We start from the raw sequence: 281,375 nt of genomic DNA, 5'->3' as shown, positions 1-281,375 counted from the left end.
CTTCTAAATACTTTTAATTTTGGTTTTGTTCGGTTTTGGTTTTTGAGACAGGATCTCTACATAGCCCAGGCTGCCCTAGAACTCACTCACTATATAGACCAGGTTGGCCTCATATTCAGAGATCTGCCTTCTGAGAGCTAGAATTAAAGGCATATGCCACCATGTCTGGCCCCATTCAATTTTGCTTAATTTCTATAACTGCTCAGGTAAAGAAGCTGAGGGAGTAAAAAACCATAAACTCAGTGGGGGAGCTGGAGCTGAGCCAGTGTCTGTCTGCCTGTCTGTCTCTGTCTCTGTGCCAGTCCCCCAACCCCCTGTGTGTGTGTGGGGGGGAGGGGGACCCGCAACTGAAATACTGTTTTGGGAAGATTTACCTGTTGTGCCTTTTCACATCCTTAGCTCTCAAATGGTAAGGTCAGCAAGCCATGCAGCCCTCTGCCCAGTGAGGAAATAATATAAAACAAGGAACCAGAATCATTTCATTTGCGGGATTTTGGCATACCAAATAAAATTTAAGTGAAAATAATTAAATTGATTAATTAGTGGCAACTGATGAGGTTTTAGGAGAAGCTGGGAAGACGTGAAGCCAGGAGGGGCTGCTGCATGCTGTCAGCAAGAGCATCCTAGACCTCTCACTGTCACAGAGACACGAGACACTCGGCCCTTCTCCTGTAACCACAAGTTGGTTCAATCCCTGAATTATTTACAGAAAAACTAGGATACTATGACAGAATTTGCATGTCAAAGAGAAAGGCCCATATACCACTCTCCTGTGCCAGTTCAGGAGCCCTTTGAAAGCATCAGGACATGTTGCCTTTGTAGAGATTTTCTTTGTGCACAGGTTTGTTTTCTTCTTGCCACTGACCAGCTTTTTCTTAACTGACTGTGAAGTTCTGTTAACGTGTGCTGTGCCTATGAGGGCCTAATGGGAAGTAGACACTTCCTAGGATGAAGTTGAATTTAACCAGGACTCAGCCTAAGGATGTCTCCTGACTCTGTGTGTACACTAGAACATCTTTAAACTAAAGACAACTTTTCATCATAAAAACAATATAAAGTTCTTACAGGAAAAAAATGATCCAGTTAAGGGCTAGAGAGTCAGCCCAGCAGTGAGCAGTCACTGCTGCTCTTGCAGGAGCCCAGGTTCGGCTCCTAGCACCTGACATCTCACAACCATCTAGAACTCCAGTTCCTGGGGATCCCTCTTCTGGCCTCGGCAAGCACTGCACACACTTAAACAAACAAATAAATATTAGAAAATTAAAAATAGGGCTGGTGAGATGGCTCAGCAGTTAAGAGCACCGACTGTTCTTCAGGAGATCATGAGTTCAAATCCCAGCAACCACATGGTGGCTCTCAACCATCTGTAATGTGATCTCATGCCCTCTTATGAGGTGTCTGAAGACAGCTACAGTGCATTTTGGGCCAGAGTGAGCAGGGTGGGAGAGAGCGGGGCCTGGAGCATTTAATAATAACACAATTAGACCAAAATAAGGTACTGTACAGTACTGAATGAAATATCAGACTCCCCTGTTAGGGCTGCTCCTCTGACCTAGTGCAGAGTCTCTGGTCTGCCTGTGAGCGTGCACACCTTCCCCTGGCCTAGTGTAGAGTCTACCCGTGAGTATACACACCTTTTTCCTGGCCTTTGGTTTTCCAATCTGGCTCTTTCTTTGCAGCCTGGACTAGTCTCAAACTTTCAATCTTCCTACTTCTGCCTCTTGAATGCAGAGATTAAAGGTGTGTGGTCCCACATAAGATAATTTTAGATAAAAGACAGGTGTGCTTTCAGTAAAAATATGTCTATGTCATTTTTATCCATGGAATTCTATTCTGTTGTTTGATTAACTAATCACCAGTTTTTTCTTTACTAACAATATTTCGTATGCATCTATTCTGGAGCTATCTTTGACAATAAACTAGATAGATAGAACTACTGAAAAAAAAATTTTGAGACAGGGTTTCAGTAGATCAGGCTAGCCTTGAATTCTCAGAGATCCACCTACCTCTGCGAGTGCTGGGATTAAAGGCTGTATCACCATAGCCTAGCTTTTTTTCTTTTTCTTTTTTTTCCCTTTGGCAAGGTTTCATGTAGCCCAAGCTGACATCCAAATTGCTGTATACCTAAGGATGGCCTTGAAGTGATCCTCCTGTTTCCACGTCCTGAGCACTCAGATTGCATGTGTGCGCTACACACCTGCTATATGAAGTGTTGGGCTCCCAGGGCTCCAAGCATGCTGAGAAAGTACCTTGTAGCATCCTCAGTCCCTGGCTGATGGTCTCTGTAACTGTTCACCCTTAGAAGCAGCGTGATAACTATCTCTGTGCATCCTTATGCACTGCCAGTGCAGGATGGCAATTGAGTAGGAGTCACACACCAGGAAGCTCTCCTCACTGCAGATAGGACCTCGTTTAACTTTTCTGATCCAAGAAGTAAGATCATTGTGATCCCAACTTCCACATGAAAACCAGGGGACATTAAATGATTTGCTTGGATCACATCTGGGAAATATAGAGCTAATGTTCAAGCTCAAATCTTTGGGCTAGCAGCAATGTGAAAAAAAAAAGGCTGCATATAAGGGTATAAACATTGTCTAAATGCTAAATTTCCAGCCAGAGAGGGGTTTACTCTCTCTCTCTCTCTCTCTCTCTCTCTCTCTCTCTCTCTCTCTCTCTCTGTGTGTGTGTGTGTGTGTGTGTGTGTGTGTGTGTGTGTGTGTGTGTGTGTGTGTGTGTTTCAAGACAAGGTCTTATATAACCTGGGCTGGCCCTAAACATACTTTGTAGACAAGGCTGGCCTTGAACTCATCTTCCTGCCTCTACCTCCTGAGTGCTAGGATTTTCACTCTGTTCTTATAGTTCTGGTTGCTCTGACAAACTGCTGTGGTGTTGGGTGCCTGCAGGGGTGAGGAAGCATATCTGTGAGCCTGTCTTCCTGTCACTGATTCCCTCTTGGACCTGCATGTCTAATACACAAGCAGTTCTTTCCCCTGGAGTCATTTCCCTCGAAGACACTGAGGGCCTTTTTCCTTCCTTCCTTTGCACTCCAGCAAATCACACCTAGCACTGGATTCTCCCAGAGTCCCAAGTTTGCATCTGACCTATTCCTTCTCAGTGAGAGAAGAAACTGGGCCAAGAGCTCCTGTTTGTTTTTCTTTTCTCCTAAGTTGGGTATGAGTAAAAGATAGGAATTAAGGAGTTGCTTTATCATAGACAGTTGTAGCATTCATAGGGAGGTAAAGGAACCCCAGGAGGATGGGTAGTTATCAAGGCAATGCTTTCTAGTTAACTCAGTGTTTCACAGTGTGTCTGTCCTGTAGAAAGTGTGTTTGAGGAGACACAGATCCATTTAAGAGTGTGCAGACAACAACGTGGAAAAGGACTGCGTGCTGTCATAGAAAGTCACAAGTCACCGTAGCATGTTAAAGATGCTGAGGAAACGTAGGGTGAAAACACTCAGATTTGGGGTTTATCACTGATATTTAGAAAAAGAGATGTGACATATACCATAGAAAGTACGCTGCAGTGAACACGTGAACTGTTCGCCTAGGATGTTCTACCCAGCACCCGTGTGCGTCTCTCTGGTTACAATGCTCACCGTCCCTTGCTTTGATACAGAAATGAGCTTTTCTATCTGTTGGGCATGGATTTCTAAATAACGTGTTTAATTTTGCTCAGTTTGAATCATGACAAAAGCGGCAGACTTTCCTCGTAGGCATTGCCTCTGTGATTTATCTATATCAGTTTTCAGTGCTGTGTAACATTTCCTTCTGTGGACAAACCAGTTCATTTCTGGGTCGCCTGTCTATTGAAATCTGGAAAAGTTTTTTGTTGGTTTTTTTTTTTTTTTTTTAATCTGTTTTGCTTTTGCTTCTTTCAAGGAGAAAAAGAAACATGAGCCAAGAGTATTGGCATAACATGATTCTGCTGTCTGGGAGCATAAAAGATGCTTACAGTGATGTACGCTAGCACTTGAGGCAAGAGAGGAAACGGAGAGGGTGTTCCTTTCTTCGATGATCCCAGGTTGCACCCAGGAAATTAAAGAAACCTGTATCTCTCAAATTATGATTATAATTCCTAGGAACATGCAAGAATACAAAAATAAATGAAATATGTCTTTTGGAGTATCTATTTTCACATAATTTGGGAGATGTGCAAAGAATTAATAAAATAAAATGAACTGGGGGTGGGGGGCAGGAAAGTACAAAGGCTTCCAGGAAAACAGATAATTCCCAAGTGCTGGGATGCAGTGTGTGTGCATTCCATGTGGCTGGGATGCAGTGTGTATGCATTCCATGTGGCTGGGATGCAGTGTGTATGCATTCCATGTGGCTGGGATGCAGTGTGTATGCATTCCATGTGGCTGGGATGCAGTGTGTGTGCATTCCATGTGGCTGGGATGCAGTGTGTGTGCATTCCATGTGGCTGGGATGCAGTGTGTGTGCATTCCATGTGGCTGGGATGCAGTGTGTGTGCATTCCATGTGGCTGGGATGCAGTGTGTGTGCATTCCATGTGGCTGGGATGCAGTGTGTGTGTGCATTCCATGTGGCTGGGATGCAGTGTGTGTGCATTCCATGTGGCTGGGATGCAGTGTGTGTGCATTCCATGTGGCTGGGATGCAGTGTGTGTGTGCATTCCATGTGGCTGGGATGCAGTGTGCACCACACTTGGCTGAAGGCTATTTCTTCTTGCATGGTACATAAAGACATAAAAGCTACATGTTCAGTTTTGGGGGTTTTTTGTTTGGGTTTTTTTTTTTTGGGGGGGAGGGTTCTCTGTGTAGCCCTGGCTGTCCTGGAACTCACTCTGTAGACCAGGCTGGCCTCGAACTCAGAAATCCGCCTGCCTCTGCCTCCCAAGTGCTGGGATTAAAGGCGTGCGTCACCACTGCCCAGCCATGTTCGGTTTTTATATTGCACATACTTAGTGTATATGGAAGGGGACGTACCAAGGACACGCATGGACGTTAGAAGACAGCTTGTGGGCACTGGTTCTCCCTTTCCACCACAGGCATCCAAAGATCAGACTCATGATATCAGGCTTGGCATCACTCACCTTCTCCCACAAAACCACCTCACATGTGAACTGTTTGCCTAGGATGGTCTGCCCAGCACTCATGCGCGCGTGTGTGTGTGTGTGTGTGTGTGTGTGTGTGTGTGTGTGTGTGTGTGTATGTACATTAGATAGTCCCTACAAGTCAGCCTCCCCTCCTTCCATGCTCCCTCACGTGTACTGTCCACCTGTGGACTCCAGTGAAAGGACAACAATGATGATTTAGATACGGACATGCATATGCCGCATTGTTGGAGTGTTGTCGGGAACAGTTATTCAAAGCAATTACCTCAATAGTGAACACATTAATGCTGTGACTGTTGATTTCTGTCTGTCACCAGAGACTAAAAAAGATGAGACAAGCATTTTAAAAATAATTCTTTTTGTTTTATGAGTATGTGCCTCCACGTGTGCATGTGCACTCTATGTGTCCTGGTATCTACAGAGGCCATCGGATGCCCTGGAACTAGAGTTATGAATGTTTATGAGCCGCGTGCGAATGCTGCGACCTGAGCTCGGGCTTCTGGAAATGCTCTTATCTGCTGAGCCGCCTCTCTGGCCCAGGACGCAAGAGCTTTCAAGGTTTGCTTTTCTGAGTTAAGAGTGAGACTCTCTCAGTCCATCCGTCTGTCGAGCTGGGCAGCACCCTGGTGGCAGCATAGTGACCATGTCCTAGTGCTGTCTGTGCCACACCCCTGCCCAGATGTGCTTGTGCATCTGGCTCTTAAGGTAGGACTCATAGCTCTGGTCCTGTGCACATGTAGTCCAGTGCAGTCCAGCCATGCACAGTAAACACAGTCTGTTACATTGAATTTAACTGAACTGGATTGGAGCCTAACTCCACAAGCGATTTTTTAGTTTGTTTTTAGGTGAGACTGATTTTTTAGAAATCTAGACAAGCCATTCTTTTTGTTTCATTGTTTTTAAACACAGTCTAAATTTAGGATGCAGCTACCAATATGTTGGTTGCCCATAATTTTTAAGCACTCTGAGCAGTGAGTCATCAAAGTCCCTAAATAGATATTTGAAAAGTCACAATAGCCCTGGGAAACAAAATTAGGTTTGGCAAATACCGTGTTTTCTCTTTGCAGTCAGGAATGTGTGGTCTTGCTGATGTACATGGGAGGAACACTCTGTATAATTTTAGCAAGTTCTTTTCCCTTCCTACTAGAGTTGAAAATGAGCAAAGATCCCCTGACAGGCTCCAATAGGGGCCCACAGCTTCCTTCTCACTGGAAACCACCTGCTGGGGACCATTTCCTTCCCAGATGGCCACATGGCATTCTCCTGACCCTGATTCAGCCCCTCCAGCATTGCCAGCCTGATGGCTGAAAGGAGGCCACATGAGGCAACTAGGTTTCAGCTGAAGGCAATGGTCGTGGCCTCTACTCCTTCCCTTCCTTGTTTGTCTCTAATGGAGTTTAGAGTTTAAATCCTCCAAGCCCCAGCATCTTCCAGCTCTGAACTATAAAGCAGGGGGAGGTACTTTCCATTCATCCCTCTCTGAGAGCATGCTTACAAATGCCATCAAAACAACCCTAAGGTTAGAGAAAAGCGCCTCACGCCAACAGGAACCTACTTTAACTAGTTTGTTTCTCCAGCCTATGTGTTTAGGGTGGCTTTGCTAAGCCCTGGAGAACTGGCTAAGTAAAACTTACTCCAGTTTAAGCAGCCCCTGTCTCAGTGAAAGAACTAGCCAACACCTCAGGCTGCCCTCTGCCCTTTGCATGCTGTGACACACATCACACACATCACACACATCACACACATCACACACATCACACAGGCTGTTTAGAAAGATTTTAAAGAGGAAAGAATGTCCAATAGGATTAGATCTGTGTTTTAGGAAACTGTATGTAATTTGTACTAATGTAACATGGTCCTAAGGCAGTGGTTCTCAACTTGTAGGGTGTGTGCATATCAGATAACCTACATACCAGATATGTACATTACGATTCATAACAGCAGCAAAATTAGTTATGAAGTAGTAGCAAAATAATTTTATAGTTGAGGGTCACCACATGAGGAACTGTATTATGTATTAAAAGGTAATACATAAAACCTTGCCCTTAAAAGATCTGGGGTCCCATAGTTTCTTTTTTTTAAAGTTTCAGTGGGTAGGGACACTTGTTGCCAAGCTTGATGACCTGAGTTGACCCTGTGACCTGCACACAAACACTGTGGCACATGGCATAGCAGCTACACTTACGATCTCGTCACTTAGGAGGCTGAGAGAAAAGGCTTGGGTGAAGCCAGTCTGCATTACACAGTGAGCTCCAGGCTGGCTAGAGCTATGTCACAAAATCCTCTCTAAGAAAAGGAAAACACAACAATGTGCACAAAGGCATTGTCCCCCTGAGTTCTTTCTGGCGTACTCAGACTCGGCATACAATATCACTCAGAACTTCTCCAGTTTATTCATGTTACTTAGTTCAGTGCTGTGAGGTGGTGCTCTGTTTTGATGAGACTTTTGCTTTTCTGCCAAATAACCTGGAATCTCTTTGTTAGTTTCCTAGAGGAAGTCCTGGCTTCTGGGCTGCACAGCCGCAGCAGGGAGAGCTCACAGGCCACCTCAAGGTCAGCAAGCAGAAGATGAGATGGCAGTAGAGAGCAGCGAGAATGTCCCAGCCTCCTCTTACCCTGCCTCAGCCCTTCCCTGCTGACCAGGGGCTTCAGGGTGGCCCTTGTGTTTGTTCTAGCTCACTGCAGGTAACCCTGACTCCTGAACTGCTGGCACAGACACCAGGAATACCGATGATGAACCCACCCCAGCCCATTTGTGATTCTGTATTAAATAAATATGTTCTATGTGTATTTGACATCATAGTGGCTTCAGTGCTTGATGGGCTTTGTTGACATGGTACATGAGAAATGTGTTGTCAGAGGTAAGAGGGACTCAGAAAGCTATGTGATACACATGATACCATCACATGGTCTTCTCTTGATATCCTGAGCAAGTGAAGTCCTGACATGAGCCAGTCACATTAAGGACCATGGAATCAGACCTTTGTGAAGTTGGCAAAACCTTTACCCCAGATCATGTTCAGAAAGGCAAATCTTCTTCTGTCTATGTAGAGTGTTCTAGAAAGTTGACCACTGCATGTAAAAACTAGCAACTGCAGCTTCTTCCTCCAGGGTGACTACAGCCTGAGACTGCTCCCCTACAGACACCACCTACCAAGAACAGCCTGAGTCTGCTTGCCTATAGACAGATACCTCTTATTGAGACCAGCCTGAGACTGCTACCCTACAGACACCACCTACCGAGACCCGCTGACCTCTCCCTCTGGGCTGTACATAAGTGCACAGAGGCTCCGACTCCATCAGAGCACAGACAGCCCATCTGGACCCATGTTTGTGCCTGTTCTTTCCTCTGCCCCAGTCAGGGTTCCAGGACCAAGGCTCAGGGGACACAGCCCATTGTCCTGTTACCTCCTCCCTCACTCTCATTTCTCTGGAGAGCCATTTGCTGTGGCATTGAGAACCCATGTGGGGTTGCAGTAAGAATCCTTCTGCAGAGACGTGAGTGATTTTGTTTGACTTCTTTGAGGCTCATTCATGAGAATTCACAAGGTGAGGCTCAAGATGGTGTTACACAAACAATGACGGCGCAGCCTGTGGCCAGGGCATGTTTAATTATTCGAGCAGATGAAAGCTCTGGTCTGTTTTGCCTCTCCTGAAAGCAATGAAAAGTGATGGCATCAGTATGTCAGGAAATCAGTGTCCTCAGATAATCATGTTCATTTACATGTATGTGTGCCCTTGAAACCAGAAAAGGGCATCCGATCTCCTGGAGCTGGAGTCAGAGCCTGTCCAGTGTGGGCGCAGGCAACTGAACCCAGGTCCTCTGCAAGAGCAGCAGGCAAACTTCTGCAGAGCTCCAGCCCTTGGCTGATATGTTGAGAAGCATTCCCCAGCATCCTTCAGTTCCGTCATATTTATATAACCAGAACTGGACATGCTAGTCTTTTGTGGCTGGCTCAGTTTTCCCCTCCATAAAGTAAAGATAATTAGTGCCTTCCTCATGTGACAGTAAGGACTAAACATAATATCCAGTGCAATATTTATAGAGCTAATTCTATTATTACTGATCTCTTTTTTAATAAAAAAACATTTTAGTTAAGGAGATATGTTTTTAATAACTCTCCCTCTCTCCCATAGGATAAAATGCCATGGTCAAAACACCAATCCTATTTTTAAAATAGGATTTTAAAGTCAAGGATATTTATTTTTAAATGTCAGCTCAAATGTTTCTGCCCCGTAAACTTACAAACAACAATTCACAAAATGTTACCTCTGAGAGTTTTTGCTCATCCCCCTAACTGCTGAGTAGAGCTATTGCTGATGTCCTTACGGGTGGCCATGCTAAGCCACACGAGTCCTCCCAGAATCTTATCTCCCTGGAGAGATTAGCTCAAGTTATATTTGTGTGTGTGTGTGTGTGTGTGTGTGCATGCTCGCAAGTGTGATGCTCACTGAGTGCCATAACAATGTGTAAAGGAAACCAGAAGTGATATTCCAATTTCTCACTTAAGCACTGGTCTCTAAAAACAGTCCCACTTAGATCCAAATGCAGGTGCCATGAAGTTCACTCAGTGAGAAAAGCCAGCGTTAAGCAAACCAGCTGGCTTATAGGAACATGCAGTGTCAAGGCAAAAAGGAGATAGGTGAGGGAGAAGGCCAGGACAATCATATTAATATTTCAGGTTACTGGGAAGGAGGGAGCCAGGAGGGATGGGGACCAGCCAGAGATTTATGTAACATCTCAAGACACAGACAGGCAGAGAAGGTTCTGCAGCCCACATGCATCTGCTCCAGAATCTGAAAATTACTTTAGTTATTTTTTTATGAGTCCCTCTGCCTGATGTTTCACAAAGCACTAGCTCCTGTCTTGCACACTGGAGAGACTCTAGTATCTGTTGACTAAATGAAAGCTCCAGAGAAGAGAGAGAGAGATGAGGCAAAGTCCTGAATTCCTTCTGTCTTGAGAATCTATCTTTCTACTTCCTCCTTGGAGGGCTGGGGATTAAGCCAGAGCCCCTGCTGAATGCTAGGCAAAGAGCTCTATGGGGAGCCACGCCCTCAGCCCCCTGTTTAAACTTGGTAAATCAGGTGGAGACAGGAGGATTAGCAGATCAAGACCAGCCTTGGCTATGCAGCAAGTCTGAAAGTAGTGTAGGCTGTGTCTTAAAAAAAAATGAAGACAAGGGGACTGGAGAGATGGCTCAGGCACTAAGAGCACTGGCTGCTCTTCCAGGGGTCCTGAGTTCAATCCTCAGTAACCACATGGTGGCTCACAACCGTCTGTAACGGGATCCAATGGGATCTCCTGATGTCTGAAGACAGCTACAGTATACTGAAATAAATAAAATAAATAAAGAATTCAAAAAAAAAAAAAAAAAAAAAAAGGCAAAATAATCCAAAGCATTCGGCATTCTTACCTGCCCAGCCAACAAGTTCCCAAAAGCTCAGGCAGGCTGATTCCCTCAGCTGTGTCTTCATGCTGGTACATATGTGCCCTCCTAAAGCCTTCTAAACAGGGCAGTACCAAACTGCAATTGGGATGGGACAGTCTGGAAAGTGTGCTGTGTGTACAAAGTCTAAAAGGTAGCCTGGGGTTAGAAAACCTACATTCTAATTTCGTGTAACAGCAGTGTGTCAATTTGAACATGTCGAGTGGTTCACTGTGATGGACTGATCTCTTCCCAAAGGATAATCCTCGTTCTTCTATGCCTTACAAAATGGTACTCAACATTTTTAAGTGCCAAACTAAGAGCATTTTGAAAGCATAAAGTTCTGTACCTACCTGAAATAGAAATCAATTAATATGGCTAGTGAGATTACAGGATTGGGAAGCAAGGTGGGTCTGAGAAGGGGTGTCTTTCTTGATACCCCCCCCCCAAAAGCCCAAACATCCTCCACGCCTCAAACCACAAACTTACCAACACTTCATCTTGAACGTCTCTGGAAAAAGATATTTCTTCCCTGCTCTGTGCCAGGGAGCTTTACTCATGTCGTGGTGGTTGTGTTTACCATACACCAGGTAATAGGTTTATTAGTTTACTGTCTGGTAGTAATTGAACCTAAAAGACAACGCTTGGGACCTCACGAGGCTTTCATGGGCCAGCTGATCCTCTTTTTACCAGGTAGGGAAACGGAGGAAAGCCGGGCTCAAAGTTGAGCTCCTTCCAAGCTTCATCAGAAACACGGGGCTCAGAAGGGCTCGCGGTCCGGGCGTCCTCCGGGCCTCCCCGCCGCTGCACGCGTGTTTACCGCAGGCCTCGCGGGGCGCTCACGCCCGCCCGGGAGTAGGTCGAGAGTGGAGACTCCCGGGGCTCCGCCAGCCGGAGTCTGCGGATCCCAGGCGGCCGCTCTCCCACCGCGCCTCCGCTCCATCCCGCTCGCCACGCCTCGGGCCCGCCCCCATCGCCGCGCCTCCCGGTTATCCGCTCGCGCCTCCCCCGGGTGCCGGGTCGGAAACAAAGGCGTGGGGCGGGGAGCGCACGGCGGCGGCGGCGCCGCGGTCCGCCCTTCATTCGGAGCCCGCGACGTCAGCGGCGGGGGCCGGGGCCCGTGCGGCGGGGGCGGGCATGGGCGGCGGGGGCGGCGGGGGCAGCGGGGGCCCGGCCTGCGGCTAGCGCGAGCCGCCGAGCGAGCAGCGGGCGCGGCCGCCCGATCCCGCCATGAAGAAGAGCGGCTCGGGCAAGCGGGTGAGTGCACGGCGCGCGGACAATGGGGCCGGGGCCGGCGGGGGGGCGGGGAGGGCGCGGAGACCCGTCTGAGCCGCCGCTCCTCGTCTCGCCCCGGGCAGGGGCCTCCGGATGGAAACCATCAGTCTGCGGCGCCCGAGAAGGTCGGCTGGGTCCGGAAATTCTGCGGGAAAGGGATTTTCAGGGAGATTTGGAAAAACCGCTATGTGGTGCTGAAAGGCGACCAGCTCTACGTCTCCGAGAAGGAGGTAGGCGCCCTTGCCCGAGCCGTCGGGACCCCCGTCCCCACGGCGGCTAGTTCTCCGGCTTGCCCCGCCTCCATCTCTGCAAGTTCAGGGGTCGCAAAAGTCCTGTGTCTGCAGAGAAAAGTCACCCCCGAGTGAGAGAACCTCAGTAGGATTTAGGAGTTTACTTATTTGATGTGCCTTTGCGGACACCTTTCTCAGAAGTTCTAACGCCGTCTCCTCTCGCTCTATTCTGACCCTCTAAAATACGGTTGGGGGTTTTTGTGGGTTTTGTCTTTGTTTTTTCTTTGATTTGCTGTTGAAACACGCTGATATTCTTAGCCCTCGACCCTTCTTGCCTTCCCTACCCCAACCCATCACCCTTTACGTTCCTGCCTGGCAGGGAGTCGTGGTGCGTATGGAGATCCCCTGAGTAGCACAGTAACCCTAAGTCATAAAAAACACAACTCGGAGTCAGTCTCTGGGACCAGGGGTAGAGTAGCCGTGACTGCTGGATTTTTGTAGGAGCCAGCATCCTGAACCAGGCTTGTTCCTCACCTTCCACTCCACTTAAAGGATAAAAAGGAAAAAAAAAAAAATCAAGGAACTCATATCTGCCCATCTTTATTTGTAGACAGGGGGAATGGAGTTTGCACTGTGAACGCCTGCCTGTGTCTCCATGGCAGGAAACCGCAGCCCACACGGGGTTAGAATGTAAAGCCAGGAAATGGAATCCAGACCCCTTTCCCCCTTTGTGAAGCCCTAACTCTTGACTCAATAACGAGAATGCTGAGAAACTGAACTTGCTTCTCTGTGACTGTCTACAGATCATGGTGGACTGTTGGTGACCCTTTCAGACTGGCCCTTCCTCCCTTGCCTGCGTGCCCTCACCCAAAACCCACCAAGTGGGAAGTTCTCCCTTAGCTCTAACCTGTTCTGCTTTTGTCACTAGACACTTGCTTTCTGCCCTTGTATTTGGGTAAATAAAGCCTTTTATGGTGTGGAAGCAGATACACTTGCAGCCCGAGAGAGGTACTCATCTGAAAACCGTCTACTGAGACAAGCAGAGCGAACTAAACAGTGTTGAGCCTCCTTGATTCCTTTGGAAGGGGCCTAAACATAGCGGTTGGAGAGGTTTGGGAGCCAGCTCAGGAAGACTTGACAGAGTTTGCTCTTGAGGGTCACTGCTCCCTACTCTCAAATCCTACAGAGAGCTGCCCGAAACGATTTCTTGCTTTCTACTTTTGTTTATTTTAAAAAGCAGCATGAGTAGCACTGTGTATCTCCTGTCTTCCCCGAACTTCATAATGCCAGGAAATGTAGTTAGCAATCAGGAAGGGCTTCCTACGTGTCCGAGGGGAAACCAGAGGACAGTGAAAGGCTACAGAAACGAAACAAGGCCGGTTTTTCCTTTTATATTTGTCCAAAAGGCCAAATCTGGGGACACAGGTACATGGTTACTTTGGTAATAAACCTGTGTATGAAGGGAGGGGTACAGAGAAGAGAGAGGATAAGATGACCTCAGCCTAGAGTGTCCGCTGTCCTCTGACTCAGGAGTCTGACTAGACCTGGGGCCAGATGCCCCTGCTGGGAAGGGCAGTGGAAAAGAGGGAAGTGCACCTTATACTGACCCTTCTTCAGAACCAGTTCCATGGTTGAGTGGGCTTGGGCTAAGGGCAAAGCTGCCAGAAGACACTGTTTACTCAGCCTGTAAACAAAGCAGCAGCAGCAGCAGAGCAACAGACCCGCACAAGCATAGAGTATTGCAATTTACATGCCGACAGGAAAACAAAACAGGAAACAGTGCTGAGCATCCCTCCTTCAGTGGGGAAGCAGGGTCTCCCACAGCTTCTTCCTCTAGAGAAGCCCTTCCATTCCTAACTCGTCAAAGGCGTTGTTTCATAAGAGGGCTGACCAGAGGTAACAGAGACATACGTCAGGTGACTTCACGGTAGAGGAAGTTAGGTTGAGAGCAGTGCTCAGTGTGTCTGTGGCCACAAGAGGGAAGGGTTAACTTGGAAGATGTAGTCATAAATGAGACTTTGGGAATTCAGTGTGAGGAAGAGACAGAATACAATAGAGAGCAAGGTGCCAGGGTAGCTGTCTTTTCTGGGCACTGGCATCTACTTATCCTGCTGCCTGCCTCACCCAGCCTCCCAGCCTTGTCCTTCCTGACCTCTGTCAACGCATTCCACTCCCAGAGCACCTTATCAGCCTTGTCCATGACAGGAGAGCTCCTTTCCCTTCCCTTCCCTTCCCTTCCCTTCCCTTCCCTTCCCTTCCCTTCCCTTCCCTTCCCTTCCCTTCCCTTCCCTTCCCTTCCCTTCCCTTCCCTTCCCCTGGGAAAACAGAACAAGTGAGTCCCTTCCCCTGGTCGCACACACCCAGCTCTTTCCTCTCCAAGCTTTCTGGCCTCTGCTGATAGTCTCTCTGGGGAAGGCACGGGAGAGGAGGTTGCTGCATCATCCCACTTTCCAGCCTGTGTTGCTGTGGCTCGGTCTAGAGTGATTCTTGTCCCAGGTCCACTGTAATATTTAAGGCCATCTTCCTAGCCAAAAATCAGGGAGCCCTAGAAAAGGGAGAGCCCTGGAGAGCCAAACCTTGCCAGGCAAATGGCAGTAGATGAATTTTCCCCGTGCTCCCCCACAGCACATGTGCTCAGCAATTCAAAAGGATGGGCAGGTTGGCTACGGGCTGGTAGGGGCTGGTAGACCTGGTAGACAGCTGCCGGCTGCCGAGGGAGACAGGGCCTCCTTTGCTTGGTTTCAACTTTTTCCCGGGGAAATATGACCAGCTCATTCCTGGCATATTCCCAACCAAGTAGAAGAAGGGGATAGCCTGCTGATCAGGAAGTCTCCTATAACGTCATACGGTAGAAGAGAGAGCAGGTGGAAAGGAACACTCTGTGAACTATAGTATTCCCTGAGGCCAGAGGCAGCCCTTCGTCCCTTCCAGATGTTGGCTGCCTTTTCCCCTGCCCCTGGACTATATTAGTGGTCACTCTTGTCTTCCTTACTTGGAAAGATCAGAGCAGCCCATTCACCACGGCCCTTTAAGGACTTGTGAGCTTCGTCCTTCAGAGACAGTGAGGGTCATGGGTAGAGGGAGGCACTGGGACGGTAGCTTGTGGGGAGTGGGTTAAACAGAATTCCATACAAGGGCTCAGGGCTCAGTCTCATCCCCCAAGCACACACCTTGGGTGGGATGGCTTCCTGCTCTGTCATCCTCCCTCTGGGGGAGAGGCAGAGTAATTTTATCCTTATGACACCCCAACCTCCCGTAGGTAAAAGATGAGAAAAATAGCCAAGAGGTGTTTGACCTGAGTGATTATGAGAAGTGTGAAGAACTCCGGAAATCCAAGAGCAGGAGCAAGAAAAATCACAGCAAGTTCACCCTGGCCCGCTGCCGACAGCCGGGCGCCACGGTAGGCTCGAACCACTGCTGTCCTGGCTGGGCCCAGAGTTATTCTCCCTCTGGCTTTTATTATTTAACTGGAGAATATTGACCATTTCCTTTCCTCCAGGCAGGCCAGCCTATAACCTATTCAGCAATAAAGATCTCTCTCTCTCTCTCTCTCTCTCTCTCTCTCTCTCTCTCTCTCTCTTCCTCCCCCTCCCCTACTTTACACATACACACACACCTACTGTACATATGTACATATTCTCTTGGGAGAAACATTATTGGTGCTTCTTCCATGATGGACGTCTGAAGTTCAAGGGAAGCCATGCTTGTCGCACCCGTGTCCTCAGACATCTAAAGGTTGTTACTACCTAAGTGCAGTCACACATGCCCGAGTTGTCCCCAGTGTCATCTTAGCTCCCCTCCATCTTTTCTAAAACAGCCTGTGCGTTTTGTAGGAACAGACTTAGGGTTCCTTCAGCCATTACTGATCCCAGAAACAGAGTCTCTCCTTCCAGGAGCTGGATGTGAGAGGATGAGAGAATTATTTCTTTGAGGGGAGGGATTATAATGTATTTGTAAAACCCTAGCTAAAGCAAAAAAACATTCCCCTCACAGGCACCCAACCTCATCTTCCTGGCGGTGAGTCCTGAAGAAAAGGAGTCATGGATCAATGCCTTGAGTTCTGCCATTACCAGAGCTAAAAACCGTATCTTGGATGAGGTCAGGAACTTGTGGGAAATGGGGTGGATGCCGGGGGGGAAAGCGAGCTGTGACTCACTAGATGATGTGGGGCCCCTTTAGTTTCCCCCAGCTCTACTTTCTTGGCCTTGTTTGTTTGTTTGTTTGTTTTGAGACAGGGTTTCTCTGTGTAACCCTGGGTATCCTGGAACTCACACTGTAGACCAGACTAGCCTCGAACTCAAGAGATCCACCTGCCTCTGCCTCCCAAGAGTGTGTCACTAAGTCCCGACCTTTTTCAGCTTCTTTAAAGGCCCTGTTGTGTCATCCTCCAACCCCCCACCCAGTTTTCTCTCTTGAGTCTTTTCTCTGCTGATTCGAATCCCACACACACCTCACAGTGCTTAATCTAGTCTTGGGTCAACTGTGTCTGTCAGTCCTTCTACCTATAGCCCTGCTCAAAAGCAGTTGGTGGGATGGGCCTGTTTCCCCAGTCCAGGCATGTTAGGGGTTGCTCAGTTTGGACAGAGTCCTCAGAAACCCTGTGACTCACAGTGCATCTCTTCAGGTCACCGTTGAGGAGGACAGCTATCTTGCCCATCCTACTCGAGACAGAGCAAAAATCCAACACTCCCGCCGTCCTCCAACCCGGGGACACCTCATGGCTGTGGTATGGTATTTTTTGGTTTGTTTTGGTTTTTGGGTTTTTTCGAGACAGAGTTTCTCTGTGTAGTCTTGGTACTCACTCTGTAGACCAGGCTGGCCTCGAACTCAGAAATCCACCTGCCTCTGCCTCCCAAGTGCCGGGATTAAAGGTGTGCGCCACCACTGCCCAGAATGGCTGTGGTATGTAAAACTGCAAGAAAGTAAACACTGCCCAGGGCCAGCTCTGTGCTGGTCCACCTCAGCTGTGCACGAGCAGGAACATTGTGGGGAGTCCTCCTAAAACTAGGATCAAAGGAGATCGCTCCACCCTGCGTCCCTGCCTTTGAATCTATCCCTCTAAATCAAAAATACTTACTCAGCACCTAGCACGAGTCAGACATCTCTGTTCTCAAAAACTTCTGAGGAAATGAGAAATTCGGGGCTGGAGAGACAGCTCAGTGGTTAAGAGCACCGTCTGCTCTTCCAGAGGTTCTGAGTTCAATTCCCAGCAACCACATGGTGGCTCACGACCATCTATAGTGAGATCCAATGTCCTCTTCTGGTGTTTCTGAAGATAGCTACGGTGTACTCACATGCATAAAATAAATAAATCTTTAAAAAAAAAAAAAAAAAAAAAAAAAAGGAAATGAGAAATTCCCCCAGGACAGTGAAAAGCGGAAGTGTTGGGCACAGAATGATGTGCGTTCCTGTGTGGTGGCCGGCCACTCAGAGGGGATAGTAATGGTGGCCGGCCACTCTGAGGGGGGATGGTAAGTGCTACACCCCCCACAGCAAACCCTCTACTAAATGAAGTAGTGGTTTCTCTCATCCAGCCTTGCTCCAAGTCTAGGGAGAGGCTGTCCATGCAGGGGGAAGAACACAGGCCCTGGAGTCAGCAGACCCTGAGGAAGACCCATGGTCTCTGGGCTGCCTGTAAAATGGGCAGTGGCCATTCCTGAGGGAAATGGTCACAACTGCACAGAAAATACTGAATTCCCTTTACCATTTCTGTTTGATTATAATACTTAAGAAATAAGGGAACAACAGGCTGGAGAGATGACTCAGAAGTTGGGAGCAATGGCTGCTCTTCCAAAGGACCTGGGTTCAATTCCCAGCACCACATGGCAGCTCACAACTATTTGTAACTCCAAGATCTGACACCCTTACACAAGCATACATGCAGGCAAAGCACCAATATATATAAAATATAAATAAATAAATAAATAAATAAATAAAAGACAACAAGGGTCATTCCAAGGCAAGGATTCAGAGTTCAGATATTAGAGCAGAGCTAAGGTGTGGCTGGGAGAATGTAGGCAGAGAAGCATCTTCCTCTCTCTGTCTGTATGGATCTTACTGTGACATGTGGGTCATCCCTATGATGCTTAAGAGTCTACAGCACAGAAGCAGACACTCCCTGCGAATCGTGCAGCAGAGCAGAGAACACACAATATGTAGGAAAGGGTAAGTTACAGAAAAGCAAAAGAAAGAGTAAAGCATCCTCAAAGGGATCAAACAGCAGAGGAGACGGTCTCAGTGGACTGGAGGGACTGGAGGGGGTCCCCTTCAGGAAGGGGCCACAGTTTGCTTTATTTATTCACTGCCTTCATTCACATCTCTTTCCCAGGCTTCGACCTCTACCTCAGACGGGATGCTAACATTAGACCTAATCCAAGAGGAAGACCCTTCCCCTGAGGAGCCAGCCTCTTGTGCTGAGAGCTTTCGGGTTGATCTGGACAAGTCTGTGGCTCAGCTGACTGGCAGTCGACGGAGAGCAGACTCAGACAGGATTCATCCCTCTTCACACCGGGCAAGCAGCCTTTCTCGGCCTTGGGAAAAACCAGACAAGGGAGCCCCCTACACCCCGCAAGCACTGAAGAAGTTACCCAGCACAGAGAAGAGCCGATGTGCCTCCCTGGAGGAAATCCTATCCCAGAGGGACACTGCCCCAGCCCGCCCTCTCCACCTTCAAGCTGAGGAATCCCTAGCCCCTGTCCCCTCCCAACCAGGACAGCTGTCCCGGATCCAGGACCTGGTAGCAAGGAAACTGGAGAAGACTCAGGAGCTGCTGGCAGAGGTTCAGGGACTGGGAGACGGCAAGCGGAAGGCCAAGGACCCCCCACAGTCTCCACCCGACTCTGAGTCGGAGCAGCTGCTGCTGGAGACAGAGAGGCTGCTGGGAGAGGCGTCATCCAACTGGAGCCAGGCAAAGCGAGTGCTGCAGGAGGTCAGGGAGCTGAGAGACCTGTACAGGCAGATGGACCTGCAGACCCCGGACCCCCACCTCAGACAGACCTCCCAGCACAGTCAGTACCGGAAGAGCCTGATGTGAAGGAGGAGGGGCAGGTCTGGAATTTTGGGGGGCACAGACTCTTTATCTCCAAATGTTGCAGGATAAAGCTTTTTTATTTACCTCAATCCAAAAAAAAAAAAATCAAATTCATTGCTTTTGCTCATGCCTCGCCCACTGCGGCTTTTTCCTACTGACTTCCCATGTCAACTCCCTAGTCAGATTGAGCCTTGAGGCCCAAGTACAGTGCTCTCACCTGTACAAAGAAGAATATAGGCAGGGCTTTTGCTGTGGGTAGGTCACCTGCCCCCAGGCACAGTAGGGATCGGATCCGGATGTACACTAGCCCGTCTAGGTTAGAACGGGCTGGGGACAAAGTTTCCTCGGATGTCCCAGGTTCTCATTCTGAGGCTGAAATTTCAGCTCTGCAACTTGAGTTCTAGGGACACAAGGGCCAGTGCCACCTGTCTGTGCCATAAGAGAAGTGAAGTTTACCCGAGCCTTGAGAAGGATATGTGGAATTAAAGCCTCCCAGGCAAGCCTCAGCTTCTCCAGGGTGTATGGAGGGAGAGGATCACTAAGGTCGGCTCCCTAAGGCCGAGGCTCAGTGCATGGTGGTTACCCAGCAGTGTGAGACCCTTGTGCCTTCTCCAGTCAGACTGAGCTGCCTCTTTTTCTTGTTCAAGGGCTCCCTTTCCCTCCCACCAAGGATCCGTGGGGAGGAGTAACACACAAACTGGGGAGCAGCTGACTGGGGAGGAGCAGCTGACCCTGTGGAAGGGCTGAACTAAGAATGAAACTGGCTTGTGATGGAGGCTGTGTGGGAAGGAGGGGAAACCAGACCTGCACCCAACTTCCTCTTTTTGCCAAGCAAGGGTTCCTTTTACCCAGCCCACCTCCCTCCACAGTCCCTACAAGCACAGCTTCAGAACAGCTCTCCCCACACCGCCTACTGCCTGGCTTGTCCATGGCAGACTGGGCTTATTTTCTAAGATTAAGTTTATTAGTGGTCATAGGAAGGCAGGCAGGCAGGCAGGCAAGAGCTGAATGATTCAGGAGATAAAGGGTCACAGTCTTGTATCAGGCAAACAAGGGGTTAAAAATACAGGGGTGTGGCCCTTGTCCTGGATCCTCCTGAGGTCTCACCCCTTGCTGCCATGGTCTAGACCTTCCTGGTGGAAAGAGAAATAGAGTTAAGACAGACAGACTCCAGGGGCCCAGGCTGGGGAGAGAGTAAGGAACCCCTCTGATCTCCAGTATGTTAAGACATTACCACCTTGTAGATGAGCTGAGGAGTCCTTCCAAATTAAAGCATCTTGAGGAAAGGGATTATGGGTTTTCAGACACATGAGTACTGGGAATCTGACCTCAGCACATTCTCTAACCATTGAGCCATCCCCCCAGCCTGCCAGCAGAGGGGCAGTTGTGATAATAGTCCCTGCCTCTCACTGTCACTAATGTCACTAACATTTTCCCCAGATCTAGCCTGTAACTATCTAGACACAAGTTCTGCACTTGAACCATGAAAAGTATCACAAAGTACCTCCTTATTGGGGTCCCCAGGCTCTCCTGACAGAGTGAGGAAACCAGGTTTCCTGTCCCCTCAGAAGCTCCACATTCCACAGCTCTAGCCCCAGTCTGCAGAGTCAGCCATTACCACATATACTAAAGGTGGGTTAAAATTACACACTTTCTGCCTCCCCCATCTTCTCATTTATCAGCATTTTCCATTTTCTCTTCCTTGTCACCCCCACATAATGAAGAAAAAGACAAAGCAATAATGACATATGTGTCCTAACACGCCAGTCATCTCCAGGGGAGGGACACACTCGCGCACACGCACGCACATGGCAGACATTGGGGGAACATGAGGCGTGAGCAGCAGTAGAAACGCTCGGGGCTCTCTAGAGACCTAGAAAAGCTGATGCTGGCATGTCCGCCAGCAGCCCCAGCTCCCCAGCAGGTGTCCCAGCACCCAGCCGCTGCAGTGATGAAACCACAGGATCTGGATTCAAGTTCCAACTCTAACTTTTTCGTTCAGAGGCCCCGGGCAAAGCAAGCTTGGTAAGAGTCTTGTTTTCTCCTCAGCAAACTAGAGTTGTTTACTGTAAGCACAGCCCGTGGTCTAAGCTTGTCTGTCCACAGTGGCTTCAAAGGCTGCTGGGACTACTTTGGCTCAATGAATAGTGAAGCAAATTCAAGAGGCCAGAGCCCAGCTTGAATGAGGCACAGGCCACAGGGCTGATCAATCGATCGATCGATCCTGCCGCTCTACTGCACATCCTTGAATGGGCCACGGGCCATGCCTGTCCCGCTTCCAAGGAGGGCATACAAGGTATCTCCAGGCACAGTGCTGAAGACAGCTGCAAAGAGGGAAAAGCGTGATTCCTGGTCTGCAAGCATTTCGGAGCTTAACACAAAGCCATGCTTCACACCAGAAAAGCAACCTAAATTCTACGCTGGTGGTGGGCGGCTGCCAGCAAGATTTCTGGTCATGTAAAAATGTTTTGAACCTAGCCACTATGACAGGATCATAGCAAACTATTCTAGCTTTCTTCTTGCCCCTCTTCCTATACTATTCCACACTCTTAAGCCCCGTGGTTGCACTGGGGTGGCTTTCTCCTGTGAAGCTGCTGACAGGCATTCTCAGTGTGTTTATATTCCCTCCCTCCTGACAGCCTGGCTCTATCTTCTTACCCAAATGAACAGGAGAGGGAAACTCCTCTGGGAGGTCCCAGGATGGGGAGAGGGGGAAATCCAGGACACGGAGTTGAGCCGAGGATGATGAATAGAGACAGGTAAATTTAAGCACAGGATACTTAATTCGTATTTTAATTCGTCTGCTCTACCTGTTTCTCTCCGAAAGTTGTTCAGGAGGGTATGAGAGAGCCTGGAAAAGTACAGTCTATAGTTTTCTCCATTAGGAAGAGGTCTGAGGTGTTGGCCTGGAAAGCTAATGAGTTAATTTGCATATGATTTCCACTGCATAGCAGTAAGTTGTCTGGGGTGAAAGGCAGAGGGTAGGGAGAGCACAAGTTTCTCTGACCCTCCCTCCCTGCTCCAGCCCTAAACAAACTGGTAAGCCTAGGTTGTGATCCTAGGGCAATACCCCGTTTCTCATCCCCACCCAGTGCCTTAAGCCCCCTGCCAACAGGAACAGTGTCCCACTTCTCCCTAGAAACCCCTGGAAGTCTCTCTCTAAGCCTCACAGGCAAGGGCCCTTCTGCAGCCCTTGAAGCCTAGCTATCACTCTCTCGCCTCCCTCCCTACCCTGGGTTTCCTTTTCTGCTCTTCTCCTACCTCCCAGTCTCCCAACAACAGCAGCCAATCCCCAGCCTGCTCTAGAGCCACACCATATATGGAGAGGTTGGAAGGAAACCCGAGTAAAAGCGGAGCGAACGAACACACACACACACACACACACACACACACACACACACACAGAGAGAGAGAGAGAGAGAGAGAGAGAGAGAGAGAGAGAGAGAGAGAGAGAGTGTTGAGTGCTTTTCTGCACATGACCCTATGTCTCCTATGTCATGAGCCCCACTGTCCCCTGTCCCTGGCTCACCCCCCCTCCCCCCCCCCCACACACAAAACCGGAGGAGTGTCTGCTCCTGCACACCTTTATTCATGCCCCAGGAGACCATCACTCCAACTGGTTGCCTCTGACCTAGATTCCCTGCACTAATTACAACCCTAACGAGATCTAACAAACACCCAACTTAGCACAGCTGAGACCCTCGAGGTCAGTTAGTGCAGTCCAGTTCCACTTGGGAAACAGGGGCTGGGGTCAGGAAGTTGTATGTGTGCCCCAGTCCAACAACACTGTAACTCCTTGCTTGAAGCAAGGATGAGAAGAATGTCAAAATTAATAGCGCCTGGTTAAAAATGGGATTTTGGAGAGTTAACCAATGTGGAAAAACCATTTAGGCTAGGGAGCAGTTGGAGAATTTAGTCTCCCAGCCAGGCATTAGAAGGCTGAGGCAGGAAGGTGGCACATTCGAGCCATGCCTGGACTAGAGGATTACAGATTCCTAGCTTCCCCTGTGCCATCAGCACGAGGGCTGGTGCACCTTTATGAAGAAGAGGGACTCAGAAAAGTAGCCCCAGAGCCTGGGTCTGCAGCATGGCCTCAGTGGTGGCTGCTGGCCCCTTAACTTGAGTCCTTATCCTCCCGCTGGCTTGGAAGAACTCAGAAGTCACTCCTGTCTCTCAGAATTACTCTACTTAATCTCATTCTTGCTTTTCATTCTTCAAGGTATTAAAACTCTGAGAACAAAGGGTCCTTTCTCCTAAGTGCTGGAGAGAGTGGTAATGAGTACCTACTGCTCTTGCAGAAGACCTGAGTTCAGTGCCCAGCACCTCCACCCAGGCAGCTCACAACCACCTGTAACTACAGCTGCGGGAGATGGAATGCCCTCTTCTGACCGCCATCAGTACCTGCGCTCATGCGCATATATCCGTGCACAGACACACCAAAAGACATAATTAAAAATCGTCTCAAAAACCCTTTCCTCCTCAAATCCTTCAGGCAGCAAGACAGAGCAATGGAAGGACTCTCCTCTCCCATGCTAAGGCTGAGCGAGCGTCTGTGGAGGTGGGAAGCAAGCAGAAAGGACTAGATTCTATGTGCAGATGCAGAAGTGGACTTGGTCTCTTCCCGGCTTCCATCAACTGGAGTGGCAAAGGGCAGCTCTCTGCAATGCCAGCATGTAGCCCGTACAGTCCTGATACAGAGACAGGGAGCTCACTCTCCCTCATACTGGAGCACCTATCAGCACCTCTACCTAGATGACCAACAGGTATCTTAAAGTGCCATTTCATTTATCAAGAGGTTATTAACTAAGGCTCTTGGTGGATCTCCTTTACAAGGTGGATTTGATGCTCTCCCCATTTTCAAGAACCAGCTGCTTGTTGTGAGTTTATCCCGTGACTTACTTTGGACAATGGAGCACACCATTGTGGAAGTTCCAGACCCTAGAACATAAGAGATCTTACAATTTCTGCTCTCTCTTAAAACCCAGCTGCATGTAAGAAGCCTCAACTAGCATCCTAAGTGAGAGACCACGTTATAGAAGAGGCCCTGGACGCCCACAGCTGAAAGCAGAACAGCCAAACAGAGACTAAGGGTCCAACGAAGCCTAAAGGATTGAGGAAGCTGGCAGAGGTGGTGCACACCTTTACAGTCAGCAGTCAGGAAACAGAGGCCATCCTGGTCTACAGAGTGAGTTCTGGGACAAGACCTGAGGAACTAACAATGCTTGTTACCCGAAGCGCCAAGATCTGGAAGTGCTTTCTTACTCATCAGTGCACAGTAAAACAAAAAGCTGGTTTGGGGAAGTAGGAGGTCACCATCATTAAAACCTAAAACAGGACTGGTTGCCATTGTGACCAGCTGCAGCTGCAAGCAAGGACCATGAGAAAAATTAGTAAGGCTGAGGTAGGCTAGGAGGTACTGGAGACTGGAGAGAGGTTCCCGTGGCACATAGGGGTAGAATGACTGATAAAACTGTTGTCTGTGGTAACTCAACAGACAGCAAACAGACCTAATAGACTGGAGGAGTCTTCTGGGTGGAGACTGCAAACACCAATAGGCTCTTTCGATGTTTGTTGGTAAGATAAAATAAAAGAGAATGATAAAGGCAACTGTCTTAGTTAGGGTTTTACTGCTGTGAACAGACACCATGACCAAGGCAACTCTTATAAGGACATTTAATTGGGGCTGGCTTACAGGTTCGGAGGTTCAGTTAATTATCATCAAGGTGGGAATATGGCAGTATCCAGGCAGGTATGGTACAGGAGGAGCTAAGAGTTCTACATCTTCATCTGAAGAATTATAGTAGAATACTCACTTCTGGGCAGCTCGGATGAGGGTCTTAAAGCCTACACCCGCAGTGACGCACCTACTCCAACAGGGCCACACCTTCTAATAGTGCCACTCCCTGGACTGAGCATATACAAACCATCACAGCAAAACTCAGAGAGCACTGGGAAGGTCCAGTGGAGAAAGCATTCCCAGCATTCCCAGGTGGTAGCTAAGAAGAGTGAGCAGCTGGAGGGGCCACCTGGCCAGGAGCAGTGCCCACGAGCACAATGGAGTAGCTGATGGTACAGACCTGCCTCAGTGTCTGAGCCTGACCAGAAAGCAGCTAACAACCAAGGAAAGTGTAGGGGTCAGTGGCCTCTGTGGTGACTCACAAAGAGACCCTACCTTCTGAAGTGACCAGGAGAAATGATGGAAGACCAGCTCAGAGGAGCTAACCTGTCACTGAGGCAGGCCTGCCAAGGCACAGTCAGGCCTCTACTGGAACTCCACATGAAAATGGCATGTATGGCACTTTGGTTGGTTGAAGCCCCTGAATTTTGTTTTATTTCATTATTTTGTAGTCCTGAGGATTGAACCCAGGGCCTCTCTCATTCTTGGCAAGCTTTCAACCTGTGAGCTACACTCCCAGAGCCTGCTTCTCTAAGCCTTGAATCTTCCCTTCCTGCCTTGCTGGTCAGACATTTCGACTTGGCTAGTGCAGGCCATCCCTTTTTCAGGCTTCTAGATGCTCCATCGTAATGCTCCATCATAATGAACCACCGCTCGCTGTCCTTGCCGCCTCACGTGGTCTTCTGGCCCAATGTCATAGAAATCTAGATGATTTGGGGACCTCCCTGGCTCCTGATGGAACACGCTGTGTGTTTGCTAGTTCCTCCTCACCTCCCTGCTGAATTATGCTCTGACTTAACTCTAGTTGTTACCCTGGCAGTCAGGGGACGAGATTTGAGAAAGCCCTTCTATAACAGGATCAGGAAAGCCATCTGTGTTCTCTTGAGTGGTGGCTGAGTCTGATTTGTAACTGAGAACTAATTTTCCCATTTTAAGACAAAGTCTCAATAAGTTGCCCAGATTTGATCTTCCTGCTTCCTTTGATTCCTGCCTGAAATTACAGGTATGTGCCACCATATTAGTCTATGAAGATTTTTAACTTCCAGTTTCCTCTGAACCTTAGTTGATAGAATGCTTGCCTAACATGGGTAAGACCTTCGGTCCCATCTCCAGCACCACATAAAAACAGCATAGTGATACAAACCTATATTGTAATCCTAGCATTCAAGCGGAAGAAGCCGGAGGGTCAGAAGTTCAAGGTCATCCTAAGCTACTTATACAATTTGTGACTGGTCTGGATACATGAGACTCCTAAGGAGGCAGAGTGGGGGTGCTGACCATGGGTTATGATTCATAGAAGACAGACACGCCATACACTCCACCACAGCAGTGAGACCCGTGCTGGTGAAGGTCACCAGCATCACTTAAACTCATGGTGGTATCTGCAGTCCAGAGCAGAGGCAGTAACAGGATTATTGATAAAGACTATTGACTCCCCACTTCCTGCTCCGTTAGGAACCAGGAGCTACAAGATCAGCCAGGGCTTCACAATTATTTTAATGGCCAGAAAAATTGAAGGACCAGCCAAGGGCTTGACTCATAGGCAGAGTTTGGCTGACTAATGGCACATGATATCCCCAGGGACAAACAGATGAGAGCACAGGCTGAGTGTGTGTAACCAACCCAATCACAAGCAGTCACACAGAGGCTGCTCACAGCTACCCCCCATAAGAAGCCACAAATTCTCAAGAAACTAGATCCTTGTGCATTGTTTGTAACAACAAAGAAAAGTATGTGATAGTCCCTTGAAAATTAAAAAGAGAATCACCAGGGGCTGGGGAGATGGTTTAATGGTTAAGAATACTGGCTGCTCTTCTGGAGAACCAGCACCCACATGATAGCTCACGACTATCTGTAACTCCAGTCTGATGCCTTCTTTTGGATTTGGAGAGTAGACATGTAAGTGGTGAGCATGCATACATGTAGACAAGGTACCCACCCAAGTAAATAAATTTCTTTCTTTCTTTCTTTCTTTCTTTCTTTCTTTTTTTTTTTTTTTTTTTGTTGTTGTTGTTGTTGTTGTTGTTGTTGTTGTTGTTTTGTTTTTCTAGACAAAGTTTCTCTGTGTAGTCCTGGCTGTCCTGGAACTCACTCTGTAGACCAGGCTGGCCTCGAACTCAGAAATCTGCCTGCCTCTGCCTCCCGAGGGCTGGGATTAAAGGCATGCCTCACCACTGCCTGGCCCATAAATAATTTTTAAAAGAGAAGAATCAGCTGGGCAGTGGTGGAGCATGCCTTTAATCCCAGCCCTTGGGAGGCAGAGGCAGGTGGATTTCTGAGTTTGAGCTCAGCCTGGTCTACAGAGCAAGTTCCAGGACACAGAGAAAACCTGTCTCGAAACACCAAGAAGAAAAGGGGGTCGGGTGAAGAGGGGGGTTATTTCAGTGATCAGGGATAATCGGATATGTAAATACTGTATGGGACAGGTCTGGGAGATGGCTCATTTGGTAAAGTTCTTACCATAGAAGCCTGGGGACCTGGGTTCAGTCCCCAGAACTCATGTAAAATGCAGGCTTAGTGTCTTATGCTTGTAATCTCAACCCCAAGAAGGCAGATATTTGCCAGCCGGCCTAGCTGAGGATCCCTGAGATGGATGGCTGATGAGGAGCAACACCCAAGGTTGACCTCTGACCTCTACCCACATGGGTGAACATGTGTGTCCACATGTACACCCACACAAAATGTGATATGAACACTTGAGGGAGAAATCCTGCTGCACGCTACAGCACAGATGAACTATCATTAAGTGAGATGCACAAGTCACAAGAAGACAGATACTCGTGATTCCACTTCCATGAGGTATCTAGAGTAACCAGATTCAGAGGACAGAAGATAGAATGGTAGTTGCATGGGACTGCTTCTTAATGGGTTTAACTTCACTACTGCCTAGTGAAGAAGCCCTGGGGTTCTGCTACGCAAAGTTATGACTAAGTAACACTACAGAACCACAAGCAGTTGACATGATAAATTCTGGGGTGGGGTTTGTTTGTTTGTTCACCTCTTAAAAATAGAATATACCTTTTTTTTTTTTTTTTTCATTTCAGCACTGGGGATCAAATCCGGAATCTTGCACATGCTAAGAGAGTTCTCACGTCATGGTCAACCTGTTTTCCAGGCCAGCGCCTGACTCCTGGTTCTGGTTCCTGGAAGGTACGCTCCCGGTAGATGGAGACCAAGGCCAGACTTCTCAATGGGTATCTCAAAAGGGACATCTTACTGTTGTTGTAAAATTCTAAATCTAATGTCCTTTACACAATGCCCCGTTTAAGTTTTGATCAGTTTGCCCCATTTCTCTTTTAGACTCTGCCTTAAAGTTTCATGTTGCTCTGGAGAACCACAAGGATAAATAAACCGATAAGCACCTGGGAAAGAGTGGGAACAGCAAACACCTTTACTATCAAACAAGAGTGGACCAAACCCCAAAGGCAGGTAGGTCTCTGTAAGCTCTAGGCCAGCCTGGTCTACATAGTGAATTGCAGACCAGCCAGGACTACCCTAAGACCACAGCAAAGTAATTTGATTTTTTAAGTTACTGATAGGCTGAGCCTATAGCTCGGTGGAAGAGCTACAGCTAGCATGTGCAGAGCCCTGGTTCAGTGCTGGGTGGAGGTGGAGAATGGCTGTTTAAGTAAATCACTATGAATTCTTCTCTTCCTACATGATACTGAAATAAGCTTTAGTAAATGTATCTGGTAAGGAGAAAGCCACTGGGGTGCTGGGCAGTGCCATCAGCATAGTACACTACTGTACTCTGCGTGGCACTCTCTGAGGAGGAGCTACAGCATGACAGCCTGTAATTTCCTGCAGATTAACGTGCCAAGAAAATGCCAGTTATCTGTTGAAATGCAGAGCTGAGATGCTCTCCACTGGGAGGGGGCAGATTACACGTGTGTGTGTGTGTGTGTGTGTGTGTGTGTGTGTGTGTGTGTGTGAATAAGCGTATGTGGCTTCTTTCCCCACTTTTTATAAAATTTAGTGTGGTCAATAACTTTGGAGTAAACATTGCTGTCAGGCTGCCACCACAGCACGGTATCAGAGGCTGGAGGGATGGCTCGAGGGGCAAAGGCTCTCACTACCAAATTGGTGGCAGGAGACAACCAACATTAGAAGCTGTCCTCTGACCTCCATAAAACCATCATGTGCCACCTCTATGTACACATGTGAGCATAAGCACACACATAAATAAATAAATAAATAAATAAATAAATAAATAAATGTGACTTTTTTAAAAATTAAAAGCCCAGCCATGCACTTTATAATTGCAGCTAATTAGGAAGTCAAACAAGGCAGGAGAATCCCAAGTTTGAAGTCAGTCTGAGCAACATAGTGATAACCTGTCTCAAAATCAACTTAGGAAGTATGGGGGGATGTGCAGGTCAATGGCTAGCACACACAGGGCCCTGGCTCCATCCCCAGTACCACATACACGGAGGGGAAAATGTCCCTGAAAGGAAAGACATTCATCCCTACCCTTGAGTGTTGTTATTTGTCTATTTCCTTTCTCCCAACTACACAGAGAGCACCTCAGACAGGTGTTCAGGAAGTGGGTTCAGTGAGTGCCTGCGAGGAGTTAACCATTCTGCCTCCTTTAAGAAGAAGAATCACACAGCACATTAAAACCAAGTGTATTAGCAGAAGCTCCGCTGTCTGGAAGGCTGTGCTCCCACTGGGAGCACTGTTTCTTAGTGGTTGTTTGACATTGGACAATTCTCAATTCCTAAATCTTCTTCCTCATTAAAAAAAAATTACTCATAAAGTTGCCCTGTGACACTCAAAAAAAAAAAAAAATTACTCATGTCCTCATACAGCTTCCATCTTGCAGATGCTGTGTGTCCCCTCCAACCCCAAGGCTGGTCTGAAGCTCCTGGACTCATGACCTTCCCTGCTCTTCCTCCCGAGTGCTGAAGTAACAGACACATGTGAGCATCTCAGAAATGCCATGTGTCTTAAAGGACAACTGGAGAACAGACTTGAAATTCCAAGCCAGAGCAGGCTGAGGGCAGGGAGGTTGGCTCTCACTTTGGCAGAACTGAAGAGAAGCGGTTCCGAGCTACCAACAGCCAGGCTTATCAGACGCGACAGCCAGGTTTATATTTTTTTCAACTTTATAATGGTGTGAAAGCAATATGCATTCACCACACCAGGCTTTTGGTCTTCTCCGGGCTGTGCACTGGATGTGCGCTCTCGAAGCTGGGCAGTAACACAGGCTCTACTGGGAATGGAGACATAAGACGTGGGAAATTATGTGACTTCAATGTGTTCTCAGCCTGTTACTATGGTTCCAGTAGTGGGAGCATGACCTTATCAGTGGGGGCATCTAGGTTCTAGACATGATGGATCTGTGGCCTCTGCTACCTATGTTTGTCTCCCCTGAGACTTGGTCTCTCATACTGATCTCCGTTGTCTTACAAGAGAATAAAATGGGCCTTGTGGAAGGTTTGCTGGGAGGTCCAATTAGATGTGGCTCTTGTTAAGGTCTGTTTGCCCGCCATGAAGAGCTGTATAATATACAGAAATCTGGTGAAGGAGACAGCTCGGTTGTTAAATGCTTGGCATACTGGGGAGGCAGAAACCGATGAAGTGGGTAGATGCCCGGGAGCTCACTGGCCAGCCTGGCCCAGCCCATTCTGCAAGCTCTAGGTCAATGAAACTCACTGTCTCATTTGACAAGGTGGACAGTGACTGAAAAACAGCACCTCTGGCTTCCAAATACATGCACACACACACATACACACACATACACACACACACACACACACACACACACACACACACCATTTTTTCAAAAACAGAAATAATGATATGAATTCCCTAAAGGATAGCCCTTTTCAGGGATGTTTAGTGAAAGGCTGACGCAGGAGCCACACTCTGGGAAAGAATAGGCTATGTTTGCACCTACCATCTTTGGTTCGATAGCACTTGACTTTCTAAATTCTGTTCTGGCAAGGCTTTCCATAAAAGTAAAATAAAACGGGTCCTTTCCCATCCATTGGCTCATTACGTCTCTCTAACACTTGAGCCAACTGGGAATGACTTGGCGATGGGACCCAAGATTACCCAACTGCTAACTGGCTGCATCTAAAATCAGTTCTTGCATCAGCAGCAGGGAGAGGACATAATGTACACACATTAAAAGGGAAAACTCCTGGGAGATGTCCTCCGACAAAGGGCTTGTGTTCTCAAATCTGTTTTGTATGTATATGTGTGTTTTTAAGATACTTCATTTTTTTTTTAATTTACATTGATGTGTTCTGCCTTCATATATGTCTTGGGGGGGGGGGCGTGTCAGATCCCTGGAAATGGAATTATAGTTACCATGTAGGTGTTGGGATTTGAACCTGCGTCCTTTGGAAGAGCAGCCAGTGCTGAGGTGTTTCTCCAGCCCCATGATTTATGTTTCTTTTTATGGCAAGGCTGCCTACAGAAACAGAGATAACAGGTCAACTTTGGCTCTGACACAGTGATGTCCAGGCATAAGGGCGAATGCATTTCTGCTGAAGGTTGTGTGGTCTTCCCATCTAAGGCAGCTTCCTCTCCTGATGGAGTGGCTGACATGGCCAGCTTCAATCTATCCCTGTGAGGCATGCACAGCTCTTAAGTCACACCTCAGTTCTACACATAGACTCAAAGGTTTGCATGCACACCCCACCCCCTCCCCATAAAATATTCACTCTGTAGCCTGGGCAAATGAAGAGAGGTTCCTCATCACAGAATGCCAGGGGTCTCGGATAAACACTCCTCACTGCCTGGAGTTCTCTCTTCTTTAGATGGTGTCTTTTCTCTCTTTAAAATATTTTCAAATGCTAAAAATATCCCCACTGTCCATCAGTTTGGAGACCAATTTAAATAAAATGGTAGCCAGGCCTGGAAGGATAGGCCTGCAGTACCAACTACTAGGGAAGCTGAAGCAGGAAGAAATCAAGTTAAGACCAGTCTAGGCAATGTAACAAGACCATGTCTCAAAATAAAAACACTGAAAGGGGCTCAGGAGATGGCTCAGTTAGTACAAGTTCGGATCCCCAGAACCCAGGTAAAACTCTAGGCTCACCTGTGCACGTCTGTAATCCCAGGACTAGGCAGACAGATACAGGCAGCTCTCGAGTTTGCCGGCCAGCCTATGCAAATTCATGAGCTCCTGGTCCAGGTCAGTCTCAAAAGTGAGGCTGAGGGCGAGCTGGAGAGATAGGTCTGTGGTTAAGAGAACTTGTTGGTCTTGCAGAGGACCCAGGTTCAGTTCTCGGCACCCACATGATGATTCACAACTGGCTATAACTCCAGTTTCAGGGGATCTGATGCTCTCTACTGGCCTCCATGGACACTAAGCATTTGGTTTAAAAACTTAACACATAAAAGTAATAATCTAGCAGGATGGTGGTGGCGCACGCCTTTAGTCCCAGCACTCGGAGGCAGAGGCAGGCAAGTTTCTGAGTTTGAGGCCAGCCTGGTCTACAGAGTGAGTTCCAGGACAGCCAGGGCTACACAGAGAAATCCTGCCTCAAAAACAAGAAAGAAAGAAAGAAAGGAAGAAAGAAAGAAAGAAAGAAAGAAAGAAAGAAAGAAAGAAAGAAGAAAGGGAGAAAGAAAGCAAAACAAACAAGTAAGTAGGGGTCCTGGTGGCACAGCTCTGTAATCCCTGCTACCCTGGAAGTTAAGGCAAGAAGAAGGCAAGTCCAAACCCAACCTGGGCAACTTAGAAAGGTTCTGACTCAGAAAGTAGAAAGGTTTGGGGATTCAGCTTGACATCGGGTAGATTTTGCTTGCCCAGGATGTACAAGGCCTGAGTTTAATCTTCAGTACTGGCCAAGAAGAAAGAGGACTTGATGCAAGCAGTGTCCATTTCTTTCTCTTAAACCTTCCAGTCAACAGTCCTCGGGCTCCCAGCTGCCCCTAGGCTTGCTGTGGGCGCCCATCCCACAGTGACCATTTCTGCCTTCATTTGTAATGGCTTTAATAACCTTTTATTTTTAATTCCAGCTGTTTCTTATTCTCAGTAGTTTAGGTTTGACACTAACAAAAGATGTGCTTCCAGACAACACTAGTTCCCAAGTCATGTCTTGAATCACACAGTTGTTTGACCCCTGTCTCTCCTCAGCACCTGTAGCTATCTTCTGCTGAGACCTACGGATTCTCCCATTTCTTTTTCTCCTCTCCCAAAATCCATTTCTACAGTATAATGAGGCTGGTAGTGATTTTTAAATCCAATACCCATGTTCCCTATAGCCCATGAGTTTAAGTCCACCTGATTTAAGAATATTTATAAATTTCTGGAGTCTCATCCTCCCTTGCTACTCTCTTTTCATGGGACTTGCTGGCAGTGTGTAGGCCGGAGCAGGGGGTGGGGTGCCCTTGTCATCATTGTCTTCATCATCATCACCACCATCATCACCATCATCATCCATCAGCCCGAGAGCAATTACCAAAATAAATCCACAGGGAAGCCAAAGATAAACCCCACCCCCACTACCCCCCTCACTCAGGTCTGCCTCTCCAGTTCACAGCCTAGTGTTGGAACAAGTATCCTTTTGGTTAAAAGAAATGCCTCTCCCCTTTGTTAGGTGTCATTTTTGTTCTCAGAAATCCTGTGAGGCCACGGACGTGGGAAGGGACCAGGTCTAAGACCAGCAGAGTTATGAGAAGTAACTTGTGTTCTTTATAGCAGGGGTCCCCATCCCTGGGGACAAGTCAGTGCTGTAGCAAGCTGGACTCATCTGCAAAGGTGGAGTGACCTAACATGCTTGTTCAGTAAGCTCAAAGCCTGGGGCTGGAGAGATGGAACAGCTATTAAGAGCACCTTCTGCTTTATCGGGGGACCAGAGTTCAGAACCCAGCACCCACACTGACCTGTTCACAAACTCCTGTAACTCCAATTCCAAGGGATCCTGGCCTCTCTAGGCTCCACACAAGCCTGTGCATGAGTGCATGCTCTCAAGCACACACACACACATATGCACACGCACACACGAACACGTACACACACGCACACGCACACACACACACGCACACACACATATGCACACGCACACATGCACACACACATATGCACACGCACACACGCGCACACACGCGCGCACACACACATGCACACGCACACACACGCGCGCACACACACACACACACACACACGTACACACGCGCGCACACACACGCACACGCACACACACACACACACACACACACACAGCCCAAATTGAGAACTCTCAGAACACTTGAGCTCTGCTGTTTCCACCCTGAATCCCTAGCACTGGTGGCTTTCGTTGTGATTAGGAAGAGTAGTTGTTTTCAGCATGATGTGTCTGTGGTGGTCTGAAGGAAAATGTCCCCATGGTCCCACAGGGAGTGACACTGAGACAGGGCCTTGTTGGAGGAAGTGTGTCGCTGGGAATGGGCACGGTGGTTTCAGAAGCTCAAGCCAGGCCTGGGTGTCTCTCTGTCTCTCTCTCTGCCTCTCTCTCTGCCTCTCTCTCTCTCTCTGTCTCTCTGTCTCTCTGTCTCTCTGTCTCTCTGTCTCTCTGCTGCCTATGGATCCAGATGTAAAACTCTCAACTACCACTCCGGCACCTGGCCCTAATGCTTTCTACCAAGATAGTAATCAACTGAACCTCTGAACTGCAAACCAATCAAATTAAATGCTTTCCTTTATAACAGTTGCCATGGTAGCCAGGCAGTGGTGGGGAATGCCTTTAATTCCAGCACTCAGGAGGCAGAGGCAGGTGAATCTCTGAGTTCAAAGTTAGCCTGGTCTGCCAAGGGAGTTCCAGGACAGCCAGAGCTACACAGAGAAAGGCTGTCTTGAAAAACAAACAAACAAACAAACAAACAAACAGTGTTGCCGTGGTCATGGTGTCTCTTCACAGCAATGAACCTGTAGACAGAGTCCCTCATTCACGGCCTAGAATGATTGACAGTGACACTCACCAGACACACACTCTGATCTGATATGTTTCATTTAAAGCCTTCTTTATACTTAAATTGAAGGATGCGAATTTTTTTTTACATATTACCCCAAATAGTATAGAGCAGAGATCCAGTTATGTCCAGTTTTGTAATGTCCAGACCACACTCTCTTGAAAATCTGCTATACTTGCCGCTACTCTGGCAAATGATCTCTCCCTGAGTAGTGGCTACTCATTTAACACTGTGGAGGACTGGACTGACAAACTGAGGCTTTCCCTGAGGCCTTGATTTACGAAGAGAGAACAAAACTCCTTCTCTAAAACTGGGAACACGTTTGGCATAAGACAGCTTGTGCAAGACCTCCCAAGCCCAAGTATTCTATCTTCTCTGTCCGCTAGGCTTCTGATCTCCTGATCCTCTCTCTCTCAGAACCATGCCACTGAAGAATGGCTTGCTGGTCCAGGTCATAATACATTCATACTTGCTTGAATTTTCCTCTAACAGCCACAAGGCAACTTCAACCACAGTAGACCAGCCAAATACCACCACTGGCTGGCTCTCCTTTCAGAGTCTCTCTATATAACCTGGAGGAGGTAGTCTTCCCAGACTTGGAGCTCCCTTTAGGGCAGTGGTTCTCAGTTCTCCTAATGCTGCAACTCTTTAATACAGCTCCTCATGTTGCCGTGACCCCCAACCATAACATTATTTACGATGCTACTTAACTGTAATTTTGCTACTGAGCGGTGGGTGTCTCAACCCCCGAGGCCATTCTTCAGTGACCAGGTTCAGAGAGAGAGAGAACAGGAGATCAAGAAGATAAACAGACTAGAGGACAGAGAGGATATGCACGTTGGGATCTAGAGGTCTTGCAGAAACTGTCATCCCTGTGACCCATAGGTTGAGAACCCTAAGGCACAGTGTTAATCACAGTGTATTCCCAGGATCTGAACTCCTCAAAGCACAGGGCCTCAGGCCACATTGTTTCTCAAGTCTGACGCATCCTAAAATCTCTATTAATACCGGAGAGTAACTGTGGTTCCCCAGCCTTTATCAGATGACTGTGTTGTATTCCCTAGGAAGAGAGCGCTCAGAGTCTCTGGATGGTTCAGCAACTTCACTGATGCCAATTTAATAACTTTAAATCTTAGGGAAAGCTGTTCTTTAGTGTAGATTTAAATCTCTCACGACAAATCTTCAAGAAAACCAAGGAACCAGCAGAAATGGTTTAAAGCGTGCCTTCTTCCCCTCCACTCCTGCGCTTCTTGCTGCCTGGGCCTGGACATCAGTTCTCACAAGCGCAGCATCAGTGTGCGTGGGAATCATCGTCTGACCCCCCAAAGGCTCAAGATAAACAAAAACAAACAAAAGCAAATACTTTTTGAGAATTTCATTCGAAGCACCAAGTGTAACGGAGGGCGGGGGATGATTTCTGAGATTTGGGGGTATTGGGGGTGCCGAACTGTGGAGAGCAATTTCGGAAGGGCGCCGCATACCAGACAATGAGCTACAAGACCCTCGGGCTGTGGCCTCAATGAGGCCTTTCAGGAGCTCCACACTGCCTCGCTTGTTCCCCTAGAGGGGCGCTTTCTGGAAGCTAAGCCCTCAGCTGGCAAGAGCAGGGACCCCTGTGCCATTTGTCTGTCAACTTCTTTAGAAGGCGAAGCCTCCCGTACAGCTGTCTCGCTTTGCATTTCCTTTCTGCGCTTGGATGCTCGCGGTGACAGACGGAGGCGGTGGCAAGGGGCCCTGTAAAACCGGGAAGAAAGAAAAAGTCTAAAGTGCCCCAGGTCCCCGCTTGTGGCTGTTGGAGAAAGCCTCGCCCCTCAGAGAAACCAGCACTAATTAAGAGGGAGGAAGGAAAAGAAAAAAATCGGTAAAATGCTCCCCAGGTCCTAGAAGCACCAAAAACTTCAAAACCAAATAAGAAGCACCTGTAGTCCACCGGCCCTTTCCAAATTAACAACGTCCCTTCCAAAATTTAAACATAGGAATCTTTTAAAGGGTGAATTTCACCTCAAAAACTTAATTTTTAAAAATCTTTTCACATTTAACCAAGTCTGTTCACATTACTACCTGAAATGATCCAGACAAATTATCTCTAAATGCAGTTTCCCAAAAATTTGTTTTTTGTTTTTTGAGGGTTTTTTCCTTGTTTTATTACTATTCTTGAGCACACCCCACATAATTTTTACAGACAATGTATCTCCATGCTTCCTTTAATGGCTTGGTAAGAACAGCTTGCCCTGGGCGAGCACACATCTCTAACGGCCCAGAAGACGTCAGATGTCTAAGAAGAACTGAAACTTAATGTTTTCCATAATCAACAAGCTTTAAAAACTAGACTTGAATGTTGAAAATAGGCTCCTAAGGGGATGTTACTTTAAAAGCATGCCAACGTTTGTTTGTTTGTTTGTTTGTTTGTTTGATTTTTGGGGGGATTGGTTGGTTGTTGGTTTGGGGGTTTGCTTTGTTTTGTTTTTAAGACAAGTCACTCTCATGTAACCCAAGCTGGCTCAAACTCATTTTGTAGCTAAGGATGATCTGAGCTCATGATCCTCAGAATCACAGGCACACAATACTGGTTCCAGCTAACACTGTTCCCTTAAGAAAGAAAATAATAATAATAGTTTGCTGAATTCAAATGATTTAGTGAAAAAAATTAAGCTATAGTCCTAAAATGTGATACAAAAATAATCAAGTAGATTATCATAAAAATAGGGACGTGCTCATCCTTAACAATAATAATAACCACATGATTTATCATAAAACAATAGTATCTTTTACCTCCAGTTTAGCATTCAAACCAAATTTGACAACCAGGAAAATGGACTTAGCCATGCACGGTGGTAAGAGTTTAAATGAGAATGTACAACCTTCTATGAAGCAATTTACTAATATATTAAGAACCATATTGAGGCTAGAAGGGTGGGTCAGTGGTTAAGAGCATATACTATTTCTGCAGAGGACTTGTTTAGTTCCCAGCACCTACAAAGAGCCTCACGGTGGCCTGTAACTCTAGTTCCAGGGGACCCAACACCTTCATGTGGCCTCCTAGGGAGAGAGCACTTACATGCACATACACACACAGACACAGACACATAAATAAAGATCAATCTTTAAAAAGAAAAAAGCATCCTTGGGTTTGGTGGTGCCCACCCTTACTCCAGCACTCAGGAGGCAGAGAGGCAAGTGAGTCTCTGTGAGTTCAAGGCCAGCCTGGTCTACAGAATGACAGCCAGGGCTACACAGAGAAACCCCGTCTTGAAAGAAAACAAAGCATCAAGTAGCTCCTTGACCTGCAGGAACCAGACCAGAGGGGAAATCCTGAGTATAAAATTGTTTTTTAAGAAAGATGGGCACCGCCTGAAACAGCAGATATGAGAAAACGGAATGTCTAAAGTAGGGATAGTGGACACATTATGACACACCATTATGGCCTTGCAGGCATTTTAAGTAGTTGTGATCATTTAAAACAAATGTCCATTGTTTTAAGAGAAAAAGATCAAAATAAACAACTATATCCATGATCACAAATATTTTTAAGTGTTTTTGAAAGAATTAGAAGGAGATACGCCGGGCGGTGGTGGCGCACACCTTTAATCCCAGCACTTGGGAGGCAGAGGCAGGTGGATTTCTGAGTTCGAGGCCAGCCTGGTCTACAGAGTGAGTTCCAGGACAGCCAGGGCTACACAGAGAAACCCTGTCTCAAAAAAAAAAAAAACAAACAAAACAACAACAACAACAACAACAGCAACAACAACAACAACAAAAAAAAAAAAAAAAAAAAAAAAAAAAAAAAAAAAAAAAAAAAAAAAAAAAAAAACCAAGAAGGAGATACGCAGGAAGGGTTATCTTAACCTGAGTGCATAGCACAGTAGGTAGAGTACTAACCTCAGATCTGGGTTGTCTTAGCCTACGTGCATAGCACAGTAGATGGAGTACTAGCCTCAGATCTGGGTTGTCTTAGCCTGAGTGCATAGCACAGTAGATAGAGTGCTGGCCTCAGATCTGTGAGGCCACAGGTTTCATCCTCAGCACCAAGAGCAATAGTTGTCTTTAGGAACTTGGATCGAGTTTTGTTGTTGTTGTTGTCTTTGCTTTGTTTTTCGAAACAGGGTTTCTCTGTGTAGCCCTGGCTATTCTGGAACTCACTCTGTAGACCAGGCTGGCCCTGAACTCACAGAGATCACCTGTCTCTGCCTCCCGAGTGCTAGGGTTAGAGGTGTGCAGGAGTCAGTTCTCACCTTCCACTACAGGATCTTGAAGGTCAAATTCAGATTACAGACTTGGACAGAAGCATGTTCACCTGCTTAGCCAGCCTGCTGGCCCTTTTAAAACATTTCTTACGCGTGGCTATGAACAATCTTTTACTTGAGGCTTGGGAGATGGCTCAGTTAGCAAAGTGTTTGTAGTGCAAACATGTGGATCAAAGTTTGAATCCTCAGCATCTGCATACACAGCCCAGTATGGGGAGCTGGAGAGATGGCTCAGTGGTTAAGAATAATTGTTGCTTTTGCAGAGGATCCAGACTTGGTTTCCCACACATACATGGTGATTCACAAACATTGGAACTCCAGTTCCAGGGCATTCAATGCTGTCTTCTGACCTCTGTGGTACCAAACATGCAAGTGGGTGCATATACATACATATATGCTATATGCAGGCAAAACACTCTTACACATAAACGTAAAATAAAAACAAAAATAAAAGGTCCAGTGTAGAAGTATGCCTGTAACCCCAACACTAGGAAGGTGCAGACAGGCAGGTCCCTGGGGCTCAGGTTCAGGAAGAGACTCTGTCTCACAAACACAGTGGCGGGGGCAGGGAAATCCAATAGTGGAACATTTGCCAAGCATGTGTGAGGCCCTAAGTCCAATCCCCTGCATCACAAAATGATAGTAATGGTATTAATAACAACAATAAGAACATGGAGAGCAAAATGGAGAGGAAGACACCTGACATCTGGTACCCACACATATGTGCACACAAGCACCCACAGTATATACCACACACACATATGTGCACCCACAGTATATACCACACACAAAGAAAAGAAAGATGTTCAATACAAACATAGCTTTTAAATTTTTTCTATTATATAACGTGGCCGATTAGACTGGAACCAGCGAGCTGGGTCAGCTGGAAAAGGTGTCACTCAGCAAGCCTGACATCTGAGCTCAAGCCCCAGACCTTCCCAGTGGGGGGAGAGGGCCAGCTCCCAAAAGTTGTCCTTTGCCTTCCATAGCCGTGCTGAGGTGTATGTCCTTGCTTGTGTGTGAATGCACACACACACAAATACGCGCGCGCACACACACACATACACACACACACACACACACACACACACACACGCACACAGATGGGGGAGGGGCAGGAAATTTTTTTGTTTATTTTTCAAGACATGGTTTCTCTATGTAGCCCTGGCTGTCTCAGAACTCTCTCTGTAGACCAGGCTGGCCTCAAAGTCACAGAGATCCACCTGCCTCTGCTTTCCTGGTGCTGAGATTAAATGCATGCATCAACACCAACAGGCTAGAAATGTAAATTTTAAAAAGATCAGACTGGAAGAATTCATAGGTTTAAAGAACAGATTCCTTCCACACAGTTTGGGTTTAAATCTCTGCTCTGCCATGACTAGTATTGTGACAATGGCAAGTAACTTAAACAAGTTTCCTTGTTAGTGAAAATGGAACTAGCACCAGTACTGCCCTCAATGATAGTTGCATGGTTAAGTGAGTCTACGCAGGCCACTTAGTCCGGAGGGTGCCTGGCACCTGCCTGATAAGTCATGACAGCTCCATTATCACGGACTGGGAGAGCAAAGCCGCTGGCTGTTTACTGTGTAAAATGCTCAGATGGAAACAGTATACGTTATGGATAGCGTTGCTTACTATTAAACTATATCAATATTCACGTAGTTCAGTGAATTTCAAACTTTCACCCTAACGAGCATCGAAACACCTAATAATTTTCTAATCATTCAACCATCTTGAATGATTACAAGCTACGTCTTGAGCTTCTATTACATGCTAGAGACAGGCACAGTACAAAGAGAAGTTATAAAATGTCATCCTCTATGTCATGTCCTAGGAGAAAGATAGACAGTGGTTGACATACTATCTCAGTTTGTGTGCAGCGCTGGCTAGCTAGCTTCGAGCTCAGTGTGCTGGGAGGCTACCCTCGAGCTCTTGGTCCAGCCTCTGCCAATACAGGCATGCATGGCCATGCCCAGCTTTAAAAGTGGTTTTAAAAGTAAGGCAAGAATTTATAGTAGCCCATTATTTTCCTGCTGTCTCTCCCACTCCAAGCGTTCTTTCCAAAAGAGAGAAGCCTACCAAGTCTCTGTCGTCTCTGTCATCGCGCTATGGCAGCCAATCAACACCCGCCTGGAGGAGGGAGCCACATCAAAGACTCTTATGGCTCATCTCTTGAATCAAATGAAAGCTAAGATTCAGAGAATCATTTTTGCATCTGTTCAGTAGTTTTTAAAAACACCTTAATGCTGTAGATTATAGGATTTTGCATTTTGAAATTCAAACTTAGTTGATAAGACAGTAAAAAAATATGGGCAATCCCGCAATCCCATTCTGAAGGGTCTGCTCTGTGGCAATTACTCACAAAGCCCAAACAGCAGAGGGACTACCCACCCAGCAGTGTCTTGTTTATTTATGGACACTGAAATTTGAATTTTTGTATCAAAGTATTAAGAATGATATTTCATGCCCCAATATTAGTTTTATATCACACAAAAAAACTACTGTTTCTTTAAGGCCATTCAGAAATGTAGAAGCCATTTCACAAAAAAATAGGTGAGGACCTATGGGCCAAGGTCTGGGCATATTTGCATATTAACAAATATGCAAATACCACAACTGTAGTATACAATTACCAAAGCCATGTGTATTGACACAGGTAAATCTTACAAGCCAAAGTCTAAGGGAACACACATTACAGAACAATTACAAGGCTATTCATGTAAGGTTTTAAAATATGCACAAATTATTTGTTACTATGCATATTTAACATAAATACTACAAGTAGAAAAACGCATATGAAAATGTTCGACATCAAACTCATTAATCTGGGACCACAGGTGACAAGAAGAGTACCGTGCTACTAGAGAAGGGGAGACTAAGGGGCGCAGAGGTCAGGAGATTAGGGGCTTCCGTCAGATTGCTGAGATTTTAAGTTGAATGTCAGTTTATGGGAATCCATCCTCAGAATTGTGTGCTATATCTTAAGTATTTAATAATAAGTAAAAGGAAATAGAGTTAATGTGAGGGAGAACCAGTTCCTGTGTTTATTAATTTGGGGTGGTGCCTTGTGCTTCCTTCAGTGCACATGTGAAGGTCAGAGGACAGCCTGCAGGGGGACCCTCCATCCATCTCTCCTTCCATCGTGTGGGTCCTGGGGAGCGAACTCAGGTGTCGCTCATCAGCAAGCTTCTTTACCTGCTGAGCCATCTTGTCAACCCGAGAGACTAATTTGTATTTTAAAAGTCCAAGCCTATCCTGTCTCAAAGAAGAAAAGAAAAATCTTTCAAGCTCAGTTATGAACCTGGAACTAAAAGGAAAAAACAACAGGTTTTTTGTTGTTTTTGTTTTGGTTTGTTTTGGTTTTTCAACACAGGGTTTCTCTGTATAGTCCCGGCTATCCTGGAACTCATTCTGTAGACCAGGCTGGCCTCGAACTCAGAAATCTGCCTGCCTCTGCCTCCCAAGTGCTGGGATTAAAGGCATGTGTGCCACTGCCTGGCGAAAAGAAACAGTTATATTTTTTAAAGTGGGACAGAACCTCAAGAGGAACTACTGGGCACCCTCTTACACTGAAGGGCTTCAAGCAGCAAGCTGGTTTAGGTTGATTTTATTTTTTATGTGTATGAGTGTTTTGCCTGCATGTATGTCTGTGCACTGCATGTATGTCTGTGCACTGCATGTGTGTCTGTGCACTGCATGTGTGTCTGTGTGCTGCATGTGTGTCTGTGTACTGCATGTGTGTCTGTGCACTGCATGTGTGTCTGTGCGCTGCATGTGTGTCTGTGCACTGCATGTGTGTCTGTGCATTGCATGTGTGTCTGTGCGCTGCATGTGTGTGCACTGCATGTGTGTCTGTGTGCTGCATGTGTGTCTGTGCACTGCATGTGTGTCTGTGTGCTGCATGTGTGTCTGTGCACTGCATATGTGTCTGTGTACTGCATGTGTGTCTGTGTACTGCATGTGTGTCTGTGCGCTGCATGTGTGTCTGTGCACTGCATGTGTGTGCACTGCGTGTGTGTCTGTGTGCTGCATGTGTGTCTGTGCACTGCATGTGTGTCTGTGTGCTGCATGTGTGTCTGTGTACTGCATGTGTGTCTGTGTGCTGCATGTGTGTCTGTGCGCTGCATATGTGTCTGTGTACTGCATGTGTGTCTGTGCGCTGCATGTGTGTCTGTGCACCGCATGTGTGTCTGTGCACTACATATGTGTCTGTGTACTGCATGTGTGCTTAGCAGAGACCACATGCCCTGGAACTGGAGTTACAGACAGTTGTGAGTCAGCCTCTGCTTGCTGAAAACCGAACCTGGATCCTCTGTAAAGGCCACATGCAACAAGCCGGTTTTTACTCACCAGCCTGCCCGATTGGCTCCCGTTCCAGATGTGACTTCGCAGTATTGCAGTGATGCAGATAGTCTGGCAACAGCACCTCCCCACCTGCTCAGAGGGGGTGCCAATGACGTGGGTGTTCCTGCATGTGAAATCCAGGGAGATCTTCCCCCTTCCTCTGGCAAAAGCTCTCAAGACATCATTATAGGAAGAAAAAGAAAAAAGAAATAAAAAACAAACACTGGCTCTGCCCTTCCAGGCTTCAGACGAGGTGCCTATTAAGACTGTTTTGGATTTACACTATTTCATAGATCTTTAACCATCTCCCAGTCCATCACTTTTTCTGCCAAGATCCCACCACCAACACAGAAATTGCAACTTTTGAGCAGGCAGTGCCCTCTAGTGTTTGTACTTTAATACTAAAAACTTAAACACTGCCGGCCTACTATCAAAGCAAAGAGAAAGTCTGCCAAAAGTCAAATCACATCTTCCTGACCCACTTCCCCCCATGCCCCACCCACCGGCTTCGCAATGCTGACATTTAGGACTTAATGTTGCCACAGGCCATCTTGTCCGTTATGGGATGTTTAGCAGCAACTCTGGTATCTACCCCACAGGTGCAGTGCCACTGAGGCCAGGTGTGACAGCCAAAATATCTAGAGACAATCACTAACGGTCCCCAGGGAGCAAGTCACCCTGGGAAGCCACTGCAGCTACAGAGATAAGACGTGAGGAAACAGCTTGTTCTTCTGGCCAAATGTGAACATCAGGAGGTGTGTGTGTGTGTGTGTGTGTGTGTGTTTGACTCGTGTATGTTATAAAGATGCATGGCTTCTTTTGTCCTTAATTTTTCATGTGTATGGGTGTACTGCCTGCACACATATCTGTGGACCACTTTATGTACAGTGCTCTTGGAGACCAGAAGGGAGTGTTGGATCTTCTGGAAATGGAATCACAGCCTGCTGTGAGCTGTCATGCAGGTCCTAGTAACTGAACACAGACCCTCTGGAAGAGCTGTCAGAGCGAGCTCTTAACCACTAGGACGTCCCTCCAGCACCGTCCGCCACTTCTTTTTTTAAGCAGTCTCGTGTAGCTCAGGCTGGCCTCAGACTCACTATGCTATGTAGCCAAGGCTGCCCTTAAATTCTTGAACTTCCTGCCTTTGCCTTCCTTTGCTGGGATTAAAGGCAATGTGTCCTCTGTGTACATCTAACACTACTTTATACTGTTACCCAGTAGTGTAACTGTATAGGTGCAAGTTCCCACTAGCTATGCCAGCAAATGTGATCACCCCCTGCCTCCACATCAGAAACTATGGCTTTACTGGCTATTTCTATTGGCCTGACCCATCTCTCTCTAATTAAATGCAACTCAACAATCTTCTGAACACACTATACAGCAAATCGAAGTCTTTAGACTTTTATCTTTTAAAGGACCGATTTAGGATGTACATTTAAAACTAGAACCTAGAAATGTATGTGACTTGGCTAGAGAAAAAAAAAAAAAAAAAAAAAAAAAGCTAAACAGGGGATGGAGAGATGGCTTGGCTGGATTTGGGGGTGGGAGGGGTTGTGTTTTCTGAGACAAGGTTTCTGTATAGCCCTGGCTGTCCTGGAACTCACTCTGTAGACCAGCCTAGCCTTGAACTCAGAGATCTTCCTGCCTCTGCCCCCTAAATGCTGGGATTAAAGGTGTGTGCCACCACCGCCTCACAATGGCTCAGCGATTAAGAACACTGGCTGTTCTTACAGAGGACCTGGGTGTGATTGCCAGTAGCCACATTGTAACTCACAACCATTTGTAACTCCAGTCCCAGGGGATCCAATGCCCTCTTCTGGCCTCTGTGGGCAGCAGGTACACACATGATGCACAGACAAACATGCAGGCAAAACACCCAAACACATTAAAAAATAAATAAACAAAATTGAAATCTGAAAAGCGGTGCGCTGACTGGAGAAAGCTGTCAGCAGACATCAGGGGACCTTTTCCCAGCTATGTTAAAAGTTCAGCCAGGCAGTGGTGACCCATGCCTTTAATCCCAGCACTTGGGAGACAGAAGCAGGCAGATTTCTGAGTTCGAGGCCAGCCTGGTCTACAGAATGAGTTCTAGGACAGCCACGGCTAGATAGAGAAACCCTGTCTCGAAAAACAAAACAAAAAAGTTCAAACTGGGCTGTCTTCTTTCTCTTTAACAAGGCGGCTGAGCAGCAGATACCAACATGAAGACCCTGTCGGCCAAGACTATCACTCCTGAGGTCGAGCCCAGTGACACTATAAAAAAGTCAAGGCCAGGACAAGGAAGGCATTCTACCTGACCCGCAGAGGCTGATACTCGCCAACAAACAGCTGGAGGATGGCCACAAAGAGTCCACCTTGAACCTGGTGCTGCGCCTGCGCGGTGGCATCATCGAGCCTCCCTTGCTTGCCCAGAAGTACCACTAAGACAAGCTGATCTGCAGCAAGATGAGCCTGCACCCTGGTGCAGTCAACTGCCTCAAGAAGAAGTGTGGCCAGACCAAGGACCTGAGCCCAAAGAAGAAGGTCAAATAAAGCTGAGGCCGCACCTGGCCCGTGACCCGGGACTAAATAAAATTCCTTTCCATCGACTGGAGCAGTAAATAAAATAAAATAATAAAATAAAATAAAGTAAAATAAAATAATAAAATAAAAATCCGGTGTTGCTGGGCGGTGATGGCGCACACCGTTAATCCCAGCTGTCCAGCAGGTGGAGCTCTGTAAACGCAAGGCCAGCCTGGATCACCTAGCAAGTTTCAGGGCAGGGCTACCCAGAGAAACCTTGTCTCTAAAAACAAAACAAAAAGTTCAAATTATTCTGAAATGTTATCATAAAAATCTGGAAGTTGTCTTAAGCACATAACTCTAGAAATCGGCTAATATATTCATTGCTAATTCACAGCGCTTTTCATTCGGTCTCCCTCTTAAGGAACTCTCTTCCAGAAGTCTGTGGTCTGACTCCCAGACCCCGGACAGGACTGAAAGGATTGCAGGTAGGGTTGAGGAGCTCAAGATGGGCTGAGTCTGGGGCCTACGCAATCACGGGGCTCTTTTTGAGAGACAGAGGGAGACAGAAAGTCAGGGCAGAGAAGGGAACACGGAGATGGAAGCCAGGCCACAGGGCCATGATGACTGCTTTCAAAGACGCTCTCAGTGCTCTCAGGGAGCGTGAGCTGTGTACAGAAGCTGTAAATGGCAGGGGGGCGGGGGGGGGGGGAAGATTCGCTCCTAAACCCTCCAGAAGTAACACAGTCCTGCCGGCATCTTCCATTTAGGAGTCTAATGCCAATTTCAACCCAGTCTTGGCTCCAAAACTGTAAAATTGATTCACGTTGCTGTAAAGGATGTTTGTGACAATCTGTTCCAGCAACCATGGGAAGTGGCTGCAGGGGTAGCTGGTTACATTTTTAGTACCTTATCCTGTTAGAATTTCTGATTTGAATAAGCTAATGTTATAAAACACCATGTGTGGAGCTGGAGAAAGGATTTAGGAGGATTTTTTTTCTGTTCTCCCAGAGGACCAGAATCCAGTTCCCAGCAGCCACAAGGCAGCTCACAGCCATCTGTAACTCCAATTCCTGAGGATCTGATGCCTTCATCTGGCTTCCTTGGGCACCCAGCATGCATTTGGTGCACAGACATACCTGTAGACAAGACACCATACACATAAAATAAGTTTTTAAAATGCTGTATTTCTTTTTCCTGAGTGCCAATTACTGTCATACTTCCCCTAAAATATGCATATCATATATATATATATATATATATATATATATATATATATATATATATTATACTCCAAGAGTGTAAGACAGAGGTCAATGCGTGTATAAGTAAATCTTCAGTCTGGCATCAAAAGACAAACATAATACATGCATTTAAATATGTGGCCAATTTTAAGCAGCCACCGGCCGCATCTCAAGAGATAATGCAGGTCTAGGGACCCAACCATCCTGGCTTTGAGAAGGCTAAAATTGGATTCAGAAAGGAGAATCTGACTTCAGAAGACAAAGGGGTTAACAGTGCTTCTTGATGTGACTTTAGCGGAGAGCAGACCTTCTTCTGGGCGGTTAGAGACAGCTGTAGCAGTCTCTGTAGCAACAGCTGGGCTTGATAAAGGATGGAAAGTAGACCCAGAGGCCTTAATATAGACCCGACAGCAAGGTCTCTTCTTTCAGCACCTTATCCCAGTGTGGGAGCTGCTGCAATGTTGGGTCACTGCATGGTACCCAAGCAGCCATCGGACCCCAAATCCCTGTGATCACAAGCATTCTCCTAGTGAGGTGTGGCCCACATGCTCCTAAGCTGTACCTCCAATAACTGAACTGACAGCACAAGCTCCACAGTAAGTAGCCATCCTGCTTCCATCTGTGGTGTTCATTATTGAATGCCCAGGAAACGTTCTGAAGAAAAAAAAACAAAAAACAAAAAACACAAGACCTGACAGTGGTTCTCAGCCTTCCTGGCACTGACACTGTGACCCTTTCATACACTTCCTCATCTTGTGGTGACTTCCCCCAACCAGGAAATTATTTCGGTGCAACCTCATATCTGTAATTTTGCTACTGTTATGAATTATAATGTAGAAATAATCTGATATGCTGGATACCTGGTATGCGGCCCTGGGGAAAAGGTCCTTTGGCCCCAAAGGGGTTGCGACCCACAGACTGAGAACCATTGCTCTAAACAAAGCCTTGTTAGTTACTTCCCCCATGTACTTATGTACAAGAATCATGATTCCTTCACTGTAGGCATTTTCTATGAACAGCAAGAAAAAAAACTTAAGTAACAGCCTGCCCCTAAGAGAGCTCCAGGCAGGAAACCCACAGACAACACAGAGGAAGACCCTATCAAGGGGGTAGGGGTTCTGAAAATAGCTCGCCTGGGGGATTTGGTGAGTAGTGACGGACGATACTCGAAATAGAAGGGAAAATGTGAGCACAAAGAAATAGTGTGTTCTTTTCCTGGACAGCTACAGCAAAACTGTATAAACTTAAACCACCCAGAAATTTCTCTCTCACCATTCTGAAGGCTTGATATCTGAAATCAAGATATTCACAGGACAAGCTGCTACAAAACAATTTCCTGACCCTATTTGAAGGAGCTGTTTGTTATAAGTGAGGGTTTCTTGAACCTTGAATCTCCATTTGTAAGAGTTACCCTGGACAGGAGCAAACAAGGGGGAAAGGAAAAACCATCCATGTCCACTTCAGTCGAGCAGGGCTGCTGGAGTCAGGCCTCATTCTTCTGGGACTGAGGACAAGGTGGTTTATCTCGGCATCCTCTGAAACCTAAGGGAGCAGGGTCCTGTTGGGGTTGATATATAAGATGGGAAGTTACTCTGGGGTGGGGGGATAAGGGGATTGAGGTGAAATTGGTGCCTCTAGTGAGGGACTCCCTGGAGCTTAGCAGTTGTGGAGGGTCACAAGAATTACTTTAAAGGGGCCCTGCCATTCAGGAGAAAGGGGTGAGGGACATTGGTCTGAAGGGGAAAGAAGGACTTGGTCTCCAGTATTGATAGGGAGTGGACAGGAGTTGATGTGTGGTCAGGGAAGACGGTGTCAGTAAAGTCCCAGAGGAGGGAGCAGAGATGACAGAGTTAGGAAGTGAGTAGTGATCGGGAGAGCCGAGGGTCTGGCTGAAAGAGCAGGAGTCAGCCACTTGTCCAGATGTGAGCTCAAATGTCAAGATAAAAAGAGGTCTCTTGGGGAGAGTCCATAGCCTGAGAAGAGCCGGCAGCAGGAGCCTTACCCAGTCAAGGTGAAGTTCTGGTGAGTTTCTCAAGGGTGGTTTTTAAGGAGTGGTCAGTTCATTCTATCTTTCCCAAGGCCTGGGGTTTGTATGAGACATGAAAATAACAAGGGATGCTGAGAGCTTTAGATAGAGTTTGGGAAATGTGGGGGATGAATTCAAGACCATTGTCGAACTGGAGGGAGACGGGGATTCCAAAGCAAGGGATAAGCTCTCAGAGGAGATGAGAGACGTCTAAGTCCTTTTGTTGGGGATGGGAATGTCTCCACCCAACCTAGTACTTCTCCATCGTGAGATCTGCCGAATGATGTGACTTCATGGCATCTGTTACCTAGACCATAACAAATGTGACTTACAAGACAATGCATGAGGGGCCAGGAGACACACAGAGTAATTATTATCATTGTTGTTCATCACTGTGCGTGTTGTGACAGCTCCCTGATAGCAACTAACTACCCAGGGTAAGCAGATTCTACAGGATAAAAATGGCGTTCATCATAAAGCTGTCTCTTCTTCAAACACCCGCTGCAAGCCATACATACCTCTGTCCAGCCAACCACCAGTTCAAAACCCAGCGGTTAGTGCACTCAGAACCCACAGAGGTCTTTACTGTACTTACTTATGTTTATTTTTTGTTTATAAAGACTTATTTTATGTATATGAGTATGAGTGCCTGATCTGCATGTATACCTGCATGCCAGTAGAGAGCATAAGATCCCATTACAGATGGTTATGTGGTTGCTGGGAATTGAATTTAGGACTTCTGGAAGAGCAGCCAGTGCTCTTAACCCACTGAGCCATCTCTCCAGCCCTACTTAAATTTATTTTATTATAGAAAAATAACACTGGGATCCCTGTAATCTCTACTGTCAGCAGACAAACAAACCACAAAAGGCAAGAAAGAAACTTGGTTCAGTATAACTTAGCCAGGCTGCTTCAAACTTCTGGAGTCTGACCCCCAGTCAGTTCCATTTTTACATCCTTAAACACAGTAAAACGTTGAGGAAAAGTCTGCATATGACAGTCATTACAGCAGAGCTTGAGACATGACTGCAGCAGCATGCCTTGCTACGTATGTATCTTTGCAAAGCACCTGTGACCTCTTCCAAAAGAGGTTTCTACAGGCACAATGTTCAGGGTAAGGGCCTGAGGGGGAAGGGTTTGTAATAAGCACAACAGCAAACCCTTTAGCAAAGTGCGTGGGACCTCTTTTGTAAGATAGATTCCATTGACTGAGAAGCGACGCTCAGGATAAGGGGAATCCCGGTGAGGGCTGACTCCACAGATAGCAAAAGATCACCAGGTTGTTAAACAACACCCACTCCAGCCCTCTGGATGACCAGAAGTCAGTTTTGTTGGTTGAAGAGAAAAGCCTGTGTGTTTAGCAACTCTGGTTTCTCTGGTGCTATCTGTGAGCACATGGACTCCATGCCCTCTACAAACCTCAAGGACAACCAATGATACATGAACTCAGGGTAAGGTCTAAGGGGCGGGAGCTGGACACGGAATCTGGGCCATCTGCTCCTGGCACACCGCAAGTTCACAATCCCGGACGGATGCTCCACTGAGACATCGTCAGATGAGCCTGGAAATCAAATCAGGGCTTCGCTCCATGGGTGTAATCATTAAATCATTGGTCTTGTGATTAAACCAATCACTCCATTTTACAGATGAGGAAATTGGAATTCAGGCAATAAGCTTCAAAGACCATCAGAGAGGAAGGATTCAAGCAGGCAGCTCACTTGACAGCTTGCTCAGAGAAGCAGGAGTAGGGATTCCTCCCTCTGCATACTGGAGCAGGTCATTTAACATCCTAAGCTGACCACCAAGCAGACTGAAGGGCCTGGACTTAGGGATAATTCATATTCCTGTGAACTCTGGTACTTATCCTTTATATCTTAAAAGCTGTGCTTTCCTATCTATTTTACGTATTTATGTGCATATGTCTCTCTGTGTGTATACCACAGAGGTGCCCTCTGAAGCCAGATCAGAGAGCATCAGACCCTCTAGAGCCGGGGTTATAGAAGGATGTAAGCCAACTGATATGGGTGCTTGAAACAAACCACCAGTCCTCTGGAAGAACAGCAAGCACTCCTCCCACTAAGCCATATCACCAGCCACTAGCCCACCTGTTAATAAGATCATAGCTGGGGGTGAGGGGGTGCTGGAGAGATGGCTCAGTGGTTAAGAGTACTGACTGTTCTTCCAGAGGTCCAGAGTTCAGTTCCCAGCAACCACATCTCGGCTCACAAGATGCTCTTTTCTGGTGTGTCTGAAGACAGCTACAATGTACTCATATACACAAAGTAAATAAATAATTCTTTTAAAGGGGTCATAGGTCACTTAAAGTGGAAATTTCTGGTTTCTTCGGAAACTCAGTTGTGTTTTGTGAAATTTTTCTGGAAGCTGTCTGATGAGAGGATGCTTTGCTGGAATAAACAAGTGGTGTTTTCTGGAAACTGGCTTGTGATGTTTTGCTCAACCAGACCTTGAGAGGGAACATGATGTTTAGAAAGAGTATAGCCCAACAGACAGTGAGCAATAGTCCTGCACTGGCTCAGCTTGCAATGCTTTGCTGGTCTTTGCAAACGCACCAGGGAACTTCTGAATCAAGCTGCTGCTACTGATTTATCTTTGGAATCGAGTCAAAGAGCTGCTTCTAAACAGGCCCACACTCCACTTTGTCCTGTTAAGCACCTTTCCCCTCTACCTTTGATAGGCGGCTAGAAGGGAGGTTGAAGCCTTTGAGAATCAGTATTAAAGTGGGTTTTGAAAAATCTAAGCCTGCAGTCACTATTGCCCTATGGCTGGAGAATGAGGCTGCTTCAGACTTCCCTCATCCCCTGCAGTGACCACCTCAGTGCTCATATGATCTCTTAGGAAGGCTATTTCAGTAACATGCTCTCTCCTAGTTGCTTTGTTAGTCTAACAGGATGAATTTAAAGTCCATTTCTTTAATTTCAGCTTTTAAGAGCAACACCAAGCTATGAAAAAATTTAGTATGGTTTTGCTTTTTGGTTGTTTTATTTATTTATTTATTTATTTATTTATTTATTTAGTCAACTTGACACATGCTAGAGTCATCTGGGAAGAGGGACCCTGAAATGAGAAATCACCTCCAGTAGACAAGCTTGTAGGGCATTTTTCTTGACTAGCAATTGTTGTGGGTGGGGCACAGCTCACTGTGGGCAATGCTACTTCTGGTTCTATAAGAAAGCAGGCTGAGCAAGCCATGAGGAGCAAGCCAGTAAGCAGCACCCTCCATGGCCTCTGCATCAGGAACTCTCCAGGTTCCTGCCTAGTTTGAGCTCCTGCCTTGGCTTTCCTCAGTGGACTGTAACTTGGGATAAGGAAGCCAAATAAACCCTGTCCTCCCCTGAATTGCTTTAGGTCATGGTGTTTCACCACAACAATAGTAACCCTAACTAAGACAAATGGATATGGATATTGTGCCTAAATGTATGGCTATGTACCGAATGTGTGCAGTACCTGTAGGAGCCAGAAGAGGGCATCAGAGCTTCTCAGGCTGAAGTTACACAAGTCTGTCAGTGGGACATAGAAATTAAAATCTTGCCTTAAAACATTAAATTTACCTCTATTTTTTTCTGTTTTATTTATTTAAATTTTTAAAAATGTGCATGGATGTTTTCCCTGCATGGATGTCTGTGCCCTCAGACTCCAGATCATCTGAAACTAATAATTGTGAGCTGCCATGTGGGTGCAGGGAATTGAACCAGGATCCTCTGGAAGAACAGCCAGTGATCTTAACAACTGAGCCATCTCCCCAGCCCCCACACTCGTGTTACATTTTTAAGGTAACTTAAGACAAGCTGAAACCCTTACAGTGGACTGTAAGAACTAAATGTGAGATATTCAGGTCTCGGTTTGAACTTAGAATTCACTGCCCTGGACGCATTCCAGGAGGAGCACACTATCCCTGAGTCAGAGGACACTTGCTGGATTAATATTCAGAGGAAGAAGGGAGAGACTGATTAACATTCCTCAGACCACAGGGAAGGCAACCCACCTGCGGGTGGGGAAGGCCCAGAGCATGGAGACACGTTCCAGGAATGTAATAAACCTGGGCAAACGGAAGACACTCATTGTCATAAAAGTGATGTGCGAATCTTAGTCACCTAACCTAAGAAGGTCAGCCTTTGTGGTCCTTTGCGGTTGCCCTCGTGAACTCTGTATAAGAACTGCTCGCAGCTTTTGTTCGGGGTTCTCTTGCCTGCATGCAAGAGAGCCCCAGTGCACCGGTATCATTAAACCTCATGTTGTTGCAGCAAATCCTATGTCTGTGTGACTCTGCGGGAGCGAGTCCCCTATTTTGGATCTAAGAGTCCAACAGACTATGCGTTCTATCTAAAACTTAACATTGTTCCATTTAATGGTAAAAAATATTCATATAAAACAAAAAAAAAGTCTTAACATTTTTTCCTCTTTGATAATAATTTGTTTCTGTGTCTTTTGTGTTTTGTTTCGTTTTGTTTTGAAGACAGTCTCATCCTGTTTTTAAAACATGCTCTACAGACGCCAACCTGCTGCTACATTTCCTTCCTAGTTATTATCAAAATATTATTTTTTTAATTGCTTTGTTTATCCAAATAGTTTGGTTGAGCATAAAAAAATTCTGTCATTTAAGCCAGGATTAGTGGTGCTTGTGCTCCTAGCACTGGAAAGGTAGGAGGCAAGAGGATTAAGGGTTCAAAAGCCAAGGCCAAACTGAGTGTTGGTAAAAAGCCCTCTACAGATGCTAACTATTGCTGTATTAATCAGTACAAAAGAGACCCTTAACAGACTGGAGCCGCTAACTATCCCTCACAGGAGGAGAGACAGCTAACTATCCCTCACAGGAGGAGAGACAGTTCAGATAATTCCGACGTTCCAGCACTCACATTCTCCTCTGCTGCAGGCTGCTTGTGCTCCCACATTGCTGGAGTACAATGGTCATAGAAGGTCGGTGGAGGGGGAGGGGCACACAAGTGATCACAGAAGGTTGATGAGGGGGAAGGCAGAGTGGACTCCTCTAGACAGCTATGGGGGAGTCCTCCATGCTGAGGTGACACTTATGGCTGATTTGAAGTCATTCTTGCTCACAAGAAAGCCCACGGAACCTAATGGCTCACACAGCGTCACCAGCCCTATCTGGATAAAAGGAACATTTGTACACATCTCCCCAGGAAAAATTCATTCCCTATACCCTCAAAAAAGAAAGAATTCCATCATCAGCTCTTCTCCCCAAGATTTGAACTACTAACTTATTATGCAGTTGTGTAAATCACCAACACTCAGTACCTTTCATTCACAATGACCCACTCAGAAGCCTGCAACAAGCCAGATTTCTATTTCAGTAACAAATAATAACTTTGGTAACAACCAGACCATCAACAAAGACTAAATGAAACATGGCAACCATCCTGCGTTGGTGTCTGCTTCCAACATAAGACCAATCAGAGAAAGCCAAAGAACTAAGCAGGCACATGCAGACATGTCATCGTAAGAACCCATCTATGGCAAGTATTCTTAATTTTGCTCTTAATTTTAATGTCAAATTCCTCCCTCCTTCTTCTTCCTCCTATTTTTCTTGCAATTAAGAAGTAGAGACCCTGGGCTGGAGAGTTCAAATATTAACATTCTCAGAGGACTGGAGTTTGGTTCCCAGCATCAGGCTGCTGAAGATTGCCTGTAACTCCAGTGCTCTCTTCTGGTTTCCAAGGGTGTCTACACTCATGTACATATACGCACACATAAATAATAAAAATAAATCTTAAAAGAAATAAAAAGGGATGTAGATGTTCCGTGGTGAGCCACTGAGGAGTGGTTAGGACTCTGAATTCTTACCACCATTTCCAGGGTTCAAGTCCCAGTCAGGGCAGCCTCCTTTCAGGTTAGCGGTGGAACTCAGTTGTCAGAGTGCCTGTCTAATACAGGAGTCCGCAGCACTACATAAACTGGACACAGTCTCTCATACCTGTAACCCCAGGCCTCAGGAGGTGGGGGCAGAAGAATCAGAAGTTCAAGATCCTCCCTGACTTTACAGTGAGTTTAAGGCCAGCCTAGGCTACCAAACTTTGTCTCTAAAATAAATTAAATAATAAGTATGTACCAGAATATGCCACTTTATCATAAGAGTTATTTTGAGCTAAATGCTACCAAAAAGAAATAAAAACAAGAAATGCCATGCACTCTTCTATTTACCTAAAATCAAACATAAGTTTACAAAAAGAAAGTTGTGACACACTTTTCAGCACTCCAGAAGCTAAGACAGGTGGATCTCTATGATTTTGAGGCCAGCCTGGTCTACATGGGGAATTCCAGGCCAGTCAGAACTACACACTCAGACCTTATCTAAAGCAAGTAACTGATCACTGCAGAATGTAGGCTTTGCCTTTAAAAGCCCCTTGGTCTAAATGCTTGGGACGGAGGTACATATTTTACACTCCTGGCCCCCAGATTCTCCCAGCATTCCCATGCCTCAGTCCCTCCCTAGCATATCCTGACCCCAACCCTGAACTTTCCAGCCCAGGGGCTGAATTATATAGGCTCCTCCCTATATAATTCAGACATTTCTTTTCTCCTCCTCTTCTTCTTCTTTCCTCTTCCTCTTCTTCTCCCTCTCCCCCTCTTTCTTCTCTTCCTCCTCCTCTTCTCTTCTCTCTCTACATGCACACCCTTTCTCTCTTTTTCTTCCTTTTCCCTCCCCAGGCCGACTGCCCTAACCTCAATCCTTGGGGCCCATAAACTCACCTGAGAGAAGCTTCTCAATAAACCTGTCTTTAATAATGTCTAATCTGGCTTGAATTGGCTCATTTCACCAATGCAGAAATAACCTGTCACTTAGGTCCTGAATACCTGAGTGTAGTCCCAGCCTCCTGAATAAAGGTTTTTTTTTTTTTTTTTTTTTTTTTTTTAATCGGGTATACTGGTGTTTTGCCTGCACACATGTCTATGTGACAGTACCAGATCCCCTGGGACTGAAATTACAGACAGTTGTAAGATGCCATGTGGGTGCTGGGAATTGAACCTTGGTCCTATGAAAGAGCAGACAGTAGTTTTAATTGCTGAGCCATCTCTCCAGCTCCAGGAATAAAGACTTCAATTAGCTATAAACTGTGTTTGAGTGAACTTCCTGGTGGGCTCCCTGTAACACTATTCGATTCCTAATAAACTTATAATAAAACATATTTCTTTTTGAGGGGAGCACTTCTGGAGTTAACTTTGACTGACTTCTTGCTTGTGATTAATCATGAATGAGTCTGCTGACATCTGTCTTTGTTTTTAATTAACCTGACAAGTTCCTCTGCTTATGCATATATCCTTGAGAGACTAGCCTAGCCTGAAGGAAAGGCCTTAGTCAAACTCACCACATAAGGATTAGTGGTCATTGTTTATAGTCCTACAACTGGTCATGCTTTGTGTTGCTTGTCTTTAGAAGACACTGAGAGAATGAATGCACTTGTTGCTGGCATGGTGTTGGCCAGCAGCCCTCCCAGCTCTGTCTCTTACATCTTCTTTCTGCATTTCCTATAATCATCCCCACTCCCCAAGTCGTGGTTCCCATGTTGACTGACCAGCAGCTTTGGCAACTTTTATCAGCTATCTGTCGGCGTCTGGAAAGATCACACATGCATGGAAGCACATTTGTGTATGTTTGTGTGTGTGTGTGCGTGTGCGAGCGTCCGTGCATCCGTGTGTGTGTGTGTGTGTGTGTGTGTGTGTGTGTGTGTGTGCGTGCGTTCGTGTGTGTGTGTGTGTGTGTGTGTGTGTGTGTGCGTGCGTTCGTGTGTGTGTGTGTGTGTGTGTGTGTGTGTGTGTGTGCATGTGGAGGCCAGAGATCAGTCTCAGCTATTGTCACTCACAAGACATTGCCTGATTTTTTGTTTGTTTTTTTCCCCTTGGAGACAGGGTCTCCTTGTGTAGCCCTAGAAGTCCTGGCAGGCTGGCCTTAAACTCAGAGGTCCACCTGCCTCTGCCTCCCAAGTGCTAGGATTAAAGGCCTACACTACCACCCAGCTGGCTTATTGTTTTTCAGTAGACAATTTTAAGATTGAGGGGGCATCTTTTAGGTGACAACAACAAAAACTAACCACAAAGTGATCAACTGCTTATAATTACAACAGAATGAGAGATATCAAAAACACAACTGTAGGGCTGGCTAGATGGCACCTCTAGTAAAGGAACTTACTGTACAGCCTGTTATTCTGTCCCCAAACCCACATAAAGTGGAAGAAGAGAACAGATTCCACAGTTAGCCTCTGAACTCTACACACTCACCGTGGCATGCAAACCCACACGCAAATCACACACATTGATCTTTCAGAATCTGTTACACAGTTTGCCCACTGCTGTCCAACCCCAACATTGTCTCCAGCTTCCTAAAGTAAGAACTCCACAAAGCCAGCTTCCCCCAAGACACCCAAAAAGTAACCGCCTATGAAAACGGAGCATGGGTGTCTTCCTTCTGCTACAGAGATAAGAAAAATTACTGTTATAGGCAAGGAACTGGGCACTCCACAGGTGTCAGAATGGACTGAACTCATTCACAAGCTTCTACTCAGTAACTAGTGTGAGACACTGCAAGGCTTCAGAATACACCTTCACTTCCGGAGTGAGACGATTGGTACTTCCGGAGTTCCCCTATAGGTACCTTGCAAGGGCCAAGTGAGGCCTATCCTGTTGGCCTTTTTGAAGGCACTAACCTCTTGCTACCCAAGCCAAATGTGGGTTGTACTCTCAACCTGGGATAGTCAGGGGCAGAGGGTGGTCCTTAGCTACATAGGAAGTTCAAGTTCAGCCTAAACTATATGAGACCGTCTCTAAAACCGAATCTACTATTTGAGGTCCACTTCCTCTACATAGTGAGCCAGGGTTACATAGTGAGTCACTTTCTAAAAAATAAATAGAAATCTACTTTTATTCCCCTCCCCAACCATGACATTTCTCTTCTTGTTATGAATATTAGATATTTTCCCCTGTAGTCAAAAGATGCCTAAATGAGCTGGGTGTGGCGGCACCATCACTTAGGAGGCAGAAGCAGGCAGAACTCAGTGAGTTCATGGCCAGCTTGGTCTGAATAGCAAGTTTCTACAGCCAGGATGACAGAGACCCTGTCTTACAATGCCTTCCCCAACTGTAAATGTGTTATATGTTAAATTTATGAACGTGAAATGCCCTCCATACTTCTCAACCCTTGGTCCCTGGCTGTTGGCTCTGTTCTGGGAAGTTTGTGGGACTTTTGGGACTGTGGTTTAGTGTGGGTCTCCAGCCCACACTGGCTGTTGCATACAGGGGATCTCAGGATGCAGACAAGCTGGGGAGCAGGGTCTCAGGAGATGAGTACCTCAGGTATAAACCGTTGTGGAAAATATTTAATCTCAATCCGGGGCTTCTACCCCACCTTTGATCATTCAATTCCCAAATAAAAGACACACCACCTTTATATTTATAAGACTTAACCAGCACTAGAGCTAGGCAGGCATCTACTTCCCCACCAATAACCCTGAGTTATAACTTTCCATGTTCCATCTAGGCAGCTCTTAACACTAATTGGCCATGCTTTCATAATTCTTCTACACCATAGCAGCTTCCTCCTCTCTCCACCTTCTCTCTCCTCGTGGTTCTCCTCAGACCCCTTCTTGTCTCTTCTGCCTAGCTATTAGCTGTCTGCATCTTTATTTAACCAGTAGGGGTTAACTTGGTGTGTGTGTGTGTGTGTGTGTGTGTGTGTGTGTGTGTGTGTGTGTGTGGTGGGGTTATACAGTGTCATTTGTGTGTGTGCACACTCTCTCATCCCTGGGGCATCCAGGCCTTGGGGTCCAGCATTTAGCATTACAATACAAGCAAAAGACCACACCTCCACAATAAATGGCAGGGAGACTTAAATCAGAGGACAGCTGATTTACTGAAATGATGGGGGGATAGATTATATAGCTCAAGTCAGGGGTAAGGAGAGGAAAAAGGACAGGGGAGGGACTCCTGCAGCAGAGGGAGGGGCCTTCCAATTGGATCAGCTAGATCAACAGACCACCGGACACACAATTTCTGAGAAGCCAGTCTCTGGTAGGGAAACAGAAGCCTAACAGAAGTCATGATGTGACCTTGTCTCTCAGGAGTTGAGTAGGCCCAAGCCTGATTTGAGTAGAGAAAGGCCTCTCTCCTGCCATGCTCTCTCAGAGCTGTCCCAGGTGATATATGTCCGTGCATCTTAGAACAGACCACACCAGACCAAACAGGTCCAAGTGGGGTTTATTCAGGAGATAGAGCAAAGGTAGGGGGGAGAAAAAGAAGAAGAGGAAGAACAGAGTGAGGTCAGGGGGTTCTGCCTATTTTATATGGGCATATTTTATATGGGTAGCCTCTTAAGAGGTAGCCAGGTGGATTCTGGGAATGTATAGCGGTCGCCTTGGCAATGATGTGGGGGTCGCCTAGATGTGATGTCACTGGGTTTGGAGCCTGATACCAACATACCTCCCTTTTTCTTATTATAAAGAGGCGAAAAAAAGGAGAGGGGAAGCCGATGGTGAAAGGGGAGTTGGGGCTGTGTCTCTTAAACTGCTTCCTGACTAAATTTTCAATATCAATGCCAGAATGTAAGTCAGAAATAGAAATCAAATGTTGCAGCAAACAAATTCCAGTATTCAGCCTTATAGCCATTGTAAGTAAATGTGTCAGTTTTTTTTTTTTCCTGGAAAATGGCAACACTTGTGCTATATACATTAAAAGTTCTCATAGGCTCATAGACCAGAAGCTAAGACCAAATATGCACTATCGAGAATGTGAGATGTCACATCAGAGGCAGCCATGATCTGAGTCTGAAGGGAGAGAGCAACCCTGAGGTTCAAACAGAGGACCATCAAGAGAGACAGACATCTTGGATAGTGTGGTGGGGCTCCTGAGGGGACAGAGACAGCCTTCCGTAACAAAGAGAATTCATGCCTTGGCCTTACAGGTTTTCCACACTGTGTGCCCTAGCCTTCATACCAGAAGTAACGAGGCAGGAGAAGGCGTGGCGTAAAAGCAAAGTTAAGATTCAGGGTTGTCTTGGGCCTGGGTGTGGGGGCTGGGCTTGTAGCTGCAGGGTTGGGAGCAGGGAGGTGGTGGGGGGGGGGGGGGGTAGATTACAAGGCCACACCCCCTCTGCTTATCAACTCTAACCAGAGAGGGACTTCAGGGAAGTGTGACAGGATTTCAGCTCAACAAAATAAGGGCCTGTCTCAAGAAGTAGAAAAAGAAGAGAATGAGTGTGAAGCTGGGGTGTTCAAGTACTTGGGAAGCTGAGGTGAGAAGATCTTAAGTTCCCATCAGCCTGCACTGCAGTGAGAGACTGCTTCACAAAAAGAGGAGAGGGAAAGACAGAGGGAGGGAGGAAGGGGAGGGGTAGGAAAGAGAGCACTCTTTAGTCATTAAATTTTAATAACAGGCCCTTCCAGGAACGCATACTCCACTCCATTCCCAACACTTTCCCCAGACAGAGTGTACTTCCAAGTGTCTTCCATTTTTAGTACAAATAACGGCTCCCCACTGACTTCCTAGGAATTGGGAGGCTGCCAACTGATGGGAGTGACATTTTAAAGGAAGTTCCCACCGTATTCTTTCACAGTTTAATTTACATAGATGACAGTTTGGTCTTTCTTGGAAACAGTATTTAGATTCCACAGACTCTGAAAATGCAGTATTAATATGACTACTAACATTAGAAATAGGACTGAAACTCAGAAATAAGAATCGTAATATGATCTGGGCCTGATGGTGCATGCCTTTGATCCCAGTGCTTGGGAGGCAGAGGCCTGCAGAACCCTGGGAGTTCAGGCCAACCCGGTTTCTACATAGTGTGTTCTGGAATGGCCAGGGCTATGTAGAGAAATCCTGCCTCCAAGAAAAATAAGCAAGCCAAGAGAGAAAAAGAAGGAAGAGGAAGAGTTCTGTATTAAACGATACCATTTATATTCTTTTTTAAAGATTTATTTTTTTTTTAAATGTGAGTACACTGTCAGTCTCTTCAGACACACCAGAAGAGGGCATCAGATCTCATTACAGATGGTTGTGTCTCGAAATGCAAAACAAAACAAAACAAAGTCTCTGGCTGTGAACATTCAGGAAGAGGAAGCTGAGGTGCCAGTCTTTGTACACTAGAACTTGCACACTGTCAACTTTGCCTCTTGGACCAAAGGAAGTTTGCAGTCCCTCTGAGCTTCCCCCTGGAGGAAGGCTTTTCCACACCTGTGGGTCCTTGGCATGACCACGCCCCTATCAACCAAATACATTCACTGAGAGTGTCGCTGAGCTATAGTCACTGCAGGCTCCCTCTGTGCCCTATGTTACTATTTTAAAATAATTAGACAAAAGTAAAGCAAAATCTGTAAAAATGAATTATATGCTTTTTAAAAAAGGCATATCACAATCAGTCATCAGCAACAGGACTGGTTACTGCTGGATGACTCCCAATTTGAGGTTATGCATAAACAAGGTTATTCAAAGAATGGCCCTACTTCTGACAGGCAGCTGACAGGCACCCAGGGATGTCCGGTGTCTCCAGTGGAGTTCTCTAGAGAGATGGGATCCAAGCTCAGGACATTTGGTACCCAAATTCAGAAGCAGTATCAAAGTCACTCCTACATTTGAGCACAGTGCACCTGTGTGCTTGGCACATCCAACTCTCTCCCGATGGCGAGTGATTGACCTGTGCATCCTGCAGAACTTCCTGTTGTGAATTTCTGCTTGAACCAAATAACATTTACTGACGTTACTTAAGGAAATGGTTTAAACCTGGGCCACTCGGAATGCACATAAACTAATTCCAGATGGCTGGTGGGTTAATGAAAGTAAATTAAACAAGGATCACTAGAACAAAAGAGAATTAAGTCACCCTCACATCTCTGGGAGATGAAACATTTTCTAGATAAGCTAGGAATAAAACAGTTTACAAGATAAATATTTTACACTTCATAGAACCCAAATAGAAAGACAAAGATTAAACAAAGTACTTTCACCTAAAATGACAAAGGACTAAATATCATTATTACTTTTAAAAGGTGGTTGCACAAACCTTTTCATCTCAACACTTAGGAAACTGGACATCTGAGATGGAGTCAGCCTGGTCTACAAATTGAGTCCCAGCGAAGCCAGGGCTACACAGAGAAACTCTCTCTTGAAAAACAAAAACAGTAATATGTGGCAGGATTTTTTTTCTGCCCATTGTATTTGCAGTGGAGCTAGATGATTGAGCATTAGAAGAGGTAGGTGGAGCTAGGAGTTGGGAGGAGGAAGGAACAAGGGAGGAGAAGGAGAGCGGAGAGAAGATGGCAGTGGATGTCCGTGTCTCTAGCAGTCTATGGTAGTTATTCTTATCAAGGTTAGGTAAATGGGTTAGCAATTCTAATTGTGTGGGCATCTTATGTATTGAGTATTTGCTGATATATAAATCTATTTGGTTTATCTTCAAACATTAAGAGTCTTCTTTCTACCAGGTACCTCAAGGATGGTGGTAATTGTCTGGGGTTGAGCAGGAGGCAGCAGTCACGCCAATGTCTCGAGGGTCCTGGGTTGGTGCTCCTGGCTAGCCAGTGCTGTTAGTGCGGGAACATAGAGCCAGAACATGGTGGAGGCCAGGAGCTAGCCGAGCCACCTCGCCCTTTTCAAATACCTCCCGCTACAGTAATAAATAATAATACATTTAGGGAACATAAAGATGGCTGCATTTAAGGGTACTTACACTCTTCCCAAGTGTTCTGCGCCCCTTCCGAGTCCCCTCGCCCGCAAGAGACACGGGAGGCAGTGTTCGGGTAATTACTACAGCGAGGTTTTATTCTTGTATCAGCTGAAGTGGAAGACCCCAAGCCCGGAAAAGGCACTGCTTATATGCACCCTAGAGTGGCGTGTTCACTTCTGATTGGCTGTTCACTCATCACCCCATATTACACCCCCGGGATGGGCAGTGACTTGGCGTGCTTTCGCCTCTTGCACCTGCGCAGTTTAGTTGTTTACTTGTGGGAGCACCGGATACCAGCGCCATCTTGTAATGGCGAATGTTGTCACCGATCGCCACAGCTCCCTACATCTCCCCCTTTCTATTTTATTAAGATGGAACAGCCTTTTGCCTATCAAGCGTGGCACCAACTCAGTGAGGGAAAGCAGAGGCCTGATCCCCTGTGCAAAATGAGATATTGTAATGGGTTTCTTATCTTGTCGTCGTGCAATGAGTAATACTTCCCATACCCATCTTGATGCCTTTTGTTGGGGAAAGGGAGCCTCCACCCTGGGGCGCCAACAGGGGAGGAGGTTTCTTGGCATCAAACCTTTGTGCAATCAGGCATACTTTCGGGAAATCTATCCACACTCATGGAACATTCCCTGTTGAGTACCCACTCGCAAACACCTCTAAATATTCAGGTACCACAGTTATTCAGGCAAGGGCTGGCTAGACTTAGACCTCTCATCGACCCAGTGCAATGGGCTGAGCCCTTGGGGTGCATCGACTGAGGGTCTCAGTCATCAGTTACTTTCTTAGCATAGATAGCCAAATTTCAGGGGAAGATCCTTGTTCCAAGGCTATGAGTGCTTGGGCGATAGCGACCTTGTCACGTTTTTGTTGGGCTCTGAGCTTGCAGACTAACCATAACATGAACACTAATCCACAACATAGGGCTGCACCAAACAGACCTATCCCCACCCTTTCCTTAAAGAAAGAAAAGGCAGAAGAAATTCAAGAAGAAAGTCCTTTAACGATGGACTTTTTTTTTTAACTCCAGGCGGGTGGAGTTGACAAGAATAATTTCTTAATTTCTCTGCGAAGTTGTTCAAGAAGATTACCAAAATTTTCAGACCAATTTCCTGAAAGATATAAGGACAATTTACGTGAGAGATTGGCTGCTTTTGTAAAGTTTTCGTATTGAATGTTGGTAATACACAAAGCTCCGAATTTCCTTTCACAGCCAATTTATGTCAACTGAAATAAGATATTCAGTCTTTCTTCAACCAAATCTAATCTCTGATTGAGTATCATAATACCTCCTTTCAATTCTGCTGTGGAGGAAGAGTGGGTAGCCATTGCCTGGCTAACTCTTTCTGCCAAATATTGACAAATTCAGTGGTTTGTACTTGGTGAAACATGGCAATAGCTCCAACAGTAGCACTGTCTGCTCCGAGCATAATAGCTGTGACAATGGCTGCCGTTATATCAAAATCTCTCTTCTGTCAAAATAAAGTCAAGGTCCCAGACGTCTGAACAGGGATAGGGATCCATTGTGGTATTCTGGCTATTAGGGCCTGCTTATAGACAAGAGCAGACCATCACTGGGACATAAAGTAAGTTACATTGGTACAAGTATTAAAGGAGTGGTTGGATAAGATGAAAAGAAATGGAGAATACACACAAACTGGAGTGAGGCATTAATTCGCTCGGTATAGTTAAAGGTATAGGAGAAATTCTGTTTAGCAGAAGCAGTGCCTTTTAAGAAGGCAAGGGCATAGGTTTTGGAAAAGCAGATAGGATAGCCCATCTAAATTCACTATATATACTAGGAACCCAAGCTTGGAGAATCCATGTAGCGATCAAAAGCATTCATAGGGGAACCCGTTGAGGAATCATTGTCCACAACTGTGAGGCGTCGCGTCAGGCGTTCCGGCAACCAAAACGGGTTGTCTTCTTCCTTTGGAAAAACACAAACCGCTCCCCTGGATCTTATTAAAATAGGATCCGGGCCTTTCCATTGACCAGTCAAAACATCTTTCCATTTTATAATTTCTTTTGGCCTAGTTGGTTCCAGGCAATGGCGATCAGCCGCCGTGTTGCCCTGACTGTCCAAATTCAAAAAATTAAGAGTAAAAAGTGCCAGAGAGACAATAACCCGTGGCACTGTGGGCAGAGCTTCCTCAACTTCTCCTTTTTGTTTTATCAAATAAGTTTTAAGGGTACGATGAGCACGCTCAATGATGCCCTGTCCCTGAGGGTTGTAAGGAAGACCTGTCAGGTGTGTCACCTCCATTTGGCGACAAAATTGTCCAAACTTTTGCGAAGTGTAGGCTGGTCCATTGTCAGTTTTAAGGATTTCAGGCTTTCCCCAGGCACTCCAAGCCTCGAGACAATGTTGAATAACATGGGCCACCTTTTCTCCGGTCAATGGAGAGGCAAACATAACTCCAGAACAGGTATCAATGGAGACATGCAAATATTGTAATTTGCCAAAGGATGGGATGTGGGTAACATCCATTTGCCAGATCTGTAATGGCCTAATTCCCCGAGTGTTAATTCCGGTATGGGGAACAGGTAGGAATTGACAGCAGTTTTGGCATTGAGTCACGATATCTCTAGCCTCCTTTCTAGTGATGTTAAATCAACATCGTAGCGTCTCAGCTGTCACATGAAACCTTTTATGAAAGGCTTTAGCCAAATCCGATTTTGGCGAAAGGGCAATTGCAATCAACTTTGTGGCTCGATCGGCCAGGTCATTTCCATGGGACATAGGTCCCGGTAAGCCTGAGTGAGCCCTAATATAAGTTATAAAGACAGGGAATCTTCGCTTAGCCAGGGTAAGCTGAATCTTTTGAAAAACTTCTACAAGTCTGCTAGATGTCTTAATTAACCCAGCAACTTCTAATGCTTTTACTGCATTAACCACATAGAAGGAATCTGAAACAATATTTAAGGGACCTGGAAAGATTTCCAGAACCTCTGACACCACTAGGCATTCCACAATTTGAGGTGAGGTTTCATGGCATTGTTTGGATGTAACCTTATCATTAACCACATAGGCACCCACTCCTGTTTTTGATCTGTCCATATAAACTACCATTCCATCTGGGAGTGGCTCCTGAGACACAATATGTGGAAATATGATAGCTTGAGTTAAGGCAAATTGTAAGATGGGATGCTTAGGATAATGATTATCTATTTGACCATTGAAGGAAGTAACCAGCACTGCCCAAACTTCAGAGGTCGCCGTTAATATTTGGACTTGATGGGCAGTATAAGGCACTATCAAAACCTTAGGCTCCCTTCCAAAATGGGTAATGGCTGCTTTTAGTCCACGAAGGGCAAGCTGAGCGACTGAATCTGGATACCATTCAATAATCTTTGCAGGAGAAGCATTGGGATGAATCCATAACAAAGGCCCCTCTTGCCATAATACAGCGGTGGGTAAGCATCTAGTTTTGAAAACACATAAATCAAAGGTTTTGGTTTCATCTATGCGTTTCAACTGGGCATGTTGTAAAGCATTTTCTACTACTTGTAGAGCACGGCTCGCAGCCGGTGTTAAGGCCCTCGGTGAGGAAATATGAGCATCCCCTTCTAAAATATCAAATAAAGGTTTCAGCTCGGCCAAGGGAATTTTTTAAAAATGGTCTTAACCAATTTATATCACCTAATAATTTCTGAAAATCATTCAAAGTATGTAAATGGTCTCTACGAATCTCTAATTTTTGAGGAACTATCTTTTCTGGATAAATAACTGTCCCTAAAAAGGAGCCAATTTCTAAAATTTGAACTTCCTCAGTAGCAACATGCAGACTCCACTGTTCCAAGGTGTTTAATAATAAGGGGTATGAGGTCTGTAAAGTAATTAAATACTATCAATGGCATCACCTGTTCCGGGTCACCGAAAATCCTACCCGCTGCCTCGGTCATTCGGGCCACAAAATCAGAAAAAGACTCATTAGGTGTCTGAATTATCTTGGACAAATAAAGGTTACTGCCTTCCTTCCTAGGGAGAGACTTCCATGCCTTTATTGCAGCTGATGCTATCTGTGCGTAGACCTGCCAGGGATGAGTGGTCGTTCGCGTGTATGCCAACTCCAGCCAGCATGTCAAAAGTCCATAATTATTGACCCTCAATGCTTGCATTAGCTCTGGCTTGTGCTTGTAACTGCTCATGCCAGAGCGCTTTCCATTCCAAATATTGGCCCATATTGGTAAGTACCGCCTTCACTGTGTCCTGCCAGTCTCCTGGCGTCATAGCAGCTGCACTTAATCTCTCCACTTGGGATATGGTAAAATTAGCCCCAATTCCATATGCACGTACTGCCTCATCTAATTCTTTGACCTGCCTATACTCTACTGGGGCATGAACACGGGCTCCCTCTGCCCCTTCAAAAACAGGAAATGCCAGCTGTAGCTGTCTCCGATCTCCTGGGCTGAGAAATTAATTAGAGACGCTGCCCGGGCGTAGGCTGGAGGCAAGGGTGGGGCAGGGGGACTCAAGGTCTTTCTTAGTCTTATCTCAGGACAGTTATTTTTTTGGTCCATATCTGTTTTGTTCATAGGCGGCTGCCTCTTCCTCTAGGCTTTCTTCCTCTCCTTGCGTTAGATCTTCTTCAGAGCTGCTAAGGTCTATGGCAGCAAGCTCCTTAATGGGGTAAAGGGGGGTCCTTTTGACCTCCACTCTCTCTTCACCAGCCGGTGAAGGGTCCTTATTCTTAACAGGCCCTGCAGTGGCCTCTGTTTCTTTTGAGTACTCTCCCTTTTTACCAGACTCCTGGGTCTGCTTCTTTTGTCCAGGCCTTCTTGCCTGCTTCCCTGTCCCAGGCTCCTTGGCCTTATCTTTTTCCCCAGGCTCCTTGGCCTGATGCCGGCTAACACGCTCTGTTTCTGATACACTGGAGTGGACCTCTTCTAAAACCTCTTGACTTGCATTAATAGTTGTGCTGCAAGCTGGATCTTCACAACACAAATAAGCTAAAAACAAAAGCAACACAAGCAAGAAGCCAACTAGTGCAGCGGCGGCAATGGGTGAAAATCCGCTCGCAACCAAGGCTTCCACCCCAAACATACCTCTCAGAGACGTACCTCGATCCTGTAGTCTTTTAACCCGCCCCGAGTCTGGGGGGGGGGGTTGTCTCCGCGGCGCCTTGAAGTACCCGGGTTTCGGCACCAGATGTTCCGCGCCCCTTCCGAGTCCCCTCGCCCGCAAGAGAGACACGGGAGGCAGTGTTCGGGTAGTTACTACATCGAGGCTTTATTCTTGTATCAGCTGAAGCAGAAGACCCCAAGCCCGGAAAAGGCACTGCTTATATGCACCCTAGAGTGGCGTGTTCACTTCTGATTGGCTGTTCACTCATCACCCCATATTACGCCCCGGGATGGGCAGTGACTTGGCGTGCTTTCGCCTCTTGCACCTGCGCGGTTTAGTTGTTTACTTGTGGGAGCACCGGATGCCAGCGCCATCTTGTAATGGCGAATGTTGTCACCGCTCACCGTGGCTCCCTACACCCAAGTCTGGATTGGCTCCTAGCATCCAAAACCACCTGGTGGCCGGGCGGTGGTGGCACATGCCTTTAATACCAGCACTTGGGAGGCAGAGGCAGGTGGATTTCTGAGTTCGAGGCCAGCCTGGTCTACAAAGTGAGCTCCAGGACAGCCAGGGCTACACAGAGAAACCCTGTCTCGAAAAAAAAAAAAATTGGATACTCCCCCATAAGCACTCGAGAGGCACTTCTCCCAGGCGATTTTGGATTCTGTCCTGTTCCCAGATCCTTGCTTTAGGAGCTTAGGACGGCTAATGAAGATCAAACATGGCACTAACCCTGAACTAAAATAGGAAAATATTCGTTCCTATAGCCACAAGAAGCTTAAGTGGGTTGTAACCTTCAAAAGTATCAGAGCAGCTGGGCATGGTGGTCCAGGCCAGTAATCCCAGCACTAGAAGACAGAGGCAGAAGGCAGTTGTAGGTTACCCTTGGCTAGGTAGCAAATTCAAAGCCAGCCTTGGCTACTTTTGACTCTTGTCTCAATAACCAAAAGGCAAGCAGAGCATCAAGAACACTGGGAAAACCCTGAGAAATTACCTCAGCCTAAGAGGTTAAAGAGTCACCACAAATCAACATAAAAACTCATGATTCAGAACTAGAATCTTGATTTACCAAAGGGTAGGGAACACTCAGGACAAAAACAAAGAAACAAAGGAGAGTGCTTTTCAAAATGGCTGTTCTCCTTCAAAGTCCCAACCCCAGAACATACTGACAAGCAGAGGCAGCATCTGGGTGTAACCAGCGCAACCCTGAGAACAGGCAGTCTACACCTAAGCTAAGTCTCAGACAAGGGAGGCCTCAGAAGAGCCATAAAAACCCAGACTGCAGGCAGCTCAACAGATGCTGGACTCCAGTACACCTTGACAAAGCCACATGTTCAAAAAACCATTCCAGTGACTGCATCTCCTATCCCCTTCTCCTGCCTCTGGTCTTGGTGACTGTTGAGTTCTGGCTGGTCTGGCTATGCACACTGAGTTGGTGACCAGAGCCTCCATTGATCTCAAGGAACATCGCCGCAGAGCCAGCACCCACTCTCCACTCTTCCCAGTAGTGGATGTGGACATGATGGCCCACTATGTGCACTGGGCAATCGGATTTGTGACACACATGTGCACCTCTAACCAATGTCTGAGCAAGCTCTGTCTCCGGTGATTGATGGCATCTCTTAGAGCTAGATTGTTAGATTTTTTTTTTTTGGTGGGAGTTGTTCCCCTTTTTATGAATAAACAATAAGCTGTGCACTTGAAAAAGACACTTGACTGCCCCCCTGTGACACATAAGTCATGTTTGAGACAATCACAGAGAAAACAGTGATGTTTGAGGGAGGGAGGCCTAAGGGGAAAGTGGCATTAACAACATGTAAATACATTTTTAAAAAAAATGAGCCGGGCGGTGGTGGCGCACACCTTTAATCCCAGCACTTGGGAGGCAGAGGCAGGCGGATTTCTGAGTTCGAGGCCAGCCTGGTCTACAGAGTGAGTTCCAGAACAGCCAGGGCTACACAGAGAAACCCTGTCTCGAAAAAAAAAAAAAAAAAAAAAATGTGTGCATGTTTGTTAAGTGTGCCTCATGGAGGCCAGATGACTTTGAGTGCTGGGAACTGAGGACAGAACTGGGCCATCTCTCCAGCACAGTAACACCCTTATTTTGAAGGTGACATTTCATTACAAGTAAGAGTATGTTTGGGTTTTGTTGTTCTGCTTTGAGATAAGACCTTTAGTCCTCCTAACTCAGTTTCTCAAGCCCTAGGATTACAGATGTGCACCACAACACACAGCTATGTAGTTTTTTAAATTATCCAGGGCTGGACATGGTGGCACATTTAATTCCAGCACTCGGAAGGAAGAGACAGGCAGATCTCTCTGAGTTCAAGGCCAGCCTCGTCTCCATAGTGAGTTCCAGAACAGCCAGGACTGTATAGTCTCTAAATAAATAAATAAATAAATAAATAAAAGACACAATTATCCCAACATATATGGACAGCCCTGAAAGTTTGGAAAGATTTAATTACATAAAAATTGCAGAATGGTTAATCTACAGTCAAATATAGTTAAACATAACAAAAAAAATTAAGGGCTGAAGAGACAATTCAGCAGTTAAGAGCAGTGAGTACTCTTACCGGTGACCTGGATCCTGCTCCCTGCTCCCTCAGGGCAGTTCAAACTGCTTCTGAGGTTCCCAAACACTGTTGGCCTCCAAGGGCATCAGGCAAACACAGTACACATATACACAGCTAAAACTCTCATACACAGAAAACATGAATAAACACACCTGAGCTGAAGACATAGCTGAACAGTAAAGAGCGCCAGCTTCTCTCCAGAGGTCCCGGTTCAATTTCCAGCACCTGCATAACCGTCTGTACCTCTAGTCCCACAGGATTCCGGTAGAGTGTCTCAGTTGTATAACAGGATTCCTGTGAGGTTACAAGTGCCCTTTGCTCAGCCAGTTTGTTACTGGTGATCCCAGAAAGGAGTATCTGTTGGGACAAGGTGCTCTCTCACCTTGTGTAAACAATTTCAGAAGGAACGACACAGGAGACACACATAGTACCCTATGGCTGTAACAATCTCCTCATTCCCAAGCCCCTCTCGATGCCCCTGAGGGGTGGCAGCCAGCTTTTTCCCCTGGGAAATCCTCTCAACCTCCTGAGGGAGAAAGGCTACCCTTGCTGCGTGCCCTAATAAATACGGTCCCATCTGTTGAAGGTCAGACTCTCTTCCTGCCTCTGTGTCTTTACACTGATTCAGAAATCTAAAATTTGGTGCTGAAACAAGGACAGGGCATCTCATGTCCACCGGAGCCCCAGTGTCTGCACTCGGACCTCCCTTGTTCCCATCCACAGGCCGGACTCGAGTGGGCCTGGCAGGGCGGAACTGCCATCTTGCTCAGGCAGCTGTTTCTTTCCCCCTCAGTCTCCTCTCCTCTGACTTCTGTTTTGCTGTGACACAGTCTAACACCCAGATGGGAGTTGTTCTCTGCATCTAACACAACCAAAAACATCAGGGCAAAGTAACTCATGAGATTTAACTGGGAGGCAGCCCAGTAGCTCTTGAGGACTCTCAAGTACCACCTCCGTGCAAACTTTCCACAGCCCAGTCAGTGAGCCTGAAAATGAACAAGCCTGGAGATGTCTTTCCTACTTTCCAGGACCGTTTGACCATTCCTAAACCCAAGGGATACCTCTGGTTACTGGATTAGAACCCTGTTTTTACCTTTGGTTCTACCCCTACCATGGATTCCAAATTACCTGTGGGAAAGGACACACCCTTAACCTGTCTGTGGTCTAATCTTAAAAGCTCCATTTGGGAGACTTCAGACTAGCCATGCTTGTTCGGCCCTCAGTTCCAATGTGACCTCAATATTTGCTGAGCAATGGCCACTGCTGGCTTAAATTGGAAACTTGCTATTTTAATATCTAAACTGATTTAGATAACTTCATAAGATGGAATGGAGAATGGCCCAAGGCTCCTTGCCCTGTATAACCCCCAGTTCATTTGAACCCTTCCCATCCTTGCTGCTCAGCTCTTGCAAGCATGTCCAGAGCTGAAAGACCCATCATGTCTACTGGGTGTCCAAACCTGCTTCCTCTAGCTGAGATAGAACAGTCTTTCTAGTCTCGTGACTCCTTTGTCTAGATTCCTGTGGAGAGAATCTCTTCTGTTCTGTATAAATGCAACACCTGTCAATAAAATGCTGATTGGCCTATAAGCCAGAAAATAGAAGGTGGGACATCCAGGAGAGAGGCTGAATTCTAGGAGAGAGACAGGCACAGAAGGACTTGCCAGGGTACATGAAGGCAGACAGCCACATGCAGAGTTTAGATTAAAATAAACCAGATATTAAGTCATTAAGCAGTCAGAGAATGAGCCATACCTTGTAACCAAGGTGTTTGTAAATATAAAGTCCCAGAATTGTTATTTCTGGAACAGAGGCATAGCTTACAGGAAACACCCCTGAACAGATTGCATGAGATCCTGGCCTCTGCAAGCACCAGGCACACACATGGTGTACAATGGGAAAAAATTAAAGAATAAACTTTTTAAAAAAGTTAAAAAAAAACCTACTAGAAAAAAAAGTAAGTATATTTTAAAGGAAAATGGATCAAAGAAGCATAGTTAGTTTGTCAGATTAATCTAGAAAGTGGCTCTCAGGACCGGCTGGGACTCTGACGCTATCGTGGTCAGTGGCCAGCAGGCCACTCCTTCTGCTTCTCAGGCATGCAGCATGCCAGATCTCTACCCAGTCTTGAAATGTGGCAAATTCAAATTTAGACATAAAACTCTACCTACCCCAGACTATAAAGACTTGTATGAAAACTAAATTTTAGTAATACTTTTTTGCATTGCTTACATGTTGAAATTATATGTGGATTTGATGAGTTAAATAAAACATACTGTCAAAATTGTTTCTTCCCCTTTTTAGTTTTTTATGTTGGGGTGGAGTAGGTGGGGGTTGTTTTGTTTTTTTTTGCTTGTTGGGCCTTAGATGAGGTAACTCCATTTAACCTGCCACCTTCAGTCACATAACACACAGGTAGAGGGGGTGATTAACAAGTCTCCACCTCCAGAGATTTAAATATTAATGAATTATCAAAAGGCCAGGGGCGTAGCTAATTAAGTTATTCCCTCCTCTTTTCCCCTCCCTATAAAAATCCTGCTCCCTTGGCTTTTGGGGGGAAAGCGCATACCATCTATACCCACTCAACATGCCATGAGCAATAAAGCTTTGGAAAACCGGACTCCACGCCAGGTCTCACCGCCAGATTCCCAGCTTTTGGAACCCTGGAACCTTGACGATGCAGCGGCGCTCCGATTGTCAGCTGCGTGAATGTGGCGACTCCGCCGCCGGACTCCCTCCCCCAGCGAGATTTTTCCCCCCTTTTTGTTTTTCTCACTGTATCTTTGATTTATTCAAATAGGCTGTCTCTATTTGCTCTCTGGAATTTAGCAGATTTTAATAGTTTATGCAGCAGGCTTCTTCTGTGGTAGGTTTCTTCTCTGCTGGTTTCTTGATAGCCACCTTTTTCCCTGCAGGCTTCTTCAGCTTCTTGCTGTCCACAGGCTTCTTTCCTTTCTTGTCTACTGCAGGCTTCTTCTCTGCTCCCACTTTCTCTGGTTTGGCTGCCAGCGCAGCAGCTGTCGCTTCCAGTTTTTTCACCCGAAGTTTGTGATTTCTGGCCTGGTGAAGAGTGGTGCTCCTGCGCACTGTCTTTGCGTAAGGATTGAGCTTCAACGTGATTCTCAGGTTCCTCAGTGGATTCTTCTTCAAGACTCTACGCTGAATCTTCTTGCGTGGTGCTCGGAGGGCTCTCTGGATCTCTGGGCTTTTCAAGATTCTGCTAAGGTCTGTGTTCATCATCTTGGGCATGGGAAGGTTATAGTTACTCTTGAGGGAAGCATCCTTGCGCCAATGCCGTACAGCTCGTCCAACTTCCGGAAAGCACTTTCAGTCCAAATGCAGAAATGCCCCCACCTGCCCCCCCACCCCCCAGCAAGCCTTGAATGTTCAGTTGTTTACATTGAGCAGAGTAATGCCAGGGATGTTCCTGGCCTTGATGGCCTTGATGGTACCATTATCTTCATTATAGATGATGCAGGGCCCCTGTGCTGGATCCGCCTCGGTTTCTCATTTTACCCTTGCCAGCTCTCATCCTCTGAGACGCATAGACCATGTCAAGCGTTAAGTTTCTTAAGCAGCTGAACAGCCTCCTTGGTCTCCTTGTAACCCTCCACTTTATCTTCAACCACCAAAGGCAGCTCAGGAATCTCCTCAATATGATGACCTTTAGACATCACCAAAGCTGGTAAGGCTGAGGCAGCCAGGGCAGAGCAGCTGGCATATCATTTTTTGGGTTGTGTTCACTCTGCGGTGCCAGTGCTGCCAGGTTTTGGTTGGTGCAGACATGCAGCCCCCAAGACACATATTTCCAAAGGCAACCTGGCCAGAACGGTGGAACCGTTGCCACCTCGGCCAGTACCCCAAGACTCAGCACTGGTCTGATGACCTGCTAATTCACTGATGGCATAGGGCTGTTGGTTGGTTTTCCTCAAGTTGGTGTGGACAAAGTTCACAATATCCAGTCGAATGGGAGCTTTGAACACAGCTGGCAATGTGACATTCTTGCCAGATGACTCTCCCTTTTCAGAGTACACTGATATGCGGGGGCAGGCACAAGCCACGACGGGGAGAGGAGAAGGCCACGCTCCTCTCTACCCGGCTGCTCCCACAGGAAAGGCGGTTGTTTTGTTTTGAAGACAGGGTCTCTCTGTGCAAGTCCTGGCTGTGGAACTAGCTCTTGTAGACCAGGCTGGCCTCAAACTCACAAAGATCTCCGTGCCTCTGCCTCCCAAGTTCTGGGATTAAAAGCACTCACCAGCACCACCTGACTGTTTCCTCCTTTTTAACTGGACTGCCAAAAACTGTTAAACACATCTGTGACTTGAATTCTAGATAGCATTATATATCCACAGACCAAGAAGAACTACTGCAGTCAATGCAAACATGCAACCTCCCTACAAATGAGTATGTCAATACCCAGGTGTAGACCCCAGTAACTCTCCCCAGCCCACTCTCCATGAGTCACAGCGGATGGGCATTGCAGGAACATGGTGAGGTGCAAAACAGATAGTCAGATCTTCCCTGAAATGAGCAAATTGAAGTTTTGGCATCTTGTCAGCCTTCTGGGTACAAGCTGTCAGTGCAGCCATTTCTCTGCTCGCTGTTTCTCTCCTGGCTCAAAAGCTCTGTTTGTCAAGGCTGGAGTCATGAATTATTCACTTTGTTGTCTACTGCACAGGTCCCTCAAGCACAGGCATCCATGTTTGTTAAACTTGATGCCTTTAACAATAACTGCCTGTGTATTACCTTAAAAAGGACTTGTGTATAATTCTGCATTGTTGTATCTGTGAACCACAAATGACTTGCAAAGACTGAACACACAGAGACTGAAAGAAAAGCAAATTATTCAGTTGTGTAAGAACTTAGTGACATCTGATGCAGAGTGACAGCGTGACAGCCGTGACTGCACACTGTGTGTTCTTATACCAAGAATAAAGTGCACACACACACAGCAGCTCCATCAAAGAATCTCGGGATACCTGTTAACACAGGCCAGACGGTGATATCACCTCAGCATCCTTTCTGCTGAGCAAACAACTTCCCTGTCCAGTTCATCTGCTAGCAATTCTAGTTTTTCAAGATTTATTTATTTTTGTGTAGAGTGCTCTGTCTCCATGCCTGCCAGAAGATGGCATCAGATCCTATTATAGATGGTTGTAAGCCACCATGCGGTTGCTGGGAATTAAAGAATTGAACTCAGAAGCTCTGGAAGAATAGCCAGTGCTCTTAACCACTGAACCACCTCTGCGGCCCCAGCAATTACTCTTTAATGGTGTGGCAGAGTCAAGCAATGCTAAACACACAAGCGTTTGGAATAAAAAGATGGGAGGGGGACTCTTCTTAAATATTTACTCTGTCAAGCTAGACATGGTGGTGCATGCCTTTGACTACTGCAGAAGGGAAGCAGAGGCAGGGGGATCTCTGTGTGTTCCAGGCCAGCCTGAGTTAGTAAAATTCTGTCTCAAAAAAAGGAGGGAGACTGGAGAGATGGTTCAGAGGTTAAGACACTGTCTGCTCTTGCAGGGGAACCAGGTTCAATTTCTAGCACCCACATGGTGGCTTGAAATTAGCTGTAATTGGAGTTCTAGGAGAGCCAATGCCCTCTTCTGGCCTCCTCGGACACTAGACAAGCCCGTGGTATAGACACACATCCAAATAAAATGCTCATACACGTGATTTTTTTTTTTTTTTTTTTTGGCATTAGGTATATTTACTAAGTCAAAAATAAAAACCCTTTCCTGAGAAACTCAATAAAACTTTTAACTTCTCTTCATAAATGGCACTAGTTAGAAGTCATGGACCAACGGAATGTGTCCAGAGTCAAACTGGCTCCTCCACCTTCACTGCTGTAGACACTCCTGAACCCTGGGGCCAGTTCACTGAAGCCTAACCTAAGAAAAGGATACACTAGTTAGTGTTTGTGATCAAACTCACCAAAAAAGATGACAGAGGTCTGCCCCAGCTTTTGAATCCTGCACACCAAGAACAGAATTTCATCTACTTGCTCCTCAAATAGCGTTTTGAAGGATGGGTTATGAAAAACAAGAGCTAAAAAAATATAAGCTGTAAGAGAGTTTGGAGGAAGTGTCTGGGTATCAGTGATGGCCCATTCTCCCCCTTTGAATTGGCAGCCACCACAGAGATCATCTCCTCTATCCTTCAATAGTGAGGTGTTTGTCAACAGAAAACAAACTTAAAACCTCCCAGCAACGAGAACTTGCAGGTCAATGATGGTGCGGACCTTTAAACCCAGCACTTGGGAGGCAGGTAGATATTGGAGTTCCAGGTCAGCCTACAGACTGAATTCCAGAACAGCCAAGGATACAAAGATATGATGTCTCAAAGGTGGTAACAATCCCAGTGTCTCACCACCTCTTCTTCCTCAGATGGCAGGGAGCAAACCTTGAGCTTTGTGCTGTACTCTGCTTCAGCCCTGCCCTTCTCCTTCCGGATTTCTGTTTGAGCATAGGACTGGCTACCTGGCCTAGGATAGCCTGTAATTCAAGATTCTCCTACCTTTTCCACATTTCTCAGAACTCCAAAGAAACTTCTACAGTACAAAACAAACTGGTGTAAATATTCTACAGTGGCTTATTGGTTCTAATAAAAAGATTTAAAGAATGGTTTTGATACTTCTGACAAACTACCTTCAGCTGTGATTGACTAAAAGCCGTAAATAAATCCTAATTCTGCAACGGACTTTTACAATGTCTCTCCAATGGAACTACTCGTTCAGTAAAGGAGCCTTCGAGTTTTATGTGTAGTCTCAGCGTCGGTTTTTTACAGTGCTTTCTCCCAGTACCTGTTCAGCTTGATTGATCTAGTTTTAAGTTTGATCAATTTAGCATTCCAGGAATGGGGAAAGGGGATAGATAGAGTTAGCTCCTGAGAGGACAAGGTCAATGAAAAAAGTGTACAAACAAAATGGAAAGTAGAAAGTGGTCTCGGTTCCAAACATAGAACTTAAGACAAAACTGGAGGCCCATTGAGATGGCTCTGCTGGTAAAGGCGCTTTCTCGCCGGGACACACAGGGGAAGAACAGACTCCCCACGTAATCTTCACCTGCGAGAAACGTACACACAAATAAATACATCTAGTGTAAAAAAAAAAAAGTTTATTTATAAACTAGCTAGGGGAAGAGAGATGGCTCCACGGTTAGGAGCATTGGCTGCTCTTACTGAGGATCCTGGTTCAATCCCCAGAGGCTCACAAGTATCTGTTCTGATTCTTACCTCCAAGCGCACCAGGCACACGCGTGATGATACACAGCCACACGCTCACGCACACGTATAGACACACACACATAAAACCTAATTTAAAAAAAAATTTAAGTAGCTCTCGTTTCTTTAGAAGACACATAACGTTGCTGTTTCCGATTACTGGCTAACCAGAGTTGGGCGATAATTCTCAACATCAAGCTTTAGAAAGATGCAGTACTGAAATTAGGAATCTTAAAGCAAACGTTACAAGATACAAAGAACAAAGAACAGCTTAGAGGATCCGTGAGGTGGATGATGCTCCAGAGCCGTGCTTCCGGCGCGACTCCGCGTGCGCAGGCGCTCTGCCACCGGACAAGGGGCGGGAGGGGAAAACGAATGCAAGGCCTTGTCACGTGATCGACGTTGCGGCGGTTCTGGACCCAATGGAGTTTAGAAAGACGTTCTTGTGATGGGATTCGGGCGGTCAGGTCGAGTCCGTCTCTTCTCTCTCCTTAGCCCCTGGGGCAACCGTGTCTGACTCAGAGGAGCACAGGCCTGGCAGGTGCATCCGACCTGGGCGCGCTGTGACGTCACATCCGCCTTCGCTAGCTCGGTTACGGGTGCTCCATTGGCGGTTCCGTTGCAAATCCTGCTCTCGGCAGGAGATCTCAGATCTGCTGCAAGGCGCTCTGCTGTAGTAGCAGCAGCACCTGGGAAACAGAAAGTAAAGATCAGAAGCTCCGGGTGCCCGGGGACTGTGGCAGAGGACTGACTTCCAAGAGCATTTAGATAAATGTTACGATCTGTTCATTCAAGCCTATCAAGACTCGCTACGTGGCAACACACTGGTTCGCCCGGGGATCGCGGTGGAAACGCGACCTTACGAGAGTCTCCTTAAAAGTTGGCCGTGTAGCACAGCTCCTCCTGCGAGCCGCAAACCCCGCCATATTCTAATATACACGGTTTTATTACAAAATAAAATCTGTAAATTAACCGATTTTTTCTACAAATAGTTATCAGCGCTGCAAAGATGGTTTTAACTCAATATTCTCAGAAAAGGGAGGCGGGTTAGGTTTGCCCGCAGGTGGGCCGGTGTCTTCCGCTCCTCAGCCATATAATACCAGCCCTCTGGTGAAGCAGAACTATTTGAGGCCAGCCTAGGCTAGATCCTACCTCACAAAAATAAAAACTTTTAAAGCAGCTTCATTTATAGGTCCTTATTCTAATAGTCCTGACATCTCTCTGCATGGGCAAGGTGCTGCCAAAAGTAACTATGCGTGTACTCTAATATAAAATCCCAACCTTAAAACACTGAGGGTTGTTTTTAGTTAAAACAAAGCAAAACAAAACCTCGATTTCATGTTTTTTTTTTTTTTTTTTAATTATTGTATGTATGTAAGGTACACTGTCACTATCTTCAGACACACCAGAGGAGGGGATCAGATCCCATTACAGATGGTTGTGAGCCACCATGTGGTTGCTGGGAATTGAACTCAGGACCTTGGGAAGAGCAGTCAGTTCTCTTAACCATTGAGCCATCTCTCCAGACCCCAATTTCATGTTCTTAAGTGTGAAGTTTGTAAAAGCCAACATCGATCATGTGTCGCTATTAATAGGGTGTATACCCTTTTCTCTGAGTGGAAAACCCACTCTGCCCTGTGGAGTGACCCTACCCAGGAAAAGTCACAGGCAGCACGTAGGGTTGAGATCATGGCCCCTCTTACAGTCAATGTATTTAATAGAACAATAGGAGAAAGCCGGTAGCATCTTAAAAGTTCGAACAGTAGGTGTTCACCAGAGCTGAATCTGGTGGTCTGTGCTAACCAAAGAGTGGATGTGGCTGACATTTCTCTAAGGAGGCATCCAAATGATGCACACACACACACACACACACACACACACAGACAGAGAGAGAGAGAGAGAGAGAGAGAGAGAGAGAGAGAGAGACAGACAGACAGACAGAGACAGAGACAGAGACAGAAAGAGACAGAGAGAGACAGACAGACAGACGGACAGACAGACAGAAATATTCAAGAACTTAAATACATACTGATCTTTGTCTTAGTCGGGGTTACCCGACCACAGGGTCTTACCACGTAAAGAAGCCATGACTTGTACAGAATTTTAGAGGCGCTTGCTGCTTCTGCAGAGGAGCAGGTCGGTTACCAGCTTACACAGTCTAAAATCCTTGTTCTAAGGGATCTGAAGGCTCACACATACTCGTAAGTTAAAAAAATCAACCAGTAAATCTTTGTATTTTACTAGGGCTGGGCATTGCAGCCATGGGAGGCAGAAACAAGTGATCTGTTGAGTTCCATGCCAGCCAGGGCTACATGAGATCTTGTCTCTAACTAAATAAATGTGTTTTTACAGCATCATGTCTTTTTTAGAGATTCTCCTGAGATAAAAGTTCATCTTGCAATTTCCATTTTAGGACATGATCTGTTTTCCTTCAAGTTGGGCTGTCCAATTAAACAGAACAGAAACTCAAGCAGCTCTCCAGCCACAGGACACACTCAGGGTCTCATGTCTCAGGCTGATTAGAATGTGGATAGGCATGCAGTCAGCAGTCAGATGCTTGCTGTCTTAAGGGACAGCTGCAGAATATCTCTGAATCACATAACAGCACTAGAAACAGAAACCTTCAACAACTAGGAGGAAAATGCAATTCAAAACCCAACTGAACAAAAAAAAAAAAAAAAAAAAAAAAAAAAAATAAAATTTAAGAATGTTTTAAATCACAACACCTCATTTAATGTTTTAAATAATTTTACCTAAAACTTCTGATTCTGTCGTTTTCTTTAAAGGAGAAAAATACTTGAAGTAATGTTTGTCTTTAGACAGTCTCACTCTGTAACCCTGGCTGGCCTTGAACTGTAGTAATTGTCCAGGCTCAGCCTCTTAAACGCTGGGACTACAGGCATGAGGCATCACACCAAGCTGCCAATGTCTTAAGACAAAGACATGGCTGTGGCAGTGCCTTTGAGAATTGGCTATCCTGGAACTCATTCTGTAGACCAGGTTAGCCTTGAACAGAGATCCACCTGCCTCTGCCTCCCAAGTGCTGGGATTAATGGCGTGTGCTACCACCACCGCCTTTGTATGAATGTTCTAGTGCCTTTTGTCATGAGTCTGACTACCCTTCAAGCCATTTCTGTTTTTAAAGACCTTTGAGACAGTAGATGGTAATTCTGAAGAGTGAACATCACACACTGAAGCTAATCATTATTAATAATGCTTCAATTTATTCAAAGCAATGCAGTTTCAAAAACTTAAGTTACAGCAGTCAGGAAAAAACAAACCAAAATAGTCAGAAACACATGATCAGTACTGCCTGTCCTTGTGTTTAACACTGTGGTGGCTTTATTCAAAATACAGTTGCACAAAAGTATTAACTTCAAAGTCTCTAAGGACTTAACATATTGTATACACACGCACAGTACAGAAAGGGTTAGAACAGAACCCTGAACGTCTACAGAATAGAAAACCCACCCTTGTTTGTCTGCATGAAAACACGGCCCACAAGCTAAATAAGTCTTCATAGTTATCTGGAGGCCCTAGGTGTTGTTTTTAAACTCAAGAACTCTAATTTTGATTGCACAATAGATGATTGATAAAAAGTCAATATATAGATTTCATTTTTAAAAATAAGCATTTATTTTGAACCTGGCATAGTTTGCAAAGAGGATTCTTAGGGACTGAAAGCAGGAGAGCCAATTGTTGAAATAAGGAAACAAAGTCAGTCCTTTGCAGATCCCTGCACTGGCACCGAACTCATTACACATTTATTTCAGTCAGGCATGCATCTTTGTCAGCTTCTCTACAAATAAGTTTATACTTGTTATTTTAAAACACCAGGTCAGACATCTTAAGTTGGAAAAGCAGCAGCCCCACTATTATGAACAATCTCAATGTGTCCCAGAAGAGAGGCAAAGTAATTTTGCTGATACTAAATTTAAAAAAAAAAAAGAAAAAGACAAAACAAAACAAAAACAAAAACCCACCTTAGATATATAAAACAAAAGGAAAACAAAAATTAATAATCAAGATTTAAAAAGCAAGTGCCTTGAACTTAGAGCTTCTGGGACTAAGGGAGAGGCCTGTCTGCTCATGTTTGTCTAGTAGCCAGGAGAAAGCACATACCCGTACCCCAAATGGTTTTTTTATTTTTCAGACATCCACTTGAAATAAATATCAACTTCAAGATTGATTTTCAAACAGTCTCCTATTGCTACTATATTCCAATCAAATGCTACATCTGATCATGCTTTCAAACTACAGGAAGAATTAAAGGTTGCACTCAGAAACATAATAAATACTTCACAGCATTGGTATCCGAATCACCTAGGAAAACTTTAGAGATCAGACCTGAACATGCTATTGGTTATCAGTTGGCAATCAGTCTGACCTCAGAGAAAGGGATGCTGCTCCTGTATCCTAACACAGCCTCATGTTGTCAACAAAGCCTGTCTCCAAACATCAAGTCCTCATCACTGTAGCTTAACAAATATTCCGTCTCCTTCACTCCACTTGTTTGAAACCGAGACAGATGGCTGAGGTATAGGGAAGTCTCTGGGGTATCTACAGCTTTGCCAGCTTTCTTTTGGATGCGGACAGGAAAAAAGCAATGAAGGTGACAAAAGTGGAGCAGCTGGGAGGGAACACTCATCTGAACCCGACAGCCCGCTCAGGGTCACCCACAGAGAGGGCTCCACGGCAAGTCTGGACTTAGAAATGGCAGGCTCCTTAAGAGCCTTGAACTGTATCACTGAGCAGAACTGAGTCCATGACCTGCCCACTGAAGAGACCCCTCTTACTCTGCTTCTACTTTCCAAACTGTGACAGGAAAGCCCTAAGATACCCTCACCCCACCTCAAAAAACTGCCTTCAAGCTAATGATATCTGGATCGCCTCTAAAAACAAAAAACCAGCTTTATCATTCAAAAGACTACTGCCATTTCATATTACAGCTGAGTGTAATTTGTTAATTTATAAATAACTTTAAAACATTATGAATGAAATGCACCAAACTACACCTGTGTAAAAGCAACCATGTTTTAATTATGGGCTAAAAATGTCTAATACATTAAGCATGAATTATAAAAATCCAGAACCTAAATACAATGCTAGAGAATTTCACTAAGGGAAGATGAATGAGAATTCGTTTCTAAGTACATTATGATTAACAGACTAGCAAATCTTAACCGGAATGGTAAGGCCAAAATAGTAAAACCACACTTTTCCTATAAAAAGTTACACATCATCTCCTACTGGGACAGCTATCATACATAAAGAAACACAGACAATGTGACCGTTCTCCTGCGAGCCCAGGAGTGTCGGCAGCCTCTTTCTTCCTGGAGGAGGGTCTAGTCATCGTCGTCCTCCCCGTCATCCTCAGCATCTCGTTTTCTCTTCTCTCCCCGAAGACCCTCTTCTTCTAAAATGGAAGTAGGTAAGATACTTGATTTTAACAATTGAGTTTTTGTTATTTTACAAAGCTTTTATTTAATCTTTGTAAAAAAAACGAATGTCAAAAGAAAAAATACAGGTTGTTTCCACCCTGAAATTTCTTCCAATTACAGAATATAAGGGACTTCAGAGAACTGAACGCTACAAAAGAGATCAGAGATCTCCCTGCCTCTGCCTCTCAGATGCTAAGATCAAAAGCATGAGTCACCATGCCTGGCTTTCATTTTCATTTTACCATGTGGTTGCTGGGAATTAAATACAGGATCTCTGGAATAGCAGCCAGTGCTCTTAATTGCCGAGCCACCCCTCTAGCTCCTCATCCCTGTCTGTAAGTACAGATTACAAATTGTTTTTGTTGTTGTTGTGGCGGGATTTAATTACTCTTTCAAATCACTTGTCTATGTGTCTCGACACTATGATAAACAACAAAAATTAAAGGTTCAAGAACCAGGGCGACCCCACCACAGACCCGGTATCTGTTATCTTTGGATTCAGCAAGTGCTTACGGAGGACGAAACTCACCCTCTTCTTCCTCTTCCTCCCCTTCGTCAATGTAATCATCATCGTCTTCTTCATCCTTCAAAGTCAATGTGAGAATGAATAAACCATGACATGGACTTCTACTGTTTCACAGGAGCAGTGAAATTATAGTTCATCTGTGTCTCGAAGGACAGTTTCTGCCTCCCTCATTTAGAAGCTAACTAAGCACCCAGACTTTTATAAACATAGGTTGTGCCTTCGACTACCACAGTTGAAGAGAACGTTCTCCAACAATGCACATGAGCTCTCTGCTGTGTGGTACAAGAGGGCTGTTGAGCACTGGAAATGCACCAGTGAGGGACTGCAGTCACAGTTTGTACCATCACTTGTTTGCTTGAGACAGGGTCTCTTGATCCAGCCCAAGCTAACTCCTGACTGAACTGGTTCTGCCTCCCAAGTGCAGGAATTATAGGCATGTACCACAACTGCCCAGCTTACTTTGAATGGCTGCATCTGCCCACTAGCAGAAACAGGGCTTTACTACTTTAAAATAAGCCATTCTTTACAGACAGAGGCACAGATGATCTGAACACTAACATCAAATATGATTATGGTTATATGTTGACTATAAAAATGTTTTTCTCTAGACTTGGTTCCCAATCAATAAAAGTAACCGACAAACTAGAAATCTGGAATCCAAAACATTCCACAACTCTTCCAAGTTTCTTGAGCATCAACATGCCACCAAAAGCAAAACTGCCACATGACCTTGCCTGCTCTGTCATACTCCAGGTAACACAGGGCACAGTGACACGCCTTTACTCCCAGCACCCAGGCTTGGGATCACACGGCATTTACAGCTTCTGGGTTGTCTCTGAAAACTTGGTTTCTTGGCGGAGCACTGGCTGTGGTTACGTCCACCACCACCCAGCTTTGTTTTAGTGGATCCTGGCTTGCACTGTGTGGTGGTTTGAACAGGTGTGGCCCACCGACTCACGTGTTTGAATGCTTGGCTATAGAGAGTGGCACTATTAGGAGAAGTGGTCTCATTGGAGAAAGTGTGTCACTGGAAGCTGGTTTTGAGATCAAGCTACACCCAGTGTGACACAGTGTCCTGCTGCCTTTGGATCAAGATGTAGAACTCTTGGCTTCTCCAGCACCGTTCACGTCACACTTCCCACCAGGATGGTAATGGACTAATAAACCTGTGCAGCTGTGAGCCAGCCCCAACTAAATGTTGTCCTTTGTAAGTGGTCATGGTGTCTCTTCACAGCAGTAGAAACCCTAACTAAGACACACTGCAAGACACACCTTTACCCATTAAGCCACCTCACTAGCCCTTTCTCACCTTGTCTGGCCTCCAGTTGAGTTTTCTCTTTTTGTGTATACACCTTCTCTTTTTAGTCAATTACTCTTTCAATTTTATGCTCCATAGAACCAGAAGAGCAATAAGCTTATCAGAACTACATATGCAAAAGACAACAGACTGCCTTTCAATCCTGAGCAGGCTAAGACAGCTGGGGCTAGGAGACTTTTATTAGTTATATTCTGAGTGCTCGGAGCCTGGCCATGCCATGACTGAGTACAGACAAACTTGGTACTAACTACTATACACCTGAAAAACAAGCAGTCAAGGGTCTCTCGATCTTACCACAGTGTACTCAAGCACAACTCTACTAAGCAATGTGTGCTGATGCATCCATGTAGTTACCCAGGCCGGGGGGGAGGGGGGACCCTTCAAGTTCAAAGCCTGCCTAGGCTACATAGCAAGACTGTCTCCAAACCAGTCAATGGGCTGGGAAGATGGCTATACAATCTGACCTGAGCTCAGATTGCCAACCACACACAAGAAAAGGCACCTTGCTGTCGATGCCTACACTCTTGGCCCAGGCGAAGCAGAAACAGGAAGATCTCTGGGGCTCCCTAGCCAGCTAGCCTTACTAAATTTGTGTTCCAAGTTGAGCACGAAAGGTAAGCAGTGAATAATTAGTGGTTAAGAATGCTTGCTATGCTGGGTACGGAGGCGCACACCTTTGATCCCAACACTCGGGAGCCAAAGGCAAGGAAGCTAGCTTGGTTTACAGAGTGAGTTCCAGGGCTACACAGAGAAACCCTGTCTTGAAAAAACAGAAGGGAAAAAAACACTGGCTGTTCTTCTAGAGGTCCTGAGTTCAACTCCCAGCACCCACATGGCAGTTTAAAACTGTAAGTAACTCCAAGGTCTGACACCCTTATAGAGACACACATACAGGTAAATGCCAATACACATGAAATAAAAAGAAGAAAGGGGAAGAGGCATTTTTAGCATTTCAAAGATGCAAATAGTCATTTATAATTAAATAAAACACTTGACAAACTAGACACATTTGCTGATACTTTACAAAAGCACAGATATCAAGCACTATCTGAGTTTTATTTTAAATAAAATGTAACTAAACTGACATTCTGAGGCTTTATTTAAAGGCCATCCTTAGGATAAGATCTCACTATAAAGCCTCAGCATCTACCAGATGTCACTCCGTTTGCTCAGTGACAACCATGGCCTTTGCTCCATTAGTGGGAACTGGGAACTGTTCCCTGGTGTAAGTATGAATAGGACAGGGGCATACTTTCCAATGTTCCTAAAGGACAGAAATCCTTTATACATATTAATTTCTTACCTCTGAAGAACAGCTAAAATGGGAAGAAATATAAGGCTTTAAAAAAAAAAAAAAGACCAGCAAATCAGAGGTCTAGGGATTGTAGCCCAATTGGTGGAATGTTTGCCTAACATACAAGAAGCCCTCGGTTAGCTCCCCAGCACTACAGAAAACCCAATATAGTTGGGCAGCATTGGTGCCAGACCCATCTACAGAGTCAATTCCAGGACAGTCAGACTACACAGAGAACCCTATCTTGAAAGACAAAAAAAAAAAAACAAACAAAAAAAAAAAAACCACACACACAACTCTGTGGTAGCACAAGCCTGTAGTTCCAGCATTTACAAAGCTTAGGTAGGAGGACCTTGAGTTCAAGGGTACCCTGAGCTACACAGTGAGACCCTATTCTAGAGAAGCAAAAATACCCAAAAGGATTTCCTCCCAGCAGTTACATCGTGACCCACAGTCTATAATTCTAGCTTCAAGGGATCCTATGCCTCTTCTGGCATCTGCAGTCACCATTCACACAGGCGGTACACAGACATACATTCAGACAAAATAACCATACATATACAATAACAAATAAATCTCCTGAGGAGGGGCTGGAGAGATGGCTCAGCGGTTAAGAGCAGTGACTGTTCTTCCAGAGGTCCTGCAACCACATGGTGGCTCACAACCATCTATAATGGGATCAAATGCCCTCTTCTGGTGTGTCTGAAGACAGTGATAGTGTATTCATATACATGTAAATAAATCTTTAATGGTCTCTGAATGGTCTCTGAAGCTTGCCTGGCACTTAGCTCCTAAAAGCAAGAACTCTGGGGTTGCCTCATTTGTTCTGAGACAAGGTTCCTCCGTAGCCTAGACTATACTAGAACACACTAGGCAGCCTATGCTATCATAACCCCTGCAATCTCACTGCCTCAACCTCCTGGAGAGTTGGGATTATGGTCCTGAGCTACCCCACCCCCAGCTAAGACTTCATTCTGAACATCCAAACTATCCCATCCAGCATGCAAAGGCTTCCTGGCCCTGCACTAACTTCATGCTGTGTGTATTCAGAGATTTCTGACCCATGCTTGCCATGGCATTTTGAGTTAATGTCTCCAAGCAGTCAGCAGAACAATATACCTAAATATAAATCATCGCAGGTGTTCAAAGTAACAATTTTAGGCAGGAGTGGTGGGTGCCTGACCCCAGCACTCAGGAGGCAGAGGTCAGGGAGTGCCACAAAGTCCATGGCAGCCTGGGATGCAGAGTAAAACCCCTCAATACTCACCACACACACCTCAAAACAAAACCTTTAAAGTGCCCACTACTTAAACTTAGGAGGAAATCACTGACAGAAAGTCAGGTGAATCAAACATGCTGAACGCTGGTGTAAACTAAACAGGCTTTCTCTACACACTCACGAGGATTCACGTTCTCCTCTCCATTACTGTGTGGTTTATGACTCACAAAGATCTAAAGAAGCCCAAGGCCTCATTCTTGTGCATTTATTTCAAAATTTAAAATATTATCAGAAGGGGGTGGAGACATGACTCAATGGATAAGACACTGGCTGTCCATGCACAGGATCCTGGGTCAGTTCCCAACACCCAAGTGACAGCTCACAACATCTGTAACTCCAGTTCTAGGAGACTCAAGAACCAATCATACCTCATGGGACACAGACACATTTACTGATACACACAAAATAAATCTTAAAAAAAAAAAAAAATAGTATCAGGAAAATAAACCCATTCATCAGCTATTGTCTACCAAAGTAGTCAGGAAAACAAAAGACACAGTCTAAAGAAGACATGTGTACCTGCATATGTGGTCCTGGAGATTCAACCCAAGGCCTTACACATATCAGGTGAGTGTTCTTTGAGCTACATCCACAGCATTGAGATATTTTTAAAAGAAACAATTATTTTAAAATATAAAAATAAAACTCACTTTAACATGAAGAGAACATAACTTCTCTAAACCCCCAGGGGCTAAGGATCTAGTCTTTTCCACTCAATGTACTAGCTATTGGATGCAAAGTTAACAGCCCCTCATTTAAAGAACTCACCACTCAGTAAAAGGCAGAGAGGTTGTTATGAGACGATCTCCAGGCAACAGAAGCCCAATCAAGGTTTAAGGTAGCAGAGAATGAAGGGCAACCTTGTGTGCTCTGGTGGCTAGTGGGAGACATCACAGCGCACTGAGGAGAGCAATGATCGATCTGCATACCACACAGGTGCCCAGTGGAAAAAATCCCTGAGCAGAGCTGTTCTAGGCAGAGACCGCTGAGAAAACTAATGCAGGCAGTGGTTGGCACATGAGTCTGTGGTTAAGACTCTTCCAAAGGATCTGGGTTTCAGTTTCCAAAACTGTGGTGCCCACCTCCAAGTGCAGCTCCACCTGCAAGTGCAGCTCCAGAGCACCCTCTTCTGGCTTCCACAGGCAACTGCATTCACACATCACACATTCACAGGCATGAACACACACAACTTTTTTTTAATTAAAAAAGGGAAGAAAAGCTACCACTGTAGGAGTATAAAGAGATAACTGAAGAGAAGGAATGTCAGGTCTCTGAGTGTCTGCAATGTATCAACCAGGAACTAGGAACATATATATGTATATATATGTGTATATATATATATGTGTGTATATATGTATAGATACGTATATATACACATATATATGCATATATATGTATATATATGTGTGTGTATGTATGTATGTATGTATGTATGTATGTATGTATGTGTATGTTACCTTGTTAAAGCAACTCCATGAGCTTGCTTGTATAAATGCAGAAAGAGGCTCAGACATTCAGGAAATGTTTCCACCATCCCATGCCACTGAAGGCAGAGTCAATTCAGATATTTAGGAAATAACAGAAAGCAATGGCAGTCCCTGAGTCACCATGAGATTCGGTTGAGTCTGCCCACCTTTCTGAGACCCAAGTCAAAAGAGGCAACTTTTCCTTTCCTCTCATTCTTTTTGGATGCTGGTCAGAGCCCAAATACACCTTTTCTAACACTGTGGGTTTCCACACCTCTTCTCTAAAACGGGTGCTCCCTGCCGTGTGACCACTGGTCTGACGGGTCTGACCTCAATGCCAGGTTTACACCACGCTGGTTTTTTTTTTTTTCCTTCTCCCTTCCATTCTTCTCCCAGGAGCTGCTGAGACTTATGGCTCACCTGCCCTGAGAGTTTTTAAATAAAACTGTCTTTGAACTTAAAACAAAACAAAACCAGCAAGTGTTTATAGCTATCAGGACATACTATGAAGCACCCAGTAGGAGGGAGAAAAAGAGACAGCTGCTTATCCACACATCAGGAAACCACTCACAACCTGCTGGTACAGCACTCAGCCCTGTGCCAACTGTCTGCAGGGCGAATAATAAGTCTCCATTCACCTGAATTTCTTCTTTCATTAAGTATGAGAGGCCCACCTCCTCTTCTCCCTCTCCCACTTCTGAGCCGGCTTCATCCTCATCCTCATCTTCCTCCTCCTCATATCCTTCAGGTGGACCAGCTTCATCTTCTTCCTCATCTTCCTCATCTTCATCTCCATCTTTAGAAAACATCGGGAAAAGTGAGTAAGCATCTGGGCAATCCTCTCTTGCTGGTATGTGCCCCTCACTCTTGCCCAACCACCTGAAACCAACGAGTGCCTCAAAGTGCCCCTACACACTACACTGTGCGTAAAAGAACAAATTCTGGACAGGCAATGGCAGTGCATGCCTTTAATCCCAGCACTGGAAGTCAGAGAGGCAGAGGGGGTCTGAGTTTGAGGCCAGCCTGATCTACAGAGTTCCAGAACAACCAGGGCTACACAGAGAGACCCTGTCTCCATAAAACGAAACAAAACAAACAAAAACAAAGCCATCAGCTTTATAGCATTGTTACATATCACCCAAGAAGAACCTTTTCTAGGACTGGAGATCCAGTTCAGCACATACCTAGTATGTGCGATGACCCCATCCCAGCACTGCAAAGGACCTCTCCAAAATAGATGTTCAAACACTATACACACTGAAGTTGGTTTTACTTTGCGGTCACTTCAAAACCTGCTTAGTGCCAGGTGTGGTGGGGAACACCTTTGACCCCAGCATGCAGTGGGCAGAGGCAGGTGGTTCTTTGAGTTTGGGGCCAGCTTGGTCTACACAGTAATTTCCAGAACAGCCAGAGTTATGTAGAAACACCCTATTTCAAAGCGATTAAATACTAAAACTAAGAGCTTACCCTCGTCCTCGTCCTCCCCCTCCTCAGAGTCCGGTGCCTCGTTGTCCTCCTGGTCAAATCCATCCAGGTATGTAATCTGTTGCAGCAGTTCAAAAATACTTTCTCTGTAATCTTCCAGGTTTGTGATCTCACAGTTAAACAAGTCAAGACTTTTCAAATTTTTAAGATTTTGCTGAAAAAGTAAAGTTAAAGGTTACAATCAAGATTTTAAATACTGTGTTCTTCAGTTTTAATGAAAGATCTGAAAAACATACACTTGAAGTTAAAGAACAACTTTTAGGGTTTGTAAGGTCACTCCCCCATGCACAGGCAGCGGCTCTCCATTGGCACCAGCGGAGACACTAACTGGCTTGTCACTGCTGTGTCCCCAGCATCTGTTTTACAGCTTAGTTTCTTGCAGACACTCCAGGCATTTCTGCTGACAGAATCTGGGCAGAGATAGGCAACGGCACCCCAAGTGTGACAGCTCACACCATAACCCCTTCAGGACAGGAGGGCCCACACGGGAGACAAACAGACAGACAGACAGACAGACAGACAGACAGACAGACACACACACACACACACACACACACACACTGTAATAAACAAAACGTACACCTGAGTATCCATTTTCAGTTTTCTATTTTTTATCTTTTCCTTCCTACCAGAAAATAAGGAGGCATGTTACCTCAAATTGTAGGAAAAAAAATAGGTATTTAAAAAAGATACTGAAACCTTAAAACTAGAGTAAAGCCCTAAAGAAAATAGAAGCTCATCATTCAATATGTTTGTCACTGGTTCAAAAGTTCACCTGAATTTTATTTATTTATTTTAAATGTTAATTACATTAAGCAGGGAGATGCATGCATTTGCCGTGAGCATACATGTGTGTGGCAGAGAGTAACTTTCTTTGATTTTTTTTTTTTTTTTTTTTTTTTTTGGTTTTTCGAGACAAGGTTTCTCTGTATAGCCCTGGCTGTCCTGGAACTCACTCTGTAGACCAGGCTGTCCTCGAACTCAGAAATCCGCCTGCCTCTGCCTCCCTAGTGCTGGGATTAAAGGCGTGAGCCACCATCGCCCGGCTGAGAGTAACTTTCAGTAGTGGGTTCTCTCCATGTATCATGTGTGTTCTGGGGATCCAGTCAGGTCTTCAAACCTAGTGGTTAAGTGCCTTTTGATATGGCCCAGTTTGAGGCCTTTGTTTAAGACAGAGTCCCTCACTGGGCTGTGGCAGCTCACACAGCTCACACAGCTCCCAGCAGTTGGGAGGCAGAGGCAGGCGGATTTCTGAGTTTGAGGCCAGCCTAGTCTACAGAGTGAGTTCCAGGACAGCCAAGGGTACACAGAGAAACCCTGTCTCAAAAAAGCAAACAAACAAACAAAAAAAAAAGACAGTCTCTCTACGTAACCCTGGCTGTTCTGAAACTCACTATGTAGACCAAGCTGACCTCAAACTCGCAAAAATCCACCTGCCTCCACCTCCCAAGAGCTGGGATTAAATTTGTGTACCACCAGGTCTGGCTCAAGGACTATAATTTTAAGAAAGAGTCTCAACTCTACAGCCCAGGCTCTAACTTGGGGTCTCCCTCCCCTCTCTCAGGGCTGAGTGCCAAGCCCAGCTGGACATTTTAGTTAAAGAAACGTAGCTATCTGGATCACAAGAGATATTTCAGAAAACTACAAACTTAAGCAGAAGTTAGTAAGAGCATGAACAAACTTCAGAGCAAATCAAGCCCAGTGACAAAGCCCTCCACTTACCAGCGCTTCTACTGTGCTGAGATCTTTAATTTTGTTTCCACTCAGATTGAGGTAGGTAAGATTTGGACATTTCTCTGCCAGGACTTCCAAGCCTCCAGAAATTATATTGTCACTAAGTTCCAACTATGTATTCAACATGGAGAAAAAACAGACAGATGAAGCCTGAGGACCTTTAAATGCACATCAACTGAAGAAAAAACCTCCTTATTCTCTCTGGCTTCACTAATCCCCTCTATCTGCAGAGGGATCAGAACCCTACGCAGTGGCTTATGTGTGGCATGGCTCCAGTTGTGCTCATTTGAATTTTCTGATGAGGGCAGTAGTAGATATTAAATCCAATTTTATACTGTAAAACAATTCTAATCTAAATTTCTAGGCTTTATTGAAACTGATTTCAAAATCCTACAGTTCCCTTTTATTCATTTGTCTGTTTGTTTTTTCCTTTTCTTTGAAACAGGATCTCTGTGTAGCCCGGGCCCTCCTGGAACTCACTCTGTAGACCAGGCTAGCCTCAAACTCAAGAGATCTATCTGCATGCCTCTGCCTCCCAAACGGTGGGATCAAAATTAGGCACCACCACCCAGTAAATAGTTATTTACATCTTTTTCTTTGATGTGCATTGGTGTTTTGCCTGTATGTATGTCTTTGTGAGGGTGCTGGATCCCCCGGAACTGGAGCCACAGAGAGTTGTGACTAGGAATCGTGTTCCAGAAGAGTAGCCACTGAGCCATCGCTCCAGCCCCCTTCCCTCCCCCTTTTCTTATCTCTAGGAACTTGAAGATTTCTAACTGGCAGGAGAAATGCTCATTTCACTTAACCAAGAACTCCACAAGCCTGGCCATGAAAACCAGGCGTCCTCACAGCTAATCCCAACTCACCTTCCGAAGTTTATTTAAACTGGGCAGCCGGGCCAAGGAACTTAATTCCACGTTGGCCATGCTAAGAAACTCCAGTTCTTTAAAGGTGTCATTCAGGCCTTCGATTTCCCCATTGACACACAAGCAATTATCAAGCACTAACTCTGTCACCTGTTAGAAGAAAGACAATAATAATTAGTTTGAATAACAACAGCCCCTTCAGTGTCTGAGCATTCTAAACACATAAATATAAAAAATACCAATCCCAACCAGGGGTGGTGGTCCTTAATACCAGCACTGGGGGGGGGGGGGGGGGGCGGCGCGCAGAGTCAGGAGGATCTGTGACTTCCAGGACAACCTGGTCTATATAGTAAGTTGCAGGACAGCCAAAGCTATAAAACAGAGACCCTGTCTCAAAACAAACAAAAGCAAAAATGCCAATCCCCTACACTGGGTGGGGTGTATGAAGCTGTAATCTCGGCTACTTGGGAATGATGGGGGAGGGGTCACTTGTGCCATGGAGTCTGGCAGACTGGGCATGGAGTAGGGAGGCTGTAATCTCAGATACCTGGGAGTGAAGGGTCACTTAAGCCATGCAGTCTAAAACTGCCTGAGAACACAGCAAGATCAACCTAGAAACAACAGTTTAAGTCCTTAACAGAGATCCTTCCCATTTCTCTTCACGACCTCCTGTGAGAACCTAATGTAAAACTCACCGAGATATGAGCGAGAGCAAGAGAGACAGACTTGCAGGCATTCTGGAGATTAGCTGGGGAAGAGGATGGGGGGGAGGGGAAAGAGGATCAGCGCGGGGGGCGGGGGGATGACAGTAATCACAACATACTATACACATGTATGAAAAGTACGAAAGCCACTGTATATAATTAGCATACACTAATGAAACTTGATGGGTGGGAGGCTGGAGAGATAGCTCAGCAGTTAAGAACACTGGCTGCTCTTCCAGGACCTGGATAAATTCCCAGCACCTTGTAACCCCAGTTCCACAGGGCCTCTAACACCCTTGCAAAGACATTCGTGGGGGCAAACACCAATAGCATAAAATAAATCGTAAACATATGTATGTTTAGCATATTATAAACATATAAAAAACAAAATTAAAAGGATGTAATGTATTTAAACCCCAACTTGATGTGATTCAGCCATCGCTGTCAGCCATCGCTGTCAGCGGTCCTCCTCGTCCGAACTTGGACTAACAAGTCCAATGCCTGCTTCAAATCACTGAGGCGGACAAACCAACTGTGAAAAAGGTTCTACTGAAACATGTTTGAACTCTGAGCAGGAGCCGCACTATCCTGACCCACGCTTACCCAGAGAGGAGACATCTGGGCTACCGGGGAAAAACTCAAAGCTACAAGGGAGAGCTTGAAGCTCACTTTCTCAGTTTAAGCCTCTGTATGTTAGGCTGATAAATGCCAGTAGAATTCCAACCTTGTTACCCTTCAGAAAGTCGTATCAGAAAGCTACAGCCCACCTTTGAGGTGTCAGCTGAAGACAACATCACACAAAATAATACTGAAAGTGTTATTTCTCCCTCTGACGCAGCCAGGCGGACTTGTCATGCCCGGATTGGGGGGGGGGGGGGTGACGGGATAAAATTTTCTTTTCTTTCTTAATGTATATGGTTGCCTGCATTTATGTGCACCCTGGGCATGCAGTACCCATGGAAGCCAGAAGATGAGTGCTGGATCCCTGGGACTGGAGTTATAGACAGTAGCAAGCTGCGATGTGGGTACTGGGAAGACCTGGAAGGGCAGCCAGTGTTCCTAACCCCTGAGCCATCTCTCAAGCTCACAAGTGGATTTTCTTATTATCTCTGGCTGTAAGTTTATTTTTTTAATGTTATGTGTATCCATTTTCCCTCATATGTGCACCTCCTATGTGCCCGGTGCCTTCAGAGGCCAGAAGAGGAATCGGACCCCCTAGCAGTTGTGAACCACCATGTAAGTGCTGGCTCTTAACCACTGAGCCACAGATCTGAGATATAGTAACAAAACTCACCCCATGCATCTGAATAGATGTAATCACAAAAGCAAAGCCTGGTTCTCTATCCCCAGAGTGAAAATGGCCATTTAAAGGCTAAAACTCAGCAACAATGACTCTCATCTTCTCTACTTAACTTTGACATCATTATTCAAATGAGCAGAAATGGTACAGTTTTCCTGGGATACCCTCAGAGAAGCCCAGGCACAAAAAAAACAAAAACAAAAACAAAAGACTTGCATTATTACGTCACACCATTAGTGCCAAGTAGGGACCTCTTGATTCTTAAGTCTGTTTTGTTTTGTTTTAAGATAGGGTCTCTGTGTAACCCTGGCTGTCCTGGAACTCTCTGTAGACTAGCATGACCTCTAAACCACAGAGATCTGCCTGCCTCTGCTTCTGCCTCTGGAGTGCCAGGATTAAAGGCCTAGGTTACCATACCCAGCAACTCTTAAGCCTTTGGATTCTAGTCTTAGCCAGGGACCAAGAACTTAGTAAGATCTAGTGTCAGAATCCCAGCTCTTCAACTTAACTGCCTTGAGATTCTTATTTGCTAATTTGGATTCTAGAACAATACAACCCAGCTTACACGTTTTCCCAAGGAGAAAGTAAATAAACGGGGCTGCCTTATAAACGATCTATATAAGCTTGACTGTCACCACACCACACCAAAGGAAGGAGACTGCTAAAAGGCATCGAGCAATCCTCCAAATTGAAGGTGAAAGAATGAGGCAGAGGGGACGAACCCACTTTAGGCCACAAGGCTTCTGAGAAACTGATTGTTTTGCCTTGTTTGACAGAGTCCCACTTGCAACCATCGTCTTACCTCTGCCTCCCTTCGGAGAGCTGGGAATTTCTTAATATGAGAAGTACAGATTTACAGATATACAGAATTACTGATATCAGTCACCACGTCCTGCTGACAGCTTTCAACTTTTGAGCTTTTCTAGAATCTTCTAAGAAGCTCTAGAAAACTTCCAATCCTCCCAGAGATAAAACCCTCACAGCAACAATGTTTCCTCCACCTCGCTCTCGCCTCAAGTCACAGAAACCCGCACACCAGGCACAAAAATGAACAGGGCTCAGGTAAGGGTGGCTCAGCACGATAACCGTGAAGGCCCGGCAGACGGCAGCCTTTGCGCGGGCGTCAAGGGACCACCACGGCGCGGACCCCTTGTCCCTCGACTTCACGCCGCGGCCGCAAACCAGCGAGCCTGGTCCCCGCCCGCCGCGGCCAATCTCCAGACCCGCGGACCTGGCATGAACCGCAAGGGAATCCGACTGCGGGGGGTTCGGGGGCGACGCCTCCCGGGGCCCCTTCAAGCCTCCGGACTCTTCCCTACGACCGCACGGAGCGCAGAGCGGCTCACACGAGCCTCCGGCTTGCGTAGAAGTCCGCGCGCCACGCAGATCGCGGCCCGCGCCGTCGGATCCCGGGATTCCGCTGCGGCCCCGGCCCCGGCGACGCTGCCCGCGAGTGGGCACGGTCGGAGGGAGCGCGGGGCGCAGATCGGCCCGAACCCCAAGCCCGGGGCCGCAGCCGGCCAACTGGCGGCGCCGCGGGAAAGTTACAGCAACTTCGCAGGTGGCGAGGGCCCGGGGGTTGCGCCCACGCCGCCCGCCCCCGCGAGGCCGGGCCGCCAGTCTGCGAGGACGCCATGGGGCTGAGCCCCTGCGCGCTCAGGAAAATGCCCCTAGAAACTTAAGCCCTTCGCCATTTTAAGCACAAGAGCTTGGTGATTTAAAACTTAAAATAAACACCCCGCCCCCACCTCAAGTGGGGGCGCGCTTCGCAGCCCGCCCTGCGCACCCACCCGGACCCCCGGAGCCCACCCCTCAAGATCCAGGGCGGGAGGGGAAGATGGGGGCTGAGTCATCTCACCTCCTCCGGGGCTCTGTTCTTCAACTCCATGTTAATCTTCTTCTTCATCTCCATGTCCTCCTCCTTTCCCCTTGCCTGCCCTCCCCACTATCCCCAACCCTAAAAAACCTCTAAAGGTCTAGAGATGAATGAAAAGAGACGCAAAGACGAACGCCCACTACCACCCGGGTGTGGGAGAGAAAGAAAAGAATAGCAAATGGAGTCCGACGACTTGGGACTAACTCGGCTGCCCCCACCTCCTAGTCCACACACCCGCGCGCGCACACTCGGGCACGCACACACTTTCACACACAGAGAGAGACACGCGCGCGCCCGCAGTTCCTTCCCCTTCAATGGCTGCTGCGAGACTGAGCCTCCATGACACGGCACCGCCAACCCCCCTAGCCTACACTCCACCCACCTCCCAACGGGATTGGTCAAGTCCTTAGCGTCACACTATTCCATTGGGCTAGAGGATTGTCCATTTGTCTTTAGGGGGGACCTGGACCAGAAACTCAGTGTCTATTGGCTCCGACCAAGCGCGCAGTTAATTCCGATAGGTCCGGGAGGATGTACGTCCCGGAGAAATGATTTTGAATCCCAGTCGCCCCCCTCCTTTTCTTTGTGTGGTTGGCGCGCTTTCCCCTCGGTAGTAGGACGGTTTGGGTGTTTGTTTTTGTTTGTTTGGGGTTTTTCTGGCTTCAGGGTTAAAAGGAAGGGAAAAGGCGTCGTTGGCGTTCCCATGTTGTAAGTGGGTCATGCAACACACTGCACGCAGGGCTTTCAGTGGTCTTAAAGCACAAGCCTTCTGCTCTGCGGCTGAGGTGTAAGCAAGGGCGCAAGCACGAGCAGCGTGGTTGTGACACCTCTCCGTCCCAAACTGCTTGTAGAACCAGAACACGATAAAGAAGGTATTTTAACTTCCACCATAAAAGGCAGAACGACTCTGAAAGCAGTCGAGTTTAGCACGTTGAGTCAGAAGCCTTTAAATAAAACTGTCCAGGAGGAGTTGATACTGAGGTCATTTGTCACTGCTAAAAGTTGGCATATTAGAGCCCGGTGTGGTGTGCACTCCTTTAACCCCAGCACCCAGGAGGCAGAGGCAGGCAGATCTCTAAATTCGAGGCCAGCCTAGTCTACAGAGCAAGTTCCAGACTACACATAAAAACAAAAAATAAAACAAAACAAAAACCCTGTTGCCAAAAGACTAAACAAGTTGCCACCTTAAAGAAAAACAACACAGGCCTAAAGAAAACACAATTATCAGAAACTGCACAGCAAGGCCTCTCCTTTCCTATAGAAATCTACTTAAAATGTTCTTTTAAGTGTGAGGGGCTGGAGAGGCAATGGCCTCTAGCAGACCCCACTCTGGTTCGATTTCCAGCACTCATGTGGTGGCTCATAACCATTCATAACTACAATTCCAGGGACTTCAGAAGCATCTTCTGGACTCCACAGGCTACAGCCACATATGTGCTGCATATAATCACTTGCAGGCAAAACACTCAAATACATAAAAACAAAATAACTAAATTTAAAAAAAAAAACAACTTTTTTTCTGTTTAATGTTCCTGTAAGACACAACATAATGGTACGTTCCTTTAATCCTAGCCCTCAAAAGGAGAGAGGTAGGCAGATCCACAGTCATCTACTTAGTAAATCCAAGGCCAGCCTCTGTCTCAAAATAACAACAAAAACAACTGTGTAATTATTTCTTTTAAATTCCCTTTTCTCTGCTTCCTGATCGACATGTGATCAGCTCCTTGCAATTCCTTCAGTGATAGACTATACCTAGATCTGTGAACTAAAACAAACCCTTTCTCCCTTCAAAATATTATTTTTATCTTTTGGGGGGGGGGGTGAGAGATGGGACATATAAATCAGGGTATCTTCATGTAACTTTGGCTGTCCTGGAACCCACTCTGTAGACCAGGCTGGCCTCAAACTCAGAGATCTGCCTGCCTCTGTCTCCTGAGTATTGGGATTAAAGGTGTGCACCACAGGGCTGGAGAGATGGCATACTTGAGTTATGATGCATGTACTCGTTTATTCAGAAGACCCCAAGGGTGCTTCACAGCCATGCAGAACTTCAGTTCCAGGGGATTCGAAATCTCCTAGCCTCCAGGACACAGCATGTATGTGGAGTTCAACCACACATGCACACAAAACACCCACACACAAAATAATTTTAAAGCCGGGGGTGGGGAGTGGATACCACCACCACCTAGTTTGTTTTTGATTTTTTTTTTTTTAAGTGGTTGGCAGCCTTGAGCTCACAAAGATCCAATTGCCTCTGCCTCTGGGATTAAAGATGCACATCACCTCCTCCCAGCTATTTTTTATCTTAAAGCTCTCTTCTTAGTTCTGACTATATTCTGCCACATTTGTTTATACCATTGCTAAGATAATTATCCAAAGGAGTTCCAGATGATTTGCAGAAGTGAGAGAATTAGCGAATTAGCACACATCTTCCTTTTTTTTTTTTTTTTTTTTTTTTTTGGTTTTTCAAGACAGGGTTTCTCTGTATATAGCCTTGGCTGTCCTGGAATTCACTCTGTAGACCAGGCTGGCCTCAAATTCAGAAATCTACCTGCCTCTGCCTCCCCAGTGCTGGGATAAAAGGCGTTCACCACCACTGCCCTGCACATCTTCCATTTATCAGTGTCTCAGGCTAGAGACCTTTGTGTTTCCAACAGATACATCACTTCACAAACCCTTACCCCACCCAGACACAGAAACAAATAGCTTATATTTCATAGCAAATAGCATAAGTAATACAGTGGCACCTCTGTTGGGCACCCAAAGAGTTAGCTAGAGTTTGTTGTTTTACTTCTAACAATGCTAAAGGAAGCCAGAACATGAAGAAAAAAAAAAAATAGACTGGGGGTGGGGTGGGGGGTGGCGCACGACTTTAATCCCAGTACTGTGGAGGCAGAGGCAGGCGGATTTCTGAGTTCGAGGCCAGCCTGGTCTACAGAGTGAGTTCCAGGACAGCCAGGGCTACACAGAGAAATCCTGTCTCGAAAAACAAAAGGAGGAAGAGGAAGAACCTGTTTTAAAAAAAAAAACAATCGAAAATCACAAAACAAAAATATCAGGGAGAGCTGGGCCAAAGGATGAGGTTGGGGAGTCAGGAGATGATGATAAAAAAGAAAGAACACATTGTAGGACCAGCTTGAGAACATATTCTGAATTCTAATCCCACCTGGGAGCTGGCTGTGAGGGAAAGCATCCAAAGAGGATAGGCACAATAACAAAAGGAGTGGAAAGCATGAATGAGGGGGAGAGAGAGGAAGGGGCTGTCTACTAATGAGCAGTCTACTAAAGAAATGGAGGAATGGAAAGAAAGTGGAGAGAATGTATAGGATCCGCAAAAGATAGAAGAGGAGGCAGAGGCAGGTAGGTCTCTGTGGGTCTGAGACCAATCTGGTCTACATGTGGCACTCCAGGCCAGTCAAGGTACGTAGACCCTGTCTCAAAAACTGCAAAAAAAGGGGGATAGAATAGCTCCTTTAATCTGCCAGTGATAAATGAAAATAAATGAATTAACAAATAAATGTAAAAAAAAAAATAAAGAGAACGTGACTTTAACATTCAAAACCTAAGCTCATCTTCAGCCACTGACTGTCTTACTTGCCTTTGGATCAGGATGTAAACTTACAGTTACTTCTCCAGCCCCATGCCTGCCTGCCTGCCTGCCTGCCAGCCCGATGCCAACACTCTTCACCACAGTGAGCATGAACTCACCCTCAGAAGCTGTAAGCAAGGCCCCAGTTAAATGTTTCGTTCTATGCATTGCCTTGGTCACTGTGTCTCTTCACAGCAATCGACAGTAACTGAGACATCTCTCTCTGGATCACTCTCCAGCCTCCGTCCTGCTCTATCCCCCAAACCTACACAGACTGCATTACAGCTCACCAGCATTGGTCCTGGAGGAAATCAAAACTTAGGGGAGTGGGATCAGGACATTTATGCCCCTCCCTTCCTCTCTTCCAGGTACTTACAAGATGGCTAAGTCCCTCTACTGAAAGCCCACAGATTCTGTGGTACCATGGGATATGCCACCCCAGATTCTCCATCAAGAATGAAGAACTTATTTCCAGTTACTGGGGGTACAACTGGAAAATGATCCTAGCAGGCAACATGCCTGGAAGGGGAGTTCATTTGCTGAAGAAGATTGCCTTGCTCAGGGTTAAACCTCTTTCTGGACAAAGTCTCCATCAACACCAATCTGGAAGACCTAGCCTGACATTTTGCCAGACTTATATAAACTGAGGGTTGTTTAAGCTTGAAAGCATTTTGTGGGTTTTCTGAGGCCTTGTAATGTAAGAAGGAACCAAAGTGAAACCATTTTGAGTAAAACTTCCATTTTGAATAGGTGTCTATTAAATAAAGTTGAGGTTCCCAAGCCCTCCATGGTAACTGACATCCTACTTGGCAGATTGCAACAGGAGTGTTCAGCAGGTCACCTCATTACAGCTGAATAATCTAACCAACAGGAACAGGATAACTGTTCCACAAGAACCCGTTCCTGACAAAGTCCTCTAACCCTAAATCCTGATTGGTGGGAAAATGTGACTGTAACTTGGCACAGATGCTTGTGGTTTTCAAGCTTAAAAGCTCTGTAGCATTCCAGCTGGAGCTGGAACTGGTACTGCAGTTCAACTCCTGCCTCTGTGCTATGGCCTTGATCCATCCATAGTGACTTGATTACAATCATTTTTTGTCATCTGCATAAAGACGTACTAAGATGAATGATTCAGGATGCAGTCAGCTCCCAAGCCTGTGCTCCTGTCCCAGACTGGTCAGTTTTTGCTGCCTAATTCAATAAAGCTCTTACTCTGTGTGAACTTTTGTGCCGGCTTGGTTGTTTTTGGATTTTCAGACCCTAATATTTAGGTCTGTGTTGTCATTCCTTCTCTGCTTAGATTCATTGTCTCCTGTCTGTCTGTCTCCTGCCTTCCACATATTGGGCTACATAGAAGAAGAGAACTGACTACTTCAGGTTTTCCTTTGGCCACCATACATAAGCTGTGACACTCATATGTACACGTGTATAAACACATAAATAAATTAATGATTTAAGGGTTTTTTTTTAAATAAAATAACAACTGCGGGGTGTTCTTTACTTTCCCCATTCCAAACGAACAGCAGAGTTAGTAACATGTTCCTGTAATCACAGTACTTGAGAGGCTAACGCAGGATTGCTGAGAGTTCAAGACCAGCCTGAACTATCCAGCAAAACACACACATCAAAACAAAAAGAAAAGAAAAAGGAACACAAACTAGTTAATTCATGGTCACTTGTGAAGTAAAGTGAAGCTCACGCTGAACCATTTTTTCTTCAGAATTCAGAGTGGTTTGGAGCCTCCCGAAATAGTTCTCAACAGTAATTCTGTAAAATCCTGCCCCAGAAGATAAGGATTGGTCCCATTGGCTCAAGGGAAGTGACCAATTCCTAGAGAGCACTAATGATTTTTTAGGCATTTCTAAGATATTTATTTATTTATTTATTTATTTATTTATTTAATGTATATGACTACACTGTAGCTGTCTTCAGACACACCAGAAGAGGGCATCAGATCCCATTACAGATGGTTGTGAGCCACCATGTGGATACTGGAAATTGAACTCAGGACCTCTGCAAGAGCAGTCAGTGCTCTTAATCACTGAGCCATCTCTCCAGCCCTTTTAGGCATTTCTAAATAACACTTTTTAACTTATTTTGTGGTGTGATCATGGCTGTGTGGAGATCAGAAGACAGCCTACAGGAGTCTGTACTCTCCTTCCACCATGCTGGTTCCTGGGATCAAACTCAGGCTGTCAGCGAGCACCTCTGCCTGCCGAGCCATCTAGACATCCTCTACAGTATTCTTATTCCCACCAGTGCACCAGATACAGTGATCAGACATTTGCTCATCTAACCCCAGTTGGGATATATAACAATAATAATGTAGTATAGCCAGACATAGATTTGTAGCCCATCTAGAAACACAACGAAACATGGTAAGTGGATCTTTGGCCTTTAAACCTCTTTCCTGGTCTATGCTAAAAGATAAGATAGAACTTCAGCATACAAATCCAACATGCACAGTTACAAGACAGACACATTCAATACAGGAAACCTAGCGACAGAATCTGATACGCTGCTCTGTTACATAATAATATTCCCTACTTAGTAATACAATTTATTTTCTGCCAAGGTTGTTATGTTAATATTCCTCATCAACTTGGCTGGACCCCTGGGTGTGTCTGTAAGGGGGTTTCCAGAGAGATCTAACTGAAGAGGGAAAATCAGGCTGGCCTTGGACTCAGAGATCCACCTGCTTCTGCCTCCTGATTAAAGGTGTGTGTCACCACTGCCTGGCTAAATAAATACTTTTAAGGCAGGGTCCTGAGGAATGACATTTAAGGGTCTCTTCTGGCTTCCGTACACATGTGCACACACATGGTGGCATCACAGCATGCACACAAACAAGAATGAGCAACTAAAGCCGTCATACACAGCTGGTAGGGATGGTGAGCCCTAGAGCCACTATGAGACAGTCTGCCAGTTCCTGTATACGTAAGCATACACTTACCATGTGATCCGCAAGAACAATATAAAGATGTGTTCCCTCAAAGACTCATATGTCATCATTGAAAGTTGTCCTATCCTACAAAACTAGACACAACCCACGAGTTCCCCAGCTTGCCAGTGAGTGCACAGATGTGGTATGTCTACACCCAGAGAAACTCAGAGATAAAGTGGAGCAAATGCCGGATACCCAACAACACGGATGGATGCTAAGGGTAAGAAGCCACATCTAAAGGGATGTATAATTTGATACATAAGATGTGGTGAGAAAGCCAAAATTATAGGGTCAGGAAACAGTAGTTACCAAAGGCTGAGTGTGGGAAGAGAAGTTAACTACAAAGGGGCACACAGGACTTATTGCGGGGGCAGTGGTGATGAAACTGTTCTGTATCTTGATTATGGGGTAGTTACCCAATGGATTTGTCAAAACTCATGGAAATGTACACTAAAAAGGGTGATTTTACAGCATATAAATTATACCTCCTTAGGCCTGAATTGAATTTTTTCATAGTATAATGTTAAAAGGAAAAACTGCACTACCTGCGTGAGAGTCACTTCTGAGCAAACTGGACAAGTGTGTACATATATATATAAGGAAGAGAATCCTGATTGTTGTTAGTCATAGGTAAAAACTGAAAATGACTTAGTCCAGATACAAAGGATTAGTGGAAAAGATCAAACTGGGGCTGGGGGTGTAGCTGAGTGGGAGAGCATGTACTCAGCATGCGAAAGGACCTGGTGTCCAAGACAGCACCAAACATACATGAAGGAATGAATAACAAAATTACTTTTCTTTCTTCCTCAGACTCTCACAGACACTCTACCACTGAACTCTAGCCTCAAACCTACATCTGACTTTGAAACAAGGTCCCCCTAAGTTACTGTCTTAGGGTTTCTAGTGCTATGGCAAAACACCAGGACAAAAAGAAAGCTGGGGAGAAAAGGGTTTATTTGGCTTACACGTTACAGTCCACTGGGGGAAGCCAAGGCAGGAACTCAAATGAGGCAGGAACCTGGAGGCAGGGGCTGATGCAGAGGTCATGGAGGGTGCTGCTGACTGGCTTGCTCCTCATGGTTTGTTCAGCCTGCTTTCTCACAGAACCCAGGAGCATCAGCCCAGGGCTGGCGCCCCCAGCAATGGGCTGGGCCCTCCCATATGAGTCAATAATTAAGAAATGCCCTGCAGGCTTGCCCACATGCTCGGTCTTATGAGAGCCTTTTCTTAATTGAGGTTCCTTCCTTTCCGATGACTTTGGTTTGTGTCAGTTGAGTTGGCATAAAAAACTGGCCTGCTCAGTTACCCAGGCAGGTGGGCAGGTGTTGAACTTTCCATCCTCCCACCTTACCCACCCAGAGCAAGTGAGTCCAAGCCTGCCACCTCAGGTCTGGCAAATTTACTCTATTTCAATACTATGAAGTCACTAAACTGTTGGCAGGGACTTGATATTTATTTATATAGAATAACTTTCACAAATTATGCATATGTTATGGTCCCATATTTGTAAAATCTACAATGTATGTGAACACAAAACACATGCATTTGTATGTAGCACCTCAGAAAAATTTTCCTAAGACATCAGAATGTGGCCATGGATGTATCACAATTGGAGGAGCACATGTGTGGTCTGCACAAAGCCCTGTACTTGATCCCTAGGGGGTTGGGGGGGCTTAAACTGGGTACAGTGATACACACTGTCTCGGAGCCAGGGAGATCATAAGTTAAAGGTCACCATCAATGGCATCGGATGGTGGCATAAGCATCTGTCTCGGTACCAGGGAGGTGAAGGAAGATCCAGGGTTACATGCCAACCTGGGCTACATAGTGAGATTTTGTCTCAAATGATCAAATAAATAACAGAGTGTGAACACTGGTTGTTCCTTGTAAGAGAAAAGAGTTTTTTAATTGGACAAAAGGGGGAAATGTTGTGGATAGCCCTAGCCTCTTGTCATGCTAATTCCACTCCTGGGAGGGGCTGCGAAGGAGGAGTGAATCTTGTGAACCTTCTTCCAATCAAATTTGTTAAATAAAGGCTAGAGCCAGTGATTGGGCAGTAGAAGGGGAGTGGGAGGAGCCAGAGGTAGGGGAGGAGCGAGAAGAGTGGTTGAAGAATTGGGCAGTTTACTGTTGGTGGAAGAAGAGAAGATGGAAAAGATCATGACCTAGGAAACTGCAAGTTGTAAGAACTCTCTTAGCTGGGGAATAGAGTAGTTCAATGGTAAATCTGCCCAATCTAAGCTTGCAGCTTACATTTGTAATTAATTGAGTTGTGTCTTCCTTGACTGGACTTCAATGGGCTAGAGATTTACCGCAACAGTTCCTAACAGGAGAATTTTGAATTTTGAGAAATATTATCTTTATTTTATTTCTGTTATTGCCTTTTTTTTTTTTTTTTTTATACTCTTGCTAGGTATCCCAGGCTGGCCTCCAACTGATGACTTGCCACAACTTCCCTAGTTCTGGGAACACAGACCAGTACCACACAATACCTAACTTTTCAATATTATAGTCTTCAAGTCTTCCTAATCGGGTGTGGAGGTTTGACTAGGCTTGGCCCATGGAATGGCATTATTTGGAGGTGTGGCCTCGTTGGAGTGGGTGTGGCCTCATTGAAGTAGTTCTGTCACTGTGGGTATAGGCTGTAAGTCTTCTCCCAGCTCCCTTCAGAACAAGAGGTAGAACTCCAAGCTCCTCCAGCCCCATGTCTGCCTGGATGCTGCCATGCTCCCTCCTTGGTGATAATAGACTGAATCTCTCTGAACCTGTAAACCAGCCCCAGTTAAATGTGGTTCTTTATAAGAGTTGATTTGGTCATGGTGTCTGCTCACAGCAGTAAAACCCTAACTAAAACATCCAGTATAGCTTGAAATTTTTATTTTCTTTTTTAAACAATTTACTTAATTGTATGTGTGCATGTGTATGTGTGTATGTAACATGTGTGTGAGATGTGTGACGTATGTGTGCATCTGCAAAGGCCAAAAGAAGACATCAGAGCCTCTGATGAAGCTAAGACAGCTGTGATCCTCCTGACATGGAGAAGCTGAATTTTCATTCTCTGTAAGAGAAAAAAAAAAAAAACAAAAAAAAAAACAACAAAAAAAAAAACACTGTTCTTAACCTCTGAGTCATCTCTCTAGCCCCTTTCTTGAAAATTTTAAATAATTTTAATTTTTAAAAGTATTTGGGGCTGGAAAGGTGGCTCAGTGGTTAAGAACACTGACTGCTCTTCTAGAGGACCTGGGTTCAATTCCCAGCATCCACATGGCAGTTCACAACTGTCTGTAACTCTTGTTCCAGGGAATCCTACATCCTTTCACTGACATACATGCAGTTAAAGCACCAATGTACACCAGTCCAGGTGTAGTGGTACATGATTTTAATTCCAGCACTTGAAAGGCAGATACAAGTGAATTTCTGTGAGTTCAAGGCCAGCTGGTCTACATAGAGAGTTCCAGAACACAAAGAACTACACAAAGAAAACCTTTCTTGAAAAAAAAAGAAAGAAAGAAAAAGAAAATGAAGACATATTCGATGGCAAAATACCTGAGAGACTCTGGGTTCTAGCTGCCAGGTTGACTGTTAGGTATTAGGGTTAAGTTGTTCTTAAACTTTACCAGTTATAAGTCTTGAATCTGGAAATATTACTAACAACACTGGAAGGTGAGTCATGAATCTGTCTTCCCTGTATACCTGTGTCAGTAAAGAGAGTTGTTAGTCTCCCTCCCTTTAAATTATTCTGTTCACTTTCCTTTCCTTTGTGCCATCATCAGCTACAGTCATGGGAAAGGAAAGAGCCCACGGTGGCACACTTAACAAGAAAGCATGCGGACTTGCTTTATGAGTGTCTAATGTGTAAGCAGTCTTTGCCTATCCGCCAAGCGAATGTCTTCATCACCATCCCAATTATGATCAGATGCCACCAGACCATGTAGATAGAAGCTAGCTTTCTTACCTGCTCTCTAGTGGCGTGATTCCTGTTTGCCCCAAAGGCCATCTGTATGTTAACCACTGCATATAACCAACCTTTATCTGTCATCATAAGTTCAGCCCAGTTATGATTCACACACTTTGAAACTGGGGGGAGAGGCCTGCCAAGCGTGGTTTCACTTTGTCTTTGCAATTGAAGGGATCTTGATTACAAAAATAAGTTACATTACAAGGTCAAGTTATACACCTGCTGATGGAGTCCACGTCTTCTCAGCATTCTGAGCCATTGCTTGTCGAATTCTTCCATTGGTGAGAGTGTCCTGGAGGGAAAAGAGTATGGGTTTTCACCTGCCTTCTGCACATGGGGTGTCTGGTTAACTTCCACTCTCTTTAGAGCCTTGTTTATTTAACAGGGTTAAAAATCCCTTGGTCAATGGGCTCTTGAGGGTTTTGGTAGTCGCACTGGAGACAGACCTGAAGAAGGCAATTGTAATGGCAACTTCCTCCCAATGGTCACAGTGACTATCCCGATGGCTCCCTAGGGACATTTCACCATCACAGCTGCTCCCAATGGTCACAGTGACTATCCCGATGGCTCCCTAGGGACATTTCACCATCACAGCTGCTCCCAATGGTCACAGTGACTATCCTGATGGGCTCCCTAGGGACATTTCACCATCACAGCTGCTCAGAATTTTTTTTTTTTTTTTTTTGGTTTTTCGAGACAGGGTTTCTCTGTGTCCTGGCTGTCCTGGAACTCACTCTGTAGACCAGGCTGGCCTCGAACTCAGAAATCCGCCTGTCTCTGCCTCCCAAGTGCTGGCATTAAAGGCATACGCCACCACCGCCCAGCCAGAATTTTTTTTTTTTTAACCCTGTCTTTTTCTTTGCTTCCCAGCAATACTCTAACAAAAATTTAAAGGACAGCCCCTCACCCCTGAAAAAAATCTGGAGTGTGTCCTGTTTATTTTCCACAGGACCAACCTTTATTTGTAGCTTTGGTTTTTATATTAAGTTTCCTTACTGTGGACTGGATTAGGGTTGGCTTGAGATGATTTTTTTTCATATATATTCTGTGCCACATTGTTAAAATGAACAGTGCTTTGGGACATGGATTGTAATGAATTCTAACTGGCCTATGAGAACTTATTTTTTAAGATATGTTTTATTTTTAATTATGTCTAGGGGTGGGGGAGGTTTAAATGCAGGTGCTGGGGCACCAGACCTGCTGAGAACTGAACTTACCCTCCACAAGAGCCAAGAGCCAGGTATGCTCTCAGCCACCAAACCAGCTCAATAAGCTTCCTCCCTCCCCTTCCCTCCCCTCCACTCCTCTCCCCTCCCCTCCCCTCCCCTCCACTCCTCTCCCCTCCCCTCTCCTCTCCTCTCTTCTCTTCATTCTGTTGAGACAGACTCTCTCCAGTCTCTGTAGCCCTAGCTGTCCTGGAATTCTCTTCATAGAGCAGATCTCCGACTCAGAGATCCTCCTGCACCCTAGGAACTTGGATTAAAGGCATACGCCACCATTCCTGGCCACTGAGGTTTTCTTGTTTGCTTGTTTGTTTTGAATTGCATTACTTTAGGGACAATCTAGTGTTTGCTTCTACTGTTTGAACACTGTAGATAATGCACACATTTAAAAAAAAATGTCATTACTAACTAGTTCATTTCTTCCTCAGTACTTTGTTATATCTGGGTACAGCATAACTCAGCTGATTTAGTACACATTTTTTTAAACTGTACTGATATGTCTGTCTATGAACGAACGTTTGAGCAGCTGTCAGTAGAGGCTGAGGAAGGGCTGGATCCCTGAAGCTGGAGTTATAGGTGGCTGTGAACAGCCCAGCATGGGTGCTGAGAACTGAACTCTGCTCCTCTGAAAGAGCAGCAAGTGCTCTTAACTCCTGAGCCATCTCTCCAGCCCCTGATGTAACATGCATTTTCAAAATGCCATAATTAGCTGGGCATAGGGTACATGCTTCTAATCACAGCACTTGGATCTCCGTGAATTCCTGACCAGCCTGATCTACATAGTGAGTTCAGGCCAGGGCTATTTGGTGAGACCTCATTAAAAAAAAAAAAAAAAGTAACTATTTACAGACAGATGAGACAAACTTTATTTCAACCAAGTTTTTAAAATATTTTAAAACATTACTAATTCTAGTAAACAATATTTTATAGTTAAAAATTGTCTTTTAAATTTTAAATAACTAGGGAAGAAAAATTATTCTTTGCTGAGACCTCATGTTCCCCACTATTCTGGTGTCAACTCCAAGTAACTACTTTTTCTTTCTAAATTTACTCATTGTGTGGGGGGTGGGGGGGATGGGTAGTGGTGTGCATGTTTGTGTATGGGACTGTAATGTGCATGATTGTGTGTGTGCAGTGTCCAAAGTTTGTATCAGGTTGTCTTCCTTGATTGTCCATATTTTACATGCGTTCTAGGGATCAGGACCTTCTATTCACGCTTACAAGGCTTGCACTTCCTCTGATGAGTTATCTCCTTAGCTCTCTTCCTCCTCTTCCTCCTCTTCCTCCTCTTCCTCCTCTTCCTCCTCTTCCTCCTCTTCCTCCTCTTCCTTTTCCCCCTTCTCCTCCTTTTTCTTCCTTTAACTCTGTGTTGATTCTTTGTGAGTGTCACATCATGCACCTCAGCCCGCTCACCTCCCCGTTCCCTAATATCTGCCCTTCGCCCTTACAACCTCCCCCACAAAATAAAAAACACACGATTTTTTTTTAAAGCATAAAAATCATCTCGTCATAGAAGCTGCAGTATGTCATAGTGTGTCCTACAGTATATTCCCCCTGTCCACACATCTTCACTTGCAGATGTTCATTGTAATGAGCCATTGGTCTGTTTTGAGACTTCTGGCTTCTGTGACATCATCGATACTGGATCCACACGTGACTCCTGGTTATCTTGTTTCTGCCCTGTGTCATGAAGATCCTGTAGTTTTGGATCAGCAGGACTGGCACTTTCACATGTCCCAACCGTTTACAGATGATACAGATTTTGGAGTGGGCCAACTCGGAGCCCTGGATCTGGGCCCGTCAGCCTGTGGGATATCCCTTATCTGCACTACCAAGCTCTCCAGCACCGCTCCAGCTAAGCCCCACCCAATGATGCCATAGGCAGGAGGCAGGGTTGGCTCCCCTGCTCTCTTGCCTTCAGGCCAGTTCACTTGCACACATGCCTCCAGAGCCAGCTCCACTGTGCTGCTCATTCAAGGTTCAGGGCCCATTCTCCTAAGTCCTGCAGCCTGTAAGGGGCTGAACAACAATCTCCTCTCATGCCCTCGGGGCTGGCTCACCTGTGTCTTCCATATCTGGGCCAGCTCCATTGTGCAGCCCCGGCAAGGCTCAGGGCCTGCTTTCTCAAGTGTGGCAACCAGTGAGAGATGGGCCAGCTCTCTAGAATGCAGCCGCCAGTGAAGAACCGGGCCAGTTCTGAACAGCCCTGGACACCTGTGTGGTCCCAGGTGGCTGCCCAGACCAGAAACACCCCCGTGTTCTCTAGTGGTAATATGAGGCACAGACATCTGCAGCTGTGTAACCACAGACCCCAACATGGCCCTCAGTGTCGGCTCTGGTTGGGACCTCACCATGGCCCCAGGTGGCAGGGCTGGCCACTCCCCCCAGTTCCATCTCTCCTTAGAATGCTCAAGATGCTCACTTCTCTTTCTCCGGGATGTGACCGCCACAAACTTGCACACTGTGATGGTTCTAGCTACAGGCTGGCCACACTGCTGGCAAGCCCCTGGGTGACATTCTCTGTCTTTGCTGCATGGCATGGCAGTAAGTGAGTGTCTAGAGCCCCCCTGTGGCATGTACTGGATGGAGAGCAGCTCTGCGGGTGGCATGGCAGTTCACAGGACTCTGTCTTCCTCCTCCCTCGAAGTGCTGCCTGGATTTGATTTTGAGTTTTATGTGTCCCATGTATAAAACGGCTTTGGCCACCAAGCCAGGCATCAAGCTAGGATGAACAAAGAACTGCTTTCTGTTCTGCCCCTAACACAAGACCACCACCAACAACAAAGTGTCTCTTTACCCATTGCCAGTGGGATCTTTTTGTTCTTTTAAAAAGCTTATTCCAGTCACTGGAGACCCAGAGAGAAAGAGCACAAGTTCAAGGCTAACCTGGTAACTCTGTCTCCTAATTAGAAGTAACAAGAAGACTCAACTAAAACTGAGCTAAAACTCAGTGTTTGCGCCCTCTTGGCCATCATACACAAGGTCCCGGGTTCAATTCCCAGCTCAAAAAATAAAGAAATAAAAATGAAGCTGGGTGGTGGTGGCACAAAGCTTTAAACCAGGCAGTCCGGAGGCAGAGGCAGGTGGATTTCTTTGAATTCAAGGCCAGCCTGTTCTAGAGAGTGAGTTACAGGAGGAGCCAACACTACACAGAGAAACTTCATCTCAAAATAAATAAATAAAATAATAAAATAAAGAAAGAAAATGAAAAAGGAGTAAATTGGGTCAGGCATGCTGATACACAGCTGTAGCCCCAGAGCTCAGGAAGCATTGACAGAAGAACCTGGAGTTCAGAGCCAATCTGACCTACACAGTAAGACCCTCACCAGGAGCCTAAATAAAAACAATAACACAAAATAAAAATAAAAGGAAGAAATGACATTAGTGTGTAGTTTGTGCTCAGTGTTAGAACCAGCGTGTGCAAGGTCCTAACTTCTGTTTCCAGCACTGAGGCGGGCGTGTGAGGCGAGGAGGAGAGAAAAAAGGAGTGGAAAGTCAGTCCTCACAATGTTCTTCCGTTCAGCACTCAATAAAAGGTGTAGCTAGGCGAGTGAGAGAAGTAACAACCATGTGGAACGACTGAGCTCCAGGAACATCTGCACTCATTACTGCAGATGTTACCTTATGTTTAAGAGAATGTATCTAATCTGATCCAATGTGGGGACTTCTAATGTGGGGAGCACTTAGTGTGTACCAATAAGCTCACACAAGGCTTTGCTGTGGCGTCCTGTGGTCACTAGTCTCTACAGATTCACAAAATATCTGATGCCCTCTTCTGGTGTGTCTGAAGACAGCTACAGTGTACTGACATTAAATAAATAAATAAATAAATAAATAAATAAATGTCTAAAAAAAAGCTGGTGATGGTGCACACCTTTAATCTCAGCACTTGGGAGGCAGAGGCAGGTGGATCTCTGTAAACTCAAGGCCAGCCTGGCCTACTTAGTGAGTTCCAGGACAGCCAGGGCTTCCTACAAAGACAAACCCTGTCTCAAAAGACTAAAAAAGGAAGAAAAGAAAAAAAATCTTTTTCTTAACAAGTATTGTTAGGGTTTTGCAATGAAATATCTTGGAATATCTTGGAGGGGAGGGACCAAGGGGTGTCAAAGAGATCACACCATGAAACAAATCTCATGCAAGAGATTTCTTGGGAGAGGGGTAAAAGTACCTCTTGGAGTGGGGACAAAGACAAAGACAGAGAGACAGACAGACCAGGAGAGCAAGAGAAGGATCAGAGCACTCTGTGGTGATTCGAGGGCAGTCTGGGGAGCACCTGATTCTTAACAAGTATGGTGACACACACTGGTGACCCCGACATTCCAGAGGTGGAAGCAGAAGAGTGAGAAGCTAAAGGCCAGCCTTGATACACCACAAGTTTCAGGCGAGCTTTGATACACCACAAATTCCAGGCCAGTGTAGGTCTTGGGTCTTTTTGACCTGACTTGGGTGACCAATGGTAGACACACATACAAATGTGATGGACAGGCACAGCAGCAATGCCTTTATTTCACATACCACAGATGAGGGGCTTTAGCTAATCTCTGTGGGGGTCTCTGTGTGGGCCCAGTCTTGGTTGCAGGCATCTGGAACAGAGCTGGCTGATGCTTTTTTTGCACACTGTCACATTTGTACCCTCACGGAAAGAAAGCCTTGTCATCCCTCTGAGCCGTGGAAGGCTTTGCCACTCCCAGGCATCTGAGGCACTGGGCTCAAATCAACAATGCACACCCTCAGGAGTTGGGCAGATTCCCCTTTCTGCTTGTGGCCACAGCATTCAGGTTAAGACCAGAAGATTACTTCAAGTTCCAGGCCCACCTAAGCTATTGAGTGAGACATTGTCTCAAAATAATAATAATAATAATAATAATAATAATAATAATAATAATAAATAACAGGCTAGAGAGATGCTTAGTGGTTAAGAACAAGCACTGGTTGCTCCTGCAAAAAACCAAGATTCTATGTGGTGGTCCACAATCGTCTCTAACTCCAATTCCAAAGGATCCAACACCCTCTTCTGGCCTCCACAACACTCTATCCACACAGTACATTCACATGCCTGCAGAGAAAATGCTCGTACACATAAAATAAAAAATAAAATAGTTAATTCATCTTTAAAATTATAAAAATTTTAAATAAAAATTTAAAATGTTCAACAAGCCAGTTCACACACCCATAATCTTTATGCATTGGAGCTCAAGCAGGAGGGTCAAGAATGTAAGGTTAGCCTATGCTACACAGTTTGTATCTAGCCTCGGTTACTTAGTGGAGGGGAAGGAAGGGGACGACCTTTTCCTTCCTCCTCGCACAGGCCGTAGGCTGCTCCAGAATATCAGTGAGGAGCCTCCTTTGACAACCTACTCTTCAGTGTCATTCCGAGAGAGACCTGTGCAGGCACCGCCCGCCTTGAAGTGGCTTTGTCACATTAGTATGGATGCTCGGGCCTGGGTAAACACAATGGTTACACTGCTGGCAATTAAAACAGATGTGGACATTCTCACCGTCTAGTGTAGACACTGAATAAAATCGGTGTCTCAAAGGATTTGGAAGTGTTTTAGGGAAAAGGTCAAGTCTTATTCACGTTTTTAATTTCAAAGCCATGACTGTACCTAGTACCTAGAAGGACTTAAATATGTTTGTGAAGGAATTGTTGTTAACCTCAGAGACTATGGTGACCACAGAGTGAGTGGATAGTTTTAATCTCTACAGAGAATAGCAAACCTACTCTGTCTGTTTCTTGGTAGCGGCAGATGCTCTTAGGGGACACCCTGCAGATAAATAGCGTCTATCTAATCTCACCTAGGCACCTACTAGAAATGCAGACCTCTGCGGACTAGTAAAATGACTTAGTGGGAAAGGATGCTTACTGCTAAGCCTGAAGACCTGTGTTCAACCCCCTACCCACGTGAGGAAGGAGAGAACCAATTCCCACAAGTTGTCCTCTGACTTTTATACACGTGCCCACACACATACGCATGCAAAAATAAGTAAATGTAAAAAAAAAAAAAGTAACCCTCTAGACAAATACCATGGTATGAGTGTGCACATGCACACCCACAATAAATAAATAAATGCAGAAAGAAGTGCAAACTGACAGTATTGTGATGGTAGGCCAGGCATGGTGTCTCCCAGCACTCGGGAGGCAGAGGCAGGCAGATCTCCATGAGTTTGAGGCCAGCCTACTCTATAGAGTGGGTTCTAGGACAGTCAGAGTTTTGTAGAAAGATCCTGTCTCAAAAAAAAAAAAAAAAAAATCAAAGAACAAAACAATTTTTAAAAAAGAACCAACCAAACAATCCCCAGAGAGGTGAAGAGGCAGGCTAGAAATGTGTTTGTAACAAACTTTCCAGGTGATTCTAACAGTCACCAGTGTGGGAGAACCAGCAGTGCAGAGAAATGCTCACGGGTGCTTGGGTTCCGTTTCTGATTTAGCTCAACAGCTTTCTCATCAACCACAGCTGAATTCCTAAATCTCTCAAAATTCATTCTCCACGGAGCACAACAAGGAGTTTGGATAGAGGCCTAAGGGCAGCACTGGTTTAAAGGTCTGTCTGTGAAAGACCAGACGCAGAGTGAAAGTGACTAACTGGTCCCCTGAGTAAATTCCTTCATTTAACCCACATGTAATTACAAACCTAGTGGTGTTCTGTGCATGGGACCAATTCATAACAGAAAATTCCTTTTTAATTACAACAGCAATATTTCTTTTTTTCTCATATTTATTTCTTTTTTCTTTTTTTAACAGCAATATTTCTGACAACAAATTTACCTGCCCTTTGTCCACAAGATTCTTCTCCTGCATCTATTGAATTGGAAAACTGTGAGGCTGATCACCTGCTCCTCCCAGTTCTCAGTGACTTTAATTTTAAGCACCTTTGTGTTTGCTGAAGGGGCTTTGAGACTGAGGAGTCAGCAGACAAGTCTGTAATACTAAGTGCGATTGCCTGTCAAATCAGAATGTTTCTACCTTCGATTTCTGACTGCAGCACAGTGACATTAGCTTTTCTTCCTGTTTGCTAGCTTTCTGCCTCTCGTTTATGTTATTAGCTTTTCTAGAAAATCTAATTCCATCTAATCCGTCCCCTCGTGGATTGTTGTTTTAATCTGACTCCCTCCTTTACTGAATTCCCTGCACCCTAGCACGGAAACTCGGGGAGCTCAGTGGGTTTGCTCCAAGAACATTCTAAAGGAGTGAGTTTAAATACCTAAGTTAAGAACTTTTAAGAAAGGATAAACAAAAAGTCACCACACTGGAACACTTTGAGCTGACATTCACGTTTCACTGCTTTGCAAGGACAGGAGATGGCGCCACACGGCAGCGGAATGTCTTGGGTTTGGTAGGTTTGGGGCCAGGTGCGGGGCGAGAAGAGGAGAGAGAAGAGCCATAACGAAACAAAAGAGTTTGAAAAGAAACTACTCGGAGGAGATCTAACCAGTCACCTTTTCTTTTTCCTTCCCCCTTTCCTTCCCTTTTCTCATAGCACTCCCTTTGCACCTGCTCCAAATCAGCACAGCTAGAAAGCAGTGACTGAAGTGTTCACGGTATAGAAACAAAAAATCAAATCCGAGGAGAGTAGTCTCTCTCTCTCTCTCTCTCTCTCTCTCTCTCTCTCTCTCTCTCTCTCTCTCTCTCTCTGAAACCAGTTTTGTTCCTTTGGAGGGAATTGGAATTCCCAGAAAGGCTACTTGCTTTGGAGCCTAAGTGTTGACTTGGGGCTAAGATTTTTTTTCTAAAGACGCAATTTAATTTTTAATGATTTTATTTTATGTGCATTGGTGATTTGCTTGCATGTATGTCTGTGTGAGAATATCCGGTCCCCTGGAACTGGAGTTTCAGACAGTTGTGAGCTGCCATGTGGGTGCCAGGCCTAAGATTTCTTTGAAGCAATATTCAATAGTGTAGGCAAAGTCCCCAAACCCTCAGCACCAACTGCTGTCCAGAAGGAATCCAAAGTTTAAAAATTTAAAAATTCGTAGAGAAGCCAGGAGGTGGCGCCAGGCAAGTCGCACTTTTTCTGGAAAGCTGAATGTCGGTCTCAGATGCTCCAGGGGAGCTCTGTCCTGACAGGGTTTATTCTGTCCAAACTCCTTTCACTCCGCCCCACCCCCTTTTAACTTCCCGGATTCCAAAGAAGTCTTAACTTGCATTTACATCTTTTATTCGTCCTAGATGGGATTGGATGGGGCTTTGGAAGAACTTTAAGACGGAAATTTAGGGGATGAAGTATTCGCAAAGCTATAAAAACATTATATATATCTTGCTCTGAAGCTCAGTCATGGGACAGAAAAGCGCTGTGAGCTCCTGTCTCCGCAGGAGTGATGACCCAGCACATGCATTATTCTGTTCATTTGGCTTTTATCCCGTGCCCTTGTTTGGCTTCTGCTCTTTTGTTTTAGCTATTTATTGCTACTTGTTAGGAGTAAGGAGGGCAGAAAGACCTCACAGAGGTGTATGCATGCCCTGGGCCAGTAAATGAAGGTTATGGAGGAGAGAGTTCATCATCTAGCTTGAAATTATCTGTGGTCTTCACACTCGCTAATGAGGGACTTAGGATGTACATTCCGATCGGGATTTCTAGTCCCGTGGGGGAGCGCACACCAGCTCGCATTCCTGAGACGCCACGCAGCCTCCATGCTTCACTAGCTAACTCAGCTCCACCACAGCAGGTTTCACTCGGTCCCACTGGACCTGCCTGGACCCTTTGTTGGGTGGGCGGGAAGCCCCTGGACCCCTCACCCACCTAGTCACATGGCCTTTCTATGGCCCCTCCCCTCTCTTTCTTTGGAGTCTGCCTTTTTCTCTTGGTGACAGTAATTGTTTCTACAGTCACCCATCACTCCTCCGGCCCCGGCCTCTCTGCTAGAGGTCAGTGTCCTCTTCAGTGACAAAAGGCGCCCTAGATCTGGGCTCCCTGGGGAGGGAGGTGGCTGGGTCTGGAAGTTAGAATGCTGTCTCTCCCTGGTGCTGTGACAACCCCTCCCCCGCTGTGCACACAAATGGGCTTTATACGGCAAACAAAACCGCACCCCCACCCCAGACTACACAGGCACGTGGACCTAAGCCTCACCAAGGGAAGGGGGTGGTGACAGGCGCCAGAGAAAGACAGCGCGGAAGACAAATAGTCTCCTCGCCCCACTTCTTCCCCTCCACAGTCCAGATTTTAAACTTTGACTTGCCACTCTCCACCTGCGCCCTGAGCCCCCAACTTCTGTTCTCCCATCTCCGAATCTGAATTCTTTCTGGTTCCAACCAGCTCAACTCCTCTTGGTTTCAGAAACAGGTTCCCCACCAGCTGTCCCACACTACCCAAGGGATGTGCTCCTCAGGCAGGAGAATGAGAACACGGTGTCCTGGGAGGGAGAGGTGCGAAACCCTCCTTCCCTGACCGAGAGTAAGAGCGGCAGTGTAAATGGCAAAGGAAGAGCTCACCCCAGCTGGGCTCCTGAGCCAAGGCCAGGGCGCTGGGCTCGGCAGGGCCATCCTGCATGCCTAATCCGCTATTTAAGGAGCTGCTCGCCTGCAGCCCAGGCACCACCCCCTCCTCACGTACACCGGTTCCGAGCCACCTTAAAAGCGGGAGGCAATTGTGAAGTTGCTGGCCAGTAAGTGGTGTGGAGACTACTGAGGGACATACAGAGAGGGAAGAGAGGAAGAGAGACAAAGTGAGAGAGAAAAAAATTTATCCTGGGATCCAGAAGTTCGTGTTAACCTGTGGACAATCAAATCCCTGGAAGTCTGCAAAGCCAAGAAGAAAAGAGATAGGACGCCAGAAACTCCTCTCTCTCCCTCTCCACCTCTCTCTTCTAGTCCCCAAATTCGTGGTCCCCTGTGCCCCATTGTGGGGATAATATGTTCTTCGCTCTCCTGTTAAAGGTGACTTGGATCCTGGCTGCAGATGGGGGTAGGTACAACTGGGTCTGTGCTAATGTCCACCCGTAGCCATGTGTACTTAAGTGGGGGAGGAGAGGTTTCAGAAAGGGAAGCCTAGGGGCTGGGGGAAAAGGCATGGGGTAGGAGAAAGAATATGGAGGAGATCCTTCCCATTTGTTACCTTTTCCTCTCTAGCCCAGCTATTACCCCTGTCTCTGCGACAGGGAGAGCTAGCCGGAGGCCAGTGTGTGAATGCTCACAAGTGTGGGAATCTCGGCCAGCTACGGTTTTCCGCGCCGCTCTTTCCCCACTGCCCTAGTCCCAGGCAGCCCTCCTGCCCTTCTTTGTTTATGCACTCTGCTGGTTAGGGAGAGCAGGGGTGGGAAGGGACACGTGCTACAGTACTGCCCAACTCAGACCCTGACTCCCAGCTGACCAAAGGATAACCCCATTACCTGCCAAGGTGCACGGACAGCTGGTCCATTTCTCTGAAAGTCTAAACGTTTGCTCAGCTCTTTTTAGTGTACAAAGGCCTTTCCGGAGTAGGAGAAGGGTAGAGAGACATTTGGGAAACCAAGCTAAGTTGTTCCTGGAGTCCAGGAACGCCCGAAGGAGTCCCACACCTTTTTTGTTGCTATTGTTTATTTTTATTTACTTTTTTTTTTTTTTTTGAGACCAGGTTTCACCTGTCTCAAACTCACTATGTAGCTAAGGTTAGACCTGCTAGCCTTTGCCTCCCCTCTGCATCACCAAGCCTGATTTCTACTCCCTGTTTTTGTGCTTCCCAGGCATTTCTGTAGCCAGCACCTAGTAGGTGAGGATTAAAGTTTGTTGGAAGAATGCGGTGGGGGGAGGGGAGGGTTATCTAGAAAGGGAGAGGAAGATGGGACCAAAGGATCCAAAAAAAAAAAAAAAAAAAAAAAAGAGTCACAAATCTTTTCTGCAAAGAAACAATTTGGAAAGAGGAAAAAGAGGTATTAGAATCAACTCAGAACCTTTCACAGGAAGGGCAGGGCACCCACACAAAAGCCAGAGAACTCTAGTTGTTGGGGTATCCCACAGAGATACTGAATGAATAGCTGGGTGGGCTATTTGCAGAGCTGCTTGAGCTGAGGCGTGGACCAGTGTGAGCAGTTAAAGGAATGATATCGAGATGGGCATTGGACCACATGCTTGCAATCCCAGCTCTCAGGAGGCTGAGGCAGGATTGCCACAAGTTCGAGGTCAGCCTGAAACACACTGTGAATACTTGGCCAGTATGGATTACATAGCAAAATTATGTCTCAAACAAAATAAGGAAAGGACTAATAAAGAGGAAAAGGATCCCCCCCCCCCCCCCCCCCCCAGTTTCTAGATTTAAATAGTACAAGCCAATCTACAAGAAGACTTCCTTTTCTCCTTGAAGCAGGTTAGCCATGGGGGTTTGGGGGTGATCCACAGACCCCAGCGTTTTGGCCAGAGACAGAACTGCATGAGATCCTGGCATGTGACCCGGCTGGCAGCTCTCCTCTCTACACACAATGCTTCACTTTCATCCTGTCCTTGCCAGCCTGGCGGCCTGTGCCCACCCACCACCCTCAACCTAGAATAGGCCCTGCCCCGACTCCTGCCTCTCCTGAGCCATCTGAGCCTGCAGGAGCAGAGGTTAATGATGGGAACTACCACAGCTAGTGAGAGCAGAGAGGAAGAATAAAACTCCCACCGAAGGTTCTGTGCCTTCATCCGTGCAGTGATGCAGCAAGGCAGAGGACTAAGCCCTCCTGTCTTCAGCAGCAATGCCACACACTGAACTTCCCCCTCACCTTCTGTTCTACGCTTCCAAGCCCTCTACCCACACCCTTGCTTTACCCCACCCCAACCTTCTAAGTGTTACACTGACTTGGCTCCAGATGGAAAAAAGTAAGGGTTGGGCCGCCTGCACATTTGGATCCAGGTTAATTTTAGTCTCCGGCTTTATCTCTTTTCCTTGCTCCTCCCTCTTTCCTCATTACTACCCAAGCACAGCCTGGCTAGTTATTTTAAATAGGACCCCCGACCTTTCCACAAAGGTATCTAGTTTCAGGACTTCGCTTGGGAAGCCCTGAAGTGGAAGTGGGTAGGAGAGAGCAGAAAAGGAGGAGGTGCTGGCCAGAGGGAGAGCAGAGGCCAGGACACTGCTCCAGGCTGCACTGGCCACAGCCCAAATCACTCTCTTACAGGTCACCACTGGACATATGAAGGTGAGATTGGAACCTCAGATGGACTGGAACTCTTTTCACCCTGTGACCCCCTCACCTGGCATGAAGACTTGTCCTGGGGGAGGGGAAGGGCTTTTCCTGAGCTACACACACACACAGACACACACACACACATACACACACCCTGGGGTTTACACAAGTGGCTGCTAGACCCTGCTGTAATCATTAAATCCCATGTCTCCTGATTCAGCAAAAAAGCCAATGTGTCCTCTGTAAATCCGTGTGGAAATGAAGAAAACTGGGCGGGGAAAGGCACAAGAGCTAGCTCAGCTGCCATTCTTCTGGCTCCCCTTCTCCTAAATAGTCCTACCCAAACTGTCTCTGAAACTGGACAGAGCCTGAGGTTAGGAGGAAAAGGGTGGCAGGATACTGTGACTCTGGGGACAGTGGAACTCAGTCCTGCTGAACTTCTGATTAATGACCTATCTGGAGTCAAGGCAAGGTCCAGTGTGAGAGTAAAAAGTGAATGACAGAATATCTGAACTCCAAGACTACATGATAGGGTACCCCAAAGATATTCCATCTGTTCAGGGCTGTTTGTCCTTTCTGATTCTACTTCTGCAAGAATTCAGGCTTTCTGTCTATTTCCTCTTCCCCTCATTCAGCTTCATTAGTCTGAAACTACAGGTGAGTGAAAGCTGTACTCTCCCACTTTAGAGTAGCTGGACAGTCACCCTGCTTCTGGGGAGATGAGGGGTGCTGCAGCCTAGAGTGCAGGGGGACTTCCACCTCACCCAGCCCTACCTAACTGCGTAGTGAGAAGGGGATTTCTACTTCCACTATAACATGGGATAGGGGCTACTAATGGGTGGCTGGGGCTGTAGGGCTGGACAAATGGTAACTTACCCCTCCACCAGGCCCACATGGTCAGGACCATTGGCCAACCTCTTACCCTGAGTGTGGAGGCAATGCCCAGTCCCCCATCGATATCCAGACAGACAGTGTGATATTTGACCCCGATCTGCCTGCTGTACAGCCCCATGGATATGACCATCTTGGTTCTGAGCCTTTGGATCTACACAATAATGGCCATACAGGTAAAAGACCCAGCTTCAAATAACTGCAGGTTCCATTTTAGATCTTAACGAGCCAAGCAAAGCTGAGTGGTAGTGGCACATGCCTTAGTCCCAGCACTTGAGAGGGAGAAGCAAACAAATATCTGAGTTCAAGGCCAGCCTGATCTACAGAGTGAGTTCCAGGACAGCCAAGGATACAAAGAAAAACCCTATCTTGAAAACAAACAAACAAAAAGCCAGGGGAAACAGTTCTAACTTATAAAATGTCAGAACTATCCATTAATGGATGTGGACATTAGAATGACGTCAGAGCTGGGCCACGGTGGCACACTCAAAATTCCAGCACTCAGAAGGCAGAGGCAGGTCGATCTCTGCATCAAGGCGAGCCTGGTCTACAGACTGAGTTCCAGGACAGCCAGGGCTACAGCCTGTGTACAGAGGAATGCTGTCTCAAAAAAACAACAAGACGATGAGATTCAGGCTCCTGCAGCTAAGGTGGGATTGGATGTGTATAATCAGGTTCAGTGTGTAAGCAGTGTCTGTCCTAGCACTGACTTAATCTTTGCAGCAGAGAGGTTCCTTGCTAGAGAGTTGTCGGGCAATTCTGGGCGGAGGAAGGAAGGGGAGAACCAAGTGTCCCAGGTGGTGATGGGGTGGTGGTGGAAACTGCACACATTCCTGCCAATCCTAGCCTGCTCTTTCCTCACAGTGCAGCTCTCCCTGCCCCCAAGCCTGCACCTGAGTGGACTGCCTCGGAAATACACAGCAGCCCAGCTCCACTTGCACTGGGGTCAGAAAGGATCCCTAGAAGGATCAGAACACCAGATCAACAGTGAAGCCACGGTTGCAGAGGTAACAGGGAACTCGGACTAGGACACAGATGATGCATGGTTCGATCCAGTGGAGCTCAGAGAAAGGATGGATCTGGACCCTTGAAAAATCTTCTTGAAGAGATAAGACAAAGCTTTGGGGGCAGAGCCTTAGATTGGGCAACCGAGGGGGTGACTAAATCAAAGCCTTAGAGGGAATGAAGAAACATTTAGGTAACTCAGTTTCCCTCTGTCTTTCTCCAGCTCCACGTGGTCCATTACGACTCGGAGTCCTACGGCAGCTTGAGTGAGGCTGCTCAGAAGCCTGAGGGCCTGGCTGTCCTAGGCATCCTAATTGAGGTCAGTAACCCCTAGACCCTCTCAGGTCTCTCTCTAACCCTTTACTTATACCCCTTAGGCCTCTCTAAAGTTTACCCGGAGCACTTAACTCCAAACACATGCGTCTATGGCACACTCCCTTTACAGGTGGGTGAGACTGAGAACCCGGCTTATGATCACATTCTGAGTCATCTGCATGAAATAAGACACAAAGGTGAACCCTAAAAACCTACAGTAAGAATTCAACTGCAGGGAAACTTTCAAGACCTGACCTGTGAGGCTTGGGAGGGGGCGGAGAGTAAGCAGAGGATTCTGCTTAGAGGAACCCTGTCCAGAAAGGCTGACCCTTACTCTGCCCTCCCCAGATCAGAAGACCTCCGTGCCTCCCTTCAGTGTGAGGGAGTTGTTCCCCCAACAGCTGGAGCAATTCTTCCGATACAATGGCTCACTCACAACTCCCCCCTGCTACGAGAGTGTTGTCTGGACAGTCTTCAACAGAAGGGCCCAGATTTCAATGGGACAGGTGAATGCTGGAGAGGTGAATATACCTTTAACCTCAGACCCTTACCAATGCCCTGGGGTGATTTCTCCACTTCTGCTCCCCAGTTAGAGACACTCCAGGGGACATTGTCCTCTACAGAAGAGGACCCATCTGAGCCCCTTGTACAGAACTACAGAGTCCCCCAGTCTCTCAACCAGAGGACCATCTTTGCTTCTTTCATCCAAGGTGACTTGCAGGGCTCAGAAGAGATGGGAAACTAGGGGGCTCAAAGGCATGAAACAGTGAGTCCCTGGGAAGGAAAGGCTGAGGGGGAAAGGTTCCCACTACATCCCTGGACCGGGAACCACCCCCAGCAAAGGATGCTCAGGTCAATTTTCAGGTGTGGAAGCAGAGCTCCCAGACAGGAGAATGTTCTGAAACTCCTCTAACCCAAGTTTTCTTCCTCTGCAGTGGGACCACTGTATACCACAGGTAAGATGGCCCTATGTAGCCACTTGAGGTGGACCCCAGCAAAGACGAAAAGCCTCAGAACCTGTTAGACTGAGCTGACATCCTTGTCTCCCCAGGAGAGATGCTGGGTCTAGGTGTGGGAATCTTGGCTGGATGTCTCTGCCTTCTGCTGGCTATTTATTTCATTGCTCAAAAAATTAGGTGAGATCCTATTTTCTATTCCTGCGATATTTCGATATTTATTTTCTACTAAAATGCATTCTCAGGTTCGGTGGTAGTGGCACACACTTTTAATCCCAGCACTCACCAGCGAATCTCTGAGTTCAAGGCCACACTGGTCTATAGAGTGAGTTCCAGGGCAGCCAGGGTACACAGAGAAACTATCTCAAAAAAAAAAAAAAAAAAAAAAAAAAGCATTCTCAGCCAGGCATGGTAGTGCATAACTTTAATCCCAATGCTTGGGAGCTGGAAGCAGGATGATCTCTGTGTGTTCAAGGCCAGCCTGGTCTACATAGTGAGATAACCCAGTCAGTCCCCCACCCCACCCCCCAACAGAATTCTCTGGGGCTGTAGCTCAGTTGGCGAGTGCTTGCCAGGCATACTCAAAGCCCTGGGTTGGATCCTTAGCACCACAATAAACCTGCATGCTGGCACATACTTGTAATCCCAATACTCAGGAGGTGGGGGAAAGAGAAAACTTAAGGTCATGATTATATACTTTAAAGAAAAAGTATTTCCTATTCTACTTCTAGTCTCACTTAGGACACTAGTCACTCCCATGAACCATTGCTCCCCTTCCCAGGAAGAAGAGGCTCGGAAACAGGAAAAGTGTGGTTTTCACCTCGGCTCGGGCTACCACGGAGGCATGAACTGTGTCAAGACGCTGTGGCTGCCTTCTTCTCACGCTGTCAGGGAGCCTAAGAGGGTGCAGGCACTGGACCAGCAGGTGTAGGCAGACACATGTCCTTCTAGACACCACCTCTCTATGTATATATACCAGAGAAGCAAGGACCCCAGCTCTTCTTCAAAGAAGGGTCGAGCCTTTGGCCCTTCAAAGCTGTAGATCTGGAGATCCCTGTTTTAATGTTTGGTTATGAAGAAGCTGAGGATAAACTCTGCCATCACCGTCATGTTCCCTCCCCCAGATACACATTATGGTTTTTTTCCCCTAGGAAAAAGGGCTGCTGCTGGGATTTTAATTATTTTTTGTTCAATATATGTTTGAAAATTAAAAGTTTTTGACCTTAATTCTGGACTGTCTTTTGTGGCTTTCAAGGGTGGGAGAGTTCCTCTGACCTTTGAGTGGCAGAGATAGACATAGAGAAAGAGAAAACAGGCGGGAGAGGGGGATTAATTAACTCCTTGTATCCTGTTCCTGGACATGGAGACCTACTTCTGGGAAGTTAACTCAACTTCCATAAGTTACACCACCAACCGCTGCGTCTCTCATCACACCAATGGTGAATACTAGGTATTAGGCTAGGAAGGATGGACCCAAGCTGGAAATCTCAATCCATTATCCCCTCTTAAAGCCAAGTTCCCCCACAATTATAAAGTCCTTTTTATTAGTCAAAATCACAATCACCTTGATTAAAAGGATGGAATATCCCACCCTCAGCAGAAAAACAATACAGTGATAGAAAACCTCCCCAGCCCTCCCACACCCCAATTAAAAACTAGAAAAGATGTCTGCCCTCTTGGCCTGCGATTCCATGGTAGTATGACTCCTCCAGGGCACTGCCATGGAATGGACCAACCCCCACAGCACCCTCCACTTCACCTTGGGGAAAGGAGGGGTACTGATGGTCATGGACATTAAGATAAGTTCCAGTGGTACCAGTTCCCAAACATGCACTCCCTTCCTTTTCCCCAGGGCCTGGGACCAAAGGGGAAACAGGATAGAAATGACCACGGTCAGCAGATTCAGGAGCAGAAACACCGCCTACAGAGGTTAAGGAGGCTCCCAGCACACCTCCTCCCTCTCCCCACTTTAAAAAAAAAAGGCATTTTTTGGGGTCTTTATCATACCAAAAAATGGTTCCTTTCAGACCTGAGAAAAAGACCAAGATGTCCAGTCTGGGCAGGAGATACTGAACTCATCAACCCCTGAGCCTCCAGTAACTTCCTCTCCAGGGCCATGGCTAAACTAGGTCCCTTTTCTTGACAACCTGCACTGTCCAGAACTGGAGATGGAGAAATACAGGACGAGGAGATCGGGAGGGCACTCCAGGCCCAGGGGTCCCCCCCATGTTCCCTCAGTCCTCGGGTGGGATGCGCAGGGCAGAGTACACCATCACCCGACTGTCCTCCTGCCGGCGGCCTGCAGAGGGGAAGCGGGGTGAGTCATGGGCAGGGTGAGGGCAGAGCACTGACACATGGGGAGACCTGGACAACAAGGGGGTCCCCAGGTGGTGGGGAGAGATGCAGATTCAAACCCACCAGTCCCTGACGGGCTGCACCCAGGCTGCTCCTGAGAAAGCTTAGAGACTACAGGTCACAAATGGACAACGCCAAACCCGGAAGGAAGCGGGACACATCAGCGAGGAGACGGAGGATGAGGGCAATGGACCCGGGCTGGGGCTGGGTTCAGTCATGGGCAGTGGACAGGCAGATGGGATCTGTCGGGCGATCAGTCCAGGTAGTCAGTCCTTACACGAGAGGCTGCGCTGGATACTTCGGAGGGAGCCTCCAGCTGTGACGAACGCCCAGAGCCCCATGGAAACGGTGACTGCATAGATGGGCAACAGGCTGGCCTCATACCAGGGGTTCAGGAATGTCTGAGAATGAGGACAGAAAAGATGTTAGATTCTCCCCACATCTAACTGCACCATTCACTCTGGGCCTTTGACCCAACTTCCCCCAGACATCCTATTTAAACTCCTCTGTTTCCCTTTAAAGCACCAGTGTCTTAGAGCTAAGACAGCTTTTGATTTCAGAGTCCCTCAAGGTCTCAGCATTTCCTATTGCCCTCAGGCCTCTTGTGAAAACTGACTACACAATTCAAATCTATCCCAGAGCAGGTGACCTAACTGAAGCTGTGGCTTCAGAGCTCAGGAAACTACCTTCCTGCCTCCACCCAAGGTAAGCTAAGACTACTTACTCCATGAGAACACATACCCCATCCCACTCACCATCCATTAAATGCTTTCTCCCTGACTCAGGCCCCTATCTCCAACTCACCAGTCCTGATGTCAGAAGGTGACTCCCAACTACCAGGCCCAAAGCCCAGTACCGTCTCCTCTCACAGGCATCAAAGAACACAACTCCCCAAAAGGTATGGAGCAGGATAATGGCTGCTGTCAGAAAGGCTGCAGGGAGGGAGATGGGGAGGAGGTACATCCCTGATCGTCTCCCAGCCTCCTGAGATGGTGAGCCAGAGGAGTCTCCCAGGGAAGGTCAGTAAGTCAGATCGGGGCCAGGGAAGGATAGGGCATAAAGGCAAGGTTGGAAGTGAGTCTTACCTGAAGTCAGGAAGTAATAGGGTGAGTCTCCATGGATCCCAACCACACCTGGCCCAAGTGCATCAGCCAAAATATTGATAACAGAGAAGACACCACTGATGATACCGAAGGACAGACCAGAAACTGGGGGGAGGGAGGGTCTCATCAACGACCACGATCACCGCAGCCTCATCACCAGTACCTACTCCCCATGCCCAGGAAAAATTCTACCATACCTACTCTCCCTCCAGACCGCCTCTCCTTGGAAGTCAAGTATGAAGAAAAACACTTAGCACATGTGGATGTTTAGATTACCCAGAAAGGGAGGAAGGGGTGTCCAACTCCCTCCTCTGATCCCGCTCCCTTGGCTCACCATAGGCCATCTGTCGGATGGAGATGGGTGATCTTCCGTCCTCACTTAGTGATGCTAAGCCCTCATCTGCCTTTCTGGGAAATAAAAGGAAGGGCAGGGATGTTCCTTTCCGTTTAATACCCTCCCTTTAAAGCCCCTTATTCCAACCACCATCCAAGGGCTGGCCCACTTCCCACAACACACACCACTGTCCCCCACAACACACACCATTGTCCCTTCTCCCTTCCAGACCACCCCTTGTCCTTACTTAAGGAGCTTGTAGTAGGCAAAACGGAACACTTCCTGTAGAAGGACAGAGACAGCAGCACCAAAAATCAGGAGGCCATACTGGAGCCGTGCATCTGATCGGTCTGTCACATGGACCAAGATGAACCAGACCACAGAGGCCAAGAGCAGGGAGACCAGCCAGAAAAAGGCTCTGAGAAAACACAACGGCAATGAGAGAGGCAAAGATAGGAGCAGCTGGAAAAATCAGGGAGGGAACCAGACAAGGATGGAATGTATGAAAAGTGGAAGTTAGACTTCCGGATGGTAAGGGAAACAGGGACCAGACAGGTTAAGTGTCTCCAACAGACTCATCTGTAGGAATCTGAAAGCAGCAGAAGGGGTAGAAATCTGGTTAGAGTCTTCAGTGAGATGAGAATGTGGTCATTAACAGAGGGAGAAAGTATCCACTCCAGAATCCTTGGCTGGCCGAGGTCAGCACAACCCCCTCATTAATCTTGGCCTTGGGCCTTTTCTGACGTTGCCGGGAGGACTACAGGAAGAATCTGTGAAATCCCTGGAAGGCGGAAGCCGATTGCGGGAAATTCTCCTAGACTGCGATTTGACCCTGTCCAGCCTTTTCCGACTTCTGCCCCCCAACTCAGGCTCCCAAGCCTGCTCCAGTGCCTCCGGCCCTTTCTGCACCTTTTTCTCTGTGTTTGGCCCCTTCTCCACCACTCGACACTCACCCCGCCACCAGAATGATAACCCGAAGCGGGTCTCCAGCTACAGTGATCAGGAAAAGGGCGAAGGCTGGGCCGAACGCGATGAAGGTGCATCCGAAAAACACAGCAGCCCCCATGACTGGGCAGCTGGGGTAGGGAGAGAACCACGGCCAAGGGAGGCGAATGGGAGCAGCACACCGAGAGGGAGTCCGCGTGGGGAGGCGACGCAACCCCAGGAGGGGCGCGGTGCAATGTCACCCCCGGACCCCGGGGAAGGGGAAGGGGGGGTGCCGAAACCCCGGACGAAGGTCCACCCGACCTCGTCTACGGAAGCCGAAGAGGGAACAACCCCCGGTCGCTGCCCCATGGCCACCTCCCATCTAATCCCCACCCCCGGAAGGCCAATGAATACTTGGTGGGGCGGAACTGCAGAGGTGGGGTCGTGGCAGCATAGCCTTCTGGGAGTTGTAGTTTGTCATCCTCGGCGTTCTCCATTTGGTGCTGGGAGTGGCTTCAGAAGAGTAGGCTGGGGGACTGGGTCCAATCAGAACAAGGATTCCTGGGTTTGCTTGCGCCTTAGCTAGGGTTTCCTTTCTTCATTCCGTAGAGAAGGGTGATAACCACCCTACCTATTACTAGAGAAGTTTTGTCGGGAAAGATCCTGTTTGAATCTAGAGACAAATAAAAAAGAGCACAGGATAGGGGTTGTGGGAAGATAGGGACGGACATTGTTCTTAACTTGAATTAAAGGAAATGACCTAGAGAAGCACCCTGAGAGACCAGGGATCAAAGTTAGGCTTAAAAAAGTTGGAACTCTTTGGGCAGCCTGGTATAGGAATTATGTCTTAAATGAAGCCTCCACTTGTATTCTGTAATTACAAAATGAAAGAAGCAAGAGAAATATTAGGAAATGTTTAGAAGGAATCCTGGAGTCACAAAGCAATTAGAGCAATGGGACTGAGGGGAAATGACAACCGCCTCGCACACGCACCCTCCCCCACCCTCCCCACACCCGCCTCCGCCCCACGCCGAGCTTCTTGGTTCCTTTGATGTCATACTTCCTTTATTTATAGTCTGGAAAATAAACTTAAGTGGTGTCTTTTCCTCAGGCTGGGGAGAGGGATTTCATATTAGCACGAATCATCATTTGTATGAGGACTGGTTTGTCCTTAGGAGGCTGCTGAACAAAGGAACCCTATGATGGGATCCGATCATTTTGATTATATTTGAGAAAATCGTTTTTGAGGGTATATACAAAGCAATAACAAACTACAGAAAAGACTGCCAGGCTTCCTGGAAGTGATTTATGATGTAATACTTGTGTGCCACTCATGTGGGAGTCTTAACACATCCCCCCCAGTTAAAGTCGGGGGGGAGGGGAGGGAATGGAGAAAAAGGGTTTTGCAAAAAGTCACTAGGAGGGTAATGGTGGGGGGAAGTCACTAGGCACAACGTTTCCCAAGGTTAAGAGGAGCGTCTTGGCCAGTGTTCAAGATTCCATGTGTGTCCTACTTCTAAGTTCAACAGGCTGAGACTGGATAAGACCACTCTTCTCTGTGAGCTGTTACCAGCTGTAGGGGACAGTCTGTAAACCTATCTTGTGCATGATGAGTCCACAGACACTTGCACAGTATTCAAGGACGCATTTTAGATGCTCAGCAAGTATATGCTAAGTATGTGGAACTTATGGGGCTTTTCTTTTGTCTTAATAGCTATTTCTATGTGTGTGGGAAGGGTTATGTCATGTATCTGTGCAACATGTATGTGCTAGGTGCTCTTGGAGGCCAGATGAGCACATGAGACCCCTCAAAACTAGGGAAACAGATGATTGTGATCCACCATGTGGTGCAAGGAATCAAACCTAGGTCCCCTGGAAGAGTAGCAGTGCTCTTAACCACCAAGCCATCTGTCCAGCCCCTGGTTTTGGGTTTTCAAGATAGGGTTTCTCTGTATAGCTCTGGCTGTCCTAGAATTCACTTTGTAGACCAGGTTGGCCTTGAACTCAGAGATCTACCTGCCTCTGCTTCCTGAGTGCTGGAATTAAAGGCTTGTGCCACCAATGCCTGGTTGGCATATGTTGGGGGTTGTGGAGGGAGGGATGTTTAAAGATACTTAATTTTCTTGTATTTGCTTTACAAAGTTGGAAGTTCACAACTTTATGCCAAAATATAAGGAGAATAGTCATTTATTTAGTAGTCATATGTCATCTGATTTCTTCTAACCTATATTTTTGTTGTTTTGGTGTGTGTGTGTGTGTGTGTGTGTGTGTGTGTGTGTGTGTGTGGTTTGTTGGCCTGTTTGCTTTTAGGATTTTGGAGACAGGGTCTCTCTATGTAGCCCTGGCTATCCTGGAACTCACTATGTAGATAGAGCAGGCTAGCCTTAAACTCATAGAGATCCTCCTGCCTCTGCTTCCCAAATGCAGGGAATAAAGGGCCGAGACACCACACCTGAAAGTGTTTTGTGTTTCAGTCATCACGTCCGTGAGGTCTCAATCACCTAACAGACTAAACCTAGCTCATTATGCCCAGTAAATATGTTCTCGCTTCTGAGCTGAACTGAATAAAGACAGGAAATACAGAAGCAGACAGAATGTTAAGAAACTGTGTCTGAAAGTGGGAAACAGGCATAGCACCCAACAAAGGAAAAAGAGTTTCTGCTTCCTCTTTTCTTCCATCCTGCCTGTATCCAAGAAGTTGTGGGGAAAAGGAGAGGTCAACACAAAGTGTAGAGAAAATAACTGGCCTTGGCTGTTGTATGCTAAAGGGTGCAGTAAAACAACTGCCAACTCGACTTCTCCATTGTTTGGTTAAGGTTTTATCAAGAGACAGAGAACAGCCAGAGGCATCTGGAAGAGTTCAGAGCAGAGAGAGAAAGAAATAGACTGAGCATAGCCAGCGGACTGGACACGGCCAGGGCTACCTGTGAGAGAGGGAAGAAGAGAAGGAGCAGAGAGAGAATAGAAGCAGCCAAGAACAGTGAGTACAGCTGTTACAGGAAGGATGCACAGCTGTGGGGTGGGGGCAGGGGAGCTGGACGGAGGAGTTCTGAATAGATAGAGTTCTGGATAGATGAGCTGCCTTTTGAAGGGTTCGAATTGGAGTTTCCTTTGGACCTGAGAGTAGTGAGATTTTCTTTTTCTCTGTGTAGACCTGACTGTCCTGGAATTCATGCTGTAGACCAGGCTGGCCTCCAACTCACATGCCTCTGCCTTCTGAGAGTGTCGAGATTTTTATCTGCAGCAATGCAGAAGGAAATTTGGGAGTCGAACAATGGTTCATAAACATTGCTCCCATCCTCCAGACAAGACAAGCAGAAAAAAGGCACTATTTATTTACAGTCTAAAAAAAAGTCCTCACCCTTCCTCTCACCATTCCCACAGTGATAAAAAGGATCGTGTTTCCCTCAGAGTACAGAGCAACCCAGCATGGCAATGGTAACTTAAGGCCTGCAAGAGGGAAGGTGAACTTTTGGGAGAATTGAGAGAGGAAGGATAGGAGGGGAGAGGGTAAACTTTGGTCCCAGCAGTGGGAGTCCTGAGTGGCCCTAATCCAGGGCTAGGAGCTCTCCAGGAATAACAAGTTAGCATCCATGAAAGGGGGGGTGGGGGAGACGACGACTCTCAGTCCAGCAGCTATGTTAAGATATACTGAAGAGTAGGCGGAGAATTCTGTCCCCTGGGAGAAGAATCACTCCAGTGCCCTCCCAACTTCGCAGCAGCAGGGGAGGCGGGGTAAGTGTGGTGGGAAACAGAGCAATTTCCTCTTTCACAGTGATAGTGCAAAATCCAGAATGGATGTCCTCTTTATAGCCCTCCTTGTTGCACCACTTATCCTGGGTAAGTCTCCTTCTGATCCTGGGTTTTTGTACCAGGTCTTTTGCTATAAATGGGATGAGAGGACTGATACACAGAGAGGGACATTGAGCTTTTCAGCAGGGAGCGGTACTGCTTTTCTTAGCTGTTGGAGTCCAGGGTTGGGGGCAGAGCAGGGATTTGGAAGGTGGAGCCAGGGAACCACAGGCAAAAGCAAAGTCAAAGAAGAGACAGGTCGGTGGGGGATGGAGACCTAAAGAGAGTTCCTTCAGCAATGCTGAACTCGGATTTCTGTTCCTGTCACTACAAAACTAAGCAGAGGACTGAGGAGCAGTAAAGGAGAGAAGTGGGCACTTGGAAGTCGAGGGAGTGAGATTAGTGAGTGATGCCAGAGGATCTCCTTCCCACAAAGTACAAGAAAACAAACCAACCTTCTATTATCAAAGACATAGGTGTGAGAGGCAAGCTAGATGGCGCATGCCCAGCTCTTGGGACATAGAGGGGAAAGGGTCAAAAATTCAAGGCCATCCTTGACTATGTAGTGAGTTCCTGACTAGTCCTAGATAAATAATACACCCTCGGCTGGGTGTGGTGTCCCATGCCTTTAATCTCAGCACTCTGGAGGCAGAGACAGGCAAAGAGCTTTGAGTTTGGGACCATCCTGGTCTACAAAGCAAGTTCCAGGACAGCCAGGGCTACACAAGAGAAACCCTGCCTCAAAAATAAGTAAATAAATAAATAACAAATAAATACCCCCTGTACCAAAAAACAAAACGAAGCTTGGTGTGGTGGCTCACTCCTTTAATCCCAGCACTCCTGAGGCAGAAACAGAAAGGTCTCTGTGAGTTTTAGGCTAGTTTGGTTTATATAATGACTTCTAGGTTAGTTAGGGATGCACAGCAAACAATGTCTTTTAAAACAAACAAACAAACAAACAAACAAACAAACACCCCGTAAGTATAGGTTGGCTTAGGACAGTAGAAAACTGGCTGCCTTCAGGGACAGGGTCCCAAGAGTAGCTTGGCTCCTTCCCGTCTTTGTTCTCTAGTCTGCCAGGTGTGTCACTGTTTCCCTTTCCTTTAAATCCTGTGTCCTTAGTTTGGACTTGGAGGGATGTGTTTAGCAGAAGGCCTAGAATTCTGGAATCAGTAGTCGAAGCCACACAGTGTTAGTTTTGGAAGGGAAGAGAAGCTATGATGGGTCACTTGGTCCAGCTGACTTATTGTTAAGGTGATATGGGGCCAGCTGTGGTGCTGCACACCTTTAATCCCAGCATTTGGCAGGCAGAGGCAGAAGCAAGCAGATCTCTGTGAGTTGGAGGCCAGCCTGATCTACACAGTGAGTTTCAGGACAGCCAGGGCTACATAGAGAGGCCCTGTCTCAAAGCAGGGCAGGGTGGGGCTGGGGGGGGTGGTTGCATGAAGTGGACTTATGAAAAATTCTGCTTAGTTAGCAATGGAGCTGGAACTAAACCCAAATCTAAAACATTGAGTGTTAGTCTTTTGTAAGAAAAATTTGGGAGCATATAGAATCTATATGGCTTTTCTAAATTTTTGTCTCTCTCTTCCGCTTTTAAAGGCTTTATGTATATCTCGCTTGGGGCTTAGAGGATGTGAAAGAATCTGTTTTCTGTCCTGGGAGTTCTGCGCTGAAAACTGAGTACTGGCCTCACTGCAGCTAGGAGCCAGGAGACTTAGGCCAACTTAGATGTACAGAGGCAGGGAGACCCCTGGAGAGGAAGCAGAGAAAAGGAAGCTGGGAGATCTGGGATCAACAACATGTGCACTGTTGCTAAGGAGTTCCAGATGCTTCTGACTTTAACTCTTGTCCCTTGCAGGACAGGAATATGAGGATGAAGAACAGCTGGAAGAGGGTGATTACTATCAAGTGGCATATTATTATTACACAATGACCCCTAATTATGGTGCGTATGTGAAAGGTTCTGACTCTTAGTGGAGTAGAAAGATTTGGGGACTACTTAGTTCAAGATTGTCCTTCATTTTGCAAAAGAACAACAGGGCCAGTCAAAATTTTAGCTGTTAACAAAACTTTCAAGACGCCGGGCGGTGGTGGCGCACGCCTTTAATCCCAGCACTTGGGAGGCAGAGACAGGCGGATTTCTGAGTTCGAGGCCAGCCTGGTCTACAGAGTGAGTTCCAGGACAGCCAGGACTAAACAGAGAAACCCTGTCTCAAAAAAAACAAAAAAAAACAAAAAAAAAAAAAAAACTTTCAAGACTCTTGGTATTATTTCTTAGGCTCATGATTTAAAAAAAAAAAAGTAAGAATTTTATGTGTATGAATATTTTGCCTGCACGTATGTCTGTGCACCATATGTATACCTGGTGCCTACACAGGTCAAAAGAGGGCATTGGATCCCCTGGAACTGGAGTTGCAGATGGTTGTGAGCTAACAGGTGGGTCCGAGAACTGAACCCACGGCCTCTGAAAAGCAGCCAGTGCTCCTAACGCCTGAGCCACTCATCTTTTCAGCCCCTTAAATTCATCATATTTTTATGTTTTGGAAAATGGTTGGGACAATTTGAAATTTTTCCAATCTGTAAATTATTGTCTATATTAGATTGACAATATAAATTCATACATACTCACAAACAGTTAAAAAAAAAGATTTACTTTTCAGTATTACTTTAAGTTATGAGTATGTGGTGAGGTATGTCCTTGTAAATGAAGGTGCTGTGGAGACCCAGTGGAGCTGGAGTTATGAGGGGCTGAGAGCGGCTCAGTGTGGAATCTGGAAACTTAACTGTGGTCCTCTGAAAGACCAGTCCATGTTCATAACTGCTCAGCCATCTCTCTGGCTTGAATTCACAAAAATTTTAACACTAGAGCTAACAAGAAGCAGGTTGTACCAGCACATTCTACACTTTGGCTTGGGCAGAGCATCCTGAGCGTGAAGCTTCTTCTCCTTTCATTCGTTTCTCTCTTTTCTCTTCTCCAGATGACTTTAGTGTAAACTTCACAGTTGATTACTCCGCATTTGAGTCAGAGGATAGGTTGGTGAGTGACTTCTCTACCTGAGAGGGACAAGACAAGTAACATTAAAACAGAAACTGGGAAGTGCTGAAATGTGAGGCTGGGTGTGACAGTCCAGTGCTATAATCCCAGTCCTTGGGAAGCAGAGGCAGGAGGATTGCCATGGGTACAAGGGCAACTTGATCTACATAGAAAGTTTGAGTCCAGCCATGACTATGTAGTAAGAGTGTCTCAAGGGAAAAGGTGGGGGGAGGGGGGAGAGAAGAAGAAAGAAAAGACAATCTGATAGATAGAAACTAGGATGAGGGTCCCAAATAGACCTTTAACTATAGCCAGGAGAAGGAAGCCAGAACCTAGTAAGTTTACTAATACACAGAGGAAGGGCAGTCAAGGGACTTGATGAATGGAATCCATACATACTCAAACTGTGCTAGTACCAGGCCCAGACAATCCCTGAGCTTCAGTTTTGGTCATGTGGGGCTGGGGGGTTGATTAGGAGGCCTGCTTATAGAAAAAGATAAAAAAAAAAAAAAAAAAAAAAAAAAAAAAAAAAAAACCAACCCTCTAACTAGACCATCTGTGGAGATATTGGATGGAAGAAATGATGATAACTGTTTTCCAATCCTATTGAGGGCAGAACAGGTTGAATAAGGAGGTAACGACAACAGAAGCAGTAGAAACTACAGCTTCCTCATACAGTCTTCATACAGAACCTGTGGACCATCAGAATCCTGTAACCACGAAACCAGTGACCACAGAACCAGTGAGTTAAATGGGGATGGAGGAGGAGGGAGATATGGCATCTCTTACCCAGACAGATCCCAGGGCTAGTGACCTGCAGTAACAGAGCTCAGGTTTTGAAGGAGGGGAGAACTGTATCATTAATACTGCCATGTAGGTATTCTAGTTTGGTTTTCTTTTGCTGTAATAAAACATTGACAAAACCAACTTGGGGAGGAAAGGGTTTATTTCATCTTACATGGTCACACTTCATCCTTGGGAGAAGTCAGGGCAGAAGCTCGAGGCAGGAGCTGAAGCATAGACTTGGGAGGACACTGCTTACTGGCTTGCTCTGCTTGCCTTCTTATATCACTTGCCCACAGTGGGCTGGGCAAGCCCGTATCAACCATTAATCAAGAACATTCTCCCAAAGACATTCCCACAATGATAGAGACAATTCTCCAATTGAGGCTCCAGTTTCCCAACTGTGTCTGTGTGTGTCTGTGTGTGTATGTGTGTATATGTTGAGGCCAGAGGACAAACTTTAGGAACTCAGTTTGTCAGACTTGAGTGGTGTGTTCACCTGGTGAGTTGTTTTGCCAATCCAGATTTTGTTTTAGATATAACTTGAGACTAATGCAGCTTTTGCTTGTTTGGTGTTCTGTAAGGAGAAGTGAACTTAGAATCGCTACTGTTAAGGTAAGAGTGAAAACTGCTCAAGGAAGAGCCCCAGAACAAATAGCTAGTTTTGGTGTCTAGGGTGTGACAGGAGAGTCTACAGAGGGGAACAGTATAAAATCATTTTTTAAAATGTGCAAGGGTCTGCATAATTATGTTTTCACCATGTGGGGTTGGGGAACAGGAGGCTTCCTTGTAGGAGAGGATGAGGAGGAGAAAAAAAAACCTGAATAGGCCACCTGTGGAGATGTGGGATGGAAGCAGGACCAACCAGAAAGACGTAACAAGGCCTTATTAAAAAAAAAAAAAAAAAAAAAAAAAAAAAAAAAAAAAAAATTGGCTGGTCATAGTGGCAAATGCCTCTAGAGGCAGAGGCAGGTAAATGTCTGTGGGTTCACAGCCAGATTGGTCTACACAGCAAATCCTAGGACAGCCAGCCTACACAGGCCTCATATTAGAAAACTTTTTTGAGCAGTAAGATGGCTGCTCAAGTAAAGGCGCTTGCTGACAAGTCTGAGGATCTGGATCATGTTAGATCCCTGAGACCGGATTGGTAGAAGGACAGAAGAGACTCCAAGAGTTATCCTTTGACCTCCACACTTGTAACATCCTGTGCCCTCTCACCTAAATGAGTAAATATAAAATAAATTACACAAGGCCTTTCATATTTGCATAGTAACATTATATACATCAAGTTAGGGATAAGCCTACAGATAGTCTGAAATGTCAGACTGGACTTGGGGTTATAAGCAATAAGGGGCCTAGTAAGTCCTCCAGCAGGGTGAAGACAATGATGTCAACATTTAGGAAACTCTTTGTCTGACTAAATGGAAGGTGCAGAATGGAACTGTGTATACTGTCTCAGGAACACCTGCTAAAGGACTGGGCGAGGGAGTGCTGGTGCAAACTGAGAAGAGAAAAATAAAGTTAGAAGAACATGCCTTCTCTTCAGTGATAAACAAGAAGAGTTAAAATAACCTATAATCATGTTTGGAGAGGACCAGTGAGATGGCTGAGATGGCAAAGACATCTGCCAGCAAGACAATCAGGGTTCAATCCCTAGGACCCATTCCTCCAAGTTATCCCCTGACCTCTATACATGTGTTCATGCACGCACACACACACACAAGAAACAGAAATAAAATCTAATAAACACGTTTGGGAAAATGTTTGACCAAAATGGTAACTTTGTTGGAGGCTAGAGTGGTTTAGGGGAAAGTGATAAACTGGACAGTCCTGTGTATGTGTTCTGAGGCAGCTGAACTAGACCAGGAGTCAAGACCTAAGGGCAAAGTTGCATTGTGAAAGTAGAAAGGTCAATGACTAAGTCATCGGAGGCAGATAAATCAACCAAGGAAATGGAAGAGGCAGGCAGACAGCCAAATTTGAGTTATAGGGACTAGAAGAGAAAGCTTAATATAATCAATCAAAAGTTACTGAAAGTCCAAAGAGAAGGAGACATGGATGCCCCCAAGAATGTAGTTTGAGTTGTTAAGAGAAAGTTAAATTTGTGGAATAAGTGAGTACGGAGTGTAAGTTGGGTGAGGTGTCCACAACTCCAAAGGCAGAGGCAGTTGATCTCCAATTACAGGCCAGCCTGGACTCTAAGGAAAAAAAAGAAAAAAGAAAAAGAAAAAAATTATCAAGAGTATGGAAGGCCCCATGAAGTGGTACACTCAGCTTTGATTCCAGCACTAGGGAGGCAGAGACAGGTGGATCTCTGAGTTTCAGCCCAGCTTGGTCTACAGAGCAAGTTCCAGGATGGCCAGGGCTATTAGGCTATTGCAGAAAAACTCTGTCTCAAAACAAAACAAAGCAAAAACAACAACAAAAAACCATGACTTTATACTTTATAAAGGGCAAAAGAACCAAAGAGCAGCATACATGACGTTGAACACAAATGGAGGATCCAGTAAGATTGGCAAGCAGAAGCCTGGCAGTAAATATCCTACACACGTTTGTCAATGTGTGGTAGGGTCTCTATAGATGGTAAGCCCAGGAATTAAGTCTCATTTATATCCCCCCACCCCCAAAAGCACCTAGGATAGTGACTAGTACAAAGTCATGAACACAAAGGGGAAAAAAAAAAAAAAAAAAAAAACAATGTTATTGAGAGTTGTGGCCTCCCAAGTAGGAAGAATTCTTATTGTGATAGGGAGGCAGGCAGAATCTCCTTTGAGAAAAGAGGTAAAGAAGAAAGGGATTATTGTAAAGAGGTGACTGTCTTCCTGGAGAGGGGATGGGAATTGCTAGAAGGGTGACAATGACCTATTTGTATATGTGTGTGTGGGGGGGTGTTTTAGCAGAGTCCTGATCAGAATGATGCCATGTCCACTCTCCAGAATCCTGTGTCCTGTCTTCTGTTATGGACCCTCCTTCAAGGATGGGTGCATTTTATATAGAAGGTAAGAGGTCAGCCACTGACCTTGGTGGGGTGCTGTAAAGTAATTCTTACCAGTTATCTTAGGCTTGGATTTCCAACCTGGACATCAGTTCTCATACAATTAAAGAAGGAAGCAGGATCACCTTTAGAAATATCTAATTATCTGATCTCGAAAAATTTAAAAGATGTTGAAGCAAAGACTTTTGGGATGTCATTTTTTTTTTTTAATTCAGACCTGAGAAGTATTTCAAGACCTCCTAGGAGAGAGGCAGGCTGAATGGAGAAGCCTTTTCCAAACTCCCAGTAAGCCTGGAAAATCATCTGGTTCCATTCTGGCCATGTTTGAAGTTATAGCAGGTGCCGAGGTCAAAATGGGTGTGTCCTATAGCTCAGTAGAGCCAAGAGGCAAAGTTCAGCAGGAGGAGGAAGGAGGCACAGAAGGGGCAGGTCTTTCTCAACAAATAGGATGGAGAATCCATCTTGGAACCTGAAGTCTGTAGCGTTTGCATAGAGATGGGAGCAAAGAGACTTCCTTGGCTTCCTTCTCTTGTTTTTTCAATTTATTATTTTTAATTATGTGTGTGTGTGTATGTGTTCATATGAGTATGAGTGCACAGGCTAGAGGTATCAGAGTTCCTGGAAGGGGAGTTACAGGGGTCTGTGAGCCACCTGACATGAATGCTGGGACTGGAACGTAGGTCCTCTGTAAAAGTGATATGTTCTCTTAAACACTGAGCCAGCCATCCTGACCCCGTTTTTATCCCCCTTCCCCAGGTGAGAGAAGGCTGCTATGACTCTTCGGACTAGAATTTTTTGGCAAGAATTTGTATGAGAAATAAAAAATTAGTTTTGCCTACTTCTTACTGGGAGTCTGTTCTGAAGTTAATACTGATATGTACACCAAGATTTAGGGGCATGAAGGGCACATTAGAAAGAGAATTACAAGCCAGGGAAGCAGAGGTAGGCAGATCTCTGAGTTCGAGGGCCAGCTTGGTCTACAAAAGTGGGTTCCAGTGCAGCCAGAGCTACACAGAGAAGCCCTGTCTTGAAAGAAGAAGAAGAGGAAGAGGAAGAGGAAGAGGAAAAAGAAGAGGAGGAGGAGGAGGAGGAGGAGGAGGAGGAGGAGGAGAGAAATTAGCTATCAATCAATTAGAATGAATTATATCCTATAAAGAAAGAGAGAGAAGAAGAAGAAGAAGAAGAAGAAGAAGAAGAAGAAGAAGAAGAAGAAGAAGAAGAAGAAGAAGAAAGAAGGAAAGAAGGAAAGAAAGAAAGAAAAAGAAAGAATGAGTTTGGGTTAGAATAGAGAATATTCACAGATAACAGGTTCATTCTGAGCCTGTAATTCTAACTCTATTTTTTGTTTCTGAATTTTCTGAGGGTCCCATGTGGCTCAGGTTGATCTTGACCTGATCTCCTTGGATTCAACCCCTAAGATTACAGAAGGCATGAACCACCACACCTAGATTACTTATATTTTGTTTGATATTTTCTTGAAATTGTGTTTGGGGAAACAGTGCTGAGGTTTAATTTAGAAATCCTTTTCCTTTTACTAAAATAATCACATTGTTAAATATAAGTTTAAAAAAAGCATTCGAGCATATTTAAAATAACCACAGGTTCTCCAAACCATGACTTATATCCCTGTCCAACTTTTTAAAGTTAGACTATGCGTAAAACCAAAAAACCAAAACAAAAACCTGAAAAACCTCTGTTCTCTCGACCCTAATCAGAACTAGAGTGCCCCCTTGCGATTCCTCTGCTGACTTTAGCCTACAGTATCCTACTCTCTAAACTCTGGACTTGCTCTTTTCCTTTCTCAACGTTTTTCCAGTCTTCTCAAAGGAACAAATAAACAAGCCAGATAAAGCCATAACCTTGAGGATCAAAAATCGACTCTACTCTGTTCCCTGTACTGAGAATCAGAGAATTCTGAGTGAAGGGTCCGAAGGGCCCGGGGCAGAAAAGTCAGGGACAAGTTCGGCTATGACCTCTAGAGTCTTGGCGGGCTGGCATCCAGACTGGTAACGTGCGTGGCAAGTTACGTAAGAACCGGCTGGAGAAGCCGCGCGGCGGGAGCCCGGGAGAGGACGCGGTGTTCCAGCGCAGTCCCCACCCTCCTCGCCCAGCAGGGCAGGAGGCACCCAACTTGGTGGCTAGGAGGGGAGGATGAAAGAGTGGGGAGTCACGAGGGCGAGCCGCCGACAAGGGAACGGATGCCCGGCGTCACACGTCCGTTGTCACACACGTTGCGGACTCGAGTTGCTGACGGCTCCCACGTGCTGCGCCCGTGCGCGGAGGCGCTCAGAGGGGCCCACGACCCGAAGCGCCACCTCCGTCGTTGAGCCCCTCTCTGCACACTCCAGCCGGCGTGTCTCCCGTTCAGTGCCGTCCTATTTAAGGCCATGAGCTCCACCCTTTTCCGCCCCTTCCTTCATTTTCACTTTTTTTCCATCCTCCTTTTTATCACCCGAGGAGCCGCATGTACGGGCGGAGCACGGGCTGCTTCTCTTCCAGCCAATCACCACTTGGCTGCTTCTCTATTGGCCGAGCCCCCGCGTGCCGCAGCAAATGGGCTGTGAGTGTCTGTATGTAGAGTCACGTGCTGCCGGCAAGCTATCCAATGAGAGCACAAGGTCTGTGTACGCAGGGGGAGGCACGTGCAGAGCCGCACGTGTCTGGGAGGGGGAAGGGGCGGGACCCACAGATTGAGGCGGAGGTGGGTCGGCTAGACCCGCTCAGACGGTGAAGGAGCTGGATACCGACCGGGACGGAGCCGACAGACCCAGGTAAGTGGACGCGAGCCTAAGCGCTCTCCTGAAGACGACCCGAAGGGGGTGGGCTTGTCAGACCGCAGATCGGGGTGTTGGGAGGTATTGCATCACCTGGCAGGCGCGACCATAGACTGACCGGCGCAGTGCACCTGATGGTGAGGGATGCGAAAGCTATGGAGCCGGGTGTCTATGGGGGCGGTACTCTAGGGACCTGAGGTGGGTTCTGGTGCGCAGAACAGCCTCTAGCGGGTGCCGTTTTTTTTAGGTCGATAAGCTCCCTTCCCTATGAGGTCTGGGAACAGCCCAGAAATGCAGGCTGAGGGGAAGGTGTAAACTCGGTTATTCACTCTGAACCCATGGGAAGAAAGGCAGTGTAGGGTCAGGAGCTCTGCGTGGGCTAACGGTCTAGATTTTTAATGTGGGTGGAAGAGCAAGGTTTTTTTTTTTTTCTTTCTTGTTTTTGTTGAGAACGGAAAAACAAAAACAACAAAACAAAACAAAAACCGTGTTACTCTGTTTAGAATGCCCCAGTATCCCAGTCCCTTTCCTAATCCTTAGACTCTGATTTCAGACTCCCTCGCTCTGCTTTTCAATTGCAGGTTCTGATCTTTGGTACTACAGAAGCTGCTCTTCAGCACCCCCCCACCCACCACCCACCCCCGCTCCTGGACCTATGGATTCTCCATCTAGCATTTCTTCTTATTCCTCCTCCTCCTCTCTCTCCCCATCATTTTCCACGTCCCCTGTGAACAGTGACTTTAGCTTCCCTTCTGATCATGAGAGAGAGGGCAAGGGCACCGGTGAGCTCAGGCCAGACACTGTGGGTCAGAGAGGAGGTTCCAGGCCGAGTCCAGGCCCTATCCGCTGCAGACATCGACCCAGGGTTTCTAGTAACCAACATACAGCATCTCATCTGGAACAGCAAGGATCTGAAGTCAAAAGATCAAGAGATGGTGAATTGGAGACAAGTCCAAACACGCAGGGAAGTACTACAGAGGGAGACCTGCTCTTTGCTCAAAAGGTAACAGAAAGCAGAGAAGGTAGTGCAGTGTCAAACACCTAATTGGTTGATAAGGACCCTAAGATGATGGTATTGGCTGCCAGATAGATTACAGCAGAAAAACCACTGCTGGTCTCATAGTCTTGTGCTGTTTTTCTACAGTGCAAAGAACTCCAAGGGTTCATACGTCCTCTCACAGACCTACTGAATGGACTAAAAATGGGCCGCTTTGACAGAGGTAATAACCTGATTAATTACATTTCTGGTGGTAGCCCCCTTCTCTGAGTGAAATCTTCCATTTCTCTTTGGACATGGCTATTCCCTGTTTGCATCTGTAACTTAATTTCTTCATGTGAATTCATTTGAACCCCCGTCTCTGTCTCTGCTTTACATCTACCTCAGTCCCCAGCTCCGTTGCTTCTCTCATGCTGCACTGAACCTAGAGCTTTGGGTTCACAGACAAGTTCTGCCACTGAGCTACGTCCCACACCCTCGAATCCCCCTCCCTCTTCCACCCTAGGATTAAGTAGCTTCCAACAGAGTGTGGCCATGGACCGGATCCAGCGTATAGTGGGTGTTTTACAGAAGCCTCAGATGGGGTAAGTCTCCCTCTTTCCTTCTTCCTCTCCTTGAATCTTATTGTATCTTATTAAGAGAGGCTTGTACAATTCTCCCTGTTTCTTTTTTCATAGTTGACTTTTAAATATCCTTTTTTTTTTCACAGAGAGCGTTATCTAGGAACCTTGCTGCAGGTGGAAGGGATGTTAAAGACTTGGTTTCCTAATATAGCTGCCCAGAGATCATCCTCGGGAGGCAGCAGGCATCAGATAAGCAAGGTACGAGCCTAAAAACCAAGAAAGAGATGGGAGAAAAACCAAGGGTGGACTGTGTCTGGAGAATGTTCCCCTTCCAGTTTCCTTCTGTTCTTGTTTCCGTCCCAGGGAAGGGCGTGCCTGACTAACGTTATGCATTACTATAACTTTTAGATTTAGCCTAGATCCCAAGAAATTTTCCCCTTCCCTCCTATGGAAGCTCATCTGCTTTCTGCACAGATAAAGAGGCTTTTAATCTGGCCAAATGACTCACACAGGAAGATGCCTCCATTTTTCTCTGCAGACCCTTTCTGCTTGCCCTTTCCCCCAAACCTTTCCCCTCTCCATCTTTTGACTTCTGTCAATATAACTTTAACCAAACCTTACATAGTAGGTCTGCCTTCCTTTTTCTTTCTTTCTTTCTCTCTCTTTCTTTCTTCCTTTCTTTCTTTCCTTTCTTGTTTGTTTGTTTGAAAACAGGGTTTCCCTGTGTAGTGGCTGACCTGCAACTCGCTCTGTAGACCAGCCTAGCCTTGAACAGAGATCCATCTGCCTCAGCCTCCTGAGTGCTCAGATTAAAGGTGTGCTCCATCATGTACAGCTAAATCAACAGTAGTGTCTAGTGATGTGAAAATGACTGATTGAAAAATTAACAGGATCATGCCTCATAAAGAACTAAACATGGAAAATGAGAACTTTCAACACAGAAATTAAATGTCATTCAATTTCTCTGGCTGGCGGTGTGGTTTATGAGACTGTTTTCTTGCCATAGTCGGCCCTGGGTTTGATTTTTAAAAGTTGCACAGCAATCGTTGTATAAATAATGAGAGCCATAGGACTCTCTTTCTCTTGTCTGTTTCTAGTAGCCTCATACAGTCTGTTACAAAGAGTCTCCTCCAACTTTCTGTTGAATAGAGGGAAGCATTACTTGATTGCTAAAATTTTTTACTTCATCATCACCTGGCAAGAACACACCTGTTGCACAAAACAACGTTTGTTTGCACTGCACAATGAGTTCTCAAGGAAAGCAAAGGTCTGAGCGTCAGTGGCGCTCATCTGTAAGCTTTTTAACTCTTGTTTTCCCTTTCCCCCATTCTCTAGCACTTTTCTAGCCACCACCGTGATTTGGGTGCTTCTTCTCCTGCACCTCTCATAGAGAAGATGGGCCAAACACAGCTGGGACATTTAGTTTTGAAACCAAAGCAGCCTTGGCATCTCACAGGATGGCCGGCTATGAACCTCACCTGGATTCATAACACTCCAATTTGCAACCCTCCCCTCAGCTCCCAAGGCTCCAACTCTGGCCACAGTCCCATGGGCACTGGAGCCAGCATTGGCGTCATCCTTGTCCTCCAGAAAGGAGGACATTCCTTCACCCATTCTGCCCCAGGCACTCCGATCCCACCAACTACACTGTCTCCTGTCATTCCTGGTGATCTGAAGAAACTGTCTGGAGAGGAGCCTCGCTGCCACAGTTTGCCAGTAACACTGCCATCAGACTGGAGTTGCATCCTTTGCCCGACTGTCCTACCTACCACAGACAGAGAGATGACTAAAGGACTCCCAGAGCCACAGGTGATTAGCCATTCTCCAGTTGCTTCTGATCTTCAGCCCTAACTCAGGCTTTGCAACTGTCCCGATTCCCAATTTGTATAAATATATGTTTATGTACATTTTTTTTTTTTTTACTTTTAATGTATTTGTGGTGAGGAAAAATAAATTCTTTCTGATTAAAGACTTTTTTTTTTTTACTTAAACACTTTTCTGACTATTGTAAATTGAAAACTTTGAGCCTAGAGTACCATAAATCTCACCGGCTGAGCTTCCGAAAAGATAGGACAGATGTGTTTGTGAATATGCGCTCTGCAAGGTAGAGTTGGGTTGGGAACACCCTTTGGACACTTACTGGTTCAGAGCTGGTGTTTTGGTTTTTTGTCTGTTCACACTGAAAAACTAGTACCTTTCCCTTCGTGTCTGCCTGTGGAATCTCCCAGCTGGCCAGACAAGCAGGTTCTTCTGCTCTGGCACACTTCTGCTTTGATGGGAGCTGTTGCTGCTTGGGGGTAAATGCATATGTAACCTGCTGCTGCCTCCAGAAGAGGGAAAGCCCAGTCACCAGGGTGCCATTTTTGAAGAGGGCATAGTGCCCTAGAGTTGTTGAGGTCAGGGTAGGAGGACTCAGACTCTGGGCCATATCCCTACAAACAGCTGTGAGTTTTAAATGTATGATGTTAGGTTGCGGAAAGCTACTGACTGAAGCCCATGAATGGATCTCCGCCCTTCTCTGTATTCCTTTCTATTTGTCCTAGTTTCTACCAAAACCATTTCCTCTCTCATCCGGCCTTTCCAGAGCATCAGATAATTCTGTCTTCTTAGTCACTGCTTCTTAGGTGCTCAGCATGCTCCTCAGTGGTCGGCTTTCTCCCATTCCTCAAGCCCAGTGTTCTGCTAAATAAATCACCTCCCTTTATTTTAGAAAATATGACCTCCTTTCTGAGGCAAACCTTTATTTGTATAGGTCAGGCTGGCCTGGAAATCAAGGTGATCCTGGTTCCCCACAAATTACGGTGTGAAACACCACTCTTAGCTCCATTTATGATTTTGTATCTTTTTTTTTTTTTTTTTTTTTTTTAAAGACAGGGTTTCACTGTGTAGCCCTGATTGGCTTAGAACTTGTCACACAGGCCAGGCCTGCCTCTGCCTCTCGAGTGCTGGGATTAAAGGAGCCACCATGCCTAGCCCTTTTTATCTTTTAAGATTTATTTTTATTTTATGTGTATGATTATTTGCCTGTACCATATGCATGGCTGATATCCAAGGAGGCCAGAAGACACTGGATCCCCTGGAACTTAGTTATAGATGTTTGAGGGCCACAATAGAAGCGCAGGAGGCCAAATCCAGGTCCTCTGCAAGACAGAAAGCATCTCTCCAGACCTCTGGATTGCCTTTTATTTGTGGGACTTGTAACTTAATTTGTGACCCATAATAATTACTTCCCCTGTGTCAGCAGTTATTGGCTTGCTGAAAATACTGCTTGAGCCAAAATCTCCCTTCTCCTCTTTGCACACTGGTTCTGCTCCATCTCACCAACACTCAGTACTAGGGACCAAGCTCCAGTTCCCAGGCATGCTGGCAAGTGCTCTACCACAAAGCCTGAAGCCCCAGTATACACCAGAACTCCTCAGAGTGCATTTTCTAGTACCTCCCAGCCACTGCAGCCAACTCTGCAGCCCAGCTCACACTGCGTTCATTCTGTTGCACCTTCCAAAGTAACTAATGAGCCCTCAGAATCAGCACTAACGTATTTATAACATGCCTTCCCCTAATCAATGGTGAAACCCAGGAGCCTTCACAAAGCCTGTGTACCGGAACACTTGACACTTAATGCTACCTTCTGAAACCTTCCTACCTTAGATCTTGTGACTACACACAGTCCCAACTCTCCTCTTACCCAACTGGCAGCAATTTCTAGGTTCCTTAATGGCCCCATTTCCACCTACCAAAGTGTGGGTGTTCTTTGAGGCTGCTGGTTTTTCTCTGTATATATTTAATTATCTTAACTCTGCATCATCTGTCCTAAGAAGGCACACTGTATGCATTTCTGCTGGGGAGTTTATTTGTATATTCGTATATTGCCTATACAAAAACTACTGAAGGGGCCAGCAACATGGCTCAGCAGATAAAAGGTCTTGAAGGCAAGCCTTACTGAGCTGGACATGCAGATTCCACACCGTGGAAGGAGAGAACCAGCTCCCACAAGTTGTCCTCTGACCTCTGCACATGCACATAACTATGCAGGCTCGCACACATGTTGCACACGCCCATACACAGAGAGGCACACACAAAAGTTTTTGTTGGTTTTTAGTTACAGAGGCCTACAGAGACGCTCAGCAGTTAAGAGCACCTATTGCTCTTGCAAAGGACCAAAGTTTAGCTTTCAGCACCCACATGGTGGCTCACAAACCTTTGTAATTCCAGTTGTAGGGTATCTGACCTCATATGGTGCACATACATGCAGGTAAAACACTCGTACATATACAATAAATCCAAATATTTTTAATTAGTTAAAAATTTATTAAAATGTTAGCATTTTGCGGCTGGGGAAGTAGTTCCACACAGTGTTAGCTGTGTATGCACGAAGCCATGGGTACACATGGATGTCATCTCAGTACTTGGGAGATGAGGCAGGAGGATCATAAGTTGACAGAAGGTCATCATCAGCTACATATCTTCCAGACCAGCCTAGACCCTGTTTTAAAAAAACACACGGGGAACATTGAAGACATGGCTAGGCAGTTAAGAGCAGTTGCCATCTCATGATAAGGATTAGAGTGAGGATTCCAGAAACCATTTAGTAAGCCAGGCCAGGGCATCCCACAAGTCCCTATACAGCTCTGAGAAACTTGATGCCCTCTTCTGGGCATGCACAGGAACATGCACTTGTACATATATCTGCACATACATTCACACACATGGGCATGTAAGAACACACACACACATAATTACTTTCTTCTTCTGTTGGTGAAATATGATGCCAACATTTTTCTAGATAACTAGGCTTAAAACTTGGGGCCACTGAAATTGGGTAGAAGGCTCAGAGGTTAATAGTACTGACAGCTCTTACAGAGGACCCAGGTTAGGTTCCCAGCACCCATATGATGGCTTACAACATCTGTAAATCCAGACCCAGTGGATCTGATGCCCTCTTCCTTGACATCAGACATGCATGCAGACAACAGCCCCATATATACATTTATAAAAACTTTTTTTTCAGTTCAGTAAAAAAGAAAATGATAACAAGGGGAGAAGAGTTGGCTTAGCAGTTAAGAGCACTTGTTGCTCTTACAGAGGTCCCAAGTTCAACTCTCAGATCACAACCATCTGTAATTGCAGGCCCAAGGGATTCAGTGTCCTGTTCTGACCTCCAGGCACATACATAGTACACACACATACATGTGGGCAAAATACTCATACACATATAATAATAAAATAAACCTTAAAAATTAAAACAAAATTAATGAAGTACCTTTATATTATATCCCATTAGATTCTTATGACCAATTTTGTGAGACCAACAGAGTAGATGTTAGTGTTATTTTACAAATAAGGAACCAGATTGAGAGTTCATGTCTAACAAGATCTAGATTATAAATATTTGTAGGTCACAGATCCCCATTTTTTTCTACCCACGTCTACCACTATAGCCCAAACTAGCCATACATAATCAACAAATAAACATGATAGCATTCCAATCTTTTATTTAGACAAAAAGTGCAGACTCCTGGTTTGAGTAACTTGTTCAAAGTCATATACCCGATGATGCTTAGAATCTGAATAGAACCTAGAACTCCTTTCTAGCATATTATGCTACTGTCTGTGTAATTCATTTTACACTTATTATATGCTACCCAGCCTAAAATTGTGTCTACATACTGTCCGTAGTGCAAGAGACACTGAAATAGTATCAATAGTGCTTATCAGAGAACAACCATTCAATTAAGTTTGTTGACAAGTACAATGGTGTCTAGCCTCAGTTTGGTACTTTGGATTGGCTTACTACGACTAGTCAGGCTTAAGTTTTGTGTGAGTACCTATTAACTGATAATGATCTGGCTAGACGGCCCAGTGGTTAAAAAAATTAATTGCTCTTGCAGAGGAGCTGGGTTCAGTTCCCAGTACCCACATGGCAGCTCAGAACCACCTATTAACTCCAGTTCCAGGGACCCAACACCTCTCCAATCCTTCTTGAGCTCCTGCACGCACACGGTGCACATACATACATGCAGGCACACGTACATACACATAAAATAAAAACAAATCTTTTAAAGAAATAACAGATGAGGGTGTATCTGTGTGTGTTGTGGGTAGGTTTTCTGTATTCATTACTTCTAAACCCAGGTAAATAACGATACATGGTTATGTGGATATAGCACATAAGATTGTCAAGACAATGTGGAAGAAAGAAACTTGATATTTCTACTAGATCTTACTAGGCAACAAATGGCAAAGTTGAAATAAAAAAAACAACAACAATATTTTGATTTAAAATTCTGCAGGCGTCTCCCATTTGCTTCTTTAGTGATTCTACTTTATTTAGTGTCTTAGGTAGCTGATGCAAAGGGAAATTCGCAGTATGTAATTTCTTTTCTTAACTTTTAGGCAGATGAAGGGAGTGGAGCTGTTTTTCACCCGGTGAGCAGATCTGTCCTTTTTAAATAGAAAATATTCTCAGGACGCTTCCCATTTCCCATCCAGAAAACGAAATCGCTCAGACCTAGTAAAAAGTTAGCAAGATTAGAGCTACGGATCGGGCTGACCTTCTCGCAGACCTTATGACCGCGACTCCTCCATAGGAAGGCAAGGACGCTGTTTCTTTGACTGTCAGGCGAAGGAAGAGTCCAGAGCGCCTGCTCAGAACCGAACCTTTGCAAGGTCAGATTGTAAGCGGTGCTCTGCAGCTGTCTGAGCCCTTGCGCGTAGCTTCCTCCCGCCACAGGATTCCGTAGTTTCCGCTTCCGGTCCGGAGGGTAGCTGAGTCCGAATTCGGGGGCCCCAGGTGGGAGCTCGGGAGATGGGGGTGTGTGGGGGGGGGGGGGGGGGATGTTTCGCTGAGCTACAAAGAGTGTTTGCTGGGAGGGCAGGATTTCGCGGGGCAGCCTGGTGCCTAGAGAAGAACGAAGAGTTCTTTTCAACTTTGGTTTGGTTTTTCTAGAGTGTTTCTGTGTAGCCCTGTATTTAGCCCTGGCTGCCCTGGAACTTGATCCGTAGACCAGTAGACCAGGCTGGCCTCGAACTCAAGAGATATGTCTGCCTCTGCCTCCCAGGTGCTGGGATTAAAGGCGTGCACCATCACCGCCCGGCAATTATCTTTTCGTTTACTTTTTGGTTTAGCCTAGGGTGGAGTTGGGGGGCGACAGTCAGGACAGTTTGTAGGAGTCTGTCCTCTTTCCACCAATATAGATCCAGGGCTGGAACTCAGGTCGTCAGGCTTGGTGGCAAGTGCCTTTACTAGCTAAGCTATATCACCAGCAGTGAAAGGAATGTTGGTAACAATTCGCTTGTACTTTTTCCTTAAAAAAAAAAAAAAAAAAAAAAAAAAGTTATTTATATTTTATATGAGTGTTTTGCTTACATGTATATATGTGCATCACAGAGGCCAGAAGAGGGCGTTGGATTCCCTGGGACTAGATGTGTTGTAAGCCACCCTGTGGGTACTGGGATTCTAACTTGGATCCTCTTAATTACTTAACTACTGAGGCATCTCTCCAGGCCTACTTGTACTTTCTAAGAGATGAAGAATTCCTCCTGCCTGGTCCGATGGTTCCTGAGCTGGTTCTATTTCTAGATTGAATAAAACTAACCATGGTAACATGTGACTCTGTTGAGCTTTGTTCTCTTATATTGAGTCTCTGGTTTCCATGTTCCTTGTCCAGTCTATAGGTCCTGAAGAATGAAAATTTAAATACAAGGCCATGGCTAAACATCTGAAGTTCATTGCCAGGACTGTGATGGTTCAGGAGGGGAACGTGGAAGGTGCCTACAGGACCCTGAACAGGTAAACCGAGTCAGAGTCTTGCCTAGACCAGCCATGGGAAATGTAAGGCTATCCTCCACCTAGCCTACCCCACCTCATCAACGGTCCTCACACGGTGCCAGCTCTGGACACTTCTTATCCCTTCAATTACCCTGAAAATGAAGTTTTCCAATTCCTACTCGATGGCACTTATCCAACAAGCAGCCATCATCCCTTGATGATGAACCTGAGTTCTAGCTAAGGTTTTGGGGAGAGCCTGTAAGTCTATGTCTACCTGTGCACACAATAGTCTCAGCACCTGGGAGGTGGAGGCAGGAAGAATTCGAGAATAATGTAGACAATGTTGACTAGACTCAGTCTCAGATGACCCCTCCCCATGTCAAAAAAAAAAAAAAAAAAAAAAAGCTGGAAGGGAAATGAGAAACAAGCAGAGACATAGTGCATGAGAAACAGCTGAGCAAGTTTCTGCGGAATAAGGCTACTAGAGAAGATTAATTTCTTTGTGATTTTGTTCATCTCATACAGTTCAGGATAGCCTAGAATGGGCAGTGTAGCAAGGATAACCTTGACTCCTGATCTTCCTGCCTTCATCTCCCAAAAGCTGAGGCTGATTGTATGTTCATTATTGTTTACGTGCCTGGCTGGAAAAGATGAATTCTAATTGGGCTCTTGAAGAAATAAGTAATGGATGAGAAGGCATTTCAGGTTCCAAAGAGAGGTATTGCATATAAAGAAATAGACAGTTGGGGCTGGAGAGATGGCTCAGTGGTAAGGAGTGCCTGCTGTTCTTTCAAAGGACCAAAGTTTGGTCCCCAGTACCAACAACTGACATCAGGGATCCAATACACTCTTCTGCCTGCCCTCTGCAGGTACTCACCCATGTGACATAAACAAACATATACCTACACCTTTAAACAATGACATAGCTGCAGAGGAGGGGCTCTATGGGAAGGCATCTGAACACTAGACTATGGGATAGAGATAGTCCTGCTGATACTGTACTATTCTAGTTCTTCTAGGCTTCCCTAGTCTGGCACGACTCATGTAACATTTTTATTTCATTTTTAATGATGTGTATGCATGTGTATGTGCATATGCGTGCAGGTGCCAGAAGCTGGAAGCATTGGCCCTCTGGGAGCTGGAGTTCTGGAAGTTGTGAGCCACTGACGTAGGTTCTGGAAGAAGAGTGCACTTGTAGCCAGTGAGCCATCTTTCCAGCTCTTGCTTTGTTTTGTTTTGCTTGTTTGTTTGTTTGAGAGGGATCTCACTGTGTAGCCATGGCTGGTCTGGAACTGCTGTGCAGACCAGGTTGGCCTAGAGCTTACAGAGACCTGCCCACTTTCTTTCTGAATTGCATACAAAGAAATAGACACTCACTTCCTTTGCCCATTTTTCCATATGTAATGGAATGCATTCCTTGTTTTTACTTTCAGGACTAAAAAGCAAAGCGTAAGAAATAAAATACTTCTCATCCCCTCTTTGGATGAGGTGGTCATCTATTCTTTGAAGCCAGGTCACAGTCTTATTTAATTGTTACTAGAAGATTTATTTACTTATTTACTTACTTATTTAATGAGTGCTTTGTTGCATTTATGCCTGCAGGCCAGGAGAGGGCATCAGATGCCCCTATAGATGGTCATGAGCCACCGTGTGGTTGCTGGGAATTGAACTCGGGACCTCTAGAAGAGCAGCCAGTGTGCTCTTAATGGCTGAGCCATCTCATGTCTATCACCTTGCTCTCTGGCATAGTCTCAGGACAAACCCAGAGGGGCCAGATAGGACTCCTCTTGGGGCCTCCTTGTCCCAGGACCTTGGCAAAATGTGGGCACACTGCCTTGGCTGGGAATGGAACCCAGGTTGAGCAGTTGTGCTCACCGCTATACCAACACTGCTTGTTTTTGATTTTAAAGATTTATTTTATTGTTCTTTAATTCCAGAACTTGATCTCTGTGAATTCACGGTCCGCTTGGTGTAGACAGTGAGATCTAGGTTAATCAGGGCTATGTCTCAAAAACCAAAACAAACAAATAAAATATTTTATTTTTACTTATGTGAATGTCTGTGGGTGCCCTGTGTATTCGCATATCCCTGAGGAGGGTATAGAATCCCCTGGAATTAGGCTGTCCTCTTGGGCTGGGGTTGTAGCTCAGATGGCAGTGCGTGGCTAGCTTGTCTGAGGCTTTGGGTCTCTCCCCTAGTACTCTATAAACTGTGTATGGTGGCACGCCCTTACAGTTCCAGCAGGTAGGAGGTGCTGATGGGAGGGTCTGAAGCTCAAGTTGTCCTTGACTGTATTGCAAATTTGAGGCTGCTCTCTAGAGGACCAAGGTTCAGTGCTCAGTGCCCACTCCACTTCAGGGCATCTGGCACCATCTCCTGGTTCTCCACAGGACCAGGCACATACTGTGTACACAGATATGCATGTAGGCAAACACATAAAATAATAAAAATCTAAAAGGTAGATACTGTGAGGCTATTTTCTACCACCTGACCTGGTATTATTTCAGATCTTGTTCCAAGGAAAATTTTCTTTTTTAGTTTTTTGGTTTTTTTTTTTTTTTAATTAATTAATTTAATTTTTGTGACAGAGTCTTATGTAGCCCAGTCTGGCCTCAAATTTACCATGTAGCTAATAACCTTAAGCTCCTAATGCACTTGCCCCCGTCTCCTGAGTCAGGGTTAAAGGCCTACATGCACACACGCACCCGTACACATGCGCAAATACACCCCATTCTCTACAGCTCTGGGGATAGAACCCAGGTCTCTGTACATGCCAGAGAAGCACTCTACCAATCAATTATAAGCTAAATGCCCAGCATAAAAAATTTTATTTTCTTTAAAAAATAAGTAAGTACAAAGCAGTTGGGGATGGTGACTTACACTCGCAGCCCAGTCCTGTAGGGGCTGAGACAGGAGGATCGCAAGCTTGGATTATACAGACCCTGTCTCAAAAAATGAGGACTTAGAGTACTTGTTTCTTGGTTATTAAAACACCAAAGAAATTATAAGATTTTTTCTTTTTCTGAGAGGAGGACCCAATTTATATTACCTAAAAACAGCAGATTGGATCTGAAGATATAGCTTACTTGGTAGAAAGACCAGCAGCACCGTAGAAAATGACAAACGGCGCCTTTTGCCTATAACTCTGGCACTCAGAGTTGGAAACAGGAAGATCAAGTTGTCCTTATAGCAAGCCGAGGCCAGCCTGGGCTATGTAAGACTACTAGAGAGAAAAAATCCTTGAAACAAGGAAGACTTCAGTTGAGCAGAAGAGATGTTTATAAGAATAACTGAAGAAATTCATGCCTCTGGACTCTGAACCTGAGCTGTAAGCTCCTTGGGACTTCCTTATGAACTTGAAACCATGGCTTGGAAAACAGCACAGGGAATGTATTGGCAGTTTAAAGTCACTTCAGAAAGCTGCATTTTAAAAATAGTAGACTGGTCAGGGTGGCACATGTTTGTAATTCCAGCCAGCACAAGAAAGCTGAGGCAGGAGAATCAGGAATTCAAGGTTATCTTTGACTACATATTAAGTAAGTAGGAGGCCGGCCTGAGATATTTAAGACCCTGTCTCAAAAACAAATAGAAAGCTACATTTTTAGTATAAGAATATAATTTGCAAAGAAGGAAGCTGTATTTCTATTTGTTTTTAAAAGCTGTGGGGTGTTACGGAAATGTCTTATAAGTTGTACTTTATCCTGGCTGGAGGAGGGAAGTAATCAATCTGTTACCCTTAGGGTGCTTTTCTAGGGAAGAACTTGTAAGCTTGTGTAAGTGAGCAGAGCCTTCATCCTCCTTGCCAGATGCAGCCTTTCCTGACTTAGCTTCTCTTACGTCCTTTTCTCGATGTTCTCTAACAGCTTCCCCTTGGGTCACCTTTTCTACATCCCTGTATCACCCCAGTCTTCTCTTTCTTAGCTTTCGGATGCTTGTGGTTTAAAAATAAGCCTCTCTGTTCTGTGATCTGATTACATTAGCGTTGCAAGTGAGAGGGGACGTGGTTACACCTTTATGGAGTTTGGAGCACAGAGGGAACCTTACAAAGGAAAGGGCCTATGTCTGTCTGCCCTGGGAGACTGCCACAAGTGCCTGTTATATAACCAGGGGCCTTCATTGGAGCCCTGAAGTGAGGATGTGGAGAGTGGGGGTTGCTAGAAGCCTTGTGTGATTGGCTGGCCCCCAAACTAGGAAAGACAAGAACACTGGAAGCATGCCCAGTTGACCCCTTTTACTCCTGATAGGCCAGCTTCTGGGTTCATTGAGTCCTGTGTACACAGTGGCTGACACAGACATGTGAATCTGCCACCCCCAGGTTCCCCTTCTAAGCAGCTCGGCTCCTTTTACATAATCAGTTGAATTTTACTAAAACTGGCAGCTGGTTTCTCCTTCATGTAAGGTTGCCAGGCACCAGAACTCCAAGCTGATCTGTTTACACTAAGCTCTCATCTGCTAGTCCTTGAACTACCTTTGCAGACCGAGGTGACACTAGTAACACCTTCCCAGAGTGCCGCCATAGAGCTCCATCTGTAGTTACCCCACCCCCACCCCTGCACTGGGAAGTAGACTCTGGGCCTTGACTATAACTCAGGCAAACACTTTACCCCGCAGCTACACCCCCAGCCCTTTAGCTAGTACTTCTTGAGTTCTTTTGGGTTGGTTTATTTGGTCGGTTTTAGGTTTTTTTTGTTTTTTTTTTTTTTTTTTTTTGAAACAGGGTCTCATGTATCCTAGGCTGGCCATGTGTGACTCTTGAACTCATGCCTTCCCACTTGCCGGCACTACAGGTGTGCACCACACTACAGGCATGCACCACCACTGGGTTAAGAGGCTCTGGGGATCAAACCAGGTAACAACTGAGTTACATCCCCAGCCGTGTGTGTGTGTGTGTGTGTGTGTGTGTGTGTACGTGTGTATTCATGTGAGTATTCAGGCACATGTGTTGGAGGCCACTTCCTCAGGCACCATCTACCTTTTTTTGTTGCGTATTTGTTACCCGGTCTGTCTCAGTAAGCTAGGCTGGCTGGTAAGCTCTGCCTCCCCAGGATGACAAGTGAGGGCCTTTTTACATGGATTCTGGGACTGGAACTCAGATCCTGTGTCAACTCAACCATCTTCACAAACTAGTCTGTGCTTTTATTTATTTATTTTATTTTATTTTTTATTTTTTTTATTTTTGTTCAGTTGTTTGAGACAGGGTCTCACTGTGTAGTCCTGGCTAGCCTGGAACTCACTGTGTAAATCAGTATGGCCTCAAACTCAGAGATCTACCTGTCTTTGCCTCCCAAGTGCTGGGATTAAAGGTTGCTCCATCCTGCTTACCAATGCTCTTGGTTTCATCTCCAGCACTAAATAAAAAAGAAATGCTTAGGTGTTAAGACGATGCCCCATCTTCTTGGCATGTGTTTTCTTCCCCTAGATGAGAAGCTCCACCCAGCTCTTCCCATGTCTAAGTTTGTCTAGCTTGGCCCAATCTTTGGGTGCTCTCCAGGCCAATGAGATCCTTACAAAGTAAGGAGGATGGGCCTGAGGAATAAGTATCTACACACTCAGTACACACAGTCATATGATCATGTGACACATGGGGATGGCGAGCGAGGCTGTTGCAGTGCTCTCCTTTGTGTTCCCACTAGGGAGGGCCCGTGTTTAGGGAGCTCCACAATCGCTCAGACATCAGTTGTATCCATTGTTTTTTCTCTAAGGTTTCATACTTGTGAGGCACATACTTTACCACTGAGTTATAGTTATTTTATTTAGGTATTTTGTTGTTGTTGTTGTTTAAAGCAGGATCTAAATTACCAGGGCTGATCTGAAATTAGATCCTCTCACATCAGCCTCCCAAGGGCTGGGCTGACAGACGTGTACACCACCATACCAGTTTTCAAATACAAAGAGGAAGGAGCTACATTTTTCACTAAGAATCAACTAGGAATCACTCCATTGAGTTTTGTTTTGCTTTAATTACAAATGGTTTGCCTCAGTTGTGGTTGTCGTTTGGTTTTGTGGTGTCCACCTGCCTCTGCTTCCTGAGTCCTGGGATCAAAGGCGTGCATCACCACACGCCGAGCTTCACGTGTGCTCCCTTGATTAGAAAGCGCTGCATAGGGAGCCTCTTTCCCTCTGAAGCTGTCATATGCCTCAGGTGTGTCCTGGGCGTCGCGTCGAAAGTGAGGGTATAACTCTTTGACTGTAAGCTCCCCGGGAGTAAGAACTATGGCTGCTTTTTACATTTACCTCACGGGGTCTTACTAGAAAGCTGGGTTGTTACCTCTTCCCACTGTAATTTTTGAACCCAAGTTATTTTTGCCCTTGGCTTCCCATGGGCTATGAAACTGGTAAGGAGCAGTGATGACCCACAGCATCTGACTTTACTACCTGCCTTTATTCAGAATTCTCACCACCGACGGGCTCACTGAAGTCATAAAGCGACGACGGTACTACGAGAAGCCTTGCCGCCGCCGCCAGCGGGAGAGCTATGAAACATGCCGGAGGATCTACAACATGGAAATGGCTCGAAAGATTAACTTCCTGATGCGAAAGAACCGTGCAGACCCGTGGCTGGGCTGCTAAGGCTTGGGGATAGAAGTCCACATTAGTTCTGTGACCAACTCTTTCTTTATCCAACCAATTTCTGTTACTTTTCCCTACAATAAATTCAATCACAGGTGAACAAGAAGGCTTGGACATACAGAAGCTATCTTATTGGCCCACAGCAGATCCTTTCTTTGATTTAAAGGCAAAAAAAAAAAAAAAAAAGGAATAGGAGCAGTAATATTTGTTGCCAGCCTAGGAGAGGGGCCAATCAGAAGATACATGTAATGATACCGTTTCTGTTTATAAAGATTTGGAAAAATTCTAGAAACCATGGTGTCATAAAAAAGGGAAGGAAGGGAGGGATGTAGGGAGGGAAAATTAGGACTGGAGAGATGACTCAGCAGCTAAGGGTGCTGGCTGCTCTTTTGCAGAGGACTTTGGTTGGGTTCCAACACCTACTGGGTGACTGACTCATGAAGTCTGAAACTCAAGTACAGGTGGTCTGTCTCCACCTTCTGGCCTCTCTGGGCCTTCATGCATACAGTACACATATACCCTTGTGGCTCACAACTGTCTGTGACTCAAACTCCAAGGGAATTTCTTTTCTGCCCCCATAGGCACCATATACACCTGTGATGCACAGACATCCATGCTAGGCAAACACTGAATTAAGTGAGTGGACTTAATACTACTGAGCTGTACACTTGGCTAAATTGCTATGTTTTGTTACTAATGGTTTTGGTGGCTTTTTCTTGTTTTTGAGACAGAGTCTCACTCTGTAGACCAGACTGGCCTCAAACTCACAGAGAGCCACCTGCCTTTGTTTCCTGGGTGCTTGGATTAAAGGTGTGTACCATTATGCCCAGGTAAATTGCTGTGTTTTTAGAATTTTAAAAGCCCCCTTTCTGAGTTTCAAGGAAAGTTTCCAACTGTTAAAAAAAAAAACTGTATTTTTTACCCAATTTTTATAAATCCCAAAGCAACTCTTGTTGGAAATGCAAATGTTATTCTTTACTGAACTGCTTTTCTCTACCCTTTGATTAAAGTATGTATGTGTTTTTAATATATTCTCCTAAAATACCTAACTACTGAACTAGGCTCCAAAAGAATCCCAGAACAGACCTTACGATGTTAATTCCTGTTTCCTTGAATCTTCATGAAGCTGGGGCAGGAGGGCAGAACACAAGTGCTCTGGATGGATGATAAAGCAGTAAATGAATCATAAGAAAGAGGAAACGGGTGTGCATAGAGGAAAGACGGGCTCAGGGCTCAGTGAGACTTAGACCATCAGCACAGCAGCAGTGCCGTCCATGTCAGGGCCCCTGCTTTAGGTCTAGTCCAACAAGCTGTTAATAGGCCTGTGCATAATTGTAATTACTTGAGGTTCAGCTGAAGCTGAACCTTTGTCCTGTATGTACTCAGCTTCTAGTTGAAGATGCCCAGTGTTGGCACCTTCCCTTAGCAAGCATTGTGAACCCAGTGAGGAAGCCTGCTGTTCTTTCTCTGCTGCCGTCTGCTTCCTCCTTTCTTGGTTTCTGTGCAGCAGCACCTCCAGTATTTGGGGAGCTGGCACCAGGATCTGCAGAAGACTCAGAAGAGGCAGGAAGGCTAGCCACCCATCTCAGGATGCTATCCTATCCTCTGAGCATGGAGTTAAGGGACAGAACTTAGGGCTAGTGGATAAACAGCGCCCCCTTCTGGTGCAACACACTGATTTCTAGCCTTCACTTTTATTTTTATTCATTTTTGATTTAGGGACTTAACTCAGGCTGGCCTTGAACTTGCAGTCTACCTGCCTTATCCTCTCCAGTCGAGGTTACAGGCTTGTTCCTTTTCTAATGGCTAATGCCTTTGAGCCCTCTTGCGAGTTTATTTACCGTTCCGCCATTGAAGACACATTTAAGTCCTTAGGCTGGGGTCCTTATTGCTGCCAAGTTGGCAAAGTCTTTCTTTGGGTACCTGACTTGTAGACGTTGCCTCCCACTCTGTGGGTCCTCTTTTTATTCTGGTGATAGGCTCCTTTGATGTTTGCTGTGACAGGACTTTGGTTGGCTTGCAACTGGCCATCCTCCTGTCTCTGCCTCCCAAGGACTAAGATTACTGTCAACTGCCACCATGCCCAGACAAATGGCAGGTTTTCCATGTCCAGTTTGCTTTTTTGCCCTTGTTTTTAGTGTCACATCTAAGAATCCATGGCCAAATACAGTGTCATGAGGACAAACCCTGTTTTCTTCTAAGAGTTTTTGTTTTGTTTTTTCAAGACAGGGTTTCTGTGTGGCCCTGGCTGTCTTGGAACTCACTCTGTAGACCAGGCTGGCCTTGAATTCAGAGATTTGCCTGCCTCTGTCTCTAAATGCTGGAATTGAAGACATGCACCACCACTACCAGCCCCAAACTAACTTTTACAAATTAAATTTATTTATGTAATCTGCATGTCTACACACATGCCACAGTCACCCGAGGACGTCCAAGGACAGCCTTTGGGAATCGGTTCTCTCATTCCACCTTGTGAGTCCTGAGGATCAGACTCCGGCTGCCAGAATTGGTGGCAAGCACCTTTACCCACTGAGCCATCCTAACAGCCCCAACAGAAACTAGAAGATATCTTCTTGGTGGTAGACTCATTAGGAAGTGCAGTTGTTTTCTAATAAGATGGAAATTAGAATTTCCCAATAGCATGAGAGTTTTGTTTATCTGTGGGTTTTTTGTAATATAAAAGTTAATTGACTGACTTTAAGAGGGAGATTTTTGTTGTATTACTCAGGCTGGCCTAGACTCCCGGAGTCGAGTAATATTTCTGCCTCTGCCTCCTGTGTAGTAGATCCCAGCCCTTACTGAAGACATGGGCACCATGCCCAAACAAAAGCTAGGTTCAATCATTTGAAAAGTACAAACTAAAAACCACTTTCCCTGCTAGGGTAGCATGACAGAACCCAATAAAGCCTGCCTTTTGAGTGACAAGCTGGGGGAGCATGAATATGTCACACAGCTCACAGTTTCCTGTCTGCAGCACCTAGTATCAGCATCCTGGAATTCTCGGGACAGCAGGAAATGCTCCTGGTCCATTGAGGTCCACTTTTTTGATGGAGTAACTTCATTTGAGAACACTGGTCATAGTGGGTTGGGTTTCTTGCAGACAATTTCCTTTTTTTTTTTTTTTTTTCTTTAAATCCAGCACAACCCCAAGAAAGCTGCTTGTTGTTTGGGGTCACATTTTTGTCTTAACACCTGTGCAGGTGTTCACCCAGACCTGCATGTGAATGAAGCCAAAGAGGTTTTTGTGGTGCCCTATGGCTCAAGAGCTCAGCATTGGAGGCTGCTGTCTTCAGTACAGTTTTTAGACAAATAACACCTGTTCTCGGAGATTTTTCAATCTCAGTTTTCACAATAATCTCCTGACAAAAAAGGTCCTTGATAATAGTGCTGGAAATAGCCGGGCGGTGGTGGCGCACGCCTTGAATCCCAGCACTCGGGAGGCAGAGGCAGGCAGATTTCTGAGTTCAAGGCAAGCCTGGTCTACAGAGTTAGTTCCAGGACAGCCAGGGCTACACAGAGAAACCCTGTCTCAAAAAAACAAAACAAAACAAAAAAAAAAGTGCTGGAAATTTCTCAAGAATAAAATTGATTCCCTGCCCCTTAAGTGTGTTCTGATTAATGTACCCCAGATTTGCAGTTAAAACAGGCATCCTTTGCTAGGATTAAAAGCTGACATGCCCTGCAGTTTTCAGTGCTTTCTAACAATCTGGATTCAGTTTTCTATGGGAAATGTTTTTAGAGGAACCGATTTTATTTTCAGTATTTAATCAGGTGAATTTAAAATAAGTGTTAGGGGCTGGAGAGATGGCTCAGTGGTTAAGAGCACTGACTGCACTTCCAGAGGTCCTGAGTTCAAATCCCAGCAACCACATGGTGGCTCACAACCATCTGTAATGAGATCTGATGCCCTCTTCTGGTGTGTCTGAAGACAGCTACAGCGTACTCATAATAAATAAATAAATAAATAAATAAATAAATAAATAAATAAAAATAAAATAAGTGTTAGTCTCCCACTGGTTGTGATTCCTCTAATTTTTTTCTGAATTGTTTAATTAGGAAGTGACAAAAAGAATCAGGCATGGTGGCACAGACACACAAATACACTACACACACATTTAGTCCTAACTATTCATGATGGCTTACACACACACACACACACACACACAGTCCTAACTACTCAAGCTAAAGAATGAAGATTACCTGAGTCCAGGAATTCAAAGACTATCTGGAGAAAACACCATCTCCAATAGAAGAGAGGGGAAAATAGGAATCTTTTCTTCAAAGGGGTAACACGAAGAGCAAATGAGATATAGATGTTCTGATAGGGACAGATGTGAATGGGTGGAAGAGTACAGAATAAACTCGTGTACATCAGATGGTTGATGTCATTGTAGTACTGACTTCAGACACACGGTCTGAAGCATGCTAGGCAAGGACTGTTCTACTGAGCTGGATCCCAAGGTCTGCTTTAAATTTTTTTTTTTTAAATTAGTTTTTGTGTACATGTGGAGTCCTAAAAAAAACAAACAAACAAACAAACAAAAACAAAAACAAAAAAAACAAAACAAAAAAAAACTCCGAGGAGTCAATTTTCTCCTGCCACCTTAGGGGATCCTGGAATCAAACCGGGCCATTGTAAGACACTTCTACCTACACAGCAGGCCCTCACTGGAGTGTTGAAAAGACTGCCACAACTGTTCAAACTAGAAGGGACAGCCTGAGAGCTTGGTTTGGTGGTTCCGGCCTGTAATCTCAGCATTTAAGAAATGGACGTGAGAATATCAGGAGTTCAAGGTCATCTGCATAGTGAGTTTGAGGCGAGCCTGGGCTACGTGAGACCCTGTCTCAAACGAAACAAATAATACCGTCAGGAAAATGAATATTCATGAGCACAAAAATAAAGTTGGGCATGGTGGCATATGCTGTAGAACACCAGAAATACTTCCTCTTGCCTAACTGTATTTGATGCCCCTTATCTAACCTCTATCCACTCCCCCCGACCTTTTCCAGAGAAATTGCCATTCTTTTTGGTTTTTGTTTTGTTTTTTGTTTTTTCGAGACAGGGTTTCTGTATAGCCCTGGCTGTCCTGGAACTCACTTTGTAGACCAGGCTGGCCTCCAACTCAGAAATCCGCCTGCCTCTGCCTTTCAAGTGCTGGGATTAAAGGCGTGTGTCACCACTGCCCGCGCCATTCTTTAAAAAAAAAATTACATTTTATTTGGGGGAGGTATAGTGGGGAACTTGCCACGAAAGACAAGTATTTATTAAGTACTTAATTGTGTGAGTGTTACTGTAAAACTACAAGCTCTGAGCCTAAGTTAACTTATATGAATTTGGTAGATGATACTATAAGTACAGTAAGAAAAAAAAGGAAAATGGGAATCAAGATCGTCAAGTATCAAAATTAAATAGAGTGGCCAGAACGGTTTCTCTGGGGCTAATTTGAGCACAAACATGAATCTTGTAGATTTCTTAGTACAGAGCCACGCAAGGCGGAAAGCAACAAGCAAGAAAGTGCTCTGGTTTCTGAGGCTGAGTAAGCAATCGAAATACTAAGTGTAATCTCCACAGGTTAGGAAGTGAGGCAGGTCTTGGTGTTTCATTGGCAAATGGAAAGCCAAGGGATAGCTCTGCGTCTGTGTTCTTTTTTATTGATAGTCTCTGGTATCGCTTTTAAATTAGGGAGACAAAGTTAAGAGGGGATGGCTATTGCTAGGGAATCACACTTTTTTTTTTAATAGAAAAGACACTTTGAGTACGAATATGGACGTCCTTGCTTTTAGCTCTAGAAATAATCTCAGCGCACTAACTCTAGACCAGAGGAAATGTGCTGCCAACCGATTTCTGCTCCGGGTAATAATGACTGGACTAACGTTGGCATTGCTCCGGGGTCAATCAGTGGACTAAGCTTTAGGATCCCGCCGCGCGTGCGCACCGCCGCCGGCACGTTGTTACTGCGGCTGCGCGGCTAAGGTCCCGCCTTCCCTCGTCACGTGCTGTAGGGACCGCAGCGTGGCGGTGGCTCTGGCGGTAGCGACGGCGGGCCGTAGGGCAACCGGGAGGTTTCCGGTTCCGGTGTAACGTTCGGGCTCCGTCTCAGGGGCTGAAGTTTGTGAGGTGAGTAGTGGCCCCGCGCCCGAGAGGATAGTCTTCGGTTCGAGCGGCTGGACAGGGCGGGAGTGCTCGGCGGGAAGCAGGCTGAGAGGAACCGCTGGTTCTGTTGGTGGAAGGAGTCAGAATGGGCTTGCTGAAGGAAAAGGGCGGGGGCGGGAAGGAGCAGGGTGGGCAGACCTGCTCTGAGGTGAGGAGTTAGGTCGGACTCGGTCGGGCGGGGGCCAGTTGGAACGATAGCAAAGACGGGAGCATGGGGGTTCCAGGGGCTTGTAGCTTAGAAAAGTAAGGAATTCCTTCGGAAGATGGGATTCTGCTACCTGCTCATTCAGAAGACAGCGTTCTGCCGTCCTCCCCTTTCCCTCCACCCCAGCCCCCCACCGACGCGCACGCCTCCTCGCTGTTATAGTTGAACATTTGGTTAGTGACAACTCTAGTGACTGAAACTTTCTTCTCCATTGACTGTTTCGTTTGCAAATTGGGGTCGAATTTGAAGACATCCATTTGTTAGTCTATTGCTTCGGTTCACATCCAATCTGCTAACAGGCTTCACCTTTTACTTTGGGTTTTGAAAATTGCTTAAACTTTCTAGCCTATTACTCAGTTGTGGTGGGTTGTAAGTCCCATTAACTCGAGGACTCTTGGCTGTTTTGTTCGCTGCTGTATATATGTGTTCTTACATGCAGTAAGTACTCTGCTTGACATGTAATAGTATCTTAACTATTTATTGAGTGGAGTGTTATGTCAGATGTTCCCATTTTCTACGATGAGTATCCTGAGACTCTGGGGAATTAACTTGCTTGCCTAAGGGCTTATAAATGGTGGTGCTTACTATATTCTCTCTTCAGTAGGCTTTCTTCTCCCCTTTTAGTGCCTGTGTTTGCTTTCTTTTTGATAGGCATATACTGCTATCTCATGATGGCCCCAAAAACCTATCCCAGGATTATTCATAAAACTTGTCACTGAGAAACCTTCCAGCTTCATTCAGATGTATTAAATACTCTGTGTTGACAGATCTTATGAGAGATAAATCTGTCAAGAATGTAGGAGCTAATTAGACTGCATCTTTTTTGTTTCATGACAATGTCTCTTGTAGCCACCGGTGATGTTGAACTCTGTAGCCAAGGCTGGACTTGAACTTCTGATTCCCCTTGTGCTGGGTTCACAGGCTTGTATGATCATTCTGAGGTTGCATCTTTTAGATGTCTTTAAACATCTTGAAAGTAATTCCCAGATCATGGCAGTACTAAGAGGAGGTCAGCTGGGAAGTTGAGGTCAGTGCAGTCAATTGATTGACATACAGCCAATTAGGAAGAAAATCAGAAACTAAGTTATCTTTATGCTGGTGAAGATGTTTGAGATTTAAGATTACCTAAATGTAAGCATGAATAGTGTTGAAATTTTTCACCAACTCGCATTAAGTAATAAAAAATCATTCTGTTGTGTAGAATGCTCACCACCATGAATAAAACTACAGAGAAATGTGACAATGTTCTTAAGGATTATGAGATTTAATACAGGAGGACTGACTTGAATAAACCCTCTTACTTGTATCTATTAGAAAAGTTTTTAGATGAAAGTTGGGTTAGAGAATGCCTTCCAGAGTAGAAGTAAGTACGATTGACTTCTAGATTGACTCTTCAGATGCTCTGTTTGCCTATTCTTTGTATGACAGAATCAGAAGTTAGAACCCATTCTTCGGATTAGGTTATTCCTAGTTTGTTTGTTTGTTTGTTTGTTTTTTGAGACAGGGTTTCTCTGTGTATCTTTGGCTGTCCTGGAACTCACTCTGTAGACCAGGCGACCTCGAACTCAGAAATCCGCCTGCCTCTGCCTCCCAAGTACTGGGATTAAAGGCGTGCACCACCACTGCCCGGCTTGTTTATTCTTTAGGTAGCATTGATGACTGATGCTGAGTTAGAATTAAAACATCAGATGAGGGGCTGGTGAGATGGCTCAGCAGGTAGGAGCACCTACTGCACTTCCAGAGGTCCTGAGTTCAATTCCCAGCAACCACATGGTGGCTCACAACCATCTGTAATGGGATCCAATGCCCTCTTCTGATATGTCTGAAGAAAGCAACAGTGTAGTTACATACATAAAAATCTTACATACATAATAAAGCTTAAAAGAAAAACCATCAAATGAGTGGGGCATGGTGGGATGCTCCCAGAATTCCTTACTGGGCAAATGGAGACAGGAGAATTGTCAAGTGTTGAGTTCTGTATGAGCTACACTGTAAGACCGAATCTCAAAAATCAAGAAAGCTAATGGGACCCCTTCCTTCCTTCCTTCCTTCCTTGGTTTTAGGGACAGTACTCCCCTTTGTATGAAGTGGAGGACATGCCTAGGCTTTGAAAATAGGAATGGGGAAAGTGCTCCTGTTGTGCTATTATCTGGACTGTTGTGTTTTCCTTCCTCTGACTACTGCTTGGTTTCTTTCAGGTATAGTATTTTGTTCCATTTGAGCTCCCACTCTTCGCTTCTCCAAAATGTCACTGTCTAAGCGGGAGCTGGACGAGCTGAAACCATGGATAGAGAAGACAGTGAAGAGAGTGCTGGGCTTCTCAGAGCCCACGGTGGTCACAGCAGCGTTGAACTGTGTGGGGAAGGGCATGGACAAAAAGAAGGCGGCTGGTGTGTACCTCTCTGACTCTTCTGACGTAACATGTATATTGATTCCAAACACTGATTTGAACTTCCCCAGGTTGTCCCTATTTGGAGCATCAAAGGAAAGGTGGGGCTAGCCCCTTCTCCTTTTGTTGTTGTTGTTTTGTTTTGTTTTGTTGAGTCAAGGTTTTCTGTGTCTGGCCTAGAACTCATAGAGATCCACCTGCTTCTGCCTCCTAAGTGCTGGGATTAAAAGTGTGCACCACTCCCCCCACCTCCTTTTTTATTTAAAAGACAGGGTCTCATGGAGCCCAGCCTGGCTTCCAACTCACTAGCTGAGGATGGCCTAAAATTTAGTCTACTTCCTCTACATCAGCAACTCTCGACCTGTGGGTTTTGACCAGGGGTCGACTGTCAGATATCATGCATGTCAGCTGTCTTACATTACGGTTCATATTGTTAGCAAAATTACAGTTATAAAATAATTTTATGGTTGGGGGTCACTACAACATGAAGAACTGTATTAAAGAGTGGAGTCATCAGGAAGGTTGAGAACTGCCACCCTACATCCTGAATTCTGGGATCACAAGCATGCACCACACCTGACTTACACTGATTGGAGATGGAGGAAACCAGGACCTAGGCAAGCACTCTGCTAACTGAGCCACACCTCTATCCTTAGTTTTTCTTCTGTTACAATGGGAAGAGCTTAAATAACCAATTTCTCTCTCTTTTATTATTTGTGGTACACTATGAATTATAATCTTTGGTCACCATACCAAGTCACCTAAGTCAAATTTGTTTAGGAAATATACTTCAATCAAAGACTGATTCTGATTAGCATCTCAAAATACGAAAGTATAAGATACATGAAAGGCGCAAGGAGGTAGATTTTGTTATGGATAGTCTTCCATAATTTGTTGTGTAAGTTAAGGTGATATTTTATCTTAAACTGGTTTTAGGGTGCTAAGGATTGTACCCAGGCCCTTGTACCTGCCTAGCAAATTATTTTTTACAGAGCTACATTCCTAGCCCTCATTTTAAACTTTGATGTTCAATTTAAGCATCAAAAGAAAAGTGACAATCCCAGCACTTGGGAGGCAGAAGCAGGCAGATTTCTGACTTTGAGGCCAGCCTGCTCTACAGAGTGAGTTCCAGGACAGCCAGGGCTACACAGAGAAACCCTGTCTCAAAAAACCAAAAGGGGGGGGGAAAAAAAAAAAAAAAAAAAAAAAATTAAAAACTTTCCCCTCTTTTTTTTAGTCTGCTGTTTATTACATGTCTGGTATTGTACCTTTTTAATCTGTGACCTCTGTTTCCTGTCAGATCACCTGAAACCTTTTCTTGATGATTCCACTCTCCGATTTGTGGATAAGCTGTTTGAAGCTGTGGAGGAAGGCCGAAGCTCAAGACATTCCAAGTCTAGCAGTGACAGAAGTAGAAAACGAGAGTTAAAGGTAGGTCATGGTTTGTTACCTAATAAGCTCAGGAGTGTTTGGAACACTGAGAAGTGTGCTGCGCTTACCTGGCTCACACTTGCCATCTACTATTGGCACACCTAGTGTTGGGGCTGGGGATAGAGCTCATTAATAGAGTGCTTGCCCGACATGCATGAGGCCCTGGGCTCAGACCAGGACTGCAACAAATAAATAGAGGTAGAAACAACAAAATAGAATACCCGATGTTCTGGAAGGATCCTTAAACATTAAAGTAGAGGGGTAGGGTTTTTATTATCATGGTCTATGAGCAAAGTTCATTTGAAGTAGTTCAAAGAAGTAATTGATAGCTTTGTCCTTTTTTCACACATGGTTTTATTTTCACCATTCCCTCCTTACTCCTATAAATTGATGGATCCAAGAATCTTGGACTGTTTGAAGCCTAGATGTGCTTCAGAATGTCTCTACTGCTTCCTGACTGTAGACCTCATTCTTCCTCATTCATAGATTTTTATTTAATATACATGTAGATAAAATGCCTAAAAACATCTACCATATAGTCCACATTGTTCTGCACCCTACTGAGGGTCACTGTCTCTATGAGTGGGCCAAGTAAAAGAGTCAGAAGTACTCCCTTTTCTACTAAGTGCAAATTCTGTGGTTGCTATGTAGTCGTGGCCTTTTAGCATGAGCAGTGTCAGTGGCTGGTCTCTCTTACCTCAGTTCCCTAATGTAGCCAGTTTCTTTATCTCACTTCCCTTTGACTCTGTTAGATTTTTGGTTGGTTTATTCTGAGATAGGATCTCACTATCTAGCTAGCTCAGGCTGTCCTAGAGCTATGATGTGCCCGAGTGCTAGGATTACATGTGTGTACCACCATGATAAGGCTGTCTTGTCTTCAGTAAGTTTTCTTTTGCTTATGGATCTTTCTTAAAGACTCCCTTTTAAGTTTTTATTTATGTATATTTATATGTATGCACACAGGTGCACACATAGATCAGAAGAGGGTGTCAGATCCCCTGGGGTTTGAGTTATAAGTAGTTGTGAGCCACTACATAGTTGCTGGGATCGAACTTTTGTCCCTGGAAGACAGTGCTCACTCTTAACCTCTAAATCATCTCTCCAGCTCTTGTTTTGGGTTTTTGAGACCAGATCTTGCTACCAAGCCCAGGTTGTCCTCAAGCTCAGAGGTTCTCCTGGCCCAGCCTCCTGAATGCTGAGATTCTAAGCATGTACCATCATCATACCCAGCTCTAAAGTGCTTTTGATACCTTGCATATCAGTTGCTTTTCCTGAGATACACACAAAGTAAGCAGTGTCTGCTTGGGGTCTGTAGCCGTGCTTTATGACCAAGAAAAATAGAAATCCTATCCATTTTGCTTTTTGAACATTATAGAGTGATCAGAGAAGGGAGACTTAGTTCTTGACTTAAGTCAGTCTGCTATTTAGGAGTGAGGAGTTGCAATAAATCAGTCACAGGTTACAAAATATGAGTAGCAGCTTTGTATAAATTTACAGCTGATTATAGAATTTCAGACTGTGTTAAACTTAAGAGGAGATGATTAGACCACATGCTGTACAGATCAACACAGTGAAGATTATGTTACAATAGTACATGCTTCTGTAAATGCCAAGCTCATGCTGTGAATGAATTAACTACATTGGGTGGGATAGTAGAAATGGTTTCTTGAGGGAGATATCTAGGTAGCATGGGATATGGGTCCCATTTTTGGTCCATTCAAGTCCCCACTCCACACAATATATTATGGGAGAGTCCTTTTTCTTGAACTGTAGGAGTTCCAGGAAGCGCTCGCCCCTGGCTGAGGATATGTCCTTGCAAAACACGAGCCCTCCTAGTGAAGAGGGGATGTCACCCAAAGCCTACCACCGGTGTGTACATTTGCTTTTTCCCATTGTCCCTTCCAGTTGGCCACTCTTGGTCCTATTAAATTCATTTTGCAAATTAGTCAACATATTTGAGTTCCCATTGTATGATAAGAAGAAAATGTTATTGGGGAATACTAAAAAAGAACAAGTCTCTTTTCTGGAAGAACTTAGATTTTAATTGGGAGAAAGTAGTACCTAACCCTTGGCAGTGTCAGCAGTATAATGTGATCTAATATGAGCCGAGCTCTAAGTGCTGAGAGGATGTGAAAGAACAGTTGGATCAGAGTGGGATGAGATAATGAGGAGAACTTCCTGGAGGAGGTGAGTTTTAGACAGGATTTGTGGGAAAGGAGGAAGAGCATTACAAACGTAGGCAGTAGCACTGGCAAAGATCTTGAGATGGGAACATTTATCAGAACATGGGAATGAAATTTGCTTGAATGGGGTAGGACAATGATGAAGTTGGGTGAAATGGTCCACTTGGTGGAGTATCTAGAAGACCCTGCTTCTTGCAAGTAGTTATTTGAAAGACTGTCATATTCCCCTGGGAAAACCACAGGATGCTGGTAGGGGTTGGGATGGTTCTTCCTTTTTCCCCTAGGGAGGGATACAATTCTTCTTTCATCTTTGGTTCCTTTAGGAGGTGTTTGGTGATGACTCTGAGATCTCAAAGGAATCATCAGGGGTAAAAAAGCGGCGAATACCCCGTTTTGAGGAGGTAGAAGAAGAGCCAGAGGTGATCCCTGGACCTCCGTCAGAAAGCCCTGGCATGCTAACGAAGCTCCAGGTAGTTAAAAGAAACAAAGGGATTTTGTGAGTTGAAGCACATGGGTCCACGATCACAGAGATCATGATTTGAGTGTGTTAACCGTTTGGGGAAGGTTTATTTTTTCCTTTATATTTTAGCAGTCCTTGGTTTGATCAGAAGTAACCCAACTAAGGATTATTGAAATTGTATTTATTGAGCACCTAGTGTGTTACATCATCGTTTGCCCAAATTGTCTGCCTCATCATTGTTGGAAAAATGAAATGATAGCACTTAGCTTGACTATATCCTTAGAGCTTCTTTTTGCTCTTTGTTAGGACATAGGGGCTGATAACATGATCATTAACATTTTTAAAGACAAGGTCTTTTAATTTAGCCATGGCTGGCCTTCAATTCACTATGTATAGACCAGGCTGGTCTCAGACTCAAGAGATCTGCCTACTACTGCTTCCCAAGTGCTGTGCTTCCATGCCTGGCTGATAACCATAATTTTTAAACATAATATGAATTTTTATATGCATGCAAGAACCTGTGGGAGTTAGGGAAGTGTCAGATACCCTAGAAATGGTTGTGAGCCTCCATGTGAATGCTGGGACCTGAACTCAGGTCCTGTACAAGAGTGGTTGGTGCTTTAGCTCTCAACCATCTCTGTAGTCTCCCTGCCCCACTTTAATATAGTAGTTTGTTAGGGAGTGTGCATGCACTGCTTTCCCTCCTTTTAGATTTGTGAGAGGTTAAGGTATTAATGCCTTATCCAAAGAAATACAGGCAGAAAGTGTAGCGCAGTTCTAACCTCATATTGTCGAGTCTCAGTCACAGTAGTAATATATACTACCTAATATACCAATCCTTGGAGGGAAAAGATTGAAAATTTCTAGTGCTTAAGGATACAGGCTTACCTTTAGTAAATTTTCTTGTCTATGGTATAAATTATATATTATAGAGACATTCACAAAATTTTAGGTCTCTAGAACTGAATGCTTTTTCATTTAGGACCATTTATGGGAGAAATTAACCTTTTCCACCTTTCCCTCTGGAGAACAGATCAAACAGATGATGGAGGCAGCAACACGACAAATCGAGGAAAGGAAGAAACAGCTGAGCTTCATCAGCCCCCCTGCACCTCAGGTACTGTGCCCGATGGCTCCGAAAAGAAGAGTTAGCACACAGTTTGTTGTCATTCATCCACATGGGAGTCCAGCAAGGGCTCCAGTTGTCCACCATAATCTGCCATGGTGTGTATGTATCTGTATGCCTATCTATCTCACACTCTCGGATTTCTTTTAATCTCTGTCTTATAGCCAAAGACACCTTCTTCTTCCCAACCAGAGCGACTTCCAATCGGCAACACCATTCAGCCCTCCCAGGCTGCTACCTTTATGAATGATGCCATTGAGAAAGCAAGGAAAGCTGCTGAGCTGCAAGCCCGAATCCAGGCCCAGCTGGCATTGAAGCCAGGGCTTATTGGCAATGCCAACATGGTGGGCCTAGCTAATCTCCATGCCATGGGCATAGCTCCACCGTGAGTATCTTTCACACAATCCCCTATCACTTCTAAAATTTCTGGAGTAGTTAGTTAAAGGTAATTTACTTGAGTGTTACTGACCTTTTTTTTTTTTTCTTTTTTTAAAAGATTTATTTATTTAGTTATGTGAGTACACTGTCCTTGTCTTCAGACAAACCACAAGAGGGCATCATATCCCATTCTAGATGGTTGTGAGCCACCATGTGGTTGTTGGGAATTGAACTCAGGACCTTTGGAAGAGCAGTCAGTGCTTTTAACTGCTGAGTCATCTCTCCAGCCTTTTACTGTTTTTTTCTCAAAGAACATTAAATAATTTCTTATAGTTTCTTTCTTTTTTTTTTTTTTTTTTTGGTTTTTCAAGACAGGGTTTCTCTGTGTAGCCCTGGCTATCCTGGAACTCACTCTGTAGACCAGGCTGGCCTCAAACTCAGAAATCCGCCTGCCTCTGCCTCCCAAGTGCTGGGATTAAAGGCATGCGCCACCACTGCCCGGCCTCATATTTTTAAGTATATGATTTAAATTCAGTTACATTTATTTTTGGCTTTATTGGAGTTTGTTGTCTACTTAGAACTGGTAGAACTAAAATAATATTTTCTACTTAATAATGGAGGTAAGAATGGAATCAGATTTCTGGGTTTATTACTTAAGAGCTTCAGCCATTAAACAATATTGGTCAAGACCATATGTTAGACTGGTGGCACATGGTGGCATATGTCTGCAACTCTGTTACTCAGGAGGAAGAAGCAAGGATAGTGAGGTAAATAAGAATCTAGACTAGTCTACATAGCAAGTTGTAGGCCAACCAGAACTACGTAGCAAGACCCTGATTGGTCTGGCATCCCAAGACTAATTCAAGAACTTAGGAGCAGATGATAGAGTTGTTTTCTATGCATCCTAATAGTAGAACATCTGGCTAGTATGCAGGAGGCCTTGGGTTCTCAGAGCCCTTGAACCACCACAGAAGGGGTGGGGTGGAGGGGAATGACCTGAAAGATGGCTCAATGGTTAAACCACTGGCTGCTCTTCCAAAGGATTTAGGTTCAATTCTTAGTATCCACATGATGGCTCACAGTTGTTTGTAACTCCAGTTCTGTAGGATCCAATGCACTTATATAAACATACATGTAGGCAAAACGCCAGTACACGTGAAATAACAAAAGAAGGCAGGGGTGAGGGTAGAGGTGACAAGGTGGCTTAGTAGTTAAGAGCACTTGCTGCTGTTCCAGAAGACCAAGGTTTGGTTCCCAGCATCCACAAGTTTGCTAACAGCCATCTATAAGTCCGGTTCTGGAGGACCTGAAAATAAATTTTGAAAAAAGAGAAAAAATTGGGAATAAAATAAGATTAGAGAATAGCCAGGTGGTGGTGGTGGCACAATCCTTTCAGTATTTAGGAGGCAGAGGCAGAGAAGTCTCTGAGTTTGAGGTTGGTCTAGTCTACATAGTGAACTCCAGGAAAGCCAGGGCTATACGGAGAAATCTTATCTCAAAAAACCAAGATGGGGGTGGGGGAACCAAATTTTTCTCTATATGATTTTGGAATTAGTTTCATTTGGTTCTGCCTATATCCAAATACTCAGTTTGATGTATTTTTTTTGTGTGAGCCCATGAACTTGAATGCACTGTACAAATGCTCTAACACTGAGTGAGATATATCCTTAGCCTGGTTTGATGTTTTATATTAACTCTTAGCTAAAGACAGAACTAATTTACATTGTTTTTTTTTTTTTCTGTTTTGTTTCATTTCAAGATTTATTTATGTGTATGAGTATTTTGCCCGCAGTTATATCTGTATAGCTTATGGGTAAATGGTGTCCTCAGAGGTCAGAAAGAGGCATAGGATTCTCTAGAACTCAAGTTACACATAGCTGTAAGCCCCAGTGGAAGCTGAAACTCAAACCCAGGTCCTCTGTTAGAGTAGCCAGCGCTCCTAACTCAGCCATCTCTTCAGTCCCCCTACTTTGGTTGTTTTTTTGTTTTTTTTAAATCGAGATTTTTACTAAGCACTGAGGAGATTGCCTTCCCTAAGGTTAATTTACAGTTGTCTTTGATAAGTGAGGTGCCCTTTGTTTTCTGTTGGGTTTTCCTTGCTTCGGTGTTCCATGTAGGATTTATTTCTTTGTGGGATGTTTTGTTTTGTTTTTTTCAGGAAAGTAGAGTTAAAAGATCAGACTAAGCCTACCCCACTGATCCTGGATGAGCAAGGCCGCACTGTAGATGCAACAGGCAAGGAGGTGGAGCTCACACATCGCATGCCCACCCTGAAGGCAAACATTCGGGCTGTGAAGAGGGAACAGTTTAAGCAGCAACTAAAAGAAAAGCCATCAGAAGACATGGAATCTAATACGTTTTTTGACCCCCGAGTCTCAATTGCCCCTTCCCAGCGCCAAAGACGCACTTTTAAATTCCATGACAAGGGCAAATTTGAGAAGATTGCTCAGCGATTACGGACAAAGGTAATTTAGAATTTAAGAAGCTGACACAAAGACACTTTTAGGTCCATGTTTTTGGGAAACAATTTAAAACAATGAGTAACTGGTTTAAGTGCTATCTATATTCTTAGAATATTTGTTGTTTACTAGATTTCTCTTTCTAACTGCTTTCTGCTTGTGTAGAAATTGTTCCATTGACCCACACAGTTGAGAAAAACAGTTCAAAGCCAATTTCTTGACTTCTTTCAATGAATGAAAATTTACTACGGGAAATCTATGTGCTTGGGAGAGTTGGATTGACTGTAGTTAAGTGAGGTTTTCGTAGAATCCCACTAATGTATGTCCACTGCAAACACATAATATGAGTGAAAGGAGAGACAAGAGTCAGGGGAGTAAGTAAGCTGAATAAAAAATAAGGCAGTTTCTCTCAAATCCTTTACAAGTTGTGAATTGTTACATTAGGTATTAGAATTTAATAAGGGTTAAATTTGTTGTTAAGTTTGTGACTCTACAATTTTCCTTTGCTCCTTTACTATAGAAACTTACCTTTCTATCTTGTTTGCTCTTGCTCTTAGGCTCAGTTGGAGAAGCTGCAAGCAGAGATTTCACAGGCTGCTAGGAAAACAGGCATTCATACTTCAACTAGACTTGCCCTCATTGCTCCTAAAAAGGAGCTAAAGGAAGGCGACATTCCCGAGATTGAGTGGTGGGACTCTTACATCATCCCCAATGGCTTTGACCTGTGAGTTTGTTAGTTACCAAGAGAAAGGTGCTGCACACACATCAAATAACACTTTAAATGCAAAGGAAATAGATAACTATACAAATATATTTTCAAACTATCTTGAGTTATATTTAGCTTTTGGGGTTAGTGTATCAAAATCAGAAACAAATAAGACAAAGTGAGTCTGAAAAACATATATTCACTTTATTTTTGCAGTGCTGGGGGATGAACCCAGGACCTATTTTATCTTGACATACTTTATGAGTTTTATGGTTTTTTTTTTTTACTATGTAGTCTGTATATTTTACATATTTATAAAGATTTGTTTATAGGTCTAGGGACCTAGTTCATTAGTTGACCATGTGCCTAGCATGTAGAAGGCATTTGGGCTTGATCTCCAGAACTAAGAAAAAAGAAAAAATTTTGTTTTTTCCCCCCTTTAAATTTAATTTAGTGGTATGTGTGTGCGCGCGCACGCGCGTGTGTGCACATGTGTGTGTGTGTGTACGCGCGCGTCTGTGCGCCTGTACGTGTACAGGTATGCCAACATATAGAGGTCAGTAGACAGTTTTTGTCAGTTTTTCCTTCTGCATTGTTGAAGATGCAGGGGGTTGGGGGTGGGGTGTCTCTCCTGTTAGCTCCAGTGTGTTACACATAGGATCTTGCCGCCCATTCACTTTTTCCAGTTCCTATTTTGTTGTAAGAATGCTGGAATTTCAGGTGTGTGCCATTATAGTCAGCTTTTTATAAAATTCTTATTGTATGTGCATGAATAGCCTGCATGTGTATGGGTGTGCATCACATGTTTCCTAGTACCTGAGGAGGGCAGAAAAGAGTGCCAGATGTCCTCTGGAAAAGCAGAAGTGGATTGTTTTGTTTTGATTGGTTGGTTGGTTAGTTGTTGGTTTTATTTATTTATTTATTTATTTATTTATTTATTTATTTTGGTTTTGTTGTTTTGCTTATTGAGACACGATTTTTCTGGGTAGCCCTGGCTGTCACTCTGTAGACCAGGCTGGCTTTAGCCTTCCAAGTCCTGGGACTAAAGGTGTTCAACACCACTGTCCAGCCTAGTAGAAGTGTCTTAGCCATTGAGCCACCTCTCTAGTCCTCTCACTTTATTTAGTAACTGATTTCTTTTCGTTCTTTTTTTTGTAGGTTTTTTTTTTTGTAGGTTTTTTTATTTTTGTTTTCCAGGGAGAGATTTGATATAGAATCTCACTATGTAGCTGTGGCTGGCTTGGAACTTACTATGTAGAGTGTCCTTTAACTCAAAGACATCCACTTGCCTCTATCTCCTGGGTGCTAGGATTAAAGGTGTGTACCACCACTCCTGGCATCTTTTTGAAGTAGGCATCTTTTTGAAGTATCAGTAATACTAGTAATACTCAGAGCCTTATGCAATTTAAGTAAGTGCTTTACTACAGAATTATATCCCTATCTCTAGAACAAAGGTTTTTTTTTTTTTTTTTTTTTTTTTTTTTTTTTTTTTTTTTTTTGGGTTTGGTTTGGTTTGGTTTTTGGAGACAGGGTTTCTCTGTATAGCCTTGGCTCTCCTGGAACTCACTCTGTAGACCAGGCTGGCCTCGAACTCAGAAATCCGCCTGCCTCTGCCTCCCAAGTGCTGGGATTAAAGGCGTGCGCCACCACCGCCCGGCTGTAGAACAAAGGTTCTTAATTTATTGGTCAAATAATGATAATAAACTTTTATTAGCATAGTGTAATTGAGTTTGCTTAGTTGGTAAACTACTACTTGCTGTTCAGTCTAGGGTATGAATTCAGTAGCTAAAAAGCCAGGTATGGGAACTTGGAAATTAAGAGCATTTGATTAAATTAACCTAGCATCCATATGATGACTTACAACCACCTGTAATTCCAGTTCCAGGGGATCTAACTCCCTCATCTGACCTTTGCAAGTACCAGACACACACATGGTACACATACATAAATGCATAGCGAACACAAAGCAGCCTGTGTGTGTGTGGAGAGAGAGAACAGGTGTGTGCATGCAAAGCATGATATAATGGTGTGGACCTGTAATCCCAGCACTAGGCAGGACAGAGATAGGAGGATCCCTCCAGCAGACCAGTCTATAAGGTGGAGAACAATTGGGCAAGTCACTCAGTGTCAGCCTCTGGCCTCCACTCAAGTGTACATACATATGCACAATATACACATGTCAAGAGCTTTTTTAGAGAACTTTGCATCTATGTCTTCATTCTGATAATGGCTTTAGGAGCCTGTGTTATAACCTTTTTTTCTTTTCAAACTATTTATTTGTCAGCCTGTTTCTTGGTGACACATTGTTACTAATCAGAAAATACATTTGGGGCTGGAGAGATGGCTCAGTGGTTAAGAGCACTGACTGCTCTTCCAGAGGACCCAGGCTCAATTCCCAGCACTCACATGACAGCTCACAATTGTTTTTAACTCCAGTTCCAGGGATTTGTGTGAGGCGGAATCTGGCAACTGTACACAGACAAATATGCAGGCAAAGCACCAGTACACATAAAATAAAAATTAATCAAAAGAAGAAAACAGGCTGCCCATCGGGGATACTGAGGCTGATACTAAGATTGGGAATGGCTAGTATACAGAAGATGTGCAACTTTTTTTTTTTACTTATTTATTTTTACTTCATGTACATTTGTTGTTCATATCTATGTCTGTATGAGGATGGTGGATCTGCTAGAACTGGAGTTTGGTGGGTCTAGAACTAGAGTTACAGACAGCTGTGATCTGCCATGTGATTGCTGGAAATTGAACCTGAATCCTCTGGAAGAACAGCCAGTGTTCTTAGCCACCGAGTTCTTAGCCCCAACATGTGCAACTTTTATGAGATCCCATTTTTTTGTTTTGAAAATTATGTGTAGGTCTGGAGAGATGGCTCATTGGTTAAGAGCACTGACTGCTCTACCAGAGGTCCTGAGTTCAATTCCCAGCAACATGGTGGCTCATAGCCATCTGTAATGGGATCTGATACCCTCTTCTAGTATGTGTCTGAAGAGAGTGACAGTGTACTCACATACACATAAATCTTTTTTAAAAAAAAAAAAAAAGGAAAGGAAGAAAAGAAAGAGGAAGAAAGAAAGAAAATAAATTATGTGTAACCTAAGTTCATGGTATAGGTAGTACATAATAAATACAGTGGAACACAAAGAGAATGGATATTTTTTCTTTTTCTTTCTTTCTTTCTTTCTTTCTTTCTTTTTTTTTTTTATTATAATTTACTTATTTTATGTGAGTACACTGAAACTGATTCAGACACACCATAAGAGGTCACCAGATCCCGTTACAGATGGTTGTGAGCCACCACGTGGTTGCTGGGAATTGAACTCAGGATCTCCGGAGTGCTCTTAACCACCTAGCCATCTCTCCAGCCCGAGGATGGATATTTTTTCAATGTGTTTCTAGACTGTTTTTTGTTTGTTTGTTTGTTTGTTTGTTTGTTTTCTAGGCTATTCTTGGTATCATCTCTACCCACATATCTTGTTTTCTCTTCTTCCTCCAATTTTAGTACAGAGGAAAATCCCAAGAGAGAAGATTATTTTGGAATCACAAATCTTGTTGAACATCCAGCCCAGCTTAATCCTCCAGGTAATGTACAGATTATCCAACTAAGGTTCTAGAACATGCAGCATTAGCCACAGAATGCATGAGCTCTCTTCCTGTGCTTTCCAACCTATAGCCATATGTGATTTTTTTTTTTATTTGCATTGGTGTTTTGCCTGCATGTATGTCTATGTGAGGGTGTCAAATTCCCTAGAACTGGAATTGCAGACAATTTTGAGCTGCCATGTGGGTGCTGGGAATTGAACCATGGTCCTCTGGAAGAGGAGCCAATTTTCTCCAGCCATCTCTCCAGCCCTTTGTATTTTAAGTTTTAATTAAGTTAAATGGTAGAGCTAGCCAGTGGCTACTGGGCAACTTTTGTTTTGTTTTTGTTTGTTTGTTTGTTTGTTTTTGTTTTGGTTTTTTTTTGTTTTGGTTTTGTTTTTTTTTTTCCGAGACAGGGTTTCTCTTTGTAGCCCTGGCTGTCCTGGAACTCACTCTGTAGACCAGGCTGGCCTCGAACTCAGAAATCCACCTGCCTCTGCCTCCCAAGTGCTGGGATTAAAGGTGTGCGCCACCACCGACCGGCCTGGGCAACATTGAGATCATTAATTTGTGAATGTTACAAGCTGAACTTTTTGTAATGCTAATTTCACCACCACCAAAAACTTTTGTTTTTGCTCTTAATTTTTATTTATTTTAGTATATTATTTGTTTATTTTGAGAAAGGGTCTCACTCTAGAGACCAGGCTGGAGCTTTTAGAGATCCTCCTGCTTCTGCCTCCTGAGTTGGGATTAAAGGAGTACCCACCTTTCGAGTTCTTCTCCGATGCTCGCCCCCACGCCCCAGTCTATTTTGTTGTTTTTCATGTTCTGGCTTCCTTTAGCATTGTTAGAAGTAAAGCAACAAAATCTAGCTAACTCTTTGGGTGCCCAACAGAGGTGCCACTGTATTACTTATGCTATTTGTTATGAAATATAAGCTATTTGTTCCTGTGTCTGGGTGGGGTAAGGGTTTGTGAAGTGATGCGTCTGTTGGAAACACAAAGGTCTCTAGCCTGAGACACTGATAAATGGAAGATGTGTGCTAATTCGCTCACTTCTCCAAATCACCAGAATTTCTTGGTAAAATTCTCCTAGCAATGGCACCCCATGTGTGTGCAAGTCACATGTTGCTGGCCCCCATTTGTGATCTTTGACTTTATTCAGTCTTTGGGTTTTTTTTTTGTTTGTTTGTTTGTTTGTTTTGGTTTGGTTTTGGTTTTTTTTTTTTTTTTAATTTTTAAATTTTCTTTTATAGTAAAGTCTGTTAGTTTGGTCAAAAGAGATAGGTGGTTTAACTGGTTGTGTTACTACGTTTGTAACCCTGGCACTTTGGGGAATTGTGGTTCGTGGTTCAGTGTAGCATGGGATACAAATGAAGACTCTGTCTCAAAAGGAGAAAAAATTTTGCTTACTTGACTACCATATATACTTGAAGATAGAGACAGCAGAGGTTGTAGTTGTAGGTCTGTTTTCTGTAGTAAGTCACTTAGAACTTTAAGAATTTTCACATAGAACAGCTGATATGCCTTCTTTAAAGGTTATATGCTTACTGGTGGAGCATAATGATGCATGGTCTCGTAATCCTAGCGTCAGGAAGTAGATATAGATAAATCACTTCTAAGTTTGAAGCCAACTTGGGGTCATAAAACCTGTTTCAAACAAACAAAAGAGAGATATGTAGATCCTAAGAGATTTTAATACTTTCCCTCGGGATGAACTGAGATAATGCCATAGTGACAAATTCACTTGGCCATAGTTGCAATAAGTTCAGAAGAATATATTGAGACCTTGAAATAAAGGTCAGACATCCTTTGTCTGAAATGCTTGGGACAGAAGTGTTTCAGATGCTGCTTTTTCAGTCTTTGAGACATTTTCATAGCATTTGAGCATTTCTCATGTGAGAATTTGAAAATATAACAGTCAAAAAGTTTTAATTTCAAGAGATGGGGTGGCTCATCAGATAAAGAACTTGCCACACAGGTGTGAGAGACAATCCCTAGAGCAAGCATCCTGCCTCAGTGCACAAAGTGGAGAACGCTCAAGGAGGACACCAATTAGCCCCTGGTCCACATACACTCAGGCACACACATGTGGATATACATGTATGCCTGCACACCACACATACAAAGCAAGTTAAATTTGAAAAGCTTCCTGGATTTCTGAAACTGGGAATATAACTTGGTTGGTAGAATACTTGTCTAACATGCATTAACCCCTAGGTTGGATCCCAGCCCTACATAAACCAAGTGTGGTGCCATATACTTTTAATGTCAGCATTCAAGAAGCATAGAGACAGGGATATTGGAAGTGCAAGGTCATCCTCATATACCAAATTCAAATACATACTGAATTCCAGACAGGATACATGAGATCCTCTTCAAAAAATCATTTTGGATTTTGGAGTATCGCAGATCTTAGGTTTTTAGATTAGGGACATTCAGCCTATAATATAAATTAAAAACAGGAATTAGGCTTAATTAGATTCTATTTAACTGTTATAAGTATGTATCAAAGGAATATGGGATTTTTTTTTAATTATCAAGTAAACATGCTTTAAAAGTATTGGGGATTTTTTTTTTTTAAGTTTTATTTTACTATCAAGCCCATTGGTTCAGTTAGAGTGAGGTGCTAGTGAAGGTTTAATACTAAGAATCTATGTGTGTATGTGTCTGGGGGTTATATGTGTGTGTGTATGAGCAGATGCCCTTAGTGATCAGAAGCTGGATCGACAGGTGGTTGTTTGTGAGCCACCTAGTGTGGGTACTATATGCCAAAGTTCGGTCCTCTGCAAGAGCAGTGTACAATTTTTTAAATAATAAATTTACTTTTATTTAGGTGTTTATGGGGAGTTGGGCAATGTGCATGTATATGGGTGTATGCCAAACACACACGTATATAGATGCTTTTGGAAGTCAAATCTCCTAGAACTAGAATTTAGAGACATTTATGAACTGCCTATGTAAATATTGGAATTGAATTTGGTTCTCTGGAAGAGCAATAAGTATTCTTAACCACTGAACCATTTCTCCAGCCAGCTCCTTCCAGAGAATTTTCCTCATTTTTTAGTATTGAAGTTGAGGCAGTAGTTAGCATAGCTCTTTGTCAACACAGAATTCATTGTTATATAGGTTAGGGAATTTCAAATTGTATTCCATGGAAGCAGCAAAGTATGGGAGGTGGGACCAGAGTGGAATTCTAGATTCTTTTACTTCCTCAAATTCTTATTCCCTGCTGCTATTTGCACATTGCATTTGCTGAAAGTGTCCAACTTCTTAAAGAAAAAAAAAAAACATTTATGAGCAATAATACTTTCACTTAGTAAAAAATAATCATATTATCCCTCTCACCACTTAAAAATAACAAATAGGTCAAACACAGTTAGTGGATACCTAGAATTCCAGCAGTTTTGAGGTGGAAGCAATAGGACTTTGAGTTCAAGGCCAGTCTGGGCTATAAAGCATGACTATCTCTCAACATCCTCCCTCAGATTCTAGTTTTTTCTAAGTGATGGATACTCACCTAAATGCCTCTATAATTTATGCTTTGGTAACTTTTTTTTTTTTTTTGACAGTTGACAATGATACACCAGTTACCCTTGGGGTATATCTTACAAAGAAGGAGCAGAAGAAACTTCGGAGGCAAACAAGGAGGGAAGCACAGAAAGAGCTACAGGAAAAAGTCAGGCTAGGCCTGACACCTCCTCCAGAGCCCAAAGGTATGTGCCTGCTACCACGGAGTGAGTGAGTGAGTGAGTGAGTGAGTGAGTGAGTGAGTCTGTCTGTCTGTCTGTCTGTCTGTCTGTCTTATAAAGGCACTTTAATGTCTTTGATGGTTTTTGTTTGTTTTTCTAAATCATTTACAGAATTTCTTTTACCTGCGCTGTTTTCTTATGGCAGAACAACACATTCTAGAACACTCATTATAGAAGTCATTTAGAGCTTGTTTGTAATAATTTTTTGTTGTTGATGGTTGTTGTTTTTTTCCCTGCTCTCAAGCTCTGTTTATTTCAAATCTCTGCTCAAAATTCACTTTTTTTTTTTTTTTTTTTTTTTTTTTTTTTTTTGGTTTTTCGAGACAGGATTTCTCTGTATAGCCCTGGCTGTCCTGGAACTCACTCTGTAGACCAGGCTGGCCTCAAACTCAAAAATCCGCCTGCCTCTGCCTCCCAAGTGCTGGGATTAAAGGCATGCGCCACCACCGCCCGGCCCAAAATTCACTTTTTACAATAATTCCTACATTGAAAATTTTATCCAGTTAACTCTACTTTTATAGGGAGTTCAAGTTATCTAAAAAATTCAGTATACTTATAAAAACCATAAGACTTAATTTCTTATTTCTCATTTCTCATTCATGAGCATTAAAAATAAATAAATAAACTCTACAAATACTACAATTATTGTCTTCATAAATACATATATATTTGGGGGATATACCTAGAATAGCATATATAGATAGTAGGTTGTCCTAGCTAGAGAAGTAATTTAAGAGATTAGGAGATTGCTGGGTGGTGGCGGCACATGCCTTTAATCCCAGCACTTGGGAGGCAGAGGCAGGCAGATTTCTGAGTTCCAGACCAGCCTGGTCTACACAGAGAAACCCTGTCTCAAAAAAACCAAAGAGAGAGAGAGAGAGAGAGAGAGAGAGGGAGGGAGGGAGGGAGGGAGGGAGGGATGGATTAGGAGATTGATTGCTGCTTTCTTTCCATTGTAGTGAGAATCTCAAATTTAATGCGAGTATTAGGAACAGAAGCAGTTCAAGACCCTACAAAGGTAGAAGCCCACGTCAGAGCTCAGATGGCAAAGAGACAGAAGTAAGTGGGGTGTGGTGGGGTGGCATAGGGCAGAGCCCAGGACACTACCTTTCCAGACCCTCCTGGGGTTGGTATTGGAGGGAGGGGAGAGTCCTCTGTTGCTCTCTCTTTCCCTTAGCCCTGCCTCTGATCGGCAATGCCTTTCTCACTTGTGGATGTCCTTCCTGTCACGACAGAGCGCATGAAGAAGCCAACGCTGCCCGAAAACTTACAGCAGAACAGAGAAAGGTCAAGAAAATTAAAAAGCTTAAAGAAGACATTTCACAAGGGGTGCACATATCTGTATATAGGTAGGTGTCCACATAGGCAGCTGTCCCTGTTTCTTTTTTGAAACAGTGTCTCTCTACCTAGTCTCAGCTATCCTGGAATTCACTAAGTAGACCAGGCTAGCCTCAAACTCAGAGATCTACCTGCCTCTGCCTCCCTGGTTCTGGGATTAAAGGTGTGGTCAGTCCATCATGCCCTCCTTGCACCTACATTCTCAATATCTTCCCAGTGCTTAGGGCAAAGTCACTGTGGCCTTAAGCATACCTACCACATTACTCTTCTTTTGTGATGAAGACCTCATTTCTCTAGAAAGCACTGTTTTGTTTTGTTTTTTATTACCCTGTCTTTATCCTGATATTCTGTAGTAATAGGCCTTTGATCCACACTCCAGAATATACTTGTACTCTGGAAATATAATTTTTACTTTTGTATTAATGTAATGTCTTCATTTTATCTTTCTAGGTTAAGTTTATATGTGCTTTCTACTTTTTAGATATGCTTATTTCTACTAACTAGTTCTTTATCAGAAGTGGCATCTTATTATAAAACTATTGTTTATTCAGATTAAAATTTTTGGACCAGACGGGATGATGCATGCCTATTATTCCAGCACGTAGGAGGAACAGGACAGTTCTGAGTTTGAGGTTAAACCTGGGCCACATAGCAAGTTTTTAGCTATTCCAAACTGGAAAACAAGACAAATTCTAATAATATAGAGGAGCACTTTCTGAAAGAGTCCCCTCCCTATTCTCTGATCTCTTAAGACACTTTCTATAGGTAATTACTATTTACAGTTTTTGATGTTTCTGTTTAGACAGCTTTATGAATATATGGCTTCTACACTATAGGAATCTAGAGGCAACAGAATTTAAAGCTTTTCTACCTTCTGGAACACTGAGCTTATAAATAAATATTTTTGGATGATAGTAAGTATCTCTCCTTCATTCATAGAGAAAATTCTAACTACTTACTATGAAGAAGTTTAAGACCAGCAGCACTTAGGAGGCAGAGGCAGGCAAATCTTGAGTTCAAGGCTAGCTTGGTCTATGCAGTGAGTTCTAGGCCAGCCAGAGTACATAATGACCTTGTCTTTAAAAAATAAAATAGAAATGTATTTACAAGAGAATATAAATGTAACTGTGTTCCAGAGGTCTTGATTTTTAGATCTTCTATATTTGCCATTCCATTCAGACATCTTCTAATGGTAAAACTGAAGACATAACTAAAATTTCCCTCCTCCAGAGTTCGAAATTTGAGCAATCCAGCCAAGAAGTTCAAGATTGAGGCCAATGCTGGGCAGCTGTACCTGACAGGGGTGGTGGTGCTACACAAGGATGTCAACGTGGTGGTGGTGGAAGGGGGTGAGTGCGAAGGGTGAGGGAAACACTAGAAAACCCGAGCCCTAAAGTGATTGGGCATGGTGGGGAGAAGGGAGAGATGTTTGTGAAACTTGATGTTCTGCTTCCGTTTCTGTGTGTCTGCAGTAGAAGTCTGTACTATGGTCCTGGGGTCAGTTCACCTTCCCAGTACTATCTGAGTATTAGATGGGCTCAGAGGTACTTTCTACTGTGTCATCTTTCTAAGTCTCAAAATTCTCTTTCCAGGCCCCAAAGCCCAGAAGAAATTTAAGCGTCTCATGCTACATCGGATAAAGTGGGATGAGCAGACATCTAACACGAAGGGAGATGGTGAATTGGGGTTAGAAGGGATTCAGTGGGAGAGCTGGGGGCGGGGGTGATAGTTCTGTCTGTTCTTCTTTCACCCTTCCTGGGATAGTCTAGTGTTCAAGGATTTTAGACAGACTTGGTTTGGTTTGGTTTGGTTTGGTTTGTGTGAGACAGGGTCTCACTGTATGGCACTGGCTGGCCTTGAATTCATAAGGCCCAGCTGCCTGTACTTTCTAAGGGCTGAGATTAAAGATATGTGCCACCCTGCCCAGCTAGGCTGACTTAGACAGCACTGCTACATGTATCCTTTCAGAATGTTCTCCCAGCTAGCTTTCCTCTGTGTCTTGGTTGTAAGTTCTGGTTGCAAGACTATATTTAAAGTCAGCAAACTATGCAGTCATGTATATAGTATCTATCCTGTATTATTCTTTAATTAAGTTTCTTGTTAGCTACGTCATGGTAGTTCACATCTGTAATCTAGGAGTTTGAGGGCATCTTGCGCTATGCAGCAATTTTAAAGCAGCCTAGGCCACACAAGTCTCAAAAAAAAAGTTGATATTTATTTTTAATCACTCCAGACTAGTAATATCCACCCTTAACCCCAGCACTCAGAAAATGGAAGTAGGAAGATCATGGGTTCGAAACCAACTGAGGGCACATGCCAGTTTAAAGCAGATATGAACTACATATAGAGTCCCTGCCTCCCTCACCTCCCCACACACACACACCCGGCCCAAAAGAGTATTGAATGTATAAAAAAACAGATTTTCACATCAACAACAGCTTTCTGCTTTAATCAGGAAAGGATACTTTGGGTTTTGTTGTTTTGAGACAAGGTCTCACTATGTAGTCCTGGCTGATCTGAAACTATTTTCTAGACCTAGCTGGTTTTCCACTCAACAGAGGTCTACCTTCCTTTGCCAAGTGCTAGGATTGAAGGCATAGGCCATCATGCTCAGCCATAGGAAAGATAACTTTGGAGCTAGCACTAAAGTTTAGTAGTGAAGCATTTGTCTACCATGTTCAAGATCCTGGACACTGAGGGACAGGGTATGGGGCACAGGTACATTTAGTGGGATGTGGTTACTGAAGCTTGTAATCCCAGCTCTCAATAGGCTGAGTCAGGAGAATGGTCTCAAATTGAAGCTAGGCCTGAGGCACAGGGTAAAGCCATATCTCAACCAATCAATAAACACGTGGGTGTTTGTTTTTGTGGCATGTGCCATTAACCCAGCACTTGGGAGGTGAAGGTAGACAGATTTTGCTAAGTTGGAGGCCAGGCTGGTCTATGTAGTGAAAACTTGTCTAAAAAATAAAACAAATATTGAGCTTGTTTTGTCTTTTCCAGATGATGAGGAATCTGATGAAGAAGCTGTGAAGAAAACTAACAAATGTGTGCTAGTGTGGGAGGTCAGTGTCCTTGTGAGAGGCTGAGAGGCTGCAGTAGGAAGTCGGCTGCAGTGACCAGAGCGAGTTTGAGCAACTGGTCTTTAGGATATACCAACTGGAAAGAGTATGGGAAATAATGGTATTAGGAGCACACATTCCCAGCTGGAAGTCAGTATTTCCAGGCCTCATGGGAGAGGGGAGTAAATACCTGGTTTTGCTCTGGGGATAGTAAGGCATGCACTAGTAGATGGAAGAGTCTGGTGTCGTCGGGTGGGCGAGAGCCTGTGATGATGATGAACGCTCATCTAACTGAATTAGAGTCTGAGCTGGATCTTCAGCTCTGCGGCAAAATAGGACACTGCCAGTGTGTCCGCTATTCCATCCCAACCAGACAGTGTCGAGTTTCATTGCCTTATCTCTATATACAATATGGGTGTTATTTGATCTACCTGGTGTTGGTGGTATTGAGAATACATTAAAGCAGGCCCAAATTCAACTCCCTTACTCAGTTTGGCAGAGCTTACCTCCTGTAACTCCCGCTCTAGGGGATCTGGTGCTGTGGCCTTGACAGATACCTGCACTCACATGAACACATTTTTATTCAATTTTTAAAAGATTTATTTTTGTGTATGAGTCCTTTGCTTGTATGTATATATGTATCTATATCACATACATGCCTTAATGCTCATAGAAGCCAAAAGAGGGTGTCAGATCCCTCAGAACTGGTACAGATGGTTGTGAGTCACCATGTGGGTGCTTAGAACCAACCTGGGTCCTCTGTAAGAACAGTAGTTGCTCTTAATTCCTGAGTCATCTTTCTAGCTCATAATTAATTTTTTTTTAATCTTAAAAAAGAAAAAAAGACTTCTTAAGGCTGATGCTGTTACTCAGTGTGGAACTCCTTATATATAATCATGCAAATATCTAAGATGTGGGGTTATAACTATCATAGAATCACATTTCAGCTAGGAATGTTGCTGCACAAATGTTACTAGTCTTTTAAAAGAGTGTTATGTCTTGTCTAAGTAAGTTGTGCTGTTAGAGTGCTTGCCTGACATGAATGAGGCTCTGGTTCAGCTCCCAGCACTGGATAGGGTGAATTAGAAAGCTGATTATAATTCTGTCTCCAGGACATTGTGGTACATTAAGATGTTGAGGTAGGAGTTCTAATTCAAAGGGAGTGAAGGCTAAATAATAAGTTATTCTTTTAAAATAAGTAAATACAACTTTTGCTTCTTACCTAGGGTACGGCCAAAGACCGGAGCTTTGGAGAGATGAAGTTTAAACAGTGCCCTACAGAGAACATGGCTCGAGAGCATTTCAAAAAGCATGGCGCTGAGCACTACTGGGACCTTGCACTGAGTGAATCTGTGCTGGAGTCTACTGACTGAGACTACTGCTAGCCTTGTGTCTTCTTTGCCTTTGTCTCTTCCGTCTTCTCACTCTATTTCCCAACCATACCCCACTGTGCGTGTGGTCTCAGAACTGTGCCAGGCCGATACGGGAGCAAAGAGACTACCAAGTTTCAGCCTGGTGCTACCCTTCATCCTGTATGTGCATATGATTAAAGAGTTATTTTTAAAATTAGTATATTTTTCATATGGTCATAGATATTAGAATTTGGTTCTGTGGTGATTTTTCCATTCCTAGGATTCTAGCAGTTGAAGTCTATAAATATCTGACTTTTAAGCAAATTATTAGTTTTCTGGAGCTAGTAAGTCAGAAGGTGGTATTAAGTGTTTGTGGGATGAGTGGCCAAATGAAGTGTGTATTTCTTAGCCATCATAGCTATAGTAACAAGGTCATATGTTGGTTTCTTTAGGTCAGGTCCTAGGAAGTTTTTCAAATGGGTATGGCTATTTTGATTGAAATGACTACATACTGTCCAAGGGCATCAGTTTGTAAACTAAGATAGGAACCAGTAATTAAGTTCAATTTTCACCGGTGGATCTGTTGGTGATGCCATGTGACTCCTTTCAGTGATGTGCTAAATAAACTTTTAAGAAGATTTTTAAGATAGGATGTCATGTAACGTAGATCAGCCTCAAACTTGCTATGTTCAGGGTTCCCTTGAGCTTCTTACCCTCACTTCATCTCCCACCTACTGGGATGACAGTTTTTCTCTGTGTTAGGGATATTGAACTCAGGAGTTGGTACATACTAGGCAAGCACTGTACCTGCTGAGTTCATTCCCAATCTCTAGCCTAACGTTTTGTCTTTGGCAGGTGGTGAGGAGCCTGGGAGTCAGACATAGTGGTTTGTGAGGGTCTGTAATGTCAGTACTAAGGAAGCTACATCAAGCAGATAGATCCCTGTAACTTTAGTGTTGAATTTGGACAGACTGACTTCAGGACAGTCTGGGCTATCTCAAACACCCCTCGTATTAGTTACTTTTTTGTTGATGTGTCCTTGTTGATTCATGGTCCCAAAGGAGTTGTGTGTTAAGAAAGGCCTGGCAACAGATAGAACAAGAAGCTGGTTGATCACATTCCACCTGCACATAGGAAGCAGGGAAGTCTGAAGGGAGTGGGGTAAAGCTAAAACCCTCAAGGCTGGCCCCCGGTGACAGTCTTCCATCTGCAAAGCTCCAAACCCTAAAGATTTCATAGCTGCTGCTGCCCCCACCCCACCCCTCTGCAACAGTGCTACTACTTAAAGTTCAAATGTTCAAATGCATAAACCCATGTAGGTATTTCTCATTTGAACCAGAATACTCCTTCAAATACACACACACACACACACAACGTAGGCCACTTTGCCGTGCATTGTTGTGCACACCTGAATATCCAGCACTTGGTTCACAAGTGGCAAGAGCAGCAGAATTTGAGGGTAACTCGGGGTTCATAAGGCCTTGTCTACAAGAGAAGACTTAGCCCATTGTCTGTCTTATTACAAATCCCACCCCCCATGATAGATGTAGCTATATTCTTAAACCCATCAAATCCTTTTCCAAAAGGTGTGGACTGGGAATGTAGCTCTGCAAAATTCTGAATGTATAGTTTTGAGTTTAACATCTAGCACCACATAAATATGTGTTATACACCTGTAATCTCAACTCTGGAAATACAGACAGGAGGATCAAGAGTTCAGGATGATCCTTGACCTAGATAGGTCAAGTCTGACCTATGATGCATGATAACTCTGCTTCATCTACAGAGTGAGTTCCAGGATGGCTAAGGCTATATACAGAAACCCTATCTTGAAAGAGAGAGAGAGCCATATCTCATAAAGGATACAAGGGGAGAGCCAGATGGGACACATACCCTTAATTCCAGTACTTGGGAAGCAGAATTAGGTGGATCTGAGTTCAAGACCAACCTGATCTACATAGAGTTCTAGGCCAGCCAAGACTACAAAGTAAGACCCTGTTTCAAAATAAATGAAAAGACCTGGATGTGGTAACATGCCTTTAATCCCAGTACTCAGGAGAGAGAAGTAGGAGGATTTTATGAGTTCAAAGCTAGCCAGAGCTATACAGTGAGACCTGATTTAAAAAAAAAAAAAAAAAACAAAAACAATATGGGGCTGGAGAGATGGCTCAGCAGTTAAGAGCACTGGCTGCTCTTCCAGTGGTCCTGAGTTCAATCCTCAACAACCACATAGTGGCTCACAACCATCCATAATGAGATCTGGTGCCCTCTTCTGGCATGTAGGTTCTATGAGATAGAACACTCATACATAAAATAAATGTTTTTTAAAGATGCATAAATTCTCCTTATCTCAGAATCTGACTATGTGATGGTCCCTTTGGTTGAGTACAGAACTGCCTGTACCTGTCCTACCACTTCATGTTGCTTACTGAGGATGTAACAGAAATGCCAGTAGAGCACCAACACTGCTACAGGGGAGAGTCCTATGAGGACCTGTAAAGTAAATATGAAAAAACACAAGGCCTCGGAAAAAACTATTACAGCCTCTCCTGTTTGTGTTTGTTGTTTTCTGGCCTAGAACTCGAGATCTTTCTGTATCCCTCCTGAGTGCTGGGAATACAGCCATACCCCATCAGGCCCAACATGGGATGTATTTAAATGAAACCTATTGCTTTGTACAATGAATGTATTCTAAAATACTAAAGATCAGAGAGTGAGGAGTTGGCTTAGTGAGTAGCCAACTAAATTAGTTATGGGCTAACACTTGTTGCTTTTGCAGAGAACATGTGTTCACTTCCTAGCACATATATGATGGATTACAACCATATTTAACTCCAGTTCCAGGGAATCTAATGCTCTCTTCTGAGCTCCATGGGCACTGTATGCTGACAGTGCACATATACACGGGGAAACACTTATGTAAGGGAAATAATAAATATATAAACATATAATAAAATTAATAAATAAATATAAAATTAAATGCAAATTAAAATAAAGATTAGTAATTATGAAAAGCTAAGAGGATTCATGTCATAACACATTTTTTTGTCCAAACAGGATGTTCCAGAGTGAACCCTAGTCAAACAAGATAGCACACATCTGTAATCTTAGCAGTTAGCTGAGGCAAGATCATTAGTTTGTGTCCAACCTGGGCTACATAGAGCCCTTGTAGTTTGTTTTGTTTTTTAAAAGAGAACGAAATGGCCTCCTGCCATTTGATTCCAGGACACACATGATAGAAGGAGAGTATGTTGGTGTAATGTTATAAAAATATCTCTTACATTCTAAGAGATGAACTTTTGCTGGTCCTCACAGCCAGAGTTAATGATACACCTTGAAGTCACTTAAGACCTTTAAGAGAAAATTGTAACCATCAAACTTATTTGCCTTGGATTTTTCATGTAATCAATATTTACATCCTAAGCCAATATGTACCTGTAAACTTAGACACTCTTCAATGCCCATGACCCATACAGCTTGTGCATTGTTTGCTGGAAGCAGCAAAAATAGAAATTAAAAGCAATCTTCTAAAATGAATATCTACCATAAATGTTGGAATGTAACATTTGGATATTGGATGATAATAATATGTATAATGTTCTCTGGGTCAGTTGGGGTCTTTGGAGTCAATGACATAATCCCTTGTAAAACTGTTTAAGGTTTCTGTTAAGTGTCCTATATTCCTTTCTGTGTGATAGTTTCCATTCTGTCCATTAAAGACAACACAGCCCTTTTGTTAGGGATAGATAGAGAAACACATTTGAAAACCAGCCTTCAGGCTGGCGCAGATTCAGATTCATTCAGCAGACAGGAAGGAACAAGAAGCAAAGAATCCAAATCTGGCTCACTCTTGCTTAGATGACCCTAAAGGGATTTGATTTCTTAATGCAAAACTGACACATTATCAGTAACTTGGAGTTAATCACTAATGTGTTTAATCCACACAGAACAACTGCAGAGTGTCCTCTGACCTTCACAAGTGTACTGGGGCATGCATCCACCCTCAGCCACACATAAGCTCTTTGGGGGGGTGGGGAGGGGACTGTTTTTCTGTAGCCCTGGCTATCCTGGAACTCACTCTGTAGACCAGGCTAGCCTTGAGCTCAGAGATCCACTTGCTTCTGCCTTCAAAGTGTTGGGACTAAAGGTGTGTGCCAGCGCCGCTTGGCTTACAATTACCAATCTTTGGGTAATACTGATGTGTCCTTTTGGGAAAAAATCAGGGATTGAGGATTGAACCTCAAGCCTCATGCATGCTAGCAACTACTTTAGCAGGAATATCCCCAGACCTCTTTTTATTTTAAGAAAATGTCTTAAGTTGCTCATGCTGGCTTTAAACTCACTCTGTAGCCCAGGCAGAACTTGAGTTTGATTATTGATACTTCTGATGATAATAAAAATATACAAATAATTTCACTTGAAAGAAAATGGAAAATTTGTGTATAGTTCAGTAGTAAAATATTTAAGCTCAATTCTCTGGATTTGGAACTGAAAAAACTAGAACTGCACTGAAAAAAAAAAAAGCAAGCATAGTAATGGAAGAAAACATAGAATAATTCTTACTAGAAATTGAAATATGCTAACTGAAAAAAACCTTAAGAGTCCAAGGAAGAAAAAAAGAGTATTTATTACTGAAAAGCTAGGTTGTAAATGGAGAAAGCTTGTATTTAACTTGGTAGGTTACAAGAAGTAACACTTTCTAAGTTGTATTTGTGTGTCTGTAGTGTCTGTGTACATATTCAGGTTCAGGCGAGCTGTTTTAAACACTGAGCTATCTTGCTGGCTCACTTTTTTTGTTTGTTAATTATTTGAGATGGGAGTCTTGCACTATGGCTTAGGCTGGCCTGGACTTCTTAGTATCTCAAGCCTTGGAATTATGTGTGCATGCAAATATACCTAGCTGGTTTTATTTCTAAATAGAGAGTTTAGGGATGCATCTGGTACTGGTGTATAAACCAAAGACATTGAATTGAGAGGCTGTGATGATTAATTTTTATCATCGACTTGACTGGGCTTGCCATCTTCCAGAAGACACCCCTCTGGGAGTGTCTGTGATGACATCTCCAGGTTTATTAGGGGGAGATGTGTGGGATATGTGCAGCACCACCACATGGTTTTGAGGTTCCAGAGTGAGTAAAAGAAGCTAGGTGGAAACAGTATGAACACCAGTATGCCACCCTCTGGCCCTTGACTGCAGAAGTAGCAATGCAACCAGCACCTCTATGCCTCCAGCAGTGATGGGGTTTAACCCCAAACTGTGAGACAACACAGACCCTCCAGTATGGGCAGTCAGGTGGTTCCGTAGCTTAGTTGGCTAAAGCACCTTATCTTGTAAAGATAATGGTAGTCTCAGAAGGCAAGGAGATTGACGCTAAAGAATTTAGAGGATCTGTGTTTTGATAGGTAGAGGGAAAGAGTGGATTCAAAACTAGGAAAACAGGTGTGGTATGTGCCTGTAAACCTGGTACTAGGGAGTCTGTGAGGCTCAGAAGACATTTAAGGTTGTCCAGGGCTAAGAAGTTTGAGGCCAGCCTAGGCTGCATGAGATGTTGTTAAAAAAAAAAAAAAAAAAACAAAAAAAAAAAACAATAAAAACTAGGGTATTCAATTTAAATCTTAATGTAGCTACTAAGCCAAACCTTTAGAAAATGGTGGGAGAAGAGGGGAAGGGAAATGAGTTTTAAGATTCAAGGGGCTATCCTTTAACCCCAGCACTATGGAGGCCAAGGGGCTATCCTTTAACCCCAGCACTGTGGAGGCAGAGGCAGGCAGATCTCTGAATTCTAGGCCAGCCTGATCTACAAATGAAGTCCAATATAGCCAGGACCCAGAGAAACCCTGTCTCAAAAAAACCATACTGGGCAAGGTATGGTTCCGAAGATTTAATTCCAGTCCTTGAGAGACAGAGGTGGTCTACACACAGTTCCAGTACAGCCAGGGCTACAAAATGAGACCCTGTTTCAAAATAAAGCCAGAAGATTTAAATGGGCTTGGGGCATAGATTAGGAAAGGTTGTGGTTTTGACCCCCAAGAACACAAGGAATAAAAAAATAAAAAATAAAAAAAAAGGCTGAGTCAGGAAAGGGGAGATGGCTTAACCATTAAGAGTACTGGCTTCACTTCCTGAGACTAGAGTTTGGTTACTAGCATCCACACCAGACAACTCACAACCTTCTGGAGATCCATTTCTTCCCTTGCCTCCAATGGCCTCTCTCTCTCTCTCTCTCTCTCTCTCTCTCTCTCTCTCTCTCTCTCTCTCTCTCTCATATGCAACTTGAAAAATTCTTTTTAAATAGGCTTCTAAGCATGTCATGTGATCAAGCTTCACCTATGTTAAACACTTCTAAGCACTCTACATGCACCAACTCATCTAATTATTAGGACCAATTGGAGAGGTTTTGAAAAGATTCCTGGGGGCTGGAGAGATGGCTCAGTGGTTAAGAGCACTGGCTGCTTTTCCAGAGGTCCTGAGTTCAATTCCCAGCAACACATGGTAGCTCATGACCATCTATCTTTAAAGTGATCTGATGCCTACTTCTGGCATGTCACTCTCCTACATTAAAACAAAACAAAAACCCAAAAACTGAAATTACAGTTGCCAGTGAAAACACCTGAATTTCAATAGTATGATTTTATTTTATTTTCCCTTTGTTTGAGACAAGGTTTTTCTGTGTTTACAACAGCTTTGGCTGTTTTGGAACTCACTATGTAGACTAGGCTGGCCTCGAACTCATGAAGATCCATCTGCCTCTGCCTTCTGAGTACTGAGATTAAAGGCATATACCACCATGCCTGGCCAAGCAGTCTGATATTCAGATATTTAGATTTGTGAGAACATGTGTAAGAAAACTGTGACTATACTATGAACTATGGATATCACAGTGTGCAAAATGTTCTTCCCATGAGGTGGCTTTCTAGAGAGAATTGCATACGCTGTGATAAGTAATGCACTTGAAAGTCAGGACATGAAGGGGATGCCCTGGCATGACCACATTATCTCCGAGGGAAAGGCAGAGCCTGGGAGGAAAGAGCCTTGGCTCTTTTCATAGGACCAAAGATGATAAGATGATACATCAGGTGTATTCCCTTGCTGTCCTTGTATTCATGTAGGCTAACCAAACATCACCTCAAATTTGCTTCTTATAAAATGGAAAGTGCTTTGTTTACACTATTCTTGAGCTCTACAGGCTTGCTTTGAAACCTCTGAAATCGTTATACTAACAGAAAAATGGAATGTTTAAGACTATAAATGGCCATGGCAAAGCATTCAGGAAATCCCATCATACAGAAGGCAGAGGTGAGTATATCTCTGTGAAGCCAGCCAGGTTCACACACTTCCAAGCCAAGCAAGTCTATACAATGAGACTATTTCTAAAAAAACAAAAAGCAAAAAAAAAAAAAAACAAAAAAACAAAAAAACAAAAAAACAAAAAAACAAAAAAAAAGACAAAAAAGACAAGCCAGGTGTGGCAGCTTGCTGGCCATAGGGAAAACAAGGAATAAAATAGAGCAAGGCCTGTGAAGTCCTCCCCTTGCATCCAAGAGTAAATGAACACAGACATAGACAAACACACATACCCCAGCAATGCTCCCCTGATTAAAAGGGTTTGCTTACTATTTCATTTAAAGACAGTTAGAATTTACAAAAGGCTATATTTGTTCAACCAAATCAAAAAGGAGTCACATGTTAAAAGCCCATGTGATCAAGTGTTTATTTTGATCTCCCAAGAAACCAGGAAAGAGCTAATAGTCAAATCTCCAAGCAGGTCAGTTTGAGCTGGCATGATAAGGAAGCCCTGCTTTTAACCTTTGGGACAAAAAATAACTTGAAAACAATCTGCTTTTAGTTGTTCCTTCTTTCCTCAGCTCTTTTCTATTTGGAATACCAAACTTCTGTTCAGCTCATCAGAATGTTCACTGCATAGAATGAGAAATTGTCTGATTCTGGGGTCATTAAAGTCTTTAAAACTGCTGTAAAAATTTTAAAGAAAGCCAAAGTCAATCTTCCAGGGACACTTAGAGGCACTCAAAATGGTCCAGTGTTTGACACACCATTGTAGGCTTTCCTAAAATACAGCCTCTAACTAAAGTAGCTGTCTTGAACCCCTGGCAACAGAATCATTTACCTTTATTCCAAGAAGGTTAGGAAAACACCTAAATCTGCATGTGCTCTGCATGTGGTGTGTGGCCAGGCAGACTGCAGGGTGCCCTGCTGTGAGACCTAAAGTCCTTTTGAGATTGTCTAAGACAAAGAAGCACGTCACAGGGCCTATGGTGAGTCCATGTGTGCCAAGTATGTCTATGACAGGATCAATTGGGCTTTCCTTACTGAGGAGCAGAAAATCGTTGTGAAAGTGTTGAAGGCACAAGCACAGAGTCAGAAAGCAAAGTAAATATGCAGCTTTTTTAAGTAATAAAAATCAAAGCTTGGAAGAAAGGAAGAGAACCCAAAGTCAGGCGGGCATGGTGGCATAATCTCAGCACTTGGAAGGCAGGTAGACAGGATCTCTTGAGTCGGACGCCAGACTCTACAGAGCAAAATTCAGGACAGCCAGGGCTATACAGGGAAACCTTATCTCAAAAGAACCAAAAAACAAACCCAACGTCGGTCCAGTGGCTTTCAATTTCCTCCATGAGCCCTCTTTGCTTCTGACCTCTTCTGCCTCTTGTCTTAGTGGCTTTCTCATTATCTGCCAGTCACACTGGCTTCCTTGTTCTTCCTCTAAAATGTTTTGACAGTCCTGGTTTAGGGACTCAGCACATTGTGTTCTTTTGCCAGCTCTTCTCCCCTCACCTCATTTGTGCTTGGTTGCTTTTTTTCTCTAGTATCGCTTTTTAAAAACTGGTTCACACTATTATTTATATACCCAGTATCTCTCCCTTAATCTTATTCCATACCTCTTTATGACTCCTTACTCCCTGACACATACTTGTGGTTTGGTCCTGATACCAAATCAAGTCAGAGGAATTTTTGTCTGCTTTGCCATCATTTCCCTAATCCTAAAACAGTTCTTGGCACAGAGACATTAATTCTAAATGATTTAACAAGCTTCTTGCCTCAAATCTCTCTTCTGTTGAGTTGGCATAATCAAAATGAAATTGCTGTGTTCAGTAGGAATACACGAACATCCAAATCTTCTCAAAAGATTCACACAGGCAGATGAGATATAATGGTTAATTTGAGGCTATGCTAATAAATCCAATACTCAAGACTTGTAAACTATAACGCATTAGGAAATTGTGACGTTACAAGCGAGCAAAAAAGCCACATCTTGTCAATTACTCTTTCCTCGCTGTGAAAACTTTTCAGAGAAATTTTCGTTTTCTTTCTTTCTTTTTTTTTTTTTTTGTTTTTGTTTTGTTTTGTTTTGTTTTGTTTTTTCGAGACAGGGTTTCTCTGTGTAGCCCTGGCTGTCCTGGAACTCACTCTGTAGACCAGGCTGGCCTTGAACTCAGAAATCCACCTGCCTCTGCCTCCCAAGTGCTGGGATTAAAGGCGTGCGCCACCACCGCCCAGCTCGTTTTATTTTCTTATTCCCTCTTTCTAGAATGCAGGTGGTCGGCTGTCTGTGAATAGTGTCATCGAAGTCGGGTGTGTAACACCGGTTAGTCTAGGAGTGTGTAGAGACGGCTAACTGGATCTGACGCAAGCGCATCTTCTACCACGCCGCAAGATGGGTGCCAGCCATTTTGTCGCGCGTAGGTCCCCGATTGAGGGGTGGTAGGGAATGCAGCTGTAGCTGTCAGAAACAGTGGCCACAGAACGGTGGGCATTTCCCAGCCTAGTGTGAGCTAAAGGCTCCTAGTGAGCAACCCCGCCATGAGGCCAAAAGCAGGGCGGAGGACTGGACGCGGGGTATTAACGTCCTAGGTTTCTGAGCTCCTTCCTTCTGCCTTCCCAGGTTTTCCTCCCAACCCGCTACGCGCACATCTAGCGCGCAGGCGCACAAATAAACGCAGCACCTCCTCCGCGTTCCGGGCCGAGGACTCTTGCGCGCGCTTCTCCGACCCCTCCCTTGATTGGTCAGATTGCAGCTCCATCACGCCTCCCCCTGCGTTCAAGGTTGAGTAGGAAGCGGAGGGGCGGGGCTTCCGCGCGCGTGCGCAATGCTTTTGCTGCTCCATTGCTGCTATTGCGTTGCAAAGAAAAAAAAAAAAAAGATTCTGACTAGGTAGCTTTGGGCCTTTTCTGTGGTAGAGAATCTAAAGGAAAAGCTTTCTGCAACCGAAGGGACAGCCGGGTAGTGTTACGTTTTCGGTACCAAGGCCTCCCTGGCTCTCCGGAGTTTGGCCAACGGGATGAGGGAAGGGCCTTGAGAGTTGAGGACCGTAGGATAAAACCATTAGTTTTCGGCGCTGGGCGTTTTGAAAGGCGTCGCGGGCCCTGTTTCCTACGTAGCTCTCTCCCGACTACTGGTCTAAACACCACCCCCGAACCATACTGACAAACCTTCGCAGCCCGCAGCCCCTCCTTGCAGCGTGTGGGAGCCGCCAGCGTGCCCAGCAGCTAGCCTTCCTACCTCCAGAAGAGCCTAGCGCGTGCACCATCCCCACCCCCTGGCCTCCCTCCCCTCCTGCTGCTTTCACGCACTCGCAGTGATTGTTTTGCCCGCTCCCGCCGCCGCCGCCGCCGCCAGAGGACCAGCGGCGCTTGTGCAAACCGGGAAGATGGCGGCCGGCGGCGGCGGAGGCAGCAGTAAGGCCTCCTCCTCGTCGGCCTCGTCCGCAGGGGCCCTGGAGTCTTCGTTGGATCGAAAATTCCAGTCGGTGACCAACACCATGGAATCCATTCAAGGCTTGTCGTCTTGGTGTATAGAAAACAAGAAACACCACAGTACAATCGTCTACCATTGGATGAAGTGGCTCCGGAGATGTGAGTGTGGGGGCGACTAGGAAGGGGGAGGCTGGGGAAATTGGAGGAAATGCGGCTCCAAACACCCTGGGGTTTGCCCACGGAGCCGCCGCATTCAGTTGGGGTTCACATTAAAGATCGGACGCGAGTGTTCCCTAGCCCAGACTCCATCCTAGGCACGGTTGCCCTGATCTGCAGGGGGCTCATAGCTAGGAAATTTTCAGCCTCACATTTGGCGTGACCTTGGGCCGTTGGGCCTAGACCCATAGAGGTTTACGTGTTTCCCTCCGAGCCCTGTAAGGTGTGTTGTTGATTATCCTGAACCTTCACGGAAATTGTCGCGTCCGTTTATTTCTTATAGGCCTTGACGTGTTAATGATCTCTGAGTTTCCTGTTGGTTAGTCAAGCTATGGTTTAAGCTGTCCACTTCCCTGGACTATGTTGGGCCATTCAGTGTTTTCCGCCGACGTGAAACTTGTGATATGTATAGAAAGGGGCCTTCTCTTGATTACTGTGGGTGAAACTTGGCATGTGTTTTAAGGAGGATTTCCCTGGATGAATGTGAAGCAATAAGCTCTACAGAGCTGTGAGGCGACCACCTGTTTTCCCTTTACCTGTGTTTGCAATAGTAAAATACAGACTACGGGATACTGATGAGACACCACTTTGAGGCTGTAATCATCATTGGTACCGAAGTATAAAATATAGCCGGCCACTTTTTAATCGCCTGACGTACATTTTACAGAATTAAGTTTGTATAGGCAATCAAAATGGAAAATGTGGATTTTAAAATATTTATTTGTTTTAGTATATAACCCCCCCTCCCAAGTTATACTTTTTTGCCTTCAACCTGTGGGGTTCTCCCCACATCGCTGCTTTAATATAGAAAAGAGGTCTCCTAAAAATATGAATTGTTAAACTGGGCGTGGTGGCTCATGTCATTCCAGAGGCTGAGGCAGGAGGATTGCCGCAAGTCTGTGTTCTACACAGTAAATTTCAAGCAGTCATAACCTCAACTCCATACATATTTATTTGAGTTTTAGTTTGCTTCCTATCTATATAGCCTCTTGCCAGTGGTACTCAGTTAAGTTTTCTTTTTTTGTTGTTTTTTTTTTTGTTGTTTTTTCGAGACAGGGTTTCTCTGTGTAGTCCTGACTATCCTGGAACTCACTCTGTAGACCAGGCTGGCCTCGAACTCAGAAATCCGCCTGCCTCTGCCTCCCAAGTGCTGGGATTAAAGGTGTGCGCCACCACCGCCCGGCTCGGTTAAGTTTTCTTATTCCACGTCTGTCTTTGCTTCTATAATATTTTTGAGTTTACTTGTTAGTGAACAAGTGGGTAAAACTTCAGAATTGTAGGCCCCAAATTTGAACTCTTTTGTATTTAAAGTTATTGATGGACAGTTGTTCTGTGATTCTTTGAAATGCAGTGCTGAGAAAGATAGTGGAGAGAAAGGACAGGATTGTCTAGTCCTTATTTTATTGTTGCCAGATTTTTGTTTACTTCTTGCCAAGAGGTGAAACTAGAATCTGCAGTATCTGTTGCCTTCAGAGACTCACATATTATGTATCTGCCACATGCCAGCAATTTCCTTACTTTCTCTAACATACTTTATAGTCTACTGAATTACACATGAGGAAACTGGGGCTAAGAAATGTCAGCTTGCTAAAGGTTACTCAGTACAGTGTGATGTGGATAAGATTGGGCTCTATCATTCAGTTTGTGAAACAGTGTTTGGTGTATTGGGTACATAGTGTAGTAAGCAGTGCTAATGTGAGGACATTCCACCATGTTAAATTTACCAAATTATGAAGCATTTTTACATGCCTTACTGTTGGCCTCTAGTGCTTTAACCCTATGGCTACATATTTACAGGAATAAGTTGGTCTCTATCTCTGCATTGTGGGATCACAAGACAATTATACTTTTTTTTTCTAGTCAGGAATAATGAGAAATGCTAGAACCAGAATTTTTCCTGTCTCTGCTGTTTTGTGTGTGTCTGAGTTTATTTCTTTTGGTGGTACTAAGAGTAGGAGGGCAGTATTTTATTCTACTAATTTAAATGAAGTGAAATGCATTTGGTTTTTTAAGACCTATCAGTTTCATAGTGGAGTGGAACTTAAACTTTCTAAAATGGCTAAGAATAATTTGGGGACATTTGTATTTACAGGTGATAACTATCTGCCTCATACATAAAGCCAGAGTAGTGCAAAAGGTTGATGTATTGGGCCAGTATTTTCACCTAATTTTTAGACCTTCACAGAGTTGCTAAGTTTGCTCAAGCATTCCCAGTCTTTCTGTCCATTTTCCTGATTTTACTCGTGCTTCTCCCTTTTTTTAATGACATCCATTATTTAGTCATTTAGACCTCAGTTAAATTTAAGTGACTGTACTAGATATATAGAATGATGTGTAGATAGATATGTTTTATTTGTGTCATTTTGTGGTACATCTAATTCTGTGCAAACACCACCATTGAGCTACATCTTAAGTCACCAGAGGGGTTTTCGATGAATCCGTAATCTTACGGTGTGTAATAACAGTAACAGGCTTTTTATTCATTGTAAAGGAATACATTTAATGAGCAAGCATGCTTCTTGAAGATGTATTCCATAGGCAGGCTCCACTGATTTCATCTAGGCAAGTCTGTAACAATCATCAGTCTAGGTTACCCTGACTGGTTTGGTATTTAGTATGTAGCCCACACTGGGCTCCAGCCCAAGTATCTTCCTCTCAGCCTCCCTGTTGCTGGGTTTGTAGCTATTCACTGCCATACTTGGCAGCCATGATTTTCTGAAGTGATCTTTCTGTGGTATGAACAGATACCATGCCTCTACTTTTTCTTTTTGAGACAGGATATCTCTCTGTGTAGTCTTGGCTTTCCTAGAACTTGTGTAGACCAGGCTGGCCTTGAATTAAAAGAGATGAGCCTATTTCTGCTTTCAGAGTGCTGGATTAAAGATGTTGGCTGCTATGCCAGCTCATGCTTCTATTTTTTTTTTTTTTTTTACCTTTCAGTGATCTCCTGTTGCAGTAGGGTTAGGTTATACATTTTTGTACTGTGGTCTCTCCAAGAGTCTGTCTCACCTGTCCTGCCTGCTTCTCAGGCTTCTTCAGATTCTGCCACCTTCTCACGTAGATGTCATCTCAAACATTCCCCTCCTCAGAATGGCCTTTTCTCTTTAATTGCTATTATATCTTCCCTTTCTTTCATTTTTTTTTTTTTCTCCTAAGACAGGGTCTCACTATGTAGCTTTCTGGCTGTCCTAGAACTCACTATGTAGACTGGGGTGGCCTAAAACTTAAAAGATCCACTTGCTTCTGCCTCCTGAGTGCTGGGATTAAAGGCATGCTCCACCCACCATACCTGATGGCATAGCATTTTTTTTTTTTTCCAGCATGCTAAATTACTGTATTGACTTGTTATATCTTTATTGCTTATTTTTCTCAAATGTCAGGGTTGTGTCTTGTTTGTCTCTCTATATCCCAAACCACTTGATATTGACCAGTAACTATTTGCCAAAATAATGTTGCAAAATGGCTAACAAAATCCTTGTTCCTGGTTTGGTGGTGCATGTCTGCAATTGTGGCACTTGGGATTCTGAGGCAGAGGGAGTATGTAAGTTTGAAGCCAACCTGGGCCGTTCTGTCATAAACCCCCACCCCCCAAAAAAAAAACTTGAACAATTTTTTAAAATTCCTTTTTATGAAAATATTTATAATTTAGTAAAACTGTAGGGATTATTTGTCTGCTGGTTCAGGATATGGCTTTACAAGGAGTTATGTGTAATTTAACCAGGTTATCCTTTTAATATTTCACTTTTCTCTCCCAATTTTAGTGTAAAACAAGAGTCAGTGTAAGAAGGTAGAAAACCCAGGCTTTAGATTTAGAGTTAGGATGAGATCTTAGCCCCATTGCTTCATCTATGCACTATGCATAGAACTTAAGCCATGGCCTTTATCTCTTATCTGTGGGAAGCATTGTACTCTCATAGAGTTTACGGCCTGGGTTTAAGGAGATAATGTGTGGATCTTAGTATAGAGTTAACCTACAGAAATGGTAGTTGTTTACTACTGAGACCCTGAACATTCAGCAGAGTTACAGCAAAGCTTTGCTTGGAGTATAGGGGTGGGGTCACTCAGTCAATGGGAGAGAATTGGATCAACTTAGTGAATTAGGAGGTGTTCTGAAAAACCATTGGGGCAAAATAAAAATGTATCTCGAAACCTCTATTTTATTTTTAAAAATTATTCATTGATTTTATGTATATGAGTACATTGTAGCTGTCTTCAGACACACCAGAAGAGGGCATGGGATACCATTTAGCTATTAAAAATATTTTTTTGCATTTATTTGTCTTAGGGAAGGGAATACACCCATGCCACAGGGCATGTATGATCAGAGGACAGTTTTGAGAGTCAGTTCTCTTCCTCCATCTTATGGGTTCCAGGGATGGATCTCAGATCATCAGGCTTGGTAGCTGACTCCTTTTCCACTTGAGCAATCACCCTAGACAATTCTTTAACTGTTTTTAGTTAAATTTACAAAAAGTAGGCAACCAGGTATGGTCGTACGTCCCTGTAATCATGGCATCCAGGAAGCAGAGGTAGGAAGGAGTAAAGCAGAACCTGTCCACAGGAAAACACAAGAGAGGAAGAGAAGAGGAACAGACAAGGAGACACCCTTTCTGTTCAGTTCAGTGGTCTTCATACAGACTTCAGCATGTACAGCACATGCTCTTTGTTGTTGTTTGTTTGCTTTTGGACTGTGTAGCCCAGTCTACCCTGGAGTTACAGCTGCTGCCTTCCATCTATGGGATGGTTTTGAGTTCAGGTTCCAGAGTGCACCATGAAGCTGACATGATTTCATAATTGTCTTTGGTTGAGTGCTTGTAATCTATTTGTCTCATGCTCTGTTCTAAGAAGCATTTTACACATAGTAACTCAGAATAACACACTAATCCCCAAAATAATTTTTAAATTCTTTTCTCATATATTACATCCCTACTTCAGTTTTCCCTCCCTTCTCTCCTCCTAGTTCCACCTCCCCTCTCCCTAGGTCACTTTTCCTCATTTCCTTCAGAAAAGGAAAGGGCAGGCCTCCCACAGATAACAATCAAACACAGCATATCAAGTTGCAATACAACTGGGCACCTCCCCTCATATCAAGGCTGGACAAAGCGATCCAGTAGGAAGAAAGGGTCCTAAAAGCATGCAAGAGTCAGAGACAGCCCTGCTCCTACTGTTAGAGTTGGAATAATTCTTTAAAGTCGGTGTTATTAGGAGATCCACTTTACATTTGAGAAAATAGGAACAGATAGGTTATGTAGCTTGCCCCTGGCTACATAGCTAATAGGTCTGTAAACTGAGTTTAAGCCAGGATTTTCAGCCACTGTATATACTACATGGCCTTTCTTACTCATACAATATTTTTATAATGCAGAAAATCCTTGATAATTTGCTTATCATTCAAGCCTAAGCCATGTAGATTATCTAGAATGTTGAGTTATTGTTTCTCATATTTTCATCTTTTAGGGCTTCATGTGTTTCAGAGTGGCCTTGAATTCCTTATTTTTCTGCTTCCAGTGTTGGGTTTGTAGGTGTGTCCTACTATGCTTAACTTTTAAAACAGCAAAACCCAGGGTTGAACTGTGTGCTGTTGGCTGTCATGAAACTTCACTATGAAGACCAGGAGGCTAAACTTACTTAGAGATCCTCCTGCCTCAGCCTCCTGAGTGTTGAGATGAAAGGTGCACACCTGCACCACCACACCCTGAGAACCTAATATATATTTTTTAATTGACATAAAATTATACATACTTGTGTCCTTACTGTATACTTATATATTTATTATATATAATGTTCAAACCAAGGTAAATGTTATTTCCTCACTTATTTGTGGAAAATGTTGAAGTTTTAATTTTTATTTTATGTATATGCTGTGTGTGTGTGTGTGTGTGTGTGTGTGTGCTTGCCTAGCCAGAAAAGTGTTGGATCCTCTAGAACTGGTGGTTGTGAGCTGCCATGTGGGTGACATTATCATATTTTTGTTGTTTGCTTGCTTCTTTGACTATGTAGCCCAAACTAGCCTGGAATCACAGTATTATCTTTGAACTATGCAGTGATTTCTTAGTTTAAACTTCAGGTTCCAAAGTGGACCTTACAGAAGAACCCAGGACTCTCTAGCCTTGAGGTTTTAGTTTGGGGAGGGGGGCAGTGGATTGGGGGTGGGTGGGTTTTTTATTCCCCCACTGTGGTAAAAATAATTATTTGATGTTTTGAAAATCATGTTTGTTTTTAATCTAATAAAATAGGAAAAACAAGCTGAATGTATTTAAACTGTATACTAAATAAAAACCTCTGAAAGTGAGGTTTATTTACATTAAATAACAAAAGGAAGTCTTGGGCTGGTGAGATGGCTCAGCCGTTAAGAGCAGTGACTGCTCTTTCAGAGGTCATGAGTTCAAATCCCAGCAACTACATGGTGGTTCACAACCCTCTGTAATGAGATCTGATGCTCTTTTATGGGGTGTCTGAAGACAGCTACAGTGTACTCATATACATAAAATAAATAATAAAAAATTTTTTAAAAAAAGGAAATCTTGGTTACATAATGTTTGGCGTGCATGCTGGTCAGTAGGGAGTTCAGTCTGCAATCACATATATTTTGTGGGGTAAAAGGCTTGGGATTGCACCTAGAATCTTGAAGTGCCAGGCATGTGGTCTATGGTGCCACTGAGCTAACTCAGCCTGCTAGCTTACCTTTGATTATGATACTTATCAAGGACCCAGAACCATTTTCTGAAGGTCTGGTCTCTGAAATGTAGCTCTTCCCTTAACTATTTATTTTCTTTGTAATCTATTTGTTGTAGCAGGTATTTAGACTAGATTTGAAGAGTACAGCAATATTACCATAGATACACAGTGTTTATGTGAGTAATACAGGTGAAGCAGATATTGCATTCAATTTTGTCATGAAATACTTTCTGTGTTTTGAGATGGAGTGTTGTCTAGGCCGTGGCCTCCTAAGCAGCTAGAATGAGAGGCATAACCGCAGCATCCAGCTTATAAGTCACTTCACTCTACATCTACTTCCTCAATAAATATTTTCAATGCATTTAAATTATAAATAACTGTAAAAATTTGTTTGGTATAGTGTGATGTAGTTGTACTTAAAGATTTTATTTTTATGTGTTCGAGTATTTACTTACATGTGTGTATTCGTACCACACGTATGCCTGTTACCTGTGGAGGCCAGACAAGGACATTGGATCTCCTGGAATTGGAATACAGATGTTTGTGAGCTAACATGGATGCTGGGAACTGAACTTGGATCCTCTGGAAGATAAGCTAGTATTCTTGACTGCTGAGCCATCTCTCAGTCTGTTTGTTTGTTTTCTGAAGATACTGTTTCTCTGTGTAACTTTGTCTGTCTTGGAACTCAATCTGTAGACCAAGTTGGCCTCTACCTGCCTCTACCTCCAGAGTGTGGGATTAAAGGTGTGTACCACCTTGTTTAGCTCTATTTTTATTTTCAATTGACAGGCAATAATTATACAAAATCATAGATACACTGTGACATTTCAATGCATTCATATAGTAGTTAATGAATACGTAAGTGTAGTTGCTTTTGTGATGTCTCAGACTTTTGCATTTGGAACATTAAAAGTCCTTTCCAAGAGGCTGGAAAGATGGCTCAGTAGTTGTGAGCACTTGTTGCTTTATCATGAGACCCAAGTTTGGGTTGCAGAAACTATATTGGGTATCTCACAAACACCTGCAATTCAGCTCCAAGGGATCCATTGCCCTGTTCTGGCCTCTAGGCACCAGCACACACACAAGCATAAACATTCACAGGTGCAGACATACAAACAATAAAAATGAATCTTTAAAAAAGAATAGGAACGCCGGGCGGTGGTGGCGCATGCCTTTAATCCCAGCACTTGGGAGGCAGAGGCAGGCGGATTTTTGAGTTCGAGGCCAGCCTGGTCTACAGAGTGAGTTCCAGGACAGCCAGGGCTACACAGAGAAACCCTGTCTGGAAAAAACCAGAATAGGAAAACTTCTGTTAGCTGTTTTGAAATATAGTTGATTGTTATTGAGCATAGTCACCTTACTGAGCTATAGAAAAGAGATGATTCCTCCCCTCCAGCTGTACTCCTGTGCCTGTTAACAATCAGCAGATACTTACAGGACACCTGCTGTGCCAGGTACTGTCTAGACACTGGGGTATAGCAGGCGAACAAAGTGGGCAAAGCATTATTTTGGCAGACAACTTAACTCTAGTGAGGTAAGACAGACAACAGAAAAGGTGAATAAATAATTTATTAAAAATTTATCTGTTACAAGTGGTAAATGCTATAAAGCAGAAAGGGGGACCACAGAGTGTTAGGAGGTTTGGACTATCAGACCAATGGTAAGGAAACTGAGAAGTAACATTCGAGTAAGAAGGCAAGTCAGAAGTGTTCATGACAGCCAGAAAGGTGGCCAGCTGGTAAAGGTGCTTGCTACCACATCTGACAACCTGAGTTCTGTCCATAGGACCCATATGGTAAGAGGAGAAAACTAACTCCTGTGGGAAGTTAAACACCAAAAGAACAGAGGAACGCTAAGTTCCTGAGCTAGAGTACGCCTGGTGAGTTAAAGGAACAGTGTTGAGCATCTGTGTCTGGAACAGTTAAGATGGCCTTCATCAGCAGAGCAGTCAGAGGTTATGATGGGGTAGAGGGCAAAGGGATAGTATATCAAGGGTCGCTTTATTTAAAAAAAAAAAAGATTTGTTGTTTATGTATGTGAGCATGTCTTAGTGTGTACATGTGCCTGTGCATGTGCCCATGGAGGCCAGAGGACAGTATCAGATCTGTCAGAACTAGAATGTCAGAAGACTGTGAGCACCTGACGTGATCTGAACTCAGGTCCTTAGGAAGAGCAACAGGCACTCTTAACCACTGCTGAGCCATCTCTCCCAGTCACCCCTCATCAAAGGTCTTAATAGGAACTTGAAGGACTTTGGATTTTGCTTTTTGTTTTGTTGTTGTTTTAAACAGCCCCTCGTGTCCTAGGCTGGCCTCAAACTCACCTTGTAGCTGAGCATGACTTTGAGTTTCTGATCCTCTTGCATCCAGGTCCTGAGTGCTAAGATTGCAGTCATATAATTTGTGTCCAGTTTATGCCGTGCTGAGGATTGCACCTTGTGAATTCTAGGCAAGCCCTCTATGAATTGAGCCATATCCTTAGCCTAGGAATTTTATACTTAGAGCCACTGAGCAGAGGAGGATCATCTGATTTATGATTGTGTGTGTGTGTGTGTGTGTGTATGTTTGTATGTGTGCATGTGATTTATTGAACCAAGGACTAAATAAATGCTCAATTTTTTTTTTTTAAAAGACAGAGTCTTTTGTAGCCCTTTCTAACCTTAAAGATCTTAAACCCATCTTGTGTGCCTGTGATAGAATGTAGGATATTGTGCATGCTACACAAGCATTCTACAACCTGAGCTGTAGGTGCTGGAAAGATGGCCCAGCAGTTAAGAGTACTTGTTGCTCTTGCAGAGGACATGGCTTCGGTTCCCAGCACTCATATGGTAACTCACAACCATCAATAATAATTTCAGTTCCAGAGGATCCAAACCTCTTTTGACTTTTGTAAGCACCAGCACACATGTGGCACACATATATACATGTAGGTAAAAATACACACATAGAATATCTAAGAAACTGAACTATATCACTTGTCCCTGATTTAAGTATGTAAAAGGTTATTCTGGTGCTGCAGAAACAAGGACACTAGTTAGTGACTAGTGTAATCTGTATACAGTGTTAGGGGCTTGGATTAACCTTGTGTTTTCCAGGTAAATCTAATTAGATCTTTATAGTAATTAATATTGTATTGTTATATAGCCCAGTCTGGCCTTGAACTTGCTATGTAACGCAGGCTGCCCTCAAACTTACAGCAATCTTCCTGTCTCAGCTTTCTGAATGCAGAATTTGGGTCATGACACCCGGCCAGCAAGATTTACTTATTAATTTTATTGGTATATATTCATCATAAGGAGTGATAAGTTTCATAAAAACCTTTTCATACAAGGATATCACATACTTTTGGATGGATTTTTGGATGAATTCAATGTGGGGCAAGAAGAGTAGTCCAAAATGTCTTTGAGTTTTGCCTCAGTGACTACAAAGAATTAGTGGCTACTGGTGAAGATTGCAAATGGAACAGGTTTTGAAAGGTATATTAGAAATTTAGTTTTGAATATGTTAAATTTTGGGGTGTCTGCTTTTTAAGATACCTTGAGATACAATTCATGGCTGTAAAATTCACCATTTGAAGTTGTTTTAGTGTATTTATAGTAATGTTGAAGTCACCATAGTTGAGACATGAGGACTGTGAATTTGGCTACATACCAAGAACAAAAAACATGCTTCATATATTCTAGACATGATAATTAAGTTTCATGCTTGGGCAGGGACTGGCTATGAAGTATATGGTAGAGTACTCATGTTGATCTATTCTGAAGCATGAGGGAAAGGACTTCATGTTTTTGAAACATTTCTAAGAAACATGGAAAAATATTATCTGCGTCTCCATGAACCTAACACACTGAAATTTAAAAAAAAAAAAAAAAAAGTGATACATTCAAAGGGAAGACTGGGAGAGATGGCTCAGCAGTGGTTAAGAGTGCCTGTTGCTCTTCCTAAGGACCTGAGTTCAGATCGCGTCAGGTGCTCACAGTCTTCTGACATTCTAGTTCTGACAGATCTGATACTGTCCTCTGGCCTCCACGGGCACATGCACAGGCACATGTACACACTAAGACATGCTCACATACATAAACAACAATTTTTTTAAAAAAATAAAGCGACCCTTGATATACTATCCCTTTGCCCTCTACCCCATCATAACCTCTGACTGCTCTGCTGATGAAGGCCATCTTAACTGTTCCAGACACAGATGCTCCACACTGTTCCTTTAACTCACCAGGTGTACTCTAGCTCAGGAACTTAGTGTTTCTCTGTTCTTTTGGCTTTTAACTTGTTTTAATTATATTTATTTCTGAGGGTGCCATGGTGCCATGGGATGTTCCTTGTTTCTGGTGTCTTTATTTCTGCAGCACCAGAATAATCTTTGTGTGTGAGGGTTTTTGGTTTTTTTTTTTTTTTTTTTTTTTTTTTTTTTCCCTGCATGTATATGTGTGCCTGGTGCTTACAGAAGTCAGAAGAGGTTGTTGGATCCTGGAAATGGAGTTACTATTGACGGCTGTGAGCTCCCATGTGAGTGCTGGCCACCAAACCCATGTAACACTAACTTTATGACTAAGCTCTGCAACAGCTTCTGCTCAGTGAACCCACTGGAGATCTACCTGCCTCTGCCTCCCTAGAACCAGGATCAAAGGTGCGCACCACTATGTCTGTTGTGCTGATTTATGTTTGGTGATGTGGCTTCCTGCCATTTGCAAATTAATATCCAAATTACTTTTCCTCTTAGGCTTTTGTTAACCAAGTGATTATTACTTAATAGTAGTACTGCTAGAAGTTCAGCAGGGAGGTTTGGAATTATTGTAAAAATTTGACTCTGGGGCTAGAAGCTCGGTGGTTAGGAGCATGGCTACTCTTTCAGAGGACCCAAGTTTGCTTCTCAGCACCTACATGGTGGCTCACAGCTATCTGTAATTCCAGTTCCAGGAGATCTAGAGCACTTACCTGGTCTGTACAGGCACTACACTGGTACCCATGAACCCCCACAAGCACACACATTAAAAAAACCAAAGTCTTAAAAACAACAACAAAAAATGTTTACTGGTCATAGATAAGTGCATGTGAGATTTAACTTGTAGAAGGGCCTCAAAGATTCTAATAAAAACAACCCAAGAATTTCATTCATATATATATATATATTCATTCATATGAATGAATATATATTCATATGAATGAATATATATATATATATATTAACCCCAGCTAGACTGACTCTTGTCTTCTATTGTCAGAAGAGAACAATAGGTGGTGTTTTGTGGTGTGACAGGTTCCAGTATCCCCACAGAGTTTAGTTAGAGAACAGGCAAAACACATCTTGTACAGAAAGAGGTAGAAACTAGCTACTCCCCTTAGAAAGGCCGCTGTTTCTTTGTGCTTTGAAACATTAAAGCTTTCAGGATAAGATAAAGATTTTTAAAACTGCTTCATTTTTCTAAGACAGGCTTTCTCTGTGTAGCCTGGGGTGACCTTGTACTTAGATTCTTCAGCCTCAGCCTCCTAAGTACTAGGATTATAGCTGTGCACCTCACTGGGTTGAGAAGTAGAGGCTTTTGCTTTGTTTGAAACAGAGTCTCTCTGTACTAGCTTGAAACTCAGAAGTTCCATCTGCTTCTGCCTCCCATGTACTGGGATTAAAGACATCTCCAAGGCTAGTGACAAGAGTTAGATGGTTTTTAATGAAATAAACTAAATGATAAGCACTGGCTTTAAATTTTACTGCTAGCTTGATTATGATCTGTCTCCTCCTAATTTTTATTTCTCCTATTTACTCCAGTGACTTAGTTCACTTTCTACTTTGTTGGTACTCATTAGATAAAAATTACTCTTTGGTAAAAGTTGCACTGCCGAGGCATAGTGGTACAGGTCTTTAATCCCAGTGTTCAGAGTTCTAGCACAGCCAAGTCCACACAGAGAAACTGTCTCAGAAACCAAAGACAGACAAACAAACAAACAAACAAGCAAAAAGTTACAGTGTTCCATAGGGGAAAACAATTTTTTTTTTTTTTTTTTTTTTTTTTTTTTTTTTTTTGGTTTTTTGAGACAGGGTTTCTCTGTGTAGCCCTGGCTATCCTGGAACTCACTCTGTAGACCAGGCTGGCCTCGAACTCAGAAATCCACCTGCCTCTGCCTCCCAAGTGCTGGGATTAAAGGCGTGTGCCACCACCGCCTGGCAACAAATATTTTTTTTGTCATTGTTTTCTTCTGAGACAAGTTCTCATGTAGCCCAGACTATTGTCTTCACTCTCACTGTAGCTGAGGATGACCTTGAACTGGTGATTCTCCTGCTTCCACCTTCCAAGTGCAGAGATGTAGGCAGTACCACTACTCACAATGTAATTTACCATGTGTTGTTTGTTTGTTTGAGACAAGGTCTCACTGTAGCTTCTTCTGGCCTGGAAATCACTGTGTAGGCCAGACTGACTTTGAACTCAGAGATCCATTGCCTTTGCCTCTAGAGAACTGTGCTACCATGCCTGGCATAATTTACTCTGCCTTCACTACTTTAGTGCTGGGATTATAGATGTGCTCAACTAAATTCTGTGTGTGCGTGCTCATATGTATGGTTGCACTGGGTGGCCTTCATCCCACCCAGCATTGTTGGTGATCCTGGGATACTGACAACCTTTTTTTTAAATTTATTTTAATTTATTTGTTTGAGTTCTTTGCCTCTGTGTATATATGTGCAGTGTGTGCATGTGATGCCCACAGAGGTCAGAAGGTGACATTAGAACCTCTTGAACTGGAGTTGTGAACCACTGTGTATGTGCTGACAGTCTAACCCAAGTCCTCTGCAAGAGCAACAAACCCCCATAATTGCTAGGGATACTTCCCTCACCCCCCTTTGTAAAAGACAGATCTCGCTGGCCTGCTGCTTGGCCAAGCAGGCAGAGTTACCTTGCTGGCCAGCCCCAGTCAGCTGCCTTCCACATGGCTTTTACCACTGAGCTAGTTCCCAAGTGTAGGTTTTGTTTTTTCTTTTTTTAATGTGTAAAATCTTGAGTTTGTCAATTTATTTTACCAAAGGCCATAAAATGCTGCCATTGGCTTAATTACTATTGTTTTACAAACTGTTAGAATTAGAAGCATGGTATCTCAGAGTAAAGAATAAATCTTCAAACTATTCAAGTTGAGCTGTTTGAAACTTGGCCTTGACATCTTTGCCTTCCGTATTGGAAATGTCACCTTTATAGTTCCCGAGTGTGCTGTTTTTTTCTGCATTGGACTTCAGTGTCTTGGGCTTCATTCACCCCTTCTGAGTAGATAGTCCTTCCAAACCATTTGTTTAGTCAGCACTTCAAAGTTTCTAAACTTTAAGTGGAGGCAGAGGAATTCATGGTCATTTCTGGCTTCATAGTAAGTTTGAGGCCAGCCTATGCTACATGAGCCTGTCTCCAAAAAGAGAAAAGAAAAAGAAGAGTGAGTTTTTAATTTTCTCTTGGCTAACTTAGGAAAGATTGCCCTAATCCTATGTAAAGTATTCAGGGGGCTTTTCTGTTACTCCTTTTATATCCTAAATAAATGACACAGAGACCTGGTGTGTATATATATATATTTAAAGCTTCAAGCACTAAGCTGGGCAGGTTCTGAGCTGTTCTAACTCTCTGTGGTTGCCTAGCCTGCTTCCCAGCCATGTGTCCCCTACCCGTCATCTTGGCTTGCCCTGGCCACCATCATCTGTATCCTCATGAAAGCTCCCCTGGCGATCTCAGGGTGAATCATTTTCTTTGGTCCTCACCAGAGACCCTCTCTTGGGGTTGGAAGTTACATCTTATTCTTTCCTGCCCAACTATTGACTGATCAACACTTTATTAACCAATCAGGTGTTGGAAAACAGTTTTTAATACAACATTGAGACAGGAGATGCTTGGCAATGCCAACATCCTGACTGGTACCAGATCTCTGGGCACAGTAATCAAGCATCTGAATACAGTGCACAAAAACATTCCCCAAGAATCATAACTGTTTCTCTTTCTCTTTCTCCTTAGGTTCATATTCTGTGAGTTTGGGGGGTGGGGGGGGGGTACTGGGATTAAACCCAGGGCATTGTAATGCTGGGTAGAGAAAGGCTCTACCACTGAGAGAAACAGGCCCAGAACTCTTGACTTGTAAGTTGGGAAGGTAACTACAATAGAGAAAAGTGAGTTAGGAGAGTTTCCTATGCTGGGTGGCAAAAAGAGTAGGATTTGTGGTGAAAGTGACATGAGGGATAGTTGACATTAGAATAATTAAGAGACTTCTGTGGTAACAGAGGCAGGTGGATTTCTGAGTTTGAGGCCGGCTTGGGAGAGTTGGTAAGGCCCTATGTTTAACAAAACAAGAACAAACAAACAAACAAACCCACCCAAGAAAGTAATGAAGCTTGGTGTGCATGCCTATAATGCCAGCATCAAGGGAGCCAGAGCAAGAGGATTAGAGCCAGCCCAAGCTACATAGTAAGTTACAGGGCAGCGTGAGCTCGGCACTGCGTTAGTGGGAAGATACAAAGCTGCTTCTGTTTCATATTACCAACATTATTGTATTTTATGAAGCCAGGTGGACCCCCATCTACAGAGCACAGCACTTGGGAATGGAGGTAGGAAGATCAGGAGTTGAAGGCTATACTTAGCCGGGCGGTGGTGGCGCACGCCTTTAATCCCAGCACTTGGGAGGCAGAGGCAGACAGGTAGTCTGTCTGGTCTACAGAGTGAGTTCCAGGACAGCCAGGGCTACACAGAGAAACCCTGTCTCGAAAAACAAAACAAAACAAAACAAAAAACAAACAAACAAAAAAAACAAAAACAAAAAGAAGGCTATACTTGATTATAGTTTAAGTCCAGCCTGGGCTACATAGACCCTTTCTCAAATAAAAGGAAGAAAGTACTGTGCTCTGTTTTTTAAAAGAGCACTGCAAACTGCAGTATTTGAAACTGATATTAGTTACTAAAAATAAGAGTGAGTTCAAGGCCAGCCTGAACTTCATAGTGACACAAATAAAATGAAAGAAATGTTAGAAGGCTCTTATGTAATCCAACCAAAAAAGTTGGAATTAAAACAGAGGGAGAAATGGTCTAAAGGTATTTAGGAAGTAGAACTGACAAGCTTGATGAGGGGGATGTTGTGGGTGGAGGGGGGAAATTCAGAAGAGAGGTTTCCTGCATCTTTGCAGGGACTTTGGGAAGAACAGATCTGAGAGAAGATGTGACACTAGGTGGGGTTGGAGGTCTGTCCAGCGTCTGACAGGAGTTGTGTAGTGAGTTAGCTGCATACATAGGATTGGAGCACACTGCTAGCTCAGACTTTTACCGGTCATATACTAGTGCTGAAGTTGCAATTTTACATGTTTTGAGTCACATAATCTTGACAACAGATAGAAACTATTATTGCTAACCTATCATATTCATGAAGAAACCAAGAGCAGTGTTCAGAAGGGTCACCCAGCTGTCTGGCCTTCAATTTAACAGACATAGACTGTCTGGGTTTTTAGTAGGTTTTTTTTTTTTAAGATTTATTTTCAAAAGATTTATTATTTAATTTTATGTTTCAGAATGTTTTGCCTGCATATATATCGGTGCACTGCGTATATGCCTAGTGCCCACAGAGGTCAGAACAGGGCATTAGATCTCCTGGAACTGGAGTTCCAATTAGGAGCTGCCATATGGTGCTGAGGATTGAAACCCAGTCCTCTGCAAGAATAAGTGGTCTTAATCACTGAGCCGTCTCTTCAGCCCTGATTTATTTTTTCTTAAGAGCGTGCATTCTTGGGCATGTGTATGTGTTCCTGCCCACAGTCCAGAAAATGGTGTCAGAACCTCTACTGAAGTTAACAGGCAGTGGGTGCTGGGAGAGACTTCTACAAGAGCAGCAGGTGCGATTAACCCCTGAGCTGTTTATCGAACTCCAGTTAGTGAATTTTAAAGAGTATTTCTTTGGGGAAAGGAAAATAAATCATCTTTCATGAAGGCGTAAACAATCAAATGCAGTGCTGAGCACAGTCAAGAAGACTGTTGTGAATTAAACATTCTGAGAAGCTTTTGATTTCAGCACACTGAAGTCAGAGGCAGGAGAGCTCGGTGAGTCCCAGGACAGCCAGGGCTACATAAGGAGACTGTCTCAAGGGCAAAGAAAAAGAAATTCTCTAAAACATAGGAAGACTCTTAGATTCTTGTGATATGTATAAACTTTAAGAATGCAGATACCAAGTTAAAAGAGGTGGCTCTGGTTAAAAGCACTGGCTGCTCTGTTCCAGAGGACCTGGGTTCAATCTCTGTACCCATGTAGGGGTTCGCAGCTGTCTAACTGCAGTTCCATCTCTCTCTAGTCCTCTGAGGGCACCAGGCACACATGGCATTCAGACATACATGCAGGCAAAACACCAAACACATAAAGTAAGCAAATCTTTAAAAAAAAAAAAAAAACCTGCAGTTACCAAGGTATTTGTAAGAGAATGTATAAGTATGTACATACATACATACATATATACATTCTAAATTGGAAATGTTTTATGGATTATTTAGTTTATATCAGCCATACTATGTATATTATATTTCTCTTCACTGGTGTCATACTAATAGTTCTCACTGAAGATGAAAAAAGGGAGAAGTGTAGCCCAGCACCTGGAAACAAAAGCAGGCAGCTGTTAATTTGAGGCTTGCTTAATCCATGAGGTGAGTTCCAGTCCAGCCAGTGCTATGCTGTACATCCTGCTTTAAATTTTAAAAAAGGGGGTGGGGTGGGGAGGAGGAAGAAAAGAAGAAGAAAGGAAAGGTAAAATGTGGTTTTTCTCTCACAAGTTAGACTAAAGATGATGGGCAGTCATTCAGCAAATGCAAATTGAAAAGATTTGGTTTGTGTTTAGCACTGTGAGAAGTAGAGGGGCAGTAAAGATATTGTGCTTCCAAATAATTTAGACCTTAGCTAAGGAAACACTGGTATATCAATAGGAGTGTGCATTAAATGGGAGAGAGAATGAGTACTTGCCATGCTCAAGATGGTGGTGATCTTCCCAGGCCAAGGGTCATGCTGACCCCTTCGATTTTCCTAATTTCAAGTAACTCGACTGCATAAGGTGTGTGTGTGTGTGTGTGTGTGAAGACAGGGTTTTCACCATGTAGTCTTAACTGTAGACCTCGCTCTGTAGATCAGGCTGTCCTCAGACTCACCAAGATCTACCTGCCTCTGCCTCCCGAGTGCTAGAATTCAAAAGCATGTAGGATTGTACCCAGCTAGAAGTAAACATACTTAGGGGAGGGTGTTGAGGAATGGGGAAAGAAGGAGAGAGGGGAGTTTTAAGCCAAAAAAGGGTGTATATAAATGATTTTTGGTTTTTCGAGACAGGGTTTCTCTGTATAGTTCTGGCTATCCTGGAACTCACTCTGTAGACCAGGCTGGCCTCAAACTCAGAAATCCGCTGCCTCTGCCTCCCAAGTGCTGGGATTAAAGGCGTGTGCCACCACCGCCTGCATAAATGATTTTTAATTCAGAGCTTTTGACAGGGGATTTTGAGGTGTAGAAAATAAAGAAAATTAAGATTTAAGGCTGTCATACTTTTTAAGGTTTCTGTTTGTATTTAGCATTTGAACCATTTAATTAAAAAAAAAAATTTGAGGGCTGGAGAGGTGGCTCAGTGTTTAAGAGCACTGACTGCTCTTCCAAAGAGTTCAATTCCTAGCAACCACATGGTGGCTCACAACCATCGGTGATGGGATCTATTGCCGTCTTCTGGTGTGTCTGAAGACAGCTATAGTGTATTCATATACATAAAATAAATAGTAAATAAATCTTTTTTTTTTTTAATGTGAAGGTCTTGCCATTAGATAATGCTTACATTCACTTTTTGGATTCAGTGTGTTAACTCAGCAGATGTTTAGACTGTCCTTTTCTTTTGGCTGTTAGAGCTAATTTATGAGCTGCACCTCTGCTGCACGGCAGATGGACTTGCTGGACTGCTGTGTGTTTCTCTTTTTCATATGTGTGGTTTATATGTGTGTATACTTTTACCTGTGTGGAGAACACATCTGGTGTTTTACTCTGTGACTCTCATTCTCTCACTGAAACTGGGGCTTATCTTTCCCATAAGCCGTTTTACCTCCTGGGATCCACATGTCTGTGCCCTGTACTACTGGGATGGGTTATAGGCGTGCCTAACTATCCCAGCTTTTATGTGGGTACTGTGACCTCAAACTCAGTTCCTCATGCTTGTGCGGTCAGCACATTACCCACTAGGTCATCTCTAGTACCCATTTCATTTGTGTGTGTGTGTGTGTGTGTGTGTGTGTGTAGGTCAAAGAATGACTTGGTGCCTTTTTTTTTTCTTCCACCATGTCAGTCAGGGCAAGTCAACTCAGGTGCTGAGGCTTGGCAGCCAGAGCCTTTACCCAGTGAACCATCTTGATGGCCCCTGGTAGCACTTTACTACTTGGAATTTTAGATTGAATATGGTTTCCCTTTTCAATATATAAAAATTAACTAAGGACTTAGTTTCTATAACCATTACATAAGTAACACTAGACTTGAAAGTATCTGAAATTGTTTGTTAATTACAAGATCCATGATATTTGTTTATTTATTTATTCACTTATTTATTCTTGAGATAGGGTCTCTCTATGTACCTGTCTATCTTGGAACTCACTCTGTAGACCATGCTGGCCTTGAACTCACATATCCACCTGAGTCTCTGCCTCCTAAATATTAGAATTAAAGACACCTGTCAACATACCCAGCTAATTTTTTTTTTTTTTTTTAAAGTCTTGAGCCGGGCAGTGGTGGCACACGCCTTTAATCCCAGCACTTGGGAGGCAGAGGCAGGCAGATTTCTGAGTTCTAGGCCAGCCTGGTCTACAGAGTGAGTTCCAGGACAGCCAGGACTACACAGAGAAACCCTGTCTCGAAAAACCAGAAAAAACAACAACAATAATAATAATAAAAATAAAAAATAAAATAAAAAGATGTGAAAATATGAGACTATATAATGTAATTGATAGTATTTTATTCACCAGTAAACAGTTAAATATTTTGATTCTTGGAACACCAGAAGAATTGTACTTTTTAGTTCTGTCTCTTTGTCTTTGTAAAGATACTTGTTTTTCCATTTCTTCTTTGTCTTTGTAAAGATACTTGTTTTTCCATTTATTAGTATTTCTGTATGGCCCCAGATTGCTTTCTGTTTAATTGCCTTTGTCCTTGGCCACTTTAAAATAGTCATTCATTCATTCATTCATTCATTTGGTTTTTCTGTGACAAGGTGGTTTTGGGTTTTTTTGTTTGTTTGTTTGTTTGTGGGTTTTGGGTTTTGTTTTTTGTTTTTTGTTTTTTTGTTTGTTTGTTTGTTTTGTTTGTTTTGTTTGTTTTGTTTTGTTTTGTTTTGTTTTGTTTAGCTGTGGCTGTTCTGGAGCTCACTCTGTGGAACAGGGCTACCCCGAACTCAGAGATGCCCCACAAGTGGTGAGATCAAAGGTGTGCGCCACCACTGCCAGGGCAAAGTATTGTTGTTGTTTTTAATGTATATGGGTATTTGTCTGTATGTTTGTCTCTGTGCCCTGTTTGTGTCCACAAAAGCCAGAAGAGAACATTGGATCCCCTGGGACTGTTGTGCGCTGTTATGTAGGTGCTGGGAATCTAATTTGGGTCCTCTAAAAGAACAGCTGATGCTTTTAACCAAGGAACCATTTTTCCAGCTCCCACTTAATTTTTTTTTTCCCGGTTTTTTCGAGACAGGGTTTCTCTGTATAGCCTTGGCTGTCCTGGAACTCACTCTGTAGACCAGGCTGGCCTCAAACTCAGAAATCCGCCTGCCTCTGCCTCCCAAGTGCTGGGATTAAAGGCGTGTGCCACCACTGCCCAGCTGGATTTTTTTTTTTTTTTTTTTTTTTTAAGATTTAGTTTGTCTACTGTGTATAAGTGCCTAAATATGTGTGTGCCATACACTTTCTTCAGGTGCCTTCAGAGAGGCAGTAAGATGGGGCCTTTTATGTTGGTATCTGACCACATCCAGTTTATGGGGCTTAAAGTTCTTGATGGGATAAGACAGTGAAAACCAAACCAAATACAGCACATTGGGAAGTTATTCTTGAAGTTTGAAATTTAAACTCATGCTATAATTCAAGCATTTAAAGTTCAAACTTTAAAAATACTTTAAGAATATTACAAAAAAAAAAAAGTATATAGTTTTGCTCATGTGCCCCAGGATAACCTCAGACTTGGTATGTGTTACTAGAATGACCCTCGAGTCCTAATCTTCTTGCCTTTGTTCACTCCCCAGGCTGGGAATGTTTTTTATTTGATGTTGAGGCTGGTGCTGGTGGTGGTGGTCTGTCTTTGTTTTATTGAGTTGTTCACTCTTTCTTTTGGGGTTCCACTGAAGGTGTCAGAATTCCTCTAGGTAAGGGATGGGGATGTTCTGAGAGAAGATAATTCTCATTTGATGGTTTCTACTTTGTCTACTCTGTCTATACAATAGCTTATATGCTTGCTTATGTCCCAAGGGTGAGAGAGCTGTGTGTTATCGAGTTACGGTGGTGTATTGTGAGATGCTTCTTAGAGCAAGTGAGAGAAGGCACTGCTGAAGGAGGAGTTGTTAACAGAAAGGCTTGTTTGAAGGAGACAGAGTTCACAGGACTTTAGTCCCCTTCTTGTATAGTTTTTTAGTAGAATCTAACAGCAGAATTAGAGGTAACCCAAAATATAGTAGCACATACCTGTAAAGTCAGTGCCAGGAGGTGGAGTCAGGGGATCAGGAATTTGAGCCCACCTTGGCCTTCTCAAGACCCTGCCTCAGAAACAGAAAAGAACTCCTGAGGTGGAGGCAGACAGCTCCTCAGAGTTTGAAAGCAGCCTGGTCTATATAGCAAATCCCAGGCCCTACTTAGTGTGAGGCCTCGTGCTCAAGGCACCGTGACCAAGGAAATTCTTTTATTTTTATTATTTTTTAAAAATATTTATTTATTTCATGTATGTGAGGACACTGTTACTGTCTTTATTCACACCGAAGAGGGCATTGGCTCTCCATTACAGGTGGTTGTGAGCCCCCATGTGGTTGCTGGGAATTGAATTCAGGACCTCTGGAAGAACAGTCAGTGCTCTTAACCACTGAGCCATCTCTCCAGCTCCAAGGAAATTCTTTTAAAAGAAAACATTTAATTGAGAGTTTGCTTACAGTGTCAGGGGCTTCGGTCCATTATTGTCATGGCAGGGAATATGGTAACAAGCAGAAGTGATGGTGAAGTAGCCAAGAGTTACATACTGAGAGAGAGAGAGAGAGAGAGAGAGAGAGAGAGAGAGAGAGAGAGAGAGAGAGAACACGCACCTGTGAGAGCACACACAGAGTATAGGCTTTTGAAGAACTTTTGAGACTTCAAAGCCCACCTACAGTGACACAGTAACAAGGCCACACCTTCTAATCCTATTAAAGAGATCCACTCCCTGGTGACTAATTCTAGTATATGGCCCCATGAGGGCCATTCTTAATCAAGTTGGCACACCTTGTTTCAAAAAAAACAAAACAAACAAAAAACCCAACAAAAAACAGACAAGAAAGTGCTAGAGAGATGGTACACATTGTTGATGCGTATATACACATGCAGCCAAGCACACATAAAATAAAAATAATAAATGTAATTTTAAAACACAGAAAAGAAAGGTACAGGGAAAGCATTCATTAAGACTAATCCAAATCTCGGATTTTGTACTAGAAAGCTAAATTAGGTAGAGAAGGGGGGGAAAATGAGGGTTTTGGTAAGAGTAATTTAAATAATGTGTCAATACTGTGGAATTAATAGAAATAAGTGAGTTCTAAAAGAGACGGAGGAGGTGGAGAAAATGGACTGTTGTCTGGAGCTGTAGACTGGTCTAGCGGGAGTGCGCGTGGTCAGAGAAGGGGATGTATGAGCAGACCTTAGGAGTTAGTGAGTGTGAGGCCGCGGAGTCTGAGTAACCATACAACATGGATCATCCATGTGAGTATTAGAATTGTCTGTCCAGCATTTTAACAGTGAACCTTAGGTGAGTTGAGCCTTTGAAAACGTTAACCTTCATGTAAACCTGGAGTCAAATTATCCCCAGAACATTCAAATATTTCAAATAGCTTCACCCAGTAAATGGGGGGACTTAGATGTTTTGTGAGTAGTGTCTGGATTGGTTGATCTAATGATCTGTATGTGGAATACTGTTAAACATTATTTGCAGTTATTTTCAGATTAGAGATCAGTGTTGTACTTTGTCTTCTAACCTTGGTATTTTTGCAACAAGTTGAGTTCATTCAACTCTTTATGTATTCATTCATTCATTCATTCATTGGTCTCCATAAATATTTGGGGAAACAATTTTGTTTTGTTTTAGTTTCCTTTTTTTTTTTTAAATTAATCTTTTTTTTACACTCCAGATTTTATCCCCCTCCCGGTCCACCCTCTGACTGTTCCCCACCCCACCAGACCTCTCCACTCCCTGGGGCCTCCATTCTCTTGAGGGTTAGGTGCATTTTCTCTGACTGAACCCAGATTTGGCAATCCTCTGCTATATATGTCTTGAGGGTCTCATATCAGCTGGTATATGCTATCTGGTTGGTGGTCAGTGTTTGAGAGATCTCAGGGGTCCAGGTTAATTGAGACTGCTGGTCCTCCTACAGGGTCGCCCTCCTCCTCAGCTTCTTCCAGCTTTTTCCTAATTCAACCACAGGGGTCAGCAGTTTCTGTCCATGGGTTGGGTGTGAATATCTGCATCTGACTATTTCAGCTGCTTGTTGGGTCTTTAGGAGGGCAGTCATGATAGGTCGCTTTTTGTGACACTCCATAGTCTCAGTAATTAGTGTCAGGCCTTGGGACCTCCCCTTGAGCTGGATCTCACTTTGGGTCTGTCACTGGACCTCCTTTTCCTCAGGCTCTTCTCTGTTTTTGTTCCTGTAGTTCTTTCAGACAGGAACAATTATGGGTCAGAGTTTTGACTGCACTCTTTTTTTTTGGCTAATATCCACTTATTAGTGATACCATACATGTTCTTTTGGGTCTGAGTTATCTCACTCAGGATAATCAGGATATTTTCTAGTTCTATCCATTTACCTGCAAATCTTGTTCTTAATAACTGAGTAGTATTCCATTGTGTAAATGAACCACATTTTCTGTATCCATTGTTTTGTCGTGAGACATCTGGGTTCTTTCTAGCGTCTAGCTATCACAAACAAGACGGATATGAACATAGTGGAACATGTACCCCTGTGGCCTGGTAGGGCGTCTTTTGAGTATATTCCCAAAGTGGTATAGCTGGATCTTCAGGTAGATCTATTTCCAATTTTCTGAGGAACCTCCAGATTGATTTCCAGAATGATTGTACCAGCTTGCAGTCCCACCAGCAATGGAGGAGTGTTTCTCTTTCTCCACATCCTCACCAACAGGTGCTGTCACCTGAGTTTTTGATCTTAACCTGTCTGATTGCTGTAAGGTGAAATCTCACAGTCTTTTTGATTTGCATTTCCCTGATCATTAAGGACTTTGAACTTTTCTTTAGGTGCTTTTCAGCCATTCAAGATTCCTCTGTTGTGAATTCTCTGTTTAGTTCTATGACCCATTTTTTGATTGGGTTGTTTGGTTGTTTAGTGGTTAGCTTCTTGTTTTAATTTTTTAATTTTTTTTTTTTTTAAGGTTTTTCAAGACAGGGTTTCTCTGTGTATCTCTGGCTGTCCTGAAACTCACTCTGTAGACCAGGCTGGCCTCAAACTCAGAAATCCGGCTGCCTCTGCCTCCCAAGTGCTGGGATTAAAGGCGTGCGCCACCACTGCCCCGCTGGATTTTTTTTTTTCTTTAGTGCCAGGTATCTACAGAATGAGGTGGTCTACTTGAGAAGTACCTTGGACAGAAATTTAACCTCAAATAGTTAAGGGTTTTTTAGTATATTTAATAAATTAATCCATTAGTTAATTATTTATTACTCCCTCCATGTAATTAGCTCATGTAAAAGCAGTTAACTGGGGCTGGAGAGATGCTCAGGTTGGAAGCACTGGCTACTTTTAAGTCCTTTTTTGGCCTCTGTGAGCACTATATATGTACATAGACAAGCAGGTAAAACACACATAAGCATAAAATAATAACATGTAAATTTTTAAAAGTTAGTTGTTTGAAAACAATGTATTTGGAAAAAGTTAATGACTTTTTTTTTTTTTTTTGGTCTCTTCTCTCCAGCTACATATCCCCACCGTTTGAATCTCTTTTATCTTGCCAATGATGTCATACAGAATTGTAAAAGGAAAAATGCAATCATATTCCGTGAATCATTTGCTGATGTGCTTCCTGAAGCGGCTGCTCTAGTGAAGTAAGTAAATCCTTATTGTACTTGAGGATTTAAATTTGTTTTTAATTTTTATTTTCTTGTTTTTGCACTTATTGACAAGAACATATGTAATTACGCATATTTCAAGACCCAAGTAAAATATTGTGTTAATGACCAAGTATAATGGTGTTTGTTTTTAATTTCAGCACCTGGGGAGCCGGGGAAGGCAGAGCTCATAAATTTGAGACCTTGTTTCAAAAAAGCAAAAATGGGATAGAGATAGGAAGTGGTAGATCATTCTTATATCTCTCTGGATTCATTCATAGTTTAATTTTTAGTGTTCTTCAATTTACAGATTTTTTAAAAAGATTTATTTATTTTATGTATATGAGTACACTGTAGCTGTCTTCAGACACACCAGAAGAGGGCATCAGATCCCATTACAGATGATTGTGAGCCACCATGTGGTTGCTGGAAATTGAACTCAGGACCTCTGGAAGAGCAGTCAGTGCTTTTAACTGCTGAGCCATCTCTCCAGCCCCTATAGACTTTTTTTTTTTTTTTTTTTTTTTTTAAATAATGAAGGAGTCTCAGCATAAAAATATAAGGAGAAGAATTGGAAGTATAATCTGTTCCAGTTAATAAACCTTTAGAAAACACCAGGGGTAGCATTTTATAAAAGTTCAGTATAACTTAATGTTTTTTGCATATGCCATTAGGTATCCAAAGTAGTTGTTTGTATGTACATAATGTCACAGACTCAGAATGAGGACAGGAAGTATGCCATGTTAGTTTGTTGTTTGCTTGGTTTGGGGTTGGTAAGGTGTTTGTTGTTTTGTTTTATTTATTTTAGTTTTTACTTATTTATTTTTTATGTGTGTGGATGTTTTGGCTGCATGTATGTATGTGTACCATATGAAGGGCCAACAGAAGCCAGAGAGAGTATCAGATCCCCTGCAACTAGAATTATAGATGGTTGAAAGCCACATGTGGATACAGGAAGTTGAATCTGGGTCCTTTGGAGGAGTGGCTAGTACTCTTAACTGCTGAGTCAGCTCTCCCGTTCCCCTATTTTAATTTCCCTTAAGGCAAAATCTTGCTATGGAGCCCAACCCAGCCTTTAGTCGTGGCCATTCTTCTTTCTCTGCCTCCCAAATGTTGGAGTCACAGGTGTGACCCACATAATCAGTTAGGTTAATTTTCTACTCTTATACTGTAGTGCCCATATAGCTTGGTGGATGTGCTTTAAACATGCTGGCTCTGTTTGCCCTTGGTGGGCATATTAGGCTGCTGGATGCTCTCTCATCCTCTGCCCTTATTTTGCATTTGGAGATCATATCCATTCAGTCCCTCCTTTTTCTTTTCTTTCCACCATGCCCAGCTCATTGACTCTTCTCTGTTTGTTTGTTTTCTGTATTTGAGGGTGTTAGGTTTAGATTTATTATCTTTCTTTTGTGTGTATGGGTGCTGTGCCTGCTTGCCTGCCAGTGAGTGAGAAGCTGCTGTCCATTTCTCAGAACATGTGTTGTAGGGTGGAGTTGATTCATGATTAGTGTTTACTAAACCTTAAAGGAAGAAAACCTCAGTGTTTCTTCTATCCTAGTGCAGTTATTTTGGTTTCTGTATTCATGTTTTTGTTTTGGTGCTGAAGGTGTAAAACAGGGCCTTGGATATGGATACTTGGTAGGCCAGTGCTGTATCACTATGATATATCCCAGCTTTGTTTTGATTTGTTAAATTTTTATTTTTATGTGTATGATTGTTATGCCTATACACACACATGTATGCGTGTGTGTGTGTGTGTGTGTGTGTGTGTGTGTGTGTATGCACAGCACATGCATGACTTGTGTCAGTGGAGACTAGATCCTCTAGGACTGGAATTACAGACAGTTGTAAGCCCGACTTGGGTGTAAAGCACCGAACCAGGTCCTCTGTAAGAGAGTACTTTTAACTGCTATCTCTCCAACACCATTTGTTATGTTTTTGTTTCATTATTACATTTACTTAATATATGTATACATATGGAGGTCAGAGGACAACTTTTAGGAGTTAATTTTCATTTCACCATGAGGGTCCCAAAGATAGAACTGAGTTCTCAGTTTTTGACCAAATTCTTCCTTAAAATTTTTTTAAATTTTATTTGTTTGTTTGTTTGTTTGTTTGTTTAGGATTTTCGGGGCAAGGTTTCTCTGTGTAACTTTACCTGTCCTGGAACTATCTCTCTAGACCAGGATGACCTGGAACTCAGAGATCCACCTCCCTCTGCATCCCAAGTTTTGGGACTAAAGGTGTGCACCACCACCATCCCACCCCTGATTTAAATTTCTTTCTTTGGGGTTGGGGATTTAGCTCAGTGGTAGAGCGCTTGCCTAGCAAGCGCAAGGCCCTGGGTTCGGTCCTCAACTCTGAAAAAAAAAAAATTCTTTTTATGCCAAACATGGTAATACATGCTTTTAATTATAGCATTTGGGATGCAGAGGCAAGCAAAGTGGCTTTCTGTGAATTCAAGGGCAGCCTGATGTACAGAGTGAGTACCAGAACAGCCAGGGTTATAAGAGTGAGACCTTTTCTCAGGAAGGAAGGAAGGAAGGAAGGAAAGGAAGGAAAGGAAGGAAGGAAGGAAGGAAGGAAGGAAGGAAGGAAGTGAGGAAGGGAGGAAAGGAGGAAGGGAGGAAGGGAGGGGAGTAAACAAACACTTGTCTTGGGGGGGCAGGGAAGGCACGGCACGGTATCCATGAATACTAGAAGAGGATGTTAGATCCCAGGAGCTGAAGTTACAGGCAGTTGGAAGTTGCCCATTTTGGGTGCTGGAAACCCAACTTGGGTCTTCTGCAAGAGCAGTACCCATTGACTTGCTGTGCCATCCCTCTGGCCCCATGTTTTTATTTTGTTAGATTCAGCTTAGCCTTTAGAGTGCTAATTGTTTCAGGCATTGACTAGACCTTTGAATTTCATAAGTATCAGAAAGTTTATTATATATCTGTAGCCTTATTTTTGTCATTGATAAAAGTATTGAATAAGGACATTTTCCTTAGCAATAAATAATGCAGGAAGAAATATTTAAAGATATACACAAAGCTAGAGAGTTGGCTCAGTACTTGCTGATCTTCCAGAGGACCCAGGTTTGGTTCCCAGCACCCATAGGATATGCAAACCTTCCCTAATTCCAGTTCTTGGAATATCCAACATCCTTTTCTGACCTCCTTGGGTACTGGACACACACATGTGACACGTGTGTATATGTGTAGACAAAACACATAAAGTAAATAAGTAGATCTTTTTTCATAACTAAAAATATGTAAAAGAAGAAATTTAGGTGATAGTAAGTTGTTGAGTATGTAACAGATTTCTAGTTTGAGGGTAAGTCAACTTGTTGTGTTGTGTTTGATTTCTGAGAATGGGTTTCTCTCTGTAACAGCCCTGGATATCCTGGAATTTGCTTTTTAGACCATACTAAACTCACAGAGATCCACTTGCCTCTGCCTCCCATGTGCTGGAATTAAAGGCTTGTGTCACTACACCTAGCCCATAAGTCAACATTTTTACATTTTACTTTTCTTCCAGGGATCCATCTGTCTCTAAGTCTATAGAACGAATCTTCAAAATCTGGGAAGATCGAAATGTGTACCCAGAAGACATGATTGTGGCATTGAGAGAAGCTTTAAGTAAGTTCCTTTTTTTTACTAAAAGAATTTAGGTCAGTCTTTATAGTTCTGTCTGTACTTACAGATTTTTCTGTTGTATAACACTAAAGGGGGTGGAAGAATCTGGCTTGATTTGTTTAGAATTGAATACATAAATATATGAATGTTTGAACTCAGAATAGAACTGATTGGTGTAGGGAGTTAGACCTTTGTTTCTGCCGACTAAAAGCAAACATGTTAAGTGAGATTACCCATCTGACTCTTTTTCTGTATTTGCTTTCATTAAGCATTTCAGAGTAGCCAGGCAGTGGTGGCGCACGCCTTTAATCCCAGCACCTGGGAGGCAGAGGCAGGCGGATTTCTGAGTTTGAGGCCAGCCTTCAGCCAGTCTTCAGAGTGAGCTCCAGGACAGCCAGGGCTACACAGAGAAACCCTGTCCTGGAAAAAAAAAAAAAAAAAGTATTTCAGAGTATTCATTGGTTATGTTTAATAAATACTGCTCTGTCTTATTATTGGAGAAAGTTTGGGCATGGTTTTATAGCTTTTAAGTTGGTGGTAAGCATTCTTGAATAGTCTCTAATCTCCATTTGACTTAGATTTGCAGTAAGTTATATATCTATTCTTGGGTTTGTGTGTGTGTGTTTGTATGTGTTTAAGTAAATTAGTTCTTACTTATAAGATTTAGGTAACTAAATCACTGAATAGAAATTGATAATAATTATTACTGTGACCAGTATCAGACCATCACTAGAGATTTGGTTTTAAAAGTACACCTTCTAAGAAGCTGTTAAATCCTTCATATGAGTTTGTGTTCTATTCAAAAGTAACTTATTTTTAGCGTCTGCTTTTTTTTTTCCGAATTAGAGGTTTCATTAATTATATATACATATTTTTACATTTATTTAATAGCTTCTTAGATTTGGTGGGTGTTTTCTGGTTTTGTTTTTGTTTTTATAAAAATGAAAGAAAAGAAATAAAAGAAACTACAGAGTCACGGATTGCCTTTTTTCATGCTACAACTTTGGCACTGAAGTGGACAGACAGAGCAGCTTCCCATAATGCCAGACTGCAAAAACTGCAATGTTTTCCAGGTACCACTTTCAAAACTCAGAAGCAGCTGAAAGAAAATCTGAACAAACAACCGAATAAGCAGTGGAAGAAATCACAAAGTAAGGAACAAAATCTCAACTAACGTAAAATTACCTCCTCCTTTTGGAGCAGAAGAAAATGTAGACCGTTTGACATCGTACCTGGCATAAACCATGGGCAAGCCTGTGTTTTCCAGGCCTGGGAGGCTCCCAGTGACTTAGACTAATCAAGCCAGCATGAAGTTACTTCTTTAAAAAAAAACAAACAAACAAACAAAAACTACTATTAAAAGAAATACAGAAAAGGGTTTAATTGAGCGAAGATCCAGGAGTAGTTGGGGTATTGAAAGAAGAAAAAAAAAAAATACTTGCTAGTACCCAGGCAATTCCCACATTCAAAGATTTGTGAAGTTAGAGGCAGCTGGCTTTACACCACAGAGCGGAAGAGGAGACTAGGCATTAAGAAGCATTTCTCTGGGAGCTATGAAAGCCTTCAGATTTGGGGATACAGTCTACCAATTAGACATGGGCCTCCAATTTTGGCCAGAAACGTTCTCTATCTGGAGCTCCTGTTGTGTTTGTCCCATTTACCCAGCATGATATCAAGGGAGTGGAATGCTGCATGTGATAGACTGTTGTGGGCAACCTGAGGGATGTCGAGAAACTGGAAGGTTTGGAGGGATGACGGTGAAAGACAGTGGAGAATTGGGAGGTGACACAAGAGAGCTGGGATGTTTGCTCCATCAAGCATGTGATACTCACCATGGTTAAGGGAGTCCTCTGGCATCCTTTTGTCATACATTGCATGCTTAGGAACAATGGGATCCATCAATTTGACCAAAGTTCAGTCCCAGTGATAATGCGTTTAGACCTTTGTTGCTATGAACTGAGTCAGCTAAAATATAATCCACACTTAACCAGATGGAAGTTGGTATTTGTAGAGAATCTTCTCCATCCAGTGCTCAGGAGTAATTGGATGTCTTGTTCCTGAACTCTCTTACACTGGGATACTGAGATTTTCTTACACTTGATGAAACTAGGAGAAGGTACTTCATGTACCTACCTCAATGTCTTCAAATCATTAATTTGGGGATGTAACAAGTCTGTTGGAGGTAAGTTGGCTAGACTTATCTAAGTAATTTATTTTTCTGTTGGCCATATTTAGGAGTATTAAATTTCATAGTAAATTTACTGCAGGATTATTTTATGTCTTATGTGTGCATGGCTGCTGTATGTTTGCAGAGTACACCCTTAACTCTACATTTCAGTTTTCCTGGATTTGGTTGAGTCTTTGTGCTGTATTCTTAATGAATTTTTATTTCATTCAACAGCATCCACGAATCCAAAAGCTGCTCTCAAATCTAAGATTGTTGCTGAGTTTCGAGTAAGTTACAGAATGCATTCAGTATACCAAAGACCATTTACTCACCTCTGAAGCCAGCTCCCTCTTATACTTAGGGAATATTGCTCTGTTGTATGTAGGGGATCCAGAACAGGAATAGCTTGCCTAGAGGTTGTTTTCCTAATGGAGAAACAGCCTTCCAGAACATCTGCTGCTAACTTAGCTCTGTGCATAGTCTATGATATCAGGAGCCTCCTTTTTAAATTCAGCACAACTAAATTAAAATTGTCTTAAAGCAGAACAAGACTATGTATCTAATTAAATTTAAGGAGTGTGTAAGGGTTTGTTACAGTGTTAACCTTGTTTCTGTAAATTAACTTGGATAATTAGGGACTGGGGAGGGCCACTGCTAACCTGAATTTGCTTCTGAAACACACATGAAAAGAGAGAGCCGACTCCTCCTACAGGATTTGTCAGCTGACCTCTACACATGCACTATGCACCTTGTGCTGCACAAATTAAAAAGTCAATGTAGAATTTAAAAACATTTTTAATTTAAAAAAAAGGATTTTTTTTTTTTAAAGTATATAATTTACTGGTTGTGATGGTGAAAGGCTTATTCTGTCACTCAGGAGGCAAGAACAAATTTGAGGCCAGCCTGGTCTATGGAGCAAGTTTCAGGGCTATGTAGGAAGATCCTATCTTCCTAAATCTAAAAGTAAGTGTGTTTCTAAGAGTATGGTTTTGACATGAGAATTAAAGACTGATTTCTGTTGCTCTGAGGAAAAACAAAAGTTTTTCCCCTAAGGGCTTTGCTAGTCATTAGTCTGATATATCAAGGGGAGAGAATATATAATCCTATAAATGAAATTTGACTGTGATCTGTGTTCAGTCTCAGGCCCTCATTGAAGAATTGCTGATGTACAAACGCTCAGAAGATCAGATAGAACTGAAGGAGAAACAGTTGTCAACTATGAGAGTGGATGTCTGCAGCACAGAAACTCTCAAGTGTTTAAAAGGTAACGGATACATCTTTTCAAATAAAATAATAAAATAGCTCACTGTTTCCTTTCTTGTTCTTTGATTTTATGTAATCAGACTAGTTTGTCCCATAAAGAGAATTTTCAGTGTGGTTCTGGGAAGAATCACCTACAGTGTTTAAAGAGAGATAGAGTGAAACAATTTTCAGAACCCTTGTGGTTCCACTGATTTCCCAGGTAGATTTGTATAAGCCTCATAAATAAATAAATTTCCCTACAGAGGAGCAGGAATTTGGTTTTGTTTTTTGTGGGGTTTAAAAGATTTATTTATTTTATTTTCTGTGTGTCAATATTTTGCTAGAATATATGCATCATATCTGTGCCTGGTACCTACAGACGCCAGAAGGGCGTTAGATCTCTTGGGGTTAAGGATGGTTGTGCGCCATCATCAGAATGCTAGGAACAGAACCTAGGTCCTTTGTAAGAGCAACAAATGCTCTTAACCCCTGAGCCATCTCTCCAGCCCCTGGTTTTGGTTGTTTGGGTTTTGGTTTTTTCTTTCATTTTGGGGGTAGGGGGTAGGGAGTTGTTTGCTACAGGGTTTCACACTGTAGACCAGACTAGTCTTGAACTCAAAAAGGTCTACTACCTGCCTCTGCCTCTGCCCCCTGTGCACCACTACACTTGACTTCAAATACAGATTCTTATTCTCACTTTCTTGCTGTTTAGAATTATAAGCCATCAGCTTTTCTTCCCTTCTGTGGTTCATTGGTTTTGTTCTTTAGTAAGATCATACTATCGTCTTGTAAAGTCTAGTTATTCCTCTCCTTGTTCACATTATAGTTAAAATTATACTCGTAATTTATTAGAATCTAAATGTCCTGCAGTCAAAGACTATCTTTTACCTGATTATTGCTCTACGCTAATGCTTGAACAGATACACGTATATGCATTTGGTGTGCATCTTTAGAGTAATGAATAAATGATGATTAGCGCTTCACTTTTGTATCTGTTTTGCTCCTGTACCATGCTTTATTTTTACTTAATTATTTGTAGGGTAACAGAATATTTTACTAGAACATAAGATTTATAGATGTTTCTAGATAAGCCATACAAAATGGTCACAAGCTCTTTTTTTCTTTCTTTGGGTTTTGTTTGTTTGTGGGGTTTTTTTTTTTTTTTTTTTTGCGACAGGGTTTCTCTGTATACCCCTGGCTGTCCTGGAACTCACTCTGTAGACCAGGCTAGCCTCGAACTCAGAAATCCTTCTGCCTCTGCGTCCCAAGTGCTGGGATTAAAGGCATGTGCCACCACTGCCCAGCAAGCTCTCTTTTTTCTAAAGAGCAAAATCTACACTTTATAGCAAAGTCAGAATGCTGTTAGTGAGGGTTGTGGTATTTGTTTAATGTTCTCATTTTGATTTAGACAAAATAGTGAGTGACCCAGCATGGGTGCTGGGAACTGAACCCAGGTCCTCTGGAAGGATGGCACATATTCTTAACCACTGGACCTCTCTGGTCCACATCCTTCATTGTGCAAACATTCTCCATACTCCTCAGGAATATCAGAATAAAATTCCACTTTTTTTTTTAACTTGTATTTACTTTCTGTAGTGCAGAATATTCTATAATATGTTTCTTCCATGAGAAACTAAAGTTTAGAGAAGTTAAGTCATCTCTGGGGCATTAGATAAAAGTTCTTCACTCTTCTGTGCAAAGTGTCCTTAAAATCCAGCAAATGCTCCTTTCCTTGTGCCTGCTGAAATACAGCACTGCATAAGGGCATTCGCTTCATCTTTGCCTTTCATCAGCTATGCAGTGTGAGCAGCTACGCATCTCTGCATGAGCTCTCAGCTCTCTCATGGGCACCACAGAGCTCTGCAGGATGCTTCCGCACAGTGGTTAGGATTAAATTCGATGCCTTATGTTCAAGTTAACATGTGGTGCACAGGACAAAAATGAGTGGATAGTGCTGAAGTCACTCTGATCATCAAGTGTATCTTCACTTACTCTTGTTCTGCCAAGATATTTTGTTTACACTCAATGGACACACCCTTAGAAACATTACAAAATAGAAGCCCAGGCATCATGATCTTTGGTGACCAAATGCACAGTCGCAGATCTATGTCACCGTTGTAAAGCATGAACAGAGCAGAAAGCATCATTTGTGTCAATGTGAACTGTTATAAATGGTGTGTGTGTGTGTGTGTGTTGGCAGTGGCACACACTTTCCCTCTCCCCACTAGCTGTTAAATACAGCTACCCAGTTTAGAATACATTCTTAGCCAAGTCTAACTTCATAGAGATACTGAAGCAAAATGGGAACATTTAACTTAACTTCTCTGAACTTTAGTTTCTCATGGAAGAGACATATTGTAGAATATTCTGCACTACAGAAAGTAGATACAGGTTAAAAAAAAAAAAGTGGAATTTTATTCTGATATTCCTGAGGAGTATGGAGAATGTTTGCACAATGAAGGATGTGGACCAGAGAGGTCCAGTGGTTAAGAATATGTGCCATCCTTCCAGAGGACCTGGGTTCAGTTCCCAGCACCCATGCTGGGTGACTCACCACCATTGGCCTGTAATTCCAGTTCCTTGCTTGCTCATATACAAAAAAAAAAAAAAAAATTAAAACTTTTTTTAAAAAATGTAACCAGTTCAGCTGAACTTTATCTTAATTACAGTACAGACACCTTTATTCTGGAGTCACTCTCACAAGTTCACATGGATCTGTTGTTGTCCATCTGTGCAGTGTGTGTTGGTGTGTGGGGAGATTTGGTTTATAGTCTGGTGACACGAATCTATAATATTAACCACTGGGGGAAGTTGGAGGACAAAGAACAATCTGAACAACTTCTTGAAACTATATCAACAAAAGTTTAGACTAGAAATATTACTCACTAACAGGCAGATCTGGTGGCACATGCTAGTACTCTGAGCACTTGGGAGGCTGAGGCAAAGGATCGTGAGTTTGAGACCATCATGGGCTACATAGTGAGTTTAAGACATGGTTAGTCTGCATAGTCACTCTCTTAAAACAAAAATAATTTCACATCAAGGCATCAAGAAAAGTGTCACAGAACAGTAAGAACTGTGGCATGGAAAGGAATTTCACTCAAAGGATTAACTTTTTTACTTTTTTAATCTTAATATAAATACTTTCTCCATTCTTTCAGATAAAACAGGTGGAAAGAAGTTCTCCAAAGAATTTGAAGAAGCAAGTTCTAAGCTAGAGGAATTTGTAAATGGATTAGATAAACAGGTGAAAAACGGGCCCTCACTAACAGAAGCATTAGAGAATGCTGGAATTTTCTATGAAGCGCAGTACAAGGAAGTGAAAGTGGTAGCTAATGTAAGTAATTTCGACTGCTTCCTATTGAATGCTTCCTGTGTGTCAGACACTGCTTATACGGAGTGACCAACACTGAGGATAAGCGTTAGAATCAATAGTTAGCATCCTCATATAAGATGACATAGCTGGTGGATAAGATTAAAACATGGATCTTGGGGGCTGGAGAGGTGGCTCAGTGGTTAAGAGGACTGACTGCTCTTCCAGAGGTCCTGAGTTCAGTTCCCAGCAACCACATGGTGGCTCACAACCATCTGTAATGGGATCCGATGCCCTCTTCTGGTGTGTCTGAAGATAACTACAGTGTACTCACATATATAAAATAAATAATAAATTAAAAAATATATTCTCTTTAAAAAAGATGAATCTTTCAGATACTGACACTCATGCACAGTTGTGTCTTAGTATTTCTTTATTTCTTTTTTTTCTATAGTATCCTATACATTTAGAATATTACAAGGATAATTTTTAAAAGCTGGGGTACTATAATGACTAGAGGTACTATAATAATTTTTAATTACTTTTTAAAATTAATTTTTAATGCAAGTAGTCAAAGAAGCAAAGATTTGATAATTCAGGATGCTGGAGTGAAGTAGTAGTTTTCTTGAGGAGAAAGTGTCATGATGCCTTCCCCAGGTCATGCACATGTACAAAGATACCAGATATAGACATATAAAAGTTTATCCCTGGGGGGACAGACCTTAAGGAAAGCCTGCAGTCATGTCCTAGAATATTTTAATGAAAGGTTTCAGCTTCAGCTAACAAGAAGTGATTCCTCCAACCTCCAGAAGTGCATAAGTTATCATGACAACTCATATTGTAACTAGTCCCTCTGCTTTTGATTTTTTTCATCATGCCTTAATGTTTCTTTTTCCTTTTCATTAATTTTACTTTCTAGAAGTTCACAATATTATAGAGATGAAAACTAATATATGACTAGAAATATATATATAGCTAAAACGTATGACTCTCTATATAGACTGTAGTAGTTTCAGGGTCTGGTGAGGTGACTTAAAGGGTGGTAAAGGCACTTGCTGCCAAACCTGATGACCTACTTTCGTTTGGTCCCTGGGACTCACATGGTAGGAGAAAACCAGCTTTCCCATAATTTGTTCTCTGCCTGCTGTATGTTTGCTGTGGCGTACACTTACCCATATGCCCACCTACAGAATAAATATGTGTAATTTATATATTATTTATTGAAATATGTATTTACTATTTTCCAGTATGTATACGTTTTATAGACACACACACATACACATTTTTAAATTTTATTCTTACTGGGTGGCATGGCACATGCATACATCATGGATCTTACCTTTGGGAGTCAGTTCTCTTCACCTTGGATTTCAAGAAGCAAACTATAGTTACCAGGTTTGGCAGCAAGTGCCTTTATCTGCTGCACTTCCTGGACTCTCAGAAAACAATAACAACAACAAACAAAATTGGTTCAGTGAGTTCTGCCATTCCTCTTGTCAAAATCTCAGCCACTTGAGTATCTAATGTTGGTTCCCTGTGCTAAGACTGCTGAAAGCCCTGCTCACTAGTGTCCTTGACTTTCTGTGTCCTCTTTGTCTGGATACTCACGTTTTTACACTGCTCCCCAAAAGCCGAATCTCAGAGAAAAGAATACCACTGATAACCAGCTTTCCTCATGGACTTCCTGCCAGTGCTCTTCACTTAAATTTTGGTTGCTCCAGCAGTTTTGAATACATCCATATGGACGTGTGGTATTCTTTGTTGCGTGTGTTTTGTGAAGGTATGCACATGTGCAGTGCCTGGATGTGCACATGGGGAGGCTGGAGGTTGTTGAATTCAAGTGTCTTCTCCCCGCCACCAAGATTGATTTATTTTAATCTTATGTGTATGAGTGTTTTGTCTACATACATGTCTGCACCATGTGCATACTGTGGGTTCTGGATGAACCCAGGTCCTCTCCAGCCCTCTTCTTTATTAGATATGGGCTCTCTCACTGAACCTGGATCTTACTGTTTCAGCTAGACTGGCTCACCAGCAAGTCCTCGGGATCTTCCTGTCCTGTCCTGTTCCTTCCACCCACAACACTGTGTTATAGTCACCACACCTATCTTTAAGTGGGTATTGGGTATCTGAACCCGCCCAGTGAGACATCTCTCATACTTCTGGGTTCCATCTATCTAGGTTTTTTTGGTGTTGGGTTCTGTGTGTGTGTGTGTGTGTGTGTGTGTGTGTGTGTGTGTGTGTTCGTGTGTTCGTTCGCATGCAAAACAAACAGGGTTTCTCTGTGTAGCCATTGATGTTTTAGGATTCACCCTCAAACTGACCTTGAACTCAGAGGCCTCCCTCTGCCTCCTGGGTGCTGGGGTTAAATGCACATGCCACTGTGCCAAACTTGTGTTCTCCCCACCCTACCCCCTCTCTTAAGATTTATTTATGTATATGGATGTTTGTCTTCATATACATCTGCACATCAGAAAAGGACACTGGATCCCATGGGACTACGTTTATAGACAGTTATGAGCTGCTGTGTGGGTGCTGGGAACAGAACTCAGGACTTACGGAAGAGCAGCCAGTACTCTTAGCCACTGAGCCATCTCTCTAGCACATGCAGCCCCATGTCCACCTGTCCTACCTCCCATCCCATTCTGTAATAATTTTTTGAGATTTCATTTATTTTTACTTTTTAAATTTTACTTTGTGCATGAGTATATGCCTCTGTATGCACATCTGTTCACCACATTCATGTAGAATTCTTGGAGTCTAGAAGAGGGTATCAGGTCTGCTGGTTAGAAGCCACCCATGTGGGTGCTGTGAAATGAACCTGTATCCTCTGGAAGAGCAGTCTGTGCTCTTAAACTGCTGAGTCATGTCTCTATTCACATGCCTTTGTATGTGAGTGTTGTCTACATGTATGTATGTGTACATGACCATAATATGTGTGCCTTGTGCCCTCAGAAGCAGAAAGAGTTAGATCTGGAACTGGAGTTCCAAGCAGTTGTGACCTACCATGTGGGTTCTGGGAAACTGAATCCAAGTTCTCTGTAAGAGCAGCCAGTGTTCTTATCTCCTAAGTCTTGGGATTATAGACATGTGCCACTGTGCCCAGTATATTAGTTAGTGTCTTTTTAAATAATGTTTTTTGAATATCTAGCCAAAATAAAGTAATACGTACAATGTGATGGTTTAAGACTCTCAAAACAAAAGGAAGGGGAGGGGTAAAGTGGCTTAAGTGTGTAAGCACCTGCTACCAAACCTAAAGACCTGGGTTTGATCTTTCAGACCTGAGCAATGGAGGGGGAAGAACCAACTCTCACAGTTTGTTCTCTGACCTCTGCACATGTAATGTTTTAAAAAGCACCTAGCTTTAAGATAACCAAGAGCTGAAGAGACGCTAGCAGACCACTGGGATGTCTCTGCAGGGAAAGATGCTTCCTGCCAGCCTGACAGTCTGACTTTGGTCCCAGGACCCAGAGGGTAGGGAGAAAGCACCAGCTCCCAAAGCTGTCCTCTTTTGGGAGTCGCATGTCATGGTGCATATTCATGTACATGTACAGACACAATAAAGTAGTAAGAAAAAGGAGTCAGAAATTGGATTTACAGCAAGTACTGGCGTTGGCATTAGCTGTGGTGAGTTGGTGTGTTAGAACGACAGCTCTGTGCTCTTCCCCCAAACACTCGTGACCTTTGTTTAATTATGACAAAAAACACCAGACAAATACCAATTGACCTTTCCAGTATTCCTCAGAATTCTTAAGGTAAATATATACAGTTGTTAATGTCATCAGAAACAAAGAAATTTCAAGAATATCACAAGAGGGACCTGGGGAAACATAACTTCTGTGGGATCTTGAATACAATACTGACTTAGGAAAGGAATAATTGGTAAACAAGAGGAAATCTGGACAAAGTAAAAACTTCAGTGAATAACTGACTATGACTGGTACAGCGTTTCTATCAAATGAAGCAAAGTTTCAGCACATACAAGGCACTTGGCATACAAGCTTGTTGAGACTTGAGTTTGATCCTTGGAACCTGCATAAAAATGGAAGAAAAGAACTTATTCCAGTTCTCCTGTGACCTCCACATCCATGTCATGGCCTGCACACCCACATTCATTATACACACAGACACAATTAACTTTTAAAAGATTTCTAACAGTTGTGTGTAGTAATATTCACTGAGCAGAAGGAGATGCCCAAGACTACTCTGTGCTCTGTGATATTCTTGTTTTGTGCTAGTTTCGTCAAATGTTACTTGGGCGTTCCTTATGTCAAAGAAGTAAGCGTTTTTCTCTCTTAGGCTTATAAAACCTTCGCTAACCGAGTAAACAACTTAAAGAAGAAGCTGGATCAATTGAAGTCAACCCTTCCTGATCCTGAGGAATCACCAGTCCCTTCTCCAAGTATGGATGCTCCTTCCCCAACTGGTTCTGAGTCTCCATTTCAGGGGATGGGAGGTGAAGAATCTCAGTCACCAACCATGGAGAGTGACAAATCTGCCACGCCTGAGCCTGTGACAGATAACCGTGATGTGGAAGACATGGAACTCTCAGATGTGGAAGATGATGGGTCAAAAATAATTGGTAAGGCCTGATATGTTTAATAAGTAGCTTATTCTATGTTGTTCCTACAGTTAATCAGCACACAGAGGAGGTGAAGGTGTTTCCTTGACTGTTTTCCACAGTACTGGAGATCAGACCGAGGGCCTTTCACAGGCAGTATGCCCAGTGTTTATAAATGATTTTATGCATTACAGACTAAAAATGGTTTGGATATATTGAGTAAATTATAATACAAGAATTTTTAATATTAAAGTGTTTCTTGTTTCTTCTTAATGTGACTAGTGTGAATAAATGGCTCAGTGGTTAAGAGCACTTGTTAATCTTGCAAAGGACTCAGGTTCAGTTCCCAGCACCTACACGGCAATTCACAACTGCCTGTAACTCCACCTCCAAGGGATCTGACATTCTCTTGTAACTTCCTTGGACAACAGACAAAATGTGCATGTGAATACAGGCAAAATACTTATATATATAAATAAATCAAAAAATAATTATAAAAAAGAATTCTAAAGCTGTACTTTATTAACTACACTTTCACAACTAACTTGAATTGATTTTTGTCTGGCATCTGCACTATAATTATTCTTATTAAATATTTTGACTTCTGTTGAATTAAATAAACTACTCACTATGTTCTTTAAAGTAGTAAGGGGACTAGAGAAATGGCTCAGTGGTTAAGAGCACTGACTGCTCTTCCAGAGGTCCTGAGTTCAATTCCCAGCAATCACATGGTGGCTCACAACCATCTGTAATGAGGTTTGATGCCGTCTTCTGGTGTGTCTGAAGACAGTGACAGCGTACTCATATACATAAAATAAATAATAAATTAAAAGCTGGGCAGTCATAGTGCACGCCTTTAATCCCAGCACTTGGGAGGCAGAGGCAGGTGGATTTCTGAGTTCGAGGCCAGCCTGGTCTACAGAGTGAGTTCCAGGACAGCCAGGGCTACACAGGGAAACCCTGTTTTGAGAAACCAAAAAACAAAAGCAAAAAAAAAATAAAGTAGTAAGAAGAATATAGTCTAAAGTTGTTTTGTTTTGTTTTCGTTTTTTACACACAATATATTTATTGATTATTTGGAAATTTCACATTATGACCTGGATTGTACTCACTTCCCAGTCCCCTAGGTCCCTGTCCCCTGCCCATCCCACCCCCTGCCCATCCCACCCCCTGCCCATCCCACCCCCTGCCCATCCCACCCCCTGCCTTGCAACATTCCCCAGCAAAAAAAGGCAGGGAGGGGAAGAACCAAGTCCAACCAAAGTTTTTAAGACTTAAAACATTGCAGTTTCAAATTAGTACCTAGGGGTTGGGCAGATGGCTCAGCAGGTAGGAGCACTGGCTGCGCTTCCAGATTCCCAGCACTCAGTGGCAGCCCTCTGCTGTCTGTTAGTTCACTTCTAGGGGATCTGATGCCTTCTTCTGACTTCATGAGGCACTGCATACACACGGTACACAGGCATACAGACAGACAAAAAGCTCATATACATAACATAATTTTGAAAAATAGTGTCCATTATACTCACAGTTGGACAACTTGTAGAAACAAACAAAAAAAAAATAATGTGTATGGAGTTTTTGTTAAGAAAATTCTTCATGAAAAAAACAAAACAGAATACCCTGTGGCAAACACCATCTCCATAAAACAGTACAAATAAATAGCAAGTAAAAATATGTTCTCAAGAATGTAAGGGGGGCCAGGCGGTGGTGGCGCATGCCTTTAATCCCAGCACTTGGGAGGCAGAGGCAGGCGGATTTCTGAGTTTGAGGCTAGCCTGGTCTACAGAGTGAGTTCCAGGACAGCCAGGGCTACACAGAGAAACCCTGTCTTGAAAAACAAAACAAAACAAAACAAAGAATGTAAAGGGGTACTATTGGGGGTACTGCTGCTGCAGTGGTTATTATTTTATTTCATTTTTGGTTGTCTTTTTCTCTCTGAACACCCTCATCTCCCTGGCGTCTCACTCTTGTTGTGGAAAGATACATATTTATATTTATTACTATACTAATCAGCATATACAAGAGAATCATTAAAAAGTAAGATGCAGTTAGTTGGTGAGAATGCTCATAAACTATATAGACTGATCTTTTTATCTTATATTTCTTTATGTGTATGAGTGCACATCTATGTGAATACACGTGTATGTATATCAGTATGTATATCATATCTGCCCCATGAAGTTGGACTTCCTGGGTATTGTGAGCCGCCTAACATGGCTGCTAGGGACTGGGTTGTTTTGTTTTAAGGCATAAAGTGAGAGTAGTGTAGGACTTTGTGCCCTCAGATTAAGAAATATTAGGGCGTAACATTGTTTCATTTTGGACATAAAATCTAGACAATAGGTTATAAAATTGTCTCCTTTGTTTGTTCAAACAGTGGAGGACAGGAAAGAAAAACCTGTGGAGAAACCAGCTGTGTCCACTGGTGTGCCCACCAAATCAACAGAAAGTGTCACAAAAGCCCCACCGTGTGCCCCACCGTCTGTGCCCACGACAGCAGCTCCGCCTCTCCCAAAGCCTCTGAACACTTCACTTCTGTCCCCTTCCCCAACTTTGGTCCTGCCAAACTTGGCAAATGTGGATCTGGCAAAGATCAGTTCCATCCTTAGCAGCCTAACATCAGTCATGAAAAATACGGGTAAGTGAGCCCAGTGATGATGCTGAACCACTGATTTCCGTCTTTTTTTTTAATTGAACCATCAGAGTGAGTTTTTTTGTTGGTGGTGGTGGTAAAATTTTTTTCAATTTTTTCATTAAAAATACATTAAAAATGGATAGACATCATAGAAAAGCCAAAAATAATGTTACTACACCAAAGAAAACCACCCATGTAAATACATGTATGTGGATTTAATTATAAATATATAATTTGAAAAATTATATATTTGGAATACTTTTAATAATTGAAACACTGCCTATATTATCTTTAAATCAGCTTACCTAAAGCTTAAGTATGTATCACAAATTTTTATGTTATTAAATATTAATCTAAACAGCTGGTTGTGGTGGCGCATACCTGTAATCTCAGCACTTGGGAAAAGAGGCAGGATATGAGGAGTTCAAGGATAGCCTGGGCTACATGAAGCTCTTTCTGGACAAAAATGATGGAGATGGGTAGGGAGATGGTTCCATGAGTGAAGTGCTTGATTTGTAAGCATGAGGGCCTGAGTTTGGGTTGCCAGTACCCACAGAACAACCAGGCTTAGCTGTTTGTCTATAACCCACTGTTGGGAATGAGTACAGACAGGTGGGTGTTGGGGAGTAGCAACCAGTCTAGCAGAAACTTGAAGTTCCAGATGATTGACATCATCTCCCAAAATTAGATAGTGACAGAGGAAGACACACGGTGTCATTTTGGTCTCCATGTGCACACAATGTGGGAGTGTATAACTGCATGTACTACACACAAGAAAAGTCATCTACATCAGCTTTAATGGCTATTGTAGTATATGGTAATTCTTGTTATTAGACATTACTATGTTTTCAGCTTTTCACTTTATAAAGAAAACTGAAGTCCTTGCCATGCAAACCTGATGAGACCTACATTCAATCTCCAGGATCCTTGTAAAGGTGGCAGGAGAAATTTGAGTCCTCAGAACTCTCCTCTGACCCCCAGTATCCACACTAGCAGTGGTAACAGTGATAGTAGGACAGCTACCCAGCACGCAGGTGCGGGAGGATGGACACAGAAGCGCCCCATCTGTGCCCTGCCCACTGTGTTATCTTTGGGGAGATCGTCAGCTTGTGAACTAGATGTGCTGCCACCTGTAACACGAGCACTGAGGAAGCCATGCAGGAAGATTAAGAATTGAAGGCCAGCCTGGGGCATATTGTGAGACCCTGTTTAGAAAGCACAGAACCAAAGGCAGCATGTAGCTCTTCAAATTGTTAGCTAAGAGTGTAGTATTTTATATACCTAGTGTTTGGAAGTTTAATTGTCCCTAACCCTTTCCATTGTCACATTCAATCTTGAAAAGATAACATCTACATTTTAATTAAAGATTTTTCATTCGTTCATTTATATTTCTTTGTAAAACATCTGTTAATAGTGGCTTTTGTCATATTTTAAGAAATCAAATGTTTTTCTTGTGTCTGCATTTACCTTTTTTCTGTGTTGATAACTGACCTAGTGTTTTGAAGTATAAAGGAGTTTATTTGTATAATGTCACTTTAAAGGCTGTGTAGGAGACATGTGGCGACAGCGCTCTGCAGTGGCAGTGCCTCTGATCTGTCGTCACCTGCTGCAGTCCCTGAGCACCATGGGAGCAGAAGCAAGGTGACTGCTCTGTTCTGGTGGCCACTCTGAAAACCAAGGAATGTGCATGAAAATAACATAGCACTTGTTTGTTTTAAGAATATTCCAAATAGAAACAACAGTTCATATTTTCACATGTTTTTCTTTGTATGTGTCAAAATGGGCACTATTTGTGGTTCAGTCACCAGAATTACTATTAAACAATCTTTCATTGAGTGAAAAGTGTCATGAATTGAGTATTGCATTTTCTTGAGTTCATCTTTCTGCCACCAGGGGTCAGTTCTGCATCAAGACCTTCTCCAGGAACTCCTACCAGTCCCAGCAACCTCAGCAGTGGCCTGAAAACACCTGCACCTGCCACAACACCATCTCACAACCCTCTGGCAAATATCCTGTCAAAGGTGGAGATCACCCCAGAGAGCATTCTCTCTGCTCTTTCTAAAACCCAGACACAGTCAGCCCCTGCACTCCAAGGTAAACTGACATGTGCCAGAGGGACTTGAATTGTGAATGTTTGTCTCCAGTATAACCTTGAATTCTAGTTCTGAGGAATCCAAAGCCATGAAATGTACAATACAGTTAATTCATTACTGTCTTTAAACTTATCATTTATGAGGTGGCAATTAGAGAATTGAAAATGTCAACACTAAAACAGACTCTAAATATTATTTAGTAATACCCTCTCAGTCAGGTAAGGGAACCAGGCTCATGAGGTGATGTGGTTGGTTAAGGTAATGATTCTGTCTAATGTGTGATGAACTGAGACTAGAAGGCAGACTTCTTGGCTAGTTAATACTCTATCCTGCAGCAGGGCACTACTGGGGCTTACATTAACTCTAACCCTTAGTGCAGGGTAGTGTGTGTGTGTGTTGAGTTTTAATATATAACCTATGTCAAATATAACCTATATATATCTTGTTTTCTCCCTTCTATCTGTAGTCTGTGCCTCATTTAAACTTCTCTTTTTGGCTTTCTCAGTTGTCTTATACATAAAATTGCTTCAGTTTTTCTTGAATCATTCGATCTTTCAATTCTTTTTTGTTGTTGTTGTTGTTTGGTTTTTGGGTTTTTTTGTTGTTGTTGTTGTTTTCTCGAGACAGGGTTTCTCTGTGTAGTCCTGACTATCCTGGAACTCACTCTGTAGACCAGGCTGGCCTCGAACTCAGAAATCCGCCTGCCTCTGCCTCCCAAGTGCTGGGATTAAAGGCGTGCGCCACCACCGCCCGGCGATCTTTCAATTCTTATTTTCCAGGTTCCTACACAACCCTTCTTAAACATCTCAGTATAATTATGCAGTTAATGAACAGTATCGTCCTTGTTAAAGCCAGGACTGCTAGGTGATATGTAGCAATTACTAGAGATACTCTTGTTTCAGCTGGGACAGAAACTCTGTTTAGAACTAATGGGTCAAGGTCAAAGAAATGCTGTTGAATATCTATCTTATAATGCATAGAATAGTCTCCACCCACAAAAATGTATCTATGCTAGAATATCAGCAGCGATAAGGTAGGGACCCTGTCCTTATGAGTAGAGCATATAAATAGCTATTACTTTCTGTTCCTGAACTTTTCTGGGTCAGTCTATTACTATTGCATCTTCAATAGTCATTCTAAGAAAGAGTTTTGTTTTACAGAACTAAATGCTATCTGGTGATCTTCTGAAACCCCTTTCTGTTGGACTTAGTAATAAAGAATTGATGTTCCCAGTAATCCCAGTTCTTAGGAGACTAGATCTCAAGTTACAGGTTAGCCTAGGCTGCAGTGGGATGTTGCTGTTTTGTTTTGTTTTTTTTTTTAAGCACAAAATATTGATGATCAGATTATCATTAGCTTATTGTGTGCAACTCAAGAGAGATTACGATGCTTTTGGCTTCTGTTGCCACCCTATAGTTGTAGAAAATCTTGAAGTCATCTATATTAGTCTCTCCTATAGATGCAGCATGATATCTATAGAAGTTTTCTTTTGCTCTGTAGATTGCTACAATAGTTCCATGTGGTCCTTCTTGTCAGATAGAATTTGAAGAAATGTGTTCTGACAGGATGAGAAATAAAAACAAAAACAAAAAAAAGCCTCCTTATGGAATAGCAGTCTTTGTCACCTTTCTTTTGCTTTTAGAAAGTTGAACTCTTAGCCAAATGTGGTAATATGCTGTAATTCCAGCACTTGGAAGGTAGAAGTAGGTGGATCTCTTGAGTTTGAGGCCAGCCTGGTCTACGGTGTGAGTTCACAACAGTCAGACTACACAGAGTCTTCTAAAAAAAATTTTTTTTCTCAGAACTTTTATTTTTGTCATCCATAGTCCTATTGACAGGTTTCAAACAAATAAAAACACCAGACTTGTTGAGGTAAAAGAAATGTAGTAAAGTGATAAAATGTAAGTAACAGCTGTCTCTTTAAGTTCACTTACTATAGAGAAGGGGTTCATGTGCCTTCATGCTTATGGAAGTCAAAGGACAGCTTGTGAACATTGTTTCTCTTCTACACTGTGAATGCTGAGAATCAAACTCAAGTCATCAGGCTTGGCATCGGTGCCTTAGCCATTGAGCCATCGCACTGACGTGACAGTAACTGTCGTTGAAAAAGCAGTAGTCGATGGAAGAACAGGTCCCTACAGTATCTGAGAGACAATACATCTGTAATCTCAGCATTCGGTCAGGATTGCTGTGATTTCAAGGCTAGCCTGAGCTGTGTAGCAAATACCTCTTTGAGAAAACAAAGTAAATAAATAAATAGACAGGCATGGTATTGCATGCCTTTAACCCAGCAGAGACAGGTTGATCTCAGAGGCTGAAGCCAGCATGGTCTATGTAGTGAGTTCTTGGGTAGCCAGGGTTAACCCTGTCTCAAAAAACAAACAAAAGAATAAATACACAAAAGGTAGACATGGTATGTGTGACCCTTACCTGGTCACACTGGCAGAAGTATCGTAATTTATCCAGTGTAGACTAGAGAGCAAGTGCTAGGCTACCGTGGGTTATATATAGAACAGCCTGAGCCAGGCGTGTAGCTCAGGGTAAAGTACTTGCCTACACATATGAAGCATAAATAAGAATAATAGTTTGTCTCCAATGCTGTGGGTTTGTAAACGTTTTAGCCACCACGGAAGTAAGGATGAACTTTTCTGGAAATACTGAAAATGGAGCTCTGGTAAGATTCAGATACTGTTGCTCCTGAGTTTACATTTGGAGAACTCAGTACACCACAGAGGTTCTGTTGCCTTTAACAGTTAAGGAATGGAACCAGCCTCAGTACCCATCCACAGATAGTTAAAGAACGTGTGGATATGTGCTCATTTGGATTTAATTGAACCATGTGAAGAAAATGAAAAATACAGTATTTGCAGGGAAATGAGTGTAACTGGTGACCATTGTGTTAAGCACGGTAAGCCAGACATAGAAGGACAAATAACCGGGAATTTGGGCCCTCTGGAAGAGCAGAAAATGCTCTTAACTGCTGGGTCTGCTCCAGCCACTCTTCTGGCTTGCTTGCTTGTTTTATGTATTTATTTTTGAGGTGAGGTCTCAACTACATGCTTCTGACTGACCTTGCGCCTGAGCTCATGTAGACCAGTTTGGCTTTGAATGCATGGAGGTCTATCAGCCTCTGCCTCTGCCTCTGCCTCTGGAGTATTGGGATTACAGCCATATGCTACCACAACCTGGCTCTTTTTTTCTAAATTGTGACTCTAGAAGATCTATAACCTTCTGTCCTCCACATCTTCACAAACATACGCACAAATAAAATCAGGCATATCTCCCTGCAGTCAAGGCCATACTAGTCTCCACAAAGAGCTGCCAGCATTTAGAAAGTGGAACCAAGAGGGTTAGCGTGTAAGGCTACTTCTGGCTACATAAGGAATTTGAGGCCAGCCTGGATTACATAAGAGCTTCCCCGCCCCCAAAAAGACGGGGTGAAAAAAGAAAGATGACCCTCAGCACTGAAGAGCACTGACTGCTCTTACAGAGGACTCAGGCTTGATTCCAGCATCCACATGGCAGTTCATACCCAACCCTAACTAAAGAGAGCTGATGTCTTTTTCTGTACTCCATGGGTACCAGGCGCACAGGCGCGCGCACGCACACGCGCGCACACACACACACACAAAATACTCATACACATTAAAAAAAAAATAATGTTTTTATAAAGAGAGAAGGTGGGCAAAAATGCCTTAGTGGGTAAATACACTTGTCACAAGCCTGATGACCTAGTTCAATATTGGAGCCCATATGAAGGTGAAAAGAAATAATTGATCCCACAGAATTGTCCTCTAACCACTCCATGCATGCTGAGGCACATGTACAAATCCACAAACTCATACACAGTAAAAATAAAATTTTAAAAGAAAGAAAATGTTATTCCTAAAAAAGTAATTCTAGTCACTGGCTATGGTGATTCAAACCTTTAAACATGGGTGGGAACATAGGAGGCTGTGCAGAGGCTAGTGGATCTCTCCAAGTTCACGGCCAGCCTGGTCTACATAGGAATGTAAGAATACACAGTGAGACCCTGTCTAAAAAAAAATAACACCAGGGACTAGAGAGATGGTTTGGTGGATAAGAGCACTGGCTCTTCTTCCAAAAGACCTGGGTTTGATTCCCAGCACCCACATAGCAGTTTACAACCTGTTTGTAACTCCAGTTCCAGGGATCCAAAGCCTTTTTCTGGCTCTTGGGCACCAAGAATGCATGTGGTACATATACATACATGAGGACAAGACACCCATACATATCAAAATAAAAGCTTTGGTCTAACAAGGGGTAAACTTGTTGAAAAAAGTATTCCAGGCTGAAGTTTTGGGTATGTTCTTTTCCTCTTGACAACAACAGTGCATGCTCATGTGTTGGCATAAACTACAAGGTGGAAAGGCAGGAGTATTCATTTGTGTTTAGAGAGACTCCACAGCTCAAGCACAGATACTGGCTTAGAGTGCTGTGTTAGGAAGAGTTTGCTTCCTTTGCTCTGCTGCTTGGCTTTGTTTAAGCCGTGAATGATTCTGACATTAAAAATCCCTCTCTTTCCTGTTTCCTTTTATTACGGGACTTGGATCTGGATTGTTCTGGGACTATCGGAGTGCTTTGCTGTCTTAGAAGTCTGTGGTTCCCACCACAGTGAGTGGTGGCATCTAATAATGTGTGGCTGTTCTTTTAAACCCCTCTAATCTCTTTCTGCAGGCTTGTCATCTTTACTTCAGAGTGTTACTGGGAACCCCGTGCCAGCCAGTGAAGCTACTTCCCAGAGCACTACAGCCTCCCCTGCGAGCACCACAGGCTCTGCTGTAAAGGGGAGAAATCTGCTCTCCAATACCCAGTCATTTATTTCCAAAAGCTTCAACTATTCTCCTAATTCTTCAACTTCTGAAGTCTCTTCGACTTCAGCAAGCAAGGTGTCAGTTGGGCAGAGCCCAGTGCTCCCAAGCACTGCCTTTAAACTGCCATCCAGTTCTTTAGGATTTGCAGGTACCCACAATACTAGCCCTGCTGCCCCACCTACTGATGTTGCCATGTGCCAATCCTCAGAGGTCTCCAAGCCAAAGCCAGAATCAGAGTCCACCTCTCCAAGCCTGGAAATGAAGATCCACAACTTCTTAAAAGGTAATCCTGGTTTCAGTGGCTTAAACTTAAACATCCCAATCCTGAGCAGCTTGGGAACCAGTGCCCCATCAGAGGGCCATTCCTCGGATTTCCAGCGTGGGCCTACTAGCACTTCAGTTGACAGCATCGATGGAACTCCTGTTCGGGATGAACGGAGTGGGACACCCACCCAGGATGAGATGATGGATAAGCCCACATCCAGCAGTGTAGACACAATGTCCCTGCTGTCTAAGATCATCAGCCCTGGTTCCTCAACACCCAGCAGTACAAGATCGCCACCTCCTGGAAGAGATGAAAGCTACCCCCAAGAGCTCCCCAATTCTGTGTCTACATATCGACCCTTTGGCCTGAGCAGTGACTCTCCCTACAAGCAGCCTTCTGGTGGAGTTGAGAGGCCGTCATCACTGATGGACTCTTCACAGGAAAAGCTCTTCCCAGATACTTCCTTCCAGGAAGATGAGGACTACCGAGATTTTGAATATTCAGGGCCTCCACCATCTGCCATGATGAACCTAGAGAAGAAACCAGCCAAGTCCATCCTGAAGTCAAGCAAGCTTTCTGATGCCTCTGAGTACCAGCCAATCCTGTCTAGTTACAACCACAGGGCCCAAGAGTTTGGGGTCAAATCTGCCTTCCCTCCATCTGTAAGGGCCCTCCTGGACTCTAGTGAGAACTGTGACCGTCTCTCATCTCCCCCTGGGCTATTTGGTGCCTTCAGCATGAGAGGGAATGAACCTGGGTCTGAGCGGTCACCATCACCAAGTAAAAATGATTCATTTTTCACCCCTGACTCCAACCACAGTGGCTTGTCTCAGTCTGCTGCTGGGCATCTCACTTTGCCACAGACTCAGTACCCAGACTCTCCTCACTCAGTCCCACATCGTTCCGTTTTCTCTTCACAGAATACCCTTGCCGCTCCAGCGGGCCACCCACCCACACCAGGCGTGGAAAAAGTCCTGGCCTCTCCGATTTCCACCACATCGACGATTGAGTTTAAGAATATGCTTAAAAATGCCTCACGCAAGCCCTCAGATGATAAGCATTTTGGCCAGACCCCCAACAAGGGTACTTCAAGTGATGGTGTCAGTCTGTCAAACCTCACCCAGCCCAACTTGCCCACCACTGACCAACAACAGGAAGAACACTATCGAATAGAAACTCGTGTTTCCTCCTCCTGTTTAGACTTGCCTGACAGCACAGAAGAAAAGGGGGCCCCTATAGAAACTCTAGGTTATCATAATGCAGCTAATAGGAGGATGTCAGGGGAGCCCATACAGACTGTAGAGTCTATACGAGTTCCTGGGAAGGGAAATAGAGGACATGGGCGTGAGGTTTCAAGAGTGGGTTGGTTTGATCTGAGCACACCAGGCAGCTCTTTTGACAATGGTCCCTCAAGTGCCTCTGAATTGGCATCCCTTGGGGGTGGGGGCAGCGGAGGCCTCACTGGCTTTAAGACAACGCCATACAAGGAACGGGCACCCCAGTTTCAGGAGAGTGTCACCAGCTTTCGTTCCAACAGTTTCAACTCAACATTTGAGCATCATCTCCCCCCATCCCCCTTGGAACATGGGACACCCTTCCAGAGAGAGCCAGTGGGGCCATCATCTGCCCCACCTGCCCCTCCTAAGGATCATGGTGGTATCTTCTCTCGAGAGGCACCCACTCATCTGCCCTCTGTGGATCTTTCGAACCCCTTTACAAAGGAGGCATCTCTGGCCCATGCTGGCCCACCACCTCCTCCTGGAGAGCACAGCGGAGTTCCTTTCCCTCCACCACCCCCTCCTCCACCCCCTGGGGAACTTAGCAGTGGAGGGACTGGTGTCCCCTTTGCTACTCCACCCCCTCCTCCACCCCCTGTTGACCACTCTGGGGTTGTACCTTTCCCAACTCCACCACTGCCAGAGCATGGAGTGACTGGGGCTGTGGCAGTTTTTCCCAAGGACCATAGTTCCCTCCTTCAAGGGACCATGGCTGAGCATTTTGGGGTCCTCACAGGACCTAGGGACCTCAATGGCCCTGGTCTTAGCCGTACACGAGAGAGCCTGAGCCTGCCTTCCCACCCTCTGGAGCACCTGGGCCCAGCCCTTGGAGGAGGTGGGGGAGGCAACACCAGCAGCAGTGGCCTTCCCTTGGGTCCCGCACACAGAGACGCCATCGGCCGGAGTGGTATGATTTTACGGAGTCCCCGGCCAGACTTTCGGCCTAGGGAAGCTTTTCTCGGCAGAGACCCATTCCACAGTTTAAAGAGACCCAGGCCACCTTTTGTTAGAGGCCCTCCGTTCTTTGCACCAAAACGCCCATTCTTCCCTCCCAGGTACTGATGGAAATCTGGGGAAGGCATTTTGAACAGTCTAGAGAGCATTGGAAGTAGCAGTTTGGTTTTTTGTTTTAATTTGTTTTTCCTCTCTTGATTTTTTTTTTTTTTTGCTTTGTTTTTTTAATGAAGGGCCTTCCTTCCAAATCAGAAAGCATACATGGTAACAATTTGCTATTATCCAGTCCTCTCTCCACACTTAGGACCTTTTCCAAGTTGTTTGTATTTTTTTCTTTAAAACAAAAACACAGGTAAACATAACCAAAGCCACATTACTTGGCTGGGGGTGTGGGGAGTGGGGAGGAAAACAGTATTTTATCCCATCTACTGAGAGATTACTTACATTGGAAATAAAATTTCGGTCAGTACAGGTAATAATGTGCAATGTTGGGGTGTTATTTGGGTCTTGGCCTTGCTGATGGTCAGAAGGAGGATCCCTGTCTCCTTCCATCTCCAGCTAAGCAACTTCTGTAACCAGCATGGCTCCCTTCTTTGTATTCTCTGCCCTGCAAAAGGCTGAGAGAGTGTTTTCAGAGGGAAAACGTGGGCAGTGTTGGGCCTGTCGGGTTTATTTGCTTTATTCTAAAGGCGTGTTGAAACAGAGTGCTTTACTCTTTGCTTTTTAAGCAGCCTCCTCTGAACTATTACTGGGCAGTGACTCTGAGGCAGTATAAACTTCTGTGTAGTAAAAAGTTTTCTCTTGCTGGATGTGGTGGCACACACAACCCCAGCACTGGGAGGCAGGGACAAGGAAATGGGAAGTTTGAGGCCAGCTTGGGCTATCTAGTGGAACTTTGTCTCAAAAAGAAAGAAGAAAAGTTTCTTTGTTGAAAGAAAAAACTGAATATAATTTCAAGGTTAAAATGGGAAATGATCACAATGTATAAAGCTAGGAAGGGATCATCCAGTGGTGCTGTGTGACCAACTGTCCTTTGTAAACAAGGAAAAGGGAAACATTTTGATGGTTCTACGTATCCATTCTAAGCCCTTGTCTCCTGCTTTCCCTTACTTCTTCTCCCTCAGTTATTCTGACTAAATTGATAATGAATATAGGTAAAATGTTGTCCTGCCTTAAATATTTAAGTAGACACTTACTTTACTGTGGTGCCTACCTGGTGGCTTTCAGCAAACATTAACTATTAGAGAAAGGAAGATACTTTGTCTTTACAGTTTCTTTCTACCCCGACCCCATCTCAGTCCTGCATTCACTCCTGTTCTGCTGTTTCAGAGACAATTGAGTGGTGTCCTTACATGATACTGTGTAGGTGTGTCTCAGAGACGGGAGGGTAATGCTGGCCATGTCTTTCAGAGAAAGCGGCGTCTTGGTGAATCCATGTTAGCCCTCAGCAAATAGCAACCTGGTGCTTTCAGTGCCCACCTCTGATCCCCTACTCTTTTGTCAACTACTAGTTGTTTTGCCTGAGTCATTGCTGTGCAGGGAGAACTTTCTTCCCTGCATTAAAAGGCTTGTTTGTGTTTCTGCATCTAATACCTAAGGGAAAGACAATCACGGTGCTTAGAGTGCTCCTATCTTTGTATCTGGGAAGCCAATACTGCACACTAGGTTTTCTGTTAGTGTGTTGCACCAGGGCCCATGCTGATAATCTCCAGCTAGGTGTGCTGAACCATTGTGTTGAAGGAATTCCAGCAAGTTAACATAGATCTGTAAGGAGGTAAAGGAGTGCTTAGGTTCCTCGGTGGGATAGCAGACGGAGGGAAGTGTGGCATGTGCTCCAAGACAAGCCTTTGTCTCAGAACAAACCACTTTTTTTTTCCTGAAGAAAGGCTGTCCAACACAGCCTGGGGGCTGTGTTCTGTGTGAGGGTGCAGCACGACGTCCTCAGAAGTCATATCTGTCTTGACCTGGTTCTTTCCTCTCTCAAGCCTCTCTGCCCTGTAGATCTCCCCACAGAAATGCATGATATCATGACCTCATTTGTGGGGTTGGGTAGATAGCATAGCAAAGCAAGGGAAATATAGTTATATATTGGGTCTTAAGACATTTGTTTAGTAAAAAAAAAAAAAAAAAAGTATCAAACAGAGAATGGGGGTGGGGCAGGGAAAGTGTGAGTTTCAGAATTGATTTTTTTTTTTCCAGAAATTAAGTGGGGGGGGGGGGTGTTTTTCAGTCTAGAATAAAAGAATGTGAATTCTTTCTACCACTCTTATTTAAACTTAATATACTGTTTACTTGAAAAGGCTCTCTGACCATTTGATTTTCTAAGAAAACAGAGAAGTATCAGGAAAGTGGTTTCTGGAATGTTGAAGCAAGATAACTGTCTTCAAAAGCATAGTGGCCACCGCGTGACAGGAGTACTTTGTACAGTTCAAGGACAGATTTTCCAGGGCTTGGGTTTGTAGGATATTTTTTGTTTTGTTTTTGCCACAAGATCTTCAGTGTGTTTGTTTCAGGGTGGAAGTGGGGTTATATGAAGCTGTCAGATATTTTAAGGAAATCTTCCTACAACAGTAAATGAAGACAACTGTATATATGTGATATAGTGAAACAAAAGACATTTCCGGTATTCATAAAGATAAAACAAGGATTTTATTCTTCCTGTGTCTGTGATTTAAACTCGGTACCATACTCTGACTTTTGTATTTCACCCTGAGTTTAAAAATAAATAAACAAGATATTTTTTAAAGAATGCACAGCATAGTGTGTCTTAGCAAGGACATGAGTCATATGAAGCAGAATGAGTAGTTGCCACTAAGGTCCTTGATGCTCACTGTAAAACCACAAAGAGTTCCATGAATACTCTAGTACCACACAGAATTCAGTGATGGCTGTGTCAAATAGGATTCTGAGGGATTTTCTGAGAGTTTATTCAGCTTAGATGGGAGCTCCCTCTCTGTAACTCTCTGCCCTACTGAGGTCAACAGAACTTGGTTTGACTCCTGGGAGGGTATCATGAGCAGATGAGGACTTTTCTCCTCTCTGAACCCAGAAACAGTGTTTGTGGTAAGTGTGGTACAGCAAGCCGATCTAGACCATGTGAGTAGGCTCAGCTTTCTTAACTACAGAGTATCCACTCAGTCCCAATATTACCTGTTGATGGAGTTAGGCCTCAGCTGTTAGTTTTTGAAGCGGCTGTAAATTACTGCTCCTCCTGCCCACCACTTTCATATTTTAACTGGTGGGGTTACCTGTTTAAGAAAAAAAAAAGTAGATCTGTTGGATTGATTTCTCACGTGTTGAGTGTGGAAAACAAGTACATGCTTAAGAGGCAACAACAGTGAAATCCTTTTGGAATGTGTATTAATATCATTTAATAAAATAACTAGTTCTAAAGGTTTGACATTTTTCTTTGAGATGGGGCTTTGACGAAGGGCCCTTGGCTTTTCTGGTAAGTGCAAGCAGAAATGATTTCTCTTCTCCAGGAGTCAAAGCTCCAGCATTGTAGCACAGACCTATGATTAGAGATCCTAAATTTTCTCCATTGAAGATGCATCATGACTATCCAGGGCCAAAGGTGAAACAGGCTACAGAATGCAGAAAGAAAAGCTGGGGGATAGCCCTGAAGATGCCACTAGACTGGCTTTTCACCCGAGGGTATGTGGGAAGGACAGAAGGTGGTATGTGTACCCACACATACCTGAGGCATGTGTGCCACGGACCCCTATCCCTACCCCTTGTTTTCTTCATAGCCACTTGCACTTACTCTCCCAGCTTCTTGGAAGAAAAAAAAAACTGTCTCTAATATTTTGTTTTCCAGCTTAATAAAATATGGTTTTGTTTGTTGCGTGGTTAACTTTTCCCCTCTCACATTGACCTTTTCCAGCTGTCCTCTTGACTTGTATATTTGTGTCACTGAAGTCTAGCTGAGCCTCTAAGATCTTTATGGCCTCCTGGGTTTTTTGTTTGATCCTTTATATTGTCATGGGTGGGTTGAGACCACAGTGCTCTGGGGGTGGTCGCTATATACTTTGTAGATAATTGTGTTTTTCAAATACTGTACAATCGTGGACGTGGGGGGGGGGGGGTTGTAACACTTGCAGTGCAGAGCACCCTACCATCCAATTATATCCCTAGCCTTCAGGGAACATTTTTAAAGTAATTATAGAGTTGGAGGAAATGTATGGGAATGGGTCCTTCTGGTCAACTATCCATATCTGTCCTTGGTCACATATTGGTGATGGATCTGTCATGCAGAAACCATACTTAGCTCTTCTCTCTTACTCCATCCTTTTTCATAACCCAGTGAGGCTTAATAAATGGAATGTCGGCTTAAAAGGATCACAAGGGATAGTCACTACATCTGGGCCAGCCTTGGGTCACTGGCAGGGTAGAAGGCTCTGAATAGCAGCCCTGAGTTCACAAAGCTCCATGTGTCACAAGATCTCAGAAGTGGCATCAGTCTGGGGAACACACCCAACTGCTAGAGTGTGCTATAGAGACAATGAAATCTGGCTCCGCTTCAGAGCTCAGTGCCTAGCTCTAAAGCTGTACCCTTGAAAGAGTACTTAGACGTCCTTGTTCGCCTCTGAGCATGTTGAAAACATGGCTTCTGCCCCACCACCACTACACTCAGGTTCTTTTATTCAAGCCAGTCTTACACAGAAGGAATGAGTTACCTCTTGAGTGTAGACTTAGTAACACCATCAGAATGGGTTTGGGGGTATTAGGATGTTTCTCATACTTGCTTATGAGTAACTAGAGACAAGTCTGATCAGTTGCCATTCACAATTGCTCATAGAGGCTGTGGAGATGAGGCTTCTAGAAGGTCACCTGTAAGAGCCGTCTCTGAAGTAAACATCCTGTTCTGTGTAGAAGGGGAGAACAAGACTTAAGAAGTGTGATTTAAAAAAAAAAAAAAAAAATGACATCAGAGTTACTTGTGGAAAGAAAGCTTTTTTTCCCCCTTAGCCACAAAGCTGGGGTTGGAGGGCAGGCTAATTCATTGTGGGAGCATTTCTTAGCATATAAAAGGCCCTGGGTTTGATTCCTTAACAGGAAACAAGAGTACTGGAATTTATTTAGACACATAATTATAGTTGCCTTGGGGGAGGGGGACAAAGGGGATTTGGTTGTGATTTGTTTGGGTTTTGTTTTTTTTTGTGCTTGGGATTGAACTCAGAACCTCATATGTACTAAGCACTAAACTGTACCCCAGCCCCTCCTGGTTTTCTGTTTTCCTAGTCCCTTTGTTCTCACCTAGGCAGGAGAATATCACTATGGGTGGAGGCCATAGTGACAGCTGAGAAAAAGCCACATCTGTTCATGTTTGACTCAAAAGGATGCTGGCTAACCCAGTCCACCCTAGACTTGTTTAGGTTCACGGCAAAACTAAATGGTCTCAATTTTTTTTCTTTTCTATCCCTTGTATCCTGTTGTATTTGTAAGATGCTCAAGCCCTTTGTCAACTGGTCTATGGAAAAGAAAGGATCTAATGCTTTCTATCTTTTTCTTGGGCATCTTTGAGAATGGGAAGAATATTGACAACATCCAGTCATTCCCCCTTTGATGTGCTAGAGCCCTTCCACCCTCCATGAAAGTCCTGTAAAGCAGCTGCTCCTTGCTGAGGGCAGAAGAAGTTATCAAAGTATAAAACTGGCCCCATGTTATACCTTCTAGGAAGGTATCTTTTAAACCTGAAAGAAGAATCTTTTAAACCTTAATTCCCTGCACGTGCTTGATGGACTGGAGCTGTAAGAGTGGCTAAGTTCTTATTTTTGAGGCTTTGAGCCCCAGTGTCCCTTGCTAAAAGTGGCAAAGATTTTTCACATTTTGGGTGCTGGTAAGCAGAATTTGCTTCTAGTAGCTAAAATAAATTTGGGACCATGTACTGATCCCAATAAATGAGAAGCTTTCGTTGGAGGTAATTACAAGTAGTTTAAACCTATAAAGCTAAGACCTTAACCAAAATTTCAACCAAGTGAGGATGCCCAGTCTAAGAATGGAAGAAACCTAAGAAGTTCGTAAGTTTTGATTAAGGATTTAGGACACCCTTTATTGCAGATTTTCCTTATACTTCTATGGCGCTCATTTACTCACTTTCTGTAACCAGTCTGTAGAAACTAGTTAGGAAACATCACATTTCTTGGCTTTTGAAAGAACTTCACTCTACAAGTCCTGTGGCCACAAGTGTTTGGGTCATGTGTTTCAGGAAGGAAAAGGAAAGAAATCTACATTAGCAAATACGACCCATTATGATTATCTGGCCTTAGAGAGGTGATGTGACCTGTGAGCAACCCAGGCTGTGGATTTGGACAGACTAGGACTTAGCCTTGAGATCATTTTCCAGGGTTTAAAGGGAGCATAAGAACACTACTGACAGAGTTGTTCTGGGAATGAGGTGGAATTGTGAAATAGTACTGCAACTCAGGATCTGGCAGGTAAGAGTAGGGTGGGAAAGAAGGTTGCAGAGATGTTTTACAGGTAGACTTAATATTTCCTGAGGCCAAGGCATGTATGAGGAAAACAAGAATGTATTGGCCTTAGATGCCTGGCTTGCTACAGTGGGTGAGGGAATAACACAACATTCCTTTCTCCACAGCGAGTTGTGTGATGTAGCTGATCAGTCAGCAGCAGCCCAGTGCACTGCACATAGTAAATGTTGAAGAATGAGTGCAAGAAGCTGTCATTCCAGGGTGGCATACCTCTGTGATCCTAACAAAAGGACACTAGAATAATTTTTAAAATTGTGCCAAAAATCGTTATCTTTTGAAGTTTCCAGTCAATACACGATCAATTTATATTTAACATATATTTATTGAGTACCTCCTATTTTGTTGTCTACAGTATAACATGACCTGCTTGTGCTACAGTGCCACCAAAAAAAAAAAAAAAATCTAGGTCTGCCATTGCCATTCTTTCTGAATGCTACGTAAAGTGCTGCACTCTTACCCCAAGAATACACACACACACACACACACACACACACACACACACACACACACTCTTCCTCCCCACAGCCTTGTCTCTTTCTTTGTATTTCAGGATGTCTAACATATCAGAAGATGGAGTCCCAGGGTGGCCTATGACTCAAATCAGCTGCCCACCCCAAACAGAACTTTGGGCCTCTTTGGAAGCCTAGGTTAAGCAGCTTGTTCTGACAACTCTTCCACAAGATCCCATGATCCCATCACCACCGCAATCTGGGAACGGACTAAGTGTCCCCACCTCCAGGTGAGGGACAAAGCCTCAACAGGTGCTAATAAGTTCATTTCCCTTTATGCTTCTCCACACATCTAACCATGTTCCTGTTTATACTGTGTAAAGCTAATATGGCTAGCCCTGTATCTAAGATTTAGTAGAGAGGGATAAAAGAAAGGATAAAGGAATATACCAAGCACTGAGTTGAGCAATTTACATAAGATGTAACTCCAGCCGGGCAGTGGTGGCGCACGCCTTTAATCCCAGCACACTTGGGAGGCAGAGAGGCAGGTAGATTTCTAAGTTCGAGGCCAGCCTGGTCTACGGAGTGAGTTCCAGGACAGCCAAGGGCTACACAGAGAAACCCTGTCTTGAAAAACCAAAAAAAAAAAAAAAAAAAAAAAAAAAAAAAAAAAAAAAATGTAACTCCAGAACTAGAACAGATATTTTTATTTTATAGCTAAGAAAAATCGAGATTGCCGGGCGGTGGTGGCGCACGCCTTTAATCCCAGCACTTGGGAAGCAGAGGCAGGTGGATTTCTGAGTTCGAGGCCAGCCTGGTCTACAGAGTGAGTTCCAGGACAGCCAGGGCTACACAGAGAAACCCTGTCTCGAAAAACCAAAAAAAAAAAAGAAAAAAAAAAAAAGAAAGAAAAATCGAGATTACAGAAAGTTTACAATAAAACTACTTGATTAATGCCAGATCCAGGATTTACATTAGATGTTTCGTTCCAGTGTCTGCACTTGTTTCTTGCCAGTTGTAAGGATGTTTAATAAATGTTATAATTAAAAGAAAAAGACTAACTTCCACTTCCTGTTTTTCCTTCACTCTTGCCCCCAGGAGGTATGCCCCGGTGCTCAAAGTTGGACGCCTTCTTGTCACTTTGGGCGCCAGGGTTGCAGGTGTGTGCAACAGCTTCCACTTTCCGGTCAACCGGAACCTTTCCCAGAGAGGCTGCTGCTCTGTGGGCCGTGCCTCGGCGGAGTTCCTGGGAGTGGTGCCCGACCAGAGTGGCGGCTACGTTATCCAATAGGAAGGGACATTACTGGCTCAGAAGCCAATGAGGAGCCTAGTGAGGAAGAAGCGGTGATCTGAGCATGGAGGTACCGACTTGAGGCAGCATGGGTCTCTGTCTGAGGTGGCGCCGGCTTGTGTTCCCACTCCCCGGGTTCCGCCGCTGCGAGCTCCACACAGTGCATGAGGTACGCCAAGCTCCCAACCATCTAGCCCATTAGATTCCAAGGGGGCAGGATGTCCAGCCTCTCCCGGACCCTGCTGTCCCACTCAGAAATGTGCGGTCCCTTTGAATCCCCAGTTTAAGACCTAGTGTCACCCAGTTCCCACCTTAGAACCAATGCTTCTTAAACATCCATAACCCCTGCCACCCCCATTCCGGAGTAGTAGAAATAAGCACCGTGATACCTCCTAACGTGCCTTTCCCTTCAGGCCGCTGTACCAACTCCTCCACATTGGTTGGCAGAACGATTTGGCCTTTTTGAGGAGCTATGGACTGCTCAGGTGAAAAAGTTAGCAAGTATAACACAGAAGAAAGCCCGGCCTATTAAGATATCACTTCCTGAAGGCCAGAAGGTAGATGCTGTTTCGTGGAACACAACCCCTTACCAACTGGCCCAGCAAATCAGGTATCAAGCCACCCTCTACGTACTAGAATTATCTTTCTATCCTTTTCTGCACCTGGTCAGGAAAAGAACGCATCTTTTTGTTTGTTTACATTTTTCTTTTTCTTTATTTCCCATTAGAAAAGTGCAATCTTTGGGCAGGGAGAAGGTTAGGGTTGGGACTCAGTCAGTCATTTAATTGATTGCCACACAAGCGTAAGGACCTGAGAACTGAATTTGATCTTGCAGTCCACATAGTGGAAAGAAACTGACTCCTAAAAATTGTCCGCTGACCCCACACACACACTGTAGCATGTGTACCCCACCCATAAATAAATGAAATAACAGTTTTGGGTTAAAAGTAAAAAGGGTGTGGTGACATGTGTTTGTAATCCCAGAACTGGATAGGCAGAGACAGGCAGATAGATCCCTGCACTATCTGGTCAGCCAGCCTAGCCTGCTGGGGTGCTCCTTCCCAAAGAGAGACCCTGTTCTAAAGACATGATTGTTGACTCTGAAGGAAGAATACACACCTATTCCCCTAGAAGAAAAAAAAAAAAAAAAAAAAAAAAAAAAAAAAAAAAATCTTTTTAAAAGAAAAAAATTCTTTTGGTTGGGTGTGGTGGTGCACACCTTTAATTCAAGAGTTCATTGGCAGAGGCAGGTGGGTCTCTGAATACAACACCAGCCTGGTAAATTCCAGGATAGCCCAGGCTGTGTAGAGAGACCCTGTCTCCAAAAAAAATAAAATAATTTTTTTTACATATGCGCTCACACACACACATCCTTGTCCAAATGCTCAAAATGCGTGCCTCTGCATGTCCACACAAATGCAAGCCACAATGTATATGTGGAAGGCAATGAACAACTTTTGGTTTTTCGAGACAAGGTTTCTCTATATCCCTGGCTGTCCTGGAACTCACTCTGTAGACCAGGCTGGCCTCGAACTCAGAAATCTGCCTGCCTCTGCCTCCCAAGTGCTGGGATTAAAGGTGTGTGGCACCACCGCCTGGCTCAAAGAACAACTTTTGGGAGTAAGTTCTTTCCTTTCACTATATGGATCCCAGGGATTGAACTCAGTTCATCACAATTGGGAGCAAGCACCTATACCAGCTCACAAACATTTTGGGCATCCCACCTTTGAGCTGTTTTGATCCCTTTGCCTCCACTTTCTGGGTCCTAAGTTTATAGGTGTGCACCACCATTTCTACCTTATATAACGTTGGGAATCAAACCCAGGTTTGATTTTTGGGGGGTTTTGTTTTGTTCCATCTAAATAAGCACTCTCCTGAGTGAGGTCTTCTGCCCCTACCTTTTTTTTTTTTTTTTTTTTTTTTTTTTTTTCTTTAGTTTAGTTTAAAAGAAAAACTTCCAGAGCAGGCACACTGTAAATCTCAGCAGCTGCCTTGAATACAACAAGAAGAAAAGAAGGTAAAGCCATGTTGTTTTAAGTTGTTATGGAGGTCAGAAAAAGTAAAGAGGGCAAGAAAAACTGTGCCTTTGTAACTCGGCCACAGAAGAGTGCTGAGACCCAGCCACACCTTGTGGTGGCTTCCAAAGGACACCACTTCACACAAGGACCCTGCTCCACACCCCCTCTATTGAGACTTCCTCACTCCAGCCTGGCCGTGAACTTAGGAAAACCCTCTTGCTTAGGCCTTCCAAGTGCTGAGATTACAGGTGTGAGCCACTATGCTTGGATAGCCCTTCTTGCCAAGCACAGTGCTACAGACCTGTAATCGTAACATTCAGAAAGTGGAGACAAAAGATTCAGAATTCATGGCCAGCCTGTGCCATATAGCAAGACCTGTCTTTAAAATGGAGGGTGGGGGCTTTTTCTTGAGGGTTTATCTTTATAGTTTCATAGTTTCTGCTCTTCCCAGTGGATACCTTGCAAAAAGAAATAGTAGGTCTTACTGCTCTGGAAACTTATTTCCACTTGGCAAATCAGAGTTGCTGAGAGAGATCAGCCTTCTGCCCTGGGATTGTAACATTCTTCTTTCCCACTACCCTCCTACTGCTACAGTTCAACACTGGCTGACACTGCAGTGGCTGCTGAAGTAAATGGAGAACTTTATGATCTGGACCGACCCTTGGAGACAGACTGTCACCTCAGATTTCTGACATTTGATTCCCCAGAGGGCAAAGCAGTAAGTTTCTCCCATATGGTGAGCACAGTGCCTAATTATCTGATGGATCTTTAAACAGGAAAATTTAATTGTTCTTTTGCTTCACTTTCTCAGTTTGAAAGTGGGAAGGAGACTTATCACAGACTGATTATTCCTGACAAACCTAGAAAGCTTTGATGAAGACTTTTATTTAGCATTGGCCTACTAAGCAAATACCGTGCCTGCTAGTGAAAGAGAAAACACTGAGAAACAGGACAGCGTGGCTATTCAGCCTCTTAGTGCACACAGTGTAAGTCATCCGTGATGGCTCAGTTCTCATGGGTTTCATAACTGAGCACAAACCCAGGCCTTCTGCGCCATTTGTTTCATGTCAGCTCAAGTATCGTAAACCTCGTCTTTTAGAATCCAGAAAAATGTATTTATCATCTAAATGTGAATAGTGAACCAATCTAAGAATAGTTCCATCACAGTAGATTCTGGAACAGAAAATGTCACTAAGGCAAAACAGAATGCTGGGATAGCTACTGGGTGAGGCCCTGGTTTGTAGCAAGAACACACAGCAAGATCAACAGCAGCAAAACCAGAAGGAACTGTGGGTTGTGGTTTTGTTGTTCTGTTTTTTGTTTTTGTTTTTGTTTTTAAGACAGTGTCTTACTACATAGCCCAAGGTCAGCCTCCAGACAGAGCTTTCCCACCAGCCAGCACATCCAATTAGAACCACATTTTTTTTTTGTTGTTTTGTTTTTTGTTTTTTCGAGACAGGGTTTCTCTGTGTAGCCCTGGCTGTCCTGGAACTCACTCTGTAGACCAGGCTGGGCTCGAACTCAAAAATCCACCTGTCTCTGCCTCCCAAGTGCTGGGATTAAAGGTGTGCGCCACCACTGCCCGGCATAGAACCACATTTTTTATAAGTAACATACTGAAGTCTGGAAACTTACAGGAGCAGCAAAGGCCAACAGCCTGACCTCCTAGTCCAAGAGACACTGAGGCTGTGTAGGGTGGACCCACACTGCCACTCAGTAGCAGAAAAAACAATACTGGCCCTCTGTTGTCTGTAAATGTTTTTTATTTGGAGCTGGAGAGATGACTCAGCAGTTAAGAACACTAGCTGTTCCTCTAGAGGACCAGGGTTCAATTCCCAGCACCCACATGGCAGCTCCTAACTGTCTGAAACTGCAGTTTCAGGGGATCCACGGCAGCAGACATGTATGTCGTGCACATACCTGTGTAGGAAGGCAAAATACCCATATACATAATACATATATATATATATATATATATATATATAATCTTTTTTATTAATTTTTTTTATATTTTTGTATACATATGAGCGCCTGCATGTGTTATGTGTTTATGTGCATGTCTGGTGCCCTTAATGTCTACAAGAGGGTGTCAGATCCCAGGAAATCAGAGTTATAGGTGGTACTCAGAACCAAAACTGGGTCCTCTGCAAGAACAAGTGTTCTTAACCATTAGCCCATCTTTCCAGCCCCCATTTGAAACACCTTTTTACTATTTATAGAACTTATCTTCAGACATTTAGGTTCTCCGTTCTGTGGCAGTCAGTCTTAAAACAACCAGCGGCCTCTCAGAGAAAGGCATCAGAGCTGGTTGTATTTAACAAGAGGTTGATGAGCTCAGACTTGTTCTTGTGAATCCAGGTGTTCTGGCACTCTAGTGCCCATGTTCTGGGTGCAGCAGCTGAGCAACAACTGGGTGCTGTTCTCTGCCGGGGTCCAAGTACGGAATCGGGCTTTTACCATGATTTCTTTCTGGAAAAAGAACGGTAAGAAATCTCCAAGAAAGGAGATTGATTCTGGGGTGGTTTCTGGGGTCTTGAAGCAACCTCATTTTAGAGAAGAAGCTAAGAGATCTTCTAGGCTCCAAACAGAAACTTCCATCCCTTCTCCAGTGTGTCTGTCTTCTGACTGCTGAAATTCACCTTCTCTAGCCTTCATGAATTCAAGTGCTACCTCATCCTCATTACTGTTGTTCACCTGGCATTCCTCTCTCAACATACACTCTCTCCCCTTCCCTTCCTCCCTCCCTCTCTTTCTCATTTTGTAGCCCAGGCTGTTCTTGAACTCATGATCCTCCTGCCTTTCCTATAGAGTGCTTGCTGAAGATGAGCAAGGCCTGGGTTCAATCCCCAGCCCCATACACACACAGAAAATCTACACTTACTTTCCTATTTATGTTTTCTCTGAGTTTGTCTTTGCCAGTAATTACAGATTTGTCAGAGGTCAGGACTTGACTCCCTAGTTAACATGTCATCATTCACGGGTTGTCTCTGAAGAAGCAAGCCGGTGAACTCCCTTTTCCAGGACAGTCCGCAGCGCAGAGTTGCCCATTTTAGAACGGATTTGCCAGGAGATCATAGCTACTGCACAACCTTTCCGAAGGCTAGAGGCTTCCCTGGATCAGCTTCGCCAGCTCTTCAAGGTGAATTGGCAGTGTGAGAGAGAACTTGATAAGGCTTGAAGGGAAGGGGACCCCCAGTGCGTCCTGGCGGCTTCACAGTGCCTGTCTGCCTTTTTCTAGGATAACCACTTTAAGCTTCATCTGATCGAGGAGAAAGTGACAGGCGGAACGGCAACAGTGTATGGGTAAGCCTTGTCAAGGGAGAAACGCAGGGGTACTCTGAGGAGTCCAGACGTGGGGTACAGGCAGCGTGACCACAGAGGAGCCATACTGCTCCAGAAAACAAAATGAGAGAAGGGGTCTGCTTTTATCTGCCATTGCTCTGTCAGAAAGAGCACTATCAACACCTCTCTGTCAGTTGAAGCCCTCAAGGGAAAAAAGGAAACAGGAGAGCCTGGAAATCACTGACTAGCCTCCTCCTCTCAGGTGTGGCATGTCGGTTGACCTGTGCCAGGGTCCCCATCTCCGGCACACTGGACAGATTGGAGCACTGAAGCTTCTCACGGTGAGTTGTGGGGTTAGAGTTAGGGTGGTGCTCTTTTTTTTTTTTTTTTTTTTTTTTTTTTTTTGGTTTTTCGAGACAGGGTTTCTCTGTGTAGCCCTGGCTGTCCTGGAACTCACTCTGTAGACCAGGCTGGCCTCGAACTCAGAAATCCGCCTGCCTCTGCCTCCCAAGTGCTGGGATTAAAGGCGTGCGCCACCACCGCCCAGCTCAGGGTGGTACTCTTGTTATCATAGGAGAGAGCTAGAGAATGGAAAGGGTGGTCCTTTCTCTTCTAGCCCCTTCTCTGTTTTCATGGCTAATGAGGGAATTTTGGAGAAAGAGGGTTTTCTCCATTCTGGAATTTCAAGATGTCATGGGAGGTACTGAGTTTCATGGTAGATACTGGAGCCCCTGCCAGGGTCCAGAATTCAATTTAGACTCTGAAGTCTGGATCTGCATTAAAGGAAATAAAGCAAGAGACCATGAGCAGGCTGGACAGGATCGTATGGGGTTGGTGACACTGCTGACAGATATTAGAGAAAGCACCCAAGGCACAGGCCTGTCTTCCCTGAAAGTGCTGTTCCTAGACATTGTGTTACTGGTTGAGATGTAAGCTAGCAAGAGACAGGTGGATGTGTAGGAAAAACACCTCCTGAAAACTCAGCCATCTGCGGTCTGATTCTGCCACCAATGAGGTGTGCCGCTTTGGCCAAATCTTCTTCCCTGTTGTTTGTATCTGTAAAACAAGACTGACTATTCCTGTAGCACTGGTAAAGCCACACCATAGAAACAAAGCCAGCTAGCACAGACAAGACTGTTTAAGGGAAAGGCTATAATTTGTCAGTTCATTCAGGGCAGGTGTGTGGCCTGTGATCCCAGCACTTGGGAAATGGAGGCAGAAGACTAGGAGTTCAAGGTCATCCTTGAGTGATACAGCAAGTTGAGGTCAGTTTTCACTATTCGAGACCTTGTCTTAAAACATCAGCAAAGGTTCTTAGTAATATTGGATTTTTTGTTTGGTTGGTTGATTTTGGTTAGTTTTTGGGTTTTGGTTTTTGAGACAAGGTTTCCCCCTGTGTAGCCCCGGCTGTCCTGGAATTTGCTTTGTAGACCATCTGACCTCAAAGTCACTGCCTCTGCCAAGTGCTAAAACCAGGGGTTAAAGGCATCCACCACACCCGGCTCTTAATAATACTCTTAAAGAGCAAGCAGAGGCATTTGAGTTTCATGTAGCTAGGATTAGTGTGTGGTGTGGAAGATTGGCTTTCCTAGCAGCTGTATGGAATATTGATAAAGAATGGTGGACAGGAGGACATTTGACCATAGTTTAGTTTTTCTTCTAACAAGTAATTAATTAGGAGGTGGAACTAAACATAAGAGGACAAGGGTCCAGAGGACAGTGAGAATGTAAAGAAAAAGATGGCTGTGTGACATTACACCTCATATATACATACATATATACGTACACACACCACACACACAACATGATCCAGGAAAGATGCAATGGGTACTTATGGCAGGAAAAGTAATGAGGTAAACTGATCTTCATATACACACACACACATATACAAGACATGATCCAGGTAGCCCGAGGAGGAACACGCAATTCTGAGTATGGGTGTTAGGAAAAATAATGAAGTGAACTGATCTTCAGGTGGTGACCTCTGAACTGAAAGTATCAGAGACTTGACAGGAGAGCCAGTGCCTCAGGTCTGCTTCTTCTTCCTTTTGACTCCCTCTGTCCTCACAGAACTCCTCAGCCTTGTGGAAGTTCTCTGGAACGCCTGAGACACTGCAGAGGGTATCAGGAATTTCTTTCCCCAAGGCAGAGTTACTGAGGACTTGGGAAGCTCGAAGGGAGGAAGCAGAGTTAAGAGACCACAGACGCATCGGGAAGGTAGGGGCACAGAAGAGTGGAAAGGGTGGTGGAGGGCGAGGGCAAGCGAATGTGGCCTGGTCTTCTGTTGGGTTTTTATCTTGACTTTTGTTTCAGATTTGAGTTTTTTAGACAGGTCTCATATAGACTGGGCTGGCTTTCTACTATAGCTGAGAATGACCCAAACCCTTGACCCTCCTCCTCTCCCTCCCAAGTACTAAGATTAAAGGTTCAAACAACCACACCTGGTGGAAGAGTGCGATTGTAATCTGCCAGAAGGTCCAGACAGACGGAGCTTTGTCACTTGTGTCTATAGTTCCAGAGCCCTCCCCCACTTGAATGACAGGTCACATTCTTTCCCCAGGAACAGGAACTCTTCTTCTTCCATGAACTGAGCCCTGGGAGCTGCTTTTTCTTGCCACGAGGGACAAGAGTCTATAATGCCCTGGTGGCTTTCATCAGGGTAAGGAGGACATGAGCCTAGTGGACAGGGATGGAGACCAAGATGTTTGAGTTTGGCTTGGCTCAAGCATCCTGGCATGTGCCTAGAGTCCCAGCACCAAGAGACTAAAAAAGAAGGATCATGAGTTTGAGGACAGCCTGTACCATCATATAGTGGATTCTGTCTCAGGGAACAAGGGAGTAGAGAGTGAGAGCATAGGTCTTAGAGTCCTGGTGTCTTTTAACAAGCTGTTCCTGTAGTGCTGTCTGTGGAGAGGCGGCTTAGAGCATCAGCATGGTAGGTAATAGCTTTTGACTTTGGTCAGCATGGCCTGAGCCCTCGAGAGAATCACAAAGCTTTTATCTCCTCTGCTTCCAGTTAGGTTTGACATTTGATGTCTGTATCCACCTTTGCAGGCTGAGTATGCCCGCCGTGGTTTCTCAGAGGTGAAAACTCCCACGCTGTTCTCTACAAAACTCTGGGAACAGTCAGGGCACTGGGAGCATTACAGGGCAGACATGTTTTCCCTGAAGCCTCCAGGCACTGATGGTGTTGACAACTCCCAGAGCAGCCATCCTGCCAGGTGTCCCAAAGACAAGCTTGCTCTAAAGCCCATGAATTGCCCTGCACACTGGTGAGTTGGGAGCCAGGAGGCCCAGCTCCTCCTGGGGCTGGGATACAGGTCACCAAGTGTAAAGTAATAGAAAGCACCCTTGGAGCTGGGCGAGGTGGCACATGCCTTTAATTCCAGTATACTAGGCAGAGGCAGGCAGATTTCTGAGTTTGAACCTAGCCTGGTCTACAGAGCTAGTTCTAGGACAGTTAAGGCTACAAAGAGAAACCCTGTCTCAAAAAATCAGAAAGGAAGGAAGGAAAAGAACAAACCTTGGAAAGAATATTGAGACATCTAATTTGGGCCTTGAATCTATGTCCAGTAGATTCAAGTTTAGCCAAGTGAATTTTGGGAAATTATTCTATTTCTTGGGCATCTGTGTTCTTCAGTAATGTCAAGGCTCTGTATTCATCACAGAGTATGGACAGTAAATGATGCCTACTATGGTGTGACTAAGAGTTTAACTCTTTTTTTTTTCTAGACAGGGTCTCACTATGTATCCCTGGCTAGCTCCAGACTCACTGCATAGACCAGGCTGGCCTCAAACTCTGAGGAGAACATGCTGAAAGAGACAGGGTGACAGCTAGGATTGCAGAGAAAATGGATACTCAGTGATAGGCATGTTGGGACACTGCTGTAATCTCAGAGCTGGGGAGGCAAAGGCAGGAAGATCATGAGTTTGAGACCAGCCTAAGCTACATAGCAAGTTCTAGGTCAGCCAAGGCTACATACTAAGGCCAGGGCTCATTTTCCCTATGGCCCTAATCTGTTTTCATTCCAACCTCAGCCTGATGTTTGCCCACCGGCCCAGATCCTGGCGAGAACTGCCTATACGACTAGCTGATTTCGGAGTCCTGCATCGGGCTGAGGCCTCTGGCAGTCTGGGAGGATTAACGAGGCTGTGGGGCTTCCAGCAGGATGATGCTCACATCTTCTGTGCACTCAATCAGGTGGGTTTAAAGACAGGGTCTCATGTAGTCCAGGCTGGCCCCAAATGTACTTCATAATTAAGGATGACCTTGAATTTACGGTCCTTCTGCCTCACCTCCTGAGCAATGAGATTTCTGGTGTATGCTACCATGCCTGGTTTATACAGTGCTAGAAATCAAACCCAGGACTTCAAGTGTTCTAGTCAGGCATTATACCAACCACGCTTTATCCAGAGGCCCCAGTTGCCTTCTTTATACTGTAGTATAGCTACCCCTCTGGTTTTCATGTTTTCCCCCCAAACTACCCATCCCTTCTGATTTCTAGTTGACGTACGGCTAACATCCTGACTTCCTGTCTTCAGCTAGAAGCAGAGATCCGGGGCTGCCTTGATTTTCTCCGGTCTGTTTACTCGGTTCTTGGTTTTTCCTTCCACCTGGCTTTATCTACCAGACCATCTGGCTTCCTAGGGGAGCCCAGCCTATGGGACCAGGCTGAGCAGGCAAGTAAAAGAAAGGGAAGCGAGGCAGACAAGCCCATCTCTAGGGGAGAGCGGGAGAGTGGGGGTATGTAATAAGGTCTTCAGAAGGCATAAGCTATAGTATTAGTTTTCATAGACCAGCAGGTTACCCTGCTCATTAGTCTCCTTACGTGTTCCTGTCATCTTGTTCCCTCTAAGGTCCTACAACAAGCCTTGGAGGAGTTTGGAGAACCCTGGGACCTCAACCCTGGAGATGGGGCTTTCTATGGGCCTAAGGCAAGCTGGAACCACACTTGAGAGTTGTATTTATCTTACTTTATTAAGTTGTATCTACAAAAAATTGTTTTAAAACTTATGTAGGAACCAGGCAGTGGTGTCATATACCATTATTTCAAAGCTAGCCTGGTCTCAAAAAAAAAAAAAAATCTGTCTGTAGCTATGCACAGCATGCACACCTTTAATCCCAGCAGCATAGGCAAGTGGATCTCTGTGAGTTCAAGACCAGCCTGACATACATGGTGAATTCCAGGCTGGCGAACACCACACAGAGAGACCTCATTTCAAAAACAACCAACTTTGGAACCTGTATGGTGTAAGGCAAGAACCAATTCCCAAAGTTGTCCTCTGCCTTCTACATTTTCACTCTATACACATACATACAAAGTAAATAAATGTAAAAAAGTAGTAATGATAACTTAAAATATAGATAGCCAATATAGCTGGGTAGTGGTGACACAGGCTGTAATCCCTGAGTTCGAGGCCAGTCTGGTCTAGAGAGTAAGTTCCAGGACTCCCACTCCCAGGGCTACACGGAGAAACCCTGTTTCAAAAACCAGAAATAATGATTATATATATATATATATATATACACACACACACACATACACAGAAAGAGAGAAGGAGCAAGAGAAATAGATATGAATTTTGTTACACACCTGTAATCTCAGCACTCAGGAGATTAAGAGAGGAGAATGTGAATTCAAAGCCAAACTGAATCACATAACAAGACCTTGTTTGAAAATACTAAGGGAAAAAAAATCTATCTCTTAAAAAGTCAAGAGTTGGGGGCCTAATGTGATGGTTGACTGCATGCCTTAATCACAGCACTTACATCTTGGGAGGCAGATGCAAGTAGATCTCTGTGAATTCAAGGCCAACTTGATCTATATATCAAGTCCCAAACCAGCCAGGGCCACATAGTGAGACCCTACTTCAAAAGTCAAATTGGGCTCATCTCAGTTGGAGATGGCTCAATGGTGAAGAGCATGTGCTGCTCTTGCAGAGGATCTGGGTCTGATACCCAGCACCCACATCAAGCCATTCACAACTGCCTAACCACAGTGCCTTGGAATCTGCCATCCTCTCCCAACTTCCATGGGCACACAACCACAATGCACGTACACACACACACACACACACACACACAGAGCAAGCCCTCTTAACTCAGCACTGGCTCTCCAGCCCCCTTCTAATAAAGCAGCATCCTGCTCAGCAGTGGTGGCGCACGCCTTTAATCCCAGCACTCATGGGGGAAAAAAGGCAGGCAGGTTTCTGAGTTCGAGGCCAGCCTGGTCTACAGAGTGAGTTCCAGGGCAGCCAGGGCCACACAGAGAAACCCTGTCTCGAAAAACAAACACAAAAGCCAAAAAAACATGAGTTCATTATAAGTTTAAAACAATGATTTTTATGTCACAAGTTAGCACAGTATTGTCAAGAGACAAATAATCTGCCATTTTTGAAGTCTTATATAAACTAGCCCATCATTTATTTTCTGTCCTTGAACCTACAATAAATTGTTTGTTCCCAATTTATGACTTTTAGTTACTAGATAGTGGCCTCATTCCTTACCTAGAAGGAATGTTTTTCTTAATCATAAATTTGTTCCAAGCCTGCTTTCTTTTCCTAGTGCAACTAGCCCAGGACATGTGAAGGTTTACAGAGCTATTTGCAGCTTTTATTCTTTCTTTAGGGAGCTTGAGATTATTTGTATCGATTTAGGAATTCTATACAATCATTATCAGGAATTATGATATCATCAATTCACTACACAGCATTACTGTATAAAAGTTCATCTTCATGTTGATCTGCAGGAAACCTGCCCAATAGTGTGGGCTGGTGCCCAGGAATCATTAGGCTATGTAATAGTGACAGGAAAGGCATATCAGCAGCAAGCAGCAATCCTGGGATGAAGTCTCTTAAGGACCCTGCATCACAGAGCTCACCCACCACAGCCATGCAAAATGGTGGGCTATCTCTAGAAAATTCTCTTGCATGCCTTTAGCCTTTCTTGGATGGATTCTGAGTAGGGCAGTAAACGGGGATGGGGCTGTGGGTGAGAAAGGAGCTGCAGAGCCATTCATGGGATGATTGCCACTGAGGGAGATGACGGGGTGTGGTGCAGCATAGGCGAGGTATAGGTCTCAAGAAGAACTCAGGGAATTAAGGGGCTGGAGTATGGCGAGTCCCTCATTATCAGGTGAGAGAGGAAGGAGTATTGGCATCTGGGTGACACGGCTCTGTAGCAAAGGAGGTTGGCTGCTGAAGCTAGTGAAAGCTGTTGGGTGTGATTCTCCTCCTCCCATCTCCAGATTGATGTGCACCTCCACGATGCCCTCGGGCGGCCCCATCAGTGTGGGACAATCCAGCTTGACTTCCAGCTGCCACTGAGATTTGACCTACAGTACAAGGGGTACAGAACCTGCCGCAGCCTCTCTGCCTTTGACTACTCCTTACACTGAGCCAGCCCTCCACACCCTACCCCATCAGAGATGGTTCTTGGTAACAGGACGTGATTTGGGCTGCTCAGGTTGTGACACTTTCACCGTTCACTCACTCCCCTTCTCCTTCCAAGGCCGGAGGGGGTCCCAGAGTGTCCAGTCCTCATTCACCGAGCAGTGCTTGGTTCTGTGGAAAGACTGTTGGGAGTGCTGGCAGAAAGCTGTGGGGGGAAATGGTGAGTCACTGGACACCGGAGTTCTGCTCTTCTCTCCAGCCAGAGAGCTCATGCCTTAGGTTCTGAGCTTCTTACCCTATGCATTTCCTTTTCAGGTCTCCCTACAGCTACACCTATGCCTAATGGCTAAAGCCAAATGACTAATTTCCTGCCCCTGTTTCCTGCCAACAGGCCCCTGTGGCTCTCCCCACTCCAGGTGGTGGTCATCCCTGTGAGGACAGAGCAAGAGGAATATGCCAAGCAGGTGCGGTTGAGAGCAAAATTGGGAACAGCAGGGCATCTGCCATCTGGTGAAAGAGAGGCTCTGCAGGAGAGTGGGAAGGGCCTGAGAGGCAGCTTCCCCAAGTGCTACACACTCTCCATCTAAAAATTGAATTCAGCCTTGGCGTCATAGTGAGACCCTTTTTAAATAATTAGGGGTAAGGCGGGAGATGTAGGTCAGTTGGTCGTATATTTACCTAGTATGCAGAGAGCAGTGTGTTCAGTCCAGCGCCACATAAGCCTGTGATCTTAGCACTTGGCAGGCCGAAGCAGGAGCATCAAAAAAGTTTATGTTTGTGCATAGGTTCATAGCCTGAGCTGCATGAAGTTGTCTTTCTAAAAACTTAAGAATATGGACGGACTGGAGTTAAGCAGCTGGTTGGGTAGATGGGCGCCTAGTAGCGAACAGAACCCGGAGAATAATTGAGGGTTCATCTTCTGTAAGACGCACACGAAAAGGTTTTAGGTTAGGGATGGGAAGGAGGCCTCAGTGTCTCAGAAAAGAGGCAGTCAGCCAGCTTGTCTGGTGAGACAAGCAACTGAGGAAGAAGAGTGGCCGGCCATCATAGCCCAGGCTTCCATTCAGATTTAGTCATCACCAACTCTGTGTCCCAGGTGCAACAGTGTCTGCAGGCTGCAGGACTTGTGAGTGATCTCGATGCAGACTCTGCACTAACCCTCAGCCGGAGAGTCCGTCGGGCCCAGCTTGCCCACTACAATTTTCAGTTTGGTAAGAGGGTTAGCCTTAGACCTCAAAGCCCCAAGCTGTACATTTTCTGTATTAAGTCTGTTGTTTAGCACTGTGTACATTGAATTAATTGGGACTCATTACCTGGGCTGGGTAGGAGCCTGACTAATCTGCCTGCCTTCCATTGCTCCTTCCCACAAACTATTCCATCCCTCAGAACAGTTTTCTTCTTGTTAACCCTACCCTAGGATGTTTCTGTAAGTTAGTTAACCAGGCCAGCGTCAAAAAGGAAGAGACAGGAGAGGGTTAAGAAGGTATCGGTTGAAGCCAGGCATGGCAGGCACACCTGTAATCCCAGGATTTGGCAGGTACAGGCAGGAGGGCATAGAGTACTGCGTGCTCTGTGCAGCAAGATTGTTAGTGAGCCGAGAGCAGGCGTGCTGCTCTGTGGTGGAGCACTTGCCTTCAATGAGCTTGATCCCAGCACTAAAACCAATCAACCAATCAAGGAATTAATTAATTGCCTTGTTTATTGTTATGTGGGCGGAGGCAGCTCTAGGGGACAAGAAAGGCCTTAGGGAAGGAAGTTGCTCCTGGCTGTTGGGGCTCCAAAGGCAAGAAGCAGGAACTCCCAGCCAGACTGCCTGACTGGGGCATCATCACACATGCCGGTTGCCTTGCCAGCACTGAGAGCAAGCTGTGCCATAGACCCGCCCTGTTGTTTCCCCTTCCTGTGCTGTACCCCTCCCCCTGGTCACACACATACAGTTTTTCTTTGTGTGTAGCTCTCCATGTTTGTCTTTGTCTGACTGACTCTAATTATCTCCCAACCCTGGGCTCCTGACCTGCAGTGATAAGGCGGGTAGAGCCTGGACCATTCCTTATCTCCACAGAATGGACAGCCAGCAGCAGGGCAAGCTCAGCTAAGCGTGTGCTTTCGCCACAGCTAGGCTCTGCTCCTACCCTTCCTAAAGATTCAGGAGTCTGAAGTTTGTGCAAAGCAAAAGGAAACAACCCATAGGGCGACTTTTCCTTGGGTTTGCAAATCTTTCCTCTTCCTGCAGTGGTTGGCCAGCGAGAGCAGAGTCAAAGGACAGTGAGCATACGCACTCGGGATAACCGGCAGCTCGGGGAGCGAGGCCTGGCTGAGGCCGTGCAGAGACTGCTGGAGTTACAGGACGCCAGGGTCCCCAATGCAGAAGAAGTGTTCTGAGTGATGTCCACTGGTGATGTACAGACTCATAAGAGCCATCCATCCCTTTCCACAGGACACTATCCCACCTGGTAGCCCAGCATGTCCCCGAGTCCTCAGAACTGTTCCCTGAAAATAGACATGATGTAGGGCTCCCACAGGGGGGAATGCTGTATGCCTGATAGAAGGAGAATACAAAATAAACTTGAAGCCAAGGCTGTGCCTTCATCTGACTCTGAATGCTTTGTCTCCCTCTTTCCCAGACCTGAGGCAAAGGGATACTGAGGCCTCTGACCAGCAAGGGAGTGGCCCCAGGCAGCTGTTCCCCCCACCCCACCCCCAGTAAAATTTCTAGTGCCCTTCCCCCATTCCCATCCAGAAGACTGTCAGATTCATTCTTTATAAAGGACTGTATACAGGGAAACTGAGGCACAAATTAAGGGTCCAGATGCCAACTTGCTCCATGATTCTCTGCATCAGTTTTGAGGGGACCCATGAGTGTTCCCTCCATCACCTCATTCTTCCCAGGCTAAGGAGGCTCCATGAGTCTAGGAGGAGTGACTGGAAGAGGAGGAGCAGCTGGGACTGAGTCATGGCAGGAAACAGGAGGGCGGGAGATAGCATATAAGAGAGACAGCAGGCCTTGAAGTTCACAGCCGCAGTAGCAGCAGCCAGAGGAGCAGGCTTGCAGCAAGTGGCCCAACCCCTTCAAGTTTAGATCTGCCTGTGACAACCAGCTTCTGGGTGACCAGTGACCCAATTCTTGCCCCAGGATGGGGACCATATCCAGATCAGCCTTGGTCTTGGCCTGCTTGGCTCTTGCTTCTGCTGCCTCTGAGGGAGGTGAGTCGGGGTGGGGTCAGCAGTTGCTTAGGAGCCTGGCTCCAAAATGCTCAGCAGTTAGGTGATTGGCTTCCTTTATGTGAACATGTCATTGTGAAGTAGGGCTGGGGTACCTGAACCTTTAACCATGGAGGCTGGAGCAGGAGCAGAATACCTAGAGGTAGTTCCTAAGAAACACAAAAATTGGAATCAAATAGACAACACAAGACAGGTGAGTTTACAGGGTAAGGAGCCTCTTGTCTGAACATGTGAAGAGGGATAAGGAGGCCCTCAGGCTGCTGAAACTCAGTCCACTGAGCCAGGGAGCCTTGACTGGCTCACCCCGGTTAGAGGACGAGTTAGAGAGTCCATCCACAGTCATCCTCTGTAATGCACATACACACTGCTTTGAAGTCTGAACAAAAGGAAATACCAACTTTGGACAGGCAGAGCCTGGGTCTGGAACAGCTCCACCACATTGTCCTGGTTCCTAGGCTTGTGCCTTCAGTTCAGCTCCAGATGCCCCAAGCTCTAAGTCAGATGCCTAAAGTTCGCCAGCGAGATGGCTGAGTATGCTTGCCAACAGGCCTGGTGACCTGTACTCAATCCCAGTAACCCACATAGAAGAGAACTGACTCCCACAAGTTGTCCTCTGACCTACACACATCACCACGGTGACACACTGGCCCCTTCCACACATACACAAATAATATTTTTCTTTTTTAAGAAACCTAGAATAAGCTGAGATTGACTGGGGAAGGTGCTTAAACACTTGGCTGGGCGTCCTACCCAAAGGCCTAAAGTTTTTTTTAAAGGCCCATAGGAAGAGGTGTGGAGAGAAGTGGGTCCTCAAACCCTAGAGGAGCATCAGAATATTGATGACAGCCACAAGCCCCCTCCAGGGGAGATGCTGACAGGAAATTAGACCTCCTTCCCAGCCACATGTCACATTCCCTTTAGACTCAAACTCAGGTTTTCTCAGAACCCAGCCACTTAGAGGGGAGGTACTTCCCCCACAGCAGTTTTTCCACAGTCTTGGCCTCCACAGCCTCCCCATCCTTTGCCCAGGACCAGGAAAGGACCCCTCAAAACTTCCCCTGACTTGTTCTTCCTTCCTCCAGCCTTCAAGGCTTTAGAGCAGAGAGAGCTGAAGCCAGAGCACCTCTTCGAGCACCTCCATGAAGGTAAGAGCCTAAGAACTAACCAGGCCCAACCTCCTTAGCTGTCCAGGTCAGAGGACGGGAGCACTTGGGCCAGTATGGCTGTAGTATCTGTGGGGAACAAGCATGTGATTGTGAGGCCCTGAGTGTCACCCCTCTTGCCTCTAGTAGGCTATGCAGCACCCCCTTCCCCACCACAAACCCGTAGACTCCGAATCGACCACTCTGAAACATCTCTGCATGACCCTCCCCTCTTTGAGGAACAAAGAAAAGGTGAGGCTGCCCCAAAGCCCTCTCAGCTACCCTCTAGACCTCTAATCTACTGTACTTCCTGTTCTCAGTGGGGAGGGGGACCCTACCCCACTGTTTGCCTAGGCTGCTCATACTGCCTGTTCTTGTAGTGCAGCCCCCTTCCTCTCCAGACGACATCCCGGCGTACCAGGAAGAGTGGCCCGCTTTCCTAAACCTTAATGTAGATAAAGGTGAGTGCTTTCCTGCTCCCACGGCCCACCCCACTGTGATGCTGACACTAGCCTGACCTCCACTTCCTGTGCTCTCCCCTATCTCACAGAGGGTCCTGCTGTCCCTCAAGAAGCCATCCCCCTGCAGAAAGAGCAGCCCCCTCCCCGAGTCACTATTGAACAGAAGGAAGGTAAGTGATTCCCTCTTTACCCCACAGCTTTCCTCCAGACACAGAGCGGGCTTGGGGAGGAGGGGACATGGACTTACTCTGGGTGAGCCGTTTACTTCTCAGAGCCTCAGTCTTTATCTGCGCAGCTGGTAGAATGCTTGTCTGACCACCGCACAGCCCTGGGTTTGATCCCCGCACTGCATCAACTGGATATGGTGGCACTTGCATGAATATCAGACCTTCTTAGTTATTCTTAGGCTTGGCAGTGGTAGCACATGACTTTAATTCCAACACTCAGGAGGCAGAGGCAGAGGCAGGCAGAGCTCTGAGTTCAAGACCTGCGTGGTATATAGAGCAAGTTCCTGGACAGCCAGGGTCAGCTTTACTGAGTTCAAGGCCAGCCTGGGACACTTGAGTACATGAGGCCCAGTTTTAAGGAAGGAAGGGATGGACAGACAGAAACGATGCCTGTGACACAGCTGTATGAGTAAATTATGTAGAATAACATGCATTTTTACTGGCCTCTCTGCTGAGTTCCTTTGTGCATGGGAACTAGCAAGAGCCTGTGTTTTAGAGACGCCCACCCCAACAAGCCTTTGCTTACACTCCTCCTCCTACCCCAGTAGACCCACCTGTGGAACATCAGGAGGAGATTGTCCAGTCCAGGCAGAAAGTGGGTGAGTGACCACACTGGTCTGTCTGTCCCCACGGTTAGCGCTTGAGCCTCAGGAAAGAGCTAATGCTGGCCTGAGGTACCCCGGTTGTACAGCACTTACCTTTCTCTTTCAGAGACCCTGAAGGTAAGAAGCCCAGACTAGCTTCTTGTTTCCCACACAGGATCCCAACCCTTTCTCCAACTCCAGGTCTTCCAATCCTCTCAGCTCAGCCAGCCTTAGTGTATTCCTCCCCACTGTTTTCTCTGCTCTAGAGAAGCCACACACCTTGACGGGCCAGATCCCTCCAGAGCCCCGGACTTGGAACCCAGCCCGTCACTGCCAGCAGGGACGGAGAGGTATCTGGGGCCACCGGCTGGATGGCTTCCCTCCTGGACGGCCTTCTCCAGACAATCTGAAGCAGATCTGCCTTCCTGAGCGTCAGCACGTGGTCTACGGCCCCTGGAACCTGCCACAGACCGGCTACTCTCACCTTAGTCGCCAGGGAGAGACCCTCAATTTGCTGGAGACAGGATATTCCCGCTGTTGTCGCTGCCGCAGCGACACAAACCGCCTAGACTGTATGAAGCTTGTGGTAAGGGTGGCTGCAGCTGCTGGGTGTGTACGTGTGTGAGAGAGAGAGAGAGAGAGAGAGAGAGAGAGAGAGAGAGAGAGAGAGAGAGAGAGAGAGAGAGAGAGAGCTCCACACCTCACCCTGGGTAGGAACAGAGCACATGGGTCGGCTTGCTGCTTATTTGCCTGCCTAGGGTCCTTTCCTGGAGCCTGGGAGGAGGCAGGACTGTGAACAATGGTGTCCTGGGCTGACCCACCCCTCTCACTCTAGTGGGAGGATGCAATGACCCAGTTCTGTGAGGCCGAATTCTCTGTCAAGACCCGACCCCACCTGTGCTGCAAACAGCGTGGGGAGGAGCGATTCTCTTGCTTCCAGAAGGGAGCCCCTCAGCCAGACTACCTGCTCCGACCCTGCCCCAGCCACCAGAATGGCATGTCCTCGGGGTCCCAGCTGCCTTTCCCCCCGGGGTTGCCCACACCGGACAATGTCAAAAACATCTGTCTCTTGAGACGCTTCCGCTCCGTGCCGCGTCACCTCCCAGCTACTGACGCCTTCCAGAGGCAGCTGCAGGCTTTGACCCAGCTGGAGACAGAGTTCCAGCGCTGCTGCCGCCAGGGCCACAACCACACTTGCACATGGAAGGCCGTAAGTGGGCATCCCAGCCTAACTGCCTGCCCACCCAGTTCCAACCGCTGACTCTACAACCATCCATCCACATCCGTCTGCTTGTGACTGTCCATCCATCCGTCCATCCGTTGTGTCTGTCATCCAAGTCTGTTCACCTTGAGTCTTCGTGCTTCCATCCTGGTCTCATCCACCCGTAACCCTACATATGCATCTGTCTGCCATCCATCCATCCATCTGTCCAGCTCTCACCCGACCCTCTGTACCTACTGGTCCAGCTCATCTCCAGTGGCCAATTAGGAGCGTCATCTGTGTTCCTCCCTTCACCCTCCCCTTTTGGTCCCTGGGGCCTCATCTCATAGCTGAAAGTGATAAGGTGTGGGAAGGAGGAGGGGCCAGGTGGCCCTGCTCTGACTTCCGTCTCTCTGGTCCGCAGTGGGAGGACACCCTGGATGGATACTGTGATAAGGAGCTGGCTATAAAGACCCATCCCCACTCGTGTTGCCACCACCCTCCTGGTCCTGCCCGTGATGAATGCTTTGCGCACCTAGCTCCCTACCCCAACTACGACCGGGATATCCTGACCCTTGACCTCAGCAGAGTCACCCCCAACCTCATGGGCCAGCTCTGTGGAAATGGAAGAGTCCTCAGCAAGCAGTGAGTCTTACCCAGGTCTTCCTCACCCTCTTCCCTAGCCAAAGACCTCCTCCCTTGTGGGGTGCCCTTGTGGGGTGCCCTTGTGGGGTGCCCTTGTGGGGTGCCCTTGGGGAGGACAAAATCATGACTTCCAGTTCCAGCAGAGTTGTTGAGGGGGTGTGTGTTTATTTCTTTGTTTTGAAAGAGTTTCACTCTGTGGTCAAGGCTACTTTGAACTGGACCAATCTTCTTGCCCCCTGTACTTGAAGTAATGGGATTGCAGGCATAAGCCACCCCTGACCCCAGCAGACTTTGGGTACTGTGGAACAAAGACCCTGAACTCCCCCTCTTTCATACCAACCACAGTAAACAGATTCCTGGGCTGATCCAGAACATGACGGTCCGCTGCTGTGAACTGCCGTATCCAGAGCAGGCCTGCTGTGGCGAAGAGGAGGTGAGGGTGTGGGAGAAGCCATGTCCAGGGAGAAGGTTAGAAGTAGAGATTGCCCTTCTCTTTAATACCTCAAACCTGTTCATGGAAGTCAGGATGAGTGGAATAGATTACTTCTTGAGTTCTAGAAGTCTTCCTTCCTGAGGGCCTCTTGTCCTTGTCCTGGGCTGCAAGCTTCTGGCATTTCCAGGTGTGCACATCTGTCAGTGACAAGGAATCCTGCTGTGGTAGGGAAGCTTGCAGGCTCTGGGCCTCCAGAGGGATCCAGTGGGCAAGCAGTAGAAGCTGACCAGAGGGCAGCCACACCTAACCTCTGACCTCCCCACCCCTGACTACCGCTGCTTTACATTACGTCTCAGAAACTGGCCTTTATTGAGAGTCTCTGTGGTTCCCGGAGGAACTCGTGGAAAGACCCTGCCCTCTGCTGTGACCTGTCTCCTGGAGATAAACAAGCCAGCTGCTTCAATGCCAACTACCTGAGGAACGTGGCTTTGGTGGCTGGAGACCCTGGGAATGCCACTGGCCTGGGGGAGCAGGGCCCAACTGGGGAAACAAATGTCAGCCCCGCCCCGGGTCCAAGGAAGAATGAGTCACCCTGAGCCTCCGAGGATTAGACGGGGAACCGCCCTACTCCACCCTCCTTGAACACTCATTACAATAAATGCCTCTTAGATTTGGCATCCTTATTGTCTTTCGAGCACAAGCACACCTGCGTAAGCTCCCTAAGACCAGCCCAGTGGCCTGTTCCCACCCCTGTTCCCACCACTGAACAGGAGATGTTCCTTATGTGGTGGGACCAGAGCTAAGTGGCTTGACTTCACTTGTCATCTTGACCTTAATCAAGTATCTTAATAGAACTCCACCCCAGTAGCTAGCTGTTGGGAGTCAAAGTGGAAAAGATGTAGTCTGTGCTGGGCCACACCCCAACCTGCCATTTTATTTCACTTGGGATCAAACCAGCATCTTGACAACAAATCACATGTTCTACCACTGAGGTATATCCCCAGTGCAGGCTGTGTGGTCTCAGTGTGTGTCTGTGAATGTGCATACAGTGTGTATGTAAATATGCACACACATGGTGTGGAGGCCAGAGCTCA

General features: G+C 44.5%; 13 protein-coding genes, 4 long non-coding RNA genes, 1 other non-coding gene and 2 pseudogenes across 59 annotated transcripts in view; 12 read left to right on the top strand and 8 right to left on the bottom strand.

The window, feature by feature from the left end:
• Vps45 (vacuolar protein sorting 45 homolog) overlaps nt 1–7,873 on the top strand; it is a 64,622-nt gene extending 56,749 nt beyond the window's left edge. The window contains exon 15 of one of the 2 annotated variants that reach the window (XM_034500994.2): nt 7,563–7,873. In XM_034500994.2, the coding sequence (XP_034356885.1) occupies nt 7,563–7,650 (88 nt within the window). In that variant the 3' untranslated portion in view covers nt 7,651–7,873. Of the gene's footprint in view, nt 1–3,881; nt 4,124–7,562 lie in introns of those variants that run through there. The other variant, XM_034500995.2, reaches the window with a different exon arrangement.
• Nucleotides 7,874–11,639: 3,766 nt separating this feature from the next.
• Plekho1 (pleckstrin homology domain containing O1) lies at nt 11,640–19,169 on the top strand. The gene is made up of 6 exons (XM_034501460.2): nt 11,640–11,764; nt 11,866–12,012; nt 15,272–15,412; nt 16,006–16,110; nt 16,637–16,738; nt 18,341–19,169. The coding sequence occupies exons 1-6, from the start codon at nt 11,738–11,740 to the stop codon at nt 19,043–19,045; spliced, it is 1,227 nt and encodes a 408-aa protein (XP_034357351.1). The 5' UTR covers nt 11,640–11,737; the 3' UTR covers nt 19,046–19,169.
• A 3,626-nt stretch (nt 19,170–22,795) lies between these two features.
• Nucleotides 22,796–31,212, top strand: LOC143442064 (uncharacterized). Its single transcript, XR_013109972.1, has 4 exons — nt 22,796–25,941; nt 27,983–28,088; nt 28,239–28,367; nt 29,761–31,212. It is a non-coding gene; the product is annotated as an uncharacterized LOC143442064 (long non-coding RNA).
• On the bottom strand, nt 30,012–71,236 carry LOC143442062 (uncharacterized). Of its 14 annotated transcripts, none has more exons than XR_013109964.1 (8): nt 70,697–70,879; nt 53,208–53,261; nt 52,670–52,722; nt 47,741–47,832; nt 43,439–43,604; nt 31,987–32,112; nt 31,254–31,356; nt 30,012–30,147 (listed from the first exon to the last, which is right to left on the bottom strand). XR_013109964.1 is itself a non-coding variant. In XM_076932946.1 (6 exons), the coding sequence occupies exons 1-6, from the start codon at nt 70,773–70,775 to the stop codon at nt 32,011–32,013; spliced, it is 546 nt and encodes a 181-aa protein (XP_076789061.1). In that variant the 5' UTR covers nt 70,776–70,882; the 3' UTR covers nt 31,986–32,010. The 14 variants fall into 14 exon arrangements, 5 of the variants coding, with proteins under 5 accessions (XP_076789061.1, XP_076789059.1, XP_076789062.1 ...); XR_013109963.1 differs by having other exon boundaries at nt 30,014–30,150; XR_013109966.1 differs by lacking the exon at nt 31,987–32,112 and having other exon boundaries at nt 70,697–71,228.
• LOC143442063 (ubiquitin-ribosomal protein eL40 fusion protein pseudogene) lies at nt 43,601–46,217 on the top strand (annotated as a pseudogene).
• Nucleotides 71,237–73,050: 1,814 nt separating the features above from the next.
• On the bottom strand, nt 73,051–75,319 carry LOC117707389 (large ribosomal subunit protein uL4 pseudogene; annotated as a pseudogene).
• A 2,324-nt stretch (nt 75,320–77,643) lies between these two features.
• On the bottom strand, nt 77,644–79,998 carry LOC143433745 (uncharacterized). Its single transcript, XR_013109962.1, has 2 exons — nt 79,837–79,998; nt 77,644–78,453 (listed from the first exon to the last, which is right to left on the bottom strand). It is a non-coding gene; the product is annotated as an uncharacterized LOC143433745 (long non-coding RNA).
• A 967-nt stretch (nt 79,999–80,965) lies between these two features.
• Nucleotides 80,966–97,392, bottom strand: Anp32e (acidic nuclear phosphoprotein 32 family member E). Of its 2 annotated transcripts, none has more exons than XM_034499881.2 (7): nt 97,036–97,392; nt 93,174–93,323; nt 92,296–92,418; nt 90,556–90,727; nt 89,763–89,884; nt 83,735–83,789; nt 80,966–83,180 (listed from the first exon to the last, which is right to left on the bottom strand). In XM_034499881.2, the coding sequence occupies exons 1-7, from the start codon at nt 97,087–97,089 to the stop codon at nt 83,110–83,112; spliced, it is 747 nt and encodes a 248-aa protein (XP_034355772.1). In that variant the 5' UTR covers nt 97,090–97,392; the 3' UTR covers nt 80,966–83,109. The 2 variants fall into 2 exon arrangements, with proteins under 2 accessions (XP_034355772.1, XP_034355771.1); XM_034499880.2 differs by having other exon boundaries at nt 89,727–89,884; nt 97,036–97,384.
• Nucleotides 97,393–111,439: 14,047 nt separating this feature from the next.
• Nucleotides 111,440–111,579, bottom strand: LOC117707989 (small nucleolar RNA SNORA48). The gene has a single exon (XR_004606726.1). It is a non-coding gene; the product is annotated as a small nucleolar RNA SNORA48 (small nucleolar RNA).
• Nucleotides 111,580–117,849: 6,270 nt separating this feature from the next.
• Nucleotides 117,850–125,236, top strand: Ca14 (carbonic anhydrase 14). Its single transcript, XM_034499784.2, has 11 exons — nt 117,850–118,666; nt 120,834–120,854; nt 121,730–121,909; nt 122,598–122,740; nt 122,962–123,057; nt 123,184–123,250; nt 123,402–123,559; nt 123,643–123,763; nt 123,989–124,009; nt 124,105–124,189; nt 124,791–125,236. The coding sequence occupies exons 1-11, from the start codon at nt 118,615–118,617 to the stop codon at nt 124,855–124,857; spliced, it is 1,011 nt and encodes a 336-aa protein (XP_034355675.1). The 5' UTR covers nt 117,850–118,614; the 3' UTR covers nt 124,858–125,236.
• A 289-nt stretch (nt 125,237–125,525) lies between these two features.
• Aph1a (aph-1A gamma-secretase subunit) lies at nt 125,526–129,071 on the bottom strand. Its single transcript, XM_034499785.2, has 7 exons — nt 128,755–129,071; nt 128,049–128,219; nt 127,802–127,875; nt 127,450–127,572; nt 127,169–127,296; nt 126,642–126,765; nt 125,526–126,308 (listed from the first exon to the last, which is right to left on the bottom strand). The coding sequence occupies exons 1-7, from the start codon at nt 128,865–128,867 to the stop codon at nt 126,244–126,246; spliced, it is 798 nt and encodes a 265-aa protein (XP_034355676.1). The 5' UTR covers nt 128,868–129,071; the 3' UTR covers nt 125,526–126,243.
• A 3,076-nt stretch (nt 129,072–132,147) lies between these two features.
• On the top strand, nt 132,148–140,180 carry C4H1orf54 (chromosome 4 C1orf54 homolog). Of its 5 annotated transcripts, XR_013109961.1 has the most exons (8): nt 132,148–132,166; nt 132,504–132,568; nt 134,382–134,468; nt 135,502–135,560; nt 136,174–136,299; nt 138,793–138,923; nt 139,238–139,339; nt 140,092–140,180. XR_013109961.1 is itself a non-coding variant. In XM_076932943.1 (7 exons), exons 2-6 carry the CDS (start codon nt 132,523–132,525, stop codon nt 139,334–139,336), a joined length of 414 nt encoding a protein of 137 aa, XP_076789058.1. In that variant the 5' UTR covers nt 132,148–132,166; nt 132,504–132,522; the 3' UTR covers nt 139,337–139,339; nt 139,551–140,180. The 5 variants fall into 5 exon arrangements, 4 of the variants coding, with proteins under 4 accessions (XP_076789058.1, XP_034355373.1, XP_076789057.1 ...); XM_076932943.1 differs by lacking the exon at nt 138,793–138,923 and having other exon boundaries at nt 139,241–139,339; nt 139,551–140,180; XM_034499482.2 differs by lacking the exon at nt 138,793–138,923.
• Nucleotides 140,181–141,977: 1,797 nt separating this feature from the next.
• On the top strand, nt 141,978–145,638 carry Ciart (circadian associated repressor of transcription). Its single transcript, XM_034499418.2, has 6 exons — nt 141,978–142,106; nt 142,691–143,112; nt 143,254–143,329; nt 143,612–143,690; nt 143,816–143,927; nt 145,005–145,638. Exons 2-6 carry the CDS (start codon nt 142,765–142,767, stop codon nt 145,518–145,520), a joined length of 1,131 nt encoding a protein of 376 aa, XP_034355309.1. The 5' UTR covers nt 141,978–142,106; nt 142,691–142,764; the 3' UTR covers nt 145,521–145,638.
• A 2,318-nt stretch (nt 145,639–147,956) lies between these two features.
• LOC143442061 (uncharacterized) lies at nt 147,957–150,378 on the bottom strand. The gene is made up of 2 exons (XR_013109960.1): nt 150,221–150,378; nt 147,957–148,152 (listed from the first exon to the last, which is right to left on the bottom strand). It is a non-coding gene; the product is annotated as an uncharacterized LOC143442061 (long non-coding RNA).
• Mrps21 (mitochondrial ribosomal protein S21) lies at nt 150,329–158,113 on the top strand. 2 transcript variants are annotated; one of them, XM_076932941.1, is made up of 4 exons: nt 150,329–150,459; nt 151,337–151,458; nt 156,155–156,286; nt 157,827–158,113. In XM_076932941.1, the coding sequence occupies exons 2-4, from the start codon at nt 151,376–151,378 to the stop codon at nt 158,005–158,007; spliced, it is 396 nt and encodes a 131-aa protein (XP_076789056.1). In that variant the 5' UTR covers nt 150,329–150,459; nt 151,337–151,375; the 3' UTR covers nt 158,008–158,113. The 2 variants fall into 2 exon arrangements, with proteins under 2 accessions (XP_076789056.1, XP_034356980.1); XM_034501089.2 differs by lacking the exon at nt 156,155–156,286.
• A 5,857-nt stretch (nt 158,114–163,970) lies between these two features.
• On the top strand, nt 163,971–188,815 carry Prpf3 (pre-mRNA processing factor 3). Of its 4 annotated transcripts, none has more exons than XR_013109956.1 (16): nt 163,971–164,125; nt 166,565–166,756; nt 168,056–168,186; nt 170,693–170,839; nt 171,863–171,946; nt 172,120–172,340; nt 174,492–174,798; nt 175,350–175,516; nt 179,016–179,095; nt 182,667–182,810; nt 183,806–183,905; nt 184,082–184,195; nt 185,415–185,533; nt 185,777–185,870; nt 187,188–187,249; nt 188,473–188,541. XR_013109956.1 is itself a non-coding variant. In XM_034500923.2 (16 exons), the coding sequence occupies exons 2-16, from the start codon at nt 166,612–166,614 to the stop codon at nt 188,617–188,619; spliced, it is 2,052 nt and encodes a 683-aa protein (XP_034356814.1). In that variant the 5' UTR covers nt 163,971–164,125; nt 166,565–166,611; the 3' UTR covers nt 188,620–188,815. The 4 variants fall into 4 exon arrangements, 3 of the variants coding, with proteins under 3 accessions (XP_034356814.1, XP_034356816.1, XP_076789048.1); XM_034500923.2 differs by having other exon boundaries at nt 185,777–185,860; nt 188,473–188,815; XM_034500925.2 differs by lacking the exon at nt 163,971–164,125 and adding an exon at nt 164,339–164,539 and having other exon boundaries at nt 185,777–185,860; nt 188,473–188,815.
• LOC143442060 (uncharacterized) lies at nt 172,340–199,144 on the bottom strand. Of its 3 annotated transcripts, none has more exons than XR_013109958.1 (4): nt 199,049–199,144; nt 181,442–181,537; nt 180,508–180,744; nt 172,340–173,639 (listed from the first exon to the last, which is right to left on the bottom strand). It is a non-coding gene; the product is annotated as an uncharacterized LOC143442060 (long non-coding RNA). The 3 variants fall into 3 exon arrangements; XR_013109959.1 differs by having other exon boundaries at nt 180,646–180,744; XR_013109957.1 differs by lacking the exon at nt 172,340–173,639 and having other exon boundaries at nt 179,089–180,744.
• Nucleotides 198,699–259,623, top strand: Rprd2 (regulation of nuclear pre-mRNA domain containing 2). 8 transcript variants are annotated; one of them, XR_013109954.1, is made up of 13 exons: nt 198,699–199,471; nt 224,352–224,481; nt 228,004–228,104; nt 229,175–229,252; nt 230,503–230,555; nt 231,406–231,532; nt 234,672–234,847; nt 239,123–239,405; nt 241,762–242,022; nt 243,913–244,113; nt 248,811–251,544; nt 258,485–258,673; nt 259,482–259,623. XR_013109954.1 is itself a non-coding variant. In XM_076932929.1 (12 exons), exons 1-12 carry the CDS (start codon nt 199,267–199,269, stop codon nt 258,579–258,581), a joined length of 4,446 nt encoding a protein of 1,481 aa, XP_076789044.1. In that variant the 5' UTR covers nt 198,699–199,266; the 3' UTR covers nt 258,582–258,963. The 8 variants fall into 8 exon arrangements, 6 of the variants coding, with proteins under 6 accessions (XP_076789044.1, XP_076789046.1, XP_034356091.1 ...); XR_013109955.1 differs by lacking the exon at nt 229,175–229,252; XM_076932929.1 differs by lacking the exon at nt 259,482–259,623 and having other exon boundaries at nt 258,485–258,963.
• A 77-nt stretch (nt 259,624–259,700) lies between these two features.
• Nucleotides 259,701–274,960, top strand: Tars2 (threonyl-tRNA synthetase 2, mitochondrial). The gene is made up of 18 exons (XM_034500705.2): nt 259,701–259,843; nt 260,088–260,284; nt 262,287–262,410; nt 264,051–264,175; nt 264,714–264,831; nt 264,931–264,995; nt 265,237–265,315; nt 267,045–267,191; nt 267,535–267,633; nt 268,029–268,246; nt 269,013–269,175; nt 269,517–269,654; nt 269,832–269,909; nt 272,222–272,322; nt 272,485–272,586; nt 272,758–272,830; nt 273,463–273,577; nt 274,600–274,960. The coding sequence occupies exons 1-18, from the start codon at nt 259,763–259,765 to the stop codon at nt 274,746–274,748; spliced, it is 2,172 nt and encodes a 723-aa protein (XP_034356596.1). The 5' UTR covers nt 259,701–259,762; the 3' UTR covers nt 274,749–274,960.
• Nucleotides 274,961–275,205: 245 nt separating this feature from the next.
• On the top strand, nt 275,206–280,956 carry Ecm1 (extracellular matrix protein 1). 10 transcript variants are annotated; one of them, XM_076932934.1, is made up of 11 exons: nt 275,350–275,570; nt 276,671–276,733; nt 276,881–276,982; nt 277,111–277,191; nt 277,281–277,361; nt 277,967–278,017; nt 278,269–278,588; nt 278,838–279,212; nt 279,628–279,848; nt 280,194–280,281; nt 280,638–280,956. In XM_076932934.1, the coding sequence occupies exons 1-11, from the start codon at nt 275,501–275,503 to the stop codon at nt 280,875–280,877; spliced, it is 1,692 nt and encodes a 563-aa protein (XP_076789049.1). In that variant the 5' UTR covers nt 275,350–275,500; the 3' UTR covers nt 280,878–280,956. The 10 variants fall into 10 exon arrangements, with proteins under 10 accessions (XP_076789054.1, XP_076789055.1, XP_076789053.1 ...); XM_034501202.2 differs by having other exon boundaries at nt 275,353–275,570; nt 277,964–278,017; XM_034501201.2 differs by having other exon boundaries at nt 275,353–275,570; nt 276,878–276,982.
• Nucleotides 280,957–281,375: the final 419 nt, after the last annotated feature.

This window comes from Arvicanthis niloticus, chromosome 4 (genome assembly GCF_011762505.2).
Source record: "Arvicanthis niloticus isolate mArvNil1 chromosome 4, mArvNil1.pat.X, whole genome shotgun sequence".
NCBI lineage: Eukaryota > Metazoa > Chordata > Mammalia > Rodentia > Muridae > Arvicanthis > Arvicanthis niloticus.
This window is presented reverse-complemented; position numbering and strand designations above follow the sequence as displayed.

Bases quoted from the DNA above. Each gene is read 5' to 3' on its own strand.
- Plekho1 (XM_034501460.2), top strand. From the start codon at position 11,738: ATGAAGAAGAGCGGCTCGGGCAAGCGG. The intron at 12,013-15,271 runs GTAGGCGCCCTT...AACCTCCCGTAG, and splicing joins TCTACGTCTCCGAGAAGGAG to GTAAAAGATGAGAAAAATAG. The intron at 15,413-16,005 runs GTAGGCTCGAAC...TTCCCCTCACAG, and splicing joins GCCGACAGCCGGGCGCCACG to GCACCCAACCTCATCTTCCT.
- LOC143442062 (XM_076932949.1), bottom strand. From the start codon at position 70,775: ATGCAGGTGCTGGAAATTGAACCGGGACCTCTGGAGAGAAGCTGGCGC. The intron at 47,833-52,669 runs GTACTGCACACA...TTTTTTCTTCAG, and splicing joins CCCTCTTCTGGCTCCTACAG to AACGTTTCCTGGGCATTCAA. The intron at 43,605-47,740 runs GTACAGCTTAGG...TGATGTCTTGAG, and splicing joins TGTCAGTTCAGTTATTGGAG to AGCTTTTGCCAGAGGAAGGG.
- Anp32e (XM_034499880.2), bottom strand. From the start codon at position 97,089: ATGGAGATGAAGAAGAAGATTAACATGGAGTTGAAGAACAGAGCCCCG. The intron at 92,419-93,173 runs GTGAGTTGGGAT...TTGAATACATAG, and splicing joins GTTTAAATAAACTTCGGAAG to TTGGAACTTAGTGACAATAT. The intron at 83,181-83,734 runs GTGAGTTTCGTC...CTTCCATTTTAG, and splicing joins GGAGGAAGAGGAAGAAGAGG to AAGAAGAGGGTCTTCGGGGA.
- Ca14 (XM_034499784.2), top strand. From the start codon at position 118,615: ATGTTCTTCGCTCTCCTGTTAAAGGTGACTTGGATCCTGGCTGCAGAT. The intron at 123,764-123,988 runs GTGACTTGCAGG...CTTCCTCTGCAG, and splicing joins CTTTGCTTCTTTCATCCAAG to TGGGACCACTGTATACCACA. The intron at 124,010-124,104 runs GTAAGATGGCCC...TTGTCTCCCCAG, and splicing joins GGGACCACTGTATACCACAG to GAGAGATGCTGGGTCTAGGT.
- Aph1a (XM_034499785.2), bottom strand. From the start codon at position 128,867: ATGGGGGCTGCTGTGTTTTTCGGATGCACCTTCATCGCGTTCGGCCCA. The intron at 127,573-127,801 runs GTGAGCCAAGGG...CCCTCCCCCCAG, and splicing joins CATCCGACAGATGGCCTATG to TTTCTGGTCTGTCCTTCGGT. The intron at 126,766-127,168 runs GTGAGTTGGAGA...CCTCATTCTCAG, and splicing joins ACCTTCTGACATCAGGACTG to ACATTCCTGAACCCCTGGTA.
- C4H1orf54 (XM_034499482.2), top strand. From the start codon at position 132,523: ATGGATGTCCTCTTTATAGCCCTCCTTGTTGCACCACTTATCCTGG. The intron at 132,569-134,381 runs GTAAGTCTCCTT...TGTCCCTTGCAG, and splicing joins TGTTGCACCACTTATCCTGG to GACAGGAATATGAGGATGAA. The intron at 135,561-136,173 runs GTGAGTGACTTC...TATTGAGGGCAG, and splicing joins TTGAGTCAGAGGATAGGTTG to AACAGGTTGAATAAGGAGGT.
- Ciart (XM_034499418.2), top strand. From the start codon at position 142,765: ATGGATTCTCCATCTAGCATTTCTTCTTATTCCTCCTCCTCCTCTCTC. The intron at 143,113-143,253 runs GTAACAGAAAGC...GTTTTTCTACAG, and splicing joins ACCTGCTCTTTGCTCAAAAG to TGCAAAGAACTCCAAGGGTT. The intron at 143,691-143,815 runs GTAAGTCTCCCT...TTTTTTTCACAG, and splicing joins TTACAGAAGCCTCAGATGGG to AGAGCGTTATCTAGGAACCT.
- Mrps21 (XM_076932941.1), top strand. From the start codon at position 151,376: ATGGCTAAACATCTGAAGTTCATTGCCAGGACTGTGATGGTTCAGGAG. The intron at 151,459-156,154 runs GTAAACCGAGTC...TTTTTGAAACAG, and splicing joins GCCTACAGGACCCTGAACAG to GGTCTCATGTATCCTAGGCT. The intron at 156,287-157,826 runs GTAACAACTGAG...GCCTTTATTCAG, and splicing joins GGCTCTGGGGATCAAACCAG to AATTCTCACCACCGACGGGC.
- Prpf3 (XM_034500923.2), top strand. From the start codon at position 166,612: ATGTCACTGTCTAAGCGGGAGCTGGACGAGCTGAAACCATGGATAGAG. The intron at 170,840-171,862 runs GTAGTTAAAAGA...TCTGGAGAACAG, and splicing joins GCATGCTAACGAAGCTCCAG to ATCAAACAGATGATGGAGGC. The intron at 185,534-185,776 runs GTGAGTGCGAAG...TTCTCTTTCCAG, and splicing joins CGTGGTGGTGGTGGAAGGGG to GCCCCAAAGCCCAGAAGAAA.
- Rprd2 (XM_076932929.1), top strand. From the start codon at position 199,267: ATGGCGGCCGGCGGCGGCGGAGGCAGCAGTAAGGCCTCCTCCTCGTCG. The intron at 228,105-229,174 runs GTAAGTTCCTTT...AATGTTTTCCAG, and splicing joins GGCATTGAGAGAAGCTTTAA to GTACCACTTTCAAAACTCAG. The intron at 239,406-241,761 runs GTAAGGCCTGAT...TTGTTCAAACAG, and splicing joins TGATGGGTCAAAAATAATTG to TGGAGGACAGGAAAGAAAAA.
- Tars2 (XM_034500705.2), top strand. From the start codon at position 259,763: ATGGGTCTCTGTCTGAGGTGGCGCCGGCTTGTGTTCCCACTCCCCGGG. The intron at 259,844-260,087 runs GTACGCCAAGCT...CTTTCCCTTCAG, and splicing joins AGCTCCACACAGTGCATGAG to GCCGCTGTACCAACTCCTCC. The intron at 260,285-262,286 runs GTATCAAGCCAC...CTACTGCTACAG, and splicing joins CAACTGGCCCAGCAAATCAG to TTCAACACTGGCTGACACTG.
- Ecm1 (XM_034501200.2), top strand. From the start codon at position 275,501: ATGGGGACCATATCCAGATCAGCCTTGGTCTTGGCCTGCTTGGCTCTT. The intron at 276,983-277,110 runs GTGAGGCTGCCC...CTGTTCTTGTAG, and splicing joins CTTTGAGGAACAAAGAAAAG to TGCAGCCCCCTTCCTCTCCA. The intron at 278,589-278,837 runs GTAAGGGTGGCT...CTCTCACTCTAG, and splicing joins TAGACTGTATGAAGCTTGTG to TGGGAGGATGCAATGACCCA.